At 46.4% G+C, this 288,358-nt stretch overlaps 1 protein-coding gene and 1 long non-coding RNA gene across 2 annotated transcripts; one reads left to right on the top strand and one right to left on the bottom strand.

The window, feature by feature from the left end:
• Window positions 1-78,380: 78,380 nt before the first annotated feature.
• On the bottom strand, window positions 78,381-285,394 carry LOC143171863 (E3 ubiquitin-protein ligase RNF38-like). The gene is made up of 12 exons (XM_076360971.1): window positions 284,887-285,394; window positions 203,570-203,640; window positions 140,544-140,737; window positions 134,006-134,219; window positions 127,265-127,432; window positions 100,568-100,738; window positions 95,261-95,422; window positions 94,018-94,124; window positions 91,906-91,990; window positions 90,307-90,428; window positions 89,085-89,184; window positions 78,381-79,653 (listed from the first exon to the last, which is right to left on the bottom strand). The coding sequence occupies exons 1-12, from the start codon at window positions 285,392-285,394 to the stop codon at window positions 79,591-79,593; spliced, it is 1,965 nt and encodes a 654-aa protein (XP_076217086.1). The 3' UTR covers window positions 78,381-79,590.
• LOC143172106 (uncharacterized) lies at window positions 156,244-162,938 on the top strand. The gene is made up of 3 exons (XR_012997293.1): window positions 156,244-156,394; window positions 161,542-161,703; window positions 162,840-162,938. It is a non-coding gene; the product is annotated as an uncharacterized LOC143172106 (long non-coding RNA).
• Window positions 285,395-288,358: the final 2,964 nt, after the last annotated feature.

Genomic DNA, 288,358 nt, shown 5'->3' with positions numbered 1-288,358 from the left:
TTGGTGGCATTTTTGGCATGGCCCAACAGCCTTGGCAGGCCTTTTCGTGCTGCCCGTGGTCCTTGGTGCAACCCAGGTACCTCAGTTCTCCTTTCTGCACAGCTGAGCAACCTCAGTGGGCCTTTCTGTGAGACCCAGCTGTCTCAGTGGGCCTTTTGGCATGGTCCAGGTGCCTCAGTGGGCCTTTTGGCACCGCCCAGCTGAACCTGTATGGCTTTCAGTGTGGTCAAGGTTCCTCGGCAAGACCTTTCGGTGCAGTCCAATGCCTCATTGCTCCTCTTGGGCTTCCCTAAGTGCTTTAGTGTGCCTTTTGGTTCAGCCCAGGTGGCTTGGTGTGCCTTTTGGCCCTTCCCAGTTTCCTCAGTGTGTCTTTCAGCACAGCTCAGAGACTTTGGTATGCCTTTTGGTGCCGCCCAGGTACATTGGTGTTCCTTTCTGTGCACTCCAACTGTCTCGGTGGAACTTTCTGTGAGGCCCAGCTCCCTCAGTGTGCTTTTCTGTGTATCCTATGTGCTTCTACGTTCCTTTTATAACTGCCCAAGGCTCTCAGTGTGCATTTTGGCTATTTCCTCAATGTACTTTCTGACGTGGCCCAGATGCCTCAGTGTGACTTCCAGCATGGCTCAGAGGCCTTCGTGTGCCTTTCAGTGCAGTGCAGGTGCCTCAGTGTGCCTTTTGATGCCACCCAGACACCTTACTGTTCCTTTCTGCATGGCCCAGGTGGTTCCATGTGCCTTTCTGCATGGCCCAGCTGCCTCGGTGGGCCTTTCTGTGAGGCCCAGATGCCTCAGTGTACCATTCTTTTCAGCCCCGCTGCCTCAGCAGACCTTTTAGTACAGCCCAGCTGCCTCAGTGGGTCTTTCAGTACAACCCAGCTGCCTTGTCAGGCCTTTCTTTGGGCCCAGTTCCCTCAGCAGGCCTTTCTGCATGGCTGAGCTGCCTTGGTGGGCCTTTACATGAGATGCAGCTTCCTCAGCAGGCTATTCGTTGAGGCTCATCAGTCTCAGCAGGCCTGTAAACAAGGCCCAGGTGCCTTTCTGTGAGGCTCAGCTTCCTTGGTGTGACTTTTGTTGTGGCACAGATGCCTTGGTGGGCCTTTTGGCACAGCCTGGATGCCTCAGTGGGCCTTTCTGTGAGACCCAGCTTCCTCAGTGTGACCAATCAACAAACACCTACAATGGAAGGCTCAGAGGAGATGGACAAGAATGATGAGCTCAGGGAAGAATGTAAGGAATGACCACTAATTATTGTAAAGAAAGCTGAACTTATCTCAGCACAAGGGACTAGAGGGTGACCTTTGCTTTAGATATATGGCTGTACCCACTGGGTCATGGGGTTGTGTAAATAGCCTTCCCTGAGATCATCAGTAGAGAGTAATGTCTTCCAGAGCTAGCCAGACTAACATGGGGCAGGGAGTGGAAGTATATATGTGGGTCAGCCCAATATAAAGTATAAAAGCTGAACAACCAACACAATTAACTTTGAAAAGAGCAATGGGCTTGAGCTGGCTTCAACCAATGTATTCCTTCCTGGTGACTGGGTATGGCCAGCATTGTGACGGTGAGCATAAAGAAACTGATAATGGGAATCATGTTTATATTGTGATCCAACTGTGCATTGAAACTGCTATATTGTGCTTGTATTGTGATTTCAGTACATTGCTGTATCACTCAAATCAAAATCTTGTGTAACGTCAAATATCTACAAATAAGTAAATTTGATATTAATTAAACTCTCCTTGTGTGCAATATCTAAAAGAACCTGGTCAGAGTATTGAACTCTGACACTTGGCAGACCTTTCAGCACAGCCCAGGTACCTCGGCCGGCCTTTCAGCATGGCCAAGCTTCCTTGGTGAGCCTTTCTGTGAGGTCCAGCTGCCTTGGTGTGCCTTTTGTTGTGGCACTGGTGCCTCAATGGGTCTTTCAGTGTGTTCCAGGTGCCTCGGCGGGTTTTTTTGGTGAAGTGCAATGTCCTCAGTGGGCCTTTCTGTGAGGTGTAGCTGCCTTGATGCTCCTTTCATTCAGGCCTGATTGCCTTGATGGGCCTTTCAGTGCACCTTAGGTGGCTCAGAGTGGGCATTGGCCCTTCCCAGCTGCCTTGGCATGCCTTTTGGCATGGCTCAGAGGCCTTGGCATGCCTTTCTGTGAAACCCGTGTACCTCTGTGTGTTTTGGTGCTGCCCTGGTACCTTATTGTTCCTTTCTGCACAGCTGCCATCAGTGGACAATTTGGTACAGCCTAACTGCCTCAGTGGGATATTTAGTGCGTCCCAGCTGTCTTGGTGCACCTTTCGATGTGGCCCAGTTGCCTTGGTGGGCCTTTCTGTGAGGCACAGCTGCCTTGATGCGACATTCGTTGAGGCACAGGTGCCTTGGTTGGCTTTTCTGTGCTGATCAGTTCCCTCAGTGGCCTTTCAGCATGTCCCAGCTGCTTCAGTGGGCCTCTCTGTGAGGGCCATCTTACTTGATGGGCCTTTCAGCAGTTGCCTTGATGGGCCTTTCAGCACGGCCCATCTTCCTTGGTTTGCTTTACTTTGTATCCTAAATGTCTCTACATGCTTTTTATCATTGCTTAGGTCTCACAGCGCACATTTTGGCACTGTGCTTATTCCTTGGTATTTTTTTCAGTGCAGCCCAGATGCCTCAGTGTGCCTCTAGGCCTGCCCCAGCTGCCTCAGTGGGCCTTTCAGTGCAGCCGAGGTGGCTCATAGTCTGTATTGGCCCTTCCCAGCTGCCTTGTTGTGCCTTTCGGCATGGCTCAGAGGCCTCGGTGTGCCTTTCTGTGAAACCCATGTACCTTAGTGTGTCTTTTGGTCTTGCCCAGATACCTTAGTGTTCCTTTTTGTGTAGTTCACCTGCCTCTGTGAACATTTTGGTGTAGTCCAGATGCCTCAGCAGGCCTTTCAGTGTGACCCAGCTTTCTCAGCGGGCCATTCAATGAGGCACACCTGTCTCAGCAGGCCTTTCAGAATGGAACAGCTACCTTGGGGGGCCTTTCTGTGAGGCCCGTCTGCCTCAGAGGGCCTTTCAGCACAGCACTGCTTCCTCAGCAGGCTTTTTGGCATGGCCCAGCTGCCTTGGGGGGCCTTTCAGTGTGGCTGAGCTGCCTCAGTGCGCTGCTTGTCACCCAGCTGCCTCAGTGGGCCTCTCTGTGAGGGCCAGTTGACTCAGTGGGCCTTTTCATCTTAGCACCGGTCCCTCAGCAGGCTTTTCAACACAGACCACGTGACTTGGGAGGTTTTTCTGAGGCCAAGATGCCTTGGTGAGCCTTTTGGTGTGGCCTGGTTTCCTCAGCAGGCCTTTTGGCGTTTCCCAGCTTCCTTGGGGGGCCATTCTGTGAGGCCCAGGTGCATCAGTGGGCCTTTCTGTGTGGCCCACCAAACTCAGTGGCTGTTTCAACACGGCTCAGCTGCCTCAGCAGTATTTTCTGTGAGGCCCAGCTGACTCAGTGTGACAACTGCTTTGGCAGGCTGTATTTGGTTTACATGGCAAGGTTTTGGTAGCGGGGAGCCTGCAGGTGTGGCCTCTGTGAGAAGAGACTGGGGCCGCCTCCATGTCAAACAGAGCCAGTTCCAGCCAGCTCCAAAACAGACCCACCGCTGGCCAAAGCTGAGCCAATCAATGAAGCTGGTGGCATATCTGTGATAACATATTTAAGAAAGGGTAAAAAATGCTGCGCAACAGCAGCTGGGAGAGAGAGAACTGAGAAAAACTGAGAGAAAAACAATCCTGCAGATACCAAGGTCAGTGAAGAAGGAGGGGGAGGAGGTGCTCCAGGCGCAGGAGCACAGACTGCCCTGCAGGCCATGGAGAAGACCATGGTGACACAGGTTGTCCCTCTGCAACCCATGGAGGTTCACGGTGGAGCAGATATCCACCCTGCAGCCCATGAGGACCCCACACCGCAACAAGTTGATGTGCCCTGAAGGAAGCTGCAGCCCATGGAGAGCCCATGCCGGAGCAGGCTCCTGGCAGGAACTGCATCCCGTGGGTGATCCATGCTGGAGCAGTGTGTTCCTGATGGATTGTACCCTGTGGAAAGGACCCATGCTGGAGCAGTTCTTGAAGAACTGCAGCCTGTGGGAGGGACCCCATGCTGGAGCAGGGGAAAAGTGTGAGGAGGAAGGAGAGGCAGAGACAAACTGTTATGAACTGAACACAACCCCCCTTCCCCATCTCCCCTGTGCTGCTTGGCAGGGGAAGAGGTTGAAGAGTCGGGAATGAAGGAGTGAAGTTGAGCCTGGGAAGAAGGGAGGGGGTGGGGGGAAGGTATTTTCAGTTTTGTCTTTGTTTCTCAATATCCTACTCTATTTTTAATTGGCAATATATTAAATTAATCTTCCCCAAGTCGAGTCTATTTTGCCCATGATGGTAACTGGTAAGTGATCTCCCTGTCTTGGGACATGGGCCCATGTGAACCTCATGAAGTTCAACAAGGCCAAGTGCAAGGTCCTGCACCTGGGTCGGGGAAATCCCCAGTGTCAGTACAGGCTGGAGGATGAATGGATTGAGAGCAGCCCTGCCAAGAAGGACTTGGGGATACTGGTGGACGAAAAATTGGACATGAGCCGTCAATGTGTGCTCACAGCCCAGAAAGCCAATCGTATCTTGGGCTGCATAAAAAGAAGCATGGCCAGCAGGTCGAGGGAGGTGATTCTCCCCCTCTACTCCGCTCTCATGAGACCCCACCTGGAGTACTGCATCCAGTTCTGGGGTCCTCTCCTATGAAGAAAGGCTGAGAGAGTTGGGGTTGTTCATCCTGGAGAAGAGAAGGCTCCGGGGAGACCTTATTGTGGCCTTTCAATATATAAAGGGGGCTTATAAGAAAGCTGGAGAGAGACTTTTTACCAGGGCCTGTAGCGACAGGAGAAGGGGCAACAATTTTTTAACTGAAAGAGGATGGGTTTAGATTGGATATAAGGAAGAAATTCTTTACTGTGAGGGTGGTGAGACACTGGAACAGGTTGCACAGAGATTTTGTGGATGTCCCATCACTCGAATTGTTCAAGGTCAGGTTGGACAGGGCTCTGAGCAGCCTGATCTAGTGAAAGATGTCCCTGCCCATGGCAGGAGGGTTGGACTGGATAATCTTTAAAAGATCCCTTCCAACCAAACTATTTTATGATTCTATGATCTTGACCCATGAGCTTTTTCATCTTATTTTCTCCCTGTCTTGCTGAGGAGGGGAAGTGAGAGAGCTCCTTGGTGGGCATCTGGCAGCCAGCCAGGATTAACCCACCACATGGGCTTTTTATCATAGACCACGTGCCTCAGCAGGCTTTTCTGTGAAGTCCAGCTGCACTGGCGGGCCTTTCAATGTGGCCCAGCTTCTTCGGCGGGCCTTTCAGCACAGCCTGGGTGCCTCAGCGAGCATTGTGCCTATGCTCAGCTGCCTCTGTATGCAGATGTTGTTGCCCAACTGCCTCAGCAGGCATTTTGGTGAGGCCCAGATGGCCCAGTGTGTTGTTAATTTCAGCCAAAGTGCCTCAGCAGGCTTTTTGGCACGGCTCAGCTGCTTTTGCGTGCCTTTCAGTGCAGTCTAGCTGCCTCTGCACTCTTTTCAGTGAGGCCCAGCTACCTCAGCAGGCCTATTCACATGGTCCAGCTGCCTTGGCAGGCCTTTCAGTGTGGCCTACCTTCCTCAGCGGGCCTTTCTGTGAGGCTCAGCTCCCTTGGCAGGCCTTTCAGCATGTTCGAAATTCTTGGCGCACCTTTCAGCATGGCCAAGCAACCTTGACAGCCTTTTCTGTGAGGCCCAGCTGCCTTGGCAGGTCATTCAGTGAAGCCCAGATGCCTCTCTGCCACTCCTTTCTCCTCACACATTTCCCCTGCTCCAGCATGGGTTCTCCACGGGCTCTGGTTCCTCATGAGAAACTGCTCATGTGTGGGCTCCTCCATGGGCTGTAGTTCCTTCAGGAAATATCTACCTGCTCCGGCGTGGGGTCCTCCATGGGCCGCAGTGTGGATATCTGCTCCGGCATGGTCTCTCCCACAGGCTGTAGGGAAATACCTGCTCTGGCACCTAGAGCACCTCCCCCCACCTCCTTCTCTGACCTTGGGTTCCCTCTGTTGTTTCTCACTCTTTTTGTTCCCTCCTCCTCTCTCTCTGTCCAGAGTTTTCTACCCTTTCTTAAACATGTTTTCAGAGAGGTGCCACCAGCTTCGCTGGCTCAGCTTTGGCAAGCAGTGGGTCTGTTGCCGAGCTGGATGGAACTAGCGGTGTCTGGCACAGGGCAGCTTCTGACCTCTTCTCACAGAGGCCACCCCTACAGCCCCACTCCTCTGCTAAAACCTTGCAGTGTACACCCAATACACCCAGTCAGCAAGTAAGCACCCACCCAATGCTTGCTCACTCCCCGCCTCCGGCAGGATGGGGAGAAAATTGGAAGAGCAAAAGTGAGAAAACTCATGGATTGACATAATGACATGTTAATAGGGAAAGCAAAGCTGCACATGCAAGCAAAGTGAAGTAAGGAATTTATTCACTACTTCCTGTCGGCAGGCAGATGTCCAGCCACTTCCTGGAAAGCAGGGCCTCAGCATGCGTAACGGTTACTTGGGAAGACAAATGCCAAAATCACTAACGTCCCTCCTTCCTCCTCCTTTCCCTGAGCTTTTATTGCTGAGCATAACATCATATAGTATGGAATATCCCTTTGGTCAGTTTGGGTCAGCTGTTGATGTGAGCAGCCATAAAGGCCTGGTTAGAAGGGGAAAATTACTGAACAGAAGAAAACGTCTGCTGAAAAATACTGACAGAGAAAATTCTTGCCAGCCTGGGAACCAGAAACATCCTTGAAAAGTGCAGCTGGCCTCTTTGAAGTACAGCTGGGGTACCTAGAAACCAGTGACATCCTGAGATACCATTGATAAGTGCAAATACAAGAAATTTTAACAGCAACTTATCATCTGAAAAAGTGGAAACAGTCTGGAAAAATAAAATTGGTCTGAAAGAACAGGAAGCATTGTCATCTATTGGCTGTTACAGGTGAAAAAATCAAAATTAACAGCAGCTATTGGCTGCTCAAAGTGGTGGTGTCCTACGCCCTCTTATGTCTCTATGATATAAAAAGGACTTTTATTCAAAATGGAGCCTCTCTCTCTCTCTGAGAACTTCCCGTGCTGCATGTACTTTTCCTTTCCTAACAGGTTGAATTCCCCATGAACTTTCTATAAGAACTTGGACTCTCATCTGGGATGCTTGACTGACTCCAGACTGTGTGACACAGATCATCTTTGAAGTGAGACTCTGTCTGTTATCTCATTGGTCCCCCTTTGGACCCACTTTGGGGTCAGTTTGGTTTGTCCTCCCACCTCTGGGATGGTTGGGTCCTCCTCTGGGATCGGTTTGTTCTCCCCTTTGGGATGGTTTGGCCCCTTCTGAAATCTAATTCACTTGATACTGGTATTATATATCCATAAGTAATCTATCATAAGAATATCTGCTGTTATATTGTTGATAAGTTTGCTTCACTAATGATGTTTGTAGTAATCTGTAGTAGTATATACCTACTTGGTTGTTGCTGTTATATTAATTAGAATCATAGAATCAGAATCATTTAGGTTGGAAAAGACCTTTAAGATCATCGAGTCCAACTGTAAACCTAACACTGCCAAGTCCACCACTAAACCATGTCCCTAAGCACCACATCAACACGCCTTTTAAATACCTCCAGGGATGGTGATTCAACCACTTCCCTAGGCAGCCTGTTCCAGTGCTTGACAACCCTTTCAGTGAAGAATTTTTTCCTAATATCCAATCTAAATCTCCCCTGATGCAACTTGAGGCCATTTCCTCTCGTCCTATCACTTGTTACCTGGGAGAAGAGACTGACACCCATCTCACTACAACCTCCTTTCAGGTAGTTGTAGAGAGCGATAAGGTCTCCCCTTGTTGTAAATAGTTGTAAGATAAAATGCTGGACTAATCAAGCGTGCATCAAACATACAAGGCCAAAGCTAACGAGTACATCGCATACAAGGCCACAGCTAACGAGCACATCATAAGAGACAGATAAGTACTAGCAGAAACTGGACGAGGACAACCAAAACTGTGGCAAATGGCAGTGATGAGCCAATTTGTGACCATATAAGGAGAAGGGCCCAAAGGTTCAAGAAAAGTTCACCTCCTGCAAAGACCACAAGAGACCATGAGAGACCTCCAGAGACCACCTAAGACACCTGAAGATGCTCCTAAGGACTCATAACGCATGCGTGAAGGACTATGCAGATATTATAATTAGTTCCCAGAAATATAATGAATATGCATGATTTTTCCAAGAAATTATTATGAATATGTATATCGCAGAACCATATAAGGGACAGTTGATGCAACATACAGTGTGCATGCTAGGAGGAGAGATCCCCCATGCACCCGGCCGAATAAAGTAATGCCTGCTCTTTAATACACCCAGTGTTAAGGAGTTTTATTTTCGATTTTCGGTGACAATTTAGCACCCCAGATGGGACATCACATCTGACGCTCAACGGATTCTCGGGATCGAGAGGACTCTGGCGCCACCGAAGTTTTTTTTTCGGGGAGATCCTCCAATCCCCTGATCCGGTGAGTTCAATGCAAAATCCCCTGGGATTATAAAGCATTACTTCTAAGGGAACCAGTCCGTAAAGGACTAAAAGGGAAACTGGTTAAAGGGAAGGCTTGTTTGCACATTATTACGGGGACGCCCGGAGTGCCAGCCGTGTAAGGGAAGGCTTGTTTGTACATAAGTGCCAGCCGTGTAAGGGAAGGCTTGCTTGCATGTAAGTGCCAACCGTGGAAAAGTGTGAGTGTTCTGAGTATATCCGCGGAAGTGTGTGTTGTTGTGAGTGTGTGAACGTGTCTGATATTGTTAACTGTCGGTAATTGTTGTCTGTAATTGTTGCATCATGGGTTCTGGACAATCCTTAGAAGGGGGAATTTTGAAAAAGTCACCTCTGGGATGTTTATTAAAACACTGGAAGGATGTTGAGAGTGACACCCTCACAAGAAAGCAATTGATTGAATATTGTAATCATTGGTGGCCACTGTATATTTTGGAAGACCAAGAAAAATGGCCAAAGGATGGGACTTTGAAGTATAATACTATATTACAATTAATGTTATTTTGCCATCATGAAGGGAAATGGAATGAAGTGCCCTATGTTGATTTGTTCTTTACATTGCGAAATCGACCGGAATGGCAGAAAGATTGTTGTTTAGTGCCAAACGATCCTATGGTTCTGGCCTTAGAGAAGGGTCAGGGAAAGAAACCAAGGAGATGTTGTTCTGCTTGTAGTATTGGAAAGCATTGTGTTAAGTATGGAAAATCGGAGGAAGAGGATGTAAATTTACTGGTGGCCCCAGGGCAAAGGAGGCGGGAGTCGCAAAGGCAGGAGAGATCAGGGATGAGGCAGGGAGATGAGTCGAGTACAGATGAAGAAGGGGATTTTAGCCCCATAGCTGGGAGAACTAGGAGGGGAATGGAACATCGTGATGCGGAAAGGGGGGAGGCACTTCAAGCACCTCTCCGGCAAGCGGTTGGAACTATAGGGCCGGTTACTGTTAAAATTCCGTTTTCAGTAGTTCATTTAAGGTCCTGGAAGGAATTGGCAGGGACATACAGAGAAGATCCAGAGAAGGTGACAAAAATATTTGAGACCATAGTTCGAACCCAGGATCCGGATTGGACTGATATACAGGTGGTGTTGGATACTTTGTTAACTCTAGACGAGAGAACTATGGTATTAGCTAAAGCTAAAGAAGAGGCAGAAAGGATACATGCTCAGAGTGCCCAACCAGGAACTGTGAATGACCATTTTCCAGCCGCGGATCCCAGGTGGGATCCTAATAACCTGGCTCAACGTGAACTATTGACGAGATACCAGAGATTGATAGTGTTTGGTATGAGGCACGCTATTCTGAAAGCTATTAATCTATCCAAATTGTACCAGGTGATACAAGGGAGGGAAGAACCTCCCTCTGACTTTCACGAGCGATTAATGTCTGCAGCTCGGAAGTACACAAGCTTAGATCCTGAAAAGGAAGGGAATGCTTTGCAATTGGTAACTTACTTTGTAGGACAGTCTGCACCAGATATCAGAAAAAAGCTTCAGAAATTAGAGGGAGAAGATTCCAGGAATCTTAACAAATTATTAGAGGCTTCTTGGAAGGTGTATAACAACAGGGAGGTCGTTGAGAGGAATCGGGAAAGGAAGCTGATTGCTGCACTAGCAGAACAAGGATTGCGAGGAGTAAGGTATTGGGGAGGCGATGGAGGAAACGGACTTCAGAGCCATCCTCTGGGTAGGGATCAATGTGCTATTTGCAGGGAAAAGGGACATCGGAAACGAGAGTGTCCACGAGGGAGGAGAGTTAACGGGATTACCCCTGATCAGGCTGTAAAACTGTTGACTCTAGATGAGGCATGAGGAGGACCGGGGGAGTCATCCCCAGATGAGCCCCTGGTTACCCTGATGCTGGGGAATGAGAGGACAGATTTTTTAATAGACACTGGAGCAGCATATTCTGTTTTAAATACCTGTAAAGGGAGTTTTAGTCAAGATACTGTAAATGTAGTTGGTGCCACTGGGAAAGGGGAAAACAGGCCGTTTTTCCAGCCATTAAAATTTAAAATAAGAAGGCGATGGTTGACGCATCAATTCTTATACATGCCTGAATGCCCAATGCCATTGTTAGGAAGGGATATTCTGAGTAAACTGAATGCACGAATAACTTTTGAAAATGGGAGTGTACAAGTCCATATTCCAGAAAGTAAAGCCCTGGAAGCCCAGGTTTTTATGTTACAGCAACCCAAGGCGGAAGAAGGGATTCCGGAGGAGGTAGAGAATGCCGTTACTCCACTGGTTTGGGCAACCGAAATCCCAGGGAAATCACGAGCAGTGGAACCAGTAAGAATACAACTAAAACCTAACGCCAGACCGGTAAGACAAAAACAATATCCTTTAAAATTGGAAGTAAGAAGGGGATTGGAAAAATTGATTAATAACTTTATACAATATGGATTGCTAGTAGAATGTCAATCAGCCTATAATACCCCTATTATGCCAGTAAAGAAACCTCATTCAGACGAATATAGGCTAGTACAAGATCTTAGGGCTATTAATCAAATAGTGCAGGATATACACCCTGTTGTAGCCAACCCATATACATTCTTGAATACGATCAAGGAGAATGATAAGTGGTTCACAGTCTTAGATTTAAAGGATGCTTTCTTCTGCATACCTCTAGAGGCAGGAAGTCAAGCGTTGTTCGCATTTGAATGGGAAAGTCCAAGTACAGGCCGAAAAACACAACTTACTTGGACTGTGTTGCCCCAAGGTTTTAAAAATAGTCCTACATTGTTCAGAAATCAATTAGTGAAAGAATTAGAAGCGTGGAAGAAAGAAAATGAAGACCTAACTCTGCTCTCTTATGTGGACGATATTCTGATCGCCGCATCCACACGGGAGGAATGTATCCGTTCGACAATCAGTTTATTAAATTTCCTAGGGCAAGCTGGCTACCGAGTGTCAAGGAAGAAGGCGCAAATAGCAAAAGCTCAAGTCTTATACTTGGGATTCACCATATCGCAAGGAGAACGGAGCTTGGGAACAGAAAGAAAAGAAGCAATCTGTCAGACACCAGAGCCAAGATCTGTGCAAGAACTGCGTGCCTTCCTAGGAATGGCTGGATGGTGTCGGTTGTGGATCCCTAATTATGGGCTGCTTGTGAGGCCCCTATATGAAACTTTAAATGAATCTAAGGAAGTATTGTATTGGACTCCTGAATGTAGAACAGCCTTCCAGTCTCTTAAGAAGGCTTTGATGACAGCCCCTGCTTTAGGTTTACCAGACCTGACTAAACCTTTTGAACTTTTTGTATATGAACGCCTTCATTTAGCATTGGAAGTATTAACTCAAAGATTAGGCTCTTGGAAAAGAGCTGTAGGGTATTTCTCCAAACAGCTGGACAACGTAAGGGATGGCCAGCCTGTCTCAGAGCAGTAGCAGCCACGGTATTACTAATCCAAGCCTGAAAACTAACTATGGGACAAAGAATGACTGTTTATGTACCCCACATGGTTATATCTGTTCTGGAACAAAAAGGAAGTCACTGGCTGTCTCCAAGTAGGATGCTGAAATACCAGGTGGTGCTTTTGGAGCAAGAAGACGTTGAATTGAAAACAACGACTGCCCTCAACCCTGCCATGTTTCTTGAGCCATCATTAGAAGGAGAAATATTACATGACTGTCTCCAAACCATTGAGCAAGTTTATTCAAGCAGGGAAGATTTGAAAGGCACCCCAATAGCGAATCCCGACTGGGAACTGTTCACAGATGGAAGCAGTTTTATGTGCAAAGGGAAAAGAGTGGCTGGTTATGCAGTCGTAACTCAGACTGAAGTTGTGGAAGCTCGTCCGCTACCTGGGAACACATCTGCTCAAAAGGCAGAATTGGTGGCACTCCGAAGAGCCTTAGAACTATCTAAGGATAAAAGAGTCAACATATGGACTGATTCCAAGTATGTGTTTGGGGTAGTACACGCCCATGGAGCTATATGGGAAGAGAGAGGACTGCTATCTGCACAGGGATCTCCTGTCAAGTATGGGGATATAATTAAAGAACTGTTGGACAGTGTTCAGCTACCAATAGAAGTAGCCATAATGCATTGTAAAGCTCACCAATCTGGACAAACATCAACCGATATAGGGAATCGATTAGTGGATAAAGTAGCAAAAGAGATAGCAGAGGAAAGCATCCTGATTGTTGCTCCATCGAGGTATGTGAACCTCCCAAATGTAACCCTGGAATATCAGAACCAAGATAACCAATTGGCCGAACTATTAAAAGCCCACCTAAACCCTGAAGGGTGGTGGATAACAGCAGATAGACAAGTGATAGTACCCCAGGCAGTAATGAGACAGTTGGCAGAAGACAAACATAAAGCAACACATTGGGGTGCAGAAGCCATTGCAAATGCCTTGAAAGATCAGGTACTTAGCGTAAGGATGACAGGAATTGTTAAGAGTGTAGTGGGTAAGTGTGAAATCTGCTTACCAAATAATCCACATTCCTATAAAAGACCCCCCCTAGGAGTTATCAAAAAGGGAAATAGTCCTGGAGACTACTGGCAGATAGATTTTGCCGAGTTACTTCGACAAGAAGGATACCGGTATTTGCTGGTCCTAATTGATACATTTTCTGGATGGCCTGAAGCCTTTCCCTGTCGCACCAACAAAGCTAGGGAAGTTACTAAGGTATTATTAAAAGAAATAATACCCCGATTTGGGGTTCCCTTTGGAATGTCATCAGATAGAGGACCACATTTCATAGCAGAAATTGTACAGAACTTGTCTAAAATGTTGGGAATCAGATGGGATTTACATACTCCATGGAGGCCACAATCCAGTGGGAAAGTTGAGAGAATGAATCAGAGTCTAAAAAGACAAATGAGTAAAATTTGTCAGGAAACATCACTTAAATGGCCGCAGGCTCTTCCCCTGGCTTTATTGAGAGTTAGAATTCAGCCAAATTCCAAGGAAAAGGTGAGCCCGTACGAGACCCTCTATGGGAGACCTTATCAAGTTACCATCATTCCAGGGGAAAGCCAAATAAAAGGAAATCATGATTTAAAGGAGTATGTAATATCTCTGGGGAGAATACTTTCATCTTTACATCGATTTATTGTTTTAGCTTCTCCAATAACTTTGGACGTCCAGGTACATCCCTATCATCCAGGAGACTGGGTATACGTCCGAACCTGGGGAGATGAACCACTTAAAGAGAAATGGAAAGGACCTTTGCAAGTTCTTCTGACTACCCACACAGCGGTAAAGAGTTTGGTGTATTAAAAGGGGCCGCTATTATCGATGGGGTTGGACATGAAAATACCTATGAGAATTTAAAGATAAGCTTTGCAAAAGCGGTGAATATGACTGATTTGTTGGATTTGTTCACAAATCATGACAGGAGGGACAGGATTTCCTTGGAAAATTATCCCCTTAAGTTGGCCTGAGATGTGTTCCTTTTCGTTAACAAAACAGAACATGTATTACTATGAACATGAGTTGTGAGACTCCCAAGAAAAGAATCTTGGAAGTCTCAAAGGGCGGAATTGTTGTAAATAGTTGTAAGATAAAATGCTGGACTAATCAAGTGTGCGTCAAACATACAAGGCCAAAGCTAACGAGTACATCGCATACAAGGCCACAGCTAACGAGCACATCATAAGAGACAGATAAGTACTAGCAGAAACTGGACGAGGACAACCAAAACTGTGGCAAATGGCAGTGATGAGCCAATTTGTGACCATATAAGGAGAAGGGCCCAAAGGTTCAAGAAAAGTTCACCTCCTGCAAAGACCACAAGAGACCATGAGAGACCTCCAGAGACCACCTAAGACACCTGAAGATGCTCCTAAGGACTCATAACGCATGCGTGAAGGACTATGCAGATATTATAATTAGTTCCCAGAAATATAATGAATATGCATGATTTTTCCAAGAAATTATTATGAATATGTATATCGCAGAACCATATAAGGGACAGTTGATGCAACATACAGTGTGCATGCTAGGAGGAGAGATCCCCCATGCACCCGGCCGAATAAAGTAATGCCTGCTCTTTAATACACCCAGTGTTAAGGAGTTTTATTCCCGATTTTCGGTGACACCCTCAGCCTCCTTTTCTCCAGACTAAACAACTCCAGTTCCCTCAGCCGCTCCTCATAAGACTTGTTCTCTAGACCCTTCACCAGCTTTGTTGCCCTTCTCTGGACACGCTCCAGCACCTCAATGTCTTTCTTGTAGTGAGGGGCCCAAAAGTGAACACAGTATTTGAGGTGTAGTCTCACCAGGGCCGAGTACAGGGGCACGATCACTTCCCTAGTCCTGCTGGCCACACTGTTTCTGATACAAGCCAGGATGCCATTGGACTTCTTGGCCATCTGGGCACACTGCCGTCTCATTGGTGCTATAGGATTGGTTTTTGCTATACAATTGATTGCTGCTATTATTGACTGCTGCCATACTGTTACACACGAAAAGCAGGTGCGGATCCCTCAGGGACAAGGCTCGACACTCAGTGAGTGAAAGCTTTGGCTTTACTGAAAGCGTAGCATTCCCACATTGGGAGCCCCGGGACACCGATGCTAGTAAAAATAGGGACCCAATGCGGTGGAGCCCTGCTCAAGGGAAAGCACCGCGGGGTGGACAATAAAACTTGTGGTGATTAACATATCATACATATGCAATGTCTTGTTTTGCTCATTAACGAACTTGCTGATGTAATGCAGGTGCTGTTTTCCAAATTCTGAGATCTGGCGCAAGGGTATATGCAGATGGGGGGAAGCAAACTATCCTGGTTACCGTGACAACAAGATAAGATGTGCTTTAGACTCTACATGCTCGGATGGGGGAGACAAACTATCCTCGGTTACCGTGACAAAGTCTTCTCGTGCCCTACACATACTATGGATTAATACTATATTATTGATTGCTGATAGTAATGAGACAGTAATAGCTTGAGAGAGAGAGATGCTTTATTAATCATAGGTATACTTGCTAGTGGTGATTTTTGTGGTAATCTGTAATAAAATAGAGAAATTTAGAGAATAAAAGCCTCCGTGTCCATGTGTATTACAGAATCCTACAAACCCACGGTCGCAATCTCTACACACCCACAGGCCGGGTAACCCTTTAGGTTGTTACAGCTGTCCCGGCTATGTCCCCTCCCCAACTTTTTGCACACTCCCAGCCTACTCATTGCATGGGAAGCGTGGGAAAAAGAGAAAATCTCAATGCTGTGCAAGCACTGCTCAGCAATAGTCAAAACTCTGGTGTGTTATCAACGCTGTTTTAGTCACAAATGCAGAGCACAGCACCATGCGAACTGCTTTAAAGAAATTTAACTCCATCCCAGCCAGATCCAGTACACTGCCATAACACCTGGTTCTGGCACCACTGAAATAGCCTCATGAAAATCCAGGGCAACTAGATCACTTTGCAATAAGTCCCCTCTGAACCCAGATCTCAATAAGGTGTGAAGGCACACCTTGATGTGAGGAGAGGCTACTGAAAGGGGCCTGAGTGCTCCAATAGGCCTTAATTGCCCTGACCAGCCTCACCTGGGGCCTGCAGCCACAAGTCCTCTGCCCATCGGCCCAGGAGCTCTATTTAAGCTCAGGGCTGGACTTCTACTTCTTGCCTAGGCTCCCATTTCTTGCCTGGGTCATGTTACAGATATATCAGGAATATAAGGATACCTATGTAAGACAAGAAGTAACAGGTGCCATGCTTCCCAACTTCTGTTGGAATCCCTGCTCCTACAGGCAGTCATGTGTCCCACTTGCCCCAACAGTCCCTCCCCTCTTACAGGCACGTGGTCTGTTCACAGACTGCCCTTGGCTGGCAGGACAAGCCACCCCTTCCAGTTTGCTCAGAAGTACAGCAGAACAGAAAGCCCTTGTCCATTAAATACAGAGGCTGCCATTTTTGACAATGTCATACCCCGCATGTTTTCATGCTGCTCTGGGATTGGCTGGTTGCTGTTTTTTGAAGACATAATACCCACATGATCTCAGGGTGCCCTCTGATTGGCTGCCCATTTCTTTTGGAGCAGGAAGCACTTACATATAAAAGTATATAAATTTATATATTGAAGGGTCTGTGGAATATGAGAGCATCTGCTTCGTTAAGGTTATATGATCAAGGACCTTTTCAATGCAAAGGGGAGAATAAGTAAAGGGGGAAGTGGAAAAAAAAAAAACCAACCAAAAAGAGACACAAACCTGGTAGACAAGGGATAATGGAGACAATGACAAAGACCACGTCTCCAGTCACTAACTGATGGGCCATTCAGATACTACAGGCATAGCTTTGGAGAGGACCACCTGGATTTTAGGGAAAGCAAAGCTGCACATACAAGCAAAGCCAAAAGAGGAATTAATTCGCTACTTCCCATCAGCAGGCAGATGTCCAGCCACCTCCTGGAAAGCAGGGCCTCAGCATGCATCAGTTACTTGGTAAGACAAATGCCGTAACTTCGAATGTCCCCACTTCCTCCTCCTTTCCCTGAGCTTTTATTGCTGAGCATGAAGTCATATGGTATGGAATATCACTTTGATCAGTTTGGGTCAGCTGTCTTGGCTATGTCCCTGTCATGGTTTTGCCTGGGATAGAGTTAAATTTCTTCGTAATAGCTCATATGGTGCCATGTTTTGGATTTGTGACTAAAACAGCGTGCATAAGAAACCAATGTTTTAGCTATAGCTGAACAGTACTTACACAGCATCAAGGCCCTTTCTGTTTCTCACACTGCCCTGCCAGCAAGTAGGCTGGGGGTGTGCAAGAAGTTGGGAGGGGACACAGCCTGGACAGCTGACCCAAACTGACCAAAGAGATATTCCATACCATATGAAATTGTGCTCAGCACTAAAAGCTGGGGGAAAGAAGGAGGAAAGGGGGGACGTTTGGAGTTATGGCGTTTGTCTTCCCAAGTAACCGTTACTTATGATGGAGCCCTGCTTTCTTGGAAATGGCTGGAATCAGACCTCGGGTCAAGGCGCCCCATGCGTCTGTGATGCTAGCAATTGGAGCAAGTGAGTTTCTCAGCATCAATAGCTGGAGGAGCCATGGATCTCGCAGAGATCACTCGCAGAGGCAATCAGCTCCGGTGCAGGCATGTCCCACAGCGGAGCGGTGGATTGCGGCATACAGGGGAGGTTTCCTGAGCCAAGGAAACCCCAGGGGAGCACAGGGACCTGCCGGGAGCCAGCAGCTCTCACGAGGGCGGCTGACGAGTCGTGGGCGGGGCCAGGAGTAACGGCGGCCACACCCCGCTCCCACAAAAGGCAGCCCCAGGAAGAGCTAGTGACCAGGATGGGCAAACAGGGTGTGGCATGTCAGCTAGGGCATGGTGCATCAGTTTGTGCTGCAGTTCATAGAGGAGGGCACACAGGGAAAGTGCCTCCTCGAAGGAGGGGCATTCCATGGGCTGAGTGGGAGACTTGGAGTACACATAACCCAGCAACCAGGCACCATTCTGTGACCGTTGGCAAAGGTCAAGGGCACTCATCCTACCTGACCCTCAAGGCAGAATGGTGGGCCCTCGTCTGAGGGTAAAAGCCGCGGCTCCAGCTGGGGGGTCTGCACCATCTACTCCAGCGGTGGCCGATGCCTTCACGCAGACAGAACTGCTGAAGGGAGAGGCTGCAGTGCAGACCTCAGGCTGCAGGAAGTGCCTAGACCTCTCTCCTGGGGTAGGGACAGGCAGCAGACCTGCCTGCAAAAGGTGTGCCCAGGTGGAGGACCTCCTGCAGCAGGTGGCTGAGCTGCAGGAGGTGGTGAGAAGACTGTGTAACATCAGGGAGGCAGAGAAGGAGCTAGATTGCTGGTTCCAAGCACAGTCTGCAGCGGACCCGCAGTCCACAGCCAAACAGCCAATAACTCCCCCACCGGCACACACAGAAGGGAGTGGGGCCAATAGTGCAGAAGAATGGACGGTTGCAAAGGCAAGGACCAGCAGGAGGAAGAAACTTCTCCCAAAGCCTGAGGTGCCCTTGCAGAACCGCTTCACCGCTCTGCAGACTAAAGAGGAAAGACCCATCACATCAGGAGAGATGCTGGAGCTGAGTAAGGCAGCCCGATCTGCCCCTTGTATAACGACCAGCGCAACTAAGAAAAGGCGACGGGTGATAGCAGTAGGCAACTCTCTTCTGAGAGGTACGGAGGCACCCATTTGCCGACCGGACGCACTCTCTAGAGAGGTGTGCTGCTTACCGGGGGCTCGCATCAGGGATGTCACTGAGAGGCTACCAAGCCTCGTACAGTCCACTGACTATTATCTGTTGCTGTTGTTTCACGTGGGCACCAGTGACACAGCCAGGAGCAGTCTGAGGACTATCAAGAAGGACTACAGAGCCCTGGGAGCGGCAGTAAGGGACTCGGGAGCGCAGGTAGTTTTTTCATCAATCCTGCTGGTCAAAGGGAAGGGGTTTGAAAGGGCCAGTCGAATCTGGCGAGTCAACAAATGGTTACGGGACTGGTGCCACAGCCAGGGGTTCGGCTACTTAGACCATGGGACTCGCTTTGAGAAACCTGGTCTCCTGGGGGCTGACGGGGTCCATCTGTCAGAGGAGGGGAAGAGCATCTTCAGTCATAGGCTTGCCAAGCTGGTGAAGGGGGCTTTAAACTAGAGATGCCAGGGGAGGGGAACCTCAATCCATCCCACTCCTACCAGTTTGATGCCAGGGCCAGCAATAGATGCCCAGAGCCTGGAGAAGGATCACAGGTCAGCAGGAGAGTGCCTGAAGAGCAGCACAAAGGAACTCCAGCCAGTAAGAGAGCTTCATCAAATGCCTCTATGCAAACGCACTTAGCATGGGGAATAAACAAGAGGAGTTAGACGTGCGCACGCCTGCAGGGCTACGACATTATTGGCGTCATGGATACGTGGTGGGATGGCTCCTATGATTGGAGTGCTGGGATGGAGGGATACAGGCTCTTTAGGAAGGACAGGCAGGGGAGATGAGGAGGGGGTGTCACCCTCTATGTCAAGGACCAGCTGGAGTGCATGGAGCTCTGCCTGGGGATGGATGAGGAGCCAACCGAGAGCTTATGGGTCAGGATTAAAGGGAAGGCAGGGACAGGTGACATTACGGTGGGGGTCTGCTACAGGCCACCTGACCAGGAAGACCGAGCGGATGAGGCCCTCTATGGACAGATAGGAGCAGCCTCACGCTCACAAGCCCTGGTCCTCATGGGGGACTTCAACCACCCCGACATCTGTCGGGACATCTGGAGGGACAACACGGCAGGGCATAAGCAATCCGGGAGGTTCCTGGAATGTGTCAATGACAACTTCCTTCTCCAAGTGGTAGAGGAGCCAACGAGGAGAGGTGCTATGCTGGACCTTGTTCTCACCAACAAGGAGGGGCTGGTGGGGAATGTGAAGCTCAAGGGCAGCCTGGGCTGCAGCGACCACGAAATGGTGGAGTTCAAGATCCTTAGGGCACCGAGGAGGGCGCACAGCAAGCTCACTACCCTGGACTTCAGGAGAGCAGACTTTGGCCTCTTCAGGGACCTGCTTGGTAGAGTGCCATGGGACAAAGCCCTGGAGGGAAGAGGGCCCCAAGAAAGCTGGGTAATATTCAAGGATCACCTCCTCCAAGCTCAGGAGCGATGCATCCCAACAAAGAGGAAGCCGGGCAAAAACGCCAGGAGGCCTGCATGGATGAACAAGGAGCTCCTGGACAAACTCAAACACAAAAAGGAAGCCTACAGAGGGTGGAAGCAAGGACAGGTAGCCTGGGAGGAATACAGAGAAATTGTTCGAGCAGCCAGGGATCAGGTTAGGAAAGCTAAAGCTCTGACAGAATTAAATCTGGCCAGGGACGTCAAGGGCAACAAGAAAAGATTCTATAGGTACTTCAGGGATAAAAGGAAGACGAGGGAAAATGTGGGCCCTCTCTGGAACGAAACGGGAGACCTGGTTACCCGGGATACAGAGAAGGCAGAGGTACTCAATGACTTTTTTGCCTCGGTCTTCACCGGCAAGTGCTCGAGCCTCGCCGCCCAAGCCGCAGAAGGCAAAGGCAGGGACTGGGAGAATGAAGAGCCGCCCACTGTGGGAGAATCATAGAATCATAGAATCATTGAGGTTGGAAAAGACCTCTAAGATCATCGAGTCCAACCGTCAACCCAACACCACCATGCCCACTAAACCATGTCCCTAAGCGCCTCATCTACACGTCTTTTAAATACCTCCAGGGATGGGGACTCCACCACTTCCCTGGGCAGCCTGTTCCAATGTTTCACCACTCTTTCAGTAAAGAAATTTTTCCTTACATCCAATCTAAACCTCCCCTGCCGCAACTTGAGGCCATTTCCTCTCGTCCTATCGCTTGTTACTTGGGAGAAGAGACCAACACCCACCTCGCTACAACCTCCTTTCAGGTAGTTGTAGAGAGCGATGAGGTCTCCCCTCAGCCTCCTTTTCTCCAGGCTGAACAACCCCAGTTCCCTCAGCCGCTCCTCATAAGACTTGTTCTCCAGACCCCTCACCAGCCTCGTTGCCCTTCTCTGGACACGCCCCAGCACCTCAACGTCCTTCTTGTAGTGAGGGGCCCAAAACTGAACACAGTATTCGAGGTGCGGCCTCACCAGTGCCGAGTACAGGGGCACGATCACCTCCCTACTCCTGCTGGCCACACTATTTCTGATACAGGCCAGGATGCCATTGGCCTTCTTGGCCACCTGGGCACACTGCCGGCTCATGTTCAGCCGGCTGTCGACCAACACCCCCAGGTCCTTCTCTGCTGGGCAGCTTTCCAGCCACTCTTCCCCAAGCCTGTAGCATTGCATGGGGTTGTTGTGACCCAAGTGCAGGACCCGGCACTTGTCCTTGTTGAACCTCATACAGTTGGCCTGGGCCCATCGATCCAGCCTGTCCAGGTCCCTCTGCAGAGCCTTCCTACCCTCGAGCAGATCAACACTCCCGCCCAGCTTGGTGTCGTCTGCAAACTTCCTGAGGGTGCACTCAATCCCCTCATCCAGATCATCAATAAAGATATTGAACAAGACCGGCCCCAGTACTGAGCCCTGGGGAACACCGCTCGTGACCGGCCGCCAACTGGATTGAACTCCGTTCACCACAACTCTCTGGGCCCGGCCATCCAGCCAGTTTTTCACCCAGCGCAGAGTCCACCTGTCTAAGCCGTGAGCCGCCAGCTTCTCAAGGAGAATGCTGTGGGAGACAGTGTCAAAGGCCTTGCTGAAGTCGAGGTAGACCACATCCACAGCCTTTCCCTCATCCACTAGGCGGGTCACCTGGTCATAGAAGGAGATCAGGTTGGTCAAGCAGGACCTGCCTTTCATGAATCCGTGCTGGCTAGGCCGGATCCCCTGGTTGTCCCACTCATGCCTTGTGAGCGCCCTCAAGATGAACTGCTCCATAATCTTCCCCGGCACCGAGGTCAGGCTGACAGGCCTGTAGTTCCCCGGATCCTCCTTCCGGCCCTTCTTGTAGATGGGCGTCACATTGGCAAGCCTCCAGTCGTCCGGGACCTCCCCCGTTAACCAGGACTGCTGATAAATGATGGAGAGCGGCTTGGCGAGCACCTCCGCCAGCTCCCTCAGCACTCTCGGGTGGATCCCATCCGGCCCCATAGACTTGTGAGCATCCAGGTGGCGTAGCAGGTCATTGACTGCTTCCTCTTGGATTATGGGGGGTTCATCCTGCTCGCCGTCCCCATCTTCCAGCTCGGGGGGCCGAGTACCCTGAGGATAACTGGTCTGCCTGTTAAAGACTGAGGCAAAGAAGGCATTGAGTACCTCAGCCTTTTCCTCATCCTCAGTGACAATGTTCCCCCTTGCATCCAATAAAGGATGGAGATTCTCCTTGGCTCTCTTCTTGTCATTAATATATTTGTAAAAACTTTTTTTGTTGTCTCTAACGACAGCGGCCAGATTGCGTTCTAGCTGGGCTTTTGCCTTTCTCATTTCTTCTCTGCACGACCTAACAAGATCCCTGTACTCTTCTTGAGTCGCCTGCCCCTTCTTCTACAAGCGGTAAACTCTCCTTTTTTTCCTGAGTCCCTGCAAGAGCTCCCCGTTCAGCCAGGCCGGTCGTCTTCCCCGCCCATTCTTCTTACGGCGTACAGGGACAGCCTGCTCCTGCACCTTTAAGACTTCCTTCTTGAAGATCGTCCAGCCTTCCTGGACCCCTTTGCCCTTCAGGACCGTCTCCCAGGGGACTCTCTCAACCAGCGTCCTGAACAGGCCAAAGTCCGCCCTCCGGAAGTCCATGGTTGCGGTTTTGCTGGCCCCCCTCCTTACTTCACCAAGAATGGAGAATTCTATCATTTCATGGTCGCTAAGCCCAAGACGGCCTCCAACCACCACATCTCCCACCAGTCCTTCTCTGTTTGTAAACAGCAGGTCGAGTGAGGCACCTCCCCTAGTAGGCTCACTTACCAGCTGTGTCAGGAAGTTGTCTTCCACACACTCCAGGAACCTCCTAGACTGCTTCCTCTCTGCCGTGTTGTATTTCCAGCAGACGTCCGGGAAGTTGAAGTCCCCCACGAGAACAAGGGCTAGCGATTGAGAGACTTCTGCCAGCCGCTTATAGAACGCTTCATCCGCCCCTTCATCCTGGTTGGGTGGTCTATAACAGACTCCCAGCAGGATATCTGCCTCGTTGGCCTTCCCCCTCATCCTTACCCATAAACACTCAACCATACCATCATCACCATCGTTGAGCTCTAGACAGTCGAAACACTCCCTAACATACAGGGCCACCCCACCGCCTCTCCTTCCTCGCCTGTCCCTTCTGAAGAGTCTGTAGCCATCCATTGCAGCACTCCAGTCATGAGAGTCACCCCACCATGTTTCTGTGAGGGCGACTAAGTCATATCTCTCCCGCTGCACAATGGCTTCCAGCTCCTCCTGCTTGCCGCCCATGCTGCGTGCATTGGTGTATATGCACTTGAGCTGGGCTATCGATTTCGCCCCCGGCATTGGCACGCCACCCCTAGGCTCATCTCTAGCGAGCCTGGCTTTATCCCCTTCCCCCTTCGAACCTAGTTTAAAGCCCTCTCAATGAGCCCTGCCAATTCATGAGCCATGATCCTTTTTCCCTTGTGAGACAGCTGGACTCCGTCTGTCACCAGCAGGCCCGGTGCCATGTAAACCTCCCCATGATCAAAAAAGCCAAAATTCCTCCGATGGCACCAGCCCCTGAGCCACGCGTTGATCAGGTGTGTTTTCCTGCTCCTTTCAGTATCCTTCCCTGCCACTGTAGGGATAGAGGAAAACACTACCTGTGCTCCCGATCCTTGAACCAGTCGCCCCAGTGCCCTGAAGTCCCTTTTGATCGCTGCAGGACTTCTCTCTGCAACCTCATCACTGCCAGCCTGTATAACCAGCAGCGGGTAGTAATCAGAAGGCCGTACCAAACCAGGGAGCTTCCTAGTGATGTCTCTGACCCGGGCCCCAGGGAGGCAGCAGACTTCCCTGTGGGACGGGTCCGGTCGGCATATCGGGCCCTCTGTTCCCCTCAGAAGGGAATCGCCTATGACAATTACCCTCCTTTTTTTCTTAGCAGCGGCAGTCATAATGGGTGGGGCTGACTGCCTCACCCTAGGCGACCCCCCGGATGGACCTTCGTCTACATCCTCGTTTGCCTGGCCCTCAAGTTCCAGGGCCCCATATCTGTTGTGTAAAGGCAACCGGGAAGGTGAGGGAGGCCGGGTGGGGGTTCGCCTGGCACCCCGAGCAGGGACCCGTTTCCATCCCCCCCCGTCGCTTAGGTCCCCTCTTTCTACCTGGTGGCAAGAAGGCAGGGGATCCTCTGCTTCTCGCGGAGCCTCCTTCTGCTGCCTCTGCCTCAGGGACAGTAGGGTGCGGCTCCACCAATCTATCTCCCTCTCACACTCCCTGATACTCCTCAACCTTTCCACCTCCTCCTTCAGCTCTGCCACCAGGCTGAGCAGATCATCGACCTGGTCACACCGCACACAGGTGATGTCTCTGCCGCCCTCCGGTACAGCTGACAGGCTCAGGCACTCCCTGCAGCCAGAGACCTGGACAGCTGTATGCTTGCGTGTGAGCTCCGTCTGGGTCGCCACATTCCTTCTGGCGACGGCTTTTGGCCGAGTGGAAACCATAGCTGGTCCTCTTCTCGGAAGCCAACGACTACTAGTTGAGTTGGCCTCTAGAGCCAGGAGCGGGGCTGCGCCTTGCCCGCTCGCCTTCCCTGCACGCCCTCCCTCGTGAACTGCCGCGCAAACTGCCACGCCACGCCCTTCTGACGCGCCACGTCCTGTTTGCCCGCCCTGTTCGCCGCGCTCCGGGTCGCTCGCGCTCCCTGGAGCTGCTCTTCTAAGTGAGGGGGTTTGGCCGCCGCCCCTCTTGTCCCCGCCCACGCTGAGTCAGAGCTGCCGCTCGTCAGGAACGCCCTCCTCCGGCTCGGGGAATGGCGGGGCTGGGGCTCCCTCTCGCTCCCTGCGCTTTTGCTTTTCACGGGTTTGGCCGCGGTTTCGCCGCTTCAGGAAGGGTCCCCCGTCGCGATCATCCGCTCCGGAGCCCTTCACCTCGGTGGCTTCGCTGAAATGGCGGGTACAGTGGGTTTTTAAACTGCCGCCGCCCCTCTTGTCCCTGCCCACGCTGAGTCAGAGCTGCCGCTCGTCAGGAACGCCGTCCTCCGGCTCGGGGAATGGCGGGGCTGGGGCTCCCTCTCGCTCCCTGCGCTTTTGCTTTTCGCGGGTTTGGCCGCGGTTTCACCGCTTCAGGAAGGGTCCCCCGTCGCGATCCTCCGCTCCGGAGCCCTTCGCCTCGGTGGCTTCAAGAAGAAGATCAGGTTCGAGACCATCTAAGGCACCTGAAGGTGCACAAGTCCATGGGACCCGATGAGATCCATCCGCGGGTCATGATGGAACTGGCGGATGAAGTTGCTAAGCCACTCTCCATCGTATTTGAGAAGTTGTGGCAGTCCGGTGAAGTTCCCACTGACTGGAAAAGGGGAAACATAACCCCCATTTTTAAAAAGGGAAAAAAGGAAGGCCCGGGGAACTACAGGCCAGTCACTCTCACTTCTGTGCCTGGGAAGATCATGGAAGATCATGGAGCAGATCCTCCTGGAAGCTATGCTAAGGCACGTGGAGGACAGGGAGGTGATTCGAGACAGCCAGCATGGCTTCACCAAGGGCAAGTCCTGCCTGACCAACCTAGTGGCCTTCTAGGATGGAGGGACTACATCAGTGGACATGGGAAGGGCTACAGATGTCGTCTATCTGGATCTCTGTAAGGCCTTTGACATGGATCCCCCCCAACATCCTTCTCTCTAAACTGGAGAGGTATGGATTTGATGGGTGGACTGTCCGGTGGGTGAGGAATTGGTTGGATGGTCGCATCCAGAGGGTAGTGGTCAATGGTTCAATGTCCGGATGGAGATCGGTGACGAGTGGCATCCCGCAGGGGTCCGTATTGGGACCAATACTATTTAATATCTTCATTAACGACATAGACAGTGGGACCGAGTGCACCCTCAGCAAGTTTGCAGATGACACCAAGCTGAGTGGTGTGGCCAACACGCCAGAGGGACGGGATGCCATCCAGAGGGACCTGGACAAGCTGGAGAAGTGGGCCCGTGTGAACCTCATGAGGTTTAACAAGGCCAAGTGCAAGGTCCTGCACCTGGGTCGGGGCAACCCCTGGTATCAACACAGGCTGGGGGATGAAGGGATTGAGAGCAGCCCTGCCGAGAAGGATTTGGGGGTACTGGTGGAGGAAAAGCTGGACATGAGCCAGCAATGTGTGCTCGCAGCCCAGAAGGCCAATCGTATCCTGGGCTGCATCAAAAGAAGCGTGGCCAGCAGGTCGAGGGAGGTGATTCTGCCCCTCTGCTCTGGTGAGACCCCACCTGGAGTACTGCGTCCATCTCTGGAGCCCTCAGCATAAGAAAGACATGGACCAGTTGGAGCGGGTGGAGAGGAGGGTCACAAAAATGATCAGAGGGCTGGAACACCTCTCCTATGAAGAAAGGCTGAGAGAGTTGGGGTTGTTCATCCTGGAGAAGAGAAGGCTTTGGGGAGACCTTATTGCAGCCTATCAGTACTTAAAGGGGGCTTATAAAAAAGATGGCGGCAGACTTTTTAGCAGGGCCTGTTGCGACAGGACAAGGGGGAATGGCTTTAAACTAAAGGGGGGTAGATTTAGACTAGATATAAGGAAGAAATGTTTTATGCTGAGGGTGGTGAAGCACTGGAACAGGTTGCCCAGAGAGGTGGTGGATGCCCCATCCCTGGAAACATTCAAGGTCAGGTTGGACGGGGCTCTGAGCAACCTGATCTAGTTGAAGATGTCCCTGCCCATGGCAGGGGGATTGGACTAGATGACCTTTAAAGGTCCCTTCCAACCCAAACTATTCTATGATTCTGTGATCCAAGGAGCATATGTCCGGACTGCCAGCTACTGGGGGAACCAGTGTGAGTGAATTTGGGCCACCCACAGAGGCTCCCCCGAAACCCGTCCCACTACTAAAACCTTGCCACATACACCCAATACACGTGCAATAAGCAAGGACACACACCTATTGTCCACACCAACATAAGAGCTTGCAGTAACCTTCTCTAGCCTGCCCACACCCATTTTTCTCGCACTCTCACTTCAGCTCTGCAATTCATTTCACCCACCACCCAAAACTTAGCCCTAACGCTCAGTTCTTCACTGCACACAGTGCTCAGGCACGTACCCACTGTCCACATCAACACAACAGCTCACCTCCAACTTCTCTAGCATGCCTACACTCGCCTTCCCACACCCATTCTTCTCGCACTACCACCGCAGCTCTGTGCTTCATTTCACTCACCACCCACAATTTGGGCCTTTCGACAGGCTTTTCAGCACAGCCCAGGTAACTCTGTAGGCCTTTTTTTGAGGCCCAGTGTGCTGGTTTTGGCTGGGATAGAGTTAATTTTCTTTCTAGTACCTGGTATGGGGCTATGTTTTGGATTTGTGCTGAAAACAGTGTTGATAATACAAGGGTGTTTTTGTTATTGCTGAGCAGTGCTTACACAGAGTCAAGGCCTTTTCTGCTTCTCACACCGCCCCGCCAGCAAGTAGGCTGCGGGTGCACCAGATGTTCGGAGGGGACACAGCTGGGACAGCTGACCCCAACTGACCAAAGGGATATTCCATATCATATGACATCATGCTCATCAATAAAACTAGAGTGGAGCTTGGCAGGGTGGCCACTGCTCAGGGACTGGCTGGGCATCAGTCGGTTGGTGGTGAGCAATTGTTTTCATTTGCAACACTTGCCTTTCTTGGGTTTTATTTCTCTCTCTCTGTTATTTTCCTTTTCCTTTCAATTTATTGTTATTATTATTATTTTATTTTATTCTATTTTATTTTCAGTTATTAAACTCTCTTTATCTCAACCCACGAGTTTTCTCACTTTTATACTTCTGATTCTCTCCGCTATCCCACTGGGCGGTGGGGGGGAGTGAGCGAGCAGCTGTGTGGTGCTTATTTGCCCGCTGGTGTTAAACCGTGACACCCAGCTAACTCAGTGGGTCTTTCACTGCCACCCAGGTGCCTCGGTGGGCCTTTCGGCATGACCCAGGTGCCTTGGCAAGCATTATGGCATTGCTGAGCTGCCTTGGTGTGCAGTTTGTTGGGGCCCAGCAGCCTTGGCAGGCTGTTCAGTGCAGCCCAGGTGCCTTGGCTGGCCTTTCAGCGCAATTTACCATCCTCAGTGGGTCTTTCTGTGTGGCCCAGCTGCCTTGGCAGGAGTTTTGGCATGGCCTAGCTCCCTTTGCCAGACTTTCTGTGAGTCCCAGTTTTTTTGGTGCACCTCTTGGTGTGGCTCAGCTGCTTCAGCAGGCCTTTCTGTGAGGCCCAGCTGCCTCAGTATGATTTTCAGTGTGGCACAGGTGCCTCAGCTGGCCTTTTGGTGTGACTCAGCTGCCTTGACAGGCTTTTTGGTATGACCTACTGTTTTTGGTGGGCCTTTCTGTGAGGCCCAGCTGCCTTGGTGTGACTTTTGTTTTGGCACTTGTACCTCAGTGGGCTTTTCAACACAGACCAGGTGCCTTGGAAGGTCTTTCTGTGATTCCAGATGCCTTTGTGCATCTTTCAGCGCAGCCTGGTTGCCACGGCAGGCCTTTTGGCATTTCACAGCTGCGTCGGTGTGCCATTTGTTTCAGCTCACACCGCAGTTCTGTGCTTCATTTCATTCGCCACCCACAACTCAACACTACTGCTCGTCTCTCAACTGAGCATGAAGCTCAGGAACTCACTCACTGTCCATACCAAGGCAAAAGCTCACAGCCAACTTCTCTATAGACTGCCTACACTCAACATTCCACACTCATTATTCTCACACTCCCACAGCAGCTTGGCGCTTCATTTCACTCCTCACCTAAAACTCAGCCCTACCGCTCAGCTCTCCACGGCGCAATAAGGAAGGACACACACCCACTGTCCACACCAAGACAAGAATTCTCAACCAAGTTATCCAGCCTGCCTGCACTCGCCTTCTCATGTCTATTCTTCTTGCGCTCACACTGCAGCTCTGCGCTTCATTTCACTCACCACCCAAACCGCAGCAAACCCAGCTCTCTAACACACTTGTGCGGGTTAGCCTTGGCTAGCAGCCAAACTCCCACCCAGCCACTTGCTCACTCTCCCACTCAGTGGGATGGGAGAGAAAATAGGAAGAACAGGAACGAGAAAGCTCGCGGGTCAAGATAAAGATAAAGAGATTGTTTACCAATTACCATCACGGGCAAAACAGACTCGACTTGGGGAAAATTAATTTCATTTCTTGCCAATTAAAATAAAAATGTAATGACTAATTCAAGTAGTGGGAAACAAAAAGACAAATATTAAAACAATACCTTTCCTTCCCACTTTCCCAGGCTCAACTTTACTCTTTCATTCCAGACTCCTCTCCCCGGGCCAGCCACGCAAGGGTGATGGCGGGTCAGGGGTTACGCTTAGTACACAAGAGTCCACAGCCAGCTTATCCAGCCTGCCTACACTCAGCTTCCCACACCTATTCTTCTCACACTCACATTACAGCTCTGTGCTTATTTCACTTGCCACCAAAAACTACAGACCTACCGCTCAGCTCTCCACAGTGCAATAAGCAAGAACACACACCCACTGTCCACACCAATACAAGAGTGCTCAGCCGAGTTATCTAGCCTGTCTGCACTCACCTTCTGTGACCGTGTGGTGAGTTAACCATGGCTGGACGCCAGGTGCCCACCAAAGCCACTCTATCATTCCCCTCCTCAGATGGACAGGGGAGACAAAATATAATGAAAGGCTCTGTTACCGTAAGTGTCCGCTAATTGAACTCAGTCTTTTCACCTAGTTGCAGTAGCCGATTTCAGCATAACTTTCTTATCTATTCCACCTCTGTACACAGAGCTTCAAGGATTCCTTTTATCTATGGAATGTCCAGTCTGCAGAACATTTAGCTACTTTGCTTCAACAAAGAAAACCGTATGTCTCCTTAGTATTTCGGTATCAGCTCATGGGTCGAGATAAGGACAGGGAGAGATCACTCACCAATTACCGTCAGGAGCAAAACAGACTCAACTCGAGGAAATTAATTTTAATTTATTGCCAATCAAATCAGAGTAGGAAAATGAGAAAATAAAAACTAAATCTTAAAACACCTTTCCCCTCCCCTCTGTTCTTCCCGGGCTCAACTTTACTCCCGATTTCTCTACTTCCTCCCACCCAGTGGCACAGGGGGACGGGGAACGGGGGTTGTGGTCAGTTCATCACACGTTGTCTCTGCCGCTCCTTCCTCCTCAGGGGGAGGACTCCTCACACTCTTCCCCTGCTCCAGCGTGGGGTCCCTCCCACAGGAGACAGTCCTTCACAAACTGCTCCAGCGTGGGTCCTTCCCACAGGGTGCAGTCCTTCAGGAACAGACTGCTCCAGTGTGGGTCCCCCACGGGGTCACAAGTCCTGCCAGCAAACCTGCTCCAGTGTGGGCTCCTCTTTCTCCATGGGTCCACAGCTCCTGCCAGGAGCCTGCTCCAGCCCAGGCTTCCCACAGGGTCACAGCCTCCTTCAGGCGCATCCACCTGCTCTGGCGTGGGGTCCTCCACAGGCTGCAGGTGGATATCTGCTCCACCGTTAACCTCCATGGGCTGCAGGGGGACAGCCTGCTTCACCATGGTCTTCACCATGGGCTGCAGGGGAATCTCTGCTCTGCTGCCTGGAGCACCTCCTCCCCCTCCTTCTTTACTGACCTTGGTGTCTGCAGAGTTGTTTCTCTCACATATCCTCACTCCTCTCTCTGGCTGCAGTTGCTGTTGCGCAGCAACTTTTTTCCCTTCTTAAATATGTTATCACAGAGGCGCTACCACTGTCGCTGATTGGCTCAGCCTTGGCCAGCGGCGGGTCCATCTTGGAGCTGGCTGGCATTGTCTCTATTGAACATAGGGGAAGCTTCTAGCAGCTTCTCACAGGAGCCACCCCTGTAGCCCCCCTTGCTACCAAAACCTTGCCACACAAACCCAATGCAGACTGGTACCCCCCGCTCCTGACACCTCGTACAGTGTTGTTGTCAGGATATGGTGACACCCATTATGTAACAGGCCAGCGTAACAGCACATGAGATATTCTGGATGGCAAAACCTGTGGTCAGGGATGCCTCCTGTGACTGTTCACTCAACTCCTGCTCAGATTTTGGCTAACACGCAGCTCATGCTAAGGCCTGATGTATGCTGGGAGCAACGCTATTAGGTTAAAGCGAGAACAACAGGTAGGCAGGACGCAAAGCACATGAAGAGATAAAAAGATCATTATGCAGCCATTACCACCTGCAGCTTGCTGTCTCCTGCAGCCCAAATTCTTGCATATTGATTGTCTGGCAGCCTCTTCAGAATCCATGAACTTATGGAAAGACCAAGCTCCCAAACTGAGAGATATAAATATATCAGCTTATCCAAAAGGTTTTTGAAGCAGATCCAACAGCAGCCGGACTGCTAAGGCCTTCATGCTTCCCGGTAGTGTGATACAGGGAACGCCTGCACCATGATGGAGGGGGAAAGGGGAGCACCCTCATTGTCGACTAGAGTACCGTGATACTGCCTCCGTCGTTCTTCTTCCTCTGAGGACTGACTCGTGTACTTTTTAAACTCAGTCTCTAGATTATGATTTTTGTATTGTGCACTGATTATTAAGAATTTGACCTGATCTGCAGAGGGTCCAGGTGGCTGAAAAGTGGGTTTATGTGGCAAGGTTTTGGTAGCGGGGGGGGGGGGTTGGTGGGTTGCAGGGGTGGCTTCTGTGAGAAGATACCAGAGGCTGCCCGTATATCAGACAGAGCCAGTTCAGCTGAGCCAATCATCAGTGATGTTGGTAGCACCTCTGTGATAACACATTTAAGAAAGGGCAAAAAATGCTGTGCAACAGCAACCAAAGAGAGGATTGAGAATATGTGAGAGAAACAGCCCGGCAGACACCAAGGCCAGTGAAGAAGGAGGGGAAGGAGGTGCTCCAGGCGCCGGAGCAGAGATTGCCTTGAAGCCCGTGGAGAAGACCATGGCGATGCAGGTTGTCCCCCTGCAGCCTGTGGAGGACCCCACGCTGGAGCAGGTGGATGTGCCCCAAAGGAAACTGTGACCCCGTGGAGAGCCCATGCTGGAACAGGTTTTCTGGCAGGACCTGTGGCCCTGTGGGGGGACCCACGCTGGAGCAGTAGGTTCCTGAAGGACTGCACCCCGTGGTGTCCTGGTTTCAACTGGGATAGAGTTAATTTTCTTCCTAGTAGCTGGTACAGTGCTGTGTTTTGGATTTAGTATGAGAATAATGTTGATAACACACCGATGTTTTAGTTGTTGCTAAGTAGTGCTTACACTAGTCAAGGATTTTTCAGCTTCCCATGCTCTACGGACTGAGAAGGCTGGAGGTGCACAAGAAGCTGGGAGGGGGCACAGCCAGGACAGCTGACCCAAACTGGCCAAAGGGATATTCCATACCATGTGACGTCATGCTCAGTATATAAACTGGGGAAAGCTGGCCAGGGGGGCTGCTGCTCGGGGACTGTCTGGGCATCGGTCGGCGGGTGGTGAGAAATTGTACTGTGCATCACTTGTTTTGTGTATTATTATTATTATCATATTATAATTATCATTTTATTTCAATTATTAAACTGTTTTTATCTCAACCCACGAGTTTTTCCAACTTGTGCTCTTCCAATTCTCTCCCCCATCCCACCGGGTGGGGGGGAGTGAGCGAGCGGCTGCGTGATGCTTAGTTGCCGACTGAAATTAAACCACGACAGTCCTTTTTTGGCGCCCAACGTGGGGCTCGAAGGGTTTGAGATAATAACAGATTAACCAGAGTGTATTAAGGAACTTATATCTGTTAATAGTTGTGGGTCACAATGTTGGTTTCTCTGTTCTTGATATTGATTTGTATAATCTGCATCGTGCTCTTTTTCCTGCTGTACATGTTAAAGATTGGTGTTGGTTTTTGCAGTTTGCTGTGGTCTGCAGTGAATAGTAATGTCTCGCTTGTGAGGTTTGTTTTTAGAACATTGACCTTGACGTTAGTGTGGTATGTAAACTTCGCAATGAAGCCGTTACTGTACCACGGAGATCAATTCGTGGAGACAACTAGCAATTGCAGTAACTTTTCTGAGAGTTTTTTTACGGAGGAAATACAGAATGGCAGTGTCACTACCTTCTTCTATGATGTTTCCTCCTTCATTACAGTAACTTTTCAGTATTTTGAACATCCTTGGGCAGTTAAGATAGATACTTCTATTAATACTTCTTGGGAATATTGTTTCGGTTTTGTCTAAAGTTGGTAAGCAATTTAAGAATATCATCCAGAGATCTGCCCCAAGGCTGAATAATTATGAGTGGCAGGGTGTGTGGGACAAGATGGGCAAGTACCTAGGCCAATGGGCACCCCCAGTGTTTTGGAACTTCACCCCTGAGCAAGTGCAGAATCCTGAAAAGTTAGTAGAATATTTGGACAAAGTATGCTGTCACCCTGGCAACTCCAGAGAGATGCAGATCATTGCAACGTGCTGGGGCCTGGCCCATGCCTACCGAGCCCTGTTCAACACCATTCAGTACCCTCAAAGGGAAGAGAAGATCTCTGGCTCTGACAATAAAACGACACGCACTGTGGCCACTCAGACCCGGGCAACGCGCCCTGCGGCCACTCCGACCCCAGCGACATGCACTGCAGCTACTCAGACCCCGGCAACAGGCCCTGCGGCCACTCAAACCCGGGCAACACGCACTACGGCCACTCCAACCCCGGCAACAGGCCCTGCGGCCACTCCAACCCCGGCGACATGCACTGCAGCCACTCCAACCCCGGCGACATGCACTGCGGCCACTCCAACCCCGGCGACATGCACTGCGGCCACTCCAACCCCGGCAACAGGCCCTGCGGCCACTCAGACTCCGGTGACATGCACTTGCACTGCAGCCATTCCAACCGCAGCAACATGCCCTGTGGCTGAACCAAAGAACCAGCCTGTGCTGGTATCAGTCGCCCCTGTACACAAGAAGAAATTTTGGAAGCAGAAGTCGGCTCGTTTAGTAAGGGAGGAAGAAGCTTCTTCTAAAAGGGAACCGGAGGAAGAAGTGTACGAGGCAGACTACCCTGGAGAAGGGCCATCACGAGAACAGGAGGAGGAAAGCCGGCCGCTGATCGGGGAGGAGGAAGAGGAAGAACTCATAAACGAGGCAGTGACCACCCGATCTCTATCCCTGAGTGAGCTGCGAGATATACGAAAAGATTTCAGCCGTCATCCAGGTGAGCATATTGTCACCTGGCTGCTCCGATGCTGGGATAATGGGGCCAGTAGCCTGGAATTAGAGGGTAGGGAAGCCAAGCAGCTGGGATCCCTTTCTAGGGAAGGGGGCATTGATAAAGCAATTGGAAAAGGGACACGAATCCTCAGCCTTTGGAGGCGACTCTTGTCAAGCATGAAGGAAAGGTATCCCTTTAAGGAAGATGTCATATGTCGCCCAAGCAAATGGGCCACCATGGAGAAGGGTATCCAGTTTCTGAGAGAATTAGCTGTGCTGGAGGTGATTTATGATGACCTGAACAATGAACAACTATCCAAAGATCCAGACGAAGTCAAGTGCACACACGTGGCGGAAGTTTATAAGGAGCTCACCATCGTCATACGCCAATTCATTGGCAGTGATGACCTGGAAAGATGGAGAGGAACAAACAGTGGATGAATTGGCTAGTCAACTCCGGCAATACGAGGAAAGTCTTTCTTCCTCCCTCGTCTCGGCTGTGGAGAAACTGTCCGAAAAACTGTCCCGGGAGATCCAGCAACTCAGAGAGGATAGGTCCTACTCCTCACCTGTACGGACCAGTATCTCGGCTATTAGGAGTAAGCGTTCTTTTGCTCAAGAGAGAGAATATAAAGGGTACACACCACGGGGCACCCTATGGTTTTATCTGCGTGACCACGGAGAGGACATGAGGAAGTGGGATGGAAAACCTACTGCAGCCCTAGGGGCACGGGTACGTGAATTGCAAGGGAAAACAATCACAGAAAGAGGTTCTTCCAGGAAAATTGCTGCTCCAGTTTCCAGCGGGCAGTTCCCCAGAGAGAGTAGAAGGGCTGATCTTACTCTTGATCTTAATGAAGAAACTTCTGACTCGTACGTACAAGAAGTGAGAAATGATTACTGTGATGAGGATTAGAGGGGCCCTGCCTCCAGCCAGGGGGAGGAAAGGGACAACCGGGTTTACTGGACTGTGTGGATTCGGTGGCCTGGCACATCAGACCCACAGGAGTATAAGGCTCTAGTAGACACCGGTGCACAGTGTACCCTAATGCCATCAAGCTATATAGGGGCAGAACCCATCTGTATTTCTGGGGTGATGGGGGGATCCCAACAGCTAACTGTATTGGAAGCCGAAGTGAGTCTAACTGGGAATGGGTGGCAGAAGCACCCCATTGTGACTGGCCCAGAGGCTCCGTGCATCCTTGGCATAGACTACCTCAGGAAAGGGTATTTCAAGGACCCAAAAGGGTACCGGTGGGCTTTTGGTAGAGCTGCCTTGGAGATGAAGGAAATTAAACAGCTGTCCACCTTGCCTGGTCTCTCGGAGGACCCCTCTGTTGTGGGGTTGCTGAAGGTCGAAGACCAACAGGTGCCAATCGCTACCACAACAGTGCACCGGCGGCAGTATCGCACCAACCAAGACTCCTTGATTCCCATTCACGAGCTGATTCGTCGACTGGAGAGCCAAGGAGTGATCAGCAAGACTCGCTCACCCTTTAACAGTCCCATATGGCCAGTGTGGAAGTCTAATGGAGAGTGGAGACTAACAGTAGACTATCGTGGCCTAAATGAAGTCACGCCACCGCTGAGTGCTGCTGTGCCAGACATGCTAGAACTTCAATACGAACTGGAGTCAAAGGCAGCCAAGTGGTATGCCACAGTTGATATTGCTAATGCGTTTTTCTCAATCCCTTTGGCAGCGGGGTGCAGGCCACAATTTGCTTTCACTTGGAGGGGCGTTCAGTACACCTGGAACCGACTGCCCCAGGGGTGGAAACACAGACCTACCATTTGCCATGGACTGATCCAGACTGCACTGGAACAGGGTGGAGCTCCAGAACACCTGCAATACATTGATGACATCATCGTGTGGGGCAACACAGCAGGAGAAGTTTTTGAGAAAGGGAAGGAAATAGTCCAAATCCTGCTGAAGGCCGGTTTTGCCATAAAACAAAGTAAGGTCAAGGGACCTGCACAGGAGATCCAATTTTTAGGAATAAAATGGCAAGATGGACGTCGTCAGATCCCAATGGATGTGATCAACAAAATAACAGCCATGTCTCCACCAACTAGCAAAAAGGAAACACAAGCTTGCTTAGGCGTTGTGGGTTTTTGGAGAATGCACATTCCAAATTACACTCTGATTGTAAACCCTCTCTATCAAGTGACCCGAAAGAAGAACGATTTCAAATGGGGCCCTGAGCAACGACAAGCTTTTGAACAAATTAAAGAGGAGATAGATCATGCAGTAGCCCTGGGGCCAGTCCGGGCAGGGCAAGATGTAAAAAATGTGCTCTACACCGCAGCCGGGGAGAATGGCCCTACCTGGAGCCTCTGGCAGAAAGCACCAGGGGAGACTCGAGGTCGACCTCTAGGGTTTTGGAGTCGGGGATACAGAGGATCCGAGGCCCGCTATACTCCAACTGAAAAAGAGATTTTGGCAGCATATGAAGGGGTTCGAGCTGCTTCAGAAGTGATCGGCACTGAAGCACAGCTCCTCCTGGCACCCCGACTGCTGGTGCTAGGTTGGATGTTCAGAGGGAGGGTCCCCTGTCCACATCATGCAACTGATGCTACATGGAGTAAGTGGGTCGCACTGATCACACAACGGGCTCGAATAGGAAGTCCCAGTCGCCCAGGAATCCTGGAAGTGATCATGGATTGGCCAGAAGGCAAAGATTTTGGAATATTGCCAGAGGAGGAGGTAACGCGTGCTGAAGAGGCCCCAATGTATAATGAACTACCAGAAAATGAGAAGCAATATGCCCTGTTCACTGATGGGTCCTGTCGTCTTGTGGGAAAGCATCGGAGGTGGAAAGCTGCTGTATGGAGTCCCATGCGACAAGTTGTAGAAACTGCTGAAGGAGAAGGTGAATCGAGCCAATTTGCAGAAGTAAAGGCCATCCAGCTGGCTTTAGACATTGCTGACCGAGAAAAGGGGCCAGTGCTCTATCTCTAGACTGACTCATGGATGGTGGCAAATGCCCTGTGGGGGTGGTTGCAGCAATGGAAGCGGAGCAACTGGCAGCGCAGAGGCAAACCCATCTGGGCTGCCGCATTGTGGCAAGATATTGCTGCCCGGGTAGAGAACCTGGCTGTAAAAGTCCGTCACGTAGATGCTCACGTACCCAAGAGTCGGGCCACTGAAGAACATCAAGACAACCAGCAGGTGGACCAGGCTGCTAAGATTGAAGTGGCTCAGGTGGATCTGGACGGGCAACATAAGGGTGAATTATTTCTAGCTCGGTGGGCCCATGACACCTCAGGTCACCAAGGAAGAGATGCAACATACAGATGGGCTCGTGATCGAGGGGTGGACTTGACCATGGACACTATTGCACCGGTTATCCATGAATGCGAAACATGCGCTGCAATCAAGCAAGCCAAGCGGTTAAAGCCTCTTTGGTATGGAGGACGACGGTTGAAATATAAATATGGGGAGGCCTGGCAGATCGATTATATCACACTCCCACAAACCCGCCAAGGCAAGCGCCATGTGCTTACAATGGTGGAGGCAACCACCGGATGGCTGGAAACATATCCCGTGCCCCATGCCACTGCCCGGAACACTATCCTGGGCCTTGAAAAGCAAGTCCTATGGCGACATGGCACCCCAGAAAGAATTGAGTGAGACAATGGGACTCATTTCCGAAACAACCTCATAGACCCCTGGGCCAAAGAGCATGGCATTGAGTGGGTCTATCACATCCCCTATCATGCACCAGCCTCTGGGAAAATTGAACGATACAATGGACTGTTAAAGACTACGCTGAGAGCAATGGGTGGTGGGACATTTAAAGATTGGGATACGCATTTAGCAAAGGCCACCTGGTTAGTCAACACTCGGGGATCTGCGAATCGAGCAGGCCCTGCCCAGTCAGAACTTTTACGTACTGTAGAAGGGGATAAAGTCCCTGTAGTGCACATAAAAAATATGCTGGGGAAGACAGTCTGGGTTATTCCTGCCTCGGGCAGAGGCAAACCCATCCATGGGATTGCTTTTGCTCAAGGACCTGGGTGCACTTGGTCGATAATGCGGAAGGATGGGGAAGTCCGATGTGTACCTCCAGGGGATTTGATTTTGGGTGAGAATAGCCAATGATCTGAATTATGTGATGTTAAGTACTAATTATATTTATAATAGTTATATTAATAATACACAGATATACTAATAATACTAATAATATTATATGCCATACTAATGTTATTACAATAAGAATCACCCAGACTAATGAAGAATAACTTCAGTGAAACCAAGCAAAGCACAGTGATGATGGTACCAGAACTGACTTCAACATGAAACAATCCAACACCACATACCATCTCCATTTTTTCCTCCCCTGGAAGATTATTATGACCGATGGAGCCCAAAGTCATGGACTAAATGAACTCACCGAACATTTTAGAGGGATGGCCCATAGACTAAGGGAATGATATCTCTGTGTGTGTGTGTGTGTGTGTGTGTGTGTGTATATAAAAAAGGGGGTGGTGATTAATGAAAATGTACTGGAAAATATGAGACTTGAGCATGACGAAGATGGTATAGAATAAGGGGTGAATATTGTCCTGGTTTCGGCAGGGATAGAGTTAATTTCCTTCCTAGTAGCTGGTACAGTGCTGTGTTTTGGATTTAGGATGAGAACAAAGTTGATAACGCACCGATGCTTTAGTTGTTGCTAGGTAATGGTTACACTAGTCAAGGTCTTTTCAGTTTTCCATGCTCTACTGACTGAGAAGGCTGCAGGTGCACAAGAAGCTGGGAGGGGGCACAGCCAAACTGGCCAAAGGGACATTCCATACCATGTGACGTTATGCTCAGTACATAAACTGGGGAAAGATGGCCGGGGGGGCCGCTGCTTGGGGACTGGCTGGGCATCGGTTGGCGGGTGGTGAGCAATTGTACTGTGCATCACTTGTTTTGTGTATTATTATTATTATCATATTATTATTATTATCATTTTATTTCAATTATTAAACTGTTTTTATCTCAACCCACGAGTTTTTCTCACTTGTGCTCTTCCAGTTCTCTCCCCCATCCCACTGGGGGTGGAGGGGAGTGAGCGAGCGGCTGCGTGGTGCTTAGTTGCCTACTGAAATTAAACCACGACAAAGAGTTGGGAGTGAAGCTGAGCCCAGGAAGAAGGGAGGGGTGGGGGGAAGGTGGTTTTAGATTTGTTCTTATTTCTCACTATCCTACTCTGTTATTAATTGGCAATAAATTAAACTAATCTTCCCCAAGTCGAGTCTGTTTTGCCCATGATGGTAATTCGTGAGTGACCTCCCTGTCCTTATCTGAACCCACGAGCTTTTTCATCATGTTTTCTCCCCATGTCCTGTTAAGGAGGTGGAGTGAGCGAGTGGCTTGGTAGGCACCTGGTGGCCAGCCAAGGTCAACCCACCACACTATGTAACTGAAATTTTAGGTAATAGGAAAGCTATGCTCATTGCTAGAAATTCTGTGTAACGATAAACTATGCTGATTGCTAAAATCTTTATATAGAATCATAGAATCATAGAATCATTGAGGTTGGAAAAGACCTCTAATATCATCGAGTCCAACCGTCGACCCAACACCACCATGCCCACTAAACCATGTCCCTAAGTGCCTCATCTACACGTCTTTTAAATACCTCTAGGGATGGGGACTCAACCACTTCCCTGGGCAGCCTGTTCCAATGTTTAACCACTCTTTCAGTAAAGACATTTTTCCTCACGTCCAATCTAAACCTCCCCTGGCGCAACTTGAGGCCATTTCCTCTTGTCCTATCGCTAGTTACTTGGGAGAAGAGACCGACACCCACCTCGCTACAACCTCCTTTCAGGTAGTTGTAGAGAGCGATGAGGTCTCCCCTCAGTCTCCTTTTCTCCAGGCTAAACAGTCCCAGTTCCCTCAGCCGCTCCTCATAAGACTTGTTCTCCAGACCCCTCACCAGCCTCGTTGCCCTTCTCTGGACACGCTCCAGCACCTCAACGTCCTTCTTGTAGTGAGGGGCCCAAAACTGAACACAGCATTTGAGGTGCAGCCTCACCAGTGCCGAGTAGAGGGGCACAATCACTTCCCTACTCCTGCTGGCCACACTATTTCTGATACAGGCCAGGATGCCATTGGCCTTCTTGGCCACCTGGGCACACTGCCGGCTCATATTCAGCCGGCTGTCAACCAACACCCCCAGGTCCTTTTCCGCTAGGCAGCTTTCCAGCCACTCTTCCCCAAGCCTGTAGCGCTGCATGGGGTTGTTGTGGCCGAAGTGCAGGACCTGGCACTTGGCCTTGTTGAATCTCATACAATTGGCCTCGGCCCATCGATCCAGCCTGTCCAGGTCCCTCTGCAGAGCCTTCCTACCCTCGAGCAAACCAACACTCCCGCCCAACTTGGTGTCGTCTGCAAACTTCCTGAGGGTGCACTCGATCCCCTCGTCCAGATCATCGATAAAGATATTAAACAAGACCGGCCCCAGTACTGAACCCTGGGGAACACCGCTCATGATCGGCCGCCAACTGGATGTAACTCCATTCACCACAACTCTCTGGGCCCGGCCGTCCAGCCAGTTTTTTACCCAGCACAGCGTACACCTGTCTAAGCCGTGAGCCACCAGCTTCCCTAGGAGAATGCTGTGGGAAACAGTGTCAAAGGCCTTACTGAAGTCCAGGTAGACCACATCCACAGCCTTTCCCTCATCCACTAGGCGGGTCACCTGGTCATAGAAGGAGATCAGGTTGGTCAAGCAGGACCTGCCTCTCATGAACCCATGCTGGCTGGGCCTGATCCCCTGGTTGTCCTGCTCATGCCTTGTGAGCGCCCACAAGATGAACCGCTCCATAATCTTCCCCGGCACCGAGGTCAGGCTGACAGGCCTGTAGTTCCCCGGATCCTCCTTCCGGCCCTTCTTGTAGATGGGCGTCACATTGGCAAGCCTCCAGTCGTCCGGGACCTCCCCTGTTAACCAGGACCGCTGATAAATGATGGAGAGTGGCTTGGCGAGCTCCTCCGCCAGCTCTCTCAGCACTCTCGGGTGGATAATAATAAAGCTCTAAGTATAACTACAACCCTGTTGTTACCGTAAATCAGCAGATGATGAACTCTCTAAGACTCAATTTGGAGTTTTAGAAAGCAGGCATTCTTCTTTGTGACTCTGGGTGCAAGGTGGAATTTCCACAAATGAAGCACACCTATCGCTAGATCACCGTTACATTTATACACAAAAATTATAAGGTAGTATGCTCCCAGTTACAATGATTGGTTAGTGATTTACATATAATTATAATATCGGTTATGTCATTCTCTTCTGTTACTACGCTTGTGCGGGGAAGGGTCTTCACCTGGGCAAGGGTCTTCTTGACCTGTGGGTGTGGTTTTTAGTATTATAATGAAGGCAGTTCACTTCAGGACACCTTAAAAGTAGGTTTTGTTGCCAAGTTGGCCAGCTAGATATCTACCTTGCCAGGTTGTCAAATAACTCATCCCATATACAATAGAACCTATGGGCTCTGTTTATGGTCTAGAGAGTCCAGAGAATAGGGAATAGGGACTTCAAGCAACACAGCCTCAAATAATAAGTAACACAGCATCCAATACATAACACTACCATAGGGGCTAACTTATTAGAATCAAAATGTTCTTATAGTTGATTATTTCACAACCTAAAGATTCAGTAAAACTTAAGATAATCTTCAACACTGTGGTCAGTTCTCATTCTACCAAGGATCCTTAAAACAACCCGCCTGTCTCCATACCATTGGGTAGCATTGGGTGGCACCTTCCCATGCCCTTCTTCTCACACTCCCACTGCAGATCTGTGCTTCGCTTCACTCGCCACCCCAATATCAGCCTTGCTGCTCAGCTCTCCACTGAACAGATTACACAGGTATGCTGTCCACAGCAACACAAAGGAGCTCTCAGCAAAGTAATCCATTAAGTGAATTTGTTGCCAGCATCTGGAGTCAGACAGGGAGTGTAGGTGCCCCTGGAATGTGGTGTCAGCAACTGGAGACAGTGGGTAGTCTCAGTGCCAGCAGCTGGAGAGGGTGAAGGTCTCTGCTCCAGCTACTGGAGTGTGACCATGGCTCATGGGCCCGCAGATGGAGTGGGACTGCAGGTCACAAGCCTGTGTACCTGGTGCCAGCTGTGGGGGCAGGGTGGGGGGAGGGGTGGGGGGAGAGGTGGGGGAGAAGTGTCTGTATCTTCCCCTAACCTTGTGTGCAGGCAGGGTGGGGTGGTATAATTCACTATCAAAGTTCAAGTTGGACTAGCCGGCAAGTAGGAGACCCAGGGCCCAGGCAGGGATATCAGACAGGCAGAGGGCCTGTGCTGATATCCAAGGGATCAACAAGTGTGGTGGGGCTTGCGAGACAAGTGCACGAGTGTATGCATCTGTTTGCTAGTGAACATAAGCTGGACTATCCAGCAAGTAAAAGACCTGCATACTGGGTAAGAGGGCCCAGGATCCAGGCATGGATATTATATGGGCTGAGGGCCCATGCTGATATTCGAGGGACCCATGAGTTTGTGTGTGCTTCTGAATCTAGAGAGTGAAGGCATGTGTGCTTTCATTCCTTCATCAGTTTGCATAGTCTGGCCCTGGAATATCCATGACCCTCAGGTCTATAAAGATTTCGAAATTAAATACATAGATCCATAAAAGCTTAGAAATAGAATACTAGAAAGTAGTTAAACAAAAGTGAAAAACAGATTCAAGTCCCCCCTACTCTACAAGTCTGCTGAACAAGCCCTAACATGTCTGGGCTGGAGGGAGGTTCAAGAGGGCAGGGGGCACCAAAGGGTTGGGGGGGGACATGAACAAGTCTGTTGTCCCACAAGCGGGGTCCGGTACCCGGTGTGCAATAAGCCAATCTTACACACAGAGCCAAAATATTTATTTAGCTCATGCTTGCACAAAGACAGGTGCTAGGTGGTAATTCCACAAAGCTAGCACACCACACAAAAGAACTACAGCCTATTTATATTGTTACATGATTAGTAAAAGCCTGCCTAAGTTCATGCTGATTGGTTAGTTGTGTTCAAATTAGCCTCGCTTGCCATGTAAATTAGCACACATGCTCCTTGCAGGTGTGGGGGGGCAAGTCTTTCCAGTCTTGAATTGAGTTGGTGGTCGCGATCTCCCCCTGCCGCCTTTACCTTTCCCCTAGTTACCGCAGTTTCTTGCTGACTTCTTGTTTCTTTGGCAATCATCTAGCCTCCAACGCCTTCTAGGGCAAGATGTTCCCCTTCTATCAGTCTTCTAGTTCTTCTTCAAGGGCATAGTCGTTGTAAGGCATGCATTGTTTATACAAGGTAATCAGGCTGGTACAATGAAGACTACAGTCTAGGTATTAACCCAAACATATGGCTACATTGTGATTCAACTGTATATTGCAATTGCTATATTTTGCTTGTATTGGGATTTCAGTATATTGCTGTATCACTCTGCTAAATCAAAATCCTGTGTAACATCAAATATATTCAAATAAGTAAATTTAGTATTAAAATATTACAACCTCCTTGTGTGAAATATCTAAAAGAACCTGGTCAGAGTATTGGACTCTGGCACACAGGCCGCAGTTCCTGTCAGGAGAATCTGCTCCAGCATGGGTTCTCCACGGACCACAGGGAAATATCTGCTTCATTGTGGTCTCTTCCACAGAATTCAGGGGAATATCTGCTCTGGTGCCTGGAGCACTTCCTCCCCCTCCTTCTTCTCTGACTTTGGCGTTCACACTGTTGTTTTACACACTTTTTTTTCCCCCCTCACTCCTCTCTGCTCTCTGGCATTTTTGCTCTTTCTTAAATATGTTTTCACAGAGCTGCCACCAGCTTCACTGATGGGCTCAGCTGTGGCCTGTGGTGGGGCTGTTGTGCATAGTTGCTAGATAAACGGCTGGATTAATCAAGCATAGGTCAAGCATACAAGGCCTAAGCTAACGAGCACATCGAGCACATCGTGAGATAGATAAGAACTAGCAGAAACCAGACAAGGACAACCAGAACTGTAACAAAGGGCGGCAATGAACCAATTTGTGACTATGTAAGGAAAAGTTCACCTCCTACAGAGACCACCAGAGACCACTAGAAACCACCCAAGACCCCTGTAGAAGCTCCTAAAGGACTCAAAACGCATGCGTGAAAGACTATGCAGATATTATAATTAGTTCTGGGAAATGTAATGAATATGTATGATTATTCCAAGAAATGTGATGCATATGTATATCAAAGAACCATATAAGGGATGGTTGATGCAACGTACGGTGTGCATGCTAGGCGGAGAGATCCCCCATGCACCCGGCGCCGAATAAAGTAATGCCTGCTCTTTAATATACCCAGTGTTAAGGAGTTTCATTCCCAATTTTCGGTGACAGGACTGTTACTGAGATGGCTGGAACCAGCTGTGTCCAGCACAGGGCAACCCCTGACCTCTTCTCACAGAGGCCACCCATGTAGCCCCTGCCTCCCGCTACCAAAACCTTGCCACGTACACCCAATACGATCTGCTAGCTAATAGGCCAACAATCAAGCCCGTTTACTTTGCCAGGAAATGTTCTCAGTGTCAAATCTGTAGACTCTTCTTTGTTAACTGTCAATTGGGTATTTTGTGCTACTGCTGGCTGAATGCTGCCCCAAACACAACCACATTCTAAAGTCTAATCCCCTTAATTTTCAAAAAAAAAAAATACTAAGCACTTCTATAAATCCACAAATCTATGATGTCATGTGTTACCCGTCAACTGTTGATAATTTTAGTCAGGCATGCTGCCACAGCAAAGTTTTCCTTCTTCCTTCTCCTCCTCCTACCCTACCCCTCTTTTCATGCTTTCCTGGAATATCACAGGATCACAGCATAATTCAGATTGGAGGGGACTTTTCTCCTTCAGCAGAGAATGAGCTCACCGCAGAAGTTTGCCAGGCCACTGTAAATCACCCACTCCTAGCATAGCATCACACTGGCACAGGCTCCCCCAGCCTACAAGGACAGAATGGCTGCCTGTACTGCAGCAGGCAGCTGTAGGATCATAGGATAATTCAAGTTGGAAGGGAGTTCAGGAGCTCTAATTCACTTTGCTCAAAGCAGGGTCAGCTATGAGATCAGACCAAGTTGCTCAGGGCTTTGTCCAGTCTTGTCTTGAAAACCTCCAAGGATGGAGACTGCACAGCCTCTCTGGGCCCTAGCTCCACTGCTTAACTATCCTCATGGTAAAAAAGTTTCTCATATCTAGTTTGAACCTCTCTTGCTTCCATTAATGCCTATTGTTTCTCATCCTTCCACCATGCACCACTGTAAAGAGCCTGGCTGCATTGTCTTGATAACTTCCTTGCAGATGTTGGAGGGTGGGGGTTGTGCTATTAGCTGTCTTCCCCCACTCCATAGCCTTCTTTCCTCCAGGCTGAACAAGCCCAGCTCCCTCAGCCTCTCCTCACAGAGCATTTGCTCCAGCTCCTCGACCATCTTGGTGGCCCTCCACTGAACTCGCTCCAGTCTGTCAATGTCTGTCTTGTATTAGGGTGCCCAATTCTGACCACAGTATTGTAGATGCACTCTAATGAGTGCTGAATAAAAGGGAATAATCACTTCCATTAAACTACTGGCTAAGCTCTTGTTAATACTTCTGGCTGCCTTTGCTGCCAGGGAAACACTGCTGACTCATTTAGACATGCTGTCTACCAAAACCCTCCCATCCTTTTCAGCAAAGCTGCTCCCTAGTTTACATCACTGCAGGTGGTTCTTCCTTCTCAGGTACAAGACCTAGTGTTTGTCCTTCTTGAATTTCATAAGGTTGGCCTATTCCTCCAGCCTGTCCAGGTCCCTCGTTGGCAGCCCTGCCCTCAAGTGTATCAACTGTTTCCCGAATTTGGTGTCATTTGCAAATGTCATGAGAGTGCACTCTGTCACCTCCTTCAGGTCATTGATAGAGATCTTAAACAGCCTAGATCCCTGCAGTACTCCACTTGTTACTGACCCCCAGGTAGACTATGACCTATTGACCACTACCCTTTGAGCATGACCAGCGGACCAGGTTTTTTTTAACCATCTAGATGTCCAAGAAGTCAGACCCTAACGCCCCAACAAGGATACAGGAATGTTGTGGGAGACAATGTGTCCTGGTTTCAGCTGGGATAGAGTTAATTTTCTTCCTAATAGCTGGTATAGTGCTGTGTTTTGGATTTAGGATGAGAATAATGTTGATAACACACCGATGTTTTAGTTGTTGCTGGGTAGTGCTTGCACTGGTCGGGGACTTTTCAGCTTCCCATGCTCTACGGACTGAGAAGGCTGGAGGTGCACAAGAAGCTGGGAGGGGGCACAGCCAGGACAGCTGACCCAAACTGGCCAAAGGGATATTCCATACCATGTGATGTCATGCTCAGTACATAAACTGGGGGAAAGCTGGCCGGGGGGGCCGCTGCTCGGGGACTGGCTGGGCATCAGTCGGCAGGTGGTGAGCAATTGCACTGTGCATCACTTGCTTTGTATGTATTATTATTAGGATTTTATTCTATATTTCAATTATTAAACTGTTTTTATCTCAACCCATGAGTTGTCTCACTTGTGCTCTTCCGATTCTCTCCCCCATCCCACCGGGGCTGGGGGAGTGAGCGAGCAGCTGTGTGGTGCTCAGTTGCCAACTGAGGTTAAACCACGACACAGTGTCAAAAGCCTTGCTAAAGTTGAGGTAAATGACATGCAATGCTCTCCCCTCATCCACAAATCTAGTCATTTTATCATAGAAGGCAATCAGGTAGGTCAGGAGCGATTTCCATTTCGTAAATTCATGCTGACTCTTCCCAATCACCTTTTCCTTCATGTGCCCAGAAATGTGTTCCAAGAGGACTTTATCCATGATTTTCCCAGGGACCAAAGTGAGGCTCAAATGCAGGGTGAGTCTGCTCCTACCTGAGCCAGCATGTTTGAGGAGACTACCACCTGAACTCCGGTGCCCTTCATCCACTTTTTCTGAGTCCTGTAGTCACAGCTGGTATGCTCAAGGTCTTCCTTGGGAGTTTCACTGATACCCACATGGATGAGCAACCACTTGATTTTATTCCAACCACTAATAAAGAAGCACAGAATCAGAGTTTGGAAGAGGTTGGTCTTGAGATCACCTAGTCCAGCACCCCTGCTCAAGCAGGAGCAGCTAGAACAGGTTGCCTAGGACTGCATCCAGCTGGGTTTTAAAAATCTCCACAGATGAAGATTTCACAACCTCTCTGGGCAACATGTGCCAGTGTTTGACCACCCTCACAGTAAAAGTGTTTTCTTACGTTCAGATGGAATTTAATCTGTTTTAATTTGTGACCATTGCATCTTGTCCTGTTCACTGGGCACTACTGAGAAGACTCGGGCTCCCTCTTCTTTATTCCCTCTCTTCAGTTTCGTAGCCAGCAGGATCTGGTCGAGTTGTGAGTACTCCCGAGATTACACATATATAACTTATGTGAGTGGGGAACCGATCCTTTGCTAATGTGCCTACAGTGATAAATTTGTAACCAACCTTCTAGAGCATTATGCTGGCACCCAAACAGGACTTGTGCTACTAAATTCTTGGGTTAATTGGAACAATTGGATTGAAAAGATGTTTACAGAACATTAGAAGGACAATAGGAGGTGTAAATGGCTCAAACTGCAGGCCTAGTGACTGGGATTTGTAGTTTGGGGAGTGAAGAGAGAGGCTTACCAAAGTATGTACAAGACCTCCTGTAAGTAACAGATTACTTCCACCTATCAAATCATTAATGATATTGTTGCAAATGTTGATTATTTTATTGAATCTATATTTTGTGATTGGTAATGAATGGGTAAATATAAGAATATTTTGATTAATATTTATGTTAGCGTTATGTAGGGGTTGCTGTGTTACTAGTCTTTATGTTAGCGTTATGTATGGGTTGCTGTGTTATTCACTGGACCATGTTAGCCTTAGTCTTAATTTTCTAGACCGTAACCAGACCACTTAGGCTTTATTGTATATGGGATGAGTTATTTGACAACTTGACAAGGTAGATGAATATCTAGCTAACTTGGCAACGAAACTTACTTTTAAAGTAACCTAAAGTGAACTGCCCTCATTATAATACTAAAAAACACACCCACAGGTCAAGAAGACCCTTGCCCAGGTGAAGACCCTTCCCCTGCGCAAGCATAGTAACAGAAGAGAATGACACAGCAGATATTATAAGTGTATGTAAATCACTAACCAATCATTGTAACTGGGAGTGTGGTACCTTGTAATTGTTGTGTATAAATGTAACGGTGATCTAACCTGAGGTGTGCTTGATTTGTGGAAATTCCACCTTGCACCCGGCGCTGCAATAAAGAATGCCTGCTTTCTAAAACTCCAAATTGAGTCTTAGAGAGTTCATCATCTGCCAATTTACAGTAACAATATTGGCTATAAAGCAGGAGAAAACCTGAGAGAATCAGGCTAAGGCTGAGCTCTCTACAAATTGAATTTCCAAATTTGTGAAGAATCAGGTAGAAAAGGGAAATGCACAGCTGCAAAGGAAGAGCCTCATCTTACAGAGATTTAAACCTGATGGAGCCGAGTATTAGACCCAAGTAGTGCAGAGGAAATCGATGAATTATGTGGGAACAAACATCACTTAACTCTGCAAATAATATACCTAATGGTGTTTCACGAATTCGTTCGAGTAGTATATTCTTTATTTGCAGCGCGCTGGATGCACGGGGGATCTCTCCACCTATCGTGCATGCCCGCAACAAAAGTTACATCTCATTTATACAATTGAGTAATGAATATTCTAATAACGCCTATACATATTCATTATCTAACCACGCCTATCCTCGCTCCTCATGCTAATTAGTTGCTAATTAGTTGCGTCTGCGCAGAACTTCCAAATAATTCTGGGCCGGGGTCGTTCCGGTGAAGGCTGATAGTCTTCCTCGTCCCCTTTCACCTAGTTGGCGCCAGGTTTCGCTGATCTTTGAATATATTGCTGACAGCTTGAAGGTCCTTTACGCTTATCAGACCGTCTCATTATCCACCTTACAACAAACTGTTTTTATAGTTCCTGTGTCTTCTATCTTCAGAAGGTCAGGGTTCTTTATCTTTAGAGGGTCAGGACTAATTGGTATGCACAAACATCTGCTCTTTATCAAACACATGACAGAATATAAATGTAACACAAATTATCTACATATACATGACAGAGTAATGATTTACGTAAACACCTGGTTCACAATAATTGTCTAATTATTTGTCCTCCATCAATAGAAATCTAAATCCCTAGTTAGACAAATGCATACCATCCTGCTTGTAAACAAGAGGTGGCTGGACAGGACAACCCAGAGTCAGCCAGTCTGATTATCACTGGCACAAGAGGTCCTTGTCTCCAAGGATGCTCAGATAAGTCCCTGATCCAAGGGGTGTCACGGTCCATTTGGATCTCTCAAATTTACAGGACAACATACTCTGTTGAAACAAAGTCGGTACCGAGCCCGCACCTTCCGACGCTCCTCACAGGAGGAGGCTCGATCGGGACGGTTTTCCGAGATAAATAACTCAATAACAACTAGTTTGTTATTAAGCAGGCATTCTTTAATACAGTGCTGGGCAGCACTGGGGATCGCTCCGCCACAAGTGCTCCAACGGGTTAGCAAAGCACATCAGTTCATATACAGAAAAATCATACATATTCATCAGATTTCCTGGAAAAGGTGGTCTTACGGTGATGAGTTCCCGGAATTCATTTACATAGTCCAAGCATGCGCAGTAAAATTAGGGTTAGGGTCTTTTCACCCTCCGGTGGTCGTCCATGGTCTTCCTCACTCTGTCCACTAGTTGAACTTTGGGATTCCTTTGTCCATATATAGTCATTGAATTAGCTTATCAGTCCTTCGACTCTGGGATGTTACAAGGGGGTCAGTTTAAACTAGTTTTTTTGGCACTTAACTTGACACAGTCGTCCTGAGTTCCTGTTATCAGTGATTGACACAGGAAGCTTAACGAGCTAGCTAAAGGCCTGTTTAATCTTGTCAGGCAAGAAATTACATGTTTCAAAATGTCCTATCATCAACTCTACTCGACAAATAACTAAAACTATGCAAGTGAAGCTTTTGTGTATCACAGCAAGGTTTTAGTCAGGGATTGTCAGGGATTTAACCCTTTCACTGTGATTTAAACTTTATTTCATGAGCTCATTGAGAAATACGACAAACAAAAAAGACAAACAGGGACTCAATCCCCTTTTGCCCAGACTAGTCTAGCATGTGAATTCACTTAGCCACCATTCAAGTTATAAGGTTTCATAACTTATAACCCATAACTCTTAATATTGTGCACCTATGAGCAAAAAAAAGAATTAGTTACATAGCCAACGGTGAGACTGCTCATCCTTCCTCTTCCGTCACGGTGCGGGCGTCCCCTATATGACACCGGGAAGCATGAAAGCATCAGCAGTCCAGCTGCTGTTGGATCCGCTTCAAAAGCTTTTTGGGTAAGCTGATGTTTTATATCCTCCAGCTTGGAGGTTTGGTCTATACCATTTCCATAAGTTAGTGAATTTTGAGGAAACTGCCAGACAAAAGGTAATGGCTGCCGGAGACAGCAATTTGCAGGTGATAAAGGCTGCATCATGGCCCTTTAGTTCTTTCTGGCCACCTGTCCTGTCTACATGGTGCTCTCGCTTTGACCTAATGTCACTGCTCCCAGCATACATCAGGCCTTAGCATGAGCTGTGTTAGCCAAAATCTAAGCAGGAGTTGAGTGAACAGTCACAAAGGGGATATATGATTTTTTTCCTCCCCTAAGGAGCTAGAACCCTTCTAGGGGTCCTTAAAAGATCCTGCCCTTAAGAGTGTGTATTGGGTCTGGCTGGGATGGAGTTAACTTTCCCCATAGCAGCCCTCATAGTGCTGTGCTTTGCATTTGTAGCTAGAAAGGTGTTGATAACACACCAATGTTTTGGCTACTGCTGAACAATGCTCACACAGCATCAAGGCTGTCTCTCTAATCCCCCAAAGGCCAGTAGGCCGGGGGTGGGCAAGAGGCTGGGAGGAGACATAGCCAGGACAGCTGACCCAAACTGACCAAAGAGATATTCCATACCATATGACGTCATGCTCAGCAATAAAAGCTAAGAGAAAGGTGGAGGAGGGGGGGCATTTGTTATTAAGGCGTTTGTCTTCTGAAGCAACTGCTACGCGTACTGAGGCCCTACTTCCCAGGAAGTGGCTAGACATCGCCTGCTGATGGGAAGTAGAGGATAAATCTTTTTGTTTTCCTTTGCTTCCACGCACAGCCTTTGCTTTTCTTTATTAAACTGCCTTTACCTTGATCTACAAGATTTTAATCTGATTTTCTCCCCCTGTCCCACTGAGGAGGTGAGCGATAGAGTGGCTTGGTGGGTACCTGGTGGCCAGCCAAGGTTAACTCACCACAGAGCGACAGCAATTCAGGCACAGGGATGGGTCAGGTGACAGTTTTGTTGCTGTCCTGCAGGACACCCACACACACACACCTTGAATGTAAGCGCTAAAGGCGGCTGCAGCGGCAGCACTCGGTGATGAAGGGGGTTCAGTGTTGGGGAAGGGGCTGAAATAACATTCAGATCCTCCTTCCACCGGGGAGCCAGAGCTCATTCAGCAAGGCAGCAGAAACTTTGCTTTTAATATTTCAGTTCATACTGAATATGCTCTAAATTAGCTACTCAGCCACCACCGGTATTTAGAATCATAGAATCATTAAGGTTGGAAAAGACCTCTAAGATCATCGAGTCCAACCGTCGACCCAACACCACCATGCCCACTAAACCATGTCCCTAAGCGTCACATCTACTCGTCTTTTAAATACTTCCAGGGATGGGGACTCAACCACTTCCCTGGGAAGCCTGTTCCAATGTTTAACCACTCTTTCAGTAAAGACATTTTTCCTCACGTCCAATCTAAACCTCCCCTGGCGCAACTTGAGGCCATTTCCTCTCGTCCTATCGCTAGTTACTTGGGAGAAGAGACCGACACCCACCTCGCTACAACCTCCTTTCAGGTAGTTGTAGAGAGCGATGAGGTCTCCCCTCAGCCTCCTTTTCTCCAGGCTAAACAGTCCCAGTTCCCTCAGCCGCTCCTCATAAGACTTGTTCTCCAGACCCTTCACCAGCCTCGTTGCCCTAAATATATAATATTTTATACCTTATTTGGTATTTAAGGATGAAGAAGGTGGGGTTAATCAACTGAAACGGAGACACCCCCTAACCCCCTGAAATTTCTGGGGAGGTGGGGTTGCTCAAACCCCTGTGATGTGCCCAGGGATTTTTCCCTAGGAGGTATTCCTGAGAACATAGTAAAGGAGAGATAGGAAGACTCTCCTATTGCTCGAAAAACTTCTCTCCCACCCTGGTTTCAGACTATAGTTCACTTGATCACCCTAATTGTACTACAGCTACCTAAGAGGTAGGAAATACCCTGCAGTGAACCTGGCTGGAGTGATCTACAGCTCCCTGCCAATTGCAGGCAAAATGGATTTTGCAGTACAGCAAGAAGATTAAAAGATATACGTGCCCTTGCTCATGTGTCCCATTCAGTGGCCCACACCAGCAAAGGAGGGATGATTCCAGCTATACGACAGGATTAGTTTGCTCCAAATTTTTCTTATGCATGTATTTTTCAGTTATTTGTCTATTCTCAACACTATTTTGGAATGGGATGAGAGCAATGGAATGCTTTAGTGAAGTAAGTGAGCTAATGACTACATCATTAAAATGTTGGTATATCTGAAGATACAGCTAATAGTGAGAAAGAAAAATTAAAGAACTTTAAATGTATTAATGAAATGTTTCAGGACTTTCCATGCATAGCTGAAAGAAGCTTTGCCAGAATCCGCCACTGAAGTCTGTCACCCCTTGAAACCAGGAGACTGGGTCTGCATTAAGGCATACCAGTGAAAACATGCCCTTCAGCTGTGCTGGAAGGGACCTTATCAGGTACTGGTAATTACTAATACTGCAGTAAAGTGTAAGGGCCTGCTCAACTGGATCCACGCTTCCCAGCGTGAAAGGGTCACACCTCCTTCAGACGCAATGCAGAGTTTATTACCTGTCATAGCAGAGCTGAATGATCTGGATGAACTTCCCTTGATCAAATGTCAACAGAAGAACAACCTACAACCCTGCAAATAGTCTTTGATGACCCTACTGATATCACCAGAACCTGTCGATTGTTTTTGGAAACTGTAGCTTTGTTTGCTCTGGGATTTTGCATTTGGGTTTATATTATTACTGGTCATATACTAACCTATAAGAATTGTTATATGATAAGACCTTAGGGAATGAAGGATTATGAGGGGTATGTGGCTCTAAGGCCCAGAAGATAACGCCTGTTAATTGGACTGGCATTAGGATGGGTTTTTTCCTGGCATCTCAGTTCCAGACTGGGAAGATGGGCACAACTTACCCCAATATACCAAACAAAGTACAAAATGCTCTGTGCAAAATCCACTTGTTATTCAATAAACTGGATTCCACCAGTTTGCACAAACATTCCTCCCCTGGCTAGGAGTATCAGAATTAGAAAGGGCTATTGCAAATATATCTGCTGTAATAGAAGAGATGGTTAGCACTATTTCAGCCTTACAATTAGAGGTAAAACAAGCATCTCAGGTAGTCCTGCAAAACATAATGGCATTAGATTATGTGCTTGTCGCTCAAGGAAGATACATGTGTATTAGTTAACACCACTTGCTGTACATATGCAGACCAAGATCAGAGAATAGAAATGGACATACATAAAATTTGAGGTAGACTTCAGATGTTGCATGCAATACCTGGAGAAAAAAAACCCCACACTTTCTGACTGGTGGGGATGGCTCCCGGAAATGGAAGGATGGTTAGGAAAAACTAGGTAATTGTCGGAGTTTCCCTTTGTTCAGTGTCGACGGCGGAGCGGGAGTGCGATTCCGGAGTAATGACAGATCCCAATATGAGTATGGTCATTCTCCTTTATTCATACTTATAACAAGGCTTATATAGTTATCTACTATGGACACGCGCTACCTGCAGCTTGCAGATAGGTTACAGCCTTGTGTTCACGTGCATCTATGCTCTAGCAGATTGGCCCGTTCTTTCTGATCATGCGAAATGCCTTCATGGTCTTTATCTTGTTTTTCTCCTTCCAGCTGCACATTCCTTTCTCCGTTATTTTCTGCTTAAGTGCCTTGTCATGCCAGGTGGTGCAGTGTTTGCTCATTAAAATCAAACTCAGGAATGTCCGCTAGTGAGATTCCCATTCCCACATCTCCCCCTTTTTGTTTTACTAGAAACACTGCTGAAACCGATCTTTCAATCATTTTTCGTATACATTGCAACAAACAGGGTACACAAACCAAAATGCATATAAATACTATTACACATATCCCTCCTAGCTTGGCTAGTCCTTTTAACCAGCCACGAGGAGGAGCTGTCTGATACCTGCAAGTCTGCAAACGCAGCAGCCAGGGGGTCTTTCTCCCCGGCCACTCCCCCATCATTCACCGGAACGGATGGGGTGGCTGGGCACACGCTCACACCACCCTTCTCATTGGTAGCTGCCGGCTGGTCCCGCCGATCTCTGCCTCCTTCCCATCCCGGATGTTGTTCCGCTTTTGTTGTTTATCGCGTGGCGAGGTTCCTTCTTCTGCCCAGGGAAGGACGGTCAAGGACACCAGCCGTCTTTGTCAGCATACCCCTGCTACTGTTTAAAACATGGGTTGCTCAGGGATACTAGATCGTGCCCCTGCTGTACCAGCCACTCCTCCACAATTCCCCCTTCTTGTTTTTGAGCAACCCAGACTTGATTAACAATTTTCATAATTGCTTTCTTCACACAGCTAAAAATTATACAAGAGCATATACTTATTACTAATGTAACAATTAAAATGCGTAAGCTTTCTTTTATTAAACTTATTATCCAAGATGGCAGTTCCCCAAATATATTCTTAAGCCAGGTATTCAATAACCCCTGATCTTGTTGAATCTTCTTGGCGTGGTCCTTTAACCATTGTAGCTGTTTGTGAATTGACTCCCCATGGTCAGACAGATTCATACAACACATCCCTTCAAAATCCTCACACCCATGCCCTTGTGCTAATAACAGAAAGTCAATAGCGGCTCTATTCTGCAAAATCGCATGGCGCAAGCTATCCTGATCTGCAAGTAATTTTTCAATAACCTCTGTTGTCACATTAGTACAGCTGCCATTACTGAACCCGGCAAAGTCACCCTCCTTATATCCAGGCATACCTAACAAACAAGTCCTAAACGGCTCAGTTGCTGAGGCGAGGGAAAGGCAAAACGCGGGCTGCCCTGTTTTATTTGCCCAGGTTACCCACATATTTTCCCTTGGGTTAATGCGATGTATAGTTGCCGACCCTGGGATTATTAAGATTAGCCCAATTACGATCACATCTGCCCGGCTCACCGTTTTCCCTTCTAGGCGAATCGCCTTTGACATTAGATCTTCGCTGTTTCCCATCATTCTGCAAGCACGACCCACAACTTTTTTTTATTTTTTTTTACATTCAATCCCACAAACAATAATCAATTTGGCGTTTTCGTGGACTGAGCTAATCCACTTATGGCTACTCTCAGCGAAAGCAGGCGTATTAACTATTTCGTGTCCAGTGGTTATTAATATTCTATACAGCACTATTTCTTTCAGATAGCAAGTTTCACTCCACCTTTGTGCGCGCGTGCACCGGGCCCACCACTTCTTATCACAATGGTAACACTGACACAATACTCACGGTACACACCGTAGGCACTCTAAACAACTTATCTTTTTTTTTTTTTTTCTCTCTTTTTTTTTTTTTTCCCCTCTCTTTTTTTTTTTTTTTTTTTCTTCTTCTTTTACACCACCGTTTTTGGAAAGCTCATTGCATGAACTAAGTTCTGCGGTTACGGGTCCTCTGATTCTCTTTGTCCTGATGATAACGCAGGCTTCACAGATCTGCTGGGCACCCAGACCGGTCCATTACCTTCTTCAGGAGCTCATTAGTCTCAGCCATACTCTGTGCTTTGCTGTCACCCTGTGGCGGAGTAGACGCACCTGAAGAGACTCCTAGAGGCGGGGCTGTTGGCCAGGGAGGGGTTAACGGAACTAGCCGCTCCTCCTCCCCGGGTCGTCGCTCTTCCGCGACCGCCTCAGGTGAAAGAGGGGCCCCGTTACCGCTAGTTTCTGCATCTTTGCAGTCCGTAAGCGGAGGGTACGTTTCAAGCAGTTCAGAAGCGCCGTCACCCCCAAGAACACTATACTTGGCTTCCAAGGCAGTTCGTTTGGGGGTACCCGACATACCTCGGACTGCAGACGGCCCAAAGAACCGAAACAGTCCAGATGTTGTATTCTTCGGTCTATCAGGCAAGGGTTCTGGGGCTAGCATTCGAGTGGCTGCACAAGCCACCTCTCTTTCAGCTTTCATGGCTTTTAAAGTCTCTAACACAGACCTCCATAGTTCCCGCACTGTTTTAATCTCCTTCTTTGACTTTTCGTCCCCCGTGATAGTCTGCTCCCACATAGTATTGCCAAGCTCTCGCCACTCAAGGTCAGAAAAAATAGTTTGACTGTCCTTAAAATGTCCCCAACGTTGTCCTAATTTAATCAACGTACATAATTGCTTTACCGTTGTCTCAATCCCTCTCTTTGAGAGGATGCTTGCGAGCAACGCCGCTGCCGCCTCTATTTCCATGATAGCGGTCGCTCACTGGGAGGCAGTTGGCCAGACTGCTCCGTTATCTTATCCCCCTCCGATCATCGGGATAGTACAACTCCCAGCCGCTATTCTCCCGCTCCCCTTCTCTCGCTGCTCTTACCGCAGTCTCGAAGAGGCGCGCCGAACCATCCTCTGCTACCAGATGTCGGAGTTTCCCTTTGTTCAGTGTCGACGGCGGAGCGGGAGTGCGATTCCGGAGTAATGACAGATCCCAATATGAGTATGGTCATTCTCCTTTATTCATACTTATAACAGGGCTTATATAGTTATCTACTATGGACACGCGCTACCTGCAGCTTGCAGATAGGTTACAGCCTTGTGTTCACGCGCATCTATGCTCTAGCAGATTGGCCCATTCTTTCTGATCATGCGAAATGCCTTCGTGGTCTTTATCTTGTTTTTCTCCTTCCAGCTGCACATTCCTTTCTCCGTTGTTTTCTGCTTAAGTGCCTTGTCATGCCAGGTGGTACAGTGTTTGCTCATTAAAATCAAACTCAGGAATGTCCGCTAGTGAGATTCCCATTCCCACAGATAATAAATTAAACTAATTTCCCCAAGTCAAGTCTGTTTTGCCCGTGATGGTAATTGCTGAGTGCTCTCCCTGTCCTTATCTTGACCCACAAACCTTTTGTTATATTCTCTTTCCCCTGTCCAGCTGAGGAGGAGAGTGATAGAGTGGCTTTGGTGGGCACCTGGCATCCAGCCAGGGTCAACCCATCACAACCTGATACTTATGAACAAGGAAGAACTGTGAAAGTCAAAGGCAGCCTTGACTGCTATGACCATGAGATGGTGGAGTCCAAGATCCTAAGAGGAAGGAGCAGGGCAAAAAGCAGGACCACAACCCTGGATTTCAGGAGAGCAGACTTGAGCCTTTTCAGAGATCTGCTTGGAAGAATCCCAGAGGATACAGCCCTGGAGAGAAGAGGTGTCCAGGAGAGCTGGTTGATATTCAAGGATCACCTCCTTGAAGCTCAAGAATGGTCTATGCCCATATGAAAGAAATTGAGCAAAGGGAGCAGGAGACCTGCATGGATGAGCAAGCAACTCCTAACTGAACTTAGACATAAAAAGGAAGTGTACAAGAGGTGGAAGCAGAGGCAGGAAACCCAGTAGTATAAAGATGCTGTCTGGTCTTGCAGGGATAGGGTTAGGAAAGCCAAGGCCGAGCTGGAGTTGAATCTGGCAAGGGATATGAAGAGCAACAAGAAAGGATTCTACAAGTACATAAACAGCAAAAGGAAGACTAAGGAAAATGTGGGCGTGCTGCTAAATGGAGCAGGGGGAACTGGTGACAAATGACACGGGAAGAGGCTGAGGTACTCACTGCTGCCTTCGCCTCAGGCTTTACCAGTAAGACCTGTAAGGGTATGTGGAAGGTGAGAGCGTCTGCTTCGGTAAGATTATCGGATGAAGGACCTTGTCAAATGGGTTGATAAGGAAAAGGGTGAAGCAAAACATACAGGGCAGAAACCTGACCAACAGACGATAATGGAGACAATAACAAGAAACAAACATGGTCAGTTAAACTAATTGATAAGCATATGAAAAAGTGTGGAAATGTTTATTTTATTAACATTATCTCATCGAGGACCTTGTCAAAACAGAATGATAAGGAAATAAGGAAAAGGGGGAGGTAATAAATAAAACATACAGAGACACAAACATGACAGACAAACCTAACGGAGACAATGGCAAGCAACAAACCTCATCAGTCACAGTAATTAATGGATTATTAAGAAACTGCAGACATCACTTCAAAGAGGGCCAACCTGGATTTTGAAACTGATAAGAATGCAAACCCGAGGGTTCTGGATATTCCAGGGTGGGGGAGGAGGTTGGTGGAACTTTGCAAATTGCTGAAGAAATGTGCAGAGGAAGGGAGTCAGGGAGGAACAAAGGGGAGAATAGACAGAAATGGGTATAAAAGAGGCCAGTCACATGTAAACCATTGCCAGTCAGTACACTTGCTTGACTGAGCCATGCGCCTGATCACCACAGTCTGTCCTATTTTATTAAATTCTTTCTTAACTATCAGTCTGTGTAATCTCACTCTCTACCCCATGTATGTGTGTGAGTGCTGTAAGTGATGTTAGTTTGTGGGAGGCTGTCATTGATTAATGTACAATTATTTTGCCCAATGCTTTTGTTAAGTATTCAAGTGAATGTTTAACATAGGATCTAAGAAAACTGTGACACAATAATCTGTTTTGCTAAGTGAAATCTCTGTCAAGCGAAACCTCAAAGAATGGATGGTGGCGATCCAAGCCTGAAATAACCAATTTACCAAGACAGCTGCAGGAACTGAGCAGCAGCGATTGAAACATGAAGCTAAAGGTGAAGAAGAGGTAATTCTGGCAGGGGGAGATCACGACCACCGACTCATGGCCCACTGACTCAAGAAACCCTCCGACCCAAATGCGGAGAAAGACTGAGCATGTGAACTAATTAGCATAAGAGGTGAGAAGACCATTTGACAGAGACTATAAATAGTGAAAGGTTTTGATAATCGGAGAGCTAGTCTTTTGTGGGCTACCACCTAGCTCCCTACTTTGTGCAAACTAGAATAAAGAAATGGAAATACCTCGTCTCGGTGTGTGAATTGGCATTGCGCACCGGGCAACGAGCCCACATTCAGGACAACATAAGGACTAAATGCCAGCTACTGGTGAGACCCGTGTGAGTGGATACTGGGCCAGCAACTGGAGTCAGACTGGGGGTGTAGGTGATCATGGCCTGTGGTGTCAGCTACTGGAGTGAGTGGGGGGGTCTCAGTGCCAGGAAATAGAGCAAGTGAGGGTCTTGGCTTCCAGCTACTGGGATGGGAACAGTGTGTGTCCCATGTGCCAGCTACTGGGAAGGACCTGTGTGAATGAGGCATGTAAGGAGCTCAGTGCCAGCGGCTGGAGTGGGACCACAGGTCAGAAGCCCGTGTGACTGGGTGCCAGCTGCTGGGAGGGGGGTGGGACTGGAGTGTTTATATCTTTCCCAAACCTGGTGTGTGTGTGCAATTTGCTAGCAAACATCAAGCTGGACTAGCCAGCGAGTAGGAAGCCCCAGGTCCAGGCAGGGATATTAGATGGGCAGAGGGTCTGTGCTGGTATTTGGGGGGGGGACTTACGAGTGTGGAGTGCCTGTGAGATTGTTGAAGATTATCTTAAGTTTTACTGAATCTTTCTATGTTTGGTTGTGAAATAATCAACTATAAGAACATCTTGATTTCAAGAAGTTAGCCTCTATGTTAGCATTATGTATGGGTTGCTGTGTTACTTGTTATCCGAGGCTGTGTTGCTTGAAGTCCCTATTCTCTGGACCCTCTAGACCATAACCAGAACACTTAGGTTTTATTGTATATGGGATGAGTTATTTGACAACTTGACAAGGTATATATATAGCTGGCCAATTTGGCAACAAAACTAACTTTTAAGGTATCCTGAAGTGAACTGCCTTCATTATAATGCTAAAAAACACACCCACAGGTCAAGATGACCCTTGCCCAGGTGAAGACCCTTCCCCTGCGCAAGCATAGTAACAGAAGAGAATGACACAGCAGATATTATAATTATATACAAATCACTAACCAATCATTGTAACAGGGAGTGTACTACCTTGTAATTTTTGTGTATAAATGTAACTGTGAACTCGGCATAGGTGTGCTTGATTTGTGGAAATTCCACCTTGCACCCGGCGCTGCAATAAAGAATGCCTGCTTTCTAAAACTCCAAATTGAGTCTTAGAGAGTTTTTCATCTGCTGACTTATGGTAACAAGATGAGTGTGTGAGTGTGTGCATCTGTTTGCTAGCGAGCACCAAGCCAGACTAGGCAGTGAGTAGGAGATACGTGGAGTACGTAAGAGGGCTCAGGATCCAGGCAGGGATATTGGATGGAGAAAGGGGCTACGCTGGTACTTGAGGTTGCTGTGAATATGCATGTGCTTGTGAATCTAGAGAGTGGGGGTATATGTGTTTTCACTAGTGAACTTCCATCTCTACCAGATGGAGAGAAGGAAGGGGACTTGGGTGTCTATACTTATGTTTTATGTGCATCCTATATGTAGGTGCTGTTGAAGATAGCGCCTTGTCTGGCAGTCTGTGCAGCCAGCCATGTCAGTGTCCTTTGTGTGTGTGTACTGGGAGTATGTGACTCTGGGAGTAAGTTTTGGTAGTGGGGGGTGGACTGCAGGGGTGGCTTATGTAGGAAGAAGTAAGGGGCTGCCCTGTGCCAGACACAGCTGGTTCCAGCCAGCTCGGCAATGGATCCACTGCAGGCCAAAGCTGAATCAATCAGCAGTTTGTGGAGCCTCTGTGAAAACATAGTTAAGAAAGTGTAGAAAATGCTGGATGGAGAGAGGAGGAGGGAACAAAAAGGAGCGAGAAACAGCAGAAGGAACACCAAGGTCAGAGGAGGAGGTGCTCCATGGTGGAGCAGATATTCCCTGCAGCCCATGGAGGACCCACGCCAGAAAAGATATTCCTGTTAGGACTGCAGCCTGTGGAAAACTCACGCTGGAGCAGGGGAAAGGTGTGAGAAAGAAGGAGCAGCAGAGACAAACCACTATGTACTGACCGTAACACCTGCCCCCTCCCGCCCCAGCCAGCACCGCTCATTGCCTTGCTGAAGGGATTGAGTGTAACCTGTGGTAATAACCACAGTAGTGGGGTAGTGGGGGGATAGGAGTCTGGACTGAAGGAGTGAAGCTGATCCTGGGAAAATGGAATGAAAGGTGTTTTCCCTATGTGCTTTAATGTTTACCCTTTTGTTTCCCAATATTCAAATCAGTACTCAAATACTTATATTAATTGCAATAAATTAAGTTAAATTCCCAAATTAGAGTCTGTTTTGTCCACAACAGTAATTGGTAAGCAATCTCCCTGTCTTTATGTCAACCCATCAGCTTTCTTGTTCCTGTTCTTCCTATTTTCTCCCCCTGTCCTGCTGAGTGGGAGGGAGTGAGTGAGCAGCTGTGTGGGCCCTTGGCTGCCAGCCAAGGCTAACTGTTCTGCTCCAGGGTGGGAGGGGGGAGAAGAGAGAGAGAGAGACAGATGGTGCAGGGTTCTTTCTGGATCTCAATAAGGAAGGCCCAACAATAAATGGCTCAATAAGATAACTGCTTTAATAAGACAGAATAAGAAGAGGAATATAGATAGTGAGTAAAACTTACATCCCTTCAAATGCTGGGTACCCCACATTTGTGCAGCATCGGATGGAGCCGAGATGGATTTTTCTGTGCAGAGCAGAGCAGATCCTGTCTGTGGAGAGAAGCTCTCCCTTTTGGTCATTCAAGCTAATATATAATTTCCTTGCAAGAAAACAACTCTATTCCTAAAGGTTATTCTCATGAGAACTTCTTGCTGCACTTTTAGATAAAGGGAAGACCATACAGATGACATAATCGTTGGTATCTAGGTTCCTTTGTTACAATGAGCTGGCTGAGCTCATCATGTGGCCAAAGGATTTGTGCAACACAATACAGGCCTGAAAGTCAAGCTTTAAGTACAGCACAGTGCAGCATAGGCCTGTGCCTGCTCAGATTAACTGTTATGTGGATCACTAACTCCTAAATGTGAAATGATCTCCCAGTCAGGATCAATACACTAACCCACTACAGTGTGTGTGTGTGTGTCTGGGATACATGCTCAGCTTCGCTACTGGTTGAACCTACAAATGGAGATGCAGCAGCTGCGTCCATTGACCTGGGATGGAGACTCCCAGGTCTCCAGGCTAGGCTTCAGCGGTCAGGCAGGAGGAATCTCCAGGCTCTGGAGCATCTGGAAGTGGTGGCTGCTTATAACATCCCTTAACAGGACTGCTCTTCAGGAATCCCAGGCCCCTAAGACCAGAGGGGAAGTCTGGAGCAAGGAAGATTCTGTGATTTCAAAGCTGCTCTTGATCATCACAACAATGTTGTAGAGACTGGGGAAGGTTCCCAATGACTGGAGATGTTTTACCCATCTTCAAAAAGGGCAAAAAGGAACATCTGGGGAACTGTAGGTCAGCCAGTCTCACTTCAGTCCCTGAGAAAATAATGAAACATGTCCTCTTGGAACACATTTCTGGGCACATGAGGGAGGTGGTGGTAATTGGGAATAACCAGCATGGATTTACCAAGGGACCATCATGCTTAATCAACCTGATTGCCTTCTGTGATGAAAAGACTGGCTTTTTGAATGTAAGAAATTACTGCACCAGTCCTGTTTGGAAAACACAACAGTATGGGGCAGAAAGGGCTAGAGGTAGCAGAAGTGTAATCATTCATGGGAAAGTGGAATCTAGGAGCAGAAATGAAAGCCACCATGCTCCCAAATCAAATGGGATTGCAAGACAGCCTACTGAAAACATAAATAATGAAATTTTCAACTACATTTGTAAAGGTTTCTCTTTGTGGGCTAGATCCTATTCCCTCCCCCTGCAATATCCCAGCAGTTTTCCAATCATTTCAATGAGCTTTGGGATTCCTTTGTGCTTGAGTGGAAGGGGTAAAATTTTCAAGGGCTTTAACAATCCAGTAGTGTGATTCTTTCAAAGAAGCTCTTGTCTAAGATCTATGAAATGCCAGTCAGTATTAATGAAGATTTATTTGCACATTGATGGAAGTCCAACGAAGAGTTACAAAGGAGAGGGTATTGCTCCTGGACTCCAGTTGAAAGGAACTATGTGTATGTTGTCTAAACAATACTTAAAGACATGAATGTAAATTTGAAGGGCAATCCAGGATTCATGCTTTTATAAATCCCTCTCCTCTGATTATGGTAGTCTGTAGGATTTGACTTCTATCAAGTTGCTGTGGGTTAACCCTGGTAGGCAGCTAAGCACCACACAGCTGCTTGTTCACTCCCCTGCAGTGGGATGGGGGAGAGAACTGGAAGAGCAAAAGTGAGAAAACTCATGGGTTGAGATAAAGACAGTTTAATAAGTAAAAGGAAAACCAAACCAAAGAAAAACAAGTGATGCAAAACCAATTGCTCACCGCTAGCCAACCAATGCCTAGCCAGTCCCAGGAAACGGCAACCCCAAGAAACTCCCCCTCCCCGCCATTTTATTGCTGAGCACGATGTCACATGATATGGAATATCCCACTGGTCAGTTCGGATCAGCTGTCCCAGCTGCATTCCCTCCCAGCCTCTTGTCCTCCCTCACCTACTCACTGAGGAGGCAGAGTGAGAAACGGGGAAAGCCTTGACGGTGTGTAAGCACTGTTCAGCAATAGCTAAAACATTGGTGTGTTATCAACACTGTCTTGGTCACAAATCCAAAACATAGTACCATAGAGACTTCTGTATGATAGAAATCAAATGATAGAATTCTCGATTCTTGGTGAAGTAAGGAGGGGGGCCAGCAAAACCGCAACCATGGACTTCCGGAGGGTGGACTTTGGCCTGTTCAGGACGCTGGTTGAGAGAGTCCCTTGGGAGACAGTCCTGAAGGGCAAAGGGGTCCAGGAAGGCTGGACTTTCTTCAAGAAGGAAGTCTTAAAGGCGCAGGAGCAGGCTGTCCCCATATGCCGTAAGAAGAACGGACAGGGAAGACGACCGGCCTGGCTGAACGGGGAGCTCTTGCTGGGACTTGGGGAAAAAAGGAGAGTTTACTGCTTGTGGAAGAAGGGGCAGGCGACTCAAGAAGAGTACAGGGATCTTGTTAGGTCGTGCAGAGAGGAAATGAGAAAGGCAAAAACCCAGCTAGAATGCAATCTGGCCGCTCTCGTTAAAGACAACAAAAAATGTTTTTACAAATATATTAATGACAAGAAGAGAGCCAAGGAGAATCTCCATCCCTTATTGGATGCGGGGGGGAACATTGTCACCGAGGATGAGGAAAAGGCTGAGGTACTCAATGCCTTCTTTGCCTCAGTCTTTAACAGGCAGACCAGTTATCCTCAGGGTATTCAGCCCCCTGAGCTGGAAGACAGGGACAGCCAGCAGGATAAACCCCCCATAATCCAAGAGGAAGCAGTTGACGACCTGCTACGCCACCTGGATGCTCACAAGTCTATGGGGCCGGATGGGATCCACCCGAGAGTGCTGAGGGAGCTGGCGGAGGTACTCGCCAAGCCACTCTCCATCATATTAGCCTGCAGAAAAGGAGGCTGAGGGGAGACCTCATCGCTCTCTACAACTACCTGAAAGGAGGTTGTAGCGAGGTGGGTGTCGGTCTCTTCTCCCAAGTAACTAGCGATAGGACGAGAGGAAATGGCCTCAAGTTGCGCCAGGGGAGGTTTAGATTGGATGTAAGGAAAAATTTCTTTACTGAAAGAGTGGTGAAACATTGGAACAGGCTGCCCAGGGAAGTGGTGGAGTCCCCATCCCTGGAGGTATTTAAAAGACGAGTAGATGAGGCACTTAGGGACATGGTTTAGTGGACATGGTGGTGTTGGGTCGACGGTTGGACTCGATGATCTTAGAGGTCTTTTCCAATCTTAATGATTCTATGATTCTATGATTCTATGATTTATCAGCAGTCCTGGTTAATGGGGGAGGTCCCGGACGACTGGAGGCTTGCCAATGTGACGCCCATCTACAAGAAGGGCCGGAAGGAGGATCCGGGGAACTACAGGCCTGTCAGCCTGACCTCGGTGCCGGGGAAGATTATGGAGCGGTTCATCTTGAGGGCGCTCACAAGGCATGAGCGGGATAACCAGGGGATCCGGCCCAGCCAGCACGGGTTCATGAGAGGCAGGTCCTGCTTGACCAACCTGATCTCCTTCTATGACCAGGTGACCCGCCTAGTGGATGAGGGAAAGGCTGTGGATGTGGTCTACCTGGACTTCAGCAAGGCCTTTGACACTGTCTCCCACAGCATTCTCCTAGGGAAGCTGGCGGCTCACGGCTTAGACAGGTGTACTCTTCGCTGGGTCAAAAACTGGCTGGACGGCCGGGCCCAGAGAGTTGTGGTGAATGGAGTTCAATCCAGTTGGCGGCCGGTCACGAGCGGTGTTCCCCAGGGCTCAGTACTGGGGCCGGTCTTGTTTAATATCTTTATTGATGATCTGGATGAGGGGATTGAGTGCACCCTCAGGAAGTTTGCAGACGACACCAAGTTGGGCGGGAGTGTTGATCTGCTCGAGGGTAGGAAGGCTCTGCAGAGGGACCTGGACAGGCTGGATGGATGGGCCCAGACCAACTGTATGAGGTTCAACAAGGACAAGTGCCGGGTCCTGCACTTTGGCTACAACAACCCCATGCAGCGCTACAGGCTTGGGGAAGAGTGGCTGGAAAGCTGCCCAGCAGAGAAGGACCTGGGGGTGTTGGTCGACAGCCGGCTGAACATGAGCCGGCAGTGTGCCCAGGCGGCCAAGAAGGCCAATGGCATCCTGGCCTGTATCAGAAATAGTGTGGCCAGCAGGAGTAGGGAAGTGATTGTGCCCCTCTACTCGGCACTGGTGAGGCTGCACCTCAAATGCTGTGTTCAGTTTTGGGCCCCTCACTACAAGAAGGACGTTGAGGTGCTGGAGCGTGTCCAGAGAAGGGCAACGAGGCTGGTGAGGGGTCTGGAGAACAAGTCTTAGGAGGAGCGGCTGAGGGAACTGGGGTTGTTTAGCCTGGAGAAAAGGAGGCTGAGGGGAGACCTCATCGCTCTCTACAACTACCTGAAAGGAGGTTGTAGTGAGGTGGGTGTCGGTCTCTTCTCCCAAGTAACTAGCGATAGGACGAGAGGAAATGGCCTCAAGTTGTGCCAGGGGAGGTTTAGATTGGACATGAGGAAAAATTTCTTTACTGAAAGAGTGGTTAAACATTGGAACAGGCTGCCCAGGGAAGTGGTGGAGTCCCCATCCCTGGAGGTATTTAAAAGACGTGTAGATGAGGCGCTTAGGGACATGGTTTAGTGGGCATGGTGGTGTTGGGTTGACGGTTGGACTCGATGATCTTAGAGGTCTTTTCCAACCTCAGTGATTCTATGATTCTATGATTGCCCAGCCTCGGTCCTGTAAATGCGCTTTCAGTGATTCAGCAGCTGCTTCAATTTCTTGTTGTGACTCTGCCATAATCAATAGATCATCAAAATAACGGTAAACAGTAATGGTACCTGACCATAGTGCTACATCAGCTGCTATCATTTGTTTTCAAATGGAAGGACTGTGTTTGTATCCCTGAGGCAATACTTGGAAAGTATATTGCTTTTGTTGCCAGGTAAATGCAAACTGGTCTTGGCTTTCTGAAGCAATGGCTATTGAAAAGAAAGCATTAGCAAGATCTATCACCACCTTCCATGGTTGTAAATTTTTGCTGATTGTTTTCTATAGGAGTAACTATGACTGGTACCATAACTGCAAGTGTGGGGGGGTGACTTTATTCAATTTTCTATAATCTACAGTCATTCTCCAAGTGCCGTCTGGTTTTTGAACAGGCTAAATAGGTTTATTAAAAGCAGTCATGGTTTCCTTAACGATTCCCACTTGTTGAAGTGCCTGAATGGCTTGAGTAATTTCCTCCTCCCCCCCGGAATATGATATTGTTTTACAGTTACCACCTTGGTAGGCACAGGCAGCACAACAGGATCCCACTTTGGGAATCCACGCAAGATGGTTATAGATCGAATGGCAAATCCTGCTTACGAAGTCCCAAAGCAGAAGCGACCATTTAAAGTTTCAACTGTTCGTCCTGCCAACACATCAATACCCAAGATATATTCTTTAATTGGGGCAATTAACACCGTCATGGTAAATGGCGTGGCATTTCCTATTGTTAAGGTAACCTTAGCTCGGAGGGCAGGGGTTGGATTTCCCCCCAATCCACCAGAGCTAACACATGTAAAAATGCCCCCAGACTGCCACTTTATAGTTAAAGGAACATAGGGACGTCGGTCCCCCTCACAGTAAGAGGCTACAGTGGTGGCAATTTTGGGGGACCTGCCAAACCTTCATTTCTCCTGTTTTGGCATTTGCCAGGTAGTGCCTTGCCTTGAGGTGGCAGGTGGGGCGGAGGGTGGGCACGGAGTTGGCGGCGGGGCCAGGGGCGGTCGGCTCTTTTGTGTAGGCTCTAACTTTTGCCATTGGTGAAACATTTCTGATGTTGTGATCCCATCTATTTCTGATTGTGGGATACCGGCTTGTACAATATCATTCCACATTTGTTTCCTTGTCACCCGTGATGTAACTCCTTTCGGTTTTGCTCTCTTTCCTTTATTCACCACCCGCACAGATGGTCCCAAAGTTATAGCCCCAATTTCCCTCAAGGTATTTGCTAGGGCGCCTACATTACCCGTAGCATTTGTGACTACTGGTATAATCAAGGGGTTTAGTGAGGCAGGCGCTCCTCTCAAAAGCTGCATTTTGATACTTCTCGTTACTGCTACCCTGTCCGGATTGGATCCCGTAACCAACGCATGAGCCATCCCCATCTGCTGCACCAAATTAATACCTTCTTCCATTGTACACCAATTTCCAAGGTACGACACTAATTCGACAGGTTCAGCATATGCTGTTAAAACTGCTGCACACAACCATTGATACAGCGTAGGTGCAATAATATCTTGCTCATCGGGACCTCTGATATTTTGCAGCTGAGCACATCCTCGTTGTATGTGATCATCACTGGCTATAGGGCTTAATAAATCTTTTTCATCCATTAATAAATGGATAGATGCAGCTCCACTATCCCAAGCTTGCAAAATCCATGCCGGTATGCCTTCCCCACTCTTTTGCTGATAGATCTCTAAAAATTCCCTTAACTCTTTCGTGGTCTAAGTACGTGTGATCTGCACTTCCCCGTCCGCTTGTTTCTGCTGCCCACTCATTTGTATGAGGGGTCGTGCTTCCACCACCTCCCTGCCTTTTAAATCCGTCTCAAATTCAAACTCAATTTCCGAGTCCGAGGATTCAGTCCAGATATTTCCATCCCATTCCTCGGGATCCCATGAAGGTTTTGTGGTGAGAGCACAAACTTGGGAAATCGAAACCTTACTTTTTCCATATCTGTACCTTTGTTTATTAGCAATACGTGCTACCAACCGCGCTCTACCACAATCCCCAACTTCTGGCAGAAGCCCCGCCCCTACCCCACATGTCCCACTTGCCCCTGAAGTCCTTCCCTTCTTCCAATCACATGGTCCGCTTATTCCACCTCTTTTTGCCCCTGGAGGCCACCATTTTGTAAAATAGCATACCCCACATTTCACAGACTGCCCTCTAATTGGCTGGCAGGACCAGCCACCACTTCCTGTTTCCCCAGAAGTACATCAGAAAAGGAAGACCCTGCCCACCACACACACAGAAGCTGCCATTTTTTGACAACGTCATACCCCATGTGTTTTCATGCTGCTCTGTGATTGTCTGATTGCCCATTTTTGAAAACATCATATATCCACATTGTTGTGGTTTGTCCCGGCAGGCAGCTAAACACCACACAGCAGTTCGCTCGCTCCCCCTCCTCCCCAGTGGGATGGGGGAGAGAATTGGAAAAAAAAAAAAGAGTAAAATTTGTGGGTTGAGATAAAGACAGTTTTAATAGGACAGAAAAGGAAGGGAAAATAATAATAATAAAAGTAATGATAAAAGAATATACAAAGCAAGTGATGCACAATGCAATTGCTCACCACCCGCCGACCGATGCCCAGCCAGTTCCCGAGCAGCGGTCGCCGCCCCCCCGGCCAAGTCCCCCCCAGTTTATATACTGAGCATGATGTCATATGGTATGGAATATCCCTTTGGCCAGTTTGGGTCAGCTGTCCTGGCTGTGCCCCTCCCAGCTTCACGCTCGCAGGACATGAGAAGCTGAAAAGTCCTTGACTAGTGTAAGCACTACCTAGCAACAACTAAACCATCACTGTGTTATCAACATTATTCTCATACTAAATCCAAAGCACAGCACTATACCAGCTACTAGAAAGGAAATTAACTCTATCCCAGCTGAAACCAGGACACACATGATTTCAGAGCACCCAGTTTCCAGATTGGCTCACAGTTTCCTTTGGACCAGGAAGTGCTCATATCTACAAAATATATGTTTATATATACATATAAGTATATATTTTATTAAATTATACATAGATACACTTTATATACATATTTATATGTATATATAGAGTATATACACACACATATAAAGATATAGAAAATAAATATATATATCTCTCCATAAAAATGTAGGGATAAAACGTATAAAACATTCTTTAATGAATGAATAATTCAAGTTTAAACGTGAATAGAAAGTAAAGAAAGTATCAAATCCAAGCTGGATTTGTTTGAAGTCTCCCCAGTGCAGACCAGCATCTGTTCATTGAGGTGCCTCTACTTTCATCTGTCACAGAGTCTGCACCTCTAGACAGAGGTTTGAGCTTGTAGCCATATGTTTGGGTTAATACCTAGACTGTAGTCTTCATTGTACCAGCCTGATTACCTTGTATAAACAATGCATGCCTTACAACGACTATGCCCTTGAAGAAGAACCAAAAGACTGATAGAAGGGGAACATCCTGCCCTAGAAGGTGTTGGAGGCTAGATGATTGCCAAAGAAACAAGAAGTCAGCAAGAAACTGCGGTAACTAGGGGAAAGGTAAAGGCGGCAGGGGGAGATCGCGACCACCAACTCAATTCAAGACTGGAAAGACTTGCGCCCCCACACCTGCAAGGAGCATGCGTGCTAATTTACATGGCAAGCGAGGCTAATTTGAACACAACTAACCAATCAGCATGAACTTAGGCAGGCTTTTACTAATCATGTAACAATATAAATAGGCTGTAGTTCTTTTGTGTGGTGTGCTAGCTTTGTGGAATTACCACCTAGCACCTGTCTTTGCGCAAGCATGAGCTAAATAAATATTTTGGCTCTGTGTGTAAGATTGGCTTATTGCACACCGGGTACCGGACCCCGCTTGTGGGACAACAGTTTCTGGTGACTCAGATGGGACCGCTATTTTAAGCCTTGCCCGGATTGTCCTGCTGCTCCAGATGAGAGACGGGACCAGGAAGGACTCCAGCGCGCACTGACCTTTTGATCGGGGAATCCACTGGTTCCTCTCTGTGGACGGATGACAGGCAACTCAATGGTGCAATGCCAATACGAGATATTTAAAAGGAGGCAAGGGACTATGGAGGTAAGTAGCCGCTTTTGTGGAATTGCTCTGCATAAGATGAGCCAAGAAAGGTCCACAGCAGGAGCTTAAAAAGGATTCCTATTCTGACAGAGGGTCGGAATCTGGTAAGCTTGTTGAAGATTATCATAAGCTTTTTTATTGAATCTTTCTATATTTTGTGTCTGATAATGAATAAGCGACTATAAGAACATTTTGATTAATCTTTATGTTAGCGTTATGTATGGGTTGCTGTGTTATTCACTGGACCATGTTAACCTTATTCTTAATTCTCTAGAGCATGACCAGACCACTTAGACTTTATTGTATATGGGATGACTTATTTGACAACTTGACAAGGTAGATGAATGAATATCTAGCTAACTTGGCAATGAAACTTACTTTTAAGGTAACCTGGAGTGAACTGCCCTCATTATAATACTAAAAAACACACCCACAGGTCAAGAAGACCCTTGCCCAGGTGAAGACCCTTCCCCTGCGCAAGCATAGTAACAGAAGAGAATGACACAGCAGATATTATAAGTGTATGTAAATCACTAACCAATCATTGTAACTGGGAGTGTGGTACCTTGTAATTGTTGTGTATAAATATAATGGTGATATAGCCATAGGTGTGCTTGATTTGTGGAAATTCCACCTTGCACCCGGCACCGCAATAAAGAATGCCTGCTTTCTAAAACTCCAAATTGAGTCTTAGAGAGTTCTTCATCTGCCAACTTACGGTAACAAGCTGAGTGGCTCAAATTTGCTCTACATAAGACATGCCAAGAGAGGCCCGCAGTGAGAGCTCAGAGGAATCCTGTTCCGACAGGGGGTCGGAATCTGGTAATATGGGTGCGGCTGCCTCTACCGAAGTACCCCTGTGTACTCCCTTAGGATGCATCCTGAAAAATTGGAGAAGGTTTGGAGGGGATCCCCTAAAGAAAGATAAATTAAAAGCTTATTGTGCCCAATGGTGGCCGATGTATGAACTGGATGATGGAGAAAAATGGCCAGAGAATGGATCATTGAATTATAACACTATTTTGCAGTTAATGCTGTTTTGTAGAAGGATGGATAAATGGGATGAGATTGCGTACGTCGATTTGTTTTTTTGTTTTGAGGCCTGATCATGAAAGAAAAAAAAAGAAAAAACAATGTAGATTGTTGATGGACGATGCTGATGGGATGTATGTATTGGCAGAAAGTGTTAATGGGAAAGGAAAGAAAAAGGATTGTTGCAAAGAACGTGAAAAGAAATGCATTGGGAACAGTGGGGAGGCTGAGGATGTGCAGACAATCAGCCCCTGACATTAGAAAGAAGCTGCAATGGGTAGATGGAGCTGGAGGAATGTCTGTATCACAGTTGATAGAAATAGCATGCAAGGTTTATAATAATAGAGATAGGGGAAAATGTGGAGCGGAGTGGAGCAGGGGGTTAATTCCTTAAATCGTACTCCTTTGGGTCCTAATCAGTGTGCTTATTGTAGAAAGGAAGGACACTGGAAATCTGAATGCCCACAGAAAGGAAAATCATTTGCTGACTCCTCAGGAGAAGGGGGGAAAGAATCAGATGCTAATTGGATCATGTTAGGGACATCTGATACTGAATGAAGGGACCAGGGGAGAATATCAAGATTTCCCCAGCCCATCCCCTGGTTCCCGTAAAGCTGGGGAACGAGGTTATAGATTTCTTAGTAGATAGCGGGGCAACCCATTCGGTAGTAGCTAGTTGTAAAGGGCCCTTAAGTAAAGTGTATATGCCAATTGTTGGGGTCACGGGAAAGGGAGCTCTTAGGCCATTTTTAAAACCTATGGAATGCACAATTGGAAACACTACACTGACTCACGAATTTCTATATATGCCAGAATGCCCCCTCCCATTGCTGGGACATGATCTATTGTGTAAAGTGAAAGCGCAATTAACAGTCTCTGATAAGTCCATTCAGTTGCATGTGCCTGAGGAGACAGCGTGGAGAGCTCAACTGTGTCTATTGACTGAAAAGAAACAAGAAGGGACCAGAATCTCAGAGGAAATTTTGAATGCTATAATACCCCTGGTATGGGCTTCCAAGAAACCTGGACGAGCCAAGAACGCTGTTCCGGTAAAGATCGAATTAAAATTGGGAGCTCAACTGGTAAGAAAAAGACAATACCCTATGAAATTAGAGGTTAGAGTGGGCCTAGAACCGTTGATTAATACTTTTATGCAGTATGGACTGTTGCGGGAGTACAATACTCCCATCTTACCAGTTAAGAAATCTCGAACCCAAGAGCATTGATTGGTACAAGACTTAAGAGAAATTAATAAAATCACAGTTGATGTACATCCAGTTGTACCAAATCCCTATACCTTGTTGTCTGCAATACCTGAAGACAATGTGTATTTTACAGTGTTATGCCGCCTTCTGCATTCCCCTGGAAGAGGAGACCCAGAAGATTTTCACCTTTGAATGGGAGAGTCCCACCACCGGAAGGAAGACACAGCTCTGGCTGGACTGTACTACCGCAAGGATTCAAGAACAGCCCAACCTTGTTTGGTAACATAATTGCCAAAGAATTGGAAGAACGGCGAGGTAAGAATCCTTCCAGTACCCTGTTACAATATGTAGATGACATAGTATTGGGGGCGAAGACTGAGCAGGAAGGCAAAATTGCGACCGTTGATTTGTTGAATTTCTTAGGACTGGCTGGGTACCGAGTATCCCAGAAATAGGCCCAAGTTGTGCAGACAACCGTAATTTACCTGGGATTTGAAATATCTCAGGGAAAAAGGGAACTGGGCATGGAACGAAAGGAAGCTATTTGTCGAATAGCTCCTCCACGGTCTAAGGAAGAACTGCAAGGATTCCTGGGAATGGCAGGGTGGTGCAGACTTTGGATACCAAACTTCAGTTAAATTGCCAAACCATTATATGCTGCTCTCAAAGGACCTGGGGAAACTTTGGAATGGACTCCAGAATGCCAGAAAGGATTCGATACCATCAAAAGTGAATTAATGAGGGCCCCCGCTTTGGGGTTGCCGGACCTGACAAAACCATTTACGCTATATGTGCATGAAAGGCAACATGTGGCGTTAGGAGTTCTGACCCAGACTCTGGGAGACTGGAAAAGACCTGTAGCTTACTTCTCCAAACAGCTAGATGAAGTAAGCCAAGGATGGCCTGCATGTTTGAGAGCTGTAGCTGCAGTGGTGCTGCTAGTCAAAGCAGCCTGGAAATTAACCTTGGGGCAGCCTATCATAGTTTTTGTACCACATGCGGTGATGGCTGTACTTGAACAAAAGGGGCACCACTGGATCTCTCCTAGCAGGCTAGCCCAATATCAGGTGGTGCTGATCGAACAAGACGATGTCACTTTAAAAATGTCTTCAACCTTAAATCCTGCCACTTTAATGCCAGTAGACTAGAAGGGAGAGATAGAACATGATTGCCTACATGTTATTGAAAAGGTATATTCCAGCAGACCCGATTTGAAAGATGTGCCATTAAGTGATCCAGAAGTTGAACTTTTCACAGATGGAAGTAGCTCCATGGTGAATAATCCATAATCCACCCTGGGGTGAGTTTACAAGAATTGTGTTGCAACCACAAAAGGTTTTTCTGTTGCTAGGAGTATTGCTTAATTTGGTTCCAGCCTCTTAAGCAAACTGAGGATTTGCCAGTGATCTAGGCTTAACACAGTAGACCTCACAAGCCATGTAGGCTGCTACACATCAAGGCAGTGTTTGCAGTACAGGCACTTCTGGGTCTATTTCTGCTGGAAAGGATTCGGCAGGGTGGAGTGTGAGGGATCCTGGTACACAGGCAGCAGCTAAATCATTTAAGGTGTTTTGTTATTTTAGTTTAGGTTCAGGACATACCTGCTAGCAATTAGTGCATCTACACCAAGATGTCCTGCTTTCAGAGCTGTGCTGGCACAGGTTCTAATCAAGTCAGTCTTGAACACCCATGAGGCTCTGTCATTACTGAAACTGGGCAGCCTAGCACCTTAGCTTGTACAAATATAAGTACTAGTGGTAGTACTGTCCACTTTCCAGTTGATAGCTAATTTTTATTGTGTAAAGCGTAAACTAGTTATCAACCAGGATTATAAAACCAAAAGATATTTAAATAGATCCTCCCATAAAGATTATCTTTAGGAAAACTCCACTAGATCTTCAAATATTATGTATTTTGAGCACAAAAATAATTTCCGGAGCAGGAAATGATCAACTGCACTGTGTCGATGAAATCCTTTAAACAGATTACATCTGAAGACTCAGTTTACATCATCCCATCAACAAAAAAACAAACAAAACCCTACCCACAGAATGGACTCTCTTCTTTTTATTTTACCACCGGTTTCTGTCTGTGACCCTGAACTAACCAAACTCTATACTTCAGATTTACCTCCTAATTCAGGGATATATTTTTACCTCACACAAGGGCACTGCAAGGCATAATACATCTTCACCTAACATACAATGCAAATTATATTTCCGAAACAACCCACCTGCCCCCTGGCACTTTCCTTATCATTCATTTCAGTTAAGTAACATTTGTAGAAAGCTGAACAAGGCTTTAAAAAATGTTATAGTTCAAGAAGTTAAATTGTAAAATTACTATTAAAGACATGCCACTGCATTTTTTTTTTTTTTTAAATTGCATCTTCCTAGGATCTCTATAAATAAACCTGTTAATTAAAACAAATCTACTTGACAGAGTTAGCAAAGCAGACCTCCCTCAACCCAACTCTGTTACTGGGGTGGAACTATAAGAAAAAATTAAGTTGGAGGGAATCTCTGGAGATCACCTAGTCCACTCCCCTGCTCAAAGCAGATCCATTAGATGAGGATGCTCAGGGCCTTGTTAAGTGTGGAATCTCCATCTTTAGAGATACTCAAAACCCACTTTGTGCTCATGTTTCAATACTTGACCACACTCACGGAAAAAAAATTCCTTGCATCTAATCAGAATTTCCCACATCACAGCTTGGGCCCATTGCCTCTTGTCTTTTAACTGTGCACTTCCCCTAGTCAGCTCATCAGTCACCTGCATCAAGAAACTGTCATGAACACACTCCAGAAATCTCCTGGATTGCTTATGCACAACCATATTACCCTTCCATCTAGAGTTGCATGAAGAAGCACTGAAATATGGAGAGTACTCAAGGCAAGGACTGCATCCCTTTCTAGGAAGAAGGAACAGGCCAAAGTTGTGCAAGTATACATCATATCTTTATTTTTATTATTGGACAACTCTCTCCAAAATTGGGCACAGATTAAAAATAAAAATTAATTTTACTACTTCATAAAGCATTAGTAGTAACTCATAAAAAAGTACAAGTTTGGTTAAAAATTTATCAAGCTTGCAAATTATTTTAAATGTATTATAAATATCTGTAATGAAATATGTTAAATGACACAATAAAGTGTGATTTTAAAGAAAATGCTTGACAAAATATGATTCTAACAAAACCCATAAGCTTTGATAATCATTAACAAACCAAACAAATAGCAAAATGAGGTAACAATGTACCAAAGGAAAGGAAAAAAACCAAAACCACAAAACCCACATAGCTCATTTATAGGAGTCTAAATATAACTCAGTCAAAAATGCGTTTTCCAAAAGTAAAACAAAGGTTGGTAAATGCCATTCCAAATATTTCTTAGCTGTTAACACATCTTGTTATCACATTCAAGAACCTTTACAGAAGCCATACACAGCAAAAAGGTTTACTTTGCACAGTAAGATTTCTGGAAAGAAAATGATAAAATGAGACCTTGGAGATATCTGTAAGCCTTTAAGTCTCTCTCTCTCTCAGGTCAAAGTTATGTTGAGAACTCTTGCTAAAAAAAACAAACAAGCCTAAAAAAAAAAAAACCCCAACAGGTGTGCCAATATGGTAAACCATTAACATGCCCCCCTCCACTTCCCCGTTGGGTAAGTATGGCAGGAAGGCAATGAACATTTATTTAAGTGTCTTGCTGGATTCTGGTACCATCAGGCACCACAACAGGCTGTGACATTAGACACAAATGTGCACAGCACATGGCAGTTAATAGCTGAGCGTAAATCCCCTTCCCCTTCTCTTTTGACAGCCACAATAGAAAAGACTTGGTTGTAGCTGGTCTGATCTGATTCGGAACGCATGCATGTGCGCTGTTTATACACACTAACCACAGGAAGCAAATCTGCACACATCTGCAAGAGTCCCATGCAAACAGAAGTGACATTCCAGAAAAGATCAGCCACAGGAGTGCAACAATTAAATTCAGTATTTTACCAAATTAGATACTCCATCTCCTAAATCTTCAGCTTCCTCACAGTGTTTTACTGGCAAAAAAGGGACATTACACATCAAGATTTCTCCAGTTACAGAAAGAAGACTCCTTTCCTCTTGGTATTCATGAAGTGTGCCCTGTTCATTATGCATTTATATCTAGCTTAGAACAAGTGCCTTCTTTCCATGCTTCAAACAAAGTGAATACTGAGTGTAGTAGTGTTTGTTATGGTTAAACAGCTAGGGTTGGGTTTTTTTCAGATATATTAGAGACCTTAAGTATTATAAGACATATACAGCACACACTTTTAAAAATAACCACATGATTTCATTTGCTAAAAAAATAAAGTTTACTATAAGTGATTTAACTTTTTTGATGTTATTGTGAGGAGTCCATTCTTTAGTGCCTGGGGGAGAGGGGAAATTGTAATATTTTGAAGTTGCTATAACTATATTTTTATTTAGCATTCTTAATTATTGACAAGTATGGACAGACTAAAGTTTTGAGTACTATTTGTGCAACTAAAAGACAAGAGCATCTGAAACAAGCAAAAACAATAGCTGTAATTAATTGGTTTGAAGAACCTTCAAAGAAGGGCAAGCAGCATAGAAAACATAACATTATCTGAAAATATAACTGATACTCAAGCATAGCAGCATACAAAAGTATCAGAAATGACAAAGAACAAACAAAGCTCAGACTGGCACCAAGTTATAGTAATATTGCTAGTTGTGTCACTTGTACTATTGTAACCAAGGTATTGACACTAAATTTAGGAGAAAACATTTTGATGCCAAAAATCACATCCCTTGATTAACTATAGTATGTTTAGATCCAGTTATTTCACTGAAACATCTTTAAGTTCTTAACAGTCTGAAGTGTTAAAGAAGTCAATATTTTCAACCGCACAACTAAAAATATTATTTGAAAGGCAGTCAAATGAAAGTTACCTCCCATTTCACAGCATTATTTGTTCTGGATGGTGTACCAATTTACTCTTCTACAGTGATAAGGGAAATTTTTTCATGCCAAGCCTATCAGAAAATACAGAAGGCTAAGAAGCAGCACCATAGGACAACTGCATTCTAGCAGTGAATGACCACCACCAACCCTTTTTGAAGCACAAAAATCAAAAGTTCTACTTCTCTGAAAAACATTAAAAATTTTATTTTGTTCATTAAGTCACAGGAATAAAATCATCCTCTTACAAGTTATTTTAATTGTATACAAACTCTTGTAAACAAAGAACATAAGTGATTAAAGCCAACGTTTATATACTAAAGGAGTACATACTTAGCAAGTATAATGATCAAAGTGAAGAAACTTTGCACATGACCCTCAGCACCTTTTCAGCTTCCTTTTGGAGGAGGAGCACAAATTGCAGTATCTTCAAAACTCAAGTCTAATCTGAAATCAACTGAACATAAATAAAACCCAGCTAGAAGAACTGAGAAGGAGAACAGAAAAGCTTCAACATTAAAGTCACCAATTGGAAGTGTTAATATTGTTAACCGAGTTATGCAATATTGCAACTTTATATGGATAAAATAAGCAGTAAACCTGTCATACTGAAATTTGGATTTCCTATCATGTGTAAAAACCCAAGGTTACTCACATACTGAGTAATGAACACACTCTTTAGAGGTACACTTAAAAGCCTCCAATAAAGGGGAAGCATAACATCTGTTTGAATAGCAAGTAAAAAAGTCTTTTTATACCATTAAGTATATCGTGGAGGAAATGTTAAATGTCTATAATTGCAGCACCCTCTGCATTCAGTGTGTGACTTGAAACACAAGGAAAGAAACCAGTGTACAGTACTAGTACTGTTTAAATAACATAAGATTATACATTGCAGCATAATTAATACTACATACATACATTCTTAGTACATGCTGGTATATATGTTCTCAAACACATATACACACCCAGTCACAAGTGCACTTCACACATCCTCTCAAACCCCCCCCCCATTCATGCCCACTCACAGTATCTGAAGGTAGATTGCTATGTTGTTTGGAGCTACCACTTTCTATAAAAGCACATGCTAAAAGATCATGTCCACTGTAATCTTGCAGCAACACTCGGAATGATCACACAAAAACAAGGAAAAGTTAGTGCACACACAAAATTAAGCTAAAAAACATCTTTGGAGTTCCAATCACACAGTTAGTATAGCAATCCCACAATTGTGAAGACTAATTATAAGCCTTATAATCAATTAAGTCGCACAGTGCAAAGAAATGTCCATTGACCCTTTTGTGTAAAGGGAATACTGGAAGCCACATGGGTAAGTTCAATGGATAGTTCATATATACACGTGACCAGGAACACCCAAACCAGATTTGTGCTCTTAGATTAGTCATTCCGAATCACGATGCACTTCTGAAGCATCAGCTCTGCAAATTGGGCAGGTACGATTTGCCTGTAAAACCAGAAAGAAAAGAAAGTTTAATGCACTGACAAATACACTTGTTAAGGTAACAGTGTCTGCAACCCAGAAACAAAATGAAACTGCCACTCACAGTGATCAAGAGTACCCAAAAGGGACACAAAAAAAAGATAAACCCAGCGTGCACCCGTTTTCTGTTACTTGAGAGTATGTGAAAATGACGTAAAAGTTTTGTAAACTCAAAAGAAAAATACAGTGGGCAGAGAAACCCACCATCACTAGAGAAGCAAGACAGAGGTGGAAAAAAGTGCCCTATATTAGGGCATCTTAGTCTTACTAGCTCTTTGTCATGAATCACAGCTTTTTAGGCTCTCACTACCCCATTATCCCAGCAGAAGAGCATAAGTCTATCATGCAGGCTTGGCCAAAGCTTGAAAGATTAGCGGGGGGGGGGGGGGGGGAAGAGAAGGGTTTTTAGTAACAGACACAACACACAATCTGACTAAACAGCCCCAAAGCTGAACATGCATAAAAGTTTTAAGTTTAGCCCTTCAGTGAGAAACTTGTTGAGAATACACTGATTCATAAAATAATTCATGTTGGAATGATCCTCAGGAGGTCTCTAAGTCCAGCCTCCTGCTCAAAGCAGAGTCAGCTGTAAGGTCAGACCAGATTACTCAGGACTCTCTCCCATTAGGTCCTGAAAATATCCAGGATGGAGGCTGCACAGCATCCCTGGACCCCTGTTTGACTACTTGTTCTTGTGTATTTCATGAAATTAATTCCCCTTCGCATCTTAACATAACTGGTGTAAAGATGAATTAGGTGCATATAATGCATCATAGGCTGCAATGTGTATCCTCTCTTAACTTCGAATCATAGAATCATTGAGGTTGGAAAAGACCTCTAAGATCGAGACCAACCGTCGACTTGCTACTCCTTCAGGCAAGCTAACTTTCTGTAACATAAGAGCTGCACAATTAACTGAAATTATCATAGGAAATATTAAATAGAAATTTTCTAGCTGAAGTGAACCACATTTAGAAGAAAAGGATTTATAGCCTGAGCCTTCAGGGTGAATACAGGTCATGTTTTCAAGTTTTTCTTTGGAACTATGACTAAATCCTGCTTTTAAAAAAAAAGATTTCTCATGTATTCCTTTGACTCAAGGAGTTAGGATATCAACAAACAATCAAACATTGTGAAACATGATAAAACTGAGAGTTGAAAAGACTGACAAGCAAAAAGGATAATCTCTCTCTTGTTAATCTTGTCCCATTCACTGTTTAACCTCTCTTTCATGAGTCTTCAGCCTTATTTAACATGGATTTTTTTTTCTCACTGTAGTCTAATATATAGGCACATAATTCAGTATAAAATAGGTTTTCCCCTGGCTATCTCATATTGCCTGAAAAAGTGTTTCTATGTAGGGTTTTATAACTATAGGACAGGCAAAAATCCAAATTTCATATGTAGACAAGTCAAAGTTTGCTTTGATGCCTTCTATTGTTGCATCACCAGCTTGTAACGGAATAGTAGTTTTTGCTAAAATTTACCAATGATAATGTGTTCTCTTGCACAGTTTATCAACATGGGATGTGAATTTAAAGTGCAAAAGTTATTTTACCCCACTCCCTAAACACAGTCTAAAACTTTGTGTTGACATAGTGTAACTGTACTCCCTTTCGGCTCAGATTGCACAAATCTTTCAATTAAAGAGAAACTTGCCTAGTTGACACTGTTATGCTGATGTGTTTTTTCTAAAGTCAATCATCCTTTAGCCAATACTAGTGTTAAAAGTCAGCAATTTCTAAGCTTGGTTAGAAGCATCAGCACAAAATTGCCTCACAAATACTACAGTTCACTTCAGATTACTAAAAAAAAAGAATGCCCCAAAACTGTTTTTTCCCCATTTTACTGATCTCTAAGGGCTATCTTCACTACCCTTTGATTGCCAATTGAAAGTGCTTAATGTAACATAAGAACTGCCATACCGAGTCCAACCAAAGCTTCATTTAACCAAATACTCTGAACTGAACAGTGACCAACAGCAGGTGCATAAGAAAGAACATACATGATATTTCCCTGATACATTCCCCTACCTTCCAGCAGTCTGTGGGTCAAGTGCTTTTTGAGCCAGATGCAGTCTTTGCATCAGCAACCCTGGGAGGAATTCTTTTTTCAGAAACTTATCAACCTTCACAGAATTTCAGCATCCACCATGTCATGGGGTGCATGACACCCAGTGGTCCTAGTTCTCATTTCAGAAGAGGGAGCAAGCTATTGTTCCTTGTTTACCTTCTCTCCATGCCACACAGACTCATAGAATATCTCAAGTTGGAAGGGACCCATAAGGATCATCAAGTCCAACTCCCTGTTCCTCGCAGGACTACCTAAAACTAAACCATATGACTAAGAGTGCCGTCCAGACACTCCTTGAACTCTGACAGGCTTTGTGCCATGACCACTTCCCTGGGGAGCCTGTTCCAGTGACCGACCACCCTCTCAGTGAAGAACCTTTTCCTAAGGTCCAATCTCAACTTCCCCTGATGCAGCTTCATTCCATTTCCTTGTGTCCTATCGCTGGTCGCCAGAGAGAGGAGATCAGCACCTCCCCCTCCACTGCCCCCCTTGAGGAAGTTGTAGACTGCGATGAGGTCACCCCTCAGCCTTCTCTTCTCTAAGCTGAACAAACCAAGTGACCTCAGCCGCTCCTCATAAGTCTTGCCCTCGAGACCTTTCACCATCTTGGTCACCCTCCTCCGGACCCACTCTAATAGTTTGATGTCCTTCTTATATTGAGGCGCCCAAAACTGCACACAGTACTCGAGGTGGGGCCGCACCAGTGCAGTGCAGAGTGGGACAATCACCTCCCTCGACCGGCTAGCTATGCTGTGCTTGATGCACCCCAGGACACGGTTGGCCCTTTTGGCTGCCAGGGCACACTGTTGACTCATATTCAACTTGCCATCAACCCAAACCCCCAGATCTTTTTCCACGGGGCTGCTCTCCAGCCTCTTGTCCCCCTCCTCCCAAGTGGAGAATCTGGCACTTGCTCTTGACATGACTAAGCTTTATGCAATTATATGGTTTAACAAGTCCAGTGTGGAAACATGCTTCAGCCTTGCCCCAGACCACAGACATGAATAGCAGGGGACTGGAAAATATTCTGTACTGACACTCGAATATATGTTAATTTGAGTTAGTTGACAATCACTGTATAAAATAGTCTAAATAAATATCTATGAATGTTAACATGCTTTAAAAAATATAGAATCATAGAATCATTGAGGTTGGAAAAGACCTCTAAGATCATCAAGTCCAACCGTCAACCCAACACCACCATGCCCACTAAACCATGTCCCTAAGTGCCTCAGCTACACGTCTTTTAAATATTTCCAGGGATGGGGACTCAACCACTTCCCTGGGAAGCCTGTTCCAATGTTTAACCACTCTTTCAGTAAAGAAATTTTTCCTCACGTCCAATCTAAACCTCCCCTGGCGCAACTTGAGGCCATTTCCTCTCGTCCTATCGCTAGTTACTTGGGAGAAGAGACCGACACCCACCTCGCTACAACCTCCTTTCAGGTAGTTGTAGAGAGCGATGAGGTCTCCCCTCAGCCTCCTTTTCTCCAGGCTAAACAACCCCAGTTCCCTCAGCCGCTCCTCCTAAGACTTGTTCTCCAGACCCCTCACCAGTCTCGTTGCCCTTCTCTGGACACGCTCCAGCACCTCAACGTCCTTCTTGTAGTGAGGGGTCCAAAACTGAACACAGTATTCGAGGTGCGGCCTCACCAGTGCCGAGTACAGGGGCACAATCACTTTCCTACTCCTGCTGGCCACACTATTTCTGATACAGGCCAGGATGCCATTGGCCTTCTTGGCCACCTGGGCACACTGCCGGCTCATGTTCAGCCGGCTGTCGACCAACACCCCCAGGTCCTTCTCTGCTGGGCAGCTTTCCAGCCACTCTTCCCCAAGCCTGTAGCGCTGCATGGGGTTGTTGTAGCCAAAGTGCAGGACCCAGCACTTGTCCTTGTTGAATCTCATACAGTTGGTCTGGGCCCATCGATCCAGCCTGTCCAGGTCCCTCTGCAGAGCCTTCCTACCCTCGAGCAGATCAACACTCCCGCCCAACTTGGTGTCGTCTGCAAACTTCCTGAGGGTGCACTCGATCCCCTCATCCAGATCATCGATAAAGATATTAAACAAGACCGGCCCCAGTACTGAGCCCTGGGGAACACCGCTCGTGACCGGCCGCCAACTGGATTGAACTCCATTCACCACAACTCTCTGGGCCCGGCCGTCCAGCCAGTTTTTGACCCATCGCAGAGTACACCTGTCTAAGCCGTGAGCCGCCAGCTTCTCTAGGAGAATGCTGTGGGAGACGGTGTCAAAGGCCTTGCTGAAGTCCAGGTAGACCACATCCACAGCCTTTCCCTCATCCACTAGGCGGGTCACCTGGTCATAGAAGGAGATCAGGTTGGTCAAGCAGGACCTGCCTTTCATGAATCCGTGCTGGCTAGGCCTGATCCCCTGGTTGTCCCGCACATGCCTTGTGAGCGCCCTCAAGATGAACCGCTCCATAATCTTCCCCGGCACCGAGGTCAGGCTGACAGGCCTGTAGTTCCCCGGATCCTCCTTCCGGCCCTTCTTGTGGATGGGCGTCACATTGGCAAACCTCCAGTCATCCAGGACCTCCCCTGTTAACCAGGACTGCTGATAAATGATGGAGAGCAGCTTGGTGAGCACCTCCACCAGCTTCCTCAGCACTCTCAGGTGGATCCCATCCGGCCCCATAGACTTGTGAGCATCCAGGTGGCGTAGCAGGTCATTGACTGCTTCCTCTTGGATTACGGGGGGTTCATCCTGCTCGCCGTCCCTGTCTTCCAGCTCAGGGGGCCGAGTACCCTGAGGATAACTGGTCTGCCTGTTAAAGACTGAGGCAAAGAAGGCATTGAGTACCTCAGCCTTTTCCTCATCCTTGGTGACAATGTTCCCCCCTGCATCCAATAAAGGATGGAGATTCTCCTTGGCTCTCTTCTTATCATTAATATATTTGTAAAAACTTTTTTTGTTGTCTTTAACAACAGCAGCCAGATTGCGTTCTAGCTGGGCTTTTGCCTTTCTCATTTCTTCTCTGCACGACCTAACAAGATCCCTGTACTCTTCTTGAGTCGCCTGCCCCTTCTTCCACAAGCGGTAAACTCTCCTTTTTTTCCTGAGTCCCTGCAAGAGCTCCCCGTTCAGCCAGGCCGGTCGTTTTCCCCGCCCATTCTTCTTACGGCATACAGGGACAGCCTGCTCCTGCACCTTTAAGACTTCCTTCTTGAAGATCATCCAGCCTTCCTGGACCCCTTTGCCCTTCAGGACTGTCTCCCAAGGGACTCTCTCAACCAGCATCCTGAACAGGCCAAAGTCCACCCTCCGGAAGTCCATGGTTGCGGTTTTGCTGGTCCCCCTCCTTACTTCACCAAGAATCGAGAATTCTATCATTTCATGGTCGCTAAGCCCAAGACGGCCTCCGACCACCACATCTCCCACCAGTCCTTCTCTGTTTGTAAACAGCAGGTCGAGCGAGGCACCTCCCCTGGTAGGCTCACTTACCAGCTGTGTCAGGAAGTTGTCTTCCACACACTCCAGGAACCTCCTAGACTGCTTCCTCTCTGCCGTGTTGTATTTCCAGCAGACGTCCGGGAAGTTGAAGTCCCCCACGAGAACAAGGGCTAGCGATTGAGAGACTTCTGCCAGCCGCTTATAGAACGCTTCATCCGCCCCTTCATCCTGGTTGGGTGGTCTATAACAGACTCCCAGCAGGATATCTGCCTCGTTGGCCTTCCCCCTCATCCTTACCCATAAACACTCGACCGTATCATCATCACAATCGTTGAGCTCTATACAATCAAAACACTCCCTAACATACAGGGCCACCCCACCGCCTCTCCTTCCTCGCCTGTCCCTTCTGAAGAGTCTGTAGCCATCCATTGCAGCACTCCAGTCATGAGAGTCACCCCACCATGTTTCTGTGAGGGCGACTAAGTCATATCTCTCCTGCTGCACAATGGCTTCCAGCTCCTCCTGTTTGCCGCCCATGCTGCGTGCATTGGTGTATATGCACTTGAGCTGGGCTATTGATTTTGCCCCCGGCATCGGCACGCCACCCCTCGGCTCATCTCTAGCGAGCCTGGTTTTATCCCCTTCCCCCTTCGAAACTAGTTTAAAGCCCTCTCAATGAGCCCTGCCAATTCATGAGCCATGATCCTTTTTCCCTTGTGAGACAGCTGGACTCCGTCTGTCACCAGCAGGCCTGGTGCCATGTAAATCTCCCCATGATCAAAAAAGCTGAAATTCCTCCGATGGCACCAGCCCCTGAGCCACATGTTGATCAGGTGTGTTTTCCTGTTCCTTTCAGTATTCTTCCCTGCCACTGTAGGGATAGAGGAAAACACTACCTGTGCTCCCGATCCTTGAACCAGTCGCCCCAGTGCCCTGAAGTCCCTTTTGATCACTGCAGGACTTCTCTCTGCAACCTCATCACTGCCAGCCTGAATAACCAGCAGCGGGTAGTAATCAGAAGGCCGTACCAGACCAGGGAGCTTCCTAGTGATGTCTCTGACCCGGGCCCCAGGGAGGCAGCAGACTTCCCTGTGGGACGGGTCCGGTCGGCATATTGGGCCCTCTGTTCCCCTCAGAAGGGAATCGCCTATGACAATCACCCTCCTTTTTTTCTTAGCAGCGGCAGTCATAATGCGTGGGGCTGACCGCCTCACCCTAAGCGACCCCCTGGATGGACCTTCTTCTACATCCTCGTTTGCCTGGCCCTCAAGTTCCAGGGCCCCATATCTGTTGTGTAAAGGCAACCGGGAAGGTGAGGGAGGCCGGGCAGGGGTTCACCTGGCACCCCGAGCAGGGACCCGTTTCCATCCCCCCCCGTCGCTTAGGTCCCCTCTTTCTACCTGGTGGCAAGAAGGCAGGGGATCCTCTGCTTCTTGTGGAGCCTCCATCTGCTGCCTCTGCCTCAGGGACGGTAGGGTGCAGCTCCACCAATCTATCTCCCTCTCACACTCCCTGATACTCCTCAACCTTTCCACTTCCTCCTTCAGCTCTGCCACCAGGCCGAGCAGATCATCCACCTGGTCACACCGCACACAGGTGATGTCTCTGCTGCCCTCCAATATAGCTGACAGGCTCAGGCACTCCCTGCAGCCAGAGACCTGGACAGCTGTATGCTTGCGTGTGAGCTCTCTCTGGGTCACCACATTCCTTCTGGCGATGGCTTTCGGCCGAGTGGAAACCATAGCCGGTCCTCTTCTCGGAAGCCGACGATTACCAGTTGAGTTGGCCTCTAGAGCCGGGAGCGGGGCTGTACCTTGCCCGCTCGCCTTCCCTGCACACCCTGCCTGTGCAAACTGCCACGCCACGCCCTTCTGACGCGCCGCGCTGCGGGCCGCTTGCGCTCCCTGGGGGCTGCTCTTGTAAGTGAGGGGGTTTGGCCGCCGTCCCTCTTGTCCCCGCCCACGCTGAGTCAGAGCTGCCGCTCGTCAGGAACGCCCTCCTCCGGCTCGGGGAATGGGGGGGCTGGGGCTCCCTCTCGCTCCCTGCGCTTTTGCTTTTCGCGGGTTTGGCCGCGGTTTCGCCGCTTCAGGAAGGGTCCCCCGTCGCGATCCTCCGCTCCGGAGCCCTTCGCCTCGGTGGCTTCAAGCTAGAACAACTAGATGTTTACAGTCATCTTGTTGATTCTCAGGCATGTTCTCCTACAGTATTCTGAACCCAAGCACATATTTCATTCAAAAAAGTTCTATTAAAAAAAAACCACAAACAACAGTGTTGTGGAAACATTTACACCAGTCCTAGATTCTGTAAAAGCTTTAGAATATATTGGGTACTCTAACCCAAAGTTGTTTTCAGATTCCTTTTTTTTTTAAAAACCTGTCATTATACATGATGCTTCATTAGCCAAAAAACTACTGCCTATATCAAATCAAATACTTCACTTTATGCACAGGATATTCTACTGTATGCATAAGGCAGTCATTTCCTTGACTTTATGAAGCCTAGAAATCATAGGACTTTATCCAAGTCAAAAATGTATATTCTCTATAGGAATACATTTGTCAGCAAAGCATGAGAACTTTTTTATTTTTAAAATATATCTTAAAATGATGTACGATAAGATTGCATTTATAATTCTCTAGTGTCGTGGTTTAACCTCAGTCAGCAACTGAGCACCACACAGCCGCTTGCTCACTCCCCCCACCCCCGGTGGGATGGGGGAGAGAATCGGAAGAGCACAAGTGAGAAAAACTCGTGGGTTGAGATAAAAACAGTTTAATAATTGAAATAAAATGATAATAATAATAATAATAATACTACACAAAGCAAGTGATGCACAATGCAATTGCTCACCACCCGCCGACCGATGCCCAGCCAGTCCCCGAGCAGCGGCCCCCCTGGCCATCTTTCCCCGGTTTATGTACTGAGCATGACGTCACATGGTATGGAATGTCCCTTTGGCCAGTTTGGCTGTGCCCCCTCCCAGCTTCTTGTGCACCTCCAGCCTTCTCAGTCGGTAGAGCATGGGAAACTAAAAAGTCCTTGGCTAGTGTAAGCATTACCTAGCAACAACTAAAACATCAGTGCATTATCAACTTTGTTCTCATCCTAAATCCAAAACACAGCATTGTACCAGCTACTAGGAAGGAAATTAACTCTATCCCTGCCAAAACCAGAACATCTAGGAAATGTTTGACATGCTGCTTTCACATAGGACTGTGGAATATTTGATATTGCAACACAGACTACAGACAGATTAAAGTAAATCTGAATAGAATTTTTAAAAAAATGAGACAAGAAAGGAATGAATACCTTATTAGCAGTAGGTCTGGATCACACAGCTTGTACAGATGTCTTCCTATATATCATCTTCTACACTGTATTCCTATCCTTCTCACCTTCTGTACCACTGCTATTCTATCTGTCAACTTATTGTGCTGTTCTGCTTTGAGGTCTTCCCCCCAACTTGTTTTGAAATAATATCTCATAGCATGCATAAAGCCATAATTTCATGCTAAGTCTTTTTTTTTTTTTAAATCTCTCTCAATCATGCCTTATGCTTATAAAAATAGATACTTTTTTATTTGCCCCAAGAATTCAAATTCATAGTGATAGGAGGGATTCTTATAGGAGCACTTTCTACCAGTGAAGATCATTCTCCTCATATTCCTTTTAAAATGACCCTATTCCAATTATCATTACAAAGATATATCTATTGTTAATCGCTAAAAAAGAATATTTCTATAGTGTAAGGAGACAACAAAAAGAAGATAAATTCAGCTTGTGCCTTTTTTTGTTACTTCAGAGCCTAAATATTAAAAATGAGAAACAAGCAATGAAATGCAGTAGAAAACTAAAGAAAAAATGAAACAACAAACTAGGACATTTCATCCAACACAGATTTTATTTACCTTAAGCCATTTATCAACGCACTTGGCATGAAACTCGTGGTTACAGGGTAAGACTCTAAGTAGCTGCCTTGCCTCAAAGTCACACATACACACTACACACCTAAAAAAAAGACAGCAAATATCTATAAACTTTCCCATTTAATAACAATAATTTATATTCTATAGGCAACTTATAAGGTGTATCTGCAAAAGGTTTTTTTTTAAACCACTGGAGTATCTACAGTGATCAAACTTTTGTGGGTATAGGTCTCCAGTGGACATGTGTAAAATGAGAATTGGTCTTGTTTTGTTCACCACGGTTTCAAATCCCAAAGCAGACAAAGGCTCAAACTCATACCCATGGGAGTTCACTGGCCCAAGCAGTAAATAGATTATATTACCATAATTCAAAATACTGGAGTTCATGCCTGCTGATATAAACAGGTAGTGCAAACCCTATAGCATATTTCTTTCAGTTTTAACTTCAATTTTAGCTATATTAAAATAAAAAACAGAAAACTTGCTTTGAGTATTTCTCAAAGCCATAATTGATTAAAGATCACACACATTTTTACTATGAAAAATTTCTCCTTAAATTACATCTATATTGTGTTGTACATGTTTTATAAACACATTTCTTCCCCAGGGACATCATCAACTTAAGTTCTCTGGTACTTTTATTTTTCTTAGTCCCTACTATGTTAAAAATAACATTGAAGATTGCTCTAAGTGGAAGATCAGAGAAAAAAACTCTTCTGTTCAATTTCAAACATTTGACAGCACTGTATATCACTTTCACTGCCTCCCACCTATAGCTCATTTCTCTGTTATGTAGATCTTTCAAACAGAATTAATCTTAAAAAGAAGAAAATATAACTGCAAACCTCAAAGACTGTCAAAAGCTCTTCCAGGAGCACTTGAAATTTTAGTAATTGGGAAATATTTCAATATAGGCTGAATTCCAAGTTGATGATGGCCATTTAATATCTAGTATGCAAAAAAAAATTTGGAAAACTTTTTAAAAATACTGAATAACTAAATTTGAACTGAAGTGAGACTATGCAGAATTTTAAACCCAAGATAAATGACATCTGATTTGAAAAATGGTTTAAGAAAATTTATCTTTTTTATTTGAGTGCTTTTAGAGCACTTGTGTTACAGTATTTGCCTAGTTGAGGCTGCAGCCTAAAGGAATGGAAACACAGTCACGTAAAGTATGTAAATTTGAGATAGATGTACTTACAATGTCTGTTCCGATTGATGATTGCTTGGATTGAACCTGTAAGATGGAAGCTGTTCAATGTCTGCCTTTGTCAGTCCTCGAGGTTTGGCTTCTCCTAGACGTTCTGCCAAATTCAGCAGTGCCTACGAAACAAGGAATTTGGACTTTTTAACGTTCATTGCTCAAACAAGCTCCAGCTCTACCAGAAGTGATTTCTTCTGCCATGTCACTATCCCACCAGGTAGCACAACCCACCTCTCCATCAACACATTTAGTCTTGCTTCTCTCTCTACAACTGCAAGCGCTATGGAAAGATGTCTTTCAAAGTTTGATCGTTGATGAATCCTTCTGAACTGCAGAAGATAGTATCTTTGGGATTTCCAAATATCCATGACCTAACTGTTAATCACTCCTGCAGCTGTATTCACAGCTTTATACATGTTTTGCTTTGGAAGTGAACCCCCTTCCCCCACACAGTAGTGTGAGTAACCAGAAGAAAATGTTGACAAACTTGCTTTCTAGGAATATGCAATGAGCCTAGCTCTATGTGGCCAAGAGTTTAAAGGGACAACTTTTGACTCCCATTCCACTTGTTGGGCTAGCTGAATTGAGACACGGAGATTTTATGCTGAACCTTTGGAAACAAAGGCATGAGATGAAACTGAATAGAGACACTTTCTGATTAAATTTTGTACTCATTCATACAGGTAGAACACTGTACCTAAGTGCTCCTCATGTAAATAATTTCTGCTCCCTCATGAGGGGCTCCAGAAAAGCATCAGTATCAACTTGATAGAGAACTGAAGCACAGAAGTTCAGAGATTTGATGAAAGATGCAAAGAGTACAGATACTCAAATAGCCCAAAACCTGGAGCCCAACATATCAGCTACAATATGATGCTTCTTTTAAGTAGCACAAGAAGCATTATAGGAGAGCTTGTCATTACACTGTAAATGCTATGCAACTGTGTAAATACACAGCTCTGAGTAGAAGCAAGGAGAAATAGACACATGAGGAGGGGTAGGCGGCAGCTGAGGTTTTCTGAACAGAATCTGATGGGAATCCAACAGCCTGAGAAGCAGCAAGGACAAGAGTTGGGATCAGCCCTCAATTATCTAAGACACCACTGACATTTTATTTCAAAATATGTGACTTGCGGTACTCTCCTTATTGTCAAGAGAAAATATACATTAAGAGATTCTTGCCAACATCACGTTTACCTGAATTCATCCTATAATGTTAATACTAATCTGTAAAGTTAGCAAAGCACATAAAAATCACTAAGTTATAGCATATTCAAAAGAATAGGATATTTATGCTCGATATTTAAAAATCAAGCAAAATGCAAAAAGAAGAGTCACATCTAGAATGGAAAGTTGAGGAATTTAACCATTGCTAATCTGAAAGGATAGATTCTGGGGAAAGGCAATAGATACAAAGTAAGAGTGTTTCTAACATCCAGTGTTAGAAACTAGTATGAAAAAAATGTGTCTAGATTCTGTCTTCATAAACATTACATTTATTTAATCCCGATTTTGTCTTTGAAATGCAAAAGACCATTTAAGTTCATGTATTGAGTTAACCTCTGCTCCTCATAAATTTGTACTTCACACACCAACCTCGTAGTTTTCTACCTCTCCATCTTCCATGTCCAACTCAAAACTGAAAGCTGGTCCAACTGCAGGTGGCACTGGAAGCACTGATCTGCCAGAAGAACAAACAACAGTAAGACTCAACATCTTCCTGAAGGAAAGCATGCAAACATATTGCAGAGGTAGAGTTATGTTACTGATCCTTCTTAAATCAACAAATTCTAAGAATCAGTAAAAAGGTTAAATTTGAAATTAAGAATTAAAATTCAAAGTAAAGGAGTCAAAGGAAAGCCACTTTTTGATACTTGCTGTATTGCATTTTTAAATTGCATGTATATTGCTATGACAACTCATACTTACAGTAAGGCTCAGTGTTATTACAGAAATTAATCTCTTGATAGCCTGCATCACAGAGTTAATATTAATATTGAACAGAGTTTCTGGTTTTAAATTTGACTTATTTAAATAGATAGAATATCAACAAAGATAAATAACCCAAGTTCACTTAGCTCCCCAATACAAAAGCATTCAAGCACTCGAATAGAATAGAATAGAATAGAATAGAATAGAATAGTTCAGTTGGAAGGGACCTACAAGGATCATCCAGTCCAACTGCCTGACCACTTCAGGGCTGACCAAAACCTAAAGCATGTTATTAAGGGCATTGTCCAAATGCCTCTTAAACACTGACAGGCTTGGGGCATCGACCACCTCTCTAGGAAGCCTGTTCCAGTGTTTGACCGCCCTCTCAGTAAAGAAATGTTTCCTAATGTCAAGTCTGAACCTCCCCTGACACAGCTTTGAGCCGTTCCCACGCGTCCTGTCACTGGATACCAGGGAGAAGAGATCAGCACTTCCCTCTCCACTTCCCCTCCTCAGGAAGCTGTAGAGAGCAATGAGGTAGCCCCTCAGTCTCCTTTTCGATAATACATATAACAAAGATAATGACAATATAGTACTGGGCCAACTTCCACATTGACAGCAGACCCAACTATACATTCCCATATAACATGGATTTGGCCAGAGAAGAACCTCTTCAGATATAAAGGCAAGAGCGTGCCATTTTTCTGTTTTTTTCTCTTAATTTAAAAAAGCATCTCCATCCCAAGGTAGTAATATGGGTCAATGTTTAATGCACAACCATAGAAATAAAAAATCCACAGCACTATAAATGTCATCTAATTAAATTAATCAGGAATGATTGTGACACACTGTCCCTGAGTAGACAGGCAAGCGGCTATAACATCAGAGCAGACTTTATCAGAATGCACAATGAAAAGTTTAACAACTTCACTGAATCATATATCCTGGTGCTATTTTGATGCAAGTCAAACTGCGGAGTCAGAAACTATAGATGTTGTGGCAAAACAACAAATGACGAAGTTAGATTATCTCCCTGTCAATGACACCTTTAAAATAAATCCTCATTTTCTAAGCATTTTGTATTAATTTCAAAGACGGAACCTACAAAGAACAATAAATTCCATGTCACACATCTAAACTACAGCAGACGGGATCTACTTTAAAAGGTTACTGATAATCCCTTAATGTTACTTCTCCCATCCCTTCTCTTCCAGAAATAGTTAATCAGGTGCACAAGTTCAAAAGCTGTAACAGATTATCAGTTCAGAAGAAAGAAATCCCCCAAACCAAAAAACACACCCACACTCAGAAGGCTCCCCTCATTATGTTTCAGTAATTAATTAAGAGTAAATTGATTTGCCTGGGGGTTTTTTGTTTGTTGTTTTTTTTTTGTAAGGACTTTATAGGATCTTTATCCTACATAAGTAGACTTTAGGATGTAACCATGGGTATAACTCATAACTATTATCCAAGAATCAAGTGTAACCATTCTACATTGAACATCTTTAAGGAGATTTCAAGAGAAAGAAGAGGCATAGCAGATACCAAAATTACATTATCATCAAACTGTTCACTTGTACTTGTTTTTTCCTTGCTCATGTATGCTGTTCAAATAGACTGGAAACTTTAAATATAACTACAAGTTTTCTTATTCCTTGGGATTGTCTGAACTGTCTGTACCCTGTGGTAGAGCCCAAACATAAAAAAACATTGAGGGGATCAACTAGCTTACAGAGTTCTTTAGTAGTCTACGAGTACAATGTGCTTTGGACTTACAGCACATATGGTAATAGGTTGGGATGGTACGAGTGTGGTGGTATTGGTTGCTGTGATCGGTATCTACTGCGCCCTGTGAGTCTTCGAGGCATAAAAGGTGGGTAAGGCTGTAAAAAGGAAGAAAAACTTCAATATTTTCTTGTTTTATTTAATAATGAAATTAAGTGAAAAGTGAATGTTGAAATACATATTAAATAAGGCATTATCCAAAAAAATCCAGCCCTGTCCAAGCCAAAAAATACCACCCTTTTCAAACAATTGTTTTCACCAACAAATCTCATCAGTAATATACAATTATACTATCCTGCAGGAAAAAAGTAACAATGCTAAACAGAAACCCTTGCAAGCTAGCTAATAAGCATTTTGTAAAGCTTAGCCTATATACGGGCTGGTTTGGACAGGTAGGGCTTGAATTGGTGAACATGCTGCAAACCAAAAGCTGAGGGCTTTCGACCTGGTGCAATGCGCTGGCTTGTGCAGCTGGTTGGGTAGGAATGAGAGTTTTAAACAACATATATACAGGAGTTCTTTCGCTGGTATAAGCCAAATATCCATTAGGGGGCACTGCCAGGATGCTCCACAGCAAAACCACTTTAAATAAAGAGCGAGGTTTAAAATTAATAAATAAAGAAATCACATTCAGAGTTGAGCTCAATTACATTCACTTTTGGGAGGAGGGGCTGTAGCCTTTCAACTGCATACAGATGTAGTGCCTAAAGAGACATTCAAGTTTACAGCTTCAACACATTCTTTCCATAGGAGAAAAAGACTATTTTCCTGTTTTGATTTGCATGCAAAGCTCTTTAGTTTACTTACATAAGTCCTCAGTATGACTGTTTAAAACATCTTGCACTGTCTACTAAAATGGGAGCAGGTAAAGAATTGTAACTTAGACATAAATTGTATCTTTCTAAAAATACTCAATAGTGAAAAAAAAGTTAGCAGATTTTACAACCAAAATTCACACACCACTACTGAAATGATATTCAGAGGCCTTGAGACATTTACTTTTATGAAAAAAGATCACTCAGATTTTGTTAACATGTTTTCATTCTTCCAAGTTTGAGCCCTCAGACTATATGAAGTAAGTCTAACCATAAAAACCAACCATCCTGACTTTCCACAGCTGCAGCCACTAATGAAATTCAATGGCAAAAATGCCATTTTTCAATAAAATGGTTATAACTTAGAGCAAAGATCAAGAACTTGAACTCAGCATGCATGAGGATGTAGCAATACTTACAACTCCAAATGAAACCTCTTGGTGTAAAGGATCATGGGTTAAGAATTGGATAGGAGCTGAGGAAGTCAATGTTGGTGGATGAGTTGATGGAGGGTAGGTAAAGCTTCCTATAGGAAGATGTTCTCCAAGCAGTTCTACTTCATTCTCTATCCTTTGAAGTGGCTAAAAGAAACACAGGGTTTGTTGTATTAATAGAAAACCATTTTTTTAAATGTATTTTTTAATACCAAAAAACCACAACTCCAATTATATGTTCTGAGGAGTTGTGGAAATTTTATGGAGTTGCACTGGGTATATGTATGTGGCAAGGTTTTGGTAGTGGGGGGGGGCTGCAGGGGTGGCCTCTGTGGGAAGAGGTAAGGGGCTGCCTTGTGCCAGACACAGTTGGTTCCAGCTGGCTCAGCAATGGACCCACTGCAGGCCAAAGCTGAGCCAATCAGCAGTGTTGGTGGTGCCTCTCTGAAAAACTTTTTAAGAAAGGGCAAAAAAAAAGCTGGATGGAGAGTAGGAGGGAACAAAAAAGAGTGAGAAACAGCAGAGGGAACACCAAGGTCACAGAAGGAGGAGGAGGAGGTGCTCCATGGCACCAGAGCAGATATTCCCTGCAGCCCGTGGAGGACCCACTCTGGAACAGAATGATATTTCCCAAAGGAACTGTGGCCCATTGAGAACCCATGCCAGAACAGATTTTCCTGATAGGACTGCAGCCCATGGAAGAACCCACACTAGAGCAGATTTTCCTGATGGACTGCAGCCCATGAAGAACCCACGCTGGAGCAGAGGAAAGGTGTAAAAAGGAAGGTGCAGCAGAGAATGACTGCTATATACTGACCATAACCCCCCACCCCTCCTCCCTCTTGTGCTGCTTGGGCAGGGAGAGGAATCTGGAGGAGAAGAACTACTAGCAGTGGATGAGGACTGAGTCAGGGATTGATTACTTGAGAGAACTTGACCCATACAAGTCCATGGGACCAGATGGACTACATCCAAGGGTGCTGAGAGAACTGGCCGATGTCCTTGCAAGGCTGCTCTCTATCATCTTTAAAAGGTTGTGGAGATCAGGGGGAGATCCCTGACAACTGGAGAAAGGCAAACATTGCATTCATCAACAAAAAAAGGCCAAAAGGACAAACTGGGAAACTACAGGCCAGTTGACCCTACTTCAGTCCCTGGGAAAATCATGGAGTGAGTCCTCTTGGAAGATATTTCTGGGCACGTGGAAGAGGGAACAGTCAGCATGGCTATACCAAGGGAAAATCATGCCGGATCAACCAGATTGTCTAGCATGATAAGGTGACTGGATTTGTGGATGAGGGGAGAGCAGCGGATGTCATTTACCTCAACTTTAGCAAGGCTTTTGACACTATCTATCTCCCACAATATTATTGTAACCAAGTTTGGATGTTACAGTCTGGATGGGTGGACAACCAGATGGATAAAAAAATGTTTGGATGATCAGGCTTAGATCATAGTGGTCATACTCTACCAAGATGCTGGTAACAAGTGGTATACCACAGGGACCTATCCTATTTAACAACATTATCAATCACCTGGAAGAGACAGAGTACTTGCTCATGAAGTCTACAGCTGATATCAAATTGCGGAGAACAGTCCATACACTGGAAGGTAGGGCTGCCATACAGCGGGACATGGACAGGCTGGAGAAATGGGCCAACAGGAACCTTATGATATTCAACAAGGACAAATGCCAAGTCCTGCGTCTGGGAAGGAAGAACCCCTGGCAACAATACAGGCTGGGGAATGGCTGGCTGTGAAGCAGCTCTGCTGAAAAGGCCCTGGGGCCCTCGGTAGACAGCAAGCTGAACATGAGCCAACAGTGTGCCCTGGCAGCAAAGAAGGCTAGCAGTATCTTGGGCTGTATTAACAAACAGTAGCATAGCCAGTAGATCGAGTGAAGTGATTATCCACCTTCTACTCAACAAATGTTAGACCTCATGTAGAATACTACATCCAGTTTTGGGCATCCAAATACAAAATAAAAGACATTTTTAAAGTAGAACAAGCTCAAAGGACGGCCACTAAGATGGTCAGGGGACTGGAGCATTTGTCCTATTAGAAGAGCTTGAGGGAACCGGGCTTTTTCTGCCAGGAGAAGAAAAGGCCTGGGGGAGGGGGGAAGGACACCTAACAGCGGCCTTCCAATACCTGCAGAGATTTGATCAAGAAGATGGAGCCAGGCTCTTTACAGTGGTGCATGGTGGAAGGACAAGAGACAATGGGCACAAGTCAAAACAAAAGAGGTTCCAGCTAAATACAAAGAGAAGCTTTTTCACCATGAGGACAGTCAAGCAGTGGAACAGGAGCCTAGAGAGTTTGTGTAGTCTCCATCCTTGGAGGTTTTCAAGACCCAACTGGAAAAAGCCCTGAGCACCCTCACCTGACCTCATAGCTGATCCTGTTTTGAACAGAAGGTTGAACTAGAGACCTCCTGAGGTGTCTTCCAACCTGAATTATCCTCTGATCCTATGATCCCTTTCATCAGACTGCATATATAAGGCAGCAACTGACTTCCTTAATAGAGGCACATTCTCAAACTGAAGAAAATACTTCTACTTCACTACCACAAGGAATAATTGAAGGCACACTGATGTATGAAGAATTAAGAAGTTTCTTACAAAAACATCTCCGCATTTCCCTGTTGTCGTGGTTTAACCCCAGCCGGCAACTAAGCACCACACAGCCACTCACTCACCCTCCCCCTCCCTGGTGGGATGGGGGAGATAATCAGAAGAGCAAAAGCAAGAAAAACTCGTGGGTTGAGATAAGAACAGTTTAATACTTGAAATAATAATAATAATAATAATAATAATAATGATAATAATAATAAATTGCAATGGAAAGTAAAACAACGAGAGAGAGAGAGAGAGAGAAAAACAAAACCCGGGGGGGGGGGGGAGGAAGTGATGCAACTGCTCACCACCCACCGACTGATGCCCAGTCAGGCCCTGAGCAGCGATTGCTGCCCCCCTGGCCAACTCCCCCCAGTTTATATACTGAGCATGACGTCATATGGTATGGAATAGCCCTTTGGCCAGTTTGGGTCAGCTGTCCTGGCTGTGCCCCCTCCCAGCTTCTTGTGCACCTCCTCGCTGGCAGAGTATGGGAAGCTGAAAAGTCCTTGACTTAGTATAAACACTGCTTAGCAACAACTAAAACATCAGTGTGTGATCACATTATTCTCATGCTAAATCCAAAACACAGCACTATACCAGCTACTAGGAAGAAAATTAACTCTATCCCAGCCGAAACCAGGACAGTATCCACCCCTTATTCTATACCATCTACGTCATGCCCAGGTCCCACACTTTCCAATACATTTTACTTAATCACCACCGCTTTTCTTGTCTTTTAATATATACACACAGATATCACTCCTTTGGTCTATGGGCCATCCATGTAAAACGTCTGTTGGGTTCAATTAGTCCATGGCTTTGGGTTCCATCTGTCATAATAGTCTTTCAGGGCAGGAGAGATGGTGTGTGGTGTTGGATTGTTGCATGCTGAAGCCAGTTTTGGTCCCATCACCGCTGCACTTTACATGGTTTCATCAAAGTCCATTCTTCATTAATCTGAGTGATTCTTATTGTAATACCATTGATATGGCATGTAACAACTACAGTACTAATGACATACAATATTACGTCGCAATTAACGTCATACAGTTCAAATCATTGGCTATTCTCACCCAAAATCAAATCCCCTTGAGGTACACATCGGACTTCCCCATCCTTCCACATTATCCACCAAGTGCACCCAGGTCCTTGAAAAACAGAAATCCCACGGATGGGTTTGCCTTTGCCCGAGGCAGGAGTAACCCAGACTGTCTTCCCCAGCATATTTCTTATGTGCACTACAGGGACTTTATCCCCTTCTACAGTACGTAAAAGCTCTGACTGGGCAGGGCCAGCTCGATTGGCAGATCCCCTAGTGTTGACTAACCAGGTGGCCTTTGCTAAATGTGTATCCCAATGTTTGAACGTCCCACCACCCATTGCTCTCTGCGTAGTCTTTAACAGTCCATTGTATCGTTCGATTTTCCCATATCAATTCAAAGCTCATTTTGGTCTCATTTTTCAGGAAAACCTTAACTCTACTATTTCACTAATTCACCCTTCTTTTCCCAGTACTGAATTCCACATGCTTCAAAACAGTCAGATATGAAGGTCATCTTGTGGAAGAAAAGGAAAAGGAAAATTGTTTCCTCATTCTGCTGAACAAACTTTAAATAGTCAGCATTTTTAAGGCAATAATTCTTCTAGTAAGACTTGACAGCAAAAAATCAAGCTATCGAACAGAGCTAAAAGTTAACAAGGGAGCCTATTCCTGAAGCTAAATTAGCAATCTAAGTTAAGAAAGAAGCCCCGACATTTTCTGAGGGAAGACATCCTGATTACCAGAGAAAACTATGCAGAACCATTCCCCCATGACTATAATGAAATTATTACAATAGTGCCAACACCTGACATTTAACACAGCAGTATTTGTTACTGCTCAAAACAGCCTGAGCAGTATTTGTTAGTAATACTGAAATTATTTTGTATTTCTGTGTTAATGAAATATTGGTAGAGCTCCAAAGAAACAGGCACAAAGGTGCCTGGCAGAAGATTAGTAAGTGGACATTACTAACCTCTGGCAGAAGATTAGTAAGTAGAAATTACAAAATGTATTTTTTTCCCTCGTGTCCAAAATAGCATCTTCTCTCATGTTTGCATAAGCCCTATTATGAAGGCATTAACTTTTTAGCCAACTTTGTTTAAGTGAAAAGAGTCAATAATTTCCATAAGCAGGGGAGAAAAGAGGTTCCAGTAGGCTGTAGAAGGTTTAAGTAATACTTTTCACACTAGTGGTCACTTTAAATAAACTGTGAATTAATGTGGTAGAAGCATGCAATAGGAATAATGCTTTGTGCTTTCTGGTCTCTCTACAAAGTTTTTTCTCTGAGACCACTGCTGCACTACACTTAGGTCTCTATATTCTCTTTTACTTTCTGCAAAAAACTGTACATGAAGCAAACTTATGTCAGACTGACAGGAGTACAGGCCTCCAGGGAAACGGAGTGGGCAACAGCTGAGGAAATCTTAAGAGAATCAAAAGGAATTTCAAAACTTTTTTTTTTTTTTTCTTCAGACTAAGTCTTGCTCAGGTAGCACTACTACAAAACCCTATTACTTACTCTAAATCAGATCCATTTGTTCTCTCAACCAGAATGTTATTAGAAGGACAAGAGCATTATTTGCTGATCAACCCCCAAATATTTTAGGAGAGGGGATAAGAAGCATTACTTACTGAACGTGACTGCTGTGCTTGGAAGGGAACAAATTGCCCTGGAGGTGGCAGGTGAGACGGGTGATGCGGAGAGAGATGAGGAGGATGCAAAAGGAATGGGTCGTTAGAAATCAGAGGTGGGAACGCTGCATATGGTACTGGTAGATGTTGGACTGAGCACGCCTGAAGCATCTGAAAGAAAATGAACATTTTTACATCTAGAGTGAAAGGAGATTATTAAAAGAAAGCAGTCCACTTACCCTTAGCTTATAAACACAACCCACACAACAATTCATTCAGAAACTCAATGAACAGTGACTCTAGTACAGAACAGGGTCTAAAAGTGTGATGCTACCAGCTTACACTTGCAAGGTGCAAAGGGCCTTTTACTTCAGATGAAGGCAATAGGAGTTGGGGGTGTTCACTCTGCATTATCAGGCACAGACTCCCAAGGGGGGAGCAGGTTTACTTACCATAGTAGCTTCTATTCTTCCCATATATTACATTTACAGACACATGCCAAGAAAACAAGCACTAGTTGGAACTGAAGGACTCCTAAATGTCAGATTGTGCCCTAAACAACTCTGTTGCCTGAAGTTGGGCCCCTTCTCTTCCTTCCCCTCTTGCTGGTACCTGCTGTCCCTTTCTCCTCTGTCCTGGGACTTCGAGGTGATCTGCTGAAAGAAAACGGTGTCCATCTGCCGCAGCTGCAAGGCTGTGGCTGTAACCCAAACAGAAGCACTACAGCCTACCTATGCTGACATCTCCGCCCAAACAGACCTCCCAAGGATCGATATAGCTGTCCAGACCTCAGGCTGCATGGAGCTCCAGTATCTGGAAGTCCCCCTAGCACCTGAAGGCAGCGGTGGATGTCATAGTTGCACAAGTGTGCCCCAGCTGGAAGAACTCTTCAGACAAGTAGCTATGTAACAAGAGGAGCTCAACAGGCAGCGCAGTAACTGGGAATGCAAACAGGAGATTGATGTGTGGTATTGTGCACTGTCCCAGGCTGAGCAACAGGCCTGCCTTAAGGCTGTGCAAGGGGGAAGGTAAGTGGAGTGACTACATCAGTGGACAAGGGAAGAGCTATGGATGTCATCTATCTGGACTTCTGTAAGGCCTTTGACACAGTCCCCCATAACATCCTTCTCTCTAAATTGGAGAGATATGGATTTGATGGATGGACTGTTCGGTGGATAAGGAATTGACTGGATGGTCACATCCAGAGAGTCAATGGCTCAATGTCCAGATGGAGATCAGTGACAAGTGGTGTCCCTCAGGGGTCCGTATTGGCACCAGTACTGTTTAATATCTTCATCAATGACAGAGAGAGTGGGGTCGAGTGCACCCTCAGCAAGTTTGCAGACGACACCAAGCTGAGTGGTGCTGTTGACATCCCTGAGGGATGGGATGCCATTAAGAGGGACCTGAACAAGCTCGAGGTTCAACATGAGGTTCAACAATGCCAAGTGCATGGTCCTGTACCTGGGTCGGGGCAACCCCCAGTATCAATACAGGCTGGGGGGATGAAGGGATTGAGAGCAGCCCTGCCAAGAAGGACTTGGGGGTACTGGTGGATGAAAAACTGGACATGAGCCGGCAATGTGCACTCGCAGCCCAGAAAGCCAACTGTATCCTGGGCTGCATACAAAGAAGCGTGGCCAGCAGGTCGAGGGAGGTGATTCTCCCCTTCTGCTCTGCTCTGGTGAGACCCCACCTGGAGTACTGTGTCCAGCTCTGGAGTCCTCAGTACAGGAAAGACATGGGCCTGTTAGAGTGGGTCCAGAGGAGGGCCACAAAAACGATCAGAGGGCTGGAACACCTCTCCTATGAGGAAAGGCTGAGAGGGTTGGGGTTATTGCGGCCTTTCAATACTTAACGGGGGCTTATAAGAAAGATGGAGAGAGACTTTCTGCCAGTGCCTGTAGCGATAGGACAAGGGGGAATGGCTTTAAACTAAAGGGGGGTAGATTTAGACTAGATATAAGATAGATATAGATATAAGGAAGAAATGTTTTACGATGAGGGTGGTGAGACACTGGAACAGGTTGCTCAGAGAGGTGGTATCTGCCCCATCCCTGGAAACATTGAAGGTCAGGTTGGACAGGGCTCTGTGCAACCTGATCTACTTGAAGATGTCCCTGCTCATTGCAGTGGGGGGTTGGACTAGATGACCTTTAAAGGTCCCTTCCAACCCAAACTATTCTATGATTCTATGAAGGTAAGCCTGAATTCAGCCTTGAGCTGACTGACTCATGTAACTCATGAGATGAAGGAGGCTGGACATTTGTCTCTGCTCGGGGTAGAAGGAAGAACCTTCCCCGATCCCCTGAAGTGTCCCTGCATAACAGATACGATGCTCTGGGGGTGGAGAATGAAGAGCACGTGAGTAACGGACAGGATCCAGGAAAAGCCAACCATGTAAAGTTGATCCAACCACCCATCCACATTAGAACCAGTGCCACCAGAAAAGTACGTAAAGTATTAGTAATTGGAGATTCCTTACTGAGAGGCACCGAAGCACCCATTTGCCGTCCAGACAACTTCTCTAGAGAAGTCTGCTGCCTACTAGGAGCTCACATTCATGACGTCACTGAGAGGCTGCCGAGCCTGGTGAACCCTACAGATTGTCATCCGCTCCTACTATTCCACATAGGGTCTAATGATACTGCGATGAGGCAACTTAGAACCATCAAAAGAGACTATATGACCCTTGGAGCAATGTTAAAAGGATCTGGAGCACAAGTGGTATTCTTCTCTATCCTCCCAGTCAGAGGAAGGGGTTCAGGAAGGGCGAGATGAATTGAAGAGGTGAATGCCCGGCTGTGTGGCTGGTGAAGCCTCGAGCCAAACTCAAGGTTTTGGCTTCTATGATCATGGATCTACCTTTGAGAAGCTGGGAGCTGATGGGATTCACCTGACCAAGTGGGGAAAGAGGGTCTTCACCGACAAGCTGACTACACTTATAAGGAGAGCTTTAAACTAGATTTATCGGGGGAAGGGGATGGAGTTTTGAGTAACAGAGAAGAGCCAGGGGCTGCTGATGCATTAGGAACCAACAGGGAAACACCTGAGAAATGCCGCAAAGGAATTAGGGCTTGTTCCTCCAAAAAGGTGACACGGTCAACAGCCCGACTGAAGTGCCTCTATACCAATGCATGCAGCATAGGTAACAAACAGGAGGAGTTGGAAGCCATTGTGCAGCTAGAAAGCTATGATATAATTGCAATCACTGAAACTTGGTGGGATGAATCACACAACTGGAGCGCTGCAATTGACAGATATAAACTGTTCAGAAAGGACAATCAAGGAAGGAGGGGCGGGGGGTTGCCCTCTATGTAAAGGAATGGATTGACTGCACAGAGCTGTCTTTGAAAAACAGCAATGAACCGGTTGAGAGCTTATGGGTAAAAATTAGGGGCCAAGCCAACAAAGGAAACCTCATGGCTGGTGTTTACTACAGACCACCTGATCAAGGGGAGCCTGTTGAAGAAGCATTCTTACTTCAACTACAGGAAGCATCACGCTCGCAGGCTCTGATCCTGCTGGGGGACCTCAATCACCCTGAAACCTCCTGGAAAAGCAGCACAGCAAGCTATTGGAGTACGCTGAGGAGAATTTTTTAATCCAGGTAACAGACAGCACAACCAGCAGAGAAGTGTTACTAGACCTGTTGCTCACCAACACAGATGAACTAATTGGAGAGGTCAAGATTGGTGGCAGCCCGGGCTGCAGTGATGATGCCCTGGTGGAATTCAGAATCTTGAGGGATATGGGCCAGGCAAAGAGTAGAGTCAGGACCCTGAATTTTAAGAGAGTAGACTTTCAGTTGTTTAAGGAATTAATGGATGGGACCTCCAGGAAACTGCCCTCAGGTACAAAGGAGTTAAACAGAGCGGGCAGCTCTTTAAGGAGATTCTTTTTAGAGCGCAAGAGCTCTCGATTCCCACCTGTAAGAAATCAGGCAAGGAAGGCAGGAGACCAGCATGGCTGAGTAAGGACCTCCTGGTCAAACTAAAGTGTAAGAAGGAAATGCACAGGCAGTGGAAAAAAGGACATGTATCCTGGGAAGAATATAGGGACGCTGCCACAGTATGTAGGGATGGGATCAGGAAAGCTAAGGCACAGCTGGAGCTGAATTTGGCAAGGGATGGGAAGAATAATAAGGGGTTTTACAGGTACGTTGGCCAGAAAAGGAAGAAAATGTACCCATTTTTAAAAAGGGTAAAAAGGAGGACCATGGGAACTATCGACCAGTCAGCCTCACCTCCGTGCCCGGTAAGATCATGGAACAGATCCTCCTGGAAGATATGTCGAAACATGTGGTTTAACCCAGTAGGCAGCTAAACACCACACAGCCGTTTGCTCACTCCCCAGCCCCACAGTGGGACGGGGGAAAGCATAGGGGAAAAAAAAAAGTAAAATTCGTGGGTTGAGATAAAGACAATTTAATAGGACAGAAAAGGAAGTGAAAATAATAATAATAAAAGTAATGATAAAAGAATATACAAAACGAGTGATGCACAATGCAATTGCTCACCACCTGCCAACCGATGCCCAGCCAGTTCCCGAGCAGCGGTCACTGCCCCCCAGGTCAACCTCCTCAGTTTTTTGTTCAGCATGATGTCATATGGTATAGAATATCCCTTTGGAGAGTTTGGGTCAGCTGTCCTGGCTGTATCCCCTCCCAGCACCTCCAGCCTCCTCGCTGGGAGGGCAGTATGAGAAGCTGAAAAGTCCTTGACTAGTGTAAGCATTTCTCAGCAACAACTAAAACATCAGTATGTTATCAACATTATTCTCATACTAAATCCAAGGATGAAAATGAACTCTATCCCAGCAGAAACCAGAACAATATCCACCCCTTATTCTATACCATCTACGTCATGCCCAAGTCCCCACACATTCCAATACATTCCAATTAATCACCACCACTTTTCCTGTCTTTTGATATGTACAGACAGATATCATTCCCTTAGTCTATGGACCATCCCTATAAAATGTTCGTTGAGTTCATTTAGTCCATGACTTTGGGCTCCATCTGTCATAACAGTCCTTCAGGGCAGGAGAGATGGTGTGTGGTGTTGCATTGTTGCATGCTGAAGCCAGTTTTGGTTCCATCACCGCTGCACTTCTCTGGTTCTATCATCGCTGCACTTTGCTCGGTTTCATCAAAGTCCATTCTTCATTAATCTGGGTGATTCTTACTGTAATACTGTTAATATGGCATATAGCCACCACAGAAGCGATGATATACAGTGTCACATAGTAATTAACATAGTACAATTGAATTCATTGGGTATTCTCACCCAAAATCAAATCCCCTTGAGGTACACATCGGCCTTCCCCATCCTCCCGCATCACCCACCAAGTGCACCCAGGTCCTTGAGCAAAAGCAATCCCACGGATGGGTTTGCCTTTGCCCGAGGCAGGAGTAACCCAGACTGTCTTCCCCAGCATATTTCTTATGTGCACTACAGGGACTTTATCCCCTTCTACAGTACGTAAAAGTTCTGACTGGGCAGGGCCAGCTCGATTCGCAGATCCCCTCATGTTGACTAACCAGGTGGCCTTTGCTAAATGCGTATCCCAATGTTTGAATGTCCCACCACCCATTGCTCTCTGCGTAGTCTTTAACAGTCCATTGTATCGTTCAATTTTCCCAGGGGCTGGTGCATGATAGGGGATGTGATACACCCACTCAATGCCGTGCTCTTTGGCCCAGGGGTCTATGAGGTTGTTTCGGAAATGAGTCCCGTTGTCTGACTCAATTCTTTCTGGGGTGCCATGTCGCCATAGGACTTGCTTTTCAAGGCCCAGGAGAGTGTTCCGGGCAGTGGCATGGGGCACGGGATATGTTTCCAGCCATCTGGTGGTTGCCTCCACCATTGTAAGCACGTGGCGCTTGCCTTGGCGGGTTTGTGGGAGTGTGATATAATCGATCTGCCAGGCCTCCCCATATTTATATTTCAGCCATCGTCCTCCATATCAAAGAGGCTGTCCTGGTTTCGGCAGGGATAGAGTTAATTTACTTTCTAGTAGCTGGTACAGTGCTGTGTTTTGGATTTAGGAGGAGAACAAAGTTGATAACGCACCGATGTTTTAGTTGTTGCTAGGTAATGCTTACACTAGCCAAGGACTTTTTAGTTTCCCATGCTCTACTGACTGAGAAGGCTGCAGGTGCACAAGAAGCTGGGAGGGGGCACAGCCAAACTGGCCAAAGGGACATTCCATACCATGTGACGTCATGCTCAGTACATAAACTGGGGAAAGATGGCCGGGGGGGCCGCTGCTCGGGGACTGGCTGGGCATTGGTCGGCGGGTGGTGAGCAATTGCACTGTGCATCACTTGCTTTGTGTATTATTATTATTACCATATTATTATTATTCTCATTTTAGTATTATTATCATTTTATTTCAATTATTAAACTGTTTTTATCTCAACCCATGAGTTTTTCTCACTTGTGCTCTTCCAATTCTCTCCCCCATCCCACCGGGGGGTGGGGGGAGTGAGCGAGCGGGTGGGTGGTGCTTAGTTGCCGACTGAGGTTAAACCACGACAGAGGCTTTAACCGCTTGGCTTGCTTGATTGCAGTGCATGTTTCACATTCATGGATAACCTGTGCAATAGTGTCCATGGTCAAGTCCACCCCTCGATCACGAGCCCATCTGTATGTTGCATCTCTTCCTTGGTGACCTAAGGTGTCATGGGCCCACCAAGCTATAACTAACTCACCCTTATGTTGCCCGTCCAGATCCACCTGAGCCACTTCAATCTTAGCAGCCTGATCCACCTGCCGGTTGTTTTGATGTTCTTCAGTAGCCTGACTCTTAGGTACGTGAGCATCTACGTGACGGACTTTTACAACCAGGTTCTCCACCCGGGCAGCAATATCTTGCCACAATGCGGCAGCCCAGATGGGTTTGCCTCTGCGCTGCCAGTTGCTCCGCTTCCATTGTTGTAACCACCCCCACAGGGCATTTGCCACCATCCATGAGTCAGTATAGAGATAGAGCACTGGCTCCTTTTCTCGGTCAGCAATGTCTAAAGCTAGCTGGATGGCTTTCACCTCTGCAAACTGACTCAATTCACCTTCTCCTTCAGCTACTTGTTGCATAGGACTCCATACAGCAGCTTTCCACCTCCGATGCTTTCCCACAATACGACAGGACCCATCAGTGAACAGGGCATATTGCTTCTCATTTTCTGGTAGTTCATTATATATTGGGGCCTCCTCAGCACGCGTCACCTCCTCCTCTGGCGATATTCCAAAATCTTTGCCCTCTGGCCAGTCCATGATCACTTCCAAGATTCCTGCGTGACTGGGACTTCCTATTCGAGCCCGGTGTGTGATCAGTGCGACCCACTTCCTCCACGTAGCATCAGTTGCATGATGTGGACATGGGATCCTCCCTTTGAAAATCCAGCCCAACACCGGCAGTAGGGGTGGCAGGGGGAGCTGTGCTTCAGTACAAACCATGTCTGAAGCAGCTCGAACCCCTTCATATGCTGCCAATATCTCTTTTTCAGTTGGAGTATAGCGGGCCTCGGATCCTCTGTATCCCCGACTCCAAAACCCTAGGGGTCGACCTCGAGTCTCCCCTGGTGCTTTCTGCCAGAGGCTCCAGGTAGGGCCGTTCTCCCCGGCTGCGGTGTAGAGCACAGTTTTTACATCTTGTCCTGCCCGGACTGGCCCCAGGGCTACTGCATGAACTATCTCCTCTTTAATTTGTTCAGAAGCTTGTCGTTGCTCAGGGCCCCATTTGAAATCGTTCTTCTTCCGGGTCACTTGATAGAGAGGGTTTACAATCAGACTGTAATTTGGAATGTGCATTCTCCAAAACCCCACAACGCCTAAGAAAGCTTGTGTTTCCTTTTTGCTAGTTGGTGGAGACCTGGCTGTTACTTTGTTGATCACATCCATTGGGATCTGACGACATCCATCTTGCCACTTTATTCCTAAAAACTGGATCTCCTGTGCAGGTCCCTTAACCTTACTTGGTTTTATGGCAAGACTGGCCTTCAGCAGGATTTGGACTATTTCCTTCCCTTTTTCAAAAACTTCTCCTGCTGTGTTGCCCCACACGATGATATCATCAATATAGTGCAGGTGTTCCGGAGCTTCACCCTGTTCCAGTGCAGTCTGGATCAGTCCATGGCAAATGGTGGGGCTGTGTTTCCACCCCTGGGGCAGTCAGTTCCAGGTGTACTGGACGCCCCTCCAAGTGAAAGCAAACTGTGGCCTGCACTCCGCTGCCAAAGGGATTGAGAAAAACGCATTAGCAATATCAACTGTGGCATACCACTTGGCTGCCTTTGACTCCAGTTCATATTGAAGTTCTAGCACGTCCGGCATGGCAGCACTCAGTGGCGGCGTGACTTTGTTCAGGCCACGATAGTCTACTGTTAGTCTCCACTCTCCATTAGACTTCCACACTGGCCATATGGGACTGTTAAAGGGTGAACGAGTCTTGCTGATCACTCCTTGGCTCTACAGTCGACAAATCAGCTCATGAATGGGAATCAAGAAGTCTTGGTTGGTGAGATATTGCCGCCGGTGCACTGTTGTGGTAGCGATCGGCACCTGTTGGTCTTCGACCTTCAGCAACCCCACAACAGAAGGGTCCTTTCAGAGACCAGGCAGGGCGGACAGCTGTTTGATTTCCTCCGTTTCTAAGGCAGCTATACCAAAAGCCCACCGGTACCCTTTTGGGTCCTTGAAATACCCTCTCCTGAGGTAGTCTATGCCAAAGATGCACGGAGCCTCTGGGCCAGTCACAATGGGGTGCTTCTGCCACTCATTCCCAGTTAGGCTCACTTCAGCCTCCAATACAGTTAGCTGTTGGGATCCCCCCGTCACCCCAGAAATACAGATGGGTTCTGCCCCCTTATAGCTTGATGGCATTAGGGTACACTGTGCACCGGCGTCTACTAGAGCCTTATACTCCTGTGGGTCTGATGTGCCAGGCCACCGAATCCACACAGTCCAGTAAACCCGGTTGTCCCTTTCCTCCACCTGGCTGGAGGCAGGGCCCCTCTGGTCATAGTATGCGTTACTCACTTCTTGTAAATGCAAATCAGAAGTCCCTTTATTAAGTTCGGAAGTAGGATCAGCCCTTCTACTCTGTGTGGTAGAACTCCCACCGGATTCTGGAGCAGCAATTTTCCTGGAAGAACCCCCTTTTGTGATTGTTTTTTCTTGTAACTCACGTACCCGTGCCTCTTTTTCCATCCCAGTTCCTCATGTCCTCTTTGTGGTTCTCTCCTGGTTTCGGCAGGGATAGAGTTAATTTCCTTTCTAGTAGCTGGTACAGTGTTTTGGATTTAGGATGAGAACAAAGTTGATAACGCACCGATGTTTTAGTTGTTGCTAGGTAATGCTTACACTAGCCAAGGACTTTTTAGTTTCCCATGCTCTACCGACTGAGAAGGCTGCAGGTGCACAAGAAGCTGGGAGGGGGCACAGCCAAACTGACCAAAGGGACATTCCATACCATGTGACGTCATGCTCAGTACATAAACTGGGGAAAGATGGCCGGGGGGGCCGCTGCTCGGGGACTGGCTGGGCATCGGTTGGCGGGTGGTGAGCAATTGTACTGTGCATCACTTGCTTTGTGTATTATTATTATGATCACATTATTATTATTATCATTTTATTTCAATTATTAAACTGTTTTTTATCTCAACCCACGAGTTTTTTTCTCACTTGTGCTCTTCCAATTCTCTCCCCCATCCCACCGGGGGTGGGGGGGAGTGAGCGAGCGGCTGCGTGGTGCTTAGTTGCTGACTGAGATTAAACCATGACAGGTTCCGCAGGTAAAAACCACAGGGTGGCCCGTGGTGTGTGCCCGCTATATCCTCTCTCTTGAGCAGAAGAACGCTGACTCCTAATGGCTGACATACTGGTCCATACAGGTGGGGAGTAGGACATATCCTCTTCAAGTTGCTGGACCTTCCGGGACAGTTTATCCACAGCCAAGACGAGGAAGGAAGAGAGACTTTCTTCGTATTGCCAGCCAATTCATTCACCGTTTGTTCCTCTCCGTCTTTCCAGGTCATCACTGCCAATGAGTTGGCATGTAAAGATGGTGTGCTCCGTACAAACTTCTGCCACATGGGTCGTGTGCATCTGGATCTTTGGATAACTGCTCATTGTTCAGGTCATCATAAATCACCTCCAGCATGGCTAATTCCCTCAGGTACTGGATACCCTTCTCCATGGTGGTCCACTTGCTTGGGCGACATATGACATCTTCCTTAAAGGGATACCTTTCCTTCACGCCTGACAGGAGTCGCCTTCAGAGGCTGAGGGCTTGTGTCCCTTTTCCAGTCGCTTTGTCAATGCCCCCTTCCCTGGAAAGGGATCCCAGCTGCTTGGCTTCCCTACCCTCTAATTCCAGGCTACTGGCCCCGTTATCCCAGCATCGGAGCAGCCAGGTGACAATGTGCTCGCCTGGACGATGGCTAAAATCTTTTCGCATATCTCGCAGCTCACTCAGGGATAGGGATCGGGTGGTTACTGCCTCGTTTATGAGTTCTTCCTCTTCCTCCTCCCCGAAGAGCGGCTGCCTCCCTTCCTCCTCCTTTTCTCATGACGGCCCTGCTACCAAGTAGCCTGCTTCGTCCACTCCTTCCTCCTTCCCCTTCTTAGTAGGTTTTTCTTCCCTTACTAAATGAGCTGACTTTCGCATCCAATATTTCTTCTTGTGTATATGGGCGACTGATACCGGCACGGGTTGGTTCTCTGGTTCAGCTGCAGTGCCTGTTGCCAGGGTTGGACTAGCCACAGAGCCTGTCGTTTTGTCGTCAGATCCAGAGACCTTCTCTTCCCCTTGAGGGTACTGAATGGTGTTGAACAGGGCTCAGTAGGCATGGGCCAGGCCCCAGCACGTTGCAGTGATCTGTGTCTCTCTGGAGTTGCCAGGATAACAGCATACTTTTTCCAAATATTTTACTAGTTTTTCAGGATTCTGCACTTGTTCGGGAGTGAAGTTCCAAAAGATTGGAGGTGCCCACTGTCCTAGTTACTTGCCCATGCTATCCCACACACCCTGCCACTCATAACTATCCAGATTCAGGGCAGATCTCTGGGTGGTATTCTTAAATAGTTGTTTAACCTTAAACAAGACCTGAACCACATTCAGAAGACATAGCAATAGGAACATGCTGATTTGAACATCCCAAGGATAGTCAAAATTCTCAAGAGCTAGTGTAACTAGCCTGGAGGAGAAGGGGAAGGTGAAGGAGCGGAGCAAAGTGTCCCCCCTTGTCTCTCCAGTAAAATGGCTCTCCGAGGATAAAAGATAAAGAGTGTAATTATTAATAGTTTCCGAGAGATAGCTCCCGAAGTACGGAGATGACGGCAATGCTGAGTACAAATACCAGATTAGTCTCATGACCAGTAATTTTATCATATCATAAGCCTGTGTTATACAGTACAGCAAAATGATTACCGTAATCCAGCCCCCAGAGATGATAAACAGCACAACAGGGAACATATAGAGCAAGTAAGGTGTTACCTAACAGAACTCTGAGAATCATAGAATAGTTTGGGTTGGAAGGGACCTCTAAAGGTCATCTAGTCCAACCCCCCTGCCATGGGCAGGGACATCTTCAACTAGATCAGGTTGCTCAGAGCCCCGTCCAACCTGACCTTGAATGTTTCCAGGGATGGGGCATCCACCACCTCTCTGGGCAACCTGTTCCAGTGCTTCACCACCCTCAGCATAAAACATTTCTTCCTTATATCTAGTCTAAATCTACCCCCCTTTAGTTTAAAGCCATTCCCCCTTGTCCTGTCGCAACAGGCCCTGCTAAAAAGTCTGCCGCCATCTTTTTTATAAGCCCCCTTTAAGTACTGATAGGCTGCAATAAGGTCTCCCCGAAGCCTTCTCTTCTCTAGGCTGAACAACCCCAACTCTCTCAGCCTTTCTTCATAGGAGAGGTGTTCCAGCCCTCTGATCGTTTTTGTGACCCTCCTCTGGACCCGCTCCAACAGGTCCGTGTCTTTCTTATGCTGAGGGCTCCAGAGATGGACGCAGTACTCCAGGTGGGGTCTCACCAGAGCAGAGTAGAGGGGCAGAATCACTTCCCTCGACCTGCTGGCCACGCTGCTTTTGATGCAGCCCAGGATACGATTGGCCTTCTGGGCTGCGAGCACACATTGCTGGCTCATGTCCAGCTTTTCCTCCACCAGTACCCCCAAGTCCTTCTCGGCAGGGCTGCTCTCAATCCCTTCATCCCCCAGCCTGTGTTGATACCAGGGGTTGCCCCGACCCAGGTGCAGGACCTTGCACTTGGCCTTGTTAAACCTCATGAGGTTCACACGGGCCCACTTCTCCAGCTTGTCCAGGTCCCTCTGGATGGCATCCCGTCCCTCTGGCGTGTTGGCCACACCACTCACCTTGGTGTCATCTGCAAACTTGCTGAGGATGCACTCGATCCCACTGTCTATGTCACTGATGAAGATATTAAACAGTACCGGTCCCAATATGGACCCCTGCGGGACACCACTCGTCACCGATCTCCATCTGGACATTGAGCCGTTGACCACTACCCTCTGGATGCGACCATCTAACCAATTCCTCACCCACCGGACAGTCCACCCATCAAATCCATACCTCTCCAGTTTAGAGAGAAGGATGTTGGGGGGGATCCATGTCAAAGGCCTTACAGAGGTCCAGATAGACGACATCTGTAGCCCTTCCCATGTCCACTGATGTAGTCCCTCCATCCTAGAAGGCCACTAGGTTGGTCAGGCAGGACTTGCCCTTGGTGAAGCCATGCTGGCTCTCTCGAATCACCTCCCTGTCCTCCACGTGCCTTAGCATAGCTTCCAGGAGGATCTGCTCCATGATCTTCCCAGGCACAGAAGTGAGAGTGACTGGCCTGTGGTTCCCCAGGTCTTCCTTTTTTCCCTTTTTAAAAATGGGGGTTATGTTTCCCCTTTTCCAGTCAGTGGGAACTTCACCGGACTGCCACGACTTCTCAAATATGATGGATAGTGGCTTAGCAACCTCATCTGCAAGTTCCATCATGACCCGCGGATGGATCTCATCGGGTCCCATGGACTTGTGCACCTTCAGGTGCCTTAGATGGTCTCGAACCTGATGTTCTCCCACAGTGGGCGGCTCTTCATTCTCCCAGTCCCCGCCTTTGCCTTCTGCGGCTTGGGTGGCGAGGCTCGAGCACTTGCCGGTGAAGACCGAGGCAAAAAAGTCATTGAGTACCTCCACCTTCTCCATATCCTGCGTAACCAGGTCTCCTGTTTTGTTCCGGAGAGGGTCCACATTTTCCCTTGTCTTCCTTTTATCCCCGACGTACCTATAGAATCTTTTCTTGTTGCCCTTGACGTCCCTGGCCAGATTTAATTCTATCAGGGCTTTAGCTTTCCTAACCTGATCCCTGGCTGCTCGGACAATTTCTCTGTATTCCTCCCAGGCTACCTGTCCTTGCTTCCACCCTCTGTAGGCTTCCTTTTTGTGTTTGAGTTTGTCCAGGAGCTCCTTGTTCATCCATGCAGGCCTCCTGGCATTTTTGCCTGGCTTCCTCTTTGTTGGGATGCATCGCTCCTGAGCTTGGAGGAGGTGATCCTTGAATATTACCCAGCTTTCTTGGGGCCCTCTTCCCTCCAGGGCTTTGTCACATGGCACTCTACCAAGCAGGTCCCTGAAGAGGCCAAAGTCTGCTCTTCTGAAGTCCAGGGCAGTGAGCTTGCTGTGCGCCCTCCTCGGTGCCCTCAGGATCTTGAACTCCACCATTTCGTGGTCGCTGCAGCCCAGGCTGCCCTTGAGCTTCACATTCCCCACCAGCCCCTCCTTGTTGGTGAGAACAAGGTCCAGCATAGCACTTCTCCTCATTGGCTCCTCTACCACTTGGAGAAGGAAGTTATCATTGACACATTCCAGGAACCTCCCGGATTGCTTATGCCCTGCCGTGTTGTCCCCCCAACAGATGTTGGGGTGGTTGAAGTCCCCCATGAGGACCAGGGCTTGTGAGCGTGAGGCTGCTCCTATCTGTCCATAGAGGGCCTCATCCGCTCGGTCTTCCTGGTCAGGTGGCCTGTAGCAGACCCCCACCGTAATGTCACCTGTCCCTGCCTTCCCTTTAATCCTGACCCATAAGCTCTCGGTTGGCTCCTCATCCATCCCCAGGCAGAGCTCCATGTACTCCAGCTGGTCCTTGACATAGAGGGCGACACCCCGTCCTTGTCTCCCCTGCCTGTCCTTCCTAAAGAGCCTGTATCCTTCCATCCCAGCACTCCAGTCATAGGAGCCATCCCACCACGTCTCCATGATGCCAATAAGGTCATAGCCCTGCAGGTGTGCGCACGTCTCTAACGCCTCTTGTTTATTCCCCATGCTAAGTGCGTTTGCATAGAGGCATTTAAGTTGGGCCCCCGATGAAGCTGTCTTACTGGCTGGAGTTCCTTTGTGCTGCTCTTCAGGTGCTCTCCTGCTGACCTGTGATCCTTCTCCAGGCTCTGGGCATCTATTGCTGGCCCTGGCATCAAACTGGTAGGAGTGGGATGGATTGAGGTTCCCCTCCCCCGGCATCTCTAGTTTAAAGCCCTCTTCACCAGCTTGGCAAGCCTATGACTGAAGATGCTCTTCCCCTCCTCTGACAGATGGACCCCGTCAGCCCCCAGGAGACCAGGTTTCTCAAAGCGAGTCCCATGGTCTAAGTAGCCGAACCCCTGGCTGTGGCACCAGTCCCGTAACCATTTGTTGACTCGCCAGATTCGACTGGCCCTTTCAAACCCCTTCCCTTTGACCAGCAGGATTGATGAAAAAACTACCTGCGCTCCCGAGTCCCTTACTGCCGCTCCCAGGGCTCTGTAGTCCTTCTTGATAGTCCTCAGACTGCTCCTGGCTGTGTCACTGGTGCCCACGTGAAACAACAGCAACAGATAATAGTCAGTGGACTGTACGAGGCTTGGTAGCCTCTCAGTGACATCCCTGATGCGAGCCCCCGGTAAGCAGCACACCTCTCTAGAGAGTGCGTCCGGTCGGCAAATGGGTGCCTCCGTACCTCTCAGAAGAGAGTTGCCTACTGCTATCACCCGTCGCCTTTTCTTAGTTGCGCTGGTCGTTATACAAGGGGCAGATCGGGCTGCCTTACTCAGCTCCAGCATCTCTCCTGATGTGATGGGTCTTTCCTCTTTAGTCTGCAGAGCGGTGAAGCGGTTCTGCAAGGGCACCTCAGGCTTTGGGAGAAGTTTCTTCCTCCTGCTGGTCCTTGCCTTTGCAACTGTCCATTCTTCTGCATTATTGCCCCCCCCACTCCCTTCTGTGTGTGCCGGTGGGGGAGTTATTGGCTGTTTGGCTGTGGGCTGCGGGTCTGCTGCAGACCGCGCTTGGAACCAGCAATCTAGCTCCTTCTCTGCCTCCCTGATGTTACACAGTCTTCTCACCACCTCCTGCAGTTCAGCCACCTGCTGCAGGATTTCCTCCACCTGGGCACACCTTTTGCAGGCAGGTCTGCTGCCTGTCCCTGCCCCAGGAGAGAGAGGTCTAGGCACTTCCTGCAGCTTGAGGTCTGCACTGCAGCCTCTCCCTTCAGCAGTTCTGTCTGCGTGAAGGCATCGGCCACCGCTGGAGTAGATGGCGCAGACCCCCCAGCTGGAGCCGCGGCTTTTACCCTCAGACGAGTGCCCACCATTCTGCCTTGAGGGTCAGGTAGGATGAGTGCCCTTGTCCTGTGCCCAGTTGCTGGGTTATGTGCATGCCGAGTCCCCCACTTGGCCTGTGGAATGCCTCTCCTTCGAAGAGGTGCCCTCCCTGCGCACCCTCCCTCGAGAACTGCCACGCAAACTGCCATGCCACACCCTGTTTGCCCATCCTGGTCGCTAGTGCTCCCTGGGGCTGCCTTTAGTGGGAGTGGGGGGTGGCCGCCGTTACTCCTGGCCCCGCCCACACCTCATCAGCTGCCCTTCTGAGAGCTGCTGGCTCCCGGCAGGTCCCTGTGCTCCCCTGGGGTTTCCCCGGCTCTGGAAACCCCCCTGTATGCCATGATCTGCCGCTCTGCTGTGGGACGCGCCTGCACCGGAGCTGATCGCCTCTGCGAGTGACAGTTGCTGGCGGCTACACCGCGTTTAAATCTGCCGCCATTATTTGCAGTAACTACTGCAAATCTATTGCCTTAATCCAGTTGTTCAATACTGAAAAAACAGAATGTATTCCTCACCCAATATTACAATAAGAGGACAATGTCAACCAAGTCTCCACTTTACAGTGTTATATTCTGAAATAATTTTCAATTTCATTATTTTTAAGTACAGCTAGAATGTGCAATAATCTCCGGTACTAAAAATAAGCGACCGTTACAATACTAGAAAGTCTTTTCAGAAGTTTATTGAAAAGTTTTAATTTTACAGGCTGACTTTTCCAGACCATGTCACAAAGAGAGACAGAGAGAAAGCGAGAGCAGGAGTGGGGGCGAGGGAGAAAGAGAGAGGGAGGCAGGCAGGCAGGCAGGCAGGCAGAGAGAAAATGAAAGCGCAAGAGAGAGATACAGAAAACAAGAGAGGGGGAAGAGACAGGAAGAAAGGGAGCGAGAAAGAAAAGGTGGGGGAGAGAGAAGAGCGCGAACGTCCAAGTAAGTGAGAGAGCGAGAAAGAAAGAAGAGAGAAAGATAAATAGAAGGATAAAGGAAGAAAAAGACAGAAAGAGAGCAGAAAGGAAGGGAAATAGTGAGGGAGAAACAGTGAGAGAAAATGACAGCAAGTAAGTGCAATCAAGAGAGAATGACACAGGCAGTGTGAGAGAAAGTGAGCGTGCACAAAAGTGCAAGAGAGCGAAAGGCAGTGTAGAAGAGAAAGAGAGAAAGAGCAAAAGGTAGAATGAGAGGGAGAGAAAGAGCATCACAGAGAGACAGAGACAAAGAGAGAGACAGAGACTGACAGGAGACAGACACAGAGAGGCATGTGCACGCAAATGCAGAGGAGGGGGTGGGGGGAGCACGCAGACAGAGGAAGAGAAAGAGGCACGTGCAGACAGATGCAGAGGAGGCCAGACAGATGCACACACACAAAGATGCAGAGGAAGAGAGATGCATGTGCACACAGATGCAAAGGAAGAGACACGCAGGCATACAAACACAGAGTGACAGAGAGAGAGAGAGAGACAAACATGCACATACACAGACGCAGAGAGAGACAGAGAAGCGCATGCACAGACACAGAGGAAGAGAGACACACGCGTGCACACATATGCAGAGAGACATGGGGGGAAGACACCTGTGCACACAGATGAGGAGAGCTGTGCGTGAACACCAACGCAGGGAAAGAGAGACAGAGAGGCACCTGCACACAGGAACGAAGAGAGAGACACGCAGAAAGACAGATGCAGAGATGTGCACGCGCACATGCAGGGAAAGAGAGACACGCGTGCACAAAGATGGAGAGGAAGAAAGAGAGAGACGTGAGCACACACAGATGCAGACGAAGAGAGACAAATAGATAAGCACACGCACAGATGTAGTGGAAGAGAGGCAGAGGGATGCACACAGATGCAGAGATGTGCCTGCACACAGACAATGAGGAAGAGAGATGCGCACACAGACAAACACATGTGCGCAGAGGCAGAGGAAGAGAGACAGAGACCCACATGCACACAGAGACATGCAGGGGGGTGGGGGGGAGAGAGATGCATGCGCACACAGATGCAGAGGAAGAGAGACTGACAGACACTTACACAGACAAATGCAGAGGAATAGACAGATAAAGAGAGACACAGAAGCGCATGCACAGACGCAGAGGAAGAGACAGAGATGCGTGCACACAGGCACAGGGAGAGACAGAGAAATCCACATGCACACAGATGCAGAGAGAGAGACAGAGAGAAACAGGAGCAGATAGATGCGCACATGCACAGATGCAGAGGAAGAGCGACTGAGAGATGCTCACGCAGACAAACATGGAGGAAGATAGATGCAGGCACGCACAGACGCAGAGACAGAGACAGGCAGAGAGACAGGCGTGTGCATGCACAGATGCAAAGGAAGAAAGACAGAGGCATGAGCAAAGATGCAGAGGAAGAAAGAGACAGACAAAAAGAGACAGAAAGGTGCACGCACACAGAGATGTGTGTGCACATAGACGCAGAGGAGGAGAGACAGAGATGCAAGTGCAGTTCAATAAAGAGGCATGTGCACACAGACACAGAAGAAGAGAGACAGAGAGACGGGTGCGCAAACAGGAGGGGAGAGACAGATGCACGTGCACACAGAGATGTGTGCGCACAGACACAAAGGAGGAGAGACAGGTGTGTGCGAACAGAGATGCAGAGGAAGAGACAGAGACACACAGGCATACAGATGCAGAGAAAGAGAGAAAGACAGATACAGAGATGCATGCGCACACGCAGGGAGAGACAGAGATACGTGCACACACAGGCGCAGAATGAGAGAGATATGCACGCACAGAGACACAGGTGAAGAGAGTCAGAGATGCGCACACAGGAGCAGAGAGAAACAAAGATGCGCATGCGCACAGATGCAGAGGAAGAGTGACCAAGAGATGCTTGTGCAAACGCAGAAGAAGGGAGACACAGTCACAGGCACGCACAGACAGGCAGAGACAGTGAGGCATGCACGTGCACAGATGCAGAGGAAGAGAGAAACAGAGACGTGCATGCACACAGACACAGAGGAAGAGAAACATGTGAGAGAGAGAGGAGGAGAGACAGAGAGATGCACACACACATACACAGACTGGAGCACACAGATGCAAAGAGAAACAGGGAGGCGCGCATGCAGAGGAATAGAGACAGACAGATGTGCATGCACACAGATGTGGAGAGACGTGTGCTCATTCAAATGCAGAGAGAGAGAGAGAGATGCACGCACACACGGATGCCAAGGAAGAGATGTGGGCGTGCACAGACACAGAGAGAGACAGACAAAGAGAGAGACAGAGACAGATGCGTGTGCAGACAAACGCAGAGGGAGAGAGAGAGTCGCGGGCATGCACAGACGCAAACAGAGACAGAGACAGGCAGAGAGACAGAGAGACGAGCGCACACAGACGCAGAGGAAGAGGAACAGAGATGTGCGTGCGTACAGATATAGAGGAAGAGAGAGACAGAGAGTGAGACAGACATGCGCACGCATAGACATAGATGGGCATGCACAGATGCAGAGAGAAACAGAGACACATGCACACAGATGCAGAGGAAAATAGACAGACAGTTGTGCATGCACAAAGACGTGGAGAGACGTGTGCACATTCAGACGCAGAGAGAGAGACTTGCGTGCACACAGATGCTGAGGAAGAGAGATGCGCGTGCACAGAGATGCGTACATACAGATGCAAAAGAGGAGAGACAGAAAGATGCGCACACATACACAGACTGAAGCACACACAGACACAGAGAGAAACAGGGAGGCACGCACACAGATGCAGAGGAAGAGAGACAGAAGCTATTTTGAGTGGGGCCCTGAGCAACAACAAGCCTTTGAACAGATCAAACAGGAGATAGCTCGTGTGGTAGCCCTTGGGCCTGTCTGTACAGGACCAGCTGTTCAAAACGTGCTCTACACTGCAGCTGGGGAGCATGGTCTCACCTGAAGCCTCCAGCAGAAAACACCAGGAGAAACCTGAGGTTGACCTCCAGGGTTTTGGAGCCAGGGGTATCAAGGATCAGAAGCCCACTACACCCCGACTGAAAAAAAGATACTAGCAGCATATGAGGGGGTTCGAGTCACTTCAGAAGTTGTTGGTACAGAAGCATATCTCCTCTTGGCACCGCAATTGCCTGTGCTACACTGGATGTTCAAAGGAAACATCCCCTCTACACATCATGCAACCAGCGCTACAAGGAGTAAGTGGGTAGTGTTGATCACACAACGTGCTCAAAGGGGGAACCCCAACCACCCAGGAATGCTGGAAGAGATGATGGACTGGCCAGAAGGCAGTGATTTTGGAGCATTGCCTGAGGAGGTGCCTCATGCCCAAGAGGCACCACCATATAATGAGTTATCAGAAGATAACTGATCATTTACTGATGGATCCTGTCATGTTGTAGGCAACCATTGGAAGTGGAAAGCTGCTGTGTGGAGTCCCACACGACAAGTTGTTGAAGGTGTCGAAGGAGAAGGCGAGTTTGCAGAAGTGAAAACCATCCAGCTGGCTTTAGACATTGCTGAATGAGAAAAGTGGCCAGTGCTCTATCTCTATACTGACTCATGGATGGTGGCAAATGCCCTATGGGAGTGGCTACAGCAATGGAAGAAGATCAACTGGCAGTGCAGAGGTAAACCCATCTGGGCTGCTGCACTGTGGCAAGGCATCGCTGCCCAGGTAGAAAACATCGCTCTAAAGGTACAGCATGTAGATGCTCACATGCCCAAGAACTGTGCCACTGAAGAACATCAAAACAACGAACAGGTAGACAAGGCTGTCAAAATTGAAGTGGCTCAGGTGGACCTGGACTGGGAGCGTAAGGGCGAGTTATTTGTAGCTCGATGGGCCCACGTAACATCGGGACATCTAGGGAGAGATGCAAGAAAGACATTGTAGTGCTGGAGCATGTCCAAAGAAGAGCAACGAAGCTGGTGAAGGGTCTAGAGAACAAGTCTTATGAGGAGCGGCTGAGGGAACTGGGGTTGTTTAGTCTGGAGAAAAGGAGGCTCGGGGGAGACCTTATCACTCTCTACAACTACCTGAAAGAAGGTTGTAGCGAGGTGGGTGTCCGTCTCTTCTCCCAAGTAGCAAGTGATAGGACGAGAGGAAACAGCCTCAAGTTGTGCCAGGGGAGGTTTAAATTGGATATTAGGAAAAAATTCTTCACTGAAAAGGTTATCAAGCACTGGAACAGGCTGCCCAGGGAAGTCCCCATCCCTGGAGGTATTTAAAAGACGTGTAGACATGGCACTTAGGGACATGGTTTAGTGGTGGACTTGGCAGTGTTAGGTTTACAGTTGGACTCGATGATCTTAAAGGTCTTTTCCAACCTAAATGATTCTATGATTCTATGCAACATACAGATGGGCTCGTGATCGAGGGGTGGACCTGACCATGGAGGCCATTGCGCAGGTCACCCATGAACGTCAAACATGTGCTGCAATCAAGTGAGCCACACAAGTAAAGTCTCCCTGGAATAGAGGGCGGTGGCTGGGTTTTCAATATGACGAGGCCTGGCAAATTGACTGTATTAGACCACTGCCACAAACATGCCTAGGCAAGCACTACATACTCACCATGGTAGAAGCAACTACTGGGTGGCTAGAAACATATGCTGTAAACCATGCCACTGCCCGAAACATCATCTTAGGCCTTGAAGGGCAAATTTTATGGTGACACGGTACCCCAGAAAGAATTAAGTCAGGCAATGGGATTCATTTCCGAAATAACCTCATAAACTCCTGGGCCAAGAAACACAGCATTGACTGGGTGTATCACATCCCCTATCACCCACAAGCCTCTGGAAAGACTGAACAATATAATGGACTGTTAAAGACTATGCTGAGAGCTTTGGGCATGGAAGCACTGGGATATAAATTTAGCACAAGCCACTTGGCTGGTTAACACCAGAGGATCTGCTAACCGTCCTGGTCCTGCCCAAACAAAGCCCCTACATACTGTGGGAGGAGATAAGGATCCCATAGTGCTCATAGGGAAGTGGCTGGAGAAGGTGGTGTGGGTTGCTCCTCCCTTGGGAAAAGGCAAACCCATTTGTGGGATTGTCTTCGCTCAAGGACCTGGGCGTACTTGGTGGGTAATGCGGAAGGATGGGGAGATCTGGTGTGTACCTCAAGGAGATTTAACCTTGGGGAAAAATAATCCGTGATTTAAGTTGTATGTTGTAGGAAGTAATGTAGCAGGAACTACCTGAACCGATGAAGAGTGAGCTTTGCAAGGAACCCAACAAGTGCAGCAATGACCCAAACCAAGCTGGTGTTGGTACCCAACAATTGATCATGCTGCTTCTCCTGTCCTGAGCAACCACCTTGACAGATGGGGCCCAAGTCATAGCCTGTTCTTATGAACATTTTGGTGAATGGTGGAGGCCCAAGGAATGGGGAAATAACATCTAACTATCTGTTAAGTGAGAAGGGATAGTAGTTAATGAGAATGTATAAATCTGTATGTTGGATGTAAAGATGGTTTAATTAGGTCGTATAAGTTACAAGTGTTGGCAGGAGGGGATTTCAGGAATGTGAAACAGATACAATGGGATGATCAGAAGATATGTTAATGTTTCAAATTATGTGGAATGAGCATGACGCAAATGGGAGGGAATAAGAGGTGGAGATTGTGTTAGGTCTGGCTGGGATGGAGTTAACTTCCCCATAGCAGCCCTCATAGTGCTGTGCTTTGTATTTGTAGCTAGAATGATGTTGATAACATACCAATGTTTTGGCTACTGCTGAGCAGCGCTCACACAACATCAAGGCTGTCTCTCCAAACCCCCTCCCCCCAAAGGCCGGGGGTGGGCAAGAAGTTGGGAGGGGACATAGCTGGGACAGCTGACCCAAAGGGATATTCCATATGCTATGATGTCATGCTCAGCAATAAAAGCTAATAGAAAGGAGGAGGAGGAGGGGGCATTTGTTATTAAGGCAAACCTTAATCTTCCAAAGCAACCGCTATGCATACTGAGGCCCTACTTCCCAGGAAGTGGCTGGACAGCACCTGCTGATGGGAAGTATAGAATAATTTTTTTGGCTTTGCTTCCGTGCATGGCCTTTGCTGTCTTTCATTCAGCTGCCTTTATCTCGACCCATGAGTTTTTCATCTTATTTTCTCCCCCTGTCCTGCTGAGGAGGGGGGAGTGAGAGCGGCTTGGTGGGCACCTGGTGGCCAGCCAATGTCAACCCACCACACGTGCACACAGATGCAGAGGAAGAGAGACAGACAGATGCGTGTACACACAGACATGGAGAGACATGCATGCACACAGATGCCGAGGAAGAGAGACCGAGAGATGCACGCACACACAGAGATGCACAGGTGGAGAGACAGAGGGATATGTGCGAAGAGAGATGCAGAGGAAGAGCAGCAGAGACGCGTGCGCACACAGACGCAGAGATGCTTCTGCACACAGATGCAGAGGAAGAGAGACGTGCACACACAGAGAGTGAGACAGAGACGGGCAAAAAGAGAGACAGGGAGGCACGTGTGTGCAGAGTAAGAGAGACAGAGAGACAGAGGCAGGCACACGCACACAGATGCAGAGGAGGAGACAGAGACATGCGTGCGCACATACACAGACTGGAGCACCCCCAGACACAGAGAGAAACATGGAGGCGTGCACACAGACGCAGAGGAAGAGAGACAGACAGATGCACAGCACACACGTGGAGAGACATGCATGCAGAGAGAGAGGCAGAGACGCAAGCGCACAGACGCAGGAGGAAGAGAGAGGCATGCACACACAGAGACGCGCGTGCACAGATGCAGAGATGCACACGCACACAGATGCAGAGACAGACGCACGCGCATGTGCACAGATGCAGAGACAGACACACATACACACAAAAGCAGAGGAAAAGAGAGACAGAGAGACAGAGAGGTACGCGCGCACAGACAGAGGAACAGAGACATGCACACACACAGGCGTAAAGTGAGACACAGAGAGAGAGAGACAGACAGACACACACACAAATGCGCGCACTCACAGATTCAGAGGAAGAGCATCTGAGAGGTGCTCATGCAGATAGATGCATGGCATCATACAGCAATGGTACCATACAACTCAAATCATGGGTTATTTTCACCCAAGATTAAATCTCCTTGAGGTACACATTGGACTTCCCCATCCTTACGCATTACCCACCAAGTGCACCCAGGTCCTTGAGCAAAAACAATCCCACAAATGGGTTTGCCTTTTCCGGAGGAAGGAATAACCCAGACTGTCTTTCCCAGCCAGTTCCTTATGTGTACTATGGGGACTTTATCTCCTTCCACAGTGCACAGGGGTTTTGATTGGGCAGGGCCAGGTCAACTGGCAGATCCTCTAGTGTTAACTAGCTAAGTGGCTTCTGCTAAATTTGTATCCCAATGCCTGAATGTCCCAGCACCCATTGCTCTCAGTGTAGTTTTTAACAGTCCATTATATCGTTCCATTTTCCCGGAGGCTGGTGCATGAGAAGGGGATGTGATATACCCACTCAATGCCATGCTCCTTGGTCCAGGTGTCTATGAGGTTGTTGATCACCTCCACCACGGCTAATTCCCTCAGATACTGGATACCTCCCACAATGGTGGTCCACTTGCCTCGGTAATTTACAAGATCTTCCTTGAAGGGATACCTTTCCTTCACGCTCAACAGGAGGCACCTCCAGAGGCTGAGGACTGTTGCCCCTTTTCCAATCCCTATGTCGATGGCCTTATCCCTAGCAAGGGATCCCAGCTGCCAGGCTTCTTACCCTCTATTTCCTGACTATTGGCCCCAATATCCCAGCTTCAGAGCAATCAGCTGATAATTTGCTCGCCTGGTTGACGGCTAAAATCTTTTCGCATATCTCGCAGCTCACTCAGGGATAGGGATCGGGTGCTTTCTGACTCGTTTATGCTTTCAGTCTCTTCCCTCTCCTGTTCTTGTGACTTCCCTGCTGCAGAACAGGCTGCCTCTTCTGATTCTCCCTCCTGCTCCCTCTCAGGAGATGCTTCTTTCTCCCTTACTAAACAAGTTGACCTCCACTTCCTTTGCTTCTTCTTGATTATCCTGGAGCAACTGATATAGTTGAGGGTTGGGTGGGTCTCTGGTTCAGCCACAGTGTCTGTTTGTATGTCTTCAGATCCAGAGACCCTCTCTTCTCCTTGAGGGTGCTGAATAGTTCTCAGTAGGCGTAGGCCAGGCCCCAGCACAGTGCGAGAAGTTGTGTCTCTTTGGCATAGCCAGGGCCAGGGCATCCTTTTTTCAAACATTCTATCACTTCATCAGGATCCCACACTTGTTCAGGGGTGAAGTTCCAGACCATCAGAGATGACAACCATTCTAGGTACCTGCTCATATTCTCCCACACACCTTGCCACCCATAACCACACTGCCTTGGGGCATATCCCTGGGTGATATTCCTAAATTGTTGGTTAACCTTAGAAAAAAACAAAAAAATATTCTTGAGAAGTACCAATAGGAGTGTTTTGGTTACCCAAGGATGTTCAAGATACTGAAGGCTTATTGTAACAAGGGAGCAAACATCTACCCCATAGAAGAAGGGGAAGGTGCCATTCTGTGTTTCCTCCACTGAATGCCTCTCAGAGGAGAAAAGGGAAAAAGTGTAATTGTTAATTGTCTCCATGAGATGGTTCCTGAAGTACAGGGAAGGCATCAATGCAGGGCCCAAATATCAGATTAGGCTCAAGGCCAGTGCTTTTATCATAATTCTCCCAGGCAAAACACCACCAAGTGCTACACAGCACAGCAAACTGCAAAAGCCAAAGCCAGCCTTTAACAAGCTCTCAAATTTGATGTACAGTAAAAAAAGGGAGCATTGCATGGATCAGATAAACCAATGTCGAGAACAGATAAGTCAACATCATGACCAGCAACTGTTAAACAGATATAATAATTATAAGTTCCCTCCAATACACTCCGGTCAAATCTGTTATCTCAAACCCTTCAAGCCCCACGTTGGGCACCAAAAAGGACTGTTGTGGTTTAACCCCAGTAGGCAGCTAAACACCAAACAGACGCTCGCTCACTCCCCTCCCCCCAGTGGTACGGGGAAGAGAATCAGAAGGGTAAAAGTGTGAAAACTCATGGGTTGAGATAAATACAGTTTAATAGGTAAAGCAAAAGCTGCGCACACAATGGTCTGAAATGTAAGGTCTGTACTCTGCTTCTTGCCTTCCTCACTCCCCTCAGGATCTTGAGCTCCACTCAAGTCAAGGCTGCCACTGTTTGCCACATCCCCAATTAGTTCTTCCTTGTTCATGAGCAGCAGATCCAGCTGTGCATCCCCCCAGTTGGCCCATCCAACACCTTTATTAAGAAGTTTTCGTCATTGTTCGCCCCCCACAACACCCTCCAGAAGCCTCCTGGACTGTTTCCATCCCACCGTTGCCCTTCCAGCAGATGTCAGGGAGTTTCAAGTCCCCCATAAGAACCAGGGTCTGTAATCTGGAGACTTCCTCAGGTTGCTTAAAGAAGGTCTTGTCCCCTTCTTCACACTGATCAGGTGGTCTGTAACAAGCTCACATCATGATATCACCCCTTACTAGTCTCTTCTCTGTTCCTGACCCACAAGCTCTCAAACAGCCTGTCACCCATTCCATAGAAGAGCTCTATATGCTTGAGCTGCTCCTTCATGTAAGGGGCAATCCCCTCTGCTTCCTTGCCTGTCTTTCATAAAGAGCTGTTAGCTGTAGCTGTACCATTTTATAAGATCATTTCCAGATAAAAGCTCTAGGTGAGATTCTTAATAGTACTTGATGAACTTTGAAAGTCTTTTCCTGTAAACATCTGAATATATATAGAATAGCTGCTAATGGATAGGGTAAGAGACCAGATCATAAACCAGCATCCATTTTGAGTCAAAAATACATGAGAATATGGTATAATTCTATGAAGGGAGCAGGGAAGCACAATAAGTTTACTAGCTCTAAAGCTTGCACTATTATATATACCATATTATATATACCATTACAATTTACCCCGGGAAATAATAGTTTTTATTTTGCATCAGGGAAAGCTGTATGGGCAGAGAAACTCCAGGCTTTCCACCTCCTAAGTCTAAGTCCAGAGTCAATATAACTACAGAACCATACTTACTGGAGGAGGCACACTACAGATAGAAAGGTGCTGTCCACTGAATGCCACAGAACAACCTGGGACCTGCTGCGTGCTGCAGGGTGGTATGTGCTGGGCTGTACAAAGCGGAATCCCATGTGGGGCCACCGTTGTCACCGTGTATGAGACGGGGACTGCGCCCTGATGGATCTGCAGCAAAAACACAAGTGTATGAAGTAAGCTGTTACAAGGGCTTTGGACAGTTATGACATGGCATAGAAAACAAGCTTTCACCTAACATAACAAAAAGTATTTTTTACTCTGAAGGTGTTAAAGAAGGCAAATACCTGTAATCCCTGTCCTTTAAAAAAAAAAAAAAATCTTCTCATTGGAGTATCACTCTTCAGTCAGTGCTTTTAGGACAATGCCATCTCAAGATGTTAAGTCCTCCAAGGCACCGTTAGACGCGCTCAAAAGCATCTCAAATTCAGCAAAGCTGCCCCTCCCACACACTAAGGTTAGTTCCTAGAGAAAATAGGCAGCAGTAACTCACATGTAAAAGCCAGTCAGAAAAAAGGGGGGGAAAAAAACCCTACAAGTAGCTAAAGAATCTCTTCAACTCGTCCTTGCAGAGTGATTAAATGTTAACCCAGAGACTTATATCTTTGAAGAAAAAGAACTACAGATAGATATTCTTTCCTGTAAAGAAGCCAATCTCTGAATGCCTACTCAGGGCAACACTCCAGGGATGTGTCTTAACATGACTAACAACAGTAGTTGAAACCAAAGATTAATTTAAAAGCAGAAAAAGACAAGGTTACATACTCATAAACATGCCTCTGACACAACATCCACTACATATCTACAAACATAGTAGAGAACATGATGGCTTACAGTTTTTTTTAGTTAGCAATATTCACTTAGAACTCAATCAATCAATCCAAGGGTAGAAGGTACTCTGGACCCAGACACTGCTCAATTCCTTGTATTACATCAGGAATCTAGCAAAAACTGCAAAGAATCATAGGTAGGGAACGTGGATCCACAGAAAGCAATTATTTTGAAGAACCTTCCTTCACAACCTACTAAAATGGAATCCACCCTTGGAAAATGAACAAGCAAGAACAGCTCATTACAAAGGTAAGTAAATTGAAGAGAGCTAACCTACTGAACTGGCCATGAGATGCAGAGGCCAAAAGAGGAACATCAAACAGATGACTGAATAAAACTTCAAATCTCAAAACTGCACATATTTGGGAAAAAAGCCACTCGGCAGAAACAGTGACTTTGACCTAGTTCCAGTTCAGGTACAAATATTTTGTATGTGAGCTATCAGAGAGTTTTTAATGCCATAACTGTTGGATGTTTGAGGGCAGTGCCAGATGCGATTCAGGAGAGGTTACCAATGCTCTCAGTGCAGAAAGAAAGAAAAAAAAAAAGAGAAAGTGGTTCCCTCTCTAGAGTAGTCTGTGCAAAGAACCATCATGGAAGACCCAGAGTAACTCTGAAAACACTAACACCTGGTTGTGGATGGTGCTTGGAAGGTAGTGACGGCATCATAGAACAATCGTTTCTCAAGATGATGTTGTAAGTGTGATCACCCAAGGACAAACACAAATTGTATTTTTATTTTGAGATACTTTAGTAACTCAACTGTTCAGATACAAGTGAAGGCTGTGACATGGCCAGAAAGACTATTAGTTTTAACCCATGCGCTCTGCTCCAGGTGCAGATACTTCCTTATTGAGCACCGCCCTACACAGAAAATACAAGAGTGATCTGCTGCTGTACTGAATGCAAGTCACTTTATAATCTGTGCTGTAAGAATTGCATGTTAAGCATGGCAGTTTGTGACCTGGATATAGAATCATAGAACTATAGAATCATTTAGGTTGGAAAAGACCTTTAAGATCATCGAGTCCAACTGTAAACCTAACGCTGCCAAGTCCACCACTAAACCATGTCCCTAAGTGCCACGTCTAAATGTCTTTTAAATACCTCCAGGGATGGGGACTCAACCACTTCCCTGGGCAGTCTGTTCCAATGCTTGATAACCCTTTCAGTGAAGAATTTTTTCCTAATATCCAGTCTAAACCTCCCCTGGCACAACTTGAGGCCGTTTCCTCTCGTCCTATCACTTGTTACTTGGGAGAAGAGACCGACACCCACCTCGCTACAACCTCCTTTCAGGTAGTTGTAGAGAGCGATGAGGTCTCCCCTCAGCCTCCTTTTCTCCAGGCTAAACAACCCCAGTTCCCTCAGCCGCTCCTCCTAAGACTTGTTCTCCAGACCCCTCACCAGTCTCGTTGCCCTTCTCTGGACACGCTCCAGCACCTCAACGTCCTTCTTGTAGTGAGGGGCCCAAAACTGAACACAGTATTCGAGGTGTAGTCTCACCAGGGCTGAGTACAGGGGGATGATCACTTTCCTACTCCTGCTGGCCACACGATTTCTGATACAGGCCACGATGCCATTGGCCTTCTTGGCCACCTGGGCACACTGCCGGCTCATATTCAACCGGCTGTCAACCAGCACCCCCAGGTCCTTTTCCGCCGGGCAGCTTTCCAGCCACTCTTCCCCAAGCCTGTAGCGCTGCATGGGGTTGTTGTGACCCAAGTGCAGGACCTGGCACTTGGCCTTGTTGAATCTCATACAGTTGGCCTCGGCCCATCGATCCAGCCTGTCCAGGTCCCTCTGCAGAGCCTTTCTACCCTCGAGCAGATCAACACTCCCGCCCAACTTGGTGTCGTCTGCAAACTTCCTGAGGGTGCACTCGATCCCCTCGTCCAGACCATTGATCAAGATATTGAACAGAACTGGCCCCAATACTGAGCCCTGGGGAACACCACTCGTGACCGGCCGCCAACTGGATTTAACTCCATTCACCGCAACTCTCTGGGCCCGGCCATCCAGCCAGTTTTTTACCCAGCGAACAGTATGCCCATCCAAGCCATGAGCAGCCAGTTTCTCCAGGAGAATGCTGTGGGAAACGGTGTCAAAGGCTTTACTAAAGTCCAGGTAAACAACATCCACAGCCTTTCCCTCGTCCACTAAGCGGGTCACCTTGTCATAGAAGGAGATCAGGTTAGGCAAGCAGGACCTGCCTTTCATAAACCCATGCTGACTGGGCCTGATCACCTGGTTGGCCTGTACGTGCCGTGTGATGGCACTCAAGGTGGTCTGTTCCATGACCTTCCCCGGCACCGAGGTCAGACTGACCGGCCTGTGGTTCCCCGGATCCTCCTTCCGGCCCTTCTTGTAGATGGGCGTCACATTTGCTAACCTCCAGTCGACTGGGACCTCCCCGGTTAGCCAGGACTGCTGATAAATGATTGAAAGTGGCTTGGCGAGCACTCCTGCCAGCTCCCTCAGTACCCTTGGGTGGATCCCATCCGGCCCCATAGACTTGTGGGCGTCTAAGTGGTGTAGCAGGTCGCTAACCATTTCCCCTTGGATTACGGGGGCTTCATTCTGCTCCCCGTCCCTGTCTTCCAGCTCGGGGGGCTGGGTACCCACAAGAACAACTGGTCTTACTATTAAAGACTGAGGCAAAGACGGCATTAAGTACCTCAGCCTTTTCCTCAGCCTTTGCCACTATGTTTCCCCCCGCATCCAATAAAGGATGGAGATTCTCCTTAGCCCATCCTTTTATTGTGAATGTATTTATAGAAACATCTTTTATTGCCTTTCACGGCAGTAGCCAGATTTAATTCTCGTTGGGCTTTGGCCCTTCTAATTTTGTCCCTGCATAACCTCATGACATCCTTGTAGTCCTCCTGAGTTGCCTGCCCCTTCTTCCAAAGGTCATAAACTCTCTTTTTTTTCCTGAGTTGCAGCCAAAGCTCTCTGTTCAGCCAGGCCAGTCTTCTTCCCCGCCAGCTCGCCTTTTGGCACATGGGGACGGCCTGCTCCTGCGCCTTTAAGATTTCCTTCTTGAAGAATGTCCAGCCCTCCTGGACTCCTTTGCCCTTCGGGACTGCCTCCCAAGGGACTCTGTCAACCAGGCCCCTAAACAGGCCAAAGTCTGCCCTCCGGAAGTCCAAGGTAGCAGTTCTGCTAACCCCCCTCCTTACTTCTCCGAGAATCGAAAACTCTTATCATTTCATGATCGCTATGCCCAAGACGGCCTCCAACCATCACATCACCCACAAGTCCTTCTCTGTTTGCAGACAACAGGCCCAGTGGGGCGCCTTCCCTAGTTGGCTCACTCACCAACTGTGTCAGGAAGGTATCTTCCACACACTCCAGGAACCCCCTAGACTGTTTCCCCTCCGCTGTACTGTATTTCCAGCAGACATCTGGCAAGTTGAAGTCCCCCACGAGAACAAGGGCTAGCGATCGTGAGACTTCTCCCAGCTGCTTATAGAATATTTCATCTGCCTCTTCATCCTGGTTGGGTGGTCTATAACAGACTCCCACCATGATATCTGCCTTGTTGGCCTTCCCTCTGATGCTTACCCATAAACACTCGACCCTTTCATCACCATCGTCAAGCTCTAGACAGGCAAAACACTCCCTAACGTAGAGGGCTACCCCACTGCCTCTCCTTCCTTGCCTATCCCTTCTGAAGAGTTTATAGCCGTCCATTGCAGCACTCCAGTTGTGAGAGTCATCCCACCATGTTTCCGTGACTGCAACTAGGTCATAGCTTTCCAGCTGTCCTCGTTATTTTTCGGTTCCACTTGCAGAGCCTCATAACTATTATGCAAGGGCACCTGGGAAGGTGGGGTAGTCACGGAGGAGACGTGCCTGCTGCGCCGGGCAGGAACTTGTCGCCATCCCCCCCTATCCCTTATGTCACCGTGTTCAGCCAGGCGTAGAGAGGATAGGGAATCCTCCATATCACGCATCCTGTTGCTGTATGATGCTGTATGATGGAAGCTTTTACTTTTTTATTAGTAACAAAGTGGTGAACGCTATACTGCTTTAGCAGTTTGTTTAAAGGCTGGTTTAAAAATCCTTTTCCCCTGTCAGTCTGTAATTTGCAAGGCATGTGACCCCTGGTAAAAATGCTTTTAAAAGCCCAAGCTATTTCATAACCTGTTTTGCCTTTTAGACCAAAAGCCCAGGCGTTTTGCTGCGCCAAGCAGGAACTTGTCACTATTCCCCCCATGCCTTATGTCACCGTGTTCAGCGAGGTGGAGATAGAGAATCCTCCGTACCACGCATCCTGTCTGCCTGACAGGCCTGTCCGAGGGAAGGTAGGGTGTGATTCCAGCAGTCTAGCTCTCTCTCAGACTCCCTGATACTTCTCAACCTACTCACTTCCTCCCGGAGTTCTGTCACTAAGCTGAGGATTTCCTCTACCTGGGTGCACCTCTCACAGGTGTACTCACTATTGCCATCTGGTACTGGTATAAGAGTAGGGCACACCCTGCAGTCTGATACCTGGGTAGCAGCATGTTCCCACCGGAGCTGTCTGGGAAGCTGCATCAGTCGTGGTAGGTGCAGAGTTTAGAGAGGCTGTGGCCTTCTGCCGGGTTGATACCATTTCTCCCTGGTTGAGCTGGCAGAGCTACAGCGCCCTTCCTGCACGCCCTTCCGGGCAAACTGCCATGTAAACTGTCGTGCCACACCCTTGCTGACGTGCCATGCCCTGTTTGCCCGCCTTAGTCGCTAGCGCTCCCTAGGGGCTTCTTTTATATGCGTGCGGGGGGCTTGGCTGCTGTTGCTCCTGGCTCCGCCCTGGTCTTGTCAGCTGCTGTCGTGCATGCTGCGGGCTCCTGGCGGCTCTCGTGGCTCCCCCTGAGGTTTCTCTGGTTCAGGAAACCCCCCGTACACCGCGCTAGAGCGCTCCGCTGCGGATCGTGCCAGGACTGGAGCTGCTCGCCTCGGCGCCTGAGTGCTAGTTTCGGTTACACTGTGTTTAAATCTCCCGCCGTTGCTCCTGGCCCCACCCAGGTCTCGTCAGCCACTGTCACGCGAGCTGCAGGCTCCTGTCAGGTCTCTCGGCTCCCCCTGAGGTTTCCCTGGTTCAGGAAACCCCCCTGTACACCGCACTAGAATAACCATCTCTGTCCCCAGTTAATGAATGTAACTGCATAGCAACAAACACACTTGGGTTGCAGTCTACTGATTTGAACAAGAAAAGGCTATATCAAGAGGACAATTTCCTTTAAAGAGCCTCTATTATGGAATCCTACTCCTCTTCCTGTCTCAGGGAAGAGCTAACTTATTTTTCTGGACTAACTGCAAATCTCATTTTCTCATGCCATTTAAGGAGCTGGTTGAGGCTAGAATGAGTAATTTAGTGATGAGATGATATTATCATGAGTTTTGCTGTTATGTAGGCAATTACATGCATTGTGAATTCTATTTTTAAAGAATATATTTAAACTGTGTAAAGCACTTTAAGCTAAGGAGAGGTACTTCATATGTAATGAAGTAAGATACATTATTACCATAGCATATCTTAAACTAAGTTAACTTCAGAAGCAGAAGAGCCACATTTCAAAGGTGGGATACAGAGATCTTCAGAACTGTGCCAACACACACTGACAGACTGTTGACTTTCACTCTTCTCTAATAGAGTCTAGATTTTTATTTTTTTCTTAAGTAACAAATGTATCAATGTTTTCACTGAATGCTGCAGCTCTCTATACAGTGATAGTACTCTGAAGAAAAAAAGAAAAAAAACGCTCTATAAGAGGACTAATAGGAGTTAGTGTTATGTGACCTCCATTGCCAACTAATTTGTCAAGGAGACTTCACTCATTTGCTCTCTTTGGAGAGGAATACACAGAGTTTAAGACATTTGCATCCATGTTCTCAACACACTCTTACCTGATCATGAATGTCAACCATCACTGTGTTCTGCTGTGACGGGTGAGCAGCTGGATGCAACATACGATGGGATATATTTGGAGGGTTAAAGGCTTGGGGCTCTTCTATTGCTTGCTGCTGTCCATAGGAGAGATGGTGATAGTTTTCATCTTGGCTAACAGAATTGTGTCGAGACAGACGATCCCTTCTTGCTCTCTGACGGCGAACAGGAGGACTAAAAACACATAAAGAAAAAGATGAAAGATCACATTAAGAAAGGTTTGTGGCACTTATAACTAGAAGCACAAAGAACTTAATAGTAAGGATATTTTTACACTGGAAAGTTTTGCTAGGCCAGGTATGTTAGCTTGTCATACAATCTCTCATTGAGAAAATTTCTGAAAGCCCTAGCATAGATGCTTATTTCAGCATGAGTGCTTGAGCATGGATTAATACAAGAGAGGAAACCAGAAGAAGCATTTTTATAGAAATATTACCTTCACAAAACTTGTTAAAAAGACATTTGAGCACTTGATTCACAGAATCACAGAGTGGTTGAGGTTGAAAGGGTCCTCTTGGAGGTCATCTAGTCAAACCCTCCTGCTCAAGCAGGGCCACCAAGAGCCACACATGCACCTGTTGTGCTTACAATACAAAAAACTTCTGAATCAAAGGACAATCAAATTGGGACAGCATCTTCTACAGATTCAAATTAAAAAGCAGAACAAAAGAGAATGTCTTCAAATTTTGTTTTTTAGTGTTTAGTATAAGACTTACTTGCTAGCTGTCCAAAGCAAAAGAGCTTCAGAACAGTCTCCAGTCAGAGCAAACAAAGAATTTGTCCTATGGCAAGGAATGGATGTGGTGATGGATAACTAACTTGGACATTGGAATGTACAACTGACTTGGAATGTACATTCTCAAGAAGAAAGGCAACTTGACCTCACTTATAAGCAGTATTATGTAAAACTCTATTAAGGCTATCTTCTTAATGCAATATGTATTTGCTTATCATGAATCTGAAAATCCCAACTGAAAATAGGGCCTCATTTTACTAAGCATGGTACAGAAATCTCTGATCAAAAGAGCTTATAGTATAAACAGTAATCCAAATAATAGAAAAAAACATCCAGATAATAAAGACCCTACAGAAATCCACTGCAAAACATGGCAAAGATGCAGGCTGTGTCTACATTAGCAAGAAGTGTGGACCAATGGTAATGAATCTATAGAGCAAACCAGTTGGCAATGAATACCCGATATCCACCCTATACACATTTCAGAAAGCTAGAACTAGCCCAAACACTGAATGCCCATTTACAGCTGGAGTACATCTTCCAGTTCAGCTTTAACTGAAAAGAATCCAGTTCGTGAGGTCTAAGATCACTCCACAATGGGAACCAATTCATGATAAGCAGCAACAATAAGGAAATTTGCTTTGAATGATCCCAACTAAAACATTAATAAGATTGGTGGCAGACTGGGCTGCAGTGATCATGCCCTGGTGAAATTCACGATCTGGAGGGATACGGGCCAGGCAAAGAGTAGAGTCAGGACCCTGAATTTTAAGAGAGTGAACTTTCAGTTGTTTAAGGAATTAGTGGATGAGACCCCCTGGGAAACTACCCTCAGGTACAAAGAAGCTGAACAGAACTGGCAGCTCTTTAAGGACATTTTTCTTAGTGCGCAAGAGCTCTCAGTTCCCATGTGTAAGAAATCAGGCAAGGAAGGCAGGAGACCAGCATGGCTGAGTAAGGACCTCCTGGTCAAACTAAAGTGTAAGCAGGAAATGCATAGGCAGTGGAACAAAGGACATGTATCCTGGGAAAAATATAGGGATGCTGCCCAGATATGTAGGGGTGGGATCAGGAAAGCTAAGGCACAGCTGGAGCTTAATTTGGCAAGGGATGCGAAGAATAAGAAGGGCTTCTACAGGCAGAAGAAAATGTACCCCCCATGAGAAATAAGAAAGAAGAACTAGTGACAACCAATGTGGAGAAGGTTGAGGTACTCAACAACTTTTTTTGCCTCAGTTTTCAATGGTAATCTCTCTTCCCACATCACTTGAGTCCCTGAACCTCAAGGCAGGGACTGGGGGAATGAAGTCCCTCCCCTCAGAAGAGAAGATCAGGTTTGAGACCACCTGAGGAACCTGAACATACACAAGTCCATTGGACCTGACAAGATGCATCCCAGGGTCCTGAGGAAATTGCCGAGCCAGTCTCCACCATATTTCAAAAGTTGTGGCAGTCAGGCGAAGTCCCCAGTGACTGGAAAAAAGGAAACGTCATGCCCATTTTTAAAAATGGTAAAAAGGAGGACCCTGGGAACTACTGACCAGTCAGCCTCACCTCCATGCTCGGTAAGATCACGGAGCAGATCCTCCTGGAAGACATGTCAAAGCACATGCAAGGCAGGGAGGTGATTAGAGACAGACAACATGGCTTCACCATGAGAAGCATGCCATTCACCATTGAGAGCAGCTCTGCCAAGAAGGACTTGGGGGTACTGGTGGGTGAAAAATTGGACATGAACCAGAAATGTGCGCTTGCAGCCCAGAAAGCCAATCGTATCCTGGGCTACATAAAAAGAAACATGGCCAGCAGGTCGAGGGAGGTGATTCTCCCCCTCTACTCTGCTCTCATGGGAGCCTACCTGGAGTCCTGTGTCCAGTTCTGGGGCCCCCAGTACAAGAAAGACATGGACCTGTTAGAGTGGGTCCAGAGGAGGGCCACAAAAATGATCAGAGGGCTGGAACACCTCTCCTATGAAGAAAGGCTGAGAGAGTTGGGGTTGTTCAGCCTGGAGAAGAGAAGGCTCCGGGGAGACCTGATTGCGGCTGTTCAATATATAAAGGGGGCTTATAAGAAAGACAGAGAAAGACTTTTTGCCAGGGCCTGTAGTGACAGGGCAAAGGGTAACAGTTTTAAACTGAAAGAGGGTAGATTTAGATTGGATATAAGGAAGAAAGTTTTTACAATGAGGGTGGTGAGACACTGGAACAGGTTGCCCAGAGAAGTTGTGGATACCCCATAACTGGAAGTGTTCAAGGTCAGGTTGGACAGGGCTTTGAGCAACCTGATCTAGTGAAAGATGTCCCTGCCCATGGCAGGGGGCTTGGACTAGATGATCTTTAAGGTCCTTTCCAATTGAAACCATTCTATGATTCTATGACTCACAACAACCTTAAAAAATCAAGCTCTGATCCATTAGGGCTTATCAGCTCTGGTTTAGCATCAGTGCTATAAAACTTAATCAGATTCCTGCAGAACATGTACACAGATGTGTATAAACTGTGCTCTCTCAATTATCCTATTGAAGGTAGATTAGTTCAGGCACACACCAGCAAGAGATGGTAATGGAAGGATGCAAGGAAACGTGTGCGGACTGGTCAGATGACAAGCAAAAATGCCAAATGCATCATATTCTGAACAGCCCAGTTAAAAACATTTCTAAATAAAAACATCTTGTGGACGAGATTTATGAGTCACCACTGAACAGAACTGTATAAAGGGCATGCAGCAGTTATTCTGAAAAGAGAAGCTTGAGTCAACAAACCAATTTCTTTCTTAGGTCTGACAGCTGTACGAACACCCATACCGTGTTCATGCTTTTGACTGAAAGCTTCCAGATTTGTGGAATCATAGAATCATAGAATCATTGAGGTTGGAAAAGACCTCTAAGATCATCGAGTCCAACCATCGACCCAACAACACCATGCCCACTAAAACATGTCCCTAAGCGCCTCATCTACACGTCTTTTAAATACCTCCAGGGATGGGGACTCAACCACTTCCCTGGGCAGCCTGTTCCAATGTTTAACCACTCTTTCAGTAAAGACATTTTTCCTCACGTCCAATCTAAACCTCCCCTGGCACAACTTGAGGCCATGTCCTCTCGTCCTATCGCTAGTTACTCAGGAGAAGAGACCGACAGCCACCTCGCTACAACCTCCTTTCAGGTAGTTGTAGAGAGCGATGAGGTCTCCCCTCAGCCTCCTTTTCTCCAGGCTAAACAACCCCAGTTCCCTCAGCCGCTCCTCCTAAGACTTGTTCTCCAGACCCCTCACCAGCCTCGTTGCCCTTCTCTGGACACGCTCCAGCACCTCAACGTCCTTCTTGTAGTGAGGGGCCCAAAACTGAACACAGTATTTGAGGTGCGGCCTCACCAGGGCCGAGTGCAGGGGCACGATCCCTTCCCTACTCCTGCTGGCCACACTATTTCTGACACAGGCCACGATGCCATTGGCCTTCTTGGCCGCCTGGGCACACTGCCGGCTCATGTTCAGCCGGCTGTCGACCAACACCCCCAGGTCCTTTTCCGCCAGGCAGCTTTCCAGCCACTCTTCCCCAAGCCTGTAGCGCTGCATGGGGTTGTTGTGGCCGAAATGCAGGACCCGGCACTTGGCCTTGTTGAATCTCATACAGTTGGCCTCGGCCCATCGATCCAGCCTGTCCAGGTCCCTCTGCAGAGCCTTCCTACCCTCTTGGACTTGAAAAAGTCCTACCCTTGGACTTGAAAAAGAAACAAAACCCAGCATGTTTGAGTCTATTCCTTCTAACACTGTTATCACGGTTGACAAATTTTATCTATGAAGTCAGAGGAGAAGCAATTATGTTTTTTCAACCTCACCTAACATTTTACAGTCATGAAAATCGACAGATACTTCCATTTTAGTAGAAATCAAGCTATAGTGTTTCTGCGATGTAAACAGAGGTCAGTGAGCTTTAAACTTTTATTAGATGACTTGGACGCATTTCTGAGACATTGCAGAGCAGGGGGGGAGAGGAATTGAAAGCTTTTGGTTTGGATAACTAAATAGTAGAGTAAAGGTCATCTTTATTTTTATGCTTTCCTATACACTCTTATCCAGACATCAGTTCAATGTAGCCATCTAAAACTCTACTCTTCCATGACTAAGGAAGCTTATTCCAAAAGCTCTGCCTCAAAGAGTCTTATGAGCTACACTCTAAAAAACAGAACAAAAATGTAATCTTTATAATATGCAAACCAACCACCTCAGCAACCACATGATGCTATGGTATCCTCCAGTCAGGTCTTCCTCACCTTTGCTGTTTGCAAGACAAGGACTGAGTTGCGAGTGCAGTGAACATATATGACACTACATATGGAACTTATTGCTTTTAATAGCACCCTGACAATAAATAGGGTTTTATTCCTGTATTGGCTTTATGTGGCAAGGTTTTGGTAGCAGGGGGGCTACAGGGGTGGCTTCTGTGAGAAGATGCCAGAAGCTACCCCCATATCGGACAGAGCCAGTTCTAGCCAGCTCCAAGGCTGGCCAAAGCTGAGCCAATCAGCAATGTTGGTAGCGCCTCTGTGATAACATATTTAAGAAGGGGTAAAAAATGCTGCGCAACAGCAGCTGGGAGAGATGAGTGAGAAAATGTGAGAGAAACAACCCTGCAGACACCAAGGTTAGTGAAGAAGGAGGGGGAGGAGGTGCTCCAGGCGCCAGAGCAAAGATTCCCCTGCAGCCCATGGTGAAGACCATGGTGACGCAGGTTGTCCCCCTGCAGCCCATGGAGGTCCACAGTGGAGCAGATATCCACCCTGCAGCCCGTGAAGGATCCCACGCCGGAGCAGGTGAATGCACCCGAAGGAGGCTGTGATCCTGCGGAGAGCCCGTGCTGGAGCAGACTCCTGACAGGACCTGTGACCCCGTGGAGAGGAGCCCATGCAGGAGCAGGTTTTCTGGCAGGACCTGTGACCCCATGATAAAGACCCATGCTGGAGCAGTTCATGAAGAACTGCAGCCTGTGGAAGGAACCCACGTTGGAGAAGTTCATGAAGGACTGTCTCCCATGGGAGGGATCCCATGCTGGAGCAGAGGAAGAACGTGAGGAGGAAGGAGCGTCAGACACGAAGCGTTATGAACTGACCACAACCCCTATTCCCCATATCCCTGTGCTGCTCAGGGGGAGGAGGTAGAAGAGTCAGGAGTGAAGTTGAGCCTGAGAAGGAGGGAGAGGTGGGGGGAGGGTATTTTCAGATTTGTTCTTATATCTCATTATCCTACTCTGTTTAATTGGTAACAAATTAAATTAATTTCTGCAAGTTGAATTTGTTTTGCCCGTGACTGTAATTGCTGAGTGATCTCCCTGTCCTCATCTCGACCCATGAGCTTTAGTCATACTTTTCTCCCCCTGTCCTATTGAGGAAGTGGAGTGATAGAGCGGCTTGGTGGGCACCTGGCAGCTAGTCACCACAATTCTCCCCTTCCCATTTTTTTAAATGCTTATTTCTCCAGTACAGAATGAGAGAAAGAAGCCAGCTCATAACAAAAAATGTTTATAAGCATTCTCTTCTCCAATTTCTCTCTACTCTTACAAATTATTGGAAGATGCAAGAACTTAAATTACTTTCAATACAGATTTTTCTGTTGCACTTATTATAATTTAGTAAAAAAAAAGTCAAAAGAAGGATTAGAATATTTATTATATAATAAATACTATTCAGTGTTGCCTGAAATAGGCTTCCCCTGAGTTGACAATAGAGAGAATAAGAAACTGGCCCCTAACCTAAATAGCTTACTTACCTCCTCCTACTTCGTGCAGGTGTGCTGCAGCGTTCCCCAGAGAAGTGATGTTGGTTGGACCGAGCCAAAGGAGGCTGCCTATTTGATGCCATCTCCCATGGTCGCACTGGCGGTGATGCAGTTGGTGATGCCGCCGTATAGTCAAAGACTGAATGAGAAAGGCGTTGTCTCTTGGGACTTGAACTATCTTCAGTCTGTGCCAATGTAGACAAAAAAAACCTCAGCTGAGTGATTCGTTTCCCATATTGAAACTCCAATATTACTTACTTCAGCTAGCATTAGAGAGGGAGACTTAACAGACTAGATCAAAACACCATAAAGTTCAACAACTATAATTAGTTGTAGAACCTACTGCCTTCATAATGCAAACACTTAATTGCCCACCTGAGCATTTTTAATAAAGCATTTTTAGCAACATCAAGATATTTTAAATACTAATGCTAAGGCAACCATAGAAATTATATCAGAAAAAGGAGTAAACATTTACTTCAGGAGAAAGAGGTTTTGTTATAATATTCAACACAGGCACTACCCCCCCCCCGATACAGATTTAGGATATAAACACATAAATGAGTGATCCAATGGGATCCATATTTGCCAGTAAATAGATGCCATATAGAGCTCTAGTTCAGCATATGCACTCCATTCCTACCAGGTGCATGCTTACATAGCTGAAAAAACATTTTAAAATGTCTGGAGTACAAATCAGCTCTGCTATCCCTGCACAGAGGTGCCTCATCTTTTAACTTGTTAGTGCAGTAATAGTAATTAACAGGTAAAGACAATGTGATCAAAAACAACCACCATGAAAAACTTGGTTTAAGTTTGTGTATTTTACTGAAGTTCTACTGGGACTAGGTAGCTCCTAGAGTTGTCAGTGTTAGTGATATGAAAACATTCACCTCCAAGTTTACATTTGGTCCTGAACAGAAATAGTTACCTCTCCTTTTCACTGCTTGTCCCTGCTTAAAATGGTTAGCTAGACCTCTCTTCTTCTTCACCATAATAATTTCAGTTAAGAGATGTGATGAGTTTAAGAAACCAAATATTTGCAGTCATTTGCCAATACAGAGAAAACTGAGCTTCTCTACAATAACTGTCTTCCTGAACTGCCCCCTCTAACCCTGTTAGAAGCCTTTTGCTTCACATACATTTAAAGACTATCATGTTTTAAAGCCTCTCTACACTTATTCATTCCTCACAATTTTCCTCAGTCTACCAAATATTCTTTTTCTTCCTATTTTATTGACCCTCTTATGGTTTTTAGCTTTAAAGGAGTTTGATTTCCACTTTCTGAACACGATCGGTTGAGTAGAATATTTCATAGAATCATAGAACAGCCAAGGTTTGAAGGGACCTCAGAAGATCATCTGGTCCAACCTTTTGTGGGAAAGGGAGCCTAGATGAGATTATCTAGCACCCTGTCCAATCACATCTTGAAAGCCTCCAGCAATGGGGGACTCTACCACATCCCCTGGGGAGGTTGTTTCAGTGATTGATTGTTCTCACTGTAAAAAATGTCTTTCCTAAATCAAGATGAAACCTCTCCCGGTGCAACTTGCACCCATTGCCCCTTATCTTCTCCATGTGTCTCCTTGTGACGAGAGACCCTCCGTCCTCTTTGTAGCTGCCCTTTAAGTACTAGAATACTGTGATGAGGTCCCCCCTGAGCCTTTTCTTCTCCAGGGAGAAAAGACCCAAATCCTTCAGTCTTTCCTCATAGGGCAGGTTCTCCAGCCCTTTGATCATCTTTGCAGGCCTCCTTTGGACCTACTCCAGTCTCTCTGCGTCTTTCTTGAATTGTGAGAACCAGAACTGGACACAGTACTCCAGGTGCGGCCTGACAAGCGCTGAGTAGAGTGGGATGATCACATCTCTATCTCTGCTAGTAATGCCCCTGCGGATGCAGCCCAGGATCCGATTTTCTGCAGCGGCACACTGCTGACTCATGTTCAGCTTCTTGCCCACCAGGTTCCTTTCAGCAAGGCTGCTCCCCAGTCACACAGATCCTAGCCTGTACTGGGCTCTTTGGTTATGTCGTCCCAGGTGCAGGACCTTGCACTTGTCTTTGCTAAACTTCATACTGTTCTTGCTAGCCCACTCTTCCAGCCTATCCAGGTCTCTCTGTAAGATGTCTCTCCCTTCTGACGTGTCCACCTCACCACCCAGTTTGGTGTCATCAGCAAACTTGGTGAGGGTGCTTTCAATCCCATCATCCAGATCATTTATGAAGATGTTGAACAGCGTGAGGCCCAGTATCGATCCCTGGGGGACCTCACTTGTGACAAGCTGCCAGCCTGAGTAAAAACCATTGATAACCACCCTCTGAGTGCAGCCTGTTACCAATTTCCTACCCATCTCACAGACCACCCATCCAATCTGTATCTTGCCAGTTTGTCCAGGAGAAGGCTGTAAGAAACAGTGTCGAATGCTTTGCTGAAGTCCAGGTAAACAATATCCACTGCTCTGCTCTCCTCATGTCGACAGAATTAAGTTATTTTGTTGTAGAAGGTGATGAGGTTAGTCTGGCATGATTTGCCTTTGTTAAATCCATACTGGCTTTTCCCAATCACCTGCTTCATTTGGATTGTAATAGTTTCTAGGAGGACTCGTTCCATTACTTTCCCAGGGACTGAAGTAAGCCTAATGGGCCTGTAGTTTCCTGGGTCCTCTTTTGGGCCCTTCTTGTAGATGGGTGTGACATTTGCCCTCTTCCAGTCATCAGGGACATCCCCTGATCTCCATGACTTTTCAGTGATTATAGACAGAAGCCTATTTCTCTTGCTGCTTGACAGGTAACTTGTTTTCTTGCTTTCTTTTCAGCTCACACCTGTATAAGCACACTCTTTTTCTAATCCTTAAGCTGTATCAACATATGAGAAGAAAAAAGTATTTTCCCCTCTTGACTTTACAGTCTTTCTGACTACATTTCACCTCTTTTCAGACCCGTATTTTAAAGTTACATGCCACAAACTGGAGTTTTTTCCCCTACTAAACCCTGACTCAGGCAGTTACCATTACTAACCCTAGTAATGATTAGGCAGGAGAAAAAGGTGAAATATCAAAAGAAAAGAACCATGTAATACCTGGGGGAATGCCAAATTTTCATATCTTGTTTGTTTTTCACAGAATGGTTGAGGTTGGAAGGGACCTCTGGAGGTCATCTAGTCCAACCCCCCTGCTCAAGCAGGGCCACCTAGAACCAGTTGCCCAGAACCATGTCCAGACAGTTTTTTAATATCTCCAAGGAGGGAGACTCCACAACCTCTCTCGGTAACCAGAGTGCTCAGTCACCCTCACAGTAAAAAAGTGTTTCCTAATGTTCAGACGGAACCTCGCTGGAGCAAGTTTTTTTCCTGAAGGACTGCAGCCCATGGAAGGATCTACACTGGAGCAGAAGAAAAGTGTGAGGAGGAAGGATCAGCAGAGAGGAATTGTTATGTACTTATCGTAACCCCCCATCCACCAGTGCTGCTCAGCAGGGGACTTAAAAGAAAGATGGAAAGACTTTTTGCCAGGGCCTGTAGTGACAGGACAAGGGGCAATGGTTTTAAATTGAAAGAGGGTAGATTTAAATTGTACATAAGGAAGAAATTTTTTTATGATGAGGGTGGTGAGACACTGGAACAGGTTGCCCAGAGAAGTTGTGGATGCCCCATCCCTGGAAATGTTCAAGGCCAGGTTGGATGGGGCTTTGAGCAACCTGGTCTAGTGGAAGGTGTCCCTGCCCATGGCAGGGGGCTTGGACCAGATGATCTTTGAAGGTCCCTTCCAACCCAAACCATTCTATGATTCTGCGATGGGGAAGGCTGCAGGCTTGTGACTTCTGGCAACAGGAAGACTGTTCCGTCTCTACCCACACATCTGCAACAGAGCAATAAGTTCAGTGCCCTGGTAGAAGACAAGGGAGAGAAATCCATGTCTGAGGAGGCATCAGATCCAGCCAAGCCTGAACCACAAATCAGCACCAAGAGGAAGCAACAGGTGGTAGTGGTGGGAGACTCCCTCCTTCAAGAGATGGAGGCTCCCATCTGCCAAACTGAGTTATTGTCTATGGAGGTTTATTGCTTGCCAGGAGCTCATTGGAATGGAAGACATGGTGGGACAGCTTGTACAACTGGAGTGCCGCAGTGGTGGATATAAACTCTTCAAAAAAAAAAAAAAAACCAACCCAAAAAAACCAGAACAAAAAACACACTGCAGGCAGGGCAGACAAGCACGTGTGTGTGCATACACGTGTGTTTGGGGGCAAGGGGTGGTGCCCTGTATCTGAACTAACAGCTTGAATGTATGGAGCTCTTCTGTAGGACTGATGACAGTCCCTGTGAGAGCTTATGAGTCAGGATCAGAGGACACACCAGTAAGGGTGATACTGTGGTGGGAGTTTGGGAGCTTGCTACAAACCATCAAATAAGAATGAAGTTGATGATGAATGAAGTGATGCACAGCTGGATCTGCTATTCACCAGCTAGGAAGAACTGGTTGGGGACATGATAATCAATGGTAGCCTTGGCTGCAGTGACCATGAAATAGCAGAGCTCAAGATCCTGAGGGGTGTGAGGAAGCCAAGCCACAAAGTACAGATCCTGGCCTGGTGGGATCCCATGGAAGGCAGCTCCAAAGGGCAAAGGAACTCTAGAGAACTGGCAGGTCGTTAAGAACAACACTATCGATATTCAGAATTACACCCTACCCTCTCTCCCAGAGTCAAGCCTTGAGTTCAGATTTGAAAGATAAGTCTTGGAAATCTGGCTGTCTGGGCACAGAAACAGGATTTCTCAATGAAGGAACATGAAGACAGTTTGAACTTGGGCTACTGAAAATTTGACATAGAAAAAATTAACCTCTCCAACTCTGAGAGCTGCCTTAAACTCTGGATACCTGTAAGGAAGGCCAAAACAAGCCAATCATTAGTGTAGGTAAAAAAGGATTGTGAGATAGCACAAAGGAAGCTTGTAAATAAGTCTTCTCTGCATGTAAAGTAATAAGTTTCTAGGAGCATTTGCCTGTGAAAGAACTTAAAAGTTTGGAGCAGAGAGCAACTTGGAGTATTTTTGTGTAGAATTCTAGCAGTTACTCTTAAGATGGTGAGTACTTCCCTGAGCAGTTGTTTCTCCCCACCGAATGCTAGGTATGTCTTAGAAGACAGTACAGAAGAACAGATACCACTCCTGAAACTGCCAAGTATTACTGAAAGCAACATGTACCTTCAAACTAGGATGTATATTTCAGGGAGACAGACAAATAAATCCTAGAATGGCACTGCCCATTTCTACTACTTTAGTGAAAATACTATTTCAGAGGAAAACCTGATATGGTGGGTTAACCTTGGCTGGCTGCCAGACACCTACCCAGCTGCTCTCTCACTCCCCCTCCTCAACAGGACATGGGAAGAAATTAAGATGAAAAACCTCACGGGTCAAGATAAAGACAGGGAGATCACTTACCAATTACTGTCACAAGCAAAACAGACTCAACTTGGGGAAGATTAATTTATTGCCAATTAAAATAGATTTGGATAGTGAGAAACAAAGACAAAATTAAAACAACATCTTCCCCCCACCCCTTTCCCAGGCTCAACTTCACTCCTTCATTCCAAACTGCTCTATCTTCTCCCCCGCATCCTGAGTGGCACAGGGCAGGGATGTGGAATGGGGGCTTGCAGTCAGTTAATAACAGTTCCTCTCTGCCACTCCTTCCTCCTCACACCCCTGCTCCAGTACAGGTCCCTCCCACAGGACATGGTCCTTCACGAACAGCTCCAGCATGGGCTCTCCATGGGCTACAGTGGGGATATCTGCTTCGCCATGGTCTCTTCCATGGGCTGCAGGGGAATCTCTGCTCCAGCACCTGGAGCACCTCCTCCCCCTCCTTCTTCACTGACCTCGGTGTTCATACTGCTGTGTCTGTCTCACATTTTTTCCTCACTCCTCTCTCTCACAGCTGCTGCACAGCATTTTTTGCCCTTTATTAAATATGTTTTCACCGAGACACCACCAGCTTCACTGATTGGCTCAGCTTTGGCCAGTGGCGGGTCCATTTTGGAGCCAACTGGAACTGGCTCTGTCTGACATGGGGGCAACCCTAGCCTCTTCTCACAGAGGCCACCCCTGTAGCCCCCCCCCATCCCCCCCCGCTACCAAAACCTTGCTACATAAACCCAATACACCTGCACTCTTGGCCTCTCTTCTTTGTGTAAACAAAACAAACAAACAAAAATCAAAACAAAACAAAAAAATCAAAACAAAACAAAAAACTAAAACACCAAAACACACACACCAAACCACAAACCCACAATGTGAACACTCTGCATTTCTATCCTATGAGAGGCAGAACAGGCAAGTCTGTTAGAATGCTTCCAAAACAATGGAGTTTGGGAAAGATGGGAGAAAAGGGAGGGGGGGGAATGACACCAACTTAAAAAATGGAAGCTAACCCACAACAACTTCATTTTAACAATATTCAATTGTTTGACATTCCATAGCCAATTTATATGCATCATATTGCTTCAGATGTGTTGGGTTACTTATTCATTTCTATGAATTAAATAGTCAAAAATGAACATTTGAATTCTTATTAAAAGAAACACAACCTATGTTGTAAAATAAGATGTACCCTATGAAGTGTGGTATATGATTGTGCCCATTGCCTCTTGTCCTATCACTGGGTGCCACTGAGAAGATTCTGGCTCCATCTTTTTTACCCCCTCCCATCAGGTATTTATACATATTGATAAGATCCTCCCTGAGTCCCCTCTTTTCTAGGCTAAACAGTCCCAGCTCTCTCAGCTTTTCCTCATATGAAAGATGTTCCAGTCCCCTAATCATCTTTGTGGTCCTTTGCTGGACTCTCTCCAGTATGTCCATATCTCTCTTGTACTGGGAAGCCCAGAACTGGACACAGCACTCCAGGTGTGGCATCACCAGTGCTGAGTAGAAGGGAAGGATCACCTCCCCTCGGACTGCTGGCAATGCTCTTCCTAATGTAGCCAAGGATGCTGCTGGTCTTCTTTGCCACAAGGGCACATTGCTGGCTCACGTTCAACTTGCTGTCCACCAGGACCCCTAGGTCCTTTGCTTCAAAGCCACTTTCCAGCCAGTCAGCCCCCAGCCTCTACTAGTGCACGGGCTTATTCCTGCCCAGGTGAAGGACTTGGCATCTCCCTTTGCTGAATTTCATTAAGTTCCTGTCTGCCCATCTGGTGCATCAACCACTCCTCCCAGTTGTTTTCTTTTTTAAGAGATTAAACACTATTGCCCCCTGTATCAACTCGGTTATATAACTAGCGACTGGCTTCCAACTGGATTTTGTGCCATTGATCATAACCCTTTGATCCTGGCAGTTCAGCCAGATTTCAGTCCACCTCACTGTCCATATATCTAGCCTGTACTTCATCAGTTTGTCTATGAGGATGTTATCAGAGACAAAGTCAAAAGCCTTGCTAAAGTCAATAAACAACATCCACTGCTCGACACCCACCCCCCCACCCCCGCATAACAATTTAAAGTGCACAAGATACTCAGAGATTTGTGCTTTGTATAGTACCCAAGACTGTTCTATCCTGGTTAGACTAACCCTCTTCCGAAGATCCTAGAAAAAAAGAAAGTTGTTTACATTAACTACAGCTATTACAGTTCAATTTTTTGCTTTTAACCACACACAGAACCATTAGTTATTGAAAACGGAGATAAAGAACAACCTCTGTACCTGAATTTTGTGTTTGGGTCTCAAGAAGAGCATTTTTTGGTAGTTCTCAGACTCAATAAGGATGCAGAGGATAAAGAAGGAGAAGCTTCCCAGGTAAACTCCATCCTTGGCTCGGTAGACAGTTGAGAATGATACCCCCCCCCCCTCCCCCAACCACACTCCACAGAACAAATGTATAGCAGTCTTGCCAGGTTCTCCATGTCCACATCTATCGATTTCTCTCATATCCACATACTCAAACACTTGAAACTTTGCCACTTGTCTTGGCAAGTTCCTTCCACAGGACCATTTAAATCAAACAGCTGCTTTTGCTCTTTTACCACTCCAACTGCTCTACTTCCCTAGACATATGGAAAATCCCACAGTAAGACACCTCAAACTCTAAAACATATCCTTATTTTACACAAAGGCTATCTATCAAGCATATTTTATGTCAATTAGACTTTTACTTCATTTTTGAAAAAAAAATGTATACCCTTCAGTAATAATTTTGAGTGCAATACATTATACTAGGCACACTAGTTGAAAACAATCATATACTAAAGCTTCATATCAGATTTTTTTAACCAACAAGTTTTTACACATGCAGCATAGCAAACTAAAAACCTACTAGAGTACTTAACGTCCAAACAGTTGTCAATCTGTGCTTGCAACAGACTGACCAATTTTTGAAGGAATAAGAAGCACTGAAATGGAACCAGCTGTATTGGGAGTCTTGAAGAAGATACTGTAATCGAGAAGCTAGTCATCTTGAGCAGGCCATGTCTGCTCTATTGGGCCTTGTACTTAGGACTTGAGAAGCCTGTATGTTGGCACGAGTAGCTGCTGTAAGGGAATCTGCTGGAATGTCCCATGCTGGCCTGTGCTGCACACTGGTGGATGTTATGACAGAGAAAACATTCCAACCTGTCAGAAGATATGATTCTGCTTGTTACACAAAATAAAAGGCGCCACGGTATGGGAGGGAGGAAGACCCTCTCCACAGATGGGATCTGTGCAGCATGCCATGGGGAAATCCATCTGGGGTCCATCCAGTGCTGCAGAAAAGCGAGGTTCCCAGCATCTGAAGGGACGTAAGATTTACTTGCTATCTATATTCCTCTTCTTATATTATAATATTAAAACAGCTATTTTATTATGCCATTTATTGTTCGGCCTTCCTTAGGGATCCAGAGAACCCTACACCATCCTTTCTCCCCCCACTCTGATGCAGAACACCAGCTCATCAAAAACATTCAGCACACAGCAGCCTTCATTCAGAACAATCCAAACATAGTTGAAGCCTCTGAAGAAATAACCAGTGAGGAAGAAAAAAAAAATTTATTTTTCTTTATTTGCCTAGAGAGACAACCATCTCAAAGCTTTACTGAAGTCTCCTAGGTGTTCTCTCTTTTCAGCAGCATTACAAATTGTTATCTGTGCTTTCATTCCCTCTTATATAATAGTTCATTCTTACTGCAGCATGAAAAAACATGGAGAGGGTTCTATCAAAAACTCAAGGAGCTGACCAAGCCAGACATTGTGTTAAGATGAAAGGCTCTGGAGAGAGGATGGGGCTGAAATAATATAATTATTAAGTTGGCCTACTACTAACGGAAAACCAATGATTACAGGAATGGAGACAGAATTGCAAGATTGACAGGAAGTGATTCAGTTACAACTATGAAGATTAGAGGACTCCCTAAGGAACAAAACTAAAGGATGCATGCATAGTGGTATTCAGGAAAAAAAAGCACAGCACTTTTTGACAAGAGCTGAGGTGGTGGGGAGGAATAGAAGCAACAAAGTTACTGCAAGTGAACTAGGAGGTGGAACTACTAGGAAACAAAGTTTGAAAAGCACTAAATGAAAACAAAGAACTGTAGATGAGGAACATCAGAGAAACAAGAGAGAGAAAGCCCCCACTTCAAGATAAGCTTTTTAATGGTTCAAAGGAATCAAGATTAAAGACACAGCCAAGGCAATCTTTCAGCAGCTAAAAACCCTCAAGTCTGTGTGAGAGTCCAGGTAAGGCAGCTGCAGGTTAACTGCTCTTCTGCCAAGTGAGAGGTAGTTCCATTTCAATCCAGACAACATGATCCTGCAGTAATTGATATCAAGCTGGAGATAAACAGGTGTTGCCCCCCTCTTTCCCATCCACTGTCTTCAGTCAGTCATGAATGTTTTTAAAGACATGCTGCTGTTAGCATTACACTGCTGCAAAAAGAAGAAAAGAAATCCTAGTTTTAGACATTCTAGTGAGCAGCAATCAGCTGAGAGCACCAAATAAAGTTACCTTCCTTTACTTTTATTTTTCAAGAAACTTAGGAAGGGAAAAACCTACAGACTTTAAGTGGAGCAAAATGCAGAAAGTAGAAAACTCATCCTGCTGAACAGAGAGCTGGGTATGCCATCATGGTAACTTATGGACCAAGCTCAGCCCTTAGCTGAGTAGAATTTAAATACTCCCTATTAGACTAGTTAACTTGTGCTCTCCTAGTCTGTGTAAGGTTTTAGATCGTTGTACTTCAGCATGTATTTTGTCAAGTCTACACCCTTCCCTTGGCTTCAAGGCCCATCCTTCTACTAGCACAAGTAAGGAGAAAAAGAGAAGGAGGTAGAAAAAAAAAAAGGAAAAAACCTCCTTCAAATTATGTTTTCACCCTTGCTCCCACTTTTCAAATCCCTATATCTGGAATGAGAAAAGTGTTCTTTGCAGAATACGATTAAGTGACAAATCCTTTGGGAAAGTACCATACGCTATCATGCACTCTCTTTCCGTGAGCAAACATGTATAACAATTTTGAAGTATAACTGACTATATTATTTCATGTTCAAATTCAGGGGTTTTTTTTAGAATTATAAGTGAAAAGTACTCGTCCTCCTAATAATACAACTTTCACATTATTGTCATACTATTTTGTGTAGAATACATTTAATTCTTGAATGGCTTTCTTACAGCAGGGGAAAAATTAAATTGACTTTGTCAACAATGCCACTTTAAATCTTATAAATCATCTTATGACATGATATAAATAAGCCAAGATAATTTAAAAAAAAATTATTTAGATGAGCTCATCCACAAGCTTTATAAATCATAAAGGCACTGGTATCAATGCCAGTTATCCCACTCAGGTCCATATTTTCCAAAGAAGAGAACTACAAACACAGCAGCTCCTACCTTACCACAGGTGAAGAACAAGGACCATTAAGCTTGCAACTTTAATTCATTATTTATTATATTTTCATTAAAGCAAAAAAAATTGTTGGGAACTGTGGGTAACAAAGTAGACTCAGATCCAGTTTAACCTGTTCTGTAAGTCAGAGAGATAGAAAAGTTTAATAAAGTAAGAGCTTGAGAATCCAAACTTATGAACTCCTTTTGTTTACATACCACCTCTCTTCTCACAATCACCATTGCTTACCATATGCTATTTTGATGACGGCAACTGTTCAAGTCTTCTCAATGCTATTTTTTCACATACACATTTTTAATTTTTCTTAATCAAAGCAAATAGATGTTTTGTGATCAGAGAAGATTAGCAACATCAACTTCCAAGAATCACCTCATTTCCCACTTGGTTTATTCTTCCCCCTTGCTATTACACTTCTCTAATGACCTTCCCCTACTTCCTCTCTTTTTTCTGTTAGTACCAAGTTCTTGTCCCACACAGATAGAGCCCTGAGCTGTGAGTGGGAGGACAGTAAAGAGCGTTTTTTTTCCTTTTCTGTGGAATAGGGGATAAAGGCACCAATATGTCACTGATGGGGAAAAAAAAAAGTTCCTATTTTGCACTCTTGTTAGTGCTACAAAGCAGTTAAAGCAGTCTGTTGGGCTAGCAGACAGCAAAAACCCTTAGGTGAGTGTAAATAGAACACATTTAGTAAGTGAAACCAATGTAGCTTTCATAACAAACAATACTTTCAAACAAGTACACAGGCAACAACTAATTAAATAAGTAACAGGACCAAGACAGACCACCCTAGTCTACATGCTTAGTCCTTTGCTGTCAGACATCTTATTATACCTTCCAAGAACTTATTGCGAAAAATCTCAAGTAACTAGTGTTTACTCCAAAAACCACCACTGAAAGGTTGTTGCAAAGATGAAATGTTAAACGCTATGGGGCCCTCTCATGATTTCCAACCAAATTACTACTGGTCAAGTTAAGGTAATTGCCATAAGGGGATAACATGTTAAAAATGAGCATTTCCTGAAAATATCTCAACATAAAAATCCGTTTTAAGACACAACTATACTTAATTTCTCTAATATGTCTTAAAGAGGATTTTTAGAATTTGCAATCAAATGAAATATGCTGACAAACATTAACAGAAGTCCAGAAACTTATCATTGCAAACATACGTACTAGGAAAGAAAGAGCATTCAAGAAAACACGTATGTACTTTTACTTCTATTAAAAGAAGAAAGCAAGCAATTAAACAATAGTTTTAAAATAGGTATTAGCTCCTTGTATCAATGGATACAACACTACTGTCTTCTCATAGATACCACTTTAAAAATAAAATTAACTGAATTTCCATAAGTTATTTGTGCAATAGGAATATCTAAAATACTTAGGGTTCTTACCTCTTGCTAAAGCAGATACTGTAAGACAGGACATACTATAATTAAAGAAAAAGCCAATCAGATACTTATAACTATCAAATTAACCTTTTGCAGAATGTGACACTAGGCTTCAAATACCAGGACATGGATCCAAGACTTTATAACTTAAAGGTGCAACTTCTACATGGATACAACACAGAGCAGCTTCAGGAACATTGGCAAGCTTGCAACTATTAAGAGCTGCTTGTGCTACACAGAAGAAAGCTTAAAGATCTTATATCCAGGTCTCAATTACATTCTTTTTTAAACTCCACACCATTTCTTTTCGCCTCTCTTACAGAAAAAAGCATACATTATACTGAAAAATACACCTACTAAGCAGGAGCACAGACTAAAAGCCACACCCCACTGTGTTTTCCTGAAGCAAAAGCACCATGGGCAACAAAAGCCACCATGCAAAACCAGCAGCCCAGATCTTGCTACACCACAGGCAGGAATCCCAACAAAGAAGGACCTAACTATTACTCAGTAAGACTACAACAATACCAGGCCGAGATTAGAGCAACACACAATAAGATTTATGCATCTCAGATTTTACAGGCAATGAGAGTTTGCTCCTCCCAACAAGGGCAGGTGGGGGGGGGACACCTCCCAGCCTCCTCTGCTGCAGGAACAGTGTAACTGCTGCTGCAGGATGGCAGGGACTGGCTCCATGGGGACTGTTTCAAGGGGGAAAAAGCACTGGCACCTTCAAAGGTGGTTATGCTCTTGGGAAAGGTACCCTACCCTGCCACTTTAAGTGAGGTTTTCCTGTTTGTTTTTGAGTCAGTACTAGCAACTGCCCTTAAACAAGAAGGGCTGATTGCAAAGCCACACTAAACCTCAGGCACTTACTCCATAGGAGGGATGCCTTATCTCCATATGTCCTTGAGTGCTGTGAGAAAATGAAAAAAGTCAGGATTCAGGCTTCTGCAACAGTCAGTCTCAAGTGATGAACCAAGTTGATCTGATGCTTGAGTGTAGGAAAGAGTTGCAATTCCCTTCTAGATCTGCCTCTGCATCCTAGGGAATATTTTGTCCATTGCCTACCATCTAAGTATTGCAAAAGGAACTGGTCTAACATCAATTAGAAGAGTTCTCCAGATGGGACCAGAACATCTGTAATGTAAGCACTTCTTTTTTAGCCCAAGTGTTAGTCATTACAGACTTGATCTTCATTGGGAGCCAATTTGGAACTGTAGGATCTCAGTAGGAGCTGCTGGAGATACCCAGGACACCTACTGATAACAAATATATTGAGTACATTTCCATCTGATGGAAAAGCCTGCAATTTTCACTAGCTCTATAAAATCATTTCCTATGCCTCCCACTTTAGGGAAGCATTACTAAACAATATGTTTACAACTTCATCAAGTTTCAAAGCACAAGTCAATGAAATCTGGCTCTTTGACATAGGTAAATTATTTAATTTAGAACAATGCACAAATCAACCTTATCATTTACAGCCCTAAGATTTTTTATAGTACAATAATAGTTAAGCTCTACATTGTATTGAAGTGTCAGAACACTTAATAAGACAGTTACTTCTGGCACCTTATGTCTTCACTATTACAGACAGAGCCTACAAATCTTCCATCATTTCTTTCAAGGCAGTCATGTTTTCTTCCCTCAAGGTTCTTTAAACATTGGTAAATGTTACTCCTCAATCACCACATTCTTATCCATGCAGTTCCATGAAAAATCAGTTTAAATATGGTAGAGAGGAAAATAAATACCCTACATAGTAGGCGCTAAGGCATTTTGCAGGGTTTTTCCTAAATCATTCCCAAGCTGTTTGGTTTTTTTTTTAAACACAACTGTAAGATACTCTATTTGGATGTATAAGGACTGAACCTGCATTCTACATACTCATCTAATCAGTTTGTGGTATTAAGATATGTAGAACTGAGGCACAGAATTTGAGCTTAAAAATACATTTTCTGTTATTGCTCTATTTTCTTTAAATAAAAGATAAAAACATCTAGGTGAACTGAGGTAAACATTCAAAAACTCACTGGCAAGCCCCAAGTCAGCCTAAAAATAACAAAAATGAAAGCCCCAGACAACTGAATCTATAAGAGCTGGGAACCTCCATCTCCAACAGCAACTCATTTTTGCTGCTACAGGATTTTATATGTGAAATACACACGCTGAAACAATTTTTATAACATTAATGAATATTTCTGCACACGTTAGGAAGAGTCATACAACATTATCCCTCTGCCCACCATAACATTACAAAATTTTGGGATTAGTTTTCACTAAGGAAAAGCTCAAAACCAAACCACCACAAAAGCCAGACAAACTCTTCTTGCCGTCCCCCATGATTACCTTCCCTTTGATATCTGTTCAGCTCATATATCTGGTCTCTCTAGAATCACATTCACTCCCCTAATATGTAAGAGGTAGTGAGAAGAACAATTAAAAAAAAGTCAACAAAACCCAAAACTTCATTTTCTGCTGCAGAAGTCCAGATAGATGACATCCATAGCTCTTCCCTTGTCCACTGATGTAGTCACTCCACTTACCTTCCCCCTTGCACAGCCTTAAGGCAGGCCTGTTGCTCAGCCTGGGACAGTGCACAATACCACACATCAATCTCCTGTTTGCATTCCCAGTTACTGCGCTGCCTGTTGAGCTCCTCTTGTTACATAGCTACTTGTCTGAAGAGTTCTTCCAGCTGGGGCACACTTGTGCAACTATGACATCCACCGCTGCCTTCAGGTGCTAGGGGGACTTCCAGATACTGGAGCTCCATGCAGCCTGAGGTCTGGACAGCTATATCGATCCTTGGGAGGTCTGTTTGGGCGGAGATGTCAGCATAGGTAGGCTGTAGTGCTTCTGTTTGGGTTACAGCCACAGCCTTGCAGCTGCGGCAGATGGACACCGTTTTCTTTCAGCAGATCACCTCGAAGTCCCAGGACAGAGGAGAAAGGGACAGCAGGTACCAGCAAGAGGGGAAGGAAGAGAAGGGGCCCAACTTCAGGCAACAGAGTTGTTTAGGGCACAATCTGACATTTAGGAGTCCTTCAGTTCCAACTAGTGCTTGTTTTCTTGGCATGTGTCTGTAAATGTAATATATGGGAAGAATAGAAGCTACTATGGTAAGTAAACCTGCTCCCCCCTTGGGAGTCTGTGCCTGATAATGCAGAGTGAACACCCCCAACTCCTATTGCCTTCATCTGAAGTAAAAGGCCCTTTGCACCTTGCAAGTGTAAGCTGGTAGCATCACACTTTTAGACCCTGTTCTGTACTAGAGTCACTGTTCATTGAGTTTCTGAATGAATTGTTGTGTGGGTTGTGTTTATAAGCTAAGGGTAAGTGGACTGCTTTCTTTTAATAATCTCCTTTCACTCTAGATGTAAAAATGTTCATTTTCTTTCAGATGCTTCAGGCGTGCTCAGTCCAACATCTACCAGTACCATATGCAGCGTTCCCACCTCTGATTTCTAACGACCCATTCCTTTTGCATCCTCCTCATCTCTCTCCGCATCACCCGTCTCACCTGCCACCTCCAGGGCAATTTGTTCCCTTCCAAGCACAGCAGTCACGTTCAGTAAGTAATGCTTCTTATCCCCTCTCCTAAAATATTTGGGGGTTGATCAGCAAATAATGCTCTTGTCCTTCTAATAACATTCTGGTTGAGAGAACAAATGGATCTGATTTAGAGTAAGTAATAGGGTTTTGTAGTAGTGCTACCTGAGCAAGACTTAGTCTGAAGAAAAAAAAAAAAAAAGTTTTGAAATTCCTTTTGATTCTCTTAAGATTTCCTCAGCTGTTGCCCACTCCGTTTCCCTGGAGGCCTGTACTCCTGTCAGTCTGACATAAGTTTGCTTCATGTACAGTTTTTTGCAGAAAGTAAAAGAGAATATAGAGACCTAAGTGTAGTGCAGCAGTGGTCTCAGAGAAAAAACTTTGTAGAGAGACCAGAAAGCACAAAGCATTATTCCTATTGCATGCTTCTACCACATTAATTCACAGTTTATTTAAAGTGACCACTAGTGTGAAAAGTATTACTTAAACCTTCTACAGCCTACTGGAACCTCTTTTCTCCCCTGCTTATGGAAATTATTGACTCTTTTCACTTAAACAAAGTTGGCTAAAAAGTTAATGCCTTCATAATAGGGCTTATGCAAACATGAGAGAAGATGCTATTTTGGACACGAGGGAAAAAAATACATTTTGTAATTTCTACTTACTAATCTTCTGCCAGAGGTTAGTAATGTCCACTTACTAATCTTCTGCCAGGCACCTTTGTGCCTGTTTCTTTGGAGCTCTACCAATATTTCATTAACACAGAAATACAAAATAATTTCAGTATTACTAACAAATACTGCTCAGACTGTTTTGAGCAGTAACAAATACTGCTGTGTTAAATGTCAGGTGTTGGCACTATTGTAATAATTTCATTATAGTCATGGGGGAATGGTTCTGCATAGTTTTCTCTGGTAATCAGGATGTCTTCCCTCAGAAAATGTCGGGGCTTCTTTCTTAACTTAGATTGCTAATTTAGCTTCAGGAATAGGCTCCCTTGTTAACTTTTAGCTCTGTTCGATAGCTTGATTTTTTGCTGTCAAGTCTTACTAGAAGAATTATTGCCTTAAAAATGCTGACTATTTAAAGTTTGTTCAGCAGAATGAGGAAACAATTTTCCTTTTCCTTTTCTTCCACAAGATGACCTTCATATCTGACTGTTTTGAAGCATGTGGAATTCAGTACTGGGAAAAGAAGGGTGAATTAGTGAAATAGTAGAGTTAAGGTTTTCCTGAAAAATGAGACCAAAATGAGCTTTGAATTGATATGGGAAAATCGAACGATACAATGGACTGTTAAAGACTACGCAGAGAGCAATGGGTGGTGGGACGTTCAAACATTGGGATACACATTTAGCAAAGGCCACCTGGTTAGTCAACACTAGGGGATCTGCCAATCGAGCTGGCCCTGCCCAGTCAGAGCTTTTACGTACTGTAGAAGGGGATAAAGTCCCTGTAGTGCACATAAGAAATATGCTGGGGAAGACAGTCTGGGTTACTCCTGCCTCGGGCAAAGGCAAACCCATCCGTGGGATTTCTGTTTTTCAAGGACCTGGGTGCACTTGGTGGATAATGTGGAAGGATGGGGAAGTCCGATGTGTACCTCAAGGGGATTTGATTTTGGGTGAGAATAGCCAATGATTTGAACTGTATGACGTTAATTGCGACGTAATATTGTATGTCATTAGTACTGTAGTTGTTACATGCCATATCAATGGTATTACAATAAGAATCACTCAGATTAATGAAGAATGGACTTTGATGAAACCATGTAAAGTGCAGCGGTGATGGGACCAAAACTGGCTTCAGCATGCAACAATCCAACACCACACACCATCTCTCCTGCCCTGAAAGACTATTATGACAGATGGAACCCAAAGCCATGGACTAATTGAACCCAACAGACGTTTTACATGGATGGCCCATAGACCAAAGGAGTGATATCTGTGTGTATATATTAAAAGACAAGAAAAGCGGTGGTGATTAAGTAAAATGTATTGGAAAGTGTGGGACCTGGGCATGACGTAGATGGTATAGAATAAGGGGTGGATACTGTCCTGGTTTCGGCTGGGATAGAGTTAATTTTCTTCCTAGTAGCTGGTATAGTGCTGTGTTTTGGATTTAGCATGAGAATAATGTGATCACACACTGATGTTTTAGTTGTTGCTAAGCAGTGTTTATACTAAGTCAAGGACTTTTCAGCTTCCCATACTCTGCCAGCGAGGAGGTGCACAAGAAGCTGGGAGGGGGCACAGCCAGGACAGCTGACCCAAACTGGCCAAAGGGCTATTCCATACCATATGACGTCATGCTCAGTATATAAACTGGGGGGAGTTGGCCAGGGGGGCAGCAATCGCTGCTCAGGGCCTGACTGGGCATCAGTCGGTGGGTGGTGAGCAGTTGCATCACTTCCTCCCCCCCCCCCCCGGGTTTTGTTTTTCTCTCTCTCTCTCTCTCTCTCGTTGTTTTACTTTCCATTGCAATTTATTATTATTATCATTATTATTATTATTATTATTATTATTATTTCAAGTATTAAACTGTTCTTATCTCAACCCACGAGTTTTTCTTGCTTTTGCTCTTCTGATTATCTCCCCCATCCCACCAGGGAGGGGGAGGGTGAGTGAGTGGCTGTGTGGTGCTTAGTTGCCGGCTGGGGTTAAACCACGACAACAGGGAAATGCGGAGATGTTTTTGTAAGAAACTTCTTAATTCTTCATACATCAGTGTGCCTTCAATTATTCCTTGTGGTAGTGAAGTAGAAGTATTTTCTTCAGTTTGAGAATGTGTCTCTATTAAGGAAGTCAGTTGCTGCCTTATATATGCAGTCTGATGAAAGGGATCATAGGATCAGAGGATAATTCAGGTTGGAAGACACCTCAGGAGGTCTCTAGTTCAACCTTCTGTTCAAAACAGGATCAGCTATGAGGTCAGGTGAGGGTGCTCAGGGCTTTTTCCAGTTGGGTCTTGAAAACCTCCAAGGATGGAGACTACACAAACTCTCTAGGCTCCTGTTCCACTGCTTGACTGTCCTCATGGTGAAAAAGCTTCTCTTTGTATTTAGCTGGAACCTCTTTTGTTTTGACTTGTGCCCATTGTCTCTTGTCCTTCCACCATGCACCACTGTAAAGAGCCTGGCTCCATCTTCTTGATCAAATCTCTGCAGGTATTGGAAGGCCGCTGTTAGGTGTCCTTCCCCCCTCCCCCAGGCCTTTTCTTCTCCTGGCAGAAAAAGCCCGGTTCCCTCAAGCTCTTCTAATAGGACAAATGCTCCAGTCCCCTGACCATCTTAGTGGCCGTCCTTTGAGCTTGTTCTACTTTAAAAATGTCTTTTATTTTGTATTTGGATGCCCAAAACTGGATGTAGTATTCTACATGAGGTCTAACATTTGTTGAGTAGAAGGTGGATAATCACTTCACTCGATCTACTGGCTATGCTACTGTTTGTTAATACAGCCCAAGATACTGCTAGCCTTCTTTGCTGCCAGGGCACACTGTTGGCTCATGTTCAGCTTGCTGTCTACCGAGGGCCCCAGGGCCTTTTCAGCAGAGCTGCTTCACAGCCAGCCATTCCCCAGCCTGTATTGTTGCCAGGGGTTCTTCCTTCCCAGACGCAGGACTTGGCATTTGTCCTTGTTGAATATCATAAGGTTCCTGTTGGCCCATTTCTCCAGCCTGTCCATGTCCCGCTGTATGGCAGCCCTACCTTCCAGTGTATGGACTGTTCTCCGCAATTTGATATCAGCTGTAGACTTCATGAGCAAGTACTCTGTCTCTTCCAGGTGATTGATAATGTTGTTAAATAGGATAGGTCCCTGTGGTATACCACTTGTTACCAGCATCTTGGTAGAGTATGACCACTATGATCTAAGCCTGATCATCCAAACATTTTTTTATCCATCTGGTTGTCCACCCATCCAGACTGTAACATCCAAACTTGGTTACAATAATATTGTGGGAGATAGATAGTGTCAAAAGCCTTGCTAAAGTTGAGGTAAATGACATCCGCTGCTCTCCCCTCATCCACAAATCCAGTCACCTTATCATGCTAGACAATCTGGTTGATCCGGCATGATTTTCCCTTGGTATAGCCATGCTGACTGTTCCCTCTTCCACGTGCCCAGAAATATCTTCCAAGAGGACTCACTCCATGATTTTCCCAGGGACTGAAGTAGGGTCAACTGGCCTGTAGTTTCCCAGTTTGTCCTTTTGGCCTTTTTTTGTTGATGAATGCAATGTTTGCCTTTCTCCAGTTGTCAGGGATCTCCCCCTGATCTCCACAACCTTTTAAAGATGATAGAGAGCAGCCTTGCAAGGACATCGGCCAGTTCTCTCAGCACCCTTGGATGTAGTCCATCTGGTCCCATGGACTTGTATGGGTCAAGTTCTCTCAAGTAATCAATCCCTGACTCAGTCCTCATCCACTGCTAGTAGTTCTTCTCCTCCAGATTCCTCTCCCTGCCCAAGCAGCACAAGAGGGAGGAGGGGTGGGGGGTTATGGTCAGTATATAGCAGTCATTCTCTGCTGCACCTTCCTTTTTACACCTTTCCTCTGCTCCAGCGTGGGTTCTTCATGGGCTGCAGTCCATCAGGAAAATCTGCTCTAGTGTGGGTTCTTCCATGGGCTGCAGTCCTATCAGGAAAATCTGTTCTGGCATGGGTTCTCAATGGGCCACAGTTCCTTTGGGAAATATCATTCTGTTCCAGAGTGGGTCCTCCACGGGCTGCAGGGAATATCTGCTCTGGTGCCATGGAGCACCTCCTCCTCCTCCTTCTGTGACCTTGGTGTTCCCTCTGCTGTTTCTCACTCTTTTTTGTTCCCTCCTACTCTCCATCCAGCTTTTTTTTTGCCCTTTCTTAAAAAGTTTTTCAGAGAGGCACCACCAACACTGCTGATTGGCTCAGCTTTGGCCTGCAGTGGGTCCATTGCTGAGCCAGCTGGAACCAACTGTGTCTGGCACAAGGCAGCCCCTTACCTCTTCCCACAGAGGCCACCCCTGCAGCCCCCCCCCACTACCAAAACCTTGCCACATACATATACCCAGTGCAACTCCATAAAATTTCCACAACTCCTCAGAACATATAATTGGAGTTGTGGTTTTTTGGTATTAAAAAATACATTTAAAAAAATGGTTTTCTATTAATACAACAAACCCTGTGTTTCTTTTAGCCACTTCAAAGGATAGAGAATGAAGTAGAACTGCTTGGAGAACATCTTCCTATAGGAAGCTTTACCTACCCTCCATCAACTCATCCACCAACATTGACTTCCTCAGCTCCTATCCAATTCTTAACCCATGATCCTTTACACCAAGAGGTTTCATTTGGAGTTGTAAGTATTGCTACATCCTCATGCATGCTGAGTTCAAGTTCTTGATCTTTGCTCTAAGTTATAACCATTTTATTGAAAAATGGCATTTTTGCCATTGAATTTCATTAGTGGCTGCAGCTGTGGAAAGTCAGGATGGTTGGTTTTTATGGTTAGACTTACTTCATATAGTCTGAGGGCTCAAACTTGGAAGAATGAAAACATGTTAACAAAATCTGAGTGATCTTTTTTCATAAAAGTAAATGTCTCAAGGCCTCTGAATATCATTTCAGTAGTGGTGTGTGAATTTTGGTTGTAAAATCTGCTAACTTTTTTTTCACTATTGAGTATTTTTAGAAAGATACAATTTATGTCTAAGTTACAATTCTTTACCTGCTCCCATTTTAGTAGACAGTGCAAGATGTTTTAAACAGTCATACTGAGGACTTATGTAAGTAAACTAAAGAGCTTTGCATGCAAATCAAAACAGGAAAATAGTCTTTTTCTCCTATGGAAAGAATGTGTTGAAGCTGTAAACTTGAATGTCTCTTTAGGCACTACATCTGTATGCAGTTGAAAGGCTACAGCCCCTCCTCCCAAAAGTGAATGTAATTGAGCTCAACTCTGAATGTGATTTCTTTATTTATTAATTTTAAACCTCGCTCTTTATTTAAAGTGGTTTTGCTGTGGAGCATCCTGGCAGTGCCCCCTAATGGATATTTGGCTTATACCAGCGAAAGAACTCCTGTATATATGTTGTTTAAAACTCTCATTCCTACCCAACCAGCTGCACAAGCCAGCGCATTGCACCAGGTCGAAAGCCCTCAGCTTTTGGTTTGCAGCATGTTCACCAATTCAAGCCCTACCTGTCCAAACCAGCCCGTATATAGGCTAAGCTTTACAAAATGCTTATTAGCTAGCTTGCAAGGGTTTCTGTTTAGCATTGTTACTTTTTTCCTGCAGGATAGTATAATTGTATATTACTGATGAGATTTGTTGGTGAAAACAATTGTTTGAAAAGGGTGGTATTTTTTGGCTTGGACAGGGCTGGATTTTTTTGGATAATGCCTTATTTAATATGTATTTCAACATTCACTTTTCACTTAATTTCATTATTAAATAAAACAAGAAAATATTGAAGTTTTTCTTCCTTTTTACAGCCTTACCCACCTTTTATGCCTCGAAGACTCACAGGGCGCAGTAGATACCGATCACAGCAACCAATACCACCACACTCGTACCATCCCAACCTATTACCATATGTGCTGTAAGTCCAAAGCACATTGTACTCGTAGACTACTAAAGAACTCTGTAAGCTAGTTGATCCCCTCAATGTTTTTTTATGTTTGGGCTCTACCACAGGGTACAGACAGTTCAGACAATCCCAAGGAATAAGAAAACTTGTAGTTATATTTAAAGTTTCCAGTCTATTTGAACAGCATACATGAGCAAGGAAAAAACAAGTACAAGTGAACAGTTTGATGATAATGTAATTTTGGTATCTGCTATGCCTCTTCTTTCTCTTGAAATCTCCTTAAAGATGTTCAATGTAGAATGGTTACACTTGATTCTTGGATAATAGTTATGAGTTATACCCATGGTTACATCCTAAAGTCTACTTATGTAGGATAAAGATCCTATAAAGTCCTTACAAAAAAAAAACAACAAACAAAAAACCCCCAGGCAAATCAATTTACTCTTAATTAATTACTGAAACATAATGAGGGGAGCCTTCTGAGTGTGGGTGTGTTTTTTGGTTTGGGGGATTTCTTTCTTCTGAACTGATAATCTGTTACAGCTTTTGAACTTGTGCACCTGATTAACTATTTCTGGAAGAGAAGGGATGGGAGAAGTAACATTAAGGGATTATCAGTAACCTTTTAAAGTAGATCCCGTCTGCTGTAGTTTAGATGTGTGACATGGAATTTATTGTTCTTTGTAGGTTCCGTCTTTGAAATTAATACAAAATGCTTAGAAAATGAGGATTTATTTTAAAGGTGTCATTGACAGGGAGATAATCTAACTTCGTCATTTGTTGTTTTGCCACAACATCTATAGTTTCTGACTCCGCAGTTTGACTTGCATCAAAATAGCACCAGGATATATGATTCAGTGAAGTTGTTAAACTTTTCATTGTGCATTCTGATAAAGTCTGCTCTGATGTTATAGCCGCTTGCCTGTCTACTCAGGGACAGTGTGTCACAATCATTCCTGATTAATTTAATTAGATGACATTTATAGTGCTGTGGATTTTTTATTTCTATGGTTGTGCATTAAACATTGACCCATATTACTACCTTGGGATGGAGATGCTTTTTTAAATTAAGAGAAAAAAACAGAAAAATGGCACGCTCTTGCCTTTATATCTGAAGAGGTTCTTCTCTGGCCAAATCCATGTTATATGGGAATGTATAGTTGGGTCTGCTGTCAATGTGGAAGTTGGCCCAGTACTATATTGTCATTATCTTTGTTATATGTATTATCGAAAAGGAGACTGAGGGGCTACCTCATTGCTCTCTACAGCTTCCTGAGGAGGGGAAGTGGAGAGGGAAGTGCTGATCTCTTCTCCCTGGTATCCAGTGACAGGACGCGTGGGAACGGCTCAAAGCTGTGTCAGGGGAGGTTCAGACTTGACATTAGGAAACATTTCTTTACTGAGAGGGCGGTCAAACACTGGAACAGGCTTCCTAGAGAGGTGGTCGATGCCCCAAGCCTGTCAGTGTTTAAGAGGCATTTGGACAATGCCCTTAATAACATGCTTTAGGTTTTGGTCAGCCCTGAAGTGGTCAGGCAGTTGGACTGGATGATCCTTGTAGGTCCCTTCCAACTGAACTATTCTATTCTATTCTATTCTATTCTATTCTATTCTATTCTATTCTATTCTATTCTATTCGAGTGCTTGAATGCTTTTGTATTGGGGAGCTAAGTGAACTTGGGTTATTTATCTTTGTTGATATTCTATCTATTTAAATAAGTCAAATTTAAAACCAGAAACTCTGTTCAATATTAATATTAACTCTGTGATGCAGGCTATCAAGAGATTAATTTCTGTAATAACACTGAGCCTTACTGTAAGTATGAGTTGTCATAGCAATATACATGCAATTTAAAAATGCAATACAGCAAGTATCAAAAAGTGGCTTTCCTTTGACTCCTTTACTTTGAATTTTAATTCTTAATTTCAAATTTAACCTTTTTACTGATTCTTAGAATTTGTTGATTTAAGAAGGATCAGTAACATAACTCTACCTCTGCAATATGTTTGCATGCTTTCCTTCAGGAAGATGTTGAGTCTTACTGTTGTTTGTTCTTCTGGCAGATCAGTGCTTCCAGTGCCACCTGCAGTTGGACCAGCTTTCAGTTTTGAGTTGGACATGGAAGATGGAGAGGTAGAAAACTACGAGGTTGGTGTGTGAAGTACAAATTTATGAGGAGCAGAGGTTAACTCAATACATGAACTTAAATGGTCTTTTGCATTTCAAAGACAAAATCGGGATTAAATAAATGTAATGTTTATGAAGACAGAATCTAGACACATTTTTTTCATACTAGTTTCTAACACTGGATGTTAGAAACACTCTTACTTTGTATCTATTGCCTTTCCCCAGAATCTATCCTTTCAGATTAGCAATGGTTAAATTCCTCAACTTTCCATTCTAGATGTGACTCTTCTTTTTGCATTTTGCTTGATTTTTAAATATCGAGCATAAATATCCTATTCTTTTGAATATGCTATAACTTAGTGATTTTTATGTGCTTTGCTAACTTTACAGATTAGTATTAACATTATAGGATGAATTCAGGTAAACGTGATGTTGGCAAGAATCTCTTAATGTATATTTTCTCTTGACAATAAGGAGAGTACCGCAAGTCACATATTTTGAAATAAAATGTCAGTGGTGTCTTAGATAATTGAGGGCTGATCCCAACTCTTGTCCTTGCTGCTTCTCAGGCTGTTGGATTCCCATCAGATTCTGTTCAGAAAACCTCAGCTGCCGCCTACCCCTCCTCATGTGTCTATTTCTCCTTGCTTCTACTCAGAGCTGTGTATTTACACAGTTGCATAGCATTTACAGTGTAATGACAAGCTCTCCTATAATGCTTCTTGTGCTACTTAAAAGAAGCATCATATTGTAGCTGATATGTTGGGCTCCAGGTTTTGGGCTATTTGAGTATCTGTACTCTTTGCATCTTTCATCAAATCTCTGAACTTCTGTGCTTCAGTTCTCTATCAAGTTGATACTGATGCTTTTCTGGAGCCCCTCATGAGGGAGCAGAAATTATTTACATGAGGAGCACTTAGGTACAGTGTTCTACCTGTATGAATGAGTACAAAATTTAATCAGAAAGTGTCTCTATTCAGTTTCATCTCATGCCTTTGTTTCCAAAGGTTCAGCATAAAATCTCCGTGTCTCAATTCAGCTAGCCCAACAAGTGGAATGGGAGTCAAAAGTTGTCCCTTTAAACTCTTGGCCACATAGAGCTAGGCTCATTGCATATTCCTAGAAAGCAAGTTTGTCAACATTTTCTTCTGGTTACTCACACTACTGTGTGGGGGAAGGGGGTTCACTTCCAAAGCAAAACATGTATAAAGCTGTGAATACAGCTGCAGGAGTGATTAACAGTTAGGTCATGGATATTTGGAAATCCCAAAGATACTATCTTCTGCAGTTCAGAAGGATTCATCAACGATCAAACTTTGAAAGACATCTTTCCATAGCGCTTGCAGTTGTAGAGAGAGAAGCAAGACTAAATGTGTTGATGGAGAGGTGGGTTGTGCTACCTGGTGGGATAGTGACATGGCAGAAGAAATCACTTCTGGTAGAGCTGTATGTATGTGAATGTAATTGAGCTCAACTCTGAATGTGATTTCTTTATTTATTAATTTTAAACCTCGCTCTTTATTTAAAGTGGTTTTGCTGTGGAGCATCCTGGCAGTGCCCCCTAATGGATATTTGGCTTATACCAGCAAAAGAACTCCTGTATATATGTTGTTTAAAACTCTCATTCCTACCCAACCAGCTGCACAAGCCAGCGCATTGCACCAGGTCTACCACCATGCTTCCAACAACCTCAAAGCACTGCCTAATAAGCCCTTCTAATTCTCTGGAGACCTCAAGCTTCTGGTTAGGCTTGCACAGCCACCAGTTAGTTGGGGTGACCATTGAGGCTGCAGTCTAAGCCTGCGGATGAACAGAGCAGGCAGCAGCCCGATAACTGGCAGAGTTTCTTTCCCTTCCTGTGCAAACTTCCACGCAAACTGCCGGCGCTGCTCCGAACAGATGCCACACCTTGTTTGGGAGCCCTGGTCATGGTGCTCCTGTTCTCGGCTCTCCCTAGGGACCAGTTATATGCAGCTTCCTGCCATTTGAACTGGCTGGGAGGACAGACGGCATTGCCCAACTCTCCCCTGCCCCTCTCGTGAGACCTGCTATCTGCCAGCTGGTCTCTCCCCCACTCACAGCCCAAGGTGTCGGGGGCCCAGAAACCACCTCAGACACCCCCCAGGTACCTCACAAGCCTCGCACTCCTCAGCATGCGGCAACTGCTGCTGCTGATGTCTGCTTCCTGCAATTTTATAAGATGTAATAAAATTAATAATTCAAGTTTAAATAGGAATATAAAGAAAATTAAACAAAAATAAAATACAGGCTCAGGACTCTCTGCTTTATAAAACTGCTGAACAAGCCCTACCATGTTTGGGGTGGGGGGAGTTTAAGCCAGTGGGATGTTCCTGAATGGGTGGAGAACATGAATAAGTTTGAACATGTCTGTGGGACTAGGGACCAAACCTGGGAGGCTAACCAAGAGGCCCGCACACAACCCCCACCCTATGCGGAGACCAGCCCTGTGAGTCCAACCAAGAGGCCCCCTGTGGTGGGTTGACCCCATTCGGTAGCTAAGCACCACACAGCTGCTCACTTACTCCCCCCTGCAGTGGGATGGGGGAGAGAACAGGAAAAGCAAAAGCAAGAAAACTTGTGGGATGAGATAAAGATAGTTTAATAAGCAAGAGGAAGAAGAAAGGGAAAAAAAAGAAATGATACAAAGGCAATCACTCAACACCTCCCACAAGTAGACCAATTACAAGTCAGCCTCTGAGCAATGGCTACCTACCCAAAACCCCCCTCCACTCCATTTTTATTGCTGAGCATGATGTTATATGGCATGGAATATCCCTTTGGTCAATTTGGGTCAGCTGTCCCACAGCGGTGGGGGAGCTTGCAGCTACCTACAAGACCATTATCCTTAGGTCAATTATAGTTTTCTAGCATGTTTTCAAAAGCTCCATCTGACTGACTGAACAGGTTGCTAATTTGGGGAGATACCCATCATTTCTTTCCCAGCTGGCCACTGGGGAAGAGTTTCCCTTTCCTAACATGAGAAATTCCTATTAGATATAAGGAAAAACTTTCTATCATGAGGTTGGCCAAGTATTGGAAGAGATTGCCCAGACAGGTGGTGGAATCTCCATTCTTGGAGATATTCAAAACTCAGCTGGACAAGTCCCCGAGCAACCTGATCTAATTGGTCCTGCTTTGAGCAGAGGGTTTGACTAGATGACTTACAGAAGTTCCTTCTAACCTAAATTATTCTATGATTCTGTGATCATCCTTCTCCGAGTGGAGAGTTAGACTAGATGGCTTCCTGTTCTCCCTTCCAACCTAAATTATTTTATGATTCTACAGTAATGTAGGACTCAAGGAGTCATATCCTCTAATTATTGCTTCAACCTCAAAGGATCCATAAGTGCATACTCTACAGACAGTATCTCTAGGACTTGAACCCAGGTCCCCACCTCAAGCCTACAGATCCCTGTGCCTCTGATGAAAGGATTAGACCCTCCGGATACCTCACACACAGGGAGGGAAGGCCAAAGCTGACTAGTGCAACAATCATCCTTATTGACCAAGAAAGAGATCTCCAATATTTGGGAAACTGCTTCCTTACCAAGTCACAATTGGATTACAGCTCCTTTGTACCACCTCAGCATTACTGAGTGCTCATGACTGAACTAGCAAATCTAGTCACAGAACTCAACTTCTCCAGGCAGCCTCCTACCTCCAGCTGCTGCCCAGTAGAGCAGAGATAGTAGTCATATCTGGAGATGGCCCCAGTTTTCCTGAAGGGTGCCTGGAGTTCCACCGCTGGTGTTACTGGGTCAAGTCCAAGAGATTCCCATGACAGTAATATAAGTACAACTTTTATCAAAGTCAAGAAGTGACAGGTGCCACACCTGCCAATACCTGTAGAAGCCCTGCCCCTACTTACAGTCACATGTCCCACTTGCCCTAGTAAGTCCCTTCTCTGTTCCAGTCACAAGGTCCATTTACCCCACCTCTTTTTGCCCTGGAGGCTGGCATTTTTTAAAATGTCATAACACGTGTTCTCAGACTGTCCTGTGATTGGACAGCAGAGCAAGTCACCCCTTCCAGTTTACCTGGAAAAATGTCAGAACCAACAACCCCTCCCACTACATGCGGAGGGGCTGCCATTTTGTTTCAGCCACCATTTTATGGCAGGGAGCCAACATTTTTGATTCCACCATACCCCATGTGTTCTCAGACTCCCCTGTGATTGGCTGACATTGACAGAGGCGAGGCTGCCGCAGCTCCATGCCCCACAGGTCTAACCAGTAGCAAAGCTAAGAATGTATTCCCAATAGGCACACACACAAACACACATATACCCACAAATATATACATATATGCATGGCCAGCCACACAGATCAACACAGACGGACACACTCAGCGCTCACAAAAACACAAACAGCACCAATGGCCTTATCCTGGTCCCCTCTCTGGCTGATGAGGGTGAAGGTCCATTAACGGTAAATATACACACACACATGTACAATGTGGATCCTTCCAGAGCTGGGCTCAGACACTTGGTCTGCCCAGGAGCTAGCCCCTGGCTTCCCGGTCTCCCCAGTTGCTGGCACCTGGACATGGGAGCCCCTGAGGCCCGCAGCACCACTCCAGCTCATGGTACAGACTGCTTTACTCACAGGCGTGCACGCACACACACACACAAACCACCCCCCTCACCTCCCCACCCCACCCCCCCCAGCAGTCTGGGACTTCCCCGGTCTCTCTGGTAGCCAATCCCATCCCCTGTGGTCTCACCCTTAGAGACACACACATACACACACTTGGCTCAGAGATCACTTCACCTACTCGCTGGGTAGTCTGACTTGCTATTCGCTAGCAATCACACACTTGCTCACACACCCTCACTCTCTCCAGTTGCTGGCACCACGGACACATGGGCCTCTTTGATCATGCAGTATTACTTGGGCTTTGAGCTGTGTTGCAAGATACAAGCAGCACTGCCCACTAAAATGGAAAACCAGCAACAAAAAGCCAACCTGAGAAGAACATATACATGGCTTCCTTTCTACAGGCTTCTGCTATATGTGTTTCCTTATCCTTAGGTCAGTGACCCCATAGAGCATTTAAAAAAAAGTCTGACTGGTTCATTTCTTACATGTGGTAGCACTGTGTTAGAAGACATGTCTATGCCACTGCTTCTGCTAAAAGACATTTAGAATAGAATAGAATAGAATAGAATAGAATAGAATATTTCAGTTGAAAAGGACCTACAACAATCATCTAGTCCAACTGCCTGACCACTTCAGGGCTGACCAAAACTTAAAGCATATTATTAAGGGCATTGTCCAAATGCCTCTTAAAAAATGACAGGCATGGGGCATCAACCACCTCTCTAGGAAGCCTGTTCCAGTGTTTGACCACCCTCTCAGTAAAGAAATGCTTCCTAATGTCAAGTCTAAACCTCCCCTGACGCAGCTTTGAACCATTCCCATGCGTCCTGTCACTGGATACCAGAGAGAAGAGATCAGCACCTCCTTCTCCGCTTGTGTGAGTTCTGAGTGTGTTGATCTGTGCGGCCGACTGTGTATGTATGTGGTGTATACGTGTGCTCATGCATGCACCTACTGGGAAGAAATGCTCAGCCTGGCTACTGCTTGGACATGGGAGTATGGAGCTGCAGCAGCCTCACCTGTCAGGCTACTGGATTCGTCCTTCTCTAACATTCACCTCTGGGTGAACAGTATATAGTGAAGAGGTAGCTTTCTGGGACGCATCCATTCTCTTTCAAGTCACACATTGTCATGGCACAATTGCTCTCAGAACCCTGTTAGATGGTGGTTTAATCCAGCTCCATAAGTGATACCACATATAAGGGAGGCTCTGTATTCTGGATCTTCCAGAGGTTACAGTGAAGTTGATAAACAAGAGAAGAGTTAACCTCCACAGGCAATAAGTACTGTGATGTGGACTTCATTTATGTCACAGATTAAGAAAATACATTCCTAGATCTCCAATTCTTAGGTCTGGTTATTTCAGTATTGCGGGTGCACTATTCCTAAGTTATCTCCTATGACCCCATAGGGATAAGCTCTTTCCTTATCCCTAAATCTAGCTGGTTTTCTCCAGTAATGTCTTATCTTTGCTGAGCCGCAACCAGACAGCTTTAATTAATAACCTTCTAACAGAAGAAGAAAAAAAGCTCCCAACACCGGGGCATGACAAGAGAAACAGACAGCCTTGCCAAAGCCTGACGGGGAGATAGAAAGCCTCATGGGAGACAATATTCAAGCCTCCTTACAGAAGGAAACGAGAATGGGTCTCTCCTTTTTGACCAGTAGCTACTGCAGCATCTGTTGGGGAATTTTTATTGTACCCCCTGAGGCAAATTAAACACATGTTTGTGCTTAAATATAAAGAGATTTAATGGACAATGCATTGGACAGAGTCCTACCGCCATAAGTGGTCCTACAAGGAGCCTGCAAAGATGCAGCACAAGCCGATTCCTTACATACACTTGTGCCAGCACCAATCATAGGAGCGTCGGCATCGGGAGCCTTAACCCTGCGTTTGGTTCATCCCCCAGCGCCAGTTCTGCTGACCAAAAGTGTCCCTCTGAGCACTCGCTTTCCATGATCCTTACAAGACAGCATTTCTTATCTTATCAGCAAGGGAATCTATGCTCCCTTGCAAGGAGTCCTTCTGTCTCTGGCATTCCTGCTTCTAGGCAGTTTAACCAGTTCTGCAGTTAGGCCTTCTTGCCCTCCACACCAGATCATTCCTCTGTCACAAATTACCATTGCTGAGCAGTTACAATTTGAATTTTCCCCTTCAGCTGAAATGGATCCCCTGGGCCCATGGGCAGAGGGTGTGGGTGGAGGCCCCAGGTGAGGCTGGTCGGGGCCAGTAAGGCCTATTAGTGCCCACACCCCAGCATCGTAATAGGCTAGTAGGTTTTCCTCTACTCATTTAAAATCAGTCTTTAGGTCCCTATTTAAGGGTTGTGTGGTTTCAATTTCTTATGTCATTAGTGTTTTGGGTGACTGTTCTCAGCCCCTCTTCCAGCCTGGCAGAAACCATTGCAAGAAACAACCTCTTCACAGGGATGCCAGGAGAGGAAGTGTTAAGATACGCTGCTCAGAGCACAACTACACAACCTTGACTCCTGTTTCCTCCCACTGCTCTTCAAGGAGTACACAGTGTCTCGGCCCCTCCCCCTTCCAAGAAGTACAGTTTCATACCAAGGATGTTTTGGACAGCGCAGAAAGGATTTGCTGGACTATATACTGGGAGTTGCTGAGTGATTACAGAAGACATACCAGGAAGGGGAAAGAGCTACATTAGATTTGTTATTGTTTTATGCTTGAACATGTTTCAAAATGTTAGTGCTATCTTATATACGCTATTAATATGCTATATGGAGTAGGAGGTAGTGGTATCTTATGTACAGTATTAACACATTATATCAAGTAGAAGTTAGTGTTATCTTATATATAAGTTAGTGTTATCATATATGCACCATTAAAACACTACCTCGAGAAGGAGTACTAAGCGTGCTTCCCACCGGACTCCTACCCCAAGCGCCCACTCTCAGGTTCTGCAAAATTACACCTGGGTAAACTAATTCGGCAGCTGTAGGTAGTCTCAGCCTTGCGGACATTCGTTGGACGGTACTACAGCTGTACAATCCTCTTTTCACAGTCCAAAACCTCCTTTGGATCCCACTTATGACACCATTTTTATTAATGTCGTGATTTAGGTCAGCACAGACTAAATGTACATATTAATTACTATGCAATACTTGGATGCGTGATGGAGTTTAGATATTGCCTCTGTGAAAGAGTGATTAATAATGCAAAGAACACTACAAAGTTACGGAAAACTGGTTATCTCTACTTCCCCGTTCCTTGCTGACAGGAATGGCGGTTGTCAGTAGTCAGGGTGCTGAGCATGATGATTCCGGACACGCAAGCTTGGTCTCAGGCATCCCTGGAGGTTCTCCAGGGTCAGGCGTCCCTGAAGGTAGAGTTGTGCCACTCCCCTTTGGGCTGAGGTGGGTGAGTTTTATGAGGTGGAGAGACTCTTCCAGGTTGTTTGATCTTTACTGGTTGGTGGACCACTCTGAGCTGTTGCTTGTTGGTTGATGTAGTGAGTCGCCAGGCGAACATTCTTGTATAAGTTTAGTTCTGCTATTTCTGCCAATTACACTTTTTTTTCATAACACCTGTCTAATTGTGCCTTATCTAGCAAAAGTTACAGCCCTAACAACTACATAGCAACATCCTGAAGGTCAAACTGTGGGCCTCTGACATCACCCTAATTGCTCAAGTGATGTCAGCTCTGTAGGCCAGGACAGGCATACTCAAGTCCATGGGACCAGATGGGATGCATCTAAGGGTGCTGAGGTAGCTGGCTGCTGTCATTGCAAGGCTGGTCTCTATCATCTTCAAAAAGTCATGGCAATCAGGGAAAGTTCCTGATGACAGAACAGAACAGAACAGAAAAGAAAAGAATATTTCAGTTCGAAGGGACCTAGTCCAACTGCCTGACCACTTCAGGGCTGACCAAAAGTTAAAGCATATTATTAAGGGCATTGTCCAAATGCCTCTTAAACAATGACAGGCATGGGGCATCAAGGTTTGCCCTCTTGGCTGCCAGGGCACACTGCTGACTGCTATTGAGCCTACTGTCAACCAGCACCCCCAGATCCCTTACTGCAGGGCTGCTCTCCAGCCACTCCTCTCCCAATTTATACTTGTGTCCGGCATTACTCCATCCCAGGTGCAGAATCTGGCATTTTTTCTTGTTAAATTTCATGCCAATCTATCTAGATCCCTCTGCAAGGCCTCTTGTCCCTCAAGAGAGTCAACAGCACCTCCCAGTTTGGTATCGTCAGCAAACTTGCTAAGGGTGCATTCAACTCCTGCATCCAGATCATTGATAAAAATATTGAACAGAACTGGCCTTGAACCCTGAGGAACACCACTGGTGACCAGTCGCCAGCCAGATGTAGCCCCATTCACTACAACCCTTTGAGCCCTGCCACTCAGCCAGTTCTTCACCCAGCGCACCGTGTACCTGCTCATCTCCCAGTTGGACAACTTGTCCAGAAGGATGCTGTGAGGGACAGCATCAAAAGCCTCACTAAAACCCAGAAAACCTATATCCACCGCCTTCCCTTCATCCACTAGGCGGGTGACCTTATCATAGAAGGATGTCAAATTAGTTAAACAGGACTTTCCCTTTGTGAACCCGTGTTGGCTGTGCCTGATGATTGCATTGTCCTTTAAATGCCTTTCAATAGCACCCAGCATGATCTTCTCCATAATTTTCCCAGGTACTGAGGTTAGACTAACAGGTCTGTAGTTTCCTGGGTCTTCCCTCACGCCCTTCTTGTAGATTGGAATAGCATTGGCTAGCTTCCAGTCAGCGGGGACCTCCCCAGACTCCCAAGACCTTTGGTAGATGATCGAGAGGGGTCCTGCCGTAACATCTGCTAACTCCTTCAGTACTCTGGGATGAATCCCATCAGGCCCCATGGACTTGTGAACATTCAGCTGATACAGCTGGTCCCTTACAATTCCAGTGTCCACAAATGGAAAGTCACTGTTCCCACACTCGTGGTCCTCCAACTCAGAGGACCGGGCAGCCCAAGGTCTGTCATTGATATTAAAGACTGAGGCAAAAAAAGCATTGAATGCCTCTGCTTTTTCTTCATCCCTATTTGTCAGGTGACCATCTTCAACAAGTATCAGTCCAATGTTTTCCTTAGACCTCCTCTTGATATTAACATACTTGAAAAAGCCTTTTTTTGTTGTCTGACACAACACTGGCCAGTTTCAACTCTAGTTGTGCTTTAGCCTTTCGTGTCTTCTCCCTGCATATGCGAGCCACGGCTCTGTAATCTTCATGCAAAGCCTGACCTCGCTTCCAGAGATCATACAATTTCTTTTTCCGCCTGAGTTCCAAGAGGAGTTCCCTGTTCAGTCAAGGTGGTCTTCTGCCCCGCTTGCTTGACTTGCGACACACTGGAATTGCCTGCTCCTGTGCTTCTAAAAGGTGGTTCTTGAAAACTGACCAGCACTCGTGGATTCCTAAGCCCTCAAAAGCAGATTCCCAGGGGACACTGCTAAGCAGCTCCCTGAGTAGCTTAAAGTTTGCTCTCTTCAAATGCAGGGTAGCAACTCTGCTGTCCTTTTTTCCCATTACACTGAAAATTTTAAACTCAACCATTTCGTGATCACTGTGGCCAAGACAGCCACCTACCATCACATCTCCCACGAGTCCATCTCTAGTCACAAACAACAAGTCTAGGAGGGCTTCTTTCCTAGTTGGCTCACTGAGTACTTGTGACAAGAAATTATCTTCCACAAACTTCAGGAATTTCCCAGACTTGCTCATCACAGCAGTATGATATTCCCAGTTGATGCCTGGGAAGTTGAAATCTCCCATAAGGACAAGGTCTACCGATCCAGAGATTTCTCCTAATTGCCTATAGAATAACTCATCAGTGCTTACATCCTGGCTGGGCGATCGGTAGTAGACACCCACAACGACATCTCCTTTGTTTTCCATCCCCCTAATCCTCACCCAGAGGCTCTCAACCACATCATCCCTAACTGTGAGGGCTGTACGATCAAACCTCTCCCTTACATACAGAGTGCGACACCTCCACATCGCCTGCCCTGCCTATCCCTCCTGAACAGCCTGTAGCCCTCCATCCCAACACTCCAGTTGGGGGACTCATTCCACCAAGTCTCACTCATACCAATGATATCATAGTTCTGGGAACAGACCAACGCTTCCAGTTCATCCTGTTTGTTTCTCATACTGCATGTGTTGGTCTACAAGCATTTCAGATATGCTCATGAGCCCTCCGTGCTCCCAGGAGCAGCATAAATGTTCCCACTAGCATTGCCAGCCTCAGGCGATGCCATGCCAACCCTTGGTTTACCTTCAGCTCTCCTGATGGTATCCCCTTCCCCCACTGATTCTAGTTTAAAGCCCTCTCAATTGGTCCCTCCAGCTTACATCCAAAGACGCGTTTTCCCCATCGGGACAGGGAGCATTTACTATGCTCTTGGGGAGGGGGGAAGCTTTGGGGGTATAAATCCCCTTTTTGAAACCACTAAAAGGTGAATTGCTGATCGGAACAAAAGCCAAGTGGCAACCTGGCTTGCAAACCGGGATGCTTACAGCTTACACAAGGTGGCAAGAAAGCATTTTAAAAGAAACAATGTGATTGTGGCAGAGGTGGATGCACAATGGCAGGCAGATTTGGTGGATATGCAACAGTTTTCCAAGCATAAGGATGGTGTTAAGTACATCTAATACTGATAGACATATTACCAAAATACGCCTGGGCTTTTGGTCTAAAAGGCAAAACAGGTTATGAAATAGCTTGGGCTTTTAAAAGCATTTTTACCAGGGGTCACATGCCTTGCAAATTACAGACTGACAGGGGAAAAGGATTTTTAAACCAGCCTTTAAACAAACTGCTAAAGCAGTATAGCGTTCACCACTTTGTTACTAATAAAAAAGTAAGAGCTTCCATCATACAGCATCATACAGCAACAGGATGCGTGATATGGAGGATTCCCTATCCTCTCTACGCCTGGCTGAACACGGTGACATAAGGGATAGGGGGGAATGGCGACAAGTTCCTGCCCGGCGCAGCAGGCACGTCTCCTCCGTGACTACCCCACCTTCCCAGGTGCCCTTGCATAATAGTTATGAGGCTCTGCAAGTGGAACCGAAAAATAACGAGGACAGCTGGAAAGCTATGACCTAGTTGCAGTCACGGAAACATGGTGGGATGACTCTCACAACTGGAGTGCTGCAATGGACGGCTATAAACTCTTCAGAAGGGATAGGCAAGGAAGGAGAGGCAGTGGGGTAGCCCTCTACGTTAGGGAGTGTTTTGCCTGTCTAGAGCTTGACGATGGTGATGAAAGGGTCGAGTGTTTATGGGTAAGCATCAGAGGGAAGGCCAACAAGGCAGATATCATGGTGGGAGTCTGTTATAGACCACCCAACCAGGATGAAGAGGCAGATGAAATATTCTATAAGCAGCTGGGAGAAGTCTCACGATCGCTAGCCCTTGTTCTCGTGGGGGACTTCAACTTGCCAGATGTCTGCTGGAAATACAGTACAGCGGAGGGGAAACAGTCTAGGGGGTTCCTGGAGTGTGTGGAAGATACCTTCCTGACACAGTTGGTGAGTGAGCCAACTAGGGAAGGCGCCCCACTGGGCCTGTTGTCTGCGAACAGAGAAGGACTTGTGGGTGATGTGATGGTTGGAGGCCGTCTTGGGCATAGCGATCATGAAATGATAAGAGTTTTCGATTCTCGGAGAAGTAAGGAGGGGGGTTAGCAGAACTGCTACCTTGGACTTCCGGAGGGCAGACTTTGGCCTGTTTAGGGGCCTGGTTGACAGAGTCCCTTGGGAGGCAGTCCCGAAGGGCAAAGGAGTCCAGGAGGACTGGACATTCTTCAAGAAGGAAATCTTAAAGGCGCAGGAGCAGGCCGTCCCCATGTGCCAAAAGGCGAGCTGGCGGGGAAGAAGACCGGCCTGGCTGAACAGAGAGCTTTGGCTGCAACTCAGGAAAAAAAAGAGAGTTTATGACCTTTGGAAGAAGGGGCAGGCAACTCAGGAGGACTACAAGGATGTCATGAGGTTATGCAGGGACAAAATTAGAAGGGCCAAAGCCCAACGAGAATTAAATCTGGCTACTGCCGTGAAAGGCAATAAAAGATGTTTCTATAAATACATTCACAATAAAAGGATGGGCTAAGGAGAATCTCCATCCTTTATTGGATGCGGGGGGAAACATAGTGGCAAAGGCTGAGGAAAAGGCTGAGGTACTTAATGCCGTCTTTGCCTCAGTCTTTAATAGTAAGACCAGTTGTTCTTGTGGGTACCCAGCCCCCCGAGCTGGAAGACAGGGACGGGGAGCAGAATGAAGCCCCCGTAATCCAAGGGGAAATGGTTAGCGACCTGCTACACCACTTAGACGCCCACAAGTCTATGGGGCCGGATGGGATCCACCCAAGGGTACTGAGGGAGCTGGCAGGAGTGCTCGCCAAGCCACTTTCAATCATTTATCAGCAGTCCTGGCTAACCGGGGAGGTCCCAGTCGACTGGAGGTTAGCAAATGTGACGCCCATCTACAAGAAGGGCCGGAAGGAGGATCCGGGGAACCACAGGCCGGTCAGTCTGACCTCGGTGCCGGGGAAGGTCATGGAACAGACCACCTTGAGTGCCATCACACGGCACGTACAGGCCAACCAGGTGATCAGGCCCAGTCAGCATGGGCTTATGAAAGGCAGGTCCTGCTTGCCTAACCTGATCTCCTTCTATGACAAGGTGACCCGCTTAGTGGACGAGGGAAAGGCTGTGGATGTTGTTTACCTGGACTTTAGTAAAGCCTTTGACACCGTTTCCCACAGCATTCTCCTGGAGAGAAACTGGCTGCTCATGGCTTGGATGGGCATACTGTTCGCTGGGTAAAAAACTGGTTGGATGGCCGGGCCCAGAGAGTTGTGGTGAATGGAGTTCGCATCCAAAGAAGAGCAACGAAGCTGGTGAAGGGTCTAGAGAACAAGCCCTATGAGGAGCGGCTGAGGGAACTGGGGTTGTTTAGCCTGGAGAAAAGGAGGCTCAGGGGAGACCTTATCGCTCTCTACAACTACCTGAAAGGAGGTTGTAGCGAGGTGGGTGTCGGTCTCTTCTCCCAAGTAACAAGTGATAGGACAAGAGGAAACGGCCTCAAGTTGTGCCGGGGAGGTTTAGATTGGATATTAGGAAAAATTTCTTCACTGAAAGGGTTATCAAGCATTGGAACAGGCTGCCCAGGGAAGTGGTTGAGTCACCATCCCTGGAGGTATTTAAAAGACGTTTAGACGTGGCACTTAGGGACATGGTTTAGTGGTGGACTTGTCAGTGTTAGGTTTATGGTTGGCCTCGATGATCTTAAGGGTCTTTTCCAACCTAAAAGATTCTATGATTCTATGATTTTAAGAGGACTCTCGAAACCAAGATGTGGAGATATTTTACAGCATGCAACAACTTTTGTAGCTTCAATGTGTTATTGCAGTTTATGATGCGTAATAACTACAGCTTCCACAGAACTATCAGAGCCAGGCCTGTGCACATGAACACTTTAAATTCTGCGAAGGTTTGCAAAACCATATATGGGGATTGGTTTTAAGTTAAAGAGTCTGTGCCTCTGCTCAAATTGTCAGGGTGTATAGAACAAAAGAGAAATTTCAGAAAGGTTATGAACAGATGCTCACGGATGAAATTTTCATAGTAGCTGAAGTTGCGAGAAGGGGACAGATACCCATGTACCACTTAATAGACTATGGTCATGAAGCAATCAAGGGGATATTTTACCCTGAAAACCTTCAAAAAGTGAATCCTGATGAGGACAGAATCTACAAAATTGAGATCATCGCTGCAAAAGGGAAAGGAAGAAAGAAACAGCTGCTCGTGAAGAGGCATGGCTTGCCCCAGAAATTTAACAGCTGGATAGAAGCCTCCCAAGTCCAGGATGTCTAGTGACTGGGATAGGAGCGGGGGAAAAAGGAGGACTGCAGACAATTGTTTTTACATCACACTGCCCAGCAATGTCAGTGCCAGAAATTTCCCACAAAACACCAGCTCGAACTTCACCTCACAGCTGGTGAGACCCCTGGAGCTCTCAGGCAAGTGGGAGGTGGGGCTTGCGGAAATACAGTACCCACACATCTGGAATAGCATTGACAAAGACACCATCTTTAAAATAGCGCTGCAGGGCAAGACATGGCAGTATACTTTGCGGAAAGGCTATTATCCAGCCCTCTCCATGTTGATGGAGATCAATCTTATTATGAACAATCTTATTAACCTCCACAACAAAGCTTCAGCCATTGACTCTCCAGCCATAGGCCTGGTTGTTGTGGTTTAACCCTGGTAGGCAGCTAAGCACCACACAGCCACTCACTCACTCCCCCCCACAGTGGGACAGGGTAAGAATTGGAAGGGTAAAAGTGCAAAAACTCGTGAGTTGAGATAAAGACCATTTAATAAGTAAAAAAACAAAAACCAAAAAGAAATACAACAAAGGAAAACAAACCCAAGAAAAACAAGTGATGCAAAAAACCCAACAATTGCTCACCACCAGCCAACCAATGCCCAGCCAGTCCCCAAGCAATGGCAAACTTCCCCCCTCCCAGTTTTTATTGCTGAGCACGACGTCATATGGTATGGAATATCCCGTTGGTCAGTTGGGGTCAGCTGTCCCAGCTGTGTCCCCTCCCAACTTCTTGCACACCCCCAGCCTACTCGCTGGCAGGGCAGTGTGTAAAGCAGAAAATGCCTCGATGCTGCGTAAGCACTGTTCAGCAATAGCTAAAACATGGGTGTGTTATCAACACTGTTCTCATCACAAATCCAAAACATAGCACCATACGAGCTACTATGAAAAAAATTAACTCCATCCCAGCCAGACCCAGGACGCTGGTCTACCATCCCGTCATAAGGAAAACAAAGCTTAAAACGAATGAAAATCCTTGACACTTTTCCTACATCTGCAGGAGAGCAGCGTAAATGGTCCCACTAGCATTGGCACGCTCAGGCGATGCCATGCCAATCCTTGGTTTACCTTCAGCTCTCCTGGTGGTATCCCCTTCTCCCATCGATTCTAGTTTAAAGGCCTCTCAATCAGTCCTGCCAGCTTATGAGCAAAGATGCATTTCCCCCATCGGGACAGGTGGATCCCATTAGGCCCCAGCATACCTTTTGTTTCAAAGACTTCCATGGTTATAAAAAATCTCCCTGGAAACCATTTTCAAACATGTGCCAGACAGGGAGGTGATTGGGAACAGCCAGCATGGCATTACCAAGGGCAAATTATGCTCGTTTAACCTGATTGCCGTCTACAATTAGATGACTGGCTGTGTGGATGAGAGAAGTGCAGTTGGTGTAGTTTACCTTGACTTTAGAAAAGGCCTTTGACAGAGTCTCTCATAGTACCCTTATACTCAAATCGGTGAGATATGAACTGGATAAGTAGACTATAGGGTGGATGGAAATCTGGCTGGACTGTCAGGCTCAGAGGCTTGTGACCAGTGGTACCATGTCCAACTGGCAGCCAGTTACTAGTGGTGTTACAGGGGTGGCAATAGTGGAGCCAATACTATTTAATGTCTTTATTAACAACCTGGACAATGAGACAGAATGTGCTCTCAGAAAGCTCGTGGTTGATATGCTGGAGGGCAGGGCTGCTATTCAGAGGGATCTCTACAGACTGGAGAAATGGGTTGAGAGGAACTTTGTGAAGCTCAGCAAAGGAAAATTCGAAGTCCTGTCCCTGGGCTGGAAAAACCCCATGCAGCAGGACAGGCTGGGGTCTGACTGGCTAGAAAGTATTTTTGCAGAACTGGTAGCCAAGTTGACCATGAGTCAGCAGCGTGTCCTTGCAGCAAAGAAGGCCGTCCACATACTAGGCTGTATTAGCCTGCAGAATGAGGGAAGCAACTACTTCCTGTATTTGGCACTTGTGAGATCGCATCTGCAGTACTGTGTCCAGTTCTGGGCTCTCCAGTACAAGAAAGATATTGACATGCTGGACTGAGTCCATCAGAGGCCACCAAGATGATTAGGGGGCTGAGAGAATTGAGCTTGTTCAGCCTTAAGAAGAGAAGGCTAAGGGGAGACCTTATCGCTGTCTACAACTACCTGATCAGAGGATACAGAGAAGATGGAGCAAGACTACTGTTGTAGGTGCAGTCTTTGGATGAGAGGCAATGGACTCAAGTTGCAACAAGGGAAATACTGATTAGATTTTAGGAATTATTTGTTTATTTATTTATTACCATGAGTGTGGTCAAACAGTAGAACAGGGGCACGGGGAGGCTGTGGGATCTCCATCCTTAGAGATGATAAACTGTGACTGGACAAGGCCCTGACAACTTGCTTTAAGTTGGCCCTGCTTTGAATAAGGGGTTGGACCAGAGACTTCCAGTGGTCCCTTCCAATCTCAGTTATTCTGTGATTCTGTTTATGTGAACATGGATACAAACATAAACAGCAGATCTTAAAGGCACTGGTTGTGTAACTTAAAGACAAAACTCTTGGTTGCATTTTGGACTGCAAGCTGATAAAGAAATCTGAAAAATATGACCATTGTTTTAACAAAAACTTTTGGTGTCAGGATCAAGATTTTTTTCTTTCATTGAAGAGAACGAAGGGAATTGTCATGTTTGTCTTAATTATGAGTTTCTTGCATCTAGTGGGTTGTATTACAGTCATAGAAATTCCTCTGGCTATGTGTTGTTGATTTTTTTCTTCTCCAGAGACAGTTCATGGTCTCTTTCTCTCAGCTATGCATTATTTCTTAAACTTTCTTTGCAACCTTAGGGTGACCTGTGCCTTCTCAAAATGCATTCTTGGTTTTGCTGCTTTGTGATCTACAGATAAGTTTTAAAAAAACCAAAAGGCTCAATGTGTGGTATTTTTAATGACTGTGTAGCTGTCAGGTGTTATTTTGGGTTTTACTTGGACTTGCTAGGGGATTGAGGTAGGGTTGTATGTGTGTTCATCTACAATATATTTTTAAACCGAAAATTCTGAATAAAAATCAATTCCCATCTCAGTCATATTTCACTTGCAGAATCTCAGTCATCCTGAAAGTTCTGCAGTAGTTCATAGAGATAGGGAAACAAGGCAATCACATCTTAAATTTTTAGTAATGTACTGGGTGGCGGGGGGGGAAAGTGAGCAAGTGGCTGTGTGGGTGCTTGACTGCTGGCTGCGGTGAATCCACTACAAGTATAAAAGAAAAACCTGTGAGTGTGAGCTTGGGATGTTTAAAAATTTAATTGCAAGCCCGTCTCTTCCAGTGCTGCTGAGCCACATTTTTCAAAACCTGCTTATTCATATTATTTATGAACGGCAGTTTCATATACTTAGAATGAGACTAAAATTAAATAACTAGTTAACTAAAGTATTGTTGTCTTTATGCTATTCTCTTCACCTAAGTTTTTTTGCAAGTCTCATGTTTTAACACAGACTATAAACTATTTTGAGCGGAGACTAGTGTGCTATATCTGGACAGATCTGTAAGTCATAAGTAATGGAACTTTGGAGAAAATTCTTCTTGCATATCGCATTTTCTGGAATAGAATAGAATAGAATAGAATAGAATAGAATAGAATAGAATAGAATAGAATATTTCAGTTGGAAGGGGCCTACGACAATCATCCAGTCCAACTGCCTGACCACTTCAGGGCTGACCAAAACTTAAAGCATATTATTAAGGGCATTGTCCAAATGCCTCTTAAACACTGACAGGCTTGGGGCATCAACCACCTCTCTAGGAAGCCTGTTCCAGTGTTTGACTACCCTCTCTGTAAAGAAATGCTTCCTAATGTCAAGTCTCAGTCAAGTCTCCTAATTTTCAGGATTCTTTTATAACTAAGGACACTTGTTTGAAAACAGACTGTTTCTCAGTAGTTCATCTAGTCCTGCTGTCTGTTCCTTAAATGAAGTCCGTAATTACCTTCCAGCAATGTTAGGGAGAGCCGAATCCGATAGCCCGACAGACATGAGGCTGCTACAGCTGTATGACACCAGGTCCAACCAATATGAGAATGTATTCCCAGGAGGCACACACACACAAACACATGTATACAACATGTATATACATACATACACACACACACACACACACTCTGCTGGCCACACAGCTCAACACAGACAGAAACACTCAGTACTCACACAAACACAATGGCACCAAGGACTTCATCCTGTTCCCCTCTGGCTAATCAGGATGAAGGTCCATTAGCGGGAAATGTATATATACATATGTACAATGTGGATCCTTCCAGGAGCTGGGCTCACTCAGTCTGCCCAGTAGCTGGTCCCTGGATCCCAGTCTCCCCAGTTGCTGGCACCTGGACATAAGAGCCCCCTAGGCTGCAGCCCCACTCCAGTTGCTAGTGTAGACCTCCTCACTTAAAGACACACACACAGAGCTCTCCAGCAGTTGGCCAGGATTCCCCTGATCCCTCTGGTAGCCAATTCCCCCTGTGGACTTGCTCTTAGAGACACACACACACACTCCCCTGGCTCCCAGGCCACTTGACCTACTCGCCAGCTACTCTGGATTGATTTTCACTAGCGATCACACACCCACACTCGCTCCAGTTGCTTGCACCACAGACACACAGAACCTCTGACCGATGGTCCCACTCCAGTTGCTGGCACTTAGATCTCCATAAACACACTTGCACACAGGACAGAGAGTCCCTCACCCAGGAAAAGAGTTAGTAATAGAGTTTAATGAGAAGACAGGACAGACAGTGCTGATCAGGTTCAGGGCATGGCCAGGCAAGTGTACTGATCAGGAGCTGTTTGCACACAACTGGCCCTTTTTATTCCCTTTATCCCTCTATTTTCCTACATTTGTTCCTCCCTAAACCACATATAACCATTCCTTTAGTATCCTTAAGTAGCCTTAGTAACACTTTAATTTCACTTTTACATTATGACTGATCTATCCACTAGCAAACATATATCTGTAAATTAAACAGCAAACACTCCTTCATGTAGCAAGCGAGAAGAAAAGGATATAGCTTTCTTCATGCTGAATTTTAATTCGTTTCCAGTAAGCAGGATTGTCAGTGCTAAATGTCAGGTGTCCTGCTGAGAACATCGAGTAGCACCCTCAAAACTGGTCTCCCTAGAGGAAAAGGGCGGAGGGGGAGGGATCAATACTATACTTGTGACAGACTGGCTGTGAGAGTACCTCTTCACTGTTACTGCATAATGATGTTAGGGAGCCCAGAGGAACGTGCCATTGTAAAAAGCTTCTGATCTGTTGTGGATTAGAATTTTCAAACAGCAATGCCAAAGCTGCAAGTTGCCCTTTCTTCAGCAACCAAACCACTTTTCAAAAGGCTGATATGCACATATGTGACAAAAAAGGAAGTTTATTGTAATTTCCTACTGTTGGATACACAAACACATGCTTTGCAAAATTTAGTTTTGCTATGGAAATGTGCAAATTTATTAGCATCAGTCTTCCCTATTTGTCTTCACTTGTTAAATTGCGTTAGTATTGATATTATTTTTGAGTGGCATTAAAGGAATGTTCAACACTAATACTGAAATACTCGCATTGTAAAAAACTGCAAAATATTGAGCTTAATAATAGGAATAGTAAATATAAGGAATTTATTGTATGATGATTCTGTTCTCACATAGCTGAGATACCACTTCCATTGCTAGTGATTTTCGTTAGCAAAAAGTGCATAAAGCATCAATAAGCCTTTCTACTTGTGCCCTTCTACATTCTTATATGCCAGATATCTATCAAACTTTGTTTTAGAAATGTTGCAGAATGTCTGAAAGGCGGAGGTACTACTTTTTACATTTTCCATTATCGATTAGGCTCAGGATTCCTTAAATATTCTGACTGCCTGAGTGAAAAACTACAACCAATGGTATGTACAAAACTCTCTAATAAGTTATCTAAATTCCCTTTGTCTGCGTAGCTTTGTGTTGACTATACAGCCAACTCAAAAGTTCTGCAAAATCATAGGTTGGACACTAAAAATTGAGGAGTTTGGTTTAAAAAATTATTTTTAAAATATATGTCTCTTTTTTCTCTTGTCATGTTTTTTCCTCCAACTTATTGGTTACATTTGATGGGTTTTAATGTTCTTCTTCACAGGTATGTTGTCTATAAACTTTGTATTGAGTGCCTTGCAGAAGACATTGTATTTGAGGATTTGGTGATCTTGGACAAGCCATGTCTGCTCTATAGGGCCTTGTACTTAGGGCTTGAGAAGCCCGTATGTTAGCATGAGGAGCTGTTGTAAGGGAATCTGCTGGAATGCCCTGTGCTGGCCTGTGCTGCATGCTGGTGGATGTTATGACAGAGAGAACATTCCAATCTGTCAGGATAAGATATATGATTCTGCTTGTTACACAAGATAAAAGGCACCGTGGTATGGGAGGGCATCTGAACCTCTCCATGGACAGGATCTGTGCAGCATGCCATGGGAAAATCAATCCAGGGTCCATCCGATGCTGCACACAAACAAGGTTCCCAACATCTGAAGGGACCTAAGATTTACTCACTATCGAAATTCCTCTTCTTTTTCTATAATATTAAAGCAGCTATTTTATTACGCCCTTTGTTGTCGAGCCTTTCTTGTTGAGATCCAGAAAAACCCCAGCACATTCTGTCTCTGTCACCATCCCCATCCTTGGGTGCAGAACAAACTTAATTTAAAAACAGAGAATGTTCTGATATCTTTCATGCAGCAACAGTAGTCCAGAAGTGCGATATTTAAGGGAAACCCAAAATATCACAAGACTTAAAGTAATATCCATCACTTCATAGAATCATAGAATCATTTAGGTTGGAAAAGACCCTTAAGATCATCGAGGCCAACTGTAAGCCTAAAACTGCCAAGTCCCACTAAACCACGTCCCTAAGTGCCATGTCTAAATGTCTTTTAAATACCTCCAGGGATGGTGACAACCACTTCCCTGGGCAGCCTGTTCCAATGCTTGACATCCCTTTCAGTGAAGAAATTTTTCCCAATATCCAATCTAAACCTCCCCTGGCGCAACTTGAGGCCGTTTCCTCTTGTCCTATCGCTTGTTACTTGGGAGAAGAGACCGACACCCACCTCGCTACAACCTCCTTTCAGGTAGTTGTAGAGAGCGATGAGGTCTCCCCTCAGCCTCTTTTTCTCCAGACTAAACAACCCCAGTTCCCACAGCCGCTCCTCGTAAGACTTGTTCTCTAGACCCTTCACCAGCTTCGTTCCTCTTCTTTGCATGCGCTCCAGCACCTCAATGTCTTTCTTGTAGTGAGGGGCCCAAAACCGAACACAGTATTCGAGGTATGGTCTCACCAGTGCCAAGTACAGGGGGACAATCACTTCCCTAGTCCTGCTGGCAACACTATTTCTGATACAAGCCAGGATGCTATTGGCCTTCTTGGCCACCTGGGCACACTGCCGGCTCATATTCAACCGGCTGTCAACCAATACCCCCAGGTCCTTTTCCGCCGGGCAGCTTTCAAGCCACTCTTCCCCGAGCCTAACTCCATTCACCACAACTCTCTGGGCCCGGCCATCCAGCCAGTTTTTTACCCAGCGAACAGTATGCCCATCCAAGCCATGAGCAGCCAGTTTCTCCAGGAGAATGCTGTGGGAAACGGTGTCAAAGGCTTTACTAAAGTCCAGGTAAACAACATCCACAGCCTTTCCCTCGTCCACTAAGCGGGTCACCTTGTCATAGAAGGAGATCAGGTTAGGCAAGCAGGACCTGCCTTTCATAAGCCCATGCTGACTGGGCCTGATCACCTGGTTGGCCTGTACGTGCCGTGTGATGGCACTCAAGGTGGTCTGTTCCATGACCTTCCCCGGCACCGAGGTCAGACTGACCGGCCTGTGGTTCCCCGGATCCTCCTTCCGGCCCTTCTTGTAGATGGGCGTCACATTTGCTAACCTCCAGTCGACTGGGACCTCCCCGGTTAGCCAGGACTGCTGATAAATGATTGAAAGTGGCTTGGCGAGCACTCCTGCCAGCTCCCTCAGTACCCTTGGGTGGATCCCATCCGGCCCCATAGACTTGTGGGCGTCTAAGTGGTGTAGCAGGTCGCTAACCATTTCCCCTTGGATTACGGGGGCTTCATTCTGCTCCCCGTCCCTGTCTTCCAGCTCGGGGGGCTGGGTACCCACAAGAACAACTGGTCTTACTATTAAAGACTGAGGCAAAGACGGCATTAAGTACCTCAGCCTTTTCCTCAGCCTTTGCCACTATGTTTCCCCCCGCATCCAATAAAGGATGGAGATTCTCCTTAGCCCATCCTTTTATTGTGAATGTATTTATAGAAACATCTTTTATTGCCTTTCACGGCAATAGCCAGATTTAATTCTCGTTGGGCTTTGGCCCTTCTAATTTTGTCCCTGCATAACCTCATGACATCCTTGTAGTCCTCCTGAGTTGCCTGCCCCTTCTTCCAAAGGTCATAAACTCTCTTTTTTTTCCTGAGTTGCAGCCAAAGCTCTCTGTTCAGCCAGGCCGGTCTTCTTCCCCGCCAGCTCGCCTTTTGGCACATGGGGACGGCCTGCTCCTGCGCCTTTAAGATTTCCTTCTTGAAGAATGTCCAGTCCTCCTGGACTCCTTTGCCCTTCGGGACTGCCTCCCAAGGGACTCTGTCAACCAGGCCCCTAAACAGGCCAAAGTCTGCCCTCCGGAAGTCCAAGGTAGCAGTTCTGCTAACCCCCCTCCTTACTTCTCCGAGAATCGAAAACTCTTATCATTTCATGATCGCTATGCCCAAGACGGCCTCCAACCATCACATCACCCACAAGTCCTTCTCTGTTCGCAGACAACAGGCCCAGTGGGGCGCCTTCCCTAGTTGGCTCACTCACCAACTGTGTCAGGAAGGTATCTTCCACACACTCCAGGAACCCCCTAGACTGTTTCCCCTCCGCTGTACTGTATTTCCAGCAGACATCTGGCAAGTTGAAGTCCCCCACGAGAACAAGGGCTAGCGATCGTGAGACTTCTCCCAGCTGCTTATAGAATATTTCATCTGCCTCTTCATCCTGGTTGGGTGGTCTATAACAGACTCCCACCATGATATCTGCCTTGTTGGCCTTCCCTCTGATGCTTACCCATAAACACTCGACCCTTTCATCACCATCGTCAAGCTCTAGACAGGCAAAACACTCCCTAACGTAGAGGGCTACCCCACTGCCTCTCCTTCCTTGCCTATCCCTTCTGAAGAGTTTATAGCCGTCCATTGCAGCACTCCAGTTGTGAGAGTCATCCCACCATGTTTCCGTGACTGCAACTAGGTCATAGCTTTCCAGCTGCACAACGGCTTCCAACTCCTCCTGTTTGTTGCCCATGCTGTGTGCATTGGTGTAGATGCACTTCAGTTGGACTATTGATCCTGCCACCTTTTTTGGGGGAGAAGCCCTAATTCCTATGCGACTGTTCTCAGGCGCTTCCGTGGTTTCTAAGGCATCAATAACCCTTGCATCTTTGCTGCCGCATGGATCTCCATCCCCTACCTCCACTTATATGGCTAATTCAAAGGTTCCAGATCACTAGATGCCTCATAATGTCACAGAGCTTCAAGTACATTCATAGTAAAGGGAAGATGGAGATTTCTGGTGGTATATGGCACCCATTTCTATTGCAGATAGGTCCCCCAAAACATTGAGCATAGACCTGTCATCTGCTCTGGGGCACCATGTTTTTTGCTTATATTTAAGTGCTCATAAGGAATGGAATTGACACAGCGTTGGGTTTGAAACAGGACATCTCTGGCAAATTTATATTTATATGTTACGACATATGATGTCTTTTGAAGCTGCAGAAGAGTTTAGCCTTTCATGAGTTAGTTGCCTGGGAAGGTAGATTTTGAAGGCCTCTGCTAGAGAGAGATTATGTATTTATGGTGTCGTGGTTTAACCCCAGACAGCAACTAAGCACCACACAGCCGCTCACTCAGTCCCCCCTCAGTGGGATGGGGGAGAGAATCGGAAGAGTAAAAGTGAGAAAACTTGTGGGTTGAGATAAAGACAGTTTAATAGGTAAAACAAAAGCTACTTCCCATCAGCAGGCAGGTGTTTAACTATCTCCAGGAAAGCAGGGCTCCATCACGCGTAACGGTTACTTGGGAAGACAAATGCCATAACTCCGAACGTCCCCCCCTTCCTTCTTCTTCCCCCAGCTTTTTATTGCTGAGCATGACATCATATGGTGTGGAATATCCCTTTGGTCAGTTGGGGTCAGCTGTCCCAGCTGTGTCCTCTCCCAACTTCTTGTGCACCCCCAGCCTACTTGCTGGCGGGGCGGTGTGAAAAGCAGAAAAGGCCTTGACTCTCTGTGTAAGCACTGCTCAGCAATAGCTAAAACATCCCTGTATTATCAACACTGTTTTCAGCACAAATCCAAAACATAGCCCCATACTAGTTACTGTGAAGAAAATTAACTCTATCCCAGCCAAAACCGGCACACATGGTAAAATGAATAAATAGTTATGATTTTCAAATAAATAATAAAAAGCAACCTGAGGAGTGTTTTTTCTACTGTTCATAACTTTGTGTTTAGATGGCAATATTATAGTCTCGCTGGGATGAGGAGAACTACTGTTTTAGGCTACATTACATCTGATATTTCTCAATTTCTTAGTTATTTATTGTTTTCTCCTCTTCTAAGAATCAGTGTCTCCTAATAATAGATGCTTTGCACTGTTTCTCAACTAGTTGCGTGTTTTTAGGTACCCTGTTATGCAAACTGCCACACTTGGTTTCTGTCTTTCTTCACTACAGCCTGGGAGCTGTGATTTGGCTGTTATATAGGCCTCTCCCTAGCACCAGCTAAAAGGGTGCTTGACCTTCCCTAATCAGGGGTCAGCTAGAACAAAGGCTGTAGGCACCCTTTGATGAGGACAGCTGACTTTTTGTTAGAAGCTGCTAGAGCTGTCCTTACCTTATCCTTAGACTTAATGGACAGCAGCAGGCACCCTCAAGTTTCTCTGAGGCTTCCCAGGAGTTTCCAGATCCCAGACAAAGTGCCCAGAAATTCGAGGAGATCTCAAGAAGACGCTCACAGAAGCAGAGCCCAGAAACTGCTGCACAAACTGCTGCATCTGTTGGCTGCCTCTTTCTGCTGTGACCCACACTAATCATTCTTGACAATAAGGATGTGTTGCACACTCATGGACGGAGTGTTTCTTTAAAAAAAACCAGCTAATTTATTGGGATATTTTTGCATAGGAAAATGTTGAATTGTATTGGGCGTACGTGGCAAGGTTTTGGCGGAGGGGGCTGCAGGGGTGGCCTTTGTGAGAAGAGGTAAAAGGCTGCCCTGTGCCAGACACAGCCAGTTCCAGCCAGCTCCACAATGGACCCACCGCAGGCCAAAGCTGAGACAATCAGCAAAGTTGGTGGCACCTCTGTGAAAACATATTTAAGAAAGGGCAAAAACACCAGACAGGTAGAGGAGGAGAGAAAAAAGAGTGAGAAACGGCAGAGGGAACACCAAGGTCAGATAAGAAGGAGAGGGAGGAGGTGTTCCAGGTGCTAGAGCAGATATTCCCCTGCAGGCCATGGAAGAGACCATGCCGGAGCAGATATTCACTGCAGCCCATGGAGTACCCCGCACCAGAGCAGCTGGATATTTCCTGAAGGAGCTGCAGCCTGTGGAAAAGCCCACACTGGAACAGATTCACCTTATAGGAATTGTGGCCTGTGGAGAACGCACGCTGGAGCAATTTTTTTCCTGAAGGACTGCAGCCCATGGAGAGGACCCACGCTGGAACAGGGGAAAAGTGTGAGAAGGAAGGAGCAGCAGCGAGGAACTGTTATGTACTGACTGTAACCCCCCCATCCCCCCAGTGCCGCTGGGTTGGGAGGGGCAGGTAGAAGAGCCTGGAATGAAGGAATGAATTTGAGCCTGGGAAAGAGGGGGGTGAGGTGTTATTTTAATTTTTGTCTTCGTTTCTCAGTGCCCAAATCTCTTTTAATTGGCAATAAACTAAATTAATTTTCCCCAGGTCGAGTCTTTTTTGCCCGTGGCAGTAATTGGTAAGCAATCTCCCTGTCTTTAGCTCGACCCATGAGGTTTTTCATCCCCTGTCTTGTTGTGGAGAAGGAGTGAGAGAGTGGCTGGGTGGGCACCTGGCTGCTGGCCAAGGTTAACCCACCACATGAATCAAATATCTCTAACGGGCTGATCGGTTGCTGTCTGGATGGCAACAGGATCATCCATTGTAAGGTTCCTTGTAACGATGTCTTCAGCTGGATCAGTTGAGACTCCCTGAACTATTTTTCTAGTGAATTCTTATAATCCAGATGGCTCCTCCTACGTGACCACTCCAATGCATCCATGAGCCATTGCTATTGATTATCTCCTCTTAACTATGTACAAAGACTGTCCTACATGACCATTTCTGCATCTGCAGGAACAGTTTCTACTGACTATTTACAAGTATCTTATCTATGTACAGTTAGGTCAATTCTACAGCAGGAACTGCTTGGGGAGTCACTCGGACTGCCAGATTCTCCACCGAGGATCTTAATCAACATATTGAAGCATATAAATAGCGCCTATCAATTGGCCTATGCACAGCAGGGGCTGTCTGTGGGAATCTCCTGGACTGTCTGAACTTCCCACTGGGAGAGGTCCTGTAACAATTAGTCAAATGCTTTGCTGTGAAGGGCCCAGGAGTTGTCAATCACCTTGTCTCAAGGCCGTCCATTGTCTCATGTAGCAGAGGCTAGCTGGGGAGCTCCTGGGCTACCCAGGGAACTGATGGCTAGGCCCACTGGGTATACACACAAGCACAGCCCTGATACCCAGCTACACCACAATTATAACTATAATTTCCTCCTTATATAACAATTATAAATTAAATTCCATAGAATTTACTATGGGTGGCAATGGGTTGTTTTAGTGGATTTTGCAATGTGCATGTATCTCCTCTAAGAATTAAATGGAGGCTACCGCTTTCATTTTGTACTGGCCACATGACTGATAATTATTTGTGTGTCTGTCAACCTAGTCTTGACAGAAATTACTGTATCCAAAGGTGAAAAACCTTTCTGCCATTTCTAGTACCCTGAGCACATGTTCCCATGTAAATAATACCAGAAAGAATATGAAGTTAAATAATGACTGATGTTTGAATTAACAGTGAAGCTTTCAAGATTTAAAACCACATTTACATGAAAAAATGTGTTGTCCTAAATAAAACTATTCTTATTTCATCCTTACCACATAGACCAAAATAATAGCAATAAAAAAACCCTGTGAAATTGTATTTGGTTTATGTGGCAAGGTTTTGATAGCGGAAGTGGGGGGGGGGCGCTGCAGGGGGAGCTTCTGTGAGAAGAGATCAGGAACTGCCCCCATGTTGGAGAGAGCCAGTTCCAGCCAGCTCCAAGACGGACCCATCACTGGCCAAAGCTGAGCCAATGAATGACGCTGGTGGCGCCTCTGTGATAACATATTTAAGAAAGGGTAAAAAAATGTTGCGCAGCAGCAGCTGGGAGAGAGGAGTGAGAAAATGTGAGAGAAACAGCCCTGCAGATACCAAGGTCAGTGAAGAAGGAGGGGGAGGAGGTGCTCCAGGCGTCGGAGCAGAGATTCCCCTGCAGCCCGTGGTGAAGACCATGGTGAAGCAGGTTGTCCCCCTGCAGCCTATGGAGGTTAACGGTGGAGCAGATATCCACCTGCAGCCTGTGGAGGACCCCACGCCGGAGCAGATGGATGCACCCAAAGGAGGCTGTGACCCCGTGGGAAGCCCGCGCTGGAGCAGGCTCCTGGTAGGACCAGTGGCCCCGTGGAGAGAGGAGCCCACGCTGGAGCAGGTTTGCTGGCAGGACTTGTGACCCCGTGGGGGACCCACGCTGGAGCAGTCTGTTCCTGAAGGACTGCACCCCATGGAAAGGACCCACGCTGGAGCAGTTTGTGAAGAACTGTAGCCTGTGGGAAGGACTCACGCTGGAGAAGTTTGTGAAGGACTGTCTCCTGTGGGAGGGACCCCACGCTGGAGCAGGGGAAGAGTGTGAGGAGTCCTCCCCCTGAGGAGGAAGGAGCGGCAGAGACAACGTGTGATGAACTGACCGCAACCCCCATTCCCCGTCCTCCTGCGCCGCTGGGGGGGAGGAGGTAGAGAAAATCGGGAGTAAAGTTAAGCCCGGGAAGAAGGGAGGGGTGGGGGGAAATTGTTTTAAGATTTAGGTTTTATTTGTCATTACCCTACTCTGATTTGACTGGCAATAAATTAAACCAATTTCCCCAAGTCGAGTCTGTTTTGCCCATGACGGTAATTGGTGAGTGATCTCTCCCTGTCCTTATCTCGACCCACGAGCCTTTCGTTATATTTTCTCTCCCCTGTCCAGCTGAGGAGGGGAATGATAGAGCGGCTTTGGTGGGCACCTGGCATCCAGCCAGGGTCAACCCACCACAGGGACTTTTTGTTTCCATTATCGTGCTGTGTTCCAACCAGCAGTAATGACAATGAGACTTTTACGGTGACATATGATAAGCCGCACTGTGCCAGTAAACCGCCAGCACATTGACACAATCAGCACTGAAATAAAGACTGACCGGAACAATCATGTCTCATTTTGCTTTGTGAAGGTGATTGTGAAGCTGCATCTGTGGACCCAGAAGTCTCTGAAATTTTAGAAACCATGCCAAATAGCCAGTGGTAAAGAACTATGAGGAACTGGCCTTGTGCATGAATTAATACAGAGCCCAGGCCAACAATGGTCTCCCTGGTTTTCAAGGCGTTCCTGTGATATATGGGGTGGACACTGGAGGTATATTCCATACCCTGTTTAGAAAGGACGTTCTGCTTTTGAAAAGGGGTTTGGAAATTGTTAAGCCACATCTTAAAAGCACCATTCAAGACATTGCAACAAATGTGTTTGGATGCATTTCCAAGAACCTCCTGGACAAGCCAGAAACACCGGCAAAGCAGGAGGTCTTGAGGCTTGATTATATTCAAAGAGCGAGCTTTAAAAGAAAGAGACCTGCTTCATGCCCCCGGAAGGAAGGCTGTCCCCAGCCCCTTAAAAAAAAAAGGATGGGTGGTGCCAGGCAGCAGTCTGACTAGGACAGGAAGAAGAAAAAGAACAAGACAGGCTGAACGGTGCAAAAGAAATGGAAAACCCAAAGAATGGGGGCCCATTCTACTGCTAGAAAAGGAGCTATATTTTGGCAGGGATACCTTTCGTTCACAGCTCCTCAGAAGAATGTATCGGGTCTGAGTTGGATTTGTTTGAAGTGTCCCCACTTTTAGCTATCATGGAGCCTACACCTCTGGACTTTTTCATAGCTGGGAATGGAAAAGGTAACACAGATCTGAACAATACTCTGCTATACCTTTGCTGCAAGTTCTTAAAAGATGTTGGGTCCAGCTTTGGTGCTGGTGAGGTGAGGCCATGGGATTGGCAAATTACCCATTGGCCTCTCTTTTCAGCCAGCTGGACATTATGCCACAGGACCAACTAATAAGCCAGAGCAACAACTGCTATCCCTATCGCGTCTTCATTGACTTGCTTCTCCATTACAGACATGACACATTGTCCACGCATTTCTCCATGAGGCTTTTCTACAAAGACGCAGCCAGGCAGCATGAAGCAGTCACACTGGATAGTGTCGGTAATCAGGGGTTTAGAGAATGCTTGGCTCTGACAGCCCAAGTTATCACCATAATCTCATTCCTGTATGATCTGCAGGCCTCCCTCAAAATTTTCACATCTTGCTGGCAATAGTAACAAAGTTCTTTTTGAAAGTCAGAAATCTTTTCCTGATTAGCTGTATGCCATGCCAAGAATTGCGTTTTCTCCTCAAGCATCATGCTGTGCACCCCATAATATTCCAGTTGTGGAAGAGGGCCCACATAACTTTGATTTTCAGCAGTACTGAAAAAATGGGAGAAATAACCTTTGCAGCCCTCAATACCCCCAGCACATGGGGAAGGCTGTTTAGTTACATGGGTAAAAAATGCGAAGAGTCTATGAAACATATACTCAGCAGGGGAACGTCTGTGCATGCGAGTACCACCTCCGCTGCACATCCATTCTTTCCTTCAGAAACTGACTAACAACAAAGTAGGCTTCATAGCCTTTGGCATTATACGCTAGGAAAGTGTAGGCCCAAAACTTTGTGTCCATAAACAACCGAAGTCGACAAGGCATGTGTCCCCTTTAAACTCCCATTCTCCTTCAATTTTCCTTTCTGCCCTGTGGTGGGTTGACCTTGGCTGACCACCAGGTGCCCACCAAGCTGCTCTCTTACTCCACCTCCTCAACAGGACAGGGGGAGAAAACACAATGAAAAAGCTCGTGGGTTGAGATAAGGACAGGGAAGTCACTCACCAATTACTGTCACGGGCAAAACAGACTCGACTTGGGGAAGATTAATTTAATTTATTGCCAACTGATAACAGAGTAGGATAGTGAGAAATAAAACAAAAATGAAAACACCTTCCCCCCACCCCTCCCTTCTTCCCGGGCCTCCAGGCTCAACTTCACTGCCGACTCTTCTACCTCCTTCCCCCCGAGCGGCGCAGGGGGATGGGGAATGGGGGTTGCAGTCTGTTCATAACGCTTCATCTCTGCCGCTCCTTCCTCCTCCGCTGCTCCAGCATGGGGTCCTTTCCACAGGATACAGTCCTTCACAAATTCCTCCAATGCGGGTCCTTCCCACAGGCTGCAGTTCTTCAAGAACTGCTCCAGCATGAGTCCTTTCCACGGGGTACAGTCCTTTAGGAGCAGACTGCTCCAGTGTGGGTCCCCCACGGGGTCACAGGTCCTGCCAGAAGACCTGATCCTTCGTGGGCTCCTCTCCACGGGCCGCGGTTCCTGCCAGGAGCCTGCTCTTGCGTAGGCTCCTCTCCACGGGCTGCAGCTTTCTTCAGGGCATGTTCACCTGCTGTGGCGTGGGGTCCTCCATGGGCTGCAGGGTGGAGATCTGCTCCACTGTGGTCCTCCATGGGCTGCAGGGGGACAATCTGCTTCACCGTGGTCTTCACCACGGGGTGCAGGGGAATCTCTGCTCTGGCGCCTGGAGCACCTCCTCCCCCTCCTTCTTCACTGACCTTGGTGTCTGCAGGGTTGTTTCTCTCACATTTTTCTCGCTCCTCTCTCTCACAGCTGTTGCGCAGCATTTTTTACCCTTTCTTAAATATGTTATCACAGAGGCGCCACCAGCGTCACTCATTGGCTCAGCTTTGGTCCGTCTTGGAGCTGGCTGGAACTGGCTCTGTCCAACACGGGGGCAGCTCCTGATCTCTTCTCACAGAAGCCACCTTTGCAACCCCCCTGCTGCCAAAACCTTGCCACGTAAACCCAATACATACCCCTTCTTCTTAATCCCAAGGGGCTTCCAGTGCTAACTTCATAGCAAAAATGTAGTTTGGGACGTCCCTGTTTCCTGCATACATTTGATTTCATAGAAAATATAGCCCTGCCCTGCTTCTGGGTTTTTGATCATGGGCAGGAAGCACCAGTGCTGGTTTACATGATAGATCTGTTCATAGCACATTCTGCACTTCCAGCCTTGACATTTGTGAGGCCTTTTCCACATAGGCCTTCCACTTCTCACAGAAAATCATAGCCAAACAATCAGTTTGGTTTTTTAAAAGTCAGGGCCTTGAGCCTCTGCAAACATTCCCCAGACCTTCACAGCAGTTTGCAGCTAGGGCAACGTATTCTCACGCCAGCGTTAAGTGAACAGTCGCGCAACAGGCAGAGCTGACAATAATATTCACAGCTATGGCCATGATTACATAATGTATGACAAAGCTTAAAGAAGTTTCTCGCCCCAAATACCTTCCTGACATCCTTAACACCATAAAAAAGTTCATTGTGCAAAAGCAGGAAACAGATCTTGGGATACATAAGACTATTGTTTGGCTTAAAAATCCCCCAACCTTTTTTCCCCTCAAATAGGAGGCTGACACATATATTAACATGTAGCAGAGTCTCAAACAAGAGGATGTCACTCAGCATGACCTCCCTGTACACAGATCACCCCAGCGTTAAGAGACGTTATAAGTAGCCGCTGCATCCAGCAGCTACAGGGCCTGGTGATTCCTCCTGACTGGCTGCTGGAGCCCAGCCAGGAGACTTGAGGGTCTCCATCCCAGGCTGATGGACGCAGCTGCTGCTTTCACATTTGCAGGTTCAAGCAGTGAGGCTGAGAGTGTATCCTAGATACACACACACACAGAGGACACCGACACAGCTGGCTACACACTACTGCTACAGACAAGAATCTGCCTTTAACACCACCTACATATAACACTACCAGGACTCACATAAAACATAAGTATAGACAGCCAAGTCCCCTTCCTCCTCTCTGGCTGGTAAAGACTGAAGTTCACAAGTGAGAGCACACACTCCCTCACTCTAGATTCACAAGCACACGCACTTTTGCAGATCCCTCGCACACTGGCACAGACCTTCTGTTCATTCGATACCCCTGCCTGGATCCTGAGCCCTCTAACCCACTCCACAGGTCTCCCACTTGCCGCCTAGTCCAGCTTGATGCTTGCTAGCAGCAAGCTCATGTACATACATGCTCACAGACTCACACACCCGTCTCACAGGCACTCCACACTCGCAGGTCGTCCCGAATACCAGCATGGACCCTCTGCCCATCTGATATCCCTGCACAGACCCTGGGCCTCCTACTCGCTGGCTAGTCCAGCTTTAAGTTTGCTAGTGAATTACACACACAGTCCCCCACACACACCAGGTTTGGAGAAGATACAAACACTGTGGGCACTGCCCCGGCAGCTGACACCCAAGCACGTGGGCCTGTGACCCATGGTCTTACTCCAGTCACTGGTGCTGCGACCCTCACTCACCCCGACCCCCCCAGGAGCTGTGCCCAGAACACATACCAGTCCCATCTAAGTGGAGCCGAGACCCTCGCTCCGGTGACTGGCACTGAGACACCCTACTCACTTCAGTTGCTGACACCACAGGCCAGGGGGCACCTACACACCCGGTCTGACTCCAGTTGCTGGCACCAAATCCACTCATGTCGGTCTCGCCGGTAGCTGGCACCTAGTCCTTACAGAACTCATGCACACAGGGTAGAGAGTGAGATTACACAGAGAGATAGTTAAGAAAGGACTTAGAAGATAGAACAGACTGCAGCGATCAGGTACAGGGCTTAGTCAGACGAGCATGCTGAATGGCCCCATTTTATATGACTGGCCCCTTTTATACCTGTTTCTGTCTATTCCCTGCTTTGTTCCTCCCCAGTCCCCTTCCCCTAAATGTTCCCTAATAGATTTTGGAACAGCCCCCCCCCTTGAATAACTCAAATCCTCATGTGCCTCTTGTTTCCCTCTTCTTATCAGTTACAAAGTCCAGGTGGCCCTCTCCAAAGCTATGCCTGTAGTTTCTTGATGGCCCATCAATTAGTGACCAGAGACTTTTGGTCCTTGGCATTGTCTCTGTTATCCCTTGTCTACCAGGTTTGTGTGTCTGTGTGTTCTTGTTAATCGCTTCCCCCTTTACTTATCTCCTTTTGCATTGAAAAGGCCCTTGATCAGATAACTTTAATGAAGCAGATGGACTCTCCTTCCACATACCCTTACACTCAGTTTGTCCTGTAGCTCTTTTGCACCTATTAACAGTTCTGCATCTGTTAGATCCCTCAGTGCTGTAAGCACTGCAAGACTCCCAGCAAAACAGAGATTATTGTCATTGTTATTTAGATCACTTAAATAGCAGCGCTTTTTATCTATTTTAGAATGGGAGATAGACTGTAGGGTTCTGTGCATCCCATCCCCAACTCCTTTTACAATAACGATAGCCAGGCAATCTGATCAAAACACAGCTCTCTTACTTTGTAGGAGAGTGCTGACCCAATCTAAAAAAAATTTCTGCATTCATATTGCTTAAATTAATAGTGGGAGAATATAAAGTCGTGCACGCTGACAGCTTCAAGACAAAACTGAGCATAATTGCCAGTTTCAAACAGCTGGAGTAGATGAACAAAAATTTGCTCTACACCCTGAACAAATGTTTCATAAGCTTCATGTAGTGATACCTGATATAAATTAACAATACTGTATTCTTCTGCACATCACCTAGCCCCAAACCTCTGGATCAGCCATTTCCACTGCCACACATGCTCTATGGAAGCCACAAGTTGGACTGCCTCCACCTCCCCTGCTACATTTGAGGGCAGGGGTAAGGCTGGGCTTTCAAATGCCCCCTGAGAGGCTTGGGAGTGTTGCTGGTGGTCTCTCCAGGGAGACATCCTCATTGTGAACTTGTGGGGGCATAGCCTCTTGCTTTGCAGGGGGCTGCAGTAACCAGGAAGTCACTTCCAGGGGGTCATCTTCTGCCCTAGTAGGACACATTCACTGGCCCATCAGGTTCAGGAAAGCAGTTTACATTTTATGGCCCTTGAGGTCCCTGTAAACCCCTTGCCAACAAGACACTTGCAGTGATGCAAAATTCATTTAGTTTTTCTAAGTAGTAGTCTTCCTTGTAACAGTGTTTTCAGTTTTTCTAGCCTGTGAACCAAGGCCCTAGAATTATCAGCACCAGCAGCCCTTTTATGCCCTCCTTCTTGCCTGCCACTCCTTTGTACCCGATAATAATCATGGTCTTTCATCTCTGCAACACCCCATTGGCTCTTACTTCTCCCCTTGCTCCTTCTGCAGTAGCTGTGGTCTCTAAGAGATAATCCTTCCAAACAGTAAGATGTACAAAGTTATAGGGAAAATTTCCAAGGAAAGTGACAAAGCATGAAAGACTTATAACATCATCATCAAACAAAACACTAGAAAATATTAAGATGCATTAGTGTAAGCATATGCAACATTGAACCACTGCAGCTAAAACAACATAACTTTGATTCTAGAACATTAAGGTGAGGAAGAGGCAAATCTGGGCATTTTACACATTCTGTATATTTCATGCTAAGTATTTTACTTCACTAATCTGTGTCATATAAATATTTAATTTAAGGGAAGAATCTGTCCCTTATTTAGTGCCTTATCTGGCAGCTCTTAGTGCCAGCACTGCTCCTATGATGCTTTATTTTTGCATTACTATTGGGTGGTCAGTTTGGTTTTATTTGCATAGGAACTAAGGAAATAGATAGCTGGATGAGGTCTCTGAAAGAGACATTCCAAAAGTAGTTACAAGTTGCATCTTTGTAGGTCTATTTACAAATAAGAATAGTGAGAAATTAAATGAGCAGGCAATCGGTTAACTGATTGCCCAGTCTTGCCCAAGACTGGGAGAAGGTCTAACCATGTATGATGTAGAATTACTTAGACCATAAGGACCCAGTGATTTCAGAAGTTTCAAATTTGCATTTTCTGTAAGTAAACATAGTATGACAAGCTGCATTATTATTATTATCACTTTCCACTGTGAAACACAAAGTCTTAGGAAAAAAAGAAACCTCCAATCAGATTGTTCTTACACTAATCTAAAGACAGCTGGCAATCAGAGAGGTACTGTAGACTACATGATTCTTTTCATCTAGTGGAAGCATCTTTTTGTGGAATCATACCAGTGTCGAAATAAAAAGCTAATGGAGGAAAAATGTTTAAAGAAAATAAACTGAATATGGTTGAAAGGCACTGAAAAATAATATATCTCTCTATTTACCTTTAATGGGAAGCCATTGTTGGCATTTAAAGCAAAGTAATATTTTAAGCAATAGCATTTTCTTGTTATAAAATACTTTTCCCTAAATGCAGTACTTCAAGAAGAATTTTCTCCATTTTTGTCATTTCTTTAAGAATAACAATTCCAGCCTCACTTTATATTATTATTCTATTCATTTAAAAACCATTGGTATGAAATATAGATGGCATGTTAAACTTCAAAGAAAAAAAATCAAAGAAATTACAGGTGTAAAAAAGGGTCCATCTGATTCATGCATTGATACTTGAAAGTTTCCACCTCCAAACCAGCAATTTAAGACTTGTTTATAATCATTTTACACCACCACGTACAATGGAAAACTGTATTGTATATATATGAAATACTACATCTTTTTAAGGGATAAGTTGCAAAATGTTGCTTTTTGATGCTGTGAGGTTAAGCAGGTTCTTTGTATTACCAAACAATGACTCTCTTTTTTTAATGCCATGAGGCCACACATGAAGAAATCCTAGTCTTCAGTTTCCTGCTGATCTCACTGAACATGAATTCAAGATTCTTGTGTGCTGAGTCAACAAAATGAAGTAATTGGTGTGGAAATCCTTATTCACATAGACACACATGGAGTATTGGGAGAAAGGGGTAGGAGATTGCTATTATACCCTACTATTGCAACCTACTGCTTTTAGAAAGCAGTATTATAGCTCAAGTTTGGTAGAATTGTGAACATTCTTGAGAAGAAACAATCATTTTACTGGGGCAATCACCAGATTCTCCTATAAAGTGCAAGGCAGTTTCACATTTTCTCATAGAAAAATCAAAGATAAAACTGACATTTGGGCACAAAAGCACATATATCTCTGCAATGCTTCCAAAAACGCATTCTTCCTGTGTTTTGAACTAGTTTTACTTTTATCAGCTTTTATGACTTGGTGTTCTAATTTGATACAGAATCAATACCAATAAGAAAGGTGGATTCCCCCCTCCTGCCTTCCAACAAACATGAAAACCAAAAAAGTTCTAGTCCCTTTGTTTTATCAATATGGAAACAGCCTTGCTGTCACCCTCAGCTCCCAGTTCGCCTGCTCTTGTGGAGCAGCCACTCTTGCTGCTCCCTGACAATGACCACCAAATCAACTGGAAACGTTAAATATTATTTTTTACCAAGTTGTAACTAGTGTATTTGTCCAATATTTGAAAGATAACTAGACTCCAAATCTGGACATACTTCCAAATTATGAAAAAATGCAGAGTCATTCTGAAAAGAAACTTGGTTTTGGAATGAGCTGAAAATGCTATAAACAAACCGAGTCTTAAGTTATTCCACCAATTCAAAACACAAGGATTTGTGCGGTTATCAGAGCACTGACAGGCAGCTAGCATTCCAATGTCTAAGAAAGATTAATTAAATTTGACTACTACATGCCCTTTCCCAGGCTTCTCAAAGCAGCAAGAAAGCTTATTATACAGTGTCAAACTTGAAAATAATGTAACACATCACATATTGGACTAATGTTAATCAATTTGTGTTATTAAGGAGAGGAACTGTTAAGGAAAAAACACAAACAAGAACAGAAACATGAAAGCAAGTCTTGACAGTAATTCAACCTGAAAACTTTTCCCTTCTGTATTCCACACATATATTACTGATATATCATATATTACTGATATATCATATAGCCCACATATACATTACTGATATATCACTGAACACAACAATTCCAGTGCACATCTCTACAGACTGAAAGCAATCCAGTGTGTGAGTATGATCCCTTGCTAAAAGATTAGGAAAACACTTGGATGGTGCTAGATAGGATGATATTTTAAAGCTACAGTAATGAACAACAGGTTCCTGCCTGTAAAACCTGGAGTTGCCATCTCCAAATATAGAAAAGAAAGCCATTGCAAAAAAACTTTCAGCATTGTTAACTAGCTCAAACCTCAGAAGACACAAGTGATAGGAGTAAAACACGTTACTGTGCCTAACGTATTAACAATGACATTCCCTGCTCACTGCAGGGGGGTTGGACTAGATGACCTTTAAAGGTCCCTTCCAACCCAAACTATTCTATGATTCTATGACATTACCACTCTTTATTACCTGTGAGGGTCAGTATGGTAAACCACAAATATTTAGAATAGCAAGGGAATGCAAGCAAGAAGAAAAATATGCTACAAGACAAATATCTCTTTAATCAACTAAAAAGATTGTCTTGAGTGAAGTAAGTGCATATACTTATTAAAGAGCCAGAGAGATTTCAAAGTGTAACACTGAAAGTTAGCTACTGGGCCTGGAAAACAAACACTATTAGTAGAGTAAAATCAATGTGATTCATAAAAAAATGCAACTTGTAAATGGAACATTTATGCAAACCTCACCTTGTCACTGTCATTGCTGCAAATGTGATCTTGATGGATTGACTGGCATTGAAATGAAGTGCCAATGCTACCTACAAGAGAAGCGGGGGAGGGGAAGGAAAAAAATTCATTAAAATGAAAACCCAATTCCTTTGAACACTAAAAATAGACAACTGTACCAGCCAGAAACTATTTTTACATGGCAGAGATATTTACTTGCCAAACATCTGTATCAGACAGCTCTTATATTCAAGACAATAAGCAGCAGAGAGACATTTTTTCAGTGTGCCAGCAATAACTTCACCCAGATTATTTTTTTTAAATGCTTAAAGATAACAAAATTAACACTGGTTCATCTATCCAAAACAAAGATATGCAGTAAAATACATATGCACAAACTTAAGTAAGGACTCAGCTGTACTGAGCCAAAATAATTAGAAGCTGGGAACAGCTTTTGGCTAACGTGCAAATGAATACATGTACAAAGCCTGTACGCTGTGGAAAAAAAGTCTCCCTCTTCCCATTGAGCAAAGACACTTAAAAAAAAAACCTGTGGAAAAAACAGTCTCATTTGTAAAGCTGCATTATTACATGGTTTCCTTGTGGAAGATGTACCTAAAGCTTTTCCCTAACAATTTCTCACTGTTTTTGAAGTTTTGAAATGTGGATAGTTTTATTTTGTAATTTCACATGCAGCATTTTTATACATCTTTGTGGTCCACATTGCTTTGGACTGTAAGAGGACTGATCAAAGATCTTGTAAGAATGCTTGACAAAATACAAACCAGGCACAGGCAGAAGTCATTGCCAGTGCAAGGTCTTCTTAGACACCTCTCCCAACACAGTTACTTGGAAAACAAATTTGTAATGTGTCATTGCTTATTGCCATCACTACTTTAGTTAAACAAAAATTTATCAGACATTAAAATTGCTTTCAATATTTTTTTCTTGCTTTTAAAGTAGAAAGTCAAAAATCATATGTGCGCTTCAGTTAATTGGTGAGTACGTTCACTTTCCTGTAAACTTATTTTGTTCAAGGACATGATCTTCAAAGTTAATTTTTTAGAAAAGTTTTAATCCCTCCATTTTCAAATGGAAAGAATGCTTAAGAGCATGTCTTTTGGTTATGCACTCCCTCCTCAAGTAATCCCATAATTGTATTTTAGGAAAGAAAAAAAAGTAAAAAAAATTGGTAGAATCTCCCAGTTAGTCTGAACACCCCTCACGCATGATTTCACTACACTGAAATTGTTAAATTGTTACAGACTACTTAAGTATTACATAAATTTAATAAATGGCCATTAAACCTAGATAGATTTTTGGCTTGAACCTAAAAAATTGTACTTGCAAACTACAAAAATTGATCCAGCTGTCACAGCTTATTTAAAACTGTTAGCATTTGTGCTCAGAAGCAGGCTTTGAAGTGAATCTACATTTCTGTGGTGGGTTAACATTGTCTGGTTGCCAGGTGCCCACCAAGCAGCTCTCTCACTCCCTCTCCTCAGCAAGACAGGGGAAGCTCGTGGGTTGAGATGAGAACAGGGAGATCACTCAACAATTACCGTCATGGGCAAAACAGACTCAACTTGGGGAAATTAATTTATTGCCAGATAAAAAAAGAGTAGGATAGTGAAAAAAAATGCCAAAACCTAAAAGCGCCTTCCCCACACCCCCCTTCTTCCCAGACTCAACTTCACTCCTGACTCTTCTACCTCCTCCCCCCACCCTGAGCGGTGCAGGGGGACGGGGAATGGGAGTTGCGATCAGTTCATTACAATTCATCTCTGCTACTCCTTCCGCCTCACACATTCCGTGCTCCACCGTGGGGTCCCTCCCAGAAGAGACAGTTCTTCACAACCTTCTCCAACGTCGGTCCTTCCCACAGGCTGCAGTTCTTCAAGAACTGGGGTCTGGAGAACAAGTCTTATGAGGAGCGGCTGAGGGAACTGGGGTTGTTTAGTCTGGAGAAAAGGAGGCTCAGGGGAGATCTCATCGCTCTCTACAACTACCTGAAAGGAGGTTGTAGCAAGGTGGGTGTCGGTCTCTTCTCCCAAGTAACTAGTGATAGGACGAGAGGAAATGGCCTCAAGTTGCGCCAGGGGAGGTTTAGATTGGACGTGAGGAAAAATTTCTTTACTGAAAGAGTGGTTAAACATTGGAACAGGCTGCCCAGGGAAGTGGTTGAGTCCCCATCCCTGGAGGTATTTAAAAGGCGAGTAGATGAGGCACTTAGGGGCATGGTTTAGTGGGCATGGTGGTGTTGGGTTGACGGTTGGACTCGATGATCTTAGAGGTCTTTTCCAACCTCAATGATTCTATGATTCTATGATTCTAAGAACTGCTCCAGCGTGGGTCCCCGGCGGGGTCACACGTCCTGCCAGAAAACCTGCTCTGGCTTGAGCTCTCCACGGGCTGCAGCTTCCTTCAGAACTACTGGCGAGACCGACATGAGTGGATTTGGTGCCAGCAACTGGAGTCAGACCGGGTGTGTAGGTGCCCCCTGGCCTGTGGTGTCAGCAACTGAAGTGAGTAGGGTGTCTCAGTGCCAGTCACCGGAGCGAGGGTCTCGGCTCCACTTAGATGGGACTGGTATGTGTTCTGGGCACAGCTCCTGGGGGGGTCGGGGTGAGTGAGGGTCGCAGCACCAGTGACTGGAGTAAGACCATGGGTCACAGGCCCACGTGCTTGGGTGTCAGCTGCCGGGGCAGTGCCCACAGTGTTTGTATCTTCTCCAAACCTGGTGTGTGTGGGGGACTGTGTGTGTAATTCACTAGCAAACTTAAAGCTGGACTAGCCAGCGAGTAGGAGGCCCAGGGTCTGTGCAGGGATATCAGATGGGCAGAGGGTCCATGCTGGTATTCGGGACGACCTGCGAGTGTGGAGTGCCTGTGAGATGGGTGTGTGAGTCTGTGAGCATGTATGTACATGAGCTTGCTGCTAGCAAGCATCAAGCTGGACTAGGCGGCAAGTGGGAGACCTGTGGAGTGGGTTAGAGGGCTCAGGATCCAGGCAGGGGTATCGAATGAACAGAAGGTCTGTGCCAGTGTGCGAGGGATCTGCAAAAGTGCGTGTGCTTGTGAATCTAGAGTGAGGGAGTGTGTGCTCTCACTTGTGAACTTCAGTCTTTACCAGCCAGAGAGGAGGAAGGGGACTTGGCTGTCTATACTTATGTTTTATGTGAGTCCTGGTAGTGTTATATGTAGGTGGTGTTAAAGGCAGATTCTTGTCTGTAGCAGTAGTGTGTAGCCAGCTGTGTCGGTGTCCTCTGTGTGTGTGTGTATCTAGGATACACTCTCAGCCTCACTGCTTGAACCTGCAAATGTGAAAGCAGCAGCTGCGTCCATCAGCCTGGGATGGAGACCCTCAAGTCTCCTGGCTGGGCTCCAGCAGCCAGTCAGGAGGAATCACCAGGCCCTGTAGCTGCTGGATGCAGCGGCTACTTATAACGTCTCTTAACGCTGGGGTGATCTGTGTACAGGGAGGTCATGCTGAGTGACATCCTCTTGTTTGAGACTCTGCTACATGTTAATATATGTGTCAGCCTCCTATTTGAGGGGAAAAAAGGTTGGGGGATTTTTAAGCCAAACAATAGTCTTATGTATCCCAAGATCTGTTTCCTGCTTTTGCACAATGAACTTTTTTATGGTGTTAAGGATGTCAGGAAGGTATTTGGGGCGAGAAACTTCTTTAAGCTTTGTCATACATTATGTAATCATGGCCATAGCTGTGAATATTATTGTCAGCTCTGCCTGTTGCGCGACTGTTCACTTAACGCTGGCGTGAGAATACGTTGCCCTAGCTGCAAACTGCTGTGAAGGTCTGGGGAATGTTTGCAGAGGCTCAAGGCCCTGACTTTTAAAAAACCAAACTGATTGTTTGGCTATGATTTTCTGTGAGAAGTGGAAGGCCTATGTGGAAAAGGCCTCACAAATGTCAAGGCTGGAAGTGCAGAATGTGCTATGAACAGATCTATCATGTAAACCAGCACTGGTGCTTCCTGCCCATGATCAAAAACCCAGAAGCAGGGCAGGGCTATATTTTCTATGAAATCAAATGTATGCAGGAAACAGGGACGTCCCAAACTACATTTTTGCTATGAAGTTAGCACTGGAAGCCCCTTGGGATTAAGAAGAAGGGGTATGTATTGGGTTTACGTGGCAAGGTTTTGGCAGCAGGGGGGTTGCAAAGGTGGCTTCTGTGAGAAGAGATCAGGAGCTGCCCCCGTGTTGGACAGAGCCAGTTCCAGCCAGCTCCAAGACGGACCAAAGCTGAGCCAATGAGTGACGCTGGTGGCGCCTCTGTGATAACATATTTAAGAAAGGGTAAAAAATGCTGCGCAACAGCTGTGAGAGAGAGGAGCGAGAAAAATGTGAGAGAAACAACCCTGCAGACACCAAGGTCAGTGAAGAAGGAGGGGGAGGAGGTGCTCCAGGCGCCAGAGCAGAGATTCCCCTGCACCCCGTGGTGAAGACCACGGTGAAGCAGATTGTCCCCCTGCAGCCCATGGAGGACCACAGTGGAGCAGATCTCCACCCTGCAGCCCATGGAGGACCCCACGCCACAGCAGGTGAACATGCCCTGAAGAAAGCTGCAGCCCGTGGAGAGGAGCCTACGCAAGAGCAGGCTCCTGGCAGGAACCGCGGCCCGTGGAGAGGAGCCCACGAAGGATCAGGTCTTCTGGCAGGACCTGTGACCCCGTGGGGGACCCACACTGGAGCAGTCTGCTCCTAAAGGACTGTACCCCGTGGAAAGGACTCATGCTGGAGCAGTTCTTGAAGAACTGCAGCCTGTGGGAAGGACCCGCATTGGAGGAATTTGTGAAGGACTGTATCCTGTGGAAAGGACCCCATGCTGGAGCAGCGGAGGAGGAAGGAGCGGCAGAGATGAAGCGTTATGAACAGACTGCAACCCCCATTCCCCATCCCCCTGCGCCGCTCGGGGGGAAGGAGGTAGAAGAGTCGGCAGTGAAGTTGAGCCTGGAGGCCCGGGAAGAAGGGAGGGGTGGGGGGAAGGTGTTTTCATTTTTGTTTTATTTCTCACTATCCTACTCTGTTATCAGTTGGCAATAAATTAAATTAATCTTCCCCAAGTCGAGTCTGTTTTGCCCGTGACAGTAATTGGTGAGTGACTTCCCTGTCCTTATCTCAACCCACGAGCTTTTTCATTGTGTTTTCTCCCCCTGTCCTGTTGAGGAGGTGGAGTAAGAGAGCAGCTTGGTGGGCACCTGGTGGTCAGCCAAGGTCAACCCACCACAGGGCAGAAAGGAAAATTGAAGGAGAATGGGAGTTTAAAGGGGACACATGCCTTGTCGACTTCGGTTGTTTATGGACACAAAGTTTTGGGCCTACACTTTCCTAGCGTATAATGCCAAAGGCTATGAAGCCTACTTTGTTGTTAGTCAGTTTCTGAAGGAAAGAATGGATGTGCAGCGGAGGTGGTACTCGCATGCACAGACGTTCCCCTGCTGAGTATATGTTTCATAGACTCTTCGCATTTTTTACCCATGTAACTAAACAGCCTTCCCCATGTGCTGGGGGTATTGAGGGCTGCAAAGGTTATTTCTCCCATTTTTTCAGTACTGCTGAAAATCAAAGTTATGTGGGCCCTCTTCCACAACTGGAATATTATGGGGTGCACAGCATGATGCTTGAGGAGAAAACGCAATTCTTGGCATGGCATACAGCTAATCAGGAAAAGATTTCTGACTTTCAAAAAGAACTTTGTTACTATTGCCAGCAAGATGTGAAAATTTTGAGGGAGGCCTGCAGATCATACAGGAATGAGATTATGGTGATAACTTGGGCTGTCAGAGCCAAGCATTCTCTAAACCCCTGATTACCGACACTATCCAGTGTGACTGCTTCATGCTGCCTGGCTGCGTCTTTGTAGAAAAGCCTCATGGAGAAATGCGTGGACAATGTGTCATGTCTGTAATGGAGAAGCAAGTCAATGAAGACGCGATAGGGATAGCAGTTGTTGCTCTGGCTTATTAGTTGGTCCTGTGGCATAATGTCCAGCTGGCTGAAAAGAGAGGCCAATGGGTAATTTGCCAATCCCATGGCCTCACCTCACCAGCACCAAAGCTGGACCCAACATCTTTTAAGAACTTGCAGCAAAGGTATAGCAGAGTATTGTTCAGATCTGTGTTACCTTTTCCATTCCCAGCTATGAAAAAGTCCAGAGGTGTAGGCTCCATGATAGCTAAAAGTGGGGACACTTCAAACAAATCCAACTCAGACCCGATACATTCTTCTGAGGAGCTGTGAACGAAAGGTATCCCTGCCAAAATATAGCTCCTTTTCTAGCAGTAGAATGGGCCCCCATTCTTTGGGTTTTCCATTTCTTTTGCACCGTTCAGCCTGTCTTGTTCTTTTTCTTCTTCCTGTCCTAGTCAGACTGCTGCCTGGCACCACCCATCCTTTTTTTTTTAAGGGGCTGGGGACAGCCTTCCTTCCGGGGGCATGAAGCAGGTCTCTTTCTTTTAAAGCTCGCTCTTTGAATATAATCAAGCCTCAAGACCTCCTGCTTTGCCGGTGTTTCTGGCTTGTCCAGGAGGTTCTTGGAAATGCATCCAAACACATTTGTTGCAATGTCTTGAATGGTGCTTTTAAGATGTGGCTTAACAATTTCCAAACCCCTTTTCAAAAGCAGAACGTCCTTTCTAAACAGGGTATGGAATATACCTCCAGTGTCCACCCCATATATCACAGGAACGCCTTGAAAACCAGGGAGACCATTGTTGGCCTGGGCTCTGTATTAATTCATGCACAAGGCCAGTTCCTCATAGTTCTTTACCACTGGCTATTTGGCATGGTTTCTAAAATTTCAGAGACTTCTGGGTCCACAGATGCAGCTTCACAATCACCTTCACAAAGCAAAATGAGACATGATTGTTCCGGTCAGTCTTTATTTCAGTGCTGATTGTGTCAATGTGCTGGCGGTTTACTGGCACAGTGCGGCTTATCATATGTCACCGTAAAAGTCTCATTGTCATTACTGCTGGTTGGAACACAGCACGATAATGGAAACAAAAAGTCCCTGTGGTGGGTTGACCCTGGCTGGATGCCAGGTGCCCACCAAAGCCGCTCTATCATTCCCCTCCTCAGCTGGACAGGGGAGAGAAAATATAACGAAAGGCTCGTGGGTCGAGATAAGGACAGGGAGAGATCACTCACCAATTACCGTCATGGGCAAAACAGACTCGACTTGGGGAAATTGGTTTAATTTATTGCCAGTCAAATCAGAGTAGGGTAATGACAAATAAAACCTAAATCTTAAAACAATTTCCCCCCACCCCTCCCTTCTTCCCGGGCTTAACTTTACTCCCGATTTTCTCTACCTCCTCCCCCCCAGCGGCGCAGGAGGACGGGGAATGGGGGTTGCGGTCAGTTCATCACACGTTGTCTCTGCCGCTCCTTCCTCCTCAGGGGGAGGACTCCTCACACTCTTCCCCTGCTCCAGCGTGGGGTCCCTCCCACAGGAGACAGTCCTTCACAAACTTCTCCAGCGTGAGTCCTTCCCACAGGCTACAGTTCTTCACAAACTGCTCCAGCGTGGGTCCTTTCCATGGGGTGCAGTCCTTCAGGAACAGACTGCTCCAGCGTGGGTCCCCCACGGGGTCACAAGTCCTGCCAGCAAACCTGCTCCAGCGTGGGCTCCTCTCTCCACGGGGCCACTGGTCCTACCAGGAGCCTGCTCCAGCGCGGGCTTCCCACGGGGTCACAGCCTCCTTTGGGTGCATCCATCTGCTCCGGCGTGGGGTCCTCCACAGGCTGCAGGTGGATATCTGCTCCACCGTTAACCTCCATAGGCTGCAGGGGGACAGCCTGCTTCACCATGGTCTTCACCACGGGCTGCAGGGGAATCTCTGCTCCGACGCCTGGAGCACCTCCTCCCCCTCCTTCTTCACTGACCTTGGTATCTGCAGGGCTGTTTCTCTCACATTTTCTCACTCCTCTCTCCCAGCTGCTGCTGCGCAACATTTTTTTACCCTTTCTTAAATATGTTATCACAGAGGCGCCACCAGCGTCATTCATTGGCTCAGCTTTGGCCAGTGATGGGTCCGTCTTGGAGCTGGCTGGAACTGGCTCTCTCCAACATGGGGGCAGTTCCTGATCTCTTCTCACAGAAGCTCCCCCTGCAGCGCCCCCCCCCCACTTCCGCTATCAAAACCTTGCCACATAAACCAAATACAATTTCACAGGGTTTTTTTATTGCTATTATTTTGGTCTATGTGGTAAGGATGAAATAAGAATAGTTTTATTTAGGACAACACATTTTTTCATGTAAATGTGGTTTTAAATCTTGAAAGCTTCACTGTTAATTCAAACATCAGTCATTATTTAACTTCATATTCTTTCTGGTATTATTTACATGGGAACATGTGCTCAGGGTACTAGAAATGGCAGAAAGGTTTTTCACCTTTGGATACAGTAATTTCTGTCAAGACTAGGTTGACAGACACACAAATAATTATCAGTCATGTGGCCAGTACAAAATGAAAGCGGTAGCCTCCATTTAATTCTTAGAGGAGATACATGCACATTGCAAAATCCACTAAAACAACCCATTGCCACCCATAGTAAATTCTATGGAATTTAATTTATAATTGTTATATAAGGAGGAAATTATAGTTATAATTGTGGTGTAGCTGGGTATCAGGGCTGTGCTTGTGTGTATACCCAGTGGGCCTAGCCATCAGTTCCCTGGGTAGCCCAGGAGCTCCCCAGCTAGCCTCTGCTACATGAGACAATGGACGGCCTTGAGACAAGGTGATTGACAACTCCTGGGCCCTTCACAGCAAAGCATTTGACTAATTGTTACAGGACCTCTCCCAGTGGGAAGTTCAGACAGTCCAGGAGATTCCCACAGACAGCCCCTGCTGTGCATAGGCCAATTGATAGGCGCTATTTATATGCTTCAATATGTTGATTAAGATCCTCGGTGGAGAATCTGGCAGTCCGAGTGACTCCCCAAGCAGTTCCTGCTGTAGAATTGACCTAACTGTACATAGATAAGATACTTGTAAATAGTCAGTAGAAACTGTTCCTGCAGATGCAGAAATGGTCATGTAGGACAGTCTTTGTACATAGTTAAGAGGAGATAATCAATAGCAATGGCTCATGGATGCATTGGAGTGGTCACGTAGGAGGAGCCATCTGGATTATAAGAATTCACTAGAAAAATAGTTCAGGGAGTCTCAACTGATCCAGCTGAAGACATCGTTACAAGGAACCTTACAATGGATGATCCTGTTGCCATCCAGACAGCAACCGATCAGCCCGTTAGAGATATTTGATTCATGTGGTGGGTTAACCTTGGCCAGCAGCCAGGTGCCCACCCAGCCACTCTCTCACTCCTTCTCCACAACAAGACAGGGGATGAAAAACCTCATGGGTCGAGCTAAAGACAGGGAGATTGCTTACCAATTACTGCCACGGGCAAAAAAGACTCGACCTGGGGAAAATTAATTTAGTTTATTGCCAATTAAAAGAGATTTGGGCACTGAGAAACGAAGACAAAAATTAAAATAACACCTCACCCCCCTCTTTCCCAGGCTCAAATTCATTCCTTCATTCCAGGCTCTTCTACCTGCCCCTCCCAACCCAGCGGCACTGGGGGGATGGGGGGGTTACAGTCAGTACATAACAGTTCCTCGCTGCTGCTCCTTCCTTCTCACACTTTTCCCCTGTTCCAGCGTGGGTCCTCTCCATGGGCTGCAGTCCTTCAGGAAAAAAATTGCTCCAGCGTGCGTTCTCCACAGGCCACAATTCCTATAAGGTGAATCTGTTCCAGTGTGGGCTTTTCCACAGGCTGCAGCTCCTTCAGGAAATATCCAGCTGCTCTGGTGCGGGGTACTCCATGGGCTGCAGTGAATATCTGCTCCGGCATGGTCTCTTCCATGGCCTGCAGGGGAATATCTGCTCTAGCACCTGGAACACCTCCTCCCTCTCCTTCTTATCTGACCTTGGTGTTCCCTCTGCCGTTTCTCACTCTTTTTTCTCTCCTCCTCTACCTGTCTGGTGTTTTTGCCCTTTTTTAAATATGTTTTCACAGAGGTGCCACCAACTTTGCTGATTGTCTCAGCTTTGGCCTGCGGTGGGTCCATTGTGGAGCTGGCTGGAACTGGCTGTGTCTGGCACAGGGCAGCCTTTTACCTCTTCTCACAAAGGCCACCCCTGCAGCCCCCTCCGCCAAAACCTTGCCACGTACGCCCAATACAATTCAACATTTTCCTATGCAAAAATATCCCAATAAATTAGCTGGTTTTTTTTAAAGAAACACTCCGTCCATGAGTGTGCAACACATCCTTATTGTCAAGAATGATTAGTGTGGGTCACAGCAGAAAGAGGCAGCCAACAGATGCAGCAGTTTGTGCAGCAGTTTCTGGGCTCTGCTTCTGTGAGCGTCTTCTTGAGATCTCCTCGAATTTCTGGGCACTTTGTCTGGGATCTGGAAACTCCTGGGAAGCCTCAGAGAAACTTGAGGGTGCCTGCTGCTGTCCATTAAGTCTAAGGATAAGGTAAGGACAGCTCTAGCAGCTTCTAACAAAAAGTCAGCTGTCCTCATCAAAGGGTGCCTACAGCCTTTGTTCTAGCTGACCCCTGATTAGGGAAGGTCAAGCACCCTTTTAGCTGGTGCTAGGGAGAGGCCTATATAACAGCCAAATCACAGCTCCCAGGCTGTAGTGAAGAAAGACAGAAACCAAGTGTGGCAGTTTGCATAACAGGGTACCTAAAAACACGCAACTAGTTGAGAAACAGTGCAAAGCATCTATTATTAGGAGACACTGATTCTTAGAAGAGGAGAAAACAATAAATAACTAAGAAATTGAGAAATATCAGATGTAATGTAGCCTAAAACAGTAGTTCTCCTCATCCCAGCGAGACTATAATATTGCCATCTAAACACAAAGTTATGAACAGTAGAAAAAACACTCCTCAGGTTGCTTTTTATTATTTATTTGAAAATCATAACTATTTATTCATTTTACCATGTGTGCCGGTTTTGGCTGGGATAGAGTTAATTTTCTTCACAGTAACTAGTATGGGGCTATGTTTTGGATTTGTGCTGAAAACAGTGTTGATAATACAGGGATGTTTTAGCTATTGCTGAGCAGTGCTTACACAGAGAGTCAAGGCCTTTTCTGCTTTTCACACCGCCCCGCCAGCAAGTAGGCTGGGGGTGCACAAGAAGTTGGGAGAGGACACAGCTGGGACAGCTGACCCCAACTGACCAAAGGGATATTCCACACCATATGATGTCATGCTCAGCAATAAAAAGCTGGGGGAAGAAGAAGGAAGGGGGGGACGTTCGGAGTTATGGCATTTGTCTTCCCAAGTAACCGTTACGCGTGATGGAGCCCTGCTTTCCTGGAGATAGTTAAACACCTGCCTGCTGATGGGAAGTAGCTTTTGTTTTACCTATTAAACTGTCTTTATCTCAACCCACAAGTTTTCTCACTTTTACTCTTCCGATTCTCTCCCCCATCCCACTGAGGGGGGACTGAGTGAGCGGCTGTGTGGTGCTTAGTTGCTGTCTGGGGTTAAACCACGACACCATAAATACATAATCTCTCTCTAGCAGAGGCCTTCAAAATCTACCTTCCCAGGCAACTAACTCATGAAAGGCTAAACTCTTCTGCAGCTTCAAAAGACATCATATGTCGTAACATATAAATATAAATTTGCCAGAGATGTCCTGTTTCAAACCCAACGCTGTGTCAATTCCATTCCTTATGAGCACTTAAATATAAGCAAAAAACATGGTGCCCCAGAGCAGATGACAGGTCTATGCTCAATGTTTTGGGGGACCTATCTGCAATAGAAATGGGTGCCATATACCACCAGAAATCTCCATCTTCCCTTTACTATGAATGTACTTGAAGCTCTGTGACATTATGAGGCATCTAGTGATCTGGAACCTTTGAATTAGCCATATAAGTGGAGGTAGGGGATGGAGATCCATGCGGCAGCAAAGATGCAAGGGTTATTGATGCCTTAGAAACCACGGAAGCGCCTGAGAACAGTCGCATAGGAATTAGGGCTTCTCCCCCAAAAAAGGTGGCAGGATCAATAGTCCAACTGAAGTGCATCTACACCAATGCACACAGCATGGGCAACAAACAGGAGGAGTTGGAAGCCGTTGTGCAGCTGGAAAGCTATGACCTAGTTGCAGTCACGGAAACATGGTGGGATGACTCTCACAACTGGAGTGCTGCAATGGACGGCTATAAACTCTTCAGAAGGGATAGGCAAGGAAGGAGAGGCAGTGGGGTAGCCCTCTACGTTAGGGAGTGTTTTGCCTGTCTAGAGCTTGACGATGGTGATGAAAGGGTCGAGTGTTTATGGGTAAGCATCAGAGGGAAGGCCAACAAGGCAGATATCATGGTGGGAGTCTGTTATAGACCACCCAACCAGGATGAAGAGGCAGATGAAATATTCTATAAGCAGCTGGGAGAAGTCTCACGATCGCTAGCCCTTGTTCTCGTGGGGGACTTCAACTTGCCAGATGTCTGCTGGAAATACAGTACAGCGGAGGGGAAACAGTCTAGGGGGTTCCTGGAGTGTGTGGAAGATACCTTCCTGACACAGTTGGTGAGTGAGCCAACTAGGGAAGGTGCCCCACTGGGCCTGTTGTCTGCGAACAGAGAAGGACTTGTGGGTGATGTGATGGTTGGAGGCCGTCTTGGGCATAGCGATCATGAAATGATAAGAGTTTTCGATTCTCGGAGAAGTAAGGAGGGGGGTTAGCAGAACTGCTACCTTGGACTTCCGGAGGGCAGACTTTGGCCTGTTTAGGGGCCTGGTTGACAGAGTCCCTTGGGAGGCAGTCCCGAAGGGCAAAGGAGTCCAGGAGGACTGGACATTCTTCAAGAAGGAAATCTTAAAGGCGCAGGAGCAGGCCGTCCCCATGTGCCAAAAGGCGAGCTGGCGGGGAAGAAGACCGGCCTGGCTGAACAGAGAGCTTTGGCTGCAACTCAGGAAAAAAAAGAGAGTTTATGACCTTTGGAAGAAGGGGCAGGCAACTCAGGAGGACTACAAGGATGTCATGAGGTTATGCAGGGACAAAATTAGAAGGGCCAAAGCCCAACGAGAATTAAATCTGGCTATTGCCGTGAAAGGCAATAAAAGATGTTTCTATAAATACATTCACAATAAAAGGATGGGCTAAGGAGAATCTCCATCCTTTATTGGATGCGGGGGGAAACATAGTGGCAAAGGCTGAGGAAAAGGCTGAGGTACTTAATGCCGTCTTTGCCTCAGTCTTTAATAGTAAGACCAGTTGTTCTTGTGGGTACCCAGCCCCCCGAGCTGGAAGACAGGGACGGGGAGCAGAATGAAGCCCCCGTAATCCAAGGGGAAATGGTTAGCGACCTGCTACACCACTTAGACGCCCACAAGTCTATGGGGCCGGATGGGATCCACCCAAGGGTACTGAGGGAGCTGGCAGGAGTGCTCGCCAAGCCACTTTCAATCATTTATCAGCAGTCCTGGCTAACCGGGGAGGTCCCAGTCGACTGGAGGTTAGCAAATGTGACGCCCATCTACAAGAAGGGCCGGAAGGAGGATCCGGGGAACCACAGGCCGGTCAGTCTGACCTCGGTGCCGGGGAAGGTCATGGAACAGACCACCTTGAGTGCCATCACACGGCACGTACAGGCCAACCAGGTGATCAGGCCCAGTCAGCATGGGCTTATGAAAGGCAGGTCCTGCTTGCCTAACCTGATCTCCTTCTATGACAAGGTGACCCGCTTAGTGGACGAGGGAAAGGCTGTGGATGTTGTTTACCTGGACTTTAGTAAAGCCTTTGACACCGTTTCCCACAGCATTCTCCTGGAGAGAAACTGGCTGCTCATGGCTTGGATGGGCATACTGTTCGCTGGGTAAAAAACTGGTTGGATGGCCGGGCCCAGAGAGTTGTGGTGAATGGAGTTCGCATCCAAAGAAGAGCAACGAAGCTGGTGAAGGGTCTAGAGAACAAGCCCTATGAGGAGCGGCTGAGGGAACTGGGGTTGTTTAGCCTGGAGAAAAGGAGGCTCAGGGGAGACCTTATCGCTCTCTACAACTACCTGAAAGGAGGTTGTAGCGAGGTGGGTGTCGGTCTCTTCTCCCAAGTAACAAGCGATAGGACAAGAGGAAACGGCCTCAAGTTGTGCCGGGGAGGTTTAGATTGGATATTAGGAAAAATTTCTTCACTGAAAGGGTTATCAAGCATTGGAACAGGCTGCCCAGGGAAGTGGTTGAGTCACCATCCCTGGAGGTATTTAAAAGACGTTTAGACGTGGCACTTAGGGACATGGTTTAGTGGTGGACTTGTCAGTGTTAGGTTTATGGTTGGCCTCGATGATCTTAAGGGTCTTTTCCAACCTAAAAGATTCTATGATTCTATGATTTTAAGAGGACTCTCGAAACCAAGATGTGGAGATATTTTACAGCATGCAACAACTTTTGTAGCTTCAATGTGTTATTGCAGTTTATGAAGCGTAATAACTACAGCTTCCACAGAACTATCAGAGCCAGGCCTGTGCACATGAACACTTTAAATTCTGCGAAGGTTTGCAAAACCATATATGGGGATTGGTTTTAAGTTAAAGAGTCTGTGCCTCTGCTCAAATTGTCAGGGTGTATAGAACAAAAGAGAAATTTCAGAAAGGTTATGAACAGATGCTCACGGATGAAATTTTCATAGTAGCTGAAGTTGCGAGAAGGGGACAGATACCCATGTACCACTTAATAGACTATGGTCATGAAGCAATCAAGGGGATATTTTACCCTGAAAACCTTCAAAAAGTGAATCCTGATGAGGACAGAATCTACAAAATTGAGATCATCGCTGCAAAAGGGAAAGGAAGAAAGAAACAGCTGCTCGTGAAGAGGCATGGCTTGCCCCAGAAATTTAACAGCTGGATAGAAGCCTCCCAAGTCCAGGATGTCTAGTGACTGGGATAGGAGCGGGGGAAAAAGGAGGACTGCAGACAATTGTTTTTACATCACACTGCCCAGCAATGTCAGTGCCAGAAATTTCCCACAAAACACCAGCTCGAACTTCACCTCACAGCTGGTGAGACCCCTGGAGCTCTCAGGCAAGTGGGAGGTGGGGCTTGCGGAAATACAGTACCCACACATCTGGAATAGCATTGACAAAGACACCATCTTTAAAATAGCGCTGCAGGGCAAGACATGGCAGTATACTTTGCGGAAAGGCTATTATCCAGCCCTCTCCATGTTGATGGAGATCAATCTTATTATGAACAATCTTATTAACCTCCACAACAAAGCTTCAGCCATTGACTCTCCAGCCATAGGCCTGGTTGTTGTGGTTTAACCCTGGTAGGCAGCTAAGCACCACACAGCCACTCACTCACTCCCCCCCACAGTGGGACAGGGTAAGAATTGGAAGGGTAAAAGTGCAAAAACTCGTGAGTTGAGATAAAGACCATTTAATAAGTAAAAAAACAAAAACCAAAAAGAAATACAACAAAGGAAAACAAACCCAAGAAAAACAAGTGATGCAAAAAACCCAACAATTGCTCACCACCAGCCAACCAATGCCCAGCCAGTCCCCAAGCAATGGCAAACTTCCCCCCTCCCAGTTTTTATTGCTGAGCACGACGTCATATGGTATGGAATATCCCGTTGGTCAGTTGGGGTCAGCTGTCCCAGCTGTGTCCCCTCCCAACTTCTTGCACACCCCCAGCCTACTCGCTGGCAGGGCAGTGTGTAAAGCAGAAAATGCCTCGATGCTGCGTAAGCACTGTTCAGCAATAGCTAAAACATGGGTGTGTTATCAACACTGTTCTCATCACAAATCCAAAACATAGCACCATACGAGCTACTATGAAAAAAATTAACTCCATCCCAGCCAGACCCAGGACGCTGGTCTACCATCCCGTCATAAGGAAAACAAAGCTTAAAACGAATGAAAATCCTTGACACTTTTCCTACATCTGCAGGAGAGCAGCGTAAATGGTCCCACTAGCATTGGCACGCTCAGGCGATGCCATGCCAATCCTTGGTTTACCTTCAGCTCTCCTGGTGGTATCCCCTTCTCCCATCGATTCTAGTTTAAAGGCCTCTCAATCAGTCCTGCCAGCTTATGAGCAAAGATGCATTTCCCCCATCGGGACAGGTGGATCCCATTAGGCCCCAGCATACCTTTTGTTTCAAAGACTTCCATGGTTATAAAAAATCTCCCTGGAAACCATTTTCAAACATGTGCCAGACAGGGAGGTGATTGGGAACAGCCAGCATGGCATTACCAAGGGCAAATTATGCTCGTTTAACCTGATTGCCGTCTACAATTAGATGACTGGCTGTGTGGATGAGAGAAGTGCAGTTGGTGTAGTTTACCTTGACTTTAGAAAAGGCCTTTGACAGAGTCTCTCATAGTACCCTTATACTCAAATCGGTGAGATATGAACTGGATAAGTAGACTATAGGGTGGATGGAAATCTGGCTGGACTGTCAGGCTCAGAGGCTTGTGACCAGTGGTACCATGTCCAACTGGCAGCCAGTTACTAGTGGTGTTACAGGGGTGGCAATAGTGGAGCCAATACTATTTAATGTCTTTATTAACAACCTGGACAATGAGACAGAATGTGCTCTCAGAAAGCTCGTGGTTGATATGCTGGAGGGCAGGGCTGCTATTCAGAGGGATCTCTACAGACTGGAGAAATGGGTTGAGAGGAACTTTGTGAAGCTCAGCAAAGGAAAATTCGAAGTCCTGTCCCTGGGCTGGAAAAACCCCATGCAGCAGGACAGGCTGGGGTCTGACTGGCTAGAAAGTATTTTTGCAGAACTGGTAGCCAAGTTGACCATGAGTCAGCAGCGTGTCCTTGCAGCAAAGAAGGCCGTCCACATACTAGGCTGTATTAGCCTGCAGAATGAGGGAAGCAACTACTTCCCTGTATTTGGCACTTGTGAGATCGCATCTGCAGTACTGTGTCCAGTTCTGGGCTCTCCAGTACAAGAAAGATATTGACATGCTGGACTGAGTCCATCAGAGGCCACCAAGATGATTAGGGGGCTGAGAGAATTGAGCTTGTTCAGCCTTAAGAAGAGAAGGCTAAGGGGAGACCTTATCGCTGTCTACAACTACCTGATCAGAGGATACAGAGAAGATGGAGCAAGACTACTGTTGTAGGTGCAGTCTTTGGATGAGAGGCAATGGACTCAAGTTGCAACAAGGGAAATACTGATTAGATTTTAGGAATTATTTGTTTATTTATTTATTACCATGAGTGTGGTCAAACAGTAGAACAGGGGCACGGGGAGGCTGTGGGATCTCCATCCTTAGAGATGATAAACTGTGACTGGACAAGGCCCTGACAACTTGCTTTAAGTTGGCCCTGCTTTGAATAAGGGGTTGGACCAGAGACTTCCAGTGGTCCCTTCCAATCTCAGTTATTCTGTGATTCTGTTTATGTGAACATGGATACAAACATAAACAGCAGATCTTAAAGGCACTGGTTGTGTAACTTAAAGACAAAACTCTTGGTTGCATTTTGGACTGCAAGCTGATAAAGAAATCTGAAAAATATGACCATTGTTTTAACAAAAACTTTTGGTGTCAGGATCAAGATTTTTTTCTTTCATTGAAGAGAACGAAGGGAATTGTCATGTTTGTCTTAATTATGAGTTTCTTGCATCTAGTGGGTTGTATTACAGTCATAGAAATTCCTCTGGCTATGTGTTGTTGATTTTTTTCTTCTCCAGAGACAGTTCATGGTCTCTTTCTCTCAGCTATGCATTATTTCTTAAACTTTCTTTGCAACCTTAGGGTGACCTGTGCCTTCTCAAAATGCATTCTTGGTTTTGCTGCTTTGTGATCTACAGATAAGTTTTAAAAAAACCAAAAGGCTCAATGTGTGGTATTTTTAATGACTGTGTAGCTGTCAGGTGTTATTTTGGGTTTTACTTGGACTTGCTAGGGGATTGAGGTAGGGTTGTATGTGTGTTCATCTACAATATATTTTTAAACCGAAAATTCTGAATAAAAATCAATTCCCATCTCAGTCATATTTCACTTGCAGAATCTCAGTCATCCTGAAAGTTCTGCAGTAGTTCATAGAGATAGGGAAACAAGGCAATCACATCTTAAATTTTTAGTAATGTACTGGGTGGCGGGGGGGGAAAGTGAGCAAGTGGCTGTGTGGGTGCTTGACTGCTGGCTGCGGTGAATCCACTACAAGTATAAAAGAAAAACCTGTGAGTGTGAGCTTGGGATGTTTAAAAATTTAATTGCAAGCCCGTCTCTTCCAGTGCTGCTGAGCCACATTTTTCAAAACCTGCTTATTCATATTATTTATGAACGGCAGTTTCATATACTTAGAATGAGACTAAAATTAAATAACTAGTTAACTAAAGTATTGTTGTCTTTATGCTATTCTCTTCACCTAAGTTTTTTTGCAAGTCTCATGTTTTAACACAGACTATAAACTATTTTGAGCGGAGACTAGTGTGCTATATCTGGACAGATCTGTAAGTCATAAGTAATGGAACTTTGGAGAAAATTCTTCTTGCATATCGCATTTTCTGGAATAGAATAGAATAGAATAGAATAGAATAGAATAGAATAGAATAGAATAGAATAGAATATTTCAGTTGGAAGGGGCCTACGACAATCATCCAGTCCAACTGCCTGACCACTTCAGGGCTGACCAAAACTTAAAGCATATTATTAAGGGCATTGTCCAAATGCCTCTTAAACACTGACAGGCTTGGGGCATCAACCACCTCTCTAGGAAGCCTGTTCCAGTGTTTGACTACCCTCTCTGTAAAGAAATGCTTCCTAATGTCAAGTCTCAGTCAAGTCTCCTAATTTTCAGGATTCTTTTATAACTAAGGACACTTGTTTGAAAACAGACTGTTTCTCAGTAGTTCATCTAGTCCTGCTGTCTGTTCCTTAAATGAAGTCCGTAATTACCTTCCAGCAATGTTAGGGAGAGCCGAATCCGATAGCCCGACAGACATGAGGCTGCTACAGCTGTATGACACCAGGTCCAACCAATATGAGAATGTATTCCCAGGAGGCACACACACACAAACACATGTATACAACATGTATATACATACATACACACACACACACACACACTCTGCTGGCCACACAGCTCAACACAGACAGAAACACTCAGTACTCACACAAACACAATGGCACCAAGGACTTCATCCTGTTCCCCTCTGGCTAATCAGGATGAAGGTCCATTAGCGGGAAATGTATATATACATATGTACAATGTGGATCCTTCCAGGAGCTGGGCTCACTCAGTCTGCCCAGTAGCTGGTCCCTGGATCCCAGTCTCCCCAGTTGCTGGCACCTGGACATAAGAGCCCCCTAGGCTGCAGCCCCACTCCAGTTGCTAGTGTAGACCTCCTCACTTAAAGACACACACACAGAGCTCTCCAGCAGTTGGCCAGGATTCCCCTGATCCCTCTGGTAGCCAATTCCCCCTGTGGACTTGCTCTTAGAGACACACACACACACTCCCCTGGCTCCCAGGCCACTTGACCTACTCGCCAGCTACTCTGGATTGATTTTCACTAGCGATCACACACCCACACTCGCTCCAGTTGCTTGCACCACAGACACACAGAACCTCTGACCGATGGTCCCACTCCAGTTGCTGGCACTTAGATCTCCATAAACACACTTGCACACAGGACAGAGAGTCCCTCACCCAGGAAAAGAGTTAGTAATAGAGTTTAATGAGAAGACAGGACAGACAGTGCTGATCAGGTTCAGGGCATGGCCAGGCAAGTGTACTGATCAGGAGCTGTTTGCACACAACTGGCCCTTTTTATTCCCTTTATCCCTCTATTTTCCTACATTTGTTCCTCCCTAAACCACATATAACCATTCCTTTAGTATCCTTAAGTAGCCTTAGTAACACTTTAATTTCACTTTTACATTATGACTGATCTATCCACTAGCAAACATATATCTGTAAATTAAACAGCAAACACTCCTTCATGTAGCAAGCGAGAAGAAAAGGATATAGCTTTCTTCATGCTGAATTTTAATTCGTTTCCAGTAAGCAGGATTGTCAGTGCTAAATGTCAGGTGTCCTGCTGAGAACATCGAGTAGCACCCTCAAAACTGGTCTCCCTAGAGGAAAAGGGCGGAGGGGGAGGGATCAATACTATACTTGTGACAGACTGGCTGTGAGAGTACCTCTTCACTGTTACTGCATAATGATGTTAGGGAGCCCAGAGGAATGTGCCATTGTAAAAAGCTTCTGATCTGTTGTGGATTAGAATTTTCAAACAGCAATGCCAAAGCTGCAAGTTGCCCTTTCTTCAGCAACCAAACCACTTTTCAAAAGGCTGATATGCACATATGTGACAAAAAAGGAAGTTTATTGTAATTTCCTACTGTTGGATACACAAACACATGCTTTGCAAAATTTAGTTTTGCTATGGAAATGTGCAAATTTATTAGCATCAGTCTTCCCTATTTGTCTTCACTTGTTAAATTGCGTTAGTATTGATATTATTTTTGAGTGGCATTAAAGGAATGTTCAACACTAATACTGAAATACTCGCATTGTAAAAAACTGCAAAATATTGAGCTTAATAATAGGAATAGTAAATATAAGGAATTTATTGTATGATGATTCTGTTCTCACATAGCTGAGATACCACTTCCATTGCTAGTGATTTTCGTTAGCAAAAAGTGCATAAAGCATCAATAAGCCTTTCTACTTGTGCCCTTCTACATTCTTATATGCCAGATATCTATCAAACTTTGTTTTAGAAATGTTGCAGAATGTCTGAAAGGCGGAGGTACTACTTTTTACATTTTCCATTATCGATTAGGCTCAGGATTCCTTAAATATTCTGACTGCCTGAGTGAAAAACTACAACCAATGGTATGTACAAAACTCTCTAATAAGTTATCTAAATTCCCTTTGTCTGCGTAGCTTTGTGTTGACTATACAGCCAACTCAAAAGTTCTGCAAAATCATAGGTTGGACACTAAAAATTGAGGAGTTTGGTTTAAAAAATTATTTTTAAAATATATGTCTCTTTTTTCTCTTGTCATGTTTTTTCCTCCAACTTATTGGTTACATTTGATGGGTTTTAATGTTCTTCTTCACAGGTATGTTGTCTATAAACTTTGTATTGAGTGCCTTGCAGAAGACATTGTATTTGAGGATTTGGTGATCTTGGACAAGCCATGTCTGCTCTATAGGGCCTTGTACTTAGGGCTTGAGAAGCCCGTATGTTAGCATGAGGAGCTGTTGTAAGGGAATCTGCTGGAATGCCCTGTGCTGGCCTGTGCTGCATGCTGGTGGATGTTATGACAGAGAGAACATTCCAATCTGTCAGGATAAGATATATGATTCTGCTTGTTACACAAGATAAAAGGCACCGTGGTATGGGAGGGCATCTGAACCTCTCCATGGACAGGATCTGTGCAGCATGCCATGGGAAAATCAATCCAGGGTCCATCCGATGCTGCACACAAACAAGGTTCCCAACATCTGAAGGGACCTAAGATTTACTCACTATCGAAATTCCTCTTCTTTTTCTATAATATTAAAGCAGCTATTTTATTACGCCCTTTGTTGTCGAGCCTTTCTTGTTGAGATCCAGAAAAACCCCAGCACATTCTGTCTCTGTCACCATCCCCATCCTTGGGTGCAGAACAAACTTAATTTAAAAACAGAGAATGTTCTGATATCTTTCATGCAGCAACAGTAGTCCAGAAGTGCGATATTTAAGGGAAACCCAAAATATCACAAGACTTAAAGTAATATCCATCACTTCATAGAATCATAGAATCATTTAGGTTGGAAAAGACCCTTAAGATCATCGAGGCCAACTGTAAGCCTAAAACTGCCAAGTCCCACTAAACCACGTCCCTAAGTGCCATGTCTAAATGTCTTTTAAATACCTCCAGGGATGGTGACAACCACTTCCCTGGGCAGCCTGTTCCAATGCTTGACATCCCTTTCAGTGAAGAAATTTTTCCCAATATCCAATCTAAACCTCCCCTGGCGCAACTTGAGGCCGTTTCCTCTTGTCCTATCGCTTGTTACTTGGGAGAAGAGACCGACACCCACCTCGCTACAACCTCCTTTCAGGTAGTTGTAGAGAGCGATGAGGTCTCCCCTCAGCCTCTTTTTCTCCAGACTAAACAACCCCAGTTCCCACAGCCGCTCCTCGTAAGACTTGTTCTCTAGACCCTTCACCAGCTTCGTTCCTCTTCTTTGCATGCGCTCCAGCACCTCAATGTCTTTCTTGTAGTGAGGGGCCCAAAACCGAACACAGTATTCGAGGTATGGTCTCACCAGTGCCAAGTACAGGGGGACAATCACTTCCCTAGTCCTGCTGGCAACACTATTTCTGATACAAGCCAGGATGCTATTGGCCTTCTTGGCCACCTGGGCACACTGCCGGCTCATATTCAACCGGCTGTCAACCAATACCCCCAGGTCCTTTTCCGCCGGGCAGCTTTCAAGCCACTCTTCCCCGAGCCTAACTCCATTCACCACAACTCTCTGGGCCCGGCCATCCAGCCAGTTTTTTACCCAGCGAACAGTATGCCCATCCAAGCCATGAGCAGCCAGTTTCTCTCCAGGAGAATGCTGTGGGAAACGGTGTCAAAGGCTTTACTAAAGTCCAGGTAAACAACATCCACAGCCTTTCCCTCGTCCACTAAGTGGGTCACCTTGTCATAGAAGGAGATCAGGTTAGGCAAGCAGGACCTGCCTTTCATAAGCCCATGCTGACTGGGCCTGATCACCTGGTTGGCCTGTACGTGCCGTGTGATGGCACTCAAGGTGGTCTGTTCCATGACCTTCCCCGGCACCGAGGTCAGACTGACCGGCCTGTGGTTCCCCGGATCCTCCTTCCGGCCCTTCTTGTAGATGGGCGTCACATTTGCTAACCTCCAGTCGACTGGGACCTCCCCGGTTAGCCAGGACTGCTGATAAATGATTGAAAGTGGCTTGGCGAGCACTCCTGCCAGCTCCCTCAGTACCCTTGGGTGGATCCCATCCGGCCCCATAGACTTGTGGGCGTCTAAGTGGTGTAGCAGGTCGCTAACCATTTCCCCTTGGATTACGGGGGCTTCATTCTGCTCCCCGTCCCTGTCTTCCAGCTCGGGGGGCTGGGTACCCACAAGAACAACTGGTCTTACTATTAAAGACTGAGGCAAAGACGGCATTAAGTACCTCAGCCTTTTCCTCAGCCTTTGCCACTATGTTTCCCCCCGCATCCAATAAAGGATGGAGATTCTCCTTAGCCCATCCTTTTATTGTGAATGTATTTATAGAAACATCTTTTATTGCCTTTCACGGCAGTAGCCAGATTTAATTCTCGTTGGGCTTTGGCCCTTCTAATTTTGTCCCTGCATAACCTCATGACATCCTTGTAGTCCTCCTGAGTTGCCTGCCCCTTCTTCCAAAGGTCATAAACTCTCTTTTTTTTCCTGAGTTGCAGCCAAAGCTCTCTGTTCAGCCAGGCCGGTCTTCTTCCCCGCCAGCTCGCCTTTTGGCACATGGGGACGGCCTGCTCCTGCGCCTTTAAGATTTCCTTCTTGAAGAATGTCCAGCCCTCCTGGACTCCTTTGCCCTTCGGGACTGCCTCCCAAGGGACTCTGTCAACCAGGCCCCTAAACAGGCCAAAGTCTGCCCTCCGGAAGTCCAAGGTAGCAGTTCTGCTAACCCCCCTCCTTACTTCTCCGAGAATCGAAAACTCTTATCATTTCATGATCGCTATGCCCAAGACGGCCTCCAACCATCACATCACCCACAAGTCCTTCTCTGTTCGCAGACAACAGGCCCAGTGGGGCGCCTTCCCTAGTTGGCTCACTCACCAACTGTGTCAGGAAGGTATCTTCCACACACTCCAGGAACCCCCTAGACTGTTTCCCCTCCGCTGTACTGTATTTCCAGCAGACATCTGGCAAGTTGAAGTCCCCCACGAGAACAAGGGCTAGCGATCGTGAGACTTCTCCCAGCTGCTTATAGAATATTTCATCTGCCTCTTCATCCTGGTTGGGTGGTCTATAACAGACTCCCACCATGATATCTGCCTTGTTGGCCTTCCCTCTGATGCTTACTCATAAACACTCGACCCTTTCATCACCATCGTCAAGCTCTAGACAGGCAAAACACTCCCTAACGTAGAGGGCTACCCCACTGCCTCTCCTTCCTTGCCTATCCCTTCTGAAGAGTTTATAGCCGTCCATTGCAGCACTCCAGTTGTGAGAGTCATCCCACCATGTTTCCGTGACTGCAACTAGGTCATAGCTTTCCAGCTGTCCTCGTTATTTTTCGGTTCCACTTGCAGAGCCTCATAACTATTATGCAAGGGCACCTGGGAAGGTGGGGTAGTCACGGAGGAGACGTGCCTGCTGCGCCGGGCAGGAACTTGTCGCCATTCCCCCCTATCCCTTATGTCACCGTGTTCAGCCAGGCGTAGAGAGGATAGGGAATCCTCCATATCACGCATCCTGTTGCTGTATGATGCTGTATGATGGAAGCTCTTACTTTTTTATTAGTAACAAAGTGGTGAACGCTATACTGCTTTAGCAGTTTGTTTAAAGGCTGGTTTAAAAATCCTTTTCCCCTGTCAGTCTGTAATTTGCAAGGCATGTGACCCCTGGTAAAAATGCTTTTAAAAGCCCAAGCTATTTCATAACCTGTTTTGCCTTTTAGACCAAAAGCCCAGGCGTATTTTGGTAATATGTCTATCAGTATTAGATGTACTTAACACCATCCTTATGCTTGGAAAACTGTTGCATATCCACCAAATCTGCCTGCCATTGTGCATCCACCTCTGCCACAATCACATTGTTTCTTTTAAAATGCTTTCTTGCCACCTTGTGTAAGCTGTAAGCATCCCGGTTTGCAAGCCAGGTTGCCACTTGGCTTTTGTTCCGATCAGCAATTCACCTTTTAGTGGTTTCAAAAAGGGGATTTATACCCCCAAAGCTTCCCCCCTCCCCAAGAGCATAGTAAATGCTCCCTGTCCCGATGGGGAAAACGCGTCTTTGGATGTAAGCTGGAGGGACCAATTGAGAGGGCTTTAAACTAGAATCAGTGGGGGAAGGGGATACCATCAGGAGAGCTGAAGGTAAACCAAGGGTTGGCATGGCATCGCCTGAGGCTGGCAATGCTAGTGGGAACATTTATGCTGCTCCTGGGAGCACGGAGGGCTCATGAGCATATCTGAAATGCTTGTAGACCAACACATGCAGTATGAGAAACAAACAGGATGAACTGGAAGCGTTGGTCTGTTCCCAGAACTATGATATCATTGGTATGAGTGAGACTTGGTGGAATGAGTCCCCCAACTGGAGTGTTGGGATGGAGGGCTACAGGCTGTTCAGGAGGGATAGGCAGGGCAGGCGATGTGGAGGTGTCGCACTCTGTATGTAAGGGAGAGGTTTGATCGTACAGCCCTCACAGTTAGGGATGATGTGGTTGAGAGCCTCTGGGTGAGGATTAGGGGGATGGAAAACAAAGGAGATGTCGTTGTGGGTGTCTACTACCGATCGCCCAGCCAGGATGTAAGCACTGATGAGTTATTCTATAGGCAATTAGGAGAAATCTCTGGATCGGTAGACCTTGTCCTTATGGGAGATTTCAACTTCCCAGGCATCAACTGGGAATATCATACTGCTGTGATGAGCAAGTCTGGGAAATTCCTGAAGTTTGTGGAAGATAATTTCTTGTCACAAGTACTCAGTGAGCCAACTAGGAAAGAAGCCCTCCTAGACTTGTTGTTTGTGACTAGAGATGGACTCGTGGGAGATGTGATGGTAGGTGGCTGTCTTGGCCACAGTGATCACGAAATGGTTGAGTTTAAAATTTTCAGTGTAATGGGAAAAAAGGACAGCAGAGTTGCTACCCTGCATTTGAAGAGAGCAAACTTTAAGCTACTCAGGGAGCTGCTTAGCAGTGTCCCCTGGGAATCTGCTTTTGAGGGCTTAGGAATCCACGAGTGCTGGTCAGTTTTCAAGAACCACCTTTTAGAAGCACAGGAGCAGGCAATTCCAGTGTGTCGCAAGTCAAGCAAGCGGGGCAGAAGACCACCTTGACTGAACAGGGAACTCCTCTTGGAACTCAGGCGGAAAAAGAAATTGTATGATCTCTGGAAGCGAGGTCAGGCTTTGCATGAAGATTACAGAGCCGTGGCTCGCATATGCAGGGAGAAGACACGAAAGGCTAAAGCACAACTAGAGTTGAAACTGGCCAGTGTTGTGTCAGACAACAAAAAAAGGCTTTTTCAAGTATGTTAATAGCAAGAGGAGGTCTAAGGAAAACATTGGACTGATACTTGTTGAAGATGGTCACCTGACAAATAGGGATGAAGAAAAAGCAGAGGCATTCAATGCTTTTTTTGCCTCAGTCTTTAATATCAATGACAGACCTTGGGCTGCCCGGTCCTCTGAGTTGGAGGACCACGAGTGTGGGAACAGTGACTTTCCATTTGTGGACACTGGAATTGTAAGGGACCAGCTGTATCAGCTGAATGTTCACAAGTCCATGGGGCCTGATGGGATTCATCCCAGAGTACTGAAGGAGTTAGCAGATGTTACGGCAGGACCCCTCTCGATCATCTACCAAAGGTCTTGGGAGTCTGGGGAGGTCCCCGCTGACTGGAAGCTAGCCAATGCTATTCCAATCTACAAGAAGGGCGTGAGGGAAGACCCAGGAAACTACAGACCTGTTAGTCTAACCTCAGTACCTGGGAAAATTATGGAGAAGATCATGCTGGGTGCTATTGAAAGGCATTTAAAGGACAATGCAATCATCAGGCACAGCCAACACGGGTTCACAAAGGGAAAGTCCTGTTTAACTAATTTGACATCCTTCTATGATAAGGTCACCCGCCTAGTGGATGAAGGGAAGGCGGTGGATATAGGTTTTCTGGGTTTTAGTGAGGCTTTTGATGCTGTCCCTCACAGCATCCTTCTGGACAAGTTGTCCAACTGGGAGATGAGCAGGTACACGGTGCGCTGGGTGAAGAACTGGCTGAGTGGCAGGGCTCAAAGGGTTGTAGTGAATGGGGCTACATCTGGCTGGCGACTGGTCACCAGTGGTGTTCCTCAGGGTTCAAGGCCAGTTCTGTTCAATATTTTTATCAATGATCTGGATGCAGGAGTTGAATGCACCCTTAGCAAGTTTGCTGACGATACCAAACTGGGAGGTGCTGTTGACTCTCTTGAGGGACAAGAGGCCTTGCAGAGGGATCTAGATAGATTGGCATGAAATTTAACAAGAAAAAATGCCAGATTCTGCACCTGGGATGGAGTAATGCCGGACACAAGTATAAATTGGGAGAGGAGTGGCTGGAGAGCAGCCCTGCAGTAAGGGATCTGGGGGTGCTGGTTGACAGTAGGCTCAATAGCAGTCAGCAGTGTGCCCTGGCAGCCAAGAGGGCAAACCTTGATGCCCCATGCCTGTCATTGTTTAAGAGGCATTTGGACAATGCCCTTAATAATATGCTTTAACTTTTGGTCAGCCCTGAAGTGGTCAGGCAGTTGGACTAGGTCCCTTCGAACTGAAATATTCTTTTCTTTTCTGTTCTGTTCTGTTCTGTCATCAGGAACTTTCCCTGATTGCCATGACTTTTTGAAGATGATAGAGACCAGCCTTGCAATGACAGCAGCCAGCTACCTCAGCACCCTTAGATGCATCCCATCTGGTCCCATGGACTTGAGTATGCCTGTCCTGGCCTACAGAGCTGACATCACTTGAGCAATTAGGGTGATGTCAGAGGCCCACAGTTTGACCTTCAGGATGTTGCTATGTAGTTGTTAGGGCTGTAACTTTTGCTAGATAAGGCACAATTAGACAGGTGTTATGAAAAAAAAGTGTAATTGGCAGAAATAGCAGAACTAAACTTATACAAGAAGTTTATAAGTTATAAGTTATAACTTATAAACTTATAAACTTATTCTCTAGACAGTCAAAACACTCCCTAACATAGAGGGCTACCCCACTACCTCTCCTTCCTTGCCTATCCCTTCTGAAGAGTTTATAGCCATCCATTGCAGCACTCCAGTTGTGAGAGTCATCCCACCATGTTTCCGTGACTGCAACTAGGTCATAGCTTTCCAGCTGCACAACGGCTTCCAACTCCTCCTGTTTGTTGCCCATGCTGTGTGCATTGGTGTAGATGGCATTGGCACTTCAGTTGGACTATTGATCCTGCCACCTTTTTTGGGGGAGAAGCCCTAATTCCTATGCGACTGTTCTCAGGCGCTTCCGTGGTTTCTAAGGCATCAATAACCCTTGCATCTTTGCTGCCGCATGGATCTCCATCCCCTACCTCCACTGACATGGCAGACCGAAAGACCTCGCTAGCACACCGTCCCTCAAACATTGGCGTGCCGCCCCCAGGCTTATCTCTCGCAAGCCTGGTTTTATCCCTTTCCCCCTTCAAATCTAGTTTAAAGCTTTTTCAATGAGCCCTGCTAACTCCTGTGCAAAAAGATCCTTTTCCCCCTTTGAGACAGGTGTACCCCATCTGTCACCAGCAGGCCTGATGTTGTGTAGACCGACCCATGAAATAGTTTCAGCAGTTGCAGTTAAGGCCAAAGTATAACAACTTAATGGCCTTGGTAAATCTTTTTGTTTTACTGCGTGATCCTTTGAAGAACAGCAACTTGAAAAGAAACAACCAAATCCAGTGATAAAATTGTTGGTTTCTGTAATATTCTTTTAAACAAATACGTAGCTAACAAAAGAAAACTAAGAGGGGGTATCAAGAAGGTAAAAAGTTTAAAACAGAAGAGAAACCAACTAAGTGTTACCTGTACTTAAGTGGTTAAATGTTGAGAGAATTGAAGGTTAAGCAAGCGTATATGAAAGTTTAAAAAGTGATAGTGAATAGTACGATATTATGATTAAAGCAGAATAGAAATGGATATACACAAGAACCCTGCATTGTGCCTGACTTGTATAAATAGCAGAACTCAATATATTTGTACCCTTATATCTTTTATAGAAAAACAATTTGTAACCACTAATTGGAACGGGAGTCTTTGTGTAATCTGTAGCTCTACCAGTAGAGTGGGAAGATTGAACTTGTTTGTTTCCACCCGTGCAAGAATGTAAAACCAACACTACTCTGGCTATAATTGGTAATTGCCCTTATCGTGCCTCAGTATTCACACAGGCGGATGTGAAAAACTTGTCTAAAGAAAGTAGTCAACAGACAGTACCTGGCTCTGAGGTTGGGGGATACCTAAATAGCATCCTCCAAAGCTAAGCAGAATTAGAGACACAAATCACAAAACTGTTAAGAGACCCAGATACACACTGAGAGGTAGGGATCCAAGTGTTACAGCAGCATGGGTGTGACCGGTACCCCCTGCTCCTGACCCCTGGTAATATCGTTAGCATAACCAATGCCATTTTCTCAGGCAAACAGCCATAATATGTAAGCGTGCTGATCACGTATCATGCCCCCTTCTCTCTCCCCCTTTTTCAATATTGTGATAAGACCATTTGCCCACCAGTGTTGTCACCAGGATGTGGTGACCCCCATCATAGAACAGGCAAAACTACTGTCAGCATTGCGATGAGAGCGTTTGCCCACCAACATTGTTGCCAGGATATGGTGACACCCGTTACGGAACAGGGAAGCGTAACAGCACATGAGATATTGCCTATAAAATCAAGCAGCTACAAGTGGGACTTAGACTGGATGGCAAAACCCATGATCCCCTGGTGGTCAGAGATGCCTCCATTGTTGTCTTCTTCCTCCAATGACTGAGTGAATGACTCATGTTCTTTTAGGTAAAGTCTCAGTCTAGATTATGATTATTGTATCGTGCAATGATTTTTAAGAATTTGACCCGATTTGCAGAGGGTCCAGGTGACTAAAAAGTCTATGTAACTAAAACTTCTACATAGGAAAACTATGCTAATTACTAGAAATTCTGTTTAACTGTAAGCTATGCTAATTGCTAAAAGTTCTGTGTAACGATAAGCTATGCTAACTGCTAGAAATTGTAGATAACAATAAGCTACGCTGATTGTTAAAATTTCTATGTAATAATAAAGCTCTAATTATAACCACAACCCTGTGGCCAGTCCTCATTCTACCAAGGCTCCCTAAAGAACCTGCCTGTCTCCATAGTGTTGGGTGACAATGGGAATATACTTAAAACTGCTCACAGTGTAGTCACTGCAGATGAAGCACATTGGTATAATACAATCTCTGGTTGGAGCCCAAATGCTAATGCCTTGTTCCATCTCCTCACTCACCCTATTGTCATATTGTTGGGGGCACTTATAATCTTTACCATTGTTGTTCTAGTCTTATATGTAAAGATCTGGAGACTGTCACAGAAGGTGTTATTTATTATGCAAGTGACCTCCCACTACATATAATTAGATGAGAGAGAGTTATAGAGGTTTAGAGCAATGGGTGGAATGTATCCTGGCCTACTGAGCTGACATCACTTGAGCAGTTAGGCTGATGTCAGAGGCCCACAGTTTGACCTTCAGGATGTTGCTATGTAGTTGTTAGGGCTGTAACTTTTGTTAGATAAAGCACAGTTAAGTGGGTGTTATGAAAAAAAAAAGTGTAATTGGCAGAAATAGCAGAACTAAACTTATACAATATTTGCTTGTTGACTTGCTACACCAATCAACAATTAACAGTTCAGAATGATCCACCATCCAGTAAAGATCAAACAACCTGGAAGATGCTCTCCACCTCATAAAACTCATCCATCTCAGCCCAAAGGGGAACCGCATATCTCTACCTTTAGGGACGCATGATCGTGGAGGACCTCAGGGATGCCTGGAACCATCACACTCGACACCCTACTCCTCCTGACTATTGACAACTGCCACTCCTGTCAGCAAGGAAAAAGGAAGTAGAGATAACCAGTTTTCTGTAACTTTGTAGTGTTCTTCACATCATTAATCACTCTTTTACAGAGGCAATAAATATCCAAACTCCTTCACATGGATCCAATTACTGTGCTGTAATTAAAGTGTGTGTTTAGTCTATCCTGACTTAAACCATGACAATGTCCAATTGCCTTAAGTGCTCTTTAACTTGATCTTCCTCTACTCTGGGTAATACTTCACTCTTCAAGATTCTGCCACTAGGCTCAGGGACCTGAGAGACCTGAGGGCGGAGCTTACCAGTGAAAACAGAGACAAAAAAGGCAATGAGTATCTCAGCCTTTTCCATGTCCTTGGTCACTAGGTCCCCTGTCCCATTGAACTGTGGGACCACATTTTCCTTAGCTTCCCTTTTGCTGCTCACATACCTGAAGAAGCCCTTCTTGTTGCCCTTCACATCCCTCACTAGTTCCAATTCCAGCTGAGCTTTGGCTTTCCAAATTCCATTCCTGCACACTTTGGCAATGTCCCTATATTCGTCCTGGGTAGCCCATCCCGACTTCTGTCTTCCCTGTACTTCCCTTTTTGTGTTTGAGCTCATTCAGGAGTTACCTGTCCATCCATGTTGGCCTTCTACCACACTTGCACAACTTTATGCTCATCAGAATGGGCTGTTTTGGTGCTTTAAGGGAGTTGTCCCTGAAGATCAGCCAGCTTTCCTGGGCCCCTATGTCCTTCAGGGCAGTCCCCATTGGATCCTGCCAAGCTGATCCCTGACTGAGTACTTTAAAGGTGGAATTTCCTTACCAGTTTGCCAGGTTTAGTTTAGAGAGAAGATTTACAATTTGCAACAAAATGTACATTTTGGGAGGATTATTCATTTGAAAATTCATTCCCCCAGACAACTGAGTTCCACAAAATGAACTTTTTCCTGACTCATCACATTAAAAAGGCAATGTTTGAGTGCATAAGTTAGTAAGTCTGTAGTGGCTTAACAGGTCATAACAGTTCTAACTGAGCATGCCAGTCTATCACACACACACGTTTGTCCAAGAACTTTGTACTTCTGCATTTGCATTCCCCTTCCCCTTTCTAACTCTGCCCCGCAAGAAATAAAAGTTTCAAGATAGGTGAAAAAAAATTAACACTGGAAAATAGTTTAAGTAAGTTTCCTGTTCCCACTTCATTTAGGCTTAGTCAATACACATAACTACTAGTAAGTACACTTCATATACTTGTTTGAAACTTGGAATCAATTCAAGCTCAGAATTCAAGCTAAAAACTCATAAGAAAGTGAGCATTATCGATAAGGCACTGACATTGTTAATCGATTACCATCCTTATTTCTTGCCTGCCCCAAGGTTGTAGGCTTTCTGCCTATTACACCAGTGACAAAATTAAACTAAACTAATTCAAGATAACTTATTTTAAGATAAAAACAATATGCAGGAAATAATGAGAACAGTTATGATAAATTATTGCATATACACTTGTTTTGATCATCTACACATTTGGATACTAGGAGAAATTTCCAGAGGTGGTGCATTTATGCCATCTAAACCCAGGTGAATCTACTTTGGGAGAAAACAAATTGTAAGTGACTCAATAACACGGACCTTGCATTATATATATAAAAAGAAAAAAAACACGACACATGGTATCAGGGTCCTGAGTGTATCAATAGGCCTTAATTTCCCTGATCAGCCTCACCTGGGACCTCTACCCCATAACCCCTGCCCATGGCCCCAGAAGCTCCACTTAAACTCAGGCCTGGGCCTTTACTTCCTGCTTAAGCTACATTGAGGGACTACCTGTTTCCAGATTTATTATAGCTGTGCCTGTCTATGAACCTTGACCTACAGACTGATTTCCCAGCTTGAATTTGGACCTCGCTCATCACGACAAACTTGTCTGGTGATATGGACTCTCAGTTGATCCCAGCTCCCATCCCCAGGCTTGCCTTTCTTAGGTATTGTGGGACGGGGCCCTAGCTGTAGAGGCCACTGCCCACCCAGCCCTGTTATCATACTTGGATCCCTGTTCCTTAGGGCAGTGGTCTCCAAGCTTTTTTGATCACACACCCCTATCAATAAAAAATTTCTGAGCATGCACCCCCAATATATGTATATGTATTTATTTATAATTTATATACATGTATTACTGTACTAATATATTATGTACATGATAAAACATACACAAAAAATAGAAATTATAAAAGGATGAGATAAAGATAAAAAGAACAATATCTTTCTTCTCTCACTAAAAAAACCCTAATGTTTTTCAGTGAGAGCAATGCAATTGAATATACTTCATTATTTTTTAAAATCTTGGTTTATCACTTTGTGATACAGTGATTTGAAGGTCTAGTTCTAAGTTCAGTTTATTTCGATACTTGGTTTTAATGGTTGACATAGCTGAAAAAGTTGCCTCAGAAAGAGATGTAGATCCAAATGGAAGAAGTGCATCGTTGGCTGTGCTTACTAAATCATGATACTCATTTTTCAATCCCATCCGCCAATTATGCAAAAGTTTTTCTTGAAATTGTGAAAGGCAAGGCGCTAACTGCAATAGGACTTGCTTAGAAGAATGAACACTACCTGAGGCTATGAGCTTTTACCTCAGGGTCAATGTGACCTGAAGACCCAACCTAAGCCAGCTCTTACCGGCTGAGAATGCCCCATACCGACAATAAAACAATAGAAGATTTACCTTTCAAAAAAAACAGGCATATAACCATGGCCAGAACGGCAATCGACCAAGAATCCAGTATAACCCCCACACACACCTGCACGGGACATCGGTTTAGAACAATGAAGATTAACACACCACCGACCATACGTCCACACCACCTGCACGGGAGAAGCATGTACTGATCCTGCATGGGACGAGTACATATCGATTACGCAAGCAATAGTAACTGATTAGCCCACCCCTTAACATGAGTAATTTGATTGGTCTACACAATTGTATTGTAACATATATAAACCCTGCTTTCCTCTGTATCGGGGTCCTCCATGCATTAGGCTGGGGCACCGCTATGCACATAGCTAAAATAGCTAAAATAAGAGAATAAATTCCCTGGGCAATTCTATGCTAAGCGTCCTTGCCTCCCTCCTCGGCTGGCGAAGAACTGACTTTTACAAAATTTGGCTGGTAAATTTTCATCTTCCTTGATGATGTCAATCAGTTGTTTTTGCAAACTAGTCAGAAGGTGTTGCATTTTTATATTTTTGACAAATGGGTTCAAAACTCACTGAAACTCTTCATTGGGAAGATTTTTAAACAGGCTACAAAATTCTGTTTCCAAGTTTTGTAAGTGTACAGATATGAGAGTTTTTATAGGTGACGCATCATTTTCAGCATCAAAGTCACATAACTTCCAAACAGCTGTTTTCCAAATGCTCTCTCCATAGCATGAATTTCTTTTGAAAAGCAGTTACTTCCTCGCTCTTTTTTAAAATGTCACCTTCACCTTGAAGGGACACATAAAGTGTGTTTATTTTTTCGAAAAAAAGTAGCATACTACTGGCAGCCAGTTGTCATCACAGAAAAGGTCAGCAAACTTGGAACACATCTTTTTGTAAAAGAAAAATGCGTAACTCATTTTTAAGTTCGACAACTCTTTTAAGTACTTTGCCACGAGATAACCAGCAAACCTCTGTGTGGTACAGAAGATTTCCATTGTTACTCCCCATGTCATTACAAATACTGTAAAGATTCTACTATTTACAGGTCTTGTTTTTATAAAATTAACCATACCGATGACATCGTGTAGCACTTTGTGCCATTCTGGCTCCAACATCTTTGCTGCAATAGCTTGCCTATGAATGAGGCAGTGGATGAGTTTCATGTGTGGTGCTATCTCTGTAACCTTACACTGGAATTCTTTTTTTTTTAATTCCAGTCAAAGCAGCCATTCCATCAGTGGTTAAACTTACACAGTTTTTCCACAAAGCATTGTTTTTTATTAAAGAAGTCATTTACTGTTGAGAATATATCTTTTCCGGTGCATCTTTCCTTTAGTGGCTCACAAAAAAGTAGTTCTTCGTGTATTTCATTCTTGAAACGGAATCTAGCAAATACCATAAGCTGAGACATGTTAGAAACTTCTGTACTTTCATGCAACTGCATAGCAAACCTCCCACACTGTGCAATTGGTTCTAATACTTGTTTCTTCAAATCTTCAGCAATGTTTTCTGTGTGTCTTCCAGCAGCATTTCCTGACAAAGGAATGCATTTTAGTTTGTCGCCATATTGTTTTCTGTGTACTATTTCAGCCATTTTTACTGCAGCAGGAAGAACAAGTGTTTCCCCAATGGCACATGGCTTTTTGTCTTTCGCTCTTGAGTAAGAAACCTTAACAGAGGCTTCTAAACATTTATCATTAAGTTTAGTGAAATTTTGTAAAGTACTGGACTGAGTATCGCATGACTTGAAACATTGCTGAAAAAACTGTAGAGGTTTGTCTTCATGTTCTGGATGCTTAGTTTTTAAATGTCTTGCTAATCGTGATGGCTTCATACTATCATTAGCTAATATCTCAAGGCACAGTATACTCTTAGGGCGAGGTTCATCATTGATGATAGTGGATGTAAATCCATATTTCAAATAGTCTTCTTGATTATTTCTGTTTTTTTGGTCTGACTTCTTGTCAGATCTGATTAGATCGTCATTGTTTTTACCTCATAATGTGGCTGACGAGGAGTACTCCTACTAGGAGTAGAAGTGTCAGCTCTACCATTTTATTGTTGTTCACTTGTGCTCGCATTATTAGCATTATCTTCAATCCGCGGTTTCTTTGCAGGAATCTTTTTAAGCCACTTGTCCATTCTGTGAGGGTTAGTTTAGTTAAAACTATATAATATAATCCATAAAGCCACTTAACCTGGCACACGTAAACTGCAATACCTTGCAATATGCTGAAAGCAAGCGAATGAGTGAGGGCGCCACTGTCAACCTCTTCACGTTGTGGAACACCCACTCTTCCCTCAAGATACCTCGTCTACCATATGTGACATGTGACTGACATATGGACTGAGTGAGGGCACCAGTGTCAATCCACATATTAAATATTACTAAAGCTTAATTTCTTTCTTTTTTTTTTTGGATAAAAAAGAAATATAAATAGAAGTTCCAATATTTTCTTCCCACACCCCAACAGATCATTTTGTGCACCCCCTGGGGTGTGCGCACCCCACTTTGGAGACCGCTGGTCTAAAGGACTCATCTACTTTCTCTCCTTGATCCCGCAGTCTGCAGCAGATGCCCACCACAATGTCACCCATGTTGGTCTGTCCTCTGACCCTCACCCATAAGCTTTCAAGTGGCTTGTCACTTGTTCCAAGGCAAAGCTCCATGCATTCAAACCACTCCTTTGAATAGAGCACAACCCCTCCTTCCTTGCCTTCCTGGTCTGTCCTCTCTAAAGAGCCTGTATCCATCCATTGCAGCACTCTAGTCATGTGAGCTATGCCATCACATCTTTGCAATCCCAGTGAGATCAGAGCTCTGCAACTGCAGTCAGACTTGGAATTCCTCCTGTTTGTTTCCCATACTGCATGTTGTTAGGGGGAAATATATCCTGATGGATGACAGAATCATAGAATCATAGAATAGCTTGGGTTGGAAGGGACCTCTAAAGGTCATCTAGTCCAACCCCCCTGCCATGGGCAGGGACATCTTCAACTAGATCAGGTTGCTCAGAGCCCCGTCCAACCCGACCTTGAATGTTTCCAGGGATGGGGCATCCACCACCTCTCTGGGCAACCTGTGCCAGTGCTTCACCACCCTCAGCGTAAACAATTTCTTCCTTATATCTAGTCTAAATCTACCCCCCTTTAGTTTAAAGCCATTACCCCTTGTCCTATCGCTACAGGCCCTGCTAAAAAGTGTGTCCCCATCTTTCTTATAAGCCCCCTTTAAGTACTGAAAGGCCGCAATAAGGTCTCCCCAGAGCCTTCTCTTCTCCAGGATGAACAACCTCGACTCTCTCAGCCTTTCTTCATAGGAGAGGTGTTCCAGCCCTCTGATCGTTTTTGTGACCCTCTTCTGGACCCGCTCCAACAGGTCCCTGTCTTTCTTGTACTGGGGACCCCAGAGCTGGACGCAGTACTCCAGGTGGGGTCTCACCAGAGCAGAGTAGAGGGGCAGAATCACCTCCCTCGACCTGCTGGCCACGCTTCTTTTGATGCAGCCCAGGATACGATTGGCTTTCTGGGCTGCGAGCGCACATTGCCGGCTCATGTCCAATTTTTCGTCCACCAGTACCCCCAAGTCCTTCTCGGCAGGGCTGCTCTCAATCCCTTCATCCCCCAGCCTGTATTGATACTGGGGGTTGCCCCAACCCAGGTGCAGGACCTTGCACTTGGCCTTGTTGAACCTCATGAGGTTCACACAGGCCCACTTCTCCAGCTTGTCCAGGTCCCTCTGAATGGCATCCCATCCCTCAGGCATGTCAACCACACCACTCAGCTTGGTGCCGTCTGCAAATTTGCTGAGGGTGCACTCGACCCCACTGTCTATGTCATTGATGAAGATATTAAACAGTACCGGTCCCAATACGGACCCCTGAGGGACACCACTCGTCGCTGGTCTCCATCCAGACATTGAGCCATTGACCACTACCCTCTGGATGTGACCATCCAGCCAATTCCTCACCCTTTACCGGACAGTCCACCCATCAAATCCATACCTCTCCAGTTTAGAGAGAAGGATGTTGGGGGGGACCATGTCAAAAGCCTTACAGAAGTCCAGATAGATGACATCTGTAGCTCTTCCCGTGTCCACTGATGTAGTCCCTCCATCCTAGAAGGCCGCTAGGTTAGTCAGGCAGGACTTGCCCTTGGTGAAGCCATGCTGGCTGTCTCGAATCACCTCCCTGTCCTCCATGTGCCTTAGCATAGCTTCTAGGAGGAACTGTTCCATGATCAGACAGGATCTGACAGCCCAAGGAGAGGCGAGGCTGCCGCAGCTCCATGCCCCCAGGTCCAACCAGTAGCAAGGCTGAAAATGTAGGCACATGCACACAGAGCACACAGATACACAACATATATATATACACATATATACATTATACACGGCCAGCCACACAGATCACAGACACACAGAGCACTCATGCGAACACAGACAGCACCAACGGCCTCATCCCACTCCCCTCTCTGGCTGAGCAGGATGGAGGTCCACTAGTGAGAATATATATACACGTTATGTACAATGGGGATCCCTCCAGCAGCTGAGCTCAGATGCTCAGTCTGCCCAGTAGCTGGCCCCCGGATCCCAGTCCCCCCAGTTGCTGGCATCTGGACATAAGAGCCCCCGAGGCCAGAGCCCCACTCCAGTTGCTGGTACAGACAGTCACATACACACACAGAGTTGGCCAGGACTCCCCTGGTCCCCAGTAGCCAACCCCCCCATGGTCTTGCCCTTAGACACACACACACACACACACGGGTCTTGCCCCTAGAGACACCCAGGCCCTATGGTCTCTCTGGCAGCTGGCTGGGATTCTCCTGGTCCCCAGTAGCCAACCCCCTTCAGAGAGGTCACCCTTAGAGACACACCTGGTGCTCAAGCCACTTCACCTTGATCTTTGCTAGCGCTCACGCACTCACGTGCACACCCACACTTGCTCCAGTTGCTGGCACCACGGACGCACGGGCCTCTGACCCCTGGTCCCACTCTAGTGGCTGGCACTTGGTTTCACTCACTCCGGTCCCTCCAGTCGCTGGCACCTAGGCACACAGGCCCTAGGTCCCACGGTCCCAGTCCAGTTGCTGGCACTCAGTCCCCCATACACACACACACATGCACACATAATAGAGAGTCCCTCACCCAGGAAAAAGTGTTAGAAATGGAATTTAATAAGAAGATAGGACAGACAGCGCTCATCAGGCACAGGGCAAAAGCTAGTTTAAAGGCCTCCTCGCTAGGTTAGGAAACCTGTTGGTAAAGATGCTCTTGCTCCACTTTGTCAGATAGATCCCATCTCTCCCCAGCAGTGCTCATTCCTCAAAGAGGGTTCTGTGGTCATAAAAGCCAAAGCCCTGCCTGTGACCCCAGTCACACAGCCAGGTCTTAACCTGCTAGAGGGTCAAGAGGCAATGGGCACAAAGTGGCACACAGGATGTTCTGTCTGAACATCAGGAAACACTTTTTACTGTGAGGGTGACCGAGCACTGGAACAGGTTGCCCAGGGAGGTTATGGAGTCTCTATCCTTGGAGATATTCAAAAGCCATTTGGACATGGTCCTGGGCAACCGTTTCTAGGTGGCCCTCCAGAGGTCCCTTCCAACCTCAACCATTCTGTGTGATTCTGTGGATGTGTTCATTCCTACATGAGCCTTTCCCTTTCACCTGTAATACTGAGGAGGAATAGCACCTGAGCTCCCATGCCCTTCAGCTTGATCCTCAGAGCCCCATAATCACCCTTGATACGCTCAAGGTCACCCCTTTGGCTTCACTTTCAGCTGTCTCACTCCTTTCCACAGAGCCTCCACACAGCTGGTTAACAAGACACATATATATGACACGTTGCAGTTAATTCACATTAAACATGCATATAAATCTGTGCGACCCTTTTGTTTTGAAAAATTCTCTTTTATCATAATATGACATCTTATCACTACGAGTAATACTCAAGAAAAACAAGTAGTCACATGAGCAGCAGAATTAATGAATCCTGTTTACCATGGATTTTTGTTCTATATTGTTGTGTTTCTTTCCCACAATAACCCAGTCGTCCCCCCCCATCCGTGTCGCCCCGCCCCCCCCCAAATCCCTACAGTCCCCATTCTTTGCAATTTCATTGTTTTCCCTACCCCTTGATACCCTCCATTCCTTCCCATGCCCAGAAAGAGGGAGCATACACTGCAGCTATTTCCAAGCAGCATGTGTGCTGACTGTCCAGCAGATACATACACGCCAGCAAGCCAAACAAAACAGCATCAACTCACATCATAGTGTTTCTTTCAGGCAGGACACTAATTTATCTGCTACCCTTCAAAAGGGCTCAGAAGTTACTGACAGAGGAATAGGATCAAAAGAGCAAGGATGCCAGCTTTAAATTTAATTCAAAAGCCAAACTGAAGAGGTCACATGCAGCAGTTCTTTGCTTCTCTCTGACATACAAGACAGGTCTACTTTCTATCTTGCTTATATTTTACATTCACAGTCCAGGTCTTGTTTGCGCCAATTTTCCTTAAAAAACTCTATAATGACTCACGATGTGATAAACCTACTAGAATGTAAGTATTGATTAGGTAAAAGCTAACTGACACAGAGGAAACTTTTATTGAACAGCTCCTAATTTTTTTGTTTATTTGTACATTAATCACACACCTGACAAACATAGAAGAACTTCTGTTACTGGACAACAGAACTCTCGATTGATTTCTCTGGATACCTCTTGAAAGAGCCCTCCATGTACATAAGACAGCGCAGATTGGACTTAACACTCCCTATACCTCTAAGGTTAAAAAGAGTCCACGCTTCCCGCTGCAAGAAGGAAACATTGCCTGCACTTCGTAAATCAAAAAACAGAGAAGTTGGGAAGTAGGGGGCAGAGGAGAGGCAGGAATGCAACTCTGCTTTCAGCACTCCTTTAAATACAAACAACTATTTATGCTTTATTAAAAAGTATATGTAAACTAAATTCTTTGCATCTCAAAGTTTTGGTTTGTTGCTTGTTTTTTTTAAATGATCGGTGCCAAAAATTCAAGGTAAAAAAAAAAGAGAGATAGAAGTCACACTTGCGTGTCTAAACAAATGAGTTCCCACCATTGCTTCTGATCATGTGCAACTAAAGCAATCCTAAATTTTAGTTAGTTCTTCTCCATTTACAGTGGCCGAAGCAGGAATCCCCAAGGCCAAGAGTAATATACCCATTCTTCTGCTGTTGTAACATTCATCCATACATCTTCCCTGATCCCTTATATTCACTATTCCTTTTTCAGTAAAAGCGGGCAAAATACAGGAAATCCTTTAAGCAATTTTTCCTTATTGTTCAGACCCTTAATTATTACTACTTTTTAATCAAGCTGCATACAAGCAGGACCATTAGGATGTGTGTCAAAAAAACAAGGGTATCTATTTTGTCAGACTAGCATATTACAAATGTACAGGCTGGCTAAATAGTACTGTATGAGAACTCCAGTGAAGCTTGCAGAATTTAACTGACTGGAGCACCAAATTCAGGGACACCATTTTCCCCTCCTTAGAAAAACCTAAATTTAGAGAAAGATTCTTTTTCACCTTTCACTGGTCTTCTTTCAACTGTACACGTCATCGGGAAGAGGAGTATTTCTCTTGGAATATTTCAGTAATTTCATTTGAAGAAATGAGTTGCTTGCCAAAAAATGACAGTACAAACAATATTTTCTTGTACATGTGCTTGTAATCAGCCTGTATTTCATACTGTGAACTTCTCCCAATCCTATACTTGAATTTCTAAACATCACCACCTTGTTTGAAACAAAACTAGGAATATAATAGGGAGTCACCAAAGGTTTTCTTGCTTAGCCTAAGGAACAGTCAGTTGCCATGTTATTGTTACAAGTCTTATTTGATAAGCAGGGACAATATCTGAACATCAGAATCAGTTTATGTAAATCAATTGGAATAACTGTTCTGATAACTTTAAGCTCTATTTTGCAAGAAAAAACAATTGCAATTTTGAAAAACAGGAAACAAAACCCACCCCCAGAATACCATACATGAATATCGACAACTCTCAGGAGGAAAAAAAAAAAAAGCTAAAATATAATTATATAGCTTTTTACCATTAATACCATATCCCAAACCCTCCCCTTAACCATACTAGCCAAATATCTCACAATCATAAACATGTTAATCATCACAACAGCCTTTGTTATGGAATGGCAAGACTGAGTCCAGCATACAGAATGAGAACCAAGATACACGCTGGTCATGTGATTTGCCCAACATCCACAGTGGAACATGACACTTGAAACTGATAGGGAAGCTATCTACTTGATCTTCCTTCCTTCCATAGCAAGACCTATCTTTAGCTAAAAATGGAACACACACACACACATATATATATAAAAAAATCTAGGTTAGTGGACTGGAATCCATTGTCTCATGCTACATAACAGCTCTTCATTACAATCAGACTTAATCCTATTCCAATCACTCTGATACAGAACAACCATAGTATTTTGAAGTGTTGAGGCAGAATCACCAGGCAGTTTCCCCAGTACTGGGGATAGCTCGATCCTCGACTTAGGGATAGAACAGGTTATTTAAGGAACAGGAACTCAAAGGAATTAAGAACAACCGTTTTATCATTCATGCAAATAAGGGTTTTTACTCTGCTGTGTATTCTAGCTTTATCTTCAGATAAGATGTTCAGTGTTCTTTTTAGCTCTATGAACAGCAGACACAAAAGATATATACATATATTTAAAAAGATCATAAATTTTTGTGAGACTCTTGATGTTCAAAAAGAGAAACTTATTTTCCAAAATGTGCTTCTACTTCACTGATATTATTTAGAATTACTGAATGTGTTAGACAAAAAATAGCTTAAATTGTGAATGCTGACAGGTATGCTGCAGATAATTGTGTGTATGTGTGCGGGGGTGAATGTGTAAAACTGAACTTCTGAACTCTCAAGCAGAAGCCTGCTAATTGCTAGCTACAGGCCGGTTGTAAATTTTCATAACACCAGTACTAAACAAAAGTGACATGTCCTGAATCCTTCGATTAATAGAGACGTGAGACAAAATCACCAATTAGGAGGCTGATCAGGCGTTGTGCTTCTGCACATAGACTGTTTAGAATGGGAAAACCAGGGACTTGAGGCTCAGAAAGAAGATGGTGAATGTCCTGGCTGGAGGAAACATCGGAAACATCCTGGAAGTGGGGGAAGATCCTGGAGATGGGAGAGATGTGGGAAGACAAATGCCAGGGGATGCCCAGGGACCTTGGCTGGTAACGCCCCAAACTGGTAACTGTGAGCAGCTGCATGGCACAGAACCGACATGACTTTCTGCCTGACCTTCCTGAACCAGCAGCGACCTCCTCGATGGAAAGGGAAGTCAAGACCAAATGAACATAACACTTTGGGGGGAGTGAACGAGTAAGTGTGTGAAATGATCAAGTAGGGTAAAAGCTCTAATCTCATTGGTTCTTAAATAAACCCCGGTATCCAGTTCCATTACAGATTACTGCTTACTCTGTCTTTCCCATGATACTGAAGCAGCTTTTATTTGTAATAAGACTTACTTTAGCTATTTGGAATAGTACAGACATCAAGTGGAACAAGACACCTGCCTGATGCTTTCAGTAGTACATATGAACAGACAATAAGCAGGTATTCCTTCAGTAGCAGGCCAGATTCCTAACTATGGCTGTTATTCAAGACGCCTTTCTCTGGCCATGGCAAATGAGGCATCAATGTCATCTTGGGTTCATGCAGATGCTCTACCAACACAGCTGCTCCAAGAACAAAGAGACACTGCCTGGGAGAAGGCTGCTCATTGAACCAAGAACAGGGTAGAAACCTTGAGTCATAGAATGTCTGTATCACATTTTCATCTGAGAACAAGAGGTAGTTTCTACTCAGAAAAGAGATATAACTAGTTGACTCAACATTTTTATACTTCACCAGCTTACATACCAATAGGACTCCAGCATGCTTACAGTGTTTTGTGTTAGAGGAAAATATATCATGCCAGATCCAACAGCCCAAGAGAGGCGAGGCTGCTGCCACTCCATGTCCCCAGGTCCATCCAGTAGTGAGGCTGAAGATATATTCCCAGCAGGCACACACACAAAACCACACATATATACTACATATATACATATATACATGTATACATGTATACATATATACATGGCCGGCCACACAGATCACAGACAGACACTAAGAGCACTCACACGAACATAGACAGCACTAACGGCCTCATCCTGCTCCCCTCTCTGGCTGGACAGGATGGAAGTCCACTAGTGAGAATATATATATACATATGTACAAGGTGGATCCCTCCAGCAGCTGGGCTCAGACACTCAGTCTGCCCAGTAGCTGGCCCCTTGGATTCCAGTCTCCCTAGTTGCTGGCATCTGGACATACAAGCCCCCGAGGCCGCAGCCCTACTCCAGCTGCTGGTACAGACGGTCACACGCACACAGCTGGCCATGTCCCCCTCCCGTGCTCTTGCCCTTAGAGATACACAGGTGCTCTCACACCCAGAGATGGCCCTTAGAGACCCACTCACCCTCTTGGTCCCAGGCCACTTCACCTATTCGCCGGCTAGTCCGGCTTGATCTTCGCTAGCGATCGCATGCTCACTCACACGCCCGCACTCACTCCAGTCACTGGCACCATGGACACATGGGCCCTCCAACCCGTGGTCTGACTCCAGCTGCTGCACTCACACCCCCATACACACACATGCACACAGAACAGGGAGTCCCTCACCCAGGAAAGAGTTAGAAAGGAATTGAATAAGAAGATAGGACAGACCGCGCTGATCAGGCACAGAGCATAGCCAGACAAGCATCCTGACCAGCCAACTACACGCGACTGGCCCTTTTAATCGCCTTATCCCTCTATTTTCCCACTCTTGTTCCTCCCCAAATCACCTAAACCCCTCCCTTGTCCCACCTTTGGTTCCTCCCCTAAACATCCCATAATAAGTCCTGTGCGATCCCAAACTGATTTTCTCCTGCATCCCATAACGTGTCTCATCCCTAGGCAGCAACCCCCCTTGGTCTGAAAGGTGATCTGGAGAGCTGCTCCCGATGACTCAATGTGACAGGTTTCACGCACCACAGTTCTGATCCTGCAAATACTTAAACATGTTTTTTAATGAAAGCAGAATTACACACATGCTTAGAAGACCAGTAAGAAGTGGCGTTCCTCAGGAGTCTGTCCTGGAACCTATCCCGTTTAATATCTTCACCAGTGACCTGGAGGAGGAGACGGAATCCACCTCATTGAGTTTGTGGACAACACCAAACTGGGGGAATGTAGTTGATATACTCAAGGATGGAGCTGCCATTCAGAGGGATCTAGAAAGACTGGAGGAATGGGCCGGCAGGAACCTTATGAAACTCGACAAGGACAAATGCCAAATCTTGTACCTGGGATGGACTAACCCCTTGCAACAGTACAGGTTGGGGACCGACTAGCTGGAGAGCAGATCTGCTGAAAAGGACCTGGGGGTCCTGGGGGACAGAAGGCTAAACAGGAGCCAGCAGTGTGCTCTAACACACGTGCGTGCATGCGCACACGTGTGCACACACACACCCCCCAGAGTACAAGAAAGATGTTGATAAACTTGAGCAAGTCCAACAGAGGCCACCAAGATGGTCAGGAGGCTGGAGCACATGCCCTGTGAGGAGAGGCTGAGGTCTACAGGGTATTTAAAGACCTAGTTTTCCTTCTTCAAAGATAAAAGCTGTCAGGCAGCAAGGGCTGGCTGCTCCGCAAGGGAAGGTGAGCCAGGAGCCAAGCGTGATAACAAGGCCAGCAGAGGCAGTGGCCTCACCAGCAAGGCCCCAGTCCCACAGTACCCAAGCAAGACGATCAGGGTAGGTCCGGTGACAGTAACCAGGGTCAGACAGTCCAGTGATCTCCAGGCAAGTCCATGGTGACAAGGCAGGTCCGAAGTCAGGCCAAGAAGTCAGTTTGTGAGTCAGGGTCCAGGTCCTGATCAACGGGTCCCATGGCCAGGCACAGGCTTGGCTGCAAGACAGTGGGAGCTGTAGCTCAGGCAGGGGCCAAACGGTGGAGGCTCAGTTTAAAAGCAACTCCCATGGGAAGGGGGGTCAGCCCTTGCCGAGGCCTCCCCGCAGAGCTGTCTGGGAGTGCTCTCCCCAAGGTCACCAGAGGGAAGGGGGGGCAGCCCTCAGCTGCACTGTCTCTAAGTTGGCCCTCAGCCCAGGCAGCCAAACCTCCAGGAGGGGGGGATGCTCTCCCTTACAGAAGTAACTGTTACCCTACCTCATTCTCCTGAACAGAACGGTGCTGACTGACGTCCAGTGTTAAACTCCTTGATAGCTTACATCAAACGGATCTAAGGAAAAGTTATATCCAGTGAGGATTTTTCCACTGTTATGGGCTTTGTTTTGTTTTAGAGTTTACAAACTCAAAATATTGCAGTGATCAGAAAGCTGCTGCATTCAGTATTGCAGATTTCCTTTCACTTCAGGTGAGTTCAAAGCTCACTGCTTTAAGTAAGAATAACCACTAAGACAAGGTCTCCCAGGCCTTTGTGCCTAGAGACAGAGTTCAAGGAGGGGGGGAACTGCCAATAGTGGAAGATCAAGTCAGGCATCAGGGATCTCTTGAGAAATCTCAACCCACACAAGTCCATGGGACCAGATGTGATGCAGCCAAGGGGGCTGAGAGAGCTGGCTGATTTCATTATGAGGCTGCTCTCAATCATCTTTGAAAGGGCTTGGAGATCAGGGAAGTTCCTCAGTGACTGGAGAAAGGCAAACGTTGCACCTGTCTTCAGAAAGGACAAGAAGTATGATCCAGGGAACTACAGGCTGGTCAGCCTCACTTCAGTCCCTGGGAAAATCATGGAGCAAGTCCTCTTGGAACACATTTCTGGGAACATGAAGGAAGAGGTGATTGGGAAGAGCCGGCACAGATTTATCAAGAGTAAAACATGCTTGAACAACCTGATGCCTTCTATGATGAGATGACTGGCTCTGGGGACAAGGGGAGAGCAGTGGATGTTGCCTACCTTGACTTTAGCAAGGCTTTTGACACTGTCTCCTGCAGCATCCTCATATCCAAGTTGGGATGTTGTGGTCTAGATGAGTGGACTACTAGATGGGTGAGAAAGTGGCTGGATCGTTGGGCTCAAAGGTTAATGGTTCGTGCTCTACCTAGAGGTTGGTTACAAGTGGAGATTCTCAGGGGTCTATTCTGGAACAGCTCCTGCCTAATATCTTTATCAGTGTCCTGGAGGAGGAGACATAATGCACCTCATCGACTTTGTGGACAACACCAAACTGCGGGGCGCAGTTTCAAGACCAGACCAGATGAAGCCCTGAGCAACCTGGTCTGAATTCAGTGCTGACCCTGCTTTGAGCCGGGGGTTGGACTAGGGACCTCCCAAGGTCCTTTCCAACCTGAATGGTTCTAGGAGTCTGCGAATCAAATCTTCACAGGAACAGGCCTGAGCAGAGAGTAAATGTAAATCTCAAGTTTCCCTTTGCAACCTAAATAATATCGCAGGTACATAGTGCAGAAACATAAAGAGGGATAAGTTTTATCTATGCTTATAACGCGCAGCAAACATTTTCAAATTCTGTATTGCAACTTCTTGGTGCAGGTACGTCATACAGCATTCATGTGGTGTTCCTTGTTTTCTCCAACACAGACTCAACACTTTCATCTTTTCAGTGAATGTTACTAGCCAGACTTAGTTGCATAATCATTCCCCAGCCTCTCATACAAATACATAACACGCAAACAGATACTCTCTATGGCATTTACCATTTTTTAGAATATTGTAGGGTACTCCTTTAAGAGGAAACTTTCAAATTATGCAGATTATGAAGTTATATTTTAATAAAATCTACAGAATTCAGATTTAAACTTTTCTTCTACATATGTATTGGCAGGGAATGATCTTACATATCTTGTAAGAAACATTTCACACTCATGCAAACTCTGTTACCGATTTGGAGCACTTGGAGCACTAACTGACCTGTTAAAAACCCCTTATGCTGCTCACAATTTTGAATTTATTCATTTAATTTTAAATGCATTTTAAATTAAAAATAATCATTTAGCATTTATGTCATGTCATTAAATAAAAAAAATATTCAAATTCTCTGTGAGAATCTCACATGCAATATAGTTATTAGGGTTCTTAATGTGATCTAGCTTTTTAATTCATGTTATTAGAAACATTATTTTATTAAGAATTAAACTCGACCAAGCCTGCTCAGTGCCCAAGGAATCTCTTAAATCCCATGATAACAGCTGAAGTACTGCTTAAGGCCTCATGTAAGCTAAACTGCAATGGGATAAATTTCACCCTGAATACTTTGTTGTCTCTGCTTTACCCTCCTTGGTGCTGTTGAAAGGCTTCTCATTGCCTGGCTGAGAGCGGGACATGTAGGAAAGGTTCAGTCCAGATAAGACTGAAGTGATGCTGGCAAATTAAAGGAAATGATTAACCAGAAGGTCGTATCATTTACAAAAAAAACTCACAAAAAAGCAAAAAAAAGTGTTCATTAGCCATCCCCTCTTAACAGAAAGCTGAAATGCATGCTTTAAATATGCTTTCCTAACTTCACAGGCAAATAAATATGCTCATCTGTAAATTCCTTGTAGGGTAAATGCACATCCAGCTTCCTGTCCCCGTTAATTTCACATTTAAATAGTTAAGACATATGAAATCAGAGAGAGTTAAAAACAGCAGCTCTGATTTATATTGTTAAATGCAAGGCGTACAGCTGTCACCTTTTCTACAAGATACTTACAGTGGAGCTAACCCCATGTTCCATTCCTGCAGACATCTCTTGCTTTCTGCAGGGGCAGCCTGAGCTGTCATTGATCAGTTAGACTCCGGTCCCACCGGGTGCTGTGTTTGAGAATCACATTCAACTCCAGGTCAAAGAGCAATGAATTTACTAAGCAAGCAGCAGTATTAGACCTACAGGGGTGTGTGTGGATGTGTCCTCTAGGCCTCCACTGGAGTATTGCTGGCCTCGGTGCAGAACGAGAAATGCAAAAGGCAGAAGACGAGACCTCTCCCAGAAAAGAAATATCAATCTGTAATGCACGGAAGTGTATTCAGATTTTGGATTCCTCCAATTAGATGGCATTTCCCTAATGTGGCTTAACACAAATCTTTTAACTTTCAGATGGGCCCTCCCATTTCCTTCCACAGATGCACATTCCGTCCCTGAGTTTAATTACTTGGAAGCTGTGATGTAACTGTGCTCAGTGTTAACAAAAATAATTTCTGAGCTCTGCAGTAGATGTCACCGAGTTGCAAACATCTCACCCTAAACAGAGCTCAGCCAGGAGATGAAATAAATGAAGCCAAGTACACATCACAGTTGAAGAGCATGTGCAACTACTTGCTTATTTGCAAACAAACAGGAGCAAGGAACATAGGTGTCTGCCCGTTAGCCCTGTAAAGAAGCTTGCATTCCTGAAGGAACTATAATCATTCAGAGAGAGACTACCAATAAGAACAGGAAATGTAGGGATCGATTTGACCTGGGTGTACTGGGCATAACTTGCAAGGTTTTGGTAGCTGGGGGGGGAGGTCAGAGGCTGCAGGGGTGACCTGTGTGGGAGGAGGTCACAGACTGCCCTGTGCCAGTCACAGCCTGTTCCAGCCGGCTTGGCAATGGACAAAACCAACCCACCGCGTGCCAAAACTGGAATCAGTCAGAGGAACACACGGCGCCTCTGCTAAAACATATTTAAGAAGGCGATAGCCGCTGGAGCAGAGAAGGAGGCACAAAAGGAGATACTGGAGGAGACATGTGAGGACACACAAAAGACACAGGAGGAGGTATGCCTCTGAGGGGACTGCAGCCTGGCCCGTGGAAGAGCCCACGCCAGAGCAGTTGAAAAGAGTAAGAAACAAGGAGCAGCAAAAAAGGAAATCACTGTGCACTGACCCCCAACCTCTTGCACCGCCCATCATGTCACTGAAGGGACTGAATGTAACATATGGCAAAGGGATTGGAGACTAGGAAGGGGGGGGAGGAGAAAATGTCTGGAGTGAAGTTGAGACCAGCAAAGAGGGGGGAAAGGTGTTTTCCCTGAGTGTTTGCTTGACTGTTTGTCTTACTTGTTTCTCAATACCCAACTCCATAATTAAAAGTTGATGTAACTGGCAATCAATTAAATGCAGTGAAATTCTCTGATTCAAGACTGGTTTGCCCACAGCAGTAATTGGTGGAGAATGAGGGCAACTCCCGGACCTGGCATAGCCTGGGATTGGAGTAATGATAATGACTTTGAAACTCCAGAGGGAGGCTTGGTTCTGGTATTGGAAATTTGTGGTGGTGTGTTGTGGTGGTAGTGGTGCACCCATTGCCTATGGAGTGGGTAGGTGCGAACAATGTGTAAACAGGGGAGAAACAGGGGACAGTCAAGGAGGGGAACAGAGAGAGAGCTCCTGCCAGATGGTAAGGCAATTGGGAAGAACTGGGACGGGTCCCTCTCCAAGCCCATGTCCCGGTGGCCTGGAGCCTGGACCGTCACCATGTGCAGGATCCAAAAGCATTAGCCCGGGAGCTGCAGAGGGGCTGTGCTGAATGAGAGACGCCTGGAGAAAAGTGTGCTGCTCTGCTGTGGGGATGCGCCGGGGCTTGCCATGTGCTCCAAAATGGAAGCCCTTGGTCAGAAGTTAGTAACTACTAGCACTGAAATGGCCACGTGGAAAGCTGTGCACAGAACTGCCCAGGCTGCTGCAGGAGCAGCCAGAGAGCTTAAAGTGACTGCCCTGGAGTGGGACCCCAACATCTGGGATGGGGAAATTGAGGACTCTGATGGTGACTTAAAAAACGATCCCTTTCAGGCCGCCCCAGTTACAGTGAGTAAGCAGACCTATAGAAATGGGAGCACTGCTCCCCGGAGTGTGACCATTCAGCGGTCCTTTACTCAGAGCACCTACAGCTGTCACCCCAGGGAGATGTTCCTGCAGTGGCTATGGCGTTGCTGGGAAACTGGAGACGCTGGGATACAGCTGATGGCTCAAGAGAGCATTGCTTTGGGGAGTTTGGGGCCTATGCCACTTGTAAGTGTTGCTCTGCGCAAGAGAGGAAAGCTTTGGGATCAGCTGATGGAGGGATACGTACAGCAATGGCCCGATACTGCAAATGAGAGACCCCCGTGGAAGGACTGGGAAGAAGGAGGTAATCCTTGCTTGGACTGCTGGAGTGTGTTTACAGGCAAGGGGGAAGGAACCCCCCCCAAAAAGGCAGTGATCACTAATGCCGTGGCCCAAAAGCTCTGACAGCTAGGCACAGTTACTAATGCTCCTGTGACATCGCCTGATGAGACGGTGGGACATCCTATTGATCAAGGAGTGACCTATACGTACTGTACTGGGGGGAACATGCTGGAAGGCAGATGTAAGACTAGCAGCGTAACCAAGGATGATGCAGAGAGTGCAGTAGTACGGGCAAACTCAAAAAAGGCGCCAAGAAGGGTTGAAAATTTTCCATGTCCCCGCCTTACACGCTGGGACTTACAGATGTTCCTGAAGGAAAAGGGGGAGGATATGATGAAGTGGGGCAGAAAGCCCTTCAGAGATCTCAAGTTGCAAGTTAGAAATTAGAAGTGCAGAGGAAAGGTCAGAGCTCAGTTAATGCTGTTAGAGGATGTGGAGCATGCTCTAGGAGATCAAAGCCATTTGGTGCGTCATCTTACTCCCCAAATAAGGAAATGCTCCCACTGCCATCAAGTGAAGACTGATCACCACCCATTTTGGGTCTGGATGGAGCTCTACAGCAATCGAAGTCATGAACCTATTGGTACCTCTAATGGTGGTGTTACCCATTGCTCATAGCATCTTAATCATTTGCTTGTAGGCTAAAGTATAGTGAATATTCAAAGGGCTATAATGTTCTTGGCTGTGTGTTTTGCAGGGACAAGGCCTGAAGTTTGTAATAAGAGTTCAGATCATTATGAGGTTAAACCCAGTAATCTAGTCTGTAGAGACAAGGAGTGGAGTTTGCAATGGATATATGTTCAAAGTGTTGTAACATTCTAGGTTTTTGTGTTTTGCGGGGGCAAGGGGTGGAGTTTTACTAAATGTACATACTGTGGTGGGTTAGCCTTGGCTAACAGCCAAACTCCCACCCAGCTGCACGCTCACTCCCCCTCCTCAGCAGAACAGGGGGAGAAAATAGGAAAAAACAGGAACGAGAAAGCTCGTGGGTCGAGATAAAGACAGGGAGATCTCTTACCAGTTACTGTCACAGGCAAAACAGGCTCAACTTGGGGAAAATTAATTTAATTTATTACCAATTAAAATAATTTGGATAGTGAGAAACAAAGACAAAAAAATTAAAACACCACCACCACCACCCTTTTCCCAATCTCAAACTTCACTCCTTCACTCCCGAGTCCTCTACCCGCCCCCAGAGTGGCGCAGGGGGGATGGGAAATGGGGGGGTTCTGATCAGTTCCTCTGTGCCTCTCCTTCCTCCTCACACTTTTCCCCTGCTCCAGCGTTGGTCCTCTCCACGGGCTGCAGTCCTTCAGGAAAAAATCTGCTCCAGCGTGGGTCCTCTCCATGGGCTGCAGTTCCTGTCAGGAAAATCTGCTCCTGCATGGGCTCTTCCATGGGCTGCAGTCCTGTCAGGAACAATCTGATTCAGTGTGGGTTCTCCATGGGCCACAATTCCTTCAGGAAACATCCAACTGCTCCGGCGTGGGTCCTCCACGGGCTGCAGCATGAATACCTGCTCCAGCATGGTCTCTTCCACGGGCTGCAGGGCAATATCTGCTCTGACGCCTAGAGCACCTCCTCCTCCTCCTTCTTCTCTGACCTTGGTGTTTGCACTGCTGTTTCTCACACATTGTTTTCTCTCCTCCTCTGCCTGTGGTTTTGCCCTTTCTTAAAAATGTTTTCACAGAGGTGCCACCAGCTTCGACGATTGGCTCGGCGTTGGCGTGCGGTGGGTCCACTGGTAAGCTGGATGGAACCAGCTGTGTCCGGCACAGGGCAGCCCCTGACCTCTTCTCACAGAGGCCACCCCTGCAGCCTCCCCCACCCCCTGCTACAAAAAACCTTGCCACGTACACCCAATACACTCCTTCACTGCAGACTCCTCTCCCATCACAGCGGCGGGGGGGGGGTGTCTATGGTCAGTACATAGCAATTTCTCTCTGCTGCTCCTTCCTTCTCACTCTTTTCCTCTGCTCCGGTGTATTGGGTTTGCTTGGCAAGGTTTTGGTAGCAGGGGCGCTACAGGGGGGGCTTCTGTGAGAAGATGCCAGAAGCTTCCCCCGTGTCGGACACAGCCAGTTCCGGCCAGCTCCAAGACAGACCCACCGCTGGCCAAAATTGAGCCAATCAGTGACGGTGGTAGTGCCTCTGTGATAACATATTTAAGAAGGGGAAAAAAACTGCTGCGCAACAGCAGCCAAGAGAGGGGAGTGAGAATATGTGAGAGAAACAACTCTGCAGACACCAAGGTCAGTGAAGAAGGAGGGGGAGAAGGTGCTCCAGGCGCCGGAGCAGAGATTCCCCTGCAGCCCATGGAGGTCCATGGTGGAGCAGATGTCCACTCTGCAGCCCGTGGAGGACTCCACGCCGGTGCAGGTGGATGTGCCTGAAGGAGGCTCTGACCTTGTGGAGAGCCCGTGCTGGAGCAGGCTCCTGGCAGGACCTGTGGCCTCGTGGAGAGGAGCCCATGCAGGAGCAGTCCGTTCCTGAAGGACTGCACCCGGTGGAAAGGACCCATGCTGGAGCAGCTCGTAAAGAACTGCAGCCTGTGGGAAGGACCCACGTTGGAGAAGTTCGTGGAGGAAGGTCTCTCTTCATAGATGATCCACTTCACAGAGTTCGGAGTCAGACAGGTGTCCCTGGCAAGGGTCCAGTCTGTCCAGGAGATCTTGCATAGAGCAGTTCTCGCAGGAGGAGATCTCAGAAGCTCCATTTTGGGTAGATAGCGAGTTATTTTTATAGCGTTAGAGACATAAGGGGGCATAGGTATTGTGGTTTAACCCCGGCCGGTAACTAAGCACCACACAGCTGCTCACTCCCTCCCTCCACAGTGTGATGGGGGAGAGACTCAGAAGGGTAAAAGTGAGAAAACTCGTGGGTTGAAATAAAGACAGTTTAAAAGGTAAAGCAAAAGCTGCTGTCCTGGTTTCGGCAGGGATAGAATTAATTTCCTTCCTAGTAGCTGGTACAGTGCTGTGTTTTGGATTTAGGACAAGAACAATGTTGATAACACACTGATGTTTTAGTTGTTGCTAAGTAGTGTTTACACTAGTCAAGGACTTTTCAGCTTCCCATGCTCTGCCGACTGAGAAGGCTGCAGGTGCACAAGAAGCTGGGAGGGGGCACAGCCAGGACAGCTGACCCAAACTGGCCAAAGGGATATTTCATACCATGTGACATCATGCTCAGCATATAAAGCTGGGGGAAGAAAAAGGAAGGGGGGATGTTTGGAGTGATGGTGTTTGTCTTCCCAAGTAACCGTTACGCGTGATGGAGCCCTGCTTTCCTGGAGATGGCTGAACACCTGCCTGCCCATGGGAAGTAGTGAATGAATTCCTTGTTTTGCTTTGCTTGCGTGCGCAGCTTTCGCTTTGCCTATTAAACTGTCTTTATCTCAACCCACGAGTTTTCTCATTTTTACCCTTCCGATTCTCTCCCCCATCCCATTGTGGGGGGAGTGAGCGAGCGGCTGTGTGGTGCTTAGTTGCCGGTCTGAGGTTAAACCACGACAGCTGCGCATGCAAGCAAAGCAAAACAAGGAATTCGTTCACTACTTCCCATCGGCAGGCAGGTGTTTAACTATCTCCAGGAAAGCAGGGCTCCATCACGCGTAACGGTTACTTGGGAAGACAAATGCCATAACTCCAAACGTCCCCCCCTTCCTTCTTCTTCCCCCAGCTTTTATTGCTGAGCATGACGTCATATGGAAGGAATATCCCTCTGGTCAGTTGGGGTCAGCTGTCCCAGCTGTGTCCCCTCTCAACTTCTTGCACACCCCCAGCCTACTCTCTGGCAGGGCAGTATGAGAATCAGAAAAGGCCTTGACGCTGTTCAGCAATAACTAAAACATTAGTGTATTATCAACACTATTTTCAGCACAAATCCAAAACATAGCCCCATACCAGCTACTATGAAGAAAATTAACTCTATCCCAGCCAAAACCAGCACAGTAGGACACCACCACTTGGAGCAGCCAATAGCTGTTGCTGACTTCAGTTTAAGATTTGTTTTTATTTCTCATTATCCTACTCTGACTTTTGATTGGCCTAAATTAAATTAAATTCCCCCAGTCGAGTCTGGTTTGCCCGTGACGGTAATTGGTGAGTGATCTCCCTGTCCTTATCTCGACCACAAGCCTTTCGTCATACTTTATCTCCCCTGTCCAGTTGAGGAGGGAGAGTGATAGAGCGGCTTGGTGGGCACCTGGTGTCCAGCCAAGGTCAACCCACCACATCCGGCATGGGCTCTCCACAGGCTTCAGTCCTGTCAGGAAAATTTGCTCTGACGTGGGCTTTCCACGGGCAGCAGTTCCTTTGGGAACATCCATCTGCTCTGGCATGGGTCCTCCAATGGCTGCGGTGAATATCTGCTCCACTGTGGAGCACCTCCTCCTCCTCCTTTCTCTGACCTTGGTGTTCCCTCTGTTGTTTCTCACTCTTTTTGTTCCCTCCTCCTCTCGCCGCCCAGCGTTTTTTTGCCCTTTCTTAAATATTTTTTTGGCAGAGGCACCACCAACTTTGCTGATTGGCTCAGCTTTGGCCTGCGGTGGGTCCATTGCTGAGCTGGCTGAAACCGGCTGTGTCCGGCACAGGGCAGCCCTTTACCTCTTCCCACAGAGGCCACCCCTGCAGCACCCCCCCCGCTACCAAGCCTTGCCACATATACCCAATGCACGTACACATTGTTACCATGGCAATCCCCATTGTCTGGGAAGAAGGGTAGAGTTTATAATGCATGTATATTAAGGTGTTTCGAAGAGGTAAGGGGTGGAGTGTATTGGGCATAACTGGCAAGGTATTGGGGGCGGGGGCTGCAGGGGTGATGTGTGCGGGAGGAGGTCACGGACTGCCCTCTGCCGGCCACAGCTGGTTCCAGGCCAGCTCAGCAACAGATGACACCAACCCGTTGGTGCCAAAACTGGAACCAGTCAGAGAAGCACATGGCACCTCTGCTAAAACATATTTAAGAAAGGGCGATAGCTGCTGGGGGCAAGAGATGCCAGAGCAGAGAAGGAGATACTGGAGGAGACACAGGCAGAGGCACAAAGGGGACTGCAGCCTGTGGAGGAATCCCCATTGGAGCAGTTTAAGAGAGTAATAAACAAGGAGTGACAAAAAAGGAAACCACTCCACTCTGACCCCCAACCTCCTGTGCCCGCCCGCCACCTCACTGAAGGGATTGAGTGTAACATGCAGCAAAAGCAAGGGCATTGGAGACTAGGAAGGAGGGAGGAGAGGTGCCTGGAGCAAAGTTGAGACAGGCAAAGGAGAAAGGGTGTTTTCCCTGAGTGTTTGTTTGACTCTTACTTGTTTCTCAGTACCCAAATCCATAATTATAAGTTGATGCAATCGGCAATAAATTAAATTCGGTGAAATTCCCTGACTCAAGACCGTTTTGCTCGCAATGCCTGGGTTAAGAGCGCAAATGGATCCAGGAGATATGGGCTCACTGCACTGGGATAAGATTCTTCCCCAGGGTATAGCAGAGAGAACTATTGCACCACTCTGGGGTGACCCAGACACTACTTAAACCAATGGAAAGACTCTGCTGGAGTGAAGATTCAAAGGGCCCATACAGTAAAAGAAGAATGTTTCCCATCTCAACACACTAGGCACGGCCAAGGGAAGAGCCTCTCTCACCCAAGCAGTCTCGACCAATAGCTTCATGCACAGGTACAGGGGAAGCACAGGGTTTGGGGACAGTGCCCAGAAAGTAGAGATGCCAGGAGGGCCATCTACCTAGAGCCCTCCATGCTCTGTTGAGAACCCTTCCCAAGGCATGGCTTGCTTACCCTTCAAATCAAAACCTGAGAATAACACCCACTGCCATCACTGAGGCATTTCCCTCTTCCTGTTCTCTCCTATGCCTCAGAGCCAGCTGTCCCCATGGACCATGCTCTGGCTTTTCTAATCACTTGACAAGTGTTGCCTTGGACATGGAGGCTGGACCTGCCTCCTCTTAAAGGGTCAAGCACAGTGTGATACAGTTGTTATACATTTGACATATTCTCTACCACTCCCCACCTGCTGCAGCCTCAATATCCCACAGGACTGAAGAACTTGTAAGCCATGTTCAGACACAAACAACAAAAAAGGTGACTGGGAACAGCCAGCATGGATTTACCAAGGGCAAATCGTGCCTGACCAACCCGATTGCCTTCTACAATGAAAAGACTGGCTCTGTGGGTGAGGGCACAGCAGTGGATGTGGTTTACCTTGACTTCAGCAAGGCCTTTGTCATGGTCTCCCATAGAATCCTTGTAGTCAAATTGGTGAAATATGGACTGGATAAGTGGACTACAAGATGGTGCAGCCGATTTTCTGTCTACTAGGCTCAAAGGGTTGCATTGCACAATACAAAATCCAACTGTCAGCTGGTTACTACTGGCATTCCTTGGGGTCAACATCGTCAGGTAGCAGCAAGGGACAGCTGCTCCCTAAGGGACAGGGAGCCAAGCACAATAACACATCTGGCAAGGCAGGACCCTCGCCAGTCAGGGCCCAGTCCCACAGTACTGGGGCAAGGCAAGCAGGACAGACCTGGGTACGATAGCCAGGTTCAACCAAGAGTTCAAACCATCAGGCAAGTTCATGGTGACGAGGCAAGTCCAAGGTTAAACCAGGAAGTCAGTCCTCAGGTCAGATCCAGCAACAGTAATCAGGGGCAGAAATAGCCCAGGCAAATCCACAGTGACAAGACAGGTCCAAGATCAAACCAGGAAACCAGTCTGCAGATCAGGGTCCAGATCAACAAGGTCCGTGACCAAACACAGGCATAGTTGTGACAGCATCACAGACAAATGCACCTACAACATAGCTTAGAAACTGAAAGCCCAGGCCTGAGCTTAAACGGAGCCCCTGGGCCCCTGGGCAGAATGCGGGGGTGGAGGCTCCAGGGGAGGTTGGTCAGAGCAATTCAGGCCTATTAATGCCCTCAGGGCACTGACAGCAGCCTCCCCTCCCAGCAAGGTGTGTCCTCACACCTTACAGAGATCTGGGTTCAGAAGGGACTTGCTGTAGAGTGATTTAATTGCTATGGGTTGTCATGGGACTACTTCAGGGGACACAGAGCTAGGGCAGGGATAGGAAACTGGAAAAGGACATGGCATGGGAGATGCCCCTTGGGAGCCCTGGAGGCCAGGCAGGCTTGGGGGCCAGGGGTGGTGAGGGGCTTGACCCTGGATTTAGCTTGTTCCCTTTATCTGGTGCTCGCTGGGCTGCTAGTAGGACTGGTTGCTATCACCACCTTGCTCTACTCATCTGCCTCTGGTGCTATGGGACTGCACCCTGTTGGTGAGGTTGTTGCCTGGCTGGTATTGTGGCCACCCTTAACTTCCTGCTCACCTTCCCTTAGGAAACAGCCCCATTCTTGCTGCTCCCTTGCAATTAGCTCAGGCCATCTCAAGCCCTGAACTAAGTACCGGTAGAGCCTGGCCCTCAGGCTGTGCTGGAACTTGCCTTCACAGCCCCCATTTGACATCCAAACCCTGCGGGAGGCTGTGGTCACTATGCAGAGGCAGATTACAGCCCTTGCAGGCTGCTTTAGCATCCTCTGCACCCAGCGCACCCCCTGCCCCCAGCTCCCTAAACCCTTCCGTGAGATTTGAGCAAGGGTATGGGAGTTTGTTAGTCGGATGCGGCCAATGCTGCTTATCCAGGGGCCTACCAAACAGGTATTAGCTGCTCAGCAGTAATTATCTCCCAGCTTTCAGGAACGGCCCTAGATTGGGTCACCCCCTATATGGAGCACAATGAACCCATGTTCCAGAACCCTGATGACCTAGTTGCTCTTCTGGAGTGTTTTTTTCAGAGATAGCAATTGTGCAGCTGTGACTGAGGCTGCCTTACTGGAGCTCTGGCAGGGGAGCCAGCTGGCTGCTGACTACACAATTTGTGAAGCCGGCCGTGGAAACTGGGTGGGAAGAGTGAGCCCTTATGGCTCGCTATAGGTTAGGGCTGACTGAGGCCCTCAAAGGTGAGATGGCCAGGGTGGACCCACCCCAGAGGCTGGGGCAGCTCTCAGACCTGGCTATCACCCTGGAGAGGTGCCAGATGGCATGCCAGAGAGAGGATGCCCAGATCCTTGGGGGAGCTCAGCCATGCTTTTCTCTACCTCCCTTACCACCCTGTCATAGCTTTAGTTGTGAATGCTAACAGGCGGCAGATAATTGGGTGTATGTGTGGGTGAATGTCTGAAATTGAACTTTTGAACTCTCAAGTGGAAGCCTGCTACTTGCTAGCTGCAACTGGTATAGGCTGGTTGAAAACTTTGATAACACCTGGACTAAACAAAAGTGGCATATCCTTCATCCTTCAATTAATAAAGAGACACAAGACAGAACCACCGATTAGGAGGCTGATCACACATTGTGCTTCTGCACATAGACTATTTAGATTGGGAAGAATGGGGCCTTGGGGTTCAGGAAAGACAAGCTGGTGCCAAAAAGAAGGGTTCTCGAAAAGAAGAAGTGGTCTCGAGGGGGAGGGAGGGGCGTGGGGGGGGAAGGTGAGTGAAGATCCTGGAAGTGGGGAAAGATCCTGGAGACCAGGGTGATGTGTGGAGACAAATGCTGGGGGGATCACAGAATGGTTGTGGTTGGAAGAGACCTCTGGAGGTCTTCTGGTCCAACCCCCCCTGCTCAAGCAGGGCCACCGAGAGCCAGTTGCCCAGGACTATGCCCAGATGGCTTTTGCATTACCTCCAAGGAGGGAGACTCCACAACCTCTCTGGGCAACCTGTCCCAGTGCTCGGTCACCCTCACGGTAAAGAAGTGCTTCCTGATGTTCAGGCGGAACCTCCTGTGTTTCACTTTGTGCCCGTTGCTTCTTGTCCTGTCACTGGACACCACTGAAAAGAGCCTGGCTCTGTCTTCTTTGCACCCTCCCTTCAGATATTTGTATACGTTGATGAGATCCCCCCCGAGCTTTCTCTTCTCTAGGCTGAACAGCCCCAGCTGTTCAAAGGCTCGTATGAGCCTTTCCTCATATGCGAGATGCTCCAGTCCCTAAATGCCCAGGGACCTTGGCCAGTAATGCCTGAGATCGGTAACTGCGAGTAGCGGCACAGCAGGAATTGATCCAACTTTCCGCTCAGTCTTCCTGGACCAGTCTTCCTGGACCAATCTCCCTGATGGGAAGGGAAGTTAAGACCTGACCTAGTGAATGTAACACTGGGGGGGAGGAAGCGAGCGAATGAGTGAGTGTGAGATAATCAAGTAGGGTAAAAGCTCTAATCTTGTTGGTTCTTAAATAAACCCCAGTATCCAGATCCACTATGGATCCACTACTCTGTCTCACCCGTGACACCCTGTCAGAGGATGAGCCCATGGAAGTAGGTGCCATCTAGCCACACCCCTCATCCCAAGAGTAAGAACACAGATGGAGGGAAAGGGTATGCTTTTACTGCGGTGAAAAAGGCCACCGTGATGTCATTTACCCCAACAAACCTCCTACCCTGACTGCTGCAAAGGCCTTTTATCCTCTTAGTTTTATTAGAATTGGTCAAAATGTTAGAGGTAAAGACAACCCCTGTAAAAAAATATTCCATGTTTTCTTCTTTCCCCTCATACCCCACTGCTGGCACCCAGGTTGCCACGAAACACAACAGAACAGGCAATCTTTGGGGACGTTTCTTTTTTTCTCCCCTCTCTCTCGCTTTTTTCTCTTTTTTGGGGGGGGGGGGGGGGGAGACAACAACAAAAGTTTCTCAAGTGATATTTTTTCCTTTTTCCAATGTGGCACTCTTAAAAGTCTTCATCAGTTTTGGAACCATCACTAAGTGACAAAAGAAGAATGGAAAATAAACCCAGATCTCGCAAATGGTCAGAGGCTGAGAGCGCCCTTGAGAAAGGGTCATGTACGCTTGCTCTTTTCTTATCCCCTTCTTTCAACATCCACTTCTGGTCACTGTCAGTGAAAGGATACTAGGTGGACCTTAGGTCTGACCTAGTATGGCTGTTGTTATGTTTTCAATCAGTGGAATAAATGGGGAAAGGGAAAAAGGGAGACCGGAAGAGGGGAAAAATGTAAAAAGCAATTTTTGTAATTAATTTTGTAATCACTTTTATTTATAAAACAAAAAGCCCTTCCATTTCAAAACCCATGGAACTCAAAAGCTTTGAGCATTTTCAAGGATTTTCTTTTTAATTCTGACTTGTTCTATCATAATTCTACTCGATTTATATAGTCATCAAAAATATGCTTAGCAGTCTGAAAATTTTCCTCTGTGGAAAAATAATTGACCTTGCATCAAAAAAGACAGAAAAAAAGCTTTTCTGATGAAAATGTGCTTGGTGGTTTCTTCTGTTTTGTTGTGCTTGGTACTGTGCATGGAAAGAGTGAGCATGTCAATATCCTACGGTTCGTTATCTCCACATTACAGTTGGAGACCCGTTGAAATTCAGTAGGTGTACAGGGTAGGAATCACCTGTCCTATTTACACAATAAAATGTGGGACATCTAGTCACCCCAAGCTCCTTTTCCAAGTCAATAGCACCCCCAGAGGGTGATGCATGACACAAGATGATTATCTAAGGTAGATTAGATGGCTCACCCTGTGGAGCAGCCCATTTCTCTCCAAGATGGCTAGCTCAGTGTTAGGGCTGCAGGCAAGTGACTACACCACCGACTAGTCCCTGGCCTGAGGTTAATCTAACTGAACAAGACGTGGAAAACTACTGGCCATGACATGAGAAATTGCTGGACATGACAGATAACTGTCAAAGCGCTGAGTGCAATAACAGGCCTTCATTGCCCTGACCAACCTTACCTGAGACTCCCACTCACATACCCTCTGCTCACTGGTCCAGGAGCTCCATTTAAGCTCAGGCCCAGACTACATGTCCTTGCCTGAGCTATGTTGTTGGTATACTTGTCTCCAGTCCTGTCACTTGTCATTCCTGACATGTTGATTGGACTTCCCAGATTGACCTCAGACCTGACTTGTTACCTCACCTGTGTCTGATGATTGTTGGACTGTTGATGGAACCTGCTGCTATCACCACCCCTGCTCTGCTCACCCTGCTCAGATACTGTGGTGGTGTGCCCTTTTTGGTTAGGTCACTGCCCCTGCCTGCACTGTGGTTGCCCTTGTGTCAGAGTCCAATACTCTCTGACCAGGTTCTTTTAGTTATTCCACATGAGGAGGGTTTAATGTTTAATATCAGATTTACTTATTTGTAGGTATTTGACGTTACATGGGATTTTTGATTTAGCAGAGTGATACAGCAACATACTGAAATCACAACACACTATAGCAATTGCAACATATAGTTGGATCACAATGCAAACGTGATTCCTGTTACCAATATCTATATGCTCACCATCACGACACTGAGCATCCCCAATTGCCAGGAAGGAATACGTGGGTTGAAGCCAGCTCAAGCCTGTTGCTCTCTTCAAAGTTCACCTTGCTGGTTGTCCAGTTTTTATGTTCTATGTTGGGCTGAGCCACATATACACTTCCCCCATGTTGGTCTGTCTGGCTTAGGAAGATAATACTCTCTAGTGATTATTTTAGGGAAGGCCATTTACATAACCAGTTGACCCACTCAACTGATACAGCTGTTTATCTAAAACAGTCCCCTTTGTGTTGAGATAAGTTCAGCTTCCTTTACGATAGGTGTGGTCACTTCCTACATTCTTTTCTGAGCTTCATGAGCACATCACCCTTGCCTATCTTCTCTGAGCCTTCTTCCATTGTAGGGGTTCGTTGATCGGTCACACCTTGGTTCTCAGCTCACCTTCCCCAATGGAGCAGTTCTCCTCTTGCTGCTCCTTGACAGTTAGCTCAGGCCTTGTTGAGCCCTGAGCTGAGTGCCACGGAGTCTGGATCTCAGGCTGGACAGGGACTTGCCCCCATGGCTCCCCCACAGCTCCAGGCTGACCTCCAAACCCTGCAGGAAGCGGTAATCAGCATGCAGAGGCAGGTCACAGCCTGCCCCTGCCCCCCACCTCCCCAAACCCTTCAATGGGCATCAGGTGAGGGTATGGGGATTTATTAGTGAGATACAGCTAATCTGTAATGCTTATCCATCAGAAATTAGCCACACAGCATTAATAATATCCTGGCTCTCAGGGATGACCCTAGACTGCATCACCCCCTATATGGAGTGCAATGACACAGTGCTCCAGGACCCTGATTATTTATTCATTGCTCTGGAACAGTTTTGGGGGAGACTGCAATCATGCAGCTGAGGCTGCCTTGCTGGAGCTCTGGCAAAGGAGTCAGTCAGGCACTAACTACACCAATTCAATTCAATTCAATTCAGTAATTCATGTAGTTGGCCATGGAAACTGGGTGGGAGGAACCAAGCCTGTATGGCCTGTTACAGATCAGAGCTGACTGAGGCTCTCAAAAATGAGCTGGCCAGGGCTGACCCATCCCAGAGCCTGGGGCAGCTGTCAGACCTGGCTATCACTCTGGAGAAGTGCCTGATAGCACACCAGAGAGAGCGTACCTCCACATTTTGCTCCACCTCCCTTACTATCCCCAGAGGAGGAGGCCATAGAGATAGGCAAAACCCAACCTCACCTCAAGAGTGAGAACGCTGGTGGAAGGAAAGGGTATGTTTCTACTGTGGCGAGAAAGGCCACTGTGTTGCCACTTGCCCCAACAAATCCTCTACCCTAACCGCTGTGAAGGGAGTGTGGTCAGGGACATCTGCACAAGGTGAGGAGTACTGTGAGTCCAGGATCATCACCCTCCCAGGTGGGCACACCATCTAAACTACTGCTCTGGCAGACTCAGGACCTCCCATTGGTTTATGGCCTCCGAGTCTGAAAAGAGTGCCCAGCCCTGACCCACCCCAAGCACAGTCATTGCTATAAGATGGGAGGAGAACGTGAGACGGGGGGGGGGGGCATCACTCATGAGACTTTTCCCCTTTGGGTAACCATGGCACCTGGACACTGAGATTTTGCCCTTCCTCATCCTGCACACACCCCTCTTTCTAGTCATCCTCAGGCTGCCCTGGTTATGGAAGCAGAACCTATCGTTAGCTGACAATTGGTCTTCTTGGGCTTTCCTGTGGAAAGGGGATATTCAGAGCCTGAGGACAAGATCTGGCCCTGGGATCCTCTTGGGGCTGTCTCCCCCACCACAGCACCCTCTGTGACTTGACCCAGAGACTCCCATGTTCCTGGCTCTACATCATGTGAGCAGTTGTCCAGGTTGAACATACCTCTGCCTCAGTCACTGGATCCCTCGCTCCCAACAATGTTCCTAGATGAGTACAGTGACTTTGCAGATGTCTTTGAGAAGAAGGGGGTGGAAACACTACTGCCCCATTGCCTGTATGACTGTCCCATTGACCTGAACCTAGGAAAGCCTTTCAGATGCCTGGAATTAGCAGCTCTTGAGGACAATCTGGCATGCGGGTTCATCTGTCCCCTCCATCTCCCCCACCGGGGCCCCCATATTTTTCAGCAAAAAGAATGATGGAGGTTTCTGCCCCTGCATAGAATACAGGGGGTTGAATGATACGATGGTTAAAAACCATCACCCTCTTCCTCTCATCCTGAAGCTCTCAGTACGTCTACAGGAGGCTCGTTGGTTCACAAAGCTGGACCTGAGAGGGTCCTACAACTTGCTCGAAATCCAGCAGGGGGACAAGTGGAAAACTGCTTTCCACACCAGGTACAGCCACTACAAGTATCTTGTGATGCCATTTGGTCTCTGCAATGTTCCAACCACCTTCCAACGTTTTATAAATGATGTCCTGAGGGACTTGCTTGATAACTCTGTCGTGGCATACCTGGATGACATCTTGACTTTTTCAACCACTCAAGAGGCTCACGTAGACTACATGCAGGAAGTCTTGAGTGACTTGTGACAGAAGCATCTCTATGCCAAACTCAAGAAATGCTCCTTTAAGAAATTGAAACGGGCATTCACTACAGCTCCATTCCTAGACTACCCAGACGGCCTTTCATTGTAGAAGTGGATGCCTTAGACGGAGCTGTAGGGGTCATCCTCTCTCAGAAGGTCAGCCCCAAGCGGGAGCTCCACCCCTGTGCCTTTTTCTCTCAGCAGCTCGCTCCCACTGAGATGAATTACAACATCTGGGACAAGTTGCTCCTGGCAATCAAAGCTGCCTTTCACCTCCTCAAGGGGGCAAAAGACCTGACAGTGTTGCTGACCGACTACCATAGCCTGGAATACTACTGAGGGATGACGTGTCTCTCTCTGAGAGATGACGTGTCTCTCTGATGTGCCTCGCCCTCTAGGCCTCTTTCTTTTTGCACTTTCACTTCATTTTCACCTAATGTCCAGGGCAGCAGAATGGCAAGGCCAATGCCTTGTCATGGAAGGGGGACTCAGACACTTCGTCACCACCACAGCAGAGGATGAGCTCACTGCAGTAGTTAGAGAAACCACTGCAAATGGCGCACTTCTAGCAAAGCATTGTGCTGGCACAGCCTAACTTAGCCTGCAAAAACAGGACAGCTGCCTGTATTGGGGGAAGAAGCTGTACATCCTGCAGAGGCTGCTGCAAGCACAGGTCCTCCATCAATGCCACCATGTACCTGCAGCCAGATGCGTGGGCTGATGGAAGATGCAACACCTGATTACCTGGACCTACTGGTGGCCCACAGTACAGGACACAGTCCATGGACTTCATAGTAGACCTGCCCCCCTCACAGGGCAACACAGCTGTCCTAACAACCGCGGACCTCTTCACTAAGATGGCTCACTTTGTCCCCCTCAGGAAATTGCCCACAGACTGCCCAACTTCCTACAGCACATTTTCTAATGCCATAGCCTTTCCCAGACGGCATCATTACCAACCAGCGGAAGGGGGCGGGGGGGCAGCAGTTTACAGCCAGATTTTGGAAGGAGCTTGTGGGGCTCTTCCCCATACAAACTTGCCTCTCGCCCTCTCACCACCCCCAGACCAATGAGCAGACAGAGAGAGTGAATCAGATCCTGGAACAATATCTCTGGCGTTACAATAATTTTCTCCAAGATGACTGGGTCGCCCTCCTCCCATTGGCAGAGTTTGCTTACAAGAATAACAAACATCCTTGCATCTGCAGAGCAGACCCCATTCTTTGCTAACTTTTATTTCCACCCCCAGAGTCATCCAACCACAGCAGCTGCTTCACACGCACCTGCAACTGGTGACCTGCTTGTACAATTCCAGCAAATTCACATCCTCCTCATAACCCAGCTGGACAAAGCCAAAAGTGCCTACAAGAGGCAAGCAGGCAGATGGTGTTGCCTGGCCACAGCCTTCTCCATTGGTCACTGGGTTTGGCTTTCCAGCAAGCACATCCAGACCGCCTGACCATCTGCCAAGCTGGACCATCGTTATTTGGGGCCTTTCACCACGGCTGACCAAATCAACCCAGTTACCTACTGCCTGGAGCTCCCATGATCCCGGAAGATTCACCCAGTTGTTCATGTCTCCCCCCTGAAGCCTCATCACACAGACCCCTTCCACTGCCAGCCTGTGGTAGAACCTGTTGTTATCACCACTCCTGCTGTGCTCACCCTCCTCATATACTGTGGGGATGTATCCTGGTTGGTTAGGTCATTGTCCCTGCCTTTTCTGTAATTGCCCTTTGTTTTTAACTCTTTTTTTCCCCTCATAGAGCAGTTCTGCTCTTGCTTCTCCTCGTCAATAACAGTGTGAGAAGTTACAGGCAGTGCCGTGAGGGATGGCTGGATTTCATATGGGGTTAAGGAGGAGACACCTAAGGGGAGCATCGGGGGCCTTTTTTTGGGGGGTGGAATCTTGCAAGGCCAGCAGCGCTTGGGTAACTGTATCAGTAATAACATATATGGCCATGAATGCCTTGGAACTGGTATCAGAAATACCAAATTTGGGTACAGATGTAGTAAAACTGGGGCCAACGGGGAAAACATGATTAGGGGTGATTGTTTATATGGGAGGAGAGGGGCATTAAGTGGGGGAATCCACACGGCCATCTCTTGGCAAAATGGCTTGGATACCAACAGCTGATAAGAGAGGAATGTGAGTGCAAATAGCGTGCATGAATATAATACCCAAAACTGTTTGAGAGAGTGTTTGCCCAAAAGCTGATGAGGCTGAAGAGGAAGTTTGCTTAAGATGACCATGAGCCAAATTAACAGACATTGCTATAAGATAGAAGGAGAACCCGAGATTGGGAGGGGCCATCACTCATGAGACTTTTCCCCTTTGGGTAACAACGGCACCTGGACACTGAGATTTTGCCCTTCCTCATCCTGCACACACCCCTCTTTCTCGTCATCCCCAATGCCCTCCAGAAACCTCCTGGATTGCTTCTGTCCCACTGTGTTGCCCTTCCAGCAGATGTCAGGAGGGTTAACGTCTCCCATAAGAACCAGGGTCTGTAATCTGGAGACTTCCTCAATTTGTTTGAAAAAGACTTTGTCCACTTCTTCACACTGATCAGGTGGTATGTAACAAACTCCCACCACGATATCACCCTTAAAGACCTCTCCTTTCTTCCTGACCCACAAGCTCTGAGCTAGCCTGTCACTCATTCCCTAGAAGAGCTCCATACATTCAAGCTGCTTTTTCACATAAAGGCCCCCGGCTTTTTGCCTGCTTTTCTTTCCTGAATGGCTTGTATAAAAGCAGCTGTCACCTTCCACAGCTTTGGGCCCAGGACTTCCTCCTGCCCAGCCACTGGAACCCAGTCCGATGCACCTGGGGACCCAGGGCTCCCTGGCCCAGGCTGAGGGACGCGGCTGCCACTTTTCTGTTTGCAGGTTCAACCAGTAGCGAAGCTGAGCATATGTCCCAGAGACACACACACACACGCACGCACACAGAGGACACTGACAAGGCCAGTTACACAGACTGCCACAGACAAGGTGCTGCCTTCAACAGCACCTACGTATAGGACTCACATAAAACATAAGTATAGACAGCCAAGTTCCCTTCCTCCTCTTTGGCTGGTAGAGATAGAAGTTCACTAGTGAAAGCAAACATATAACACTCTAGATTCAAAAGGACACACACACACATTCGCAGATCCCTTGAGTACCAGCATGGCCCCTCTGTCTGTCTGATACCAGTGCCGGGATCCCAGGCCCTCTTACCCGCTTCACGGGTCCCTTACTCGATGGCTAGTCCAGCTTGATGCTTGCTAGTAAACATGCATGCACTCACATACTCGGCCCACAGTCACTCCACACTCACGGGTCCTTCTGAATACCAGCACGGACCCTTGCCCACCTGATAACCCTGTCCGGACCCAAGGCCTCATACTCACTGGCTAGTCCAGCTTGAAGTTTGCTAAAGAATTACGCCCACACCACACCACACCAGGTTTGGGGAAGATAAAGACACTTGCCCCACCCCTCCCCCCAGTAGCTGGCACCAGGCACACCTGTGGTCCCGCTCCAGTCACCAGCACTGAGCCCCTCACTTGCCTCACTCACACCGGTCCCTCCCAGTAGCTGTTTTTTGGGGCACACACTGTTCCCACCTCAGTGTCTGGTGGCCAAGACCCTCACCCACTCCAGTAGCTGGCCCTGAGTCTCCCACTCGCTCCAGCTGCTGATGCCACAGGCCAGGGGTGCCTACACCCCTGGTCTGACTCCAGTTGCTGGCCCAGTATCCGCTCATGCCAGTCCCCCCAGTAGCTGGCACTCCGAGAACAAAGTCTGTAGGACCCTCCCTAGATCCAGAGAGCTATGGCCCCTCCAACTACTGATGCTAGGACCCCCACTCACTCCAGGAGCTGACACCACAGGCCTGGGGCACCTATACCCCTGGTCTGACTCCACTAGCTACAGCAATTCCACTCACACAGGTCTCCCCAGTATCTGGCACCTAGCCCTTGCAGCACACATACACACAGGATAGAGAGTGAGATTACCCAGAGAGATAGTTAAGAAAAGATTTAATAAGAAGATAGGACAGACTGCGGTGATCAGGCGCAGAGCTCAGTCAGACAAGCATACTGACTGGCCCCGTTTTACATGCAACTGGCCCCTTTTATACCCCTTTTTTGTCTAACCCCTCCCTTTTGTTCCTCCCCAGTCCCCCTTTCCCCTGCAGGTTCCTTCACGGGTTTGTATAGTTCTATCAATTCCCTCACTCCTCCCAGTCTGGGTCTCCCCTGGTTTGCAATCTTATTAATTGCAAAGTCCAGGTGGGTCTTCCTGGAAGTGGTGCCTGTAGTTTCTTGATAGCCCATCAAATAGTGTGACTGGTGAGGTTTGTTTCTTGTCATTGTCTCCATGTTTGTTTTGTCAGGTCTGTGCCTCTGTATGTTTGGTTTTTGTCTTCCCCTTTTCTTATCATCCCAATTTAGGAGGTCCTCCATCAGAAAACCTTGCTAGAATAAACATTCTCACACTTTCACATACCCTCATTGATTAGTGCAACTGACCAGGTTTGGTTCTTGTTACTGCCTTCTTTAAGAAGCATGGCCAGCAGGTGGAGGGAGGTGATTCTCCCCCTCTACTCTGCTCTCATAAGATCCCACCTGGAGTACTGCATCCAGCTCTGGGGCCACCAGTACAAGACAGACGTGGATCTGTTAGAGTGGGTCCAGAGGAGGGCCACAAAAATGATCAGAGGGCTGGAACACCTCTCCTATGAAGAAAGGCTGAGAGAGTTGGGGTTGTTCAGCCTGGAGAAGAGAAGGCTCTGGGGACACCTTATTGTGGCCTTTAAATATATAAAGGGGGCTTATAAGAAAGATGGAGAAAGACTTTTTGCCAGGGCCTGTAGTGACAGGACAAGGGGCAAAGGTTTTTAACTGAAAGATGGTTGGTTTAGATTGGACGTAAGGAAGAATTTTTTTTACGATGAGGGTGGTGAGACACTGGAACAGGTTGCCCAGAGAAGCTGTGGATGCCCCATGACTGGAAGTGTTTAAGGTCAGGTTGGATGGGGCTTTGAGCAGCCTGATCTAGTGAAAGATGTCCCTGCCCATGGCAGGGGGCTTGGACTAGATGATCTTTAAAGGTCCCTTCCGACCCAAACCATTCTATGATTCTATGATCATTTGTTGGTCAGGTTTGTGTCCCTGTGTGTGTTCTTGTTTATGGCTTCCTCCTTTTCTTATTATCTGTTTTTGCATTGAAAAGGTCCTCAATCAGATACCCTTAAAGAAGCAGACACTCTCCTTTCACATACCCTTACATCCATCTATCCATCACAGAACTCTAGTCATAAGAGCTATCCCACCACATTTCAATTATTGCAATGTTGTCGTAGTTCTGCACCCACATGCAGAGCTCTAGTTCCTCCTGTTTGTTTCCCAGACTGTGTGCGTTTGTGTACAGGCACTATTGTGCCTGAGAAGGTGACTACACCGAAAATAAGTATAAAAGAAGCATGAAAATTTGTAACAGTGGGGAGAAAGAAGTGGGAACAAAGCAGGAATCAAAACCTGGTTTGACACTGCCAAAAGTCACCCTGCAGACATCATGACCTCTGCCTAGGCCTGACAGAGCAGCCTCCCTGTGGGATGCTATGAGTAGCCTGCATTCTAGCTAGTGCACTGATGATACAGAGTGCATGCAGCAGGTAGGGACCCACACCTTTGGTGTGTGTATGTGACCTCATGGGGTGCTCTCTCACCAGGAATATAGGGAGCAGCATGGCTTCACATAAAGCTGGATCACCCACATCTCCCACAGGAAGTGTGTGCAAGTAGAGGTACCCGCACTCCCAGGAGAGGGTGTGCATATAACCGTGTGAATGTGTGTGTGGGGGGGATTAGAACTTCTTGGGGTTAGTTATAGAAGGGTGTTTAAAATTTTTTAAGTGTTTATTAATATTTTGTAAGTGTGTAGTATTGTGCTTTATCTGTGTCGCGAAATGAGTGATTTAGATTGCTTAAAGAATCACCGTCAAAGGTATTAGCAAAAGTGGTTTTAATATGATGTTGTAAAAGTGCGACTTAACAAAGTTCGATGGCAAGGTTCACTCTATTAATTACTGCATGGAAGAAACATACAAAGGAAAATTGAGTTACACTCGAGTTAGAATGATTCACAGAGAGACCAGAGACACAAAGGGTAAGGAAGACCCTCCCATTGAGTCACGAGGTTCAGAGTGGACCCCCTTGCTTTCTGAACTCCTTCTCAGAGAGGAGTCTAGATGCGGCTAGGTCCAAACCTAGTCTCAGACTTGGTCAACAGTTTATGTCTAAGGGATTGTATATGCAATGTTTCATTAGCATCAATTCAGCAGGCAATCAAAGTTACCAAGACAAAATCAAAGTTACCATACTACAAGGTTATGCGTGATATCGGTCGCTTACCAAAGATCTGTCGTTGGTAAAAGGTCTCTCTGCCTCGAGGAGCAACCTTGAGAGGTGCCCCAGCTCAAGGGGAGATCACTGCCATGCAGCCACGCTGCCTAGCAGGGAGGGCTCAAAGAAGGCTCACCTAGGCTGTCATATTTATGGGATAAAGTGGTTGGCTCATAGTCAAATTACATGCGATGGAAAAGGTATGCACGAGACTCCTTGTACCCACAACATTCTTTGTTCCTTGATAAATGAGTCTTGGAAAAGCCACCCGCTATTCATGTGTCAATCGCATGATTGGCAATCCAAGCTCATATGCATCGATGCTCACTGTGTCACTCTGCTCCTTTGTGGGTTTTCAGAGAACAGATTGAAACTAGGGGAGTTCACACCTGGCTACGGCTCAGGCCTTTACCCCTTCCGGAGCCTGCACCAAATCACCACCAGTCTGGTTAAGGGGTCGAGCACATCCGTCACGATCTGTTGAATTCCTGATATTGATCCTGAATGTATAGCTCACTGATTGCTGGCTAATTATGTCGTTAATAAATCAATAAACCATTTGGATCCTGATTTGATTTAAACTACATGGGTTCACCAGATTTTTTCCTGCAACAGAAGTATGAGGGCAGCGAAAAGGAGGGTGAAGACATGGGAAAAGGAGTAATTTATGCAAATCATGGGATCAGGGCTGTCTGGAGGCACCTGCCGGACAGCCCTGAGCTAGATCACTGCAGCTTAAATCAAGACGTTAAACGAAGCCTGTTGTTCTGACCATGCCATGCAAATCTAACTTTCTTCTGTGCTCAGGAGGATGGGAGGGAAGGGGGGCTGCTTTCCCTAGCTAGCGGAAGAACACTCTGACAGGATGGGTCAAGCATCCTGGTATCACCATATCAGTGCCCGTTCTAGTCATGATGGCATTTTGCTAATCAGTGCCTAACATCTGACATAGTCGGCAGGATCCTGATCTGAAGTCAGCAGACTAAACGAGTATGTCTGGGAAGGAGGGTTTGGTTACAGAGGGAAAAGGCCCTCTGGGGGAAGCAGATGGGTGCTTGGAATGGGTAGGGAAATTGATGGAAAGGTATGTGCGGGAAGGGGGGGGCGGCATGGACAGATCCTGAGCCATGATCCTCCTGGATGAAATGGAGAAATTGGATGGGAAACATAGTCACTAACTACTCTAAGAATGAGAAATTATGTAAGGCCACCCCAGGATTTCTGCATCACTGCAGCCCCCCCCTGGTCCCACAGCCTGCAGCTCTGACTCCCTGGATTACTGATAGGACCTGTTGCTGTCACCACACTGCCTCTAGTGCTGTGGGACTGTGCCCTGTTGGTGAGGTCATTGCTTGGCCTGTGTTGTGGCTGCCCTCAGCTTCTGGCTCACCTTCCTTGAGGGGGCAGCCCTGCTCTTGCTGCTCCCTGACAGGTGTTTCAGTACCTAAGGCAGTCTCTTAAAGGTTAAAAAGTGACCCCACTTGATGAGTAGGTAGTCTAAATGATCGTTTTAAAGTAGGCAGGGCTTTAGCAATGATAAAGAATACCCATTCATGTCATTACACACTAGCTTACGTACATGACCAGTTCTGCTCATTTGTTACCTGAGAGAGGCTATGAAATTCTCAGGGAACAGTAAGAGTGACTGCTTTGTGAGGGAGGGCAAGCTGGGAGACAAGGGAGACAAGGGCGACAGCAAGGCAGGCCAGGGCAGTGACCTCACTTACAAGGTGTGCAGCCCCACTCTCAGGGTGCAGTGAGGGCTGGCTGCTCCCTAAGGGAAGAGGAGCCAGGAGCTGAGCATGATAACAAGGCCAGCAGAAGCAGTGACCTTGCCAGCAAGGGCCCAGTCCTACAGTACCTGAGTGAGGCAAGCAGGGCAGGCCCGGGGATGGTAGCCGGATTCAACCAAGAGTCCCAATTGCCAGGCAAGTCTGTGCTGATGAGGCAGGTCTGAGGCCAGACTGGGAAGTCTGTCCCCAGGTCAGGGTCTGCATCAGTGGGGCCTATGGCCAAGTACAGGCATGGCTGTGGTGTAGTTGTAGCTCAGGTGGGGGACAGCTGCTGGAGCCTCAGCTTAAAAGCAGCTTCCAAGGGAAGTGGGGGTGGGTCTGGCTGAGGCCTCCCAGCAGAGCTACCTGGGCATGATCTCCCCAAAGTCACCAGAGGGAAGGGAGGGGGGGCTGCCCTCAGCTGTGCTATATCTAAGTTGGCCCTGAGCCCAGGCAGCTGAACCTCCAGGAGGAGGGGCCCTTAAACCCACAGTATCTACCTGGGTGAGGAGAGCAGAGCAGGTCCGGTGACAGTAATCAGGGTCAGACAACAGTCCAGATGGCCAGGCAAGTTCATAGTGATGGACTGTCTCATTTTTGAAGTCTGAAATATTGCAGTGTTTTACTGAAGGCTGATTGTTAAGAAACATTTCCAAACTATGAAAGCCAAATCATATCATCTCTCTATGTACAGAGGAAAGATTCCCAACAAAACCATACCAGGTGCTGGACAATGCTGCAATGAACACAGGTTATCTATGTGGATGCAGAAGATTAGCCATTACAAGAGAAATTAGTGAAATGTCTTGAAATGCTTTATCACCTATAGACTGATGACAAAGGTTCCCTTTTCACACAAACCATGATTAGCAAGGGCTTGAATGAAAGCTGAGAGGCAGAGGCTCAACCTAAATAAGATGGCAGTGATTCTGGGAACAGCAACCTAGGTGATAACAGGTATGATATCAATCCCTTCAACTGAGAAAGGTCTGGGGAAGACAGTGTTTTAAGAATGAACATTTGGGGCATGTGTGTGCATTTGAGAAGATGAGAAAACAAGAACACTATACATACTCAAAATCCTTCTTAAAATACCAAATTTCAAAACCACTTCCCACTTCTTTCCCTAAATAGAACAAAGTACTCATTCTTCCTTCTACATTACATGTCAAGTAAAGTAACTTCTAAAAGAAAGCTGTATCTTAGATTGCCAGAGCACAAGAACAACAGCCAATAATTTTCCCCTCAACAGTGAGAAAATGTTTTCCACAGCCAGGGAGCTCTAACAACCAAATAGATATTTACTGCACTTTACACACACACACAGAGAAAAAAACCCAAAAACCACTACTGTAGAACAAGCATAAGAGAGTTCAACCAAAAGCCATCTAAAGAAAAAAGCAACAGATAAACAAAAGCGGGAGGAAAGCAGCACCTCGACGTCAGCATGTTCACATGAAGGGAGATTCACTAGAAAATTTTTAAGGCACTCCCTGACATTTTGCATTCTTGTTTGAAGAGGAGGGAGTGTAGTCAGAGCATCCCTCCATGGTTTTGCAGCATCATTTCTCTCCTCTCTTCCAAGTAAGACATTCCAAATCATCTCCTTAGAGTCACACTGCAAACATCCCTAATCCTTCCCCAGTCAGGCTTCTGACCAGCATGTGGTTTGGGATGGTTGCTGACAGTAACTATTGCCAGATGACCACCTTGCTGATGGATAGGGCAGGATGTCCAGACTCAGATCCGTGGCCCCCCCCTACATCTTGCATCTCATTCAGGTTTTCAACTCTATGTTTAGCTGATATCATTCTATCTGAATTTCTGATATGAAGCAGATACCATATAAGAAGACCTGATGAGTGGTTTTCAAGTGCAAGAATCTTGAGGAAAAAAAGATTTAAAACCTTTTTCTCAGACAACATAGGTTAAAAAGATTATGTGTGCATGCAGGTTTCATTTTGCCAAGGTAACATTGAGGGTGAAGAACAGGGGGTATAAGCAGCATGAAAATAAGAGCAAAAGCTTTTTTTTTTAAAAAACTAGCTCAGATTTCCAAGGGTTTGTATGTTCACATTCATGCTTATTAGTACCCTGATAAAGCATTATTCTTTCCTTTCAGTGACAAAGCAATCATTCTTTTTAACACCATATAAATAAAACTTCTGACATAAAATTTCGGTCTCTCCAGCTGTCCCAAAGCACAACCCCCACATAAAGCGGGAAGAATACAAGAAAAAAAGCAGGCAATATGTTTTAAGTAATTTTATCCTGGAATGAAATAGCCCACAGCACAAACAACACATTTTTGAGTGTCTGTGATGCTACTTTAAGATAGGCATGAAAATATGTGTGTTGTAGCATCATTTCATTACATAGAATAATGATTCTATGATTCTATGATTTCCAATATGGAAAAATAATGCAGACATAGAAGGGAAGTGTTAGGACATGGACTGAGCTAAAAAAATAGAACTATCTATTCAACTACAAAGAGCAACTGAAGAGTTTTTAATATTGAATTCAAGTCACTTAGTGTAATGTTTGCATTGTTGCTTTTAGACACAGGACAGCTACATTTTGCTGCATGTCATTGCATTTCACTGAATTGAGGCTGTACTGTACACAGAGTTATCATTATCGTGTCTGTTATCAGTCATTTTAACTGAGACAGGATTACCAGACATATCCTCACCATAAAAACTACAAGATGTTAGGCCTGAATTGCCTTTCAACTGCATACAGGCAAATCCAGGGCATTTTCAGTAGTGTTTATACACTGATACCAACAGAAAAATCAGGACAGGGGAAGAGACGATGGTATATGTGTGTGCATCTCCAGCTGTGTGTGTGCATGTGTGTGAGTGTCTTCCTCTGTGCATCTGTGTATGTGTATACATATGCATCTGAGTGTCTCCTTCTGTGGGGGTGTGCGCATGTGTGTGTCCCTGCGTGTGAGCATGCATCAGTATCTACCAATGTGCATGTGTGTGCATGCACAAGTATCTCCGTGTCCACGTGCATACACTCATGACTGTCTCCCTGTATGTTTACGGGCGTGCCTCCCTCTGTGTGTACACATCTCCCTGTCTTCCTGTCTGTGTGCATGTATATGTCCTCCCTGTGTCTGTGTGCATCTCCTTCTGCATGTACATCTCCCTGCGTATGTGTGCATGCTCTGTGTGTGCACATCTCCCCCTCTGAGTGTGTGCATCTCCCTCTGTGTCCATGTACATCAGTGTCCTCTGTGTGTGCATGGGGGGGGGGTCTCCCTCTATGTCTGTATGAATCTAAGTGTCTCTGTGTGTGTGCACACATCTGTCCCTCTGTGTGTGTGAGCATCTCCATCTGTGTCTGTGCATGTGTTGGTGTGTCTCCCTCTGTGTGGGTGCATGCTAGTTTCTCCCTCTCTGTCGCATGTGTGTCTCCCTTTGCATGTATCTGTATACGGGTGTCTCCCTGTGTCAGCCTCTGTGAGCATGCATGCACAAGTGCCTCTGTCTGCATGTGTGAAGGCATGTTTCTCCCTTTGTATGTGCATGAGTCTCCTTCTCTCCTATTGCACGTGCATTTGCTCAGTGGATACAGGGAGAGCAGTGAATATCATCTACCTTGAATTTAGCAAGGTGTTTGACATGGTCTCTCACCCCATCCTTGTTGGCAAGTTGCTAAGACTGGATAGATGGACCACAAGATGGGTAGAAAACTAGCTAAACTGCTGAGCTGGAAGTAAAGACAGCTTGACAGGGTCCTGGATAACCTAATCTAAGATCCTGCTTTTAACAGAAGGTTGGACCAGATGATCTCCAGAGGTCCCTTCCAACCTAGACTTTTTTATGAGAGGGAGACACACATGCACATATGTGTGCAGAAACATTCATGCATACATGCTCGCTTGCTACAAACATACCTATAGAAGCCTTTCTTGTTATTCTTGACATCTCTTGCCAGTTTGAGCTCCAGCTGAGCTTTTGTCTTCCTAACTGCATCTCTGCATGCCCAAGCAATATTTCTATATTCTTTGGGAGTTTGTCCCCTTTTCCATCTCTCATATGCTTCCTTTTTTGCATTTGAGCTCTCTCAGTAGCTCACTGTTTAACAAGGCTGGTTTCTAGTTATGTCTACTCCTTTTCCTGCTTAGGAGGATGGACTGCTCTTGTGCTTTGAGAAGGCTGTCTCTGAAAATCTCCCAGGACTCCTGAGCTCCTTTGCCCTCCAAAGCAGACTTCCATGGGATCCCTCATAACGGTTCCCTAAACAAGTTGAAATCAGCTCTTCTGAAGTCCAAGGTCTTTATTCTGCTATTTGTCTTCCTCATGCCCCTTAGGATCTCAAACTCTGTGATCTTATGGTCACTGCAGCCAAGGCTGCCATTGACAGTCACATCTCCAAACAGTCTTCCTTATTTGTAAGCAGTAGGTCCAGAAGAGCACCACTCCTAGTCAGCACATCCAGCAATTGCATTAGGAAGTTGTCCTCAATGCATTCAAGAAATCTCTTAGAATGCTTGTTCACCACTGTGTTGCTTTCCCAACAAATATCAGGGTAGTTGAAGTCCCCCATAATAACCAGGGCCTGCAGACCTGAGGCTTCTTTAAGTTGCCTGAAGTTGTTATTCTGTTTGTGTGTATCTCCCTGTATGCACATACGTCTCCTGTGTGCGTGTGCAACTCTCCCTGTGTTTGTGCGCACAAGTGTCTCCCTGTGTGAGCACATGAGCATTTCCCTCCGTGTGTACATGTGCATGAGTGTCCTCCTCTGTGTGTGTGCATCTCCATCTGTCTGTGTCTGTATACATCTCCCTCTGTGTGTTGGTGTGCACAAATATCCTCCTCTGTGTGTGTGTACATGAGTGTCTGTGTGTGTCCACAACTACCTGATTGGAGGATACAAAGAAGATGGAGTCAGCCTCTTCTTGGAGGTGTGCAGCAATAGGAAGACAGGCAATGGACACAAGTTGGAACATGGGAAGTTCCAATTAGGAAAAAAAAATTTTACCATGAAGGTGGTCAAATACTGGAACAGGTTGCCCAAAGAGGTTGTAGTATCTCCACCCTTGGAGGCGTTCAAGGCCCTGAGCAACCTGATCTAATTAGACTTGTTCTGAGCAGGAGGTTGGACTAGATGACCTCTGGAAGTCCCTTTCAACCTAAATTATTCTATGGTTCTATGAGTGTGCATGTGTCTGTGCATGTAAGTGTGTCTCTCTATCTCTGTGGACACTGCTTGTAAAATATGTTTAGCTGTTACTGTTACTGTTTAGTTACTCCCAAAATTTGAAGAGGGTTTAATAATATAGTCTTGATCTTGATATTTTACCTTTTGGCAAAAATGGAAAACTTGTTTTCAAGAATATAACTAACAGGATTTTCAGCAACATCAAAAAAATTCAACTTCCTGATTACACAAATAGGTACACGACTCATTCTCTGGTAGCAAATATTTAAATGCACTTAATAGATTTTCACAGATCCAAAATGGTCTTTTCCCAGGGTAGGGGGTGGGATAGGAATCATTTCTTCTCCCTCATCTACACACCACCTGATTTGGTCTGTAAAGTATCTACATTTTCTTAACACTAGAAGATTAATCACAGATCATAATACACATACACTTTATATAAGTTTGAAATTATAACTAACAATGAACCTTCATCTGCTATGAGGATCCGAACACATTGTAAAACCTAACCATTTAATTTTGGTACCCAAAGGAGCTAAACTCTTTGAACAAACTGGTCCTAACTGTTCCAAGTGCTATAGTTGCAAACAAGCTTTTCTGACTGCAACATCATCTCTAACAGATTGCTCAAAAACTGAATGTTTAGCACAGGATCTGTGTTAATGAAGACCAAAACTTTTGAACAACCCCCCAAAGCTCCATCCCTTTTCAGACAAAAGACAAGAAAGAAAGTGAACTCCCCTAATCCAATGGCAAGATCTTGGTACACAGTTACCAGGACTGTGATGAACCGAACAAGTGATAAAGGTTCTATTTCTTTACTGTACCTAAGAGTTTCCAAGTCACAGGCAATGTAAAACCTTTTCTTTCACAGTAATACACTAAGTCAATTTTATTATGAGATTATCAGAAGTGTGGGAGAGCTAGGAGAGGATTTGGGATCAGACTTCAACCTGAGCTGTTCAACTACACCAAGAATGTCCAATTTCTAAACAGCAGAATTGAAATGAACTTTTGTCAAGTAAAACTTCCCTCCCCGAGATCACTTATATCTGGAGGGTTTTTTTTCTGTTAAATATCATCTTGTGAAAGGCCCACATAACTGGGGAGGAGAGAAAGCTATATAAGAAGCGATCTCCAATACACATACACAGATATTTCTGCAATATATAAACCAATTCAAATGTAAAAATTAAAATTCTTTCTAAATTTTTAACATGGTATTCCTTTAAAACATTTCCAACCACAAATTACAAGGGAAAGTGGTGAACCCTGTTGTGTATAAAATATATCTAATTTTAGAGTAAGATTTCTAATGGTGTAAACATCCATATTACAGACTTCCATAAGTCATCTAAGTAACTCCCCAAGACATAAGCACAGTTACAAATATATTCTAGGAAAGGACTAATTAGTCTATTTCTCCAAGCTCCAATCCCAAAGAATGAGCTCTCATTGTTTGCTGTGCTCCCTGCACCAATGCATAATTACTGACTTCATATATATAAAACCTATGTTATAGATATGGTTATTATATGTAGTTATATAGGTTTTTAATATATTATATATATAATAGCTCTTATTGTCATATGCAAACAATGGTGAAAAAACATCTAAGACCCCGATCCTGAAAGCACAGTTGTGTTTAAAATTTAATCATGTGGGAAATCCCAATGCAGTCTAGAAGACAACTCCCACGTTTAAAAATAAACACATAAACTTAAGTGTTAGGGCCTCAGTCTTGAAAACATCATAGCTCCAAAATAAAAGTGAATTGAGTGGTCAAAAGCTGTTCCTCAGAGGGATATCATCATGTAACCATTTTTAACAGGAAATGGACCTGACACTTAAAAAGTCAGGTGTCAAATGGCCAATATACAGAGATTATTAGGAAGAAAGATAGGGTTTCCATAAGATGATGTTTTTCCAGCATTTTTGAGTTACCAACATATACAAGAATTTAAGAAGCCATATCAGTCAATAATAGTTTCAAAAGATGCTGACAGTAAAGGAAAAAAGTAGTCAACCAGCTAGGGGCTGCTTTGGATTTATATACGCATGTAATTTTGGAACTGAATGCCACTCCTGAAGGACTGCAAGTTTCCCCACAAAATAAATATTCTAAAAATCAAACACTTGATGCTTACAAAAGTGTGTCAATTTACTTTCCAATACCAATAAAGCCAAAGGACAGTAAGAAGGCAAGCAGCCAGCTACTCATTAAGGAAATTAAGTAAGAGTACATCACCCATACACTTATGCTATCTACTACATTTATCAACAGATAAGCTGTATCGGGGGCTGTTTCTTTACCAAAGAGATCAGAGCTAACCATAGACAGTCACTGAATCTCACATAATATTTTGGAGGATCAGCTAAACAGAGTAACTACAATCAAAGTTACACAGCCCTGGTATTATTCAGAATACAACAAAAGTTTATATAATAGTACAGACATATTTAAAGGCACAGGAAAAAAAACAGTAATCTCAACTTAGAAAAAAACAACATTATACCAACAGGCTAGGAAATACGAAGACAGCACAGATACTATATTAACAATGATTATACTAAGAACAAATGTGCCCTCTCAAATTTAATTACAGCATTTCTTCTCCAGCAGCATAATTTATAATGCCACATCTGATGCTAAGAAAAAAAATATATATCTGAAAGGTCTCAAAGGATGGAATAACTTTAAACGCTTCTATCCTAACACCCAACTCGGGCTCTGTGGCAAGACCCATGCACCCCTTTGAGCCACACGGAGCAAGAGAGTTCAGAAACTTTCTCCAGCAGTCCAGTCCACTCAACGACTCCAACACCAGAAATACAAGGAGAAAATACGCAGAGAAGGAAATGGCTTCTCAATAGTCCTGAAGACTCCACAAACCCCCGGTCTTGGTGAGTCTGTTTCTCTTTCCCCCCGATACACTCCAAAGTTTCAGCTGTTCGCCAGGAGGTACAAAACTTGAACAAGAGCCCCAACAAGTTTATTTGTTTTGCTATAACCCTAGCAGAGTTTTTGCTCAGTGCCTTTTCCGGGAGCCCCGACGTCTCCCCCGTGTGCGCTGCTGCTCTCATGTCACCCCCGGGGACTCAGCACCCTCCGGGCCGCGAGACGACCACTCAAGAAGGTCACAAGCTCTGAGGGCAGAGACACCCCAAAGGAGACGGAGGGCGATACCACGACTCTGGTCTCTCCCCCATCCCCGCGTGTTTTACCGCCTGGCGTCCAGACACCCGTCGTGTCTCCCGTAGGGACACATACCCGGCGGGGCGGGCATAACTCCACTGAAGTGTTGCGGAGGGTGTCAACTTCTGGGACCTTTGGGGGAGAAGATGAACAAAGGGGTAGTCCTGGGGGGGGGGGGGGAATAGCCTTCCCCGCCCCAAAATACTTCCCCGCTTCACACGCACCGCTTACCTGACACAGGGGCTCTGGTGCCCGGGGCGGCGATGTGTCTGCCTCTGCCCTGGCTCTGAGTTCCTTGCTCCGGGAGGCTCGGCCTGTGTAGGGGTGGCGGCGGCTGCTGGCAGAGGGTGGGGGGAGGCGGCTGCTGGAAATGAGCGGCGCCCCCGTTCATGGCGAAGCTGAGGAAGCTGGAGTGGATTCGGGGGGGCTCCAGGAGGAGGAAGGGAGCTGGGGGGGAGGCGACGGCTGCGGCAGCGATGGGGGAGGGGGAGGAGGAGAAGAAGGCGGGGGGCGGCAGCGCAGGAGGGGGGAGGGAGACGGCGGAAGGAGCCACCAATCTGCTGGTGAGCCCAACTCCCCTACCCGCTTCTCCCACCTGGCGGGGGGGATCCGATCGATCTTCAACGCCGTCCTCCCCGGACTTTGCGGATTCCCGGTCGTGGTTCCGCAGGCAGGCGGAAGGAAAGAGGCGGGAGTCGGGCTGCACAGCGCAAGGTTGCGAGTTGGCGGCGATCGGCATCACTTCCCCCCGCCCGCCCCCAAGCAGTTGGCAGCAGACGGGGTCCCAACTGCCCAGACAGCGTACGAGGGGTGGTGGGCACGGCAACAAACTTCCTTTCGGTCTCCCCTCACCTGCGAAGTAGCAGCGGAGGCAAGGGGGCTGCCACCGCTCGTTGTCCCCCGGTACAGGCTCAGGGGCACTGGGCGGGGGCTGATCCTGCTAGCTCGGCAGGGGAGGCGATTAGCTGTGCCTCACGACTCAAAGGGCTAGGGCTCAGTGCAAGAGAGAAAACAAAGGCAGCATAGAAGGCTATTATATCTCTCCCTCCCCCGCCTCCGCCCTGGAAACAATAACAGCACTACACCAGGAGAGCGAAAGAAAAGGGTATCCGAATCAGTGAAGTCCGTCCCCCCCCGCCCTTCCGTCTCGGGGACTTCCTCTGCCGTCTTGGCCCCCCCTCGTACAAGACGGCAAGGTCCACTTCTCAATCCCGGCCCTGACCGGAAGAGGGGGGTGATTCCCCGCGGGTGCCTGTTCATGTATTAGATCCGCCTTTGTGTGTGTGTGTGAGCTTTCCCCTCCCTATGTAGGGAAGGGGCAAGTCCTCTATCCCCTAACGCTGGTCTGGCTGCTCTCAGGGAAAAAGTTGCTTCCTTCCTCCTCTGCCATCGGCCTCACCAGCCCAGCATAAATTATACACAGTGAGAAAGAAGAGTGCTCAGCTCGCAGCCAGCCCTGCATCCATACCAACTCTGTCCACTCAGATCCCAAGGCAGCAGAGGGGGCCAGTGCCTTTCTGGAACACCAGCTCCTGCACAGGACAGAATGTGACAGCCAGGGGAGGGCCTCATCCCCACCAGACACACAAACTTTTCTCCCCTTGTTTTGTTCTCCCCTCTCCTTCCTTTCTCCACTTCTTTTCCTTCCATCCCACTCCCACTGCCAGCATTCAGCTGCACCAGCAGGTCTCAGCCCAACCACCTTGGGTATCCCTTGGCCATGCTGGAAGGGGAAAGCTGTCCTGCATCATACAGCACTTGAGATGCTAGGGCACATCCCTCTCCCAGGCCTTGCTCCCTTCTTTCCCCAGACTCTACTTGCCCCCACTCCCAGCGGTGGCAGTGACAGATGTCTCAGCAGTCAAGAGCCTGGCGCTGAGCTCAGACAGAGCTCCACTCATCTTTATCTTTTTTTCCCTTCTCCTTTAAAAAGCTTATGACCAAAGCATACAAGCAATGGAGGGAGGGCAGCTCCACATGGATTGCCACATGTGCACACAGAAAACAGAAAGCCACTGGCTAACAGTACTGCCTGTATGGCTCAGCGTATACTGGAGCATCTCAATATGAGGAAAGGCCAAGAGAGATGGGGCTGTTCAGCCTAGAGAAGAGAAAGCTCGAGGGGGATCTCATCAATGTATACAAATATCTGAAGGGAGGGTGCAAAGAAGACAGAGCCAGGCTCTTTTCAGTGGTGTCCAGTGACAGAACAAGAGGCAACGGGCACAAAGTGAAACACAGGAGGTTCCGCCTGAACATCAGGAAGCACTTCTTTACCGTGAGGGTGACCGAGCACTGGGACAGGTTGCCCAGAGAGGTTGTGGAGTCTCCCTCCTTGGAGGTAATGCAAAAGCCATCTGGGCATAGTCCTGGGCAACTGGCTCTCGGTGGCCCTGCTTGAGCAGGGGGGTTGGACCAGAAGACCTCCAGAGGTCCCTTCCAACCTCAACCATTCTGTGATTCTGTGTATGTGTGTGTGCGCACATGGCTATAAACTCAACAGGGAAGGCTTGAAAGGGTTTGGTAGACTTTTCCAGCCCTGGCTCCTTGCGATCCATGCACTTTCGATTAAATGAGCCTTTGTCTTACCAGGGTGGCCCTGGTTCCTGGGAGATCTGCACAAAGCCAGGGAGTCTCTGCCTGCAATAAATATGCAGCAATCAATCGTGTTGGAAAGCCCTGAGTAGACCAGATGCACCGAACCTGCAGTTGTCATTGTCCCCTTTGCTCTGCTTCATTGATTAAGACTCAAGCATGTCCTTTATGCTCCAGCTACCCCTAGCTTCTCCCATCACTCCAATTCAGAAGCACCTACAAGTGTCTCCTCACACCACCCCACCCCCCCCCCCCACCCTCCCGCATGCAATGAGTTAGCAGGGAGCTGCAGGGAATGTCTGTAATTGCAAAGGCCTCTCCAGCAACAGGGCTGCCTTTGCAGTGATGTATTTCTCTCCCTTTCAGCCAAATGCTTTGCAGGCGGGGCAAGGAGCAGGGTGGGGGTGGGAGAAGAGGGAACTCCTGTGATCATTCGATTGGGCAGCCGGGCTATTGCATGGGGCTGTGCGCCGGCTGCAGGGCCGGCTCTTCATCCATTACATGCAAGCGCTTGCTGCTGTTTGGGGAGAAGAGTTGAGCAGTTGGAAAGAGCAGGGCACAGTGGCGGGGACAGGAATCAATTATTTACAAAAAACAAAGGTACCTTGGGCTCGTGGCAAGGTTTTGGTAGCAGGGGGGAGGGCCGGTGCAGAGGTGGCTCCTGTGAGAAGACACCAGAAGCTGCCCCCATGTCGGACAGAGCCAGTTTCAGCTGGCTCCAAGACAGACACACCGCTAGCCAAAGCTGAGACAATAAGCGATGTTGGGAGCGCCTCTGTGATAACACATTTAAGAAAGGGTAAAAAATGCTGCGCAACAGCAGCTAGGAGAGAGGAGTGAGAATATGTGGGAGAAACAACTCTGCAGACACCAAGGTCAGTGAAGAAGGAGGGGGAGGAGGTGCTCCAGGCGCCGGAGCAGAGATTCCCCTGCAGCCCGTGGTGAAGACCATGGTGAAGCAGGCTGTCCCCCTGCAGCCCATGGAGGACCCCACACCGGAACAGGCTTCTGGCAGGAACTGTGGCCCATGGAGAGGAGCCCACGAAGAGCAGGTTTTCTGGCAGGACCTGTGGCACTTGGGGGACCCACGCTGGAGCAGTCTGCTCCT

This window comes from Aptenodytes patagonicus, chromosome W (genome assembly GCF_965638725.1).
Source record: "Aptenodytes patagonicus chromosome W, bAptPat1.pri.cur, whole genome shotgun sequence".
Classification (NCBI taxonomy): domain Eukaryota; kingdom Metazoa; phylum Chordata; class Aves; order Sphenisciformes; family Spheniscidae; genus Aptenodytes; species Aptenodytes patagonicus.
This window is presented reverse-complemented; position numbering and strand designations above follow the sequence as displayed.

Bases quoted from the DNA above. Each gene is read 5' to 3' on its own strand.
- LOC143171863 (XM_076360971.1), bottom strand. From the start codon at position 285,394: ATGCCGATCGCCGCCAACTCGCAACCTTGCGCTGTGCAGCCCGACTCC. The intron at 203,641-284,886 runs GTAAGCGGTGCG...CTTCTCTTGTAG, and splicing joins CACCAGAGCCCCTGTGTCAG to GTAGCATTGGCACTTCATTT. The intron at 89,185-90,306 runs GTAAGTACATCT...TCTTTTTTTTAG, and splicing joins CATCAATCGGAACAGACATT to GTGTGTAGTGTGTATGTGTG.